This window comes from Trichomycterus rosablanca, chromosome 2, assembly GCF_030014385.1.
Source record: "Trichomycterus rosablanca isolate fTriRos1 chromosome 2, fTriRos1.hap1, whole genome shotgun sequence".
Lineage (NCBI taxonomy): Eukaryota > Metazoa > Chordata > Actinopteri > Siluriformes > Trichomycteridae > Trichomycterus > Trichomycterus rosablanca.
This window is the reverse complement of record NC_085989.1, coordinates 25,971,918-26,260,275: the sequence shown is the minus strand read 5'-3', so window position 1 is coordinate 26,260,275 and position 288,358 is coordinate 25,971,918. Positions and strand designations below refer to the sequence as shown.

Sequence of the window (288,358 nt, the reverse complement as noted above, 5' to 3'; positions counted from 1 at the left end):
TAGTATTTCCCAAAAAATCATGTTTTTCTCAGCCATCTAGGTGTAGGTATTATTAAAATTCCATAAACGTTCAGTTCTTGCTGTCCTGTCACATGCTAGCCTGTCCATGGATGGGTCCTATGAAAAATGTACCTGTGAATATGTCAGCCTGCAATGAGGTCCAATCATTCAAGCATGTAACTCCCTATGCTTTTACTTTTACCTTACTTCAGTTCAATTTCCTACCACTATCCTTAAAAGTTTATTTTGGGGAAAAAAGTGGTTAACTTCTAGGGACTTTTTAAAACAAATTCAGGACTTAATTTACTGTATTTAACAATTAGGAAACAATGAATAATTTTTTTAGATGGATGGATGGATGGATGGATGGATGGATGGATGGATGGATGGATGAATAGATAGATGGATGGATGGATGGATGGATGGATGGATGGATGGATGGATGGATGGATAGATAGATAGATAGATAGACAGACAGATAGATAGATAGATAGATAGATAGATAGATAGATAGATAGATAGACAGCAACACAATGCAATTGGTAAATGAATATAATGCCAAAAATCCAGACTATGAAATCTGTTTACAACCAAGTCAACCAATAAACAATGTTGATACTGCAGAGCTCCCAGTCTGCAGAAAACAACAGACTAGTAATTAATACACAATCTAATGCAAAAGTGCAACTGGTCTAAAGAAATACACAAAGTAGTATTTGATACCTTCAGTGCAATTATGTTTTATGCAGTACAGAATGTTGCTGACTCACTATAGACATACATTTATCTCACTTGAGGAGGATGAGGAAAGCAAAAGAAGGAGAAAACATGGTTTGGATGTTCTTTGAGGTTTCTTGGAAACGTGATAGGGCTGGCAAATATGTTCCCTTGTTCTGGAAGCAAACCCCCCACAAGCACACCCCCAACCTCCTGAAAGAGGATGACTATGTCTGCTGCATGTTGAGTGCCACAACTCTACTTTTCCTGCAGAGGGAAATGGAACAAAATTTTGTCCTTTAGTTAAGTGTAAATCCAGAATTTCTAAAATGCTTGTGCTATTAAACTTGTTTGAAATTCGTGCTGCATTTGTTAGTGCAGAAAGCAGGTCTTGTCTGCTCCATGTAATCCAATTGGCTGAATATATCTGTTACATTGTTGTGATGTGTAATGTATCTTACACAAATATTAGACTCTTTACTCTACCTCATATTCTTTGACTATAAATATTTGCTTCTAAACTATATTGTATTTACAGTAATGCAGCTGAATTTCTCTCAATACGTGGTAACTTCTGTAATGAGTGTACATTGCAGAAAGATAATCTGTCATAAGTATTTAACAACATATCATAGTCAAAATTAAAATTTTTATGTTTGCATATTTCTTTCACAATGGTGCAAATTTTTATTAAATAATTCACAAAATCTGGAGAAATTACTGTGTGAAAGGCAAGGCTGAAAGCTGTGATCCCTGTGAATGAAGTATAAATTATCTTTGCCTTTTGGACTTATTGCTGATAACAGTCTGAATGGTCTTTTTCAACTTTGGTCCTGAGCACAGTGTCCATTTTTTCCAAAAAAGGTCTGGAATATTAATTCATCTGACCACAATACACGTTTCTACTGTGATGGTCCACCCCATATGCCTTCAAGCCCAGAGAACTTGACACTGTGTATGGACATGGTTAACATAAGGCTTCCTTTTTACCCAGTGGCATTTGTGAATGTAACTATGTATTGTAGTGCTTGACAAAGGTTTGACAAAGTAACCCCTTGCCCATGTGGTTGTATCAGCTATTGATGAATGACGGGTGTTTAGCTTAGGCTTGTGCCCTTGCCCTTATATGCAATGAAATTCCTCCAGATTTCTTAAAATGATTATTCATAAAATGCACTGTAGATGGAGAAATATGCTTTCTTTGAGGAACTTTGCTTTTTAATATTTCATTGTTTTTCTCACACATTTGCTGACAGATCACATCACCTGTTTGAAATCATATAATTATTTCGTTTTTTACCTCATTACTAGAGGGAGTGGCACGGTGGCTCAGTGGGTAGCACTGTCGCCTCACAGCAAGAAGGTCCTGGGTTCGATCCCCAGGTGGGGCGGTCCAGGTCCTTTCTGTGTGGAGTTTGCATGATCTCCCCGTGTCTGCGTGGGTTTCCTCCGGGTGCTCCGGTTTTCTCCCACAGTCCAAAGACATGCAAGTGAGGTGAATTGAAGATACAAAATTGTCCATGACTGTATTCGATATAACCTTGAGAACTGATAAACCTTGTGTAATGAGTAACCGTTCCTGTCATGAATGTAACCGAAAGTGTAAAATATGACGTTAAAATCCTAATAAACAAACAAACAAACACCTCATTACTAGACCTAAATTGTCCCTATTCCAACTATTTTTGGAATGTGGTGCAGACTAAAATGCATAATATCCATCCATAATATAAGGGACCATAATATAATTAACAAGAGAAATGAAGTCGACTAAACAAAATAAAAAACATCTTGGGTTTATACTGTATGCAATAAAATCCAAGTCAAAGTAAATGTAAGAGGCAATTTATTTTATTATTTATTTATTTATGTATTTATTTTTGCATTTTCCATACTGTCCTAACTTTTTTGATTTGGGGTTGTAGATTTATATTTCCCTAGGTACAGTTAAGTGAGTGCTGCTGCATTAAATGTATTCCTGTTTGTGGCCAGTGTTTCTGGGTGGCATTGGACCCACTATGACCCTGATCAGGAGGAAGCAGTTAAAGAATAAACTTATGAACGAATGATGAAATAATGACCCATCAGTAATACAGCTCTTGCTTGCCTGAGATTTAAAAGCATTAATCATACAGTTGCAGTCAAAATTATTTAACCCCCATTTCAAATTGGGTTTATTAGAAAAGCTACAAACTTCCAGCTGTTTGCAATAAACCAATCAAAAAAGAGCAATTTAAATAGCTCAGCACAACTAGCAAGTGGTTTCTCCAAATGGTTCCTCTTGAAGATAAACAGTAACAGTATCAGCTTTCCCTTAGGGTACATCTTCATGTTAAACAAATTAAAAATTCAAATTCAAAGTTAAAACTTTTAAACTAACGTGAACTGTACTCCTGCACACACTTTAAAGTTTATAACCTTAACATCAGGACTTTCACGAGTACTACTACATCAATGTTGATTGCAGAATCTCTGGAATGTCTGCTGAAATTGCTTATCCAGCATAGCATTACTTTTTAAAAAGCTAATAAATATTACATAGCAGACCTGGCCTTTTCAGAATTACCTACTGTAAATCTAAAGTTTATTAATTGGCTCTTATACTGCTGATTGAGTATACACAAATGCCTTTCCCAAGCGCAGAGATTCAGCTCCAACACAATGAAAAAATCACAGGAATCCTATTGTTTTCAGACATATTCTACATAACAGATAAGCAATTATTCAAAAGCACATCGTAAGTGCATTTGGATTCAATTTGCTGATCTAGACATCAAAGTGAGTTGTGCATGCTGATAGGCTTGCCTGATTCTCTTAGCCGTAGTGTGTAATGTCCCACTTAATCACACAATTAATATAGATGGCATGTTACTGTACAGCCCAAATAGAAGCCACATGCTCTCGGACTCTCACTACACAGGCACATGCGAAATCCTTACGAAGGCCCACATTTAAATCTAAAAGCAAAAACATGCTTCATTTCTGGAATAAATTAAGTGGTACTGAATTAAACCAGATTTTGTTTTTTGTTTTTTCTCTTTAGATATTTCTATGAGTGTAAACGAGTAAGTATGGTGCTCTGAAATGGACTGGCACGCTGTCCAAGCTGTATTTCAACCCTTCGCCAACTGTTTCAGAAATGAGTAAAGAGGTAACTAAATACTAATACAGTGTGCTGATCAGTCAAAACATTAGGACTACTCCCCAAATGTGCATAGTAATACAAATTTCAAAACAATTATGCATTTCAGTGAATTCAGTGACATTAAATGTTGGGCTGATGGTAGTTATTTCTAGTACATGTGCCACATTGTTATGAGCAGATGACTGGGTTGAAGTATCTCCAGAACAGCAAGAGATGCTCACAGACAGTTGTGGTAAGTACTCAGCGACAATGGTCAGTGGAAGGACCAACAAACTGCCTACAGGTTGTTGAGCAGCCAAGACTTATAGATGCCAGAGGACATGAAGGCCAGAGTATCAATAGAAGAACTACTGTGGCTCAAACTGCAGAAAGATTTAATACTGGGGTGAATTAAAATGACCTGCAAACTGGACGCTCAGTGGTAAAACACGCAGCACACCAGAGCTGACATCTTGAACTCGTCGGTTCAAATCTCAGCTCTGTTATCAACTTGCTGAGCACCTACACAAACAACAATTGGCTTGTTGTTCAGTAAGGGAGTGTGCCGGAGGGGATTCCTCAAAAATGATGCAATTACAACCTCTGCTGGCTGATTGATGGCGCCTGCACAAAGTCGAGGAATAATGCATTGATCAGTGTGTGTCTCTTCGTACACAAAGCTGATCCACATATGAACTCACCTCGTGCAGGTGAAAAGATGCAGTCGGTACGGCACATGTGTCAGAAGGGGCGTGTGTCAGTCACGACTCTCCTCAGTCAGAGTAAAGGTCAACATCAGTAGAGAGAAAGTGTAATGCAATCGGGTAATTGGATATGACTAGATTGGGGAAAAAATTGGAATAAATGGAAAAAATAAAAAATAAAAGACATTTCTGAAGACAGGCCAATTTGGTTATGCATCCATGCTCTTGTATTATGCAAAGTTTGACTCATACTGTCATACTGAAATAAATATTGACATTCCTGAAAATGAAGGCAGTTCAATGTGTATATATCTTTAAGCATTTACCAGGCTCTCACAAAAGTGCAAATTACCCATGTCATGAGCATTACTACACTGCTAAACTATGACAGACCTTGTGTAATATCCTCCCCATTCTTCCTCTAGATTTGCCCTTCCTATGGTGTCTAGCTTTGACATCCTCGAGTCCACGAGGGCAGTGTCACTCTGCTAGCAGTTCCTCCAGTCCTTAGTCCAAGATGGTTTCCAGTCACCAATCCCTGCCAGTCCTCCATTCCTGTTACCATTCCCATAGCCCCCTTTTGCCAGTCCCACCTAGCCCTCCAATCCTGTTACTAGTCCCAGCCAACCCTCCAATCCAGTTGTCAGTCCAAGCCGGCCCTTCAGTCTGGTTTTGTGTTCCGGCACCAATCCAGTCCAGTAAACTCTGACTGTTTGGGTGTTTCTGGGTCAAAACCAGCATCATGTTGCTACCGTCAAAAACATTCTGCCCCAGAGTCCAGGACCTTTTTGTCTATCTAGTCATGCATGTCCGGATACACATATTAAGGGAGTGGTTCTCTAATATCCTCCCAATTGGCAATGCTCTTTAGGCACCTTGTTTGTTTTCATGTCTGTTTCCCACACCATTTATCTGGCCACTGTCTGTGATTTGATTAAGTTCACTGTCATCACCTGTTGCAATGCCCGTTGTAATCAGTGTGTGTATAAGTTCCTCAGGCTGTCATTTGTTCCTTGATGAGTATTGTCATTCCAACAGTTCCTTGTTTCCTAGCTTTGCATGTTTTTGGATAATGATTATAGATTTTGCCACAATAACAGGCTTGTTACTTAACCCCTGCTACAGACTATGACTATCCTCTTGGAATACCCCTTGTGTTCTGCCTCCTCGGTCCACCCAGTGTTACACATTGGCTGTTGAGCTTTACTCTGGTAACATTTTGGATAGTCATTTGTTTCTTTTTGACATGAGGCTCATTATTAAAAAAAATAAAAATAAACGATTGGAAATGCTGACTCATCAGACCTCAACAAGTTTTCAGTGTACATCAGTCTATTTCAGGCAAGCTTGAGCTCAGAGACTACAGCAGCCTTTCTGTATGTTGGTGACAAATAGCTTCTGCTATTTTAACTTGCATTTGTTGAGACAACTTCTTAACAGTTAATTGATAACATTTTGTCAAAATATTTCCAAGCCCATGTGGTTTTATTAATCAAAAAAGCATGTTGGGTTTCCTTTCTGTGTAAAAGATTCAACGTCATTGACTTTTAATAGTGTTTTTTTTTTCTTAGCCCTTCACGCACAAAAATGTTCAGAATGTTCGGAATGTTTTAATTATATTATGTTGAAAGCATTATTTTTAGAATGTAAAAAAATAAATAGAAATAAAAATTATAGCACACTGTCCGACCATTTTTGAATGAAGTTTTGTATTTTTCGTTTGATGAACTCAAAATATGTAATTTGGGTATTGTGGCTACATAGTGCACACAGGTAAAATGTTTAAATATTTTATATAATGCATTAAAATTAGAATCTGTGATTTGCTCATTCTTCTGAAACCCCTAGAACTGACAAAAGTAAAAAGTAGTTTTACAATATGGATGCTTGTACATAGCTTGTTTTCAGAAAACGTTGATGGCAAAAAAACATCCAGACTGTTATCAGTGAAAGGTGCAAAAGCCAGATTTTGTTATTGTGTGGTTGTGCATTAGTGCCCAAGCACACATATGGGACTTGCATATGTGTGAAGGCACTATGGCATATATTTGGATTTTAAAGAGACAGCTTCTGACATCAAGGCAACGTCTTTTCCTCTGACATTTATAGTTATAGACTTTGTGACACAGATTGGCTTTATTCATGTGCTTGGCCTGCCTGCAGTCCAGACAAAGTCTTCTATTGAAATTCATTGAGCATCATAAAGAGGATCATCAGAAAAAAGTGACCACTGGCTGTTGAGCAGCTGAACTCCTGTGCCAAAAAAGAATGTGGGAAATCCCACTTTCAAAACTGTAACAATTAGTAACCGCAGTTCCTAAACATTACAAAGTTTAATTAATAAAAAAACATTGTGTAACGCATTGGTGAACACGCCTCTGTGCCAACTTTTTTTTTATTGTGTTGCAGGCATCAAATTCTAAATTTGTTTAATTTTTCAAAACACACGCTAGTCAGTAAAAACACTGAAAATATTTTCCTTGCACTTCTGTCAGCTAAATAAACATTCTCTTAATAAATCAAGAGAATTTACAAATCACAAAAATCTAAATGTCCCAACTCTAATAGAAACTGGGTTTGTAAAACTTGTTCCATTAAAGGAGTTGCTTATTCTGTGTGATGGCCCTGGGATGTATTGTTCAAATGTGGGTGTAAAACATTTACAACTTTAAAATGAGTTCAATGTAAATCAAGTAGCTTTGGAACACATTCCAGAAAATGACTTCAAAAAGTTAGGAAATAAGCACGTTATAAAATTAAGAGCACAAGAAAACACAGGTTGATGATTTAGATAAAATATTTAAATGTTAATATAATTTAGTTTTTAAATGCTACAATGGAATCTCTTAAATTTGATGTTATATTTATGACAGACGTCCCAATTAATCCTATTACCTGCATAAACAATTACATGAAACCAGGTGAATATAAAAATGTGTAACTGGGCCTATAAAAATACATTTTTAAGAAAAATCATGAGCAATTGGTATGCTTTTCTAAAGCAATTAATTGTGACAGCTTTACAGCAGTCACATGGCTCACAGCGTGTGTGTGTGTGTGTTTCATGAGCTTGTAAAAGAAGTGCAGTAACAAGGCTTTAAAGCAGACCAGATGGACAAGCATATGAACCCTCTTACCTGTGTAGCTTACACCCTCACACACAGAGTGCCTTACCAAAACTAGAGCACAGCTATGTTCGAGCAGTTATTTTATTTTTTTTTGCAAATGTCTCACATATAATTATTATTTTAAAATGATAATGGCCAGATTCATATTATTATATAATACAATTTTATATAATATAATTATTATATAATAAATAATCATTATTGCTATTAATTATTATTATTTACATCATTTTTAATATATTTATAATTATTGTTTGTCAAAAAGAGAACAGTGTTTTTCCAGTTTTTCAAAAAATTGGTAAATGTAAAAAAATATATATTTTAGCATCCTACCTAGAAGAAAAGTAAAAACTGATTTTGTAATTAATAAATTAATTAAATAAATAAATTTATTATTTAAGGAACTTAAAAAGTCAGTGTTTTTAATTAGTTACACATACCAAGTGTGAAAAAGTTTTAACAAAATTGAAAGAGGTACCTAGCAGGCACTCAAGCTGGTGAATTTGGGGAAACAAAACAGATCCAAATTAATTACCTCCCCATAGGTGCAACCACTAATCACTGAACTTAATTCCCAATCTCCACCCTCACATTGCAACTCTGAGTTATACCTCCCCAGCTGTCACAAATATATATGTATTTTGCATTGTTTAGGCTACACAGTTGCACAGCTGGAAGAGTCAGTCACAATGCCATTAGTCCTGGAGAGCTGGTTTGTAAAGCCCCTAGTCAATGTTTTCATTGGTTTTCTCCAGGTAGTCTGCCCCAGTTGTAAGTTAGTGTGTAAATGGGTAAGTGTGTGGTGTAATGCAAAGGATTGGTGCCTTGTTCAGAGTGTGTTTTCACCTTGAACCTAGTGTTTAGGCTCAGGACCCACCGAAACCCTTAAAAGAACAAAATGAAGCCATTAATGAACATTAAAAAAGAATACATTTCTTAAAGAATAATTTAGATTGTAAGTAAACAAGCATTTTTTGTTTTACCAAAAGAGTCCTCAGGTTTATGTTATCATTATTTTACTGCAAAAAAGAAGGTCACATCATTTACAAAAAACTTTATTTTATACACAAAAGTTCTAGAAGTCACTGCCTGAAGAGTAGACTCAGTAGCAACAATAAACAATACTTTTTAGCAACTGACAAGAAACAACACATAAACACTACACATTTTATTAGAAACACATATATAATTATGCAGACACGGTGTCAGGAGCTTCAGTTAATGTTCACATCAAACATCAGAATAAAAATAAAATGTGATTTGAATGACTTTGACAGGTATAGTGGTTGGTTCCAGACGGGCTGGATTAAGTACTTTAGAAGCTGCTGCATTAATTCCCAGGATGTATGAGTCACCCCTTTCTGCCATGAAGAAATGATGGCCCACGCTCCTGCGTCATGTGTCAAAACATCAAAAAACTGAACTTAATTAACACTATTCCACTACTTTGTTTAATAGAACAATTTAACCTCTTGCAAGCATATCCATTAAAATACAGTAATGCTGATCTATTTTTAATGGTTCTCCCCGTGTCTAAGTGGGTTTACTCCGGGTGCTCTGGTTTCCTCCCACACTCCAAAGACATGCAAGTGAGGTAAATTGGAGATACAAAATTGTCCATGACTGTGTTTGATATAACCTTGTGTGAACTGATAAACCTTGTGTAATGAGTAACTATCGTTCCTGTCATGAATGTAACCAATGACGTTAAAATCCTAATAAACAAACAAACATCTATTTTTAATGGAACATCAACTGTAACCAAAACCTAGCCTAGCTTCATAGCTAGTGTAGCAACTAGCTAGCATAGCAGACCAACTGCTCAATAATGCATGTATAGTATACATAAAAATATACAGAACATGCACATGTTTAGAAATTCCCAGGGAGACAAACACACACTAAACACCTTGTTAAACATGCATATTCCCCAAAATACCCTAGATAAGAAAGATATGCCCCGGCCAGTTGAACTTGAATTATAAAAACTCAGTGGATCTTAACTGGAACTTTTCAATGGAAATGTCGGAGTCTGTACCACAAAGTAAATCACACCATCTTTATTTATAGGAAAAGGGTAGAGAGAAAGGTAGGTACACAGTGGCACACAAAAGCAAACACTTGTAATCAAAGCAGCAGATAACAAAATGAGAAAGAAAATAATAAGCATCTCTCATAATAAACAAGGCAGTGCTCTCTACTGTAAATGTGTAGCATCCACTGCTGGTGAAAACAAATCCATTATCACTTAAATTCCAGCTATTTCAAACCCTATTTATTTATTTCAAAGTCATGTCTACGATGCATTTCAGGCCTAGCTTAGCGCAGGGGAACAATCTGTCACAGGCCTTTGAAGCAGACATTGGGCTTAATGAGTTACAGCAGAGCATATGGTGTAATGCATTTCGCTTTCCAAAGAGTACCAGACAATGCACCACATGAAAGCTCAACATCCAAACTGAAAGCAGAGCAGGTCTGAGACACGCAGGCATATAGATCAAGTCTATGCAAAAATTCTAAATAAAGTGGCAGTTTAGTACTGGGTGTTATGTAAAGGATTATTCAGATTGTGATTCTGCATACATTTGGGTAAAGTGGGCTCAAGGTCGATCAGAAATGTGAACAATATGTAGGGTGGATTTTTAACTAAGGTTTTACAAAGATGATATATTTAAGAACTGGTTTATTTACACCCAATGAATGAACACTAGACTGCTTAAGTGTCATTAGTAGGGAAGTTGCAGGTGATTTACTAAGAAAATTTGCACTAATGAGAACACATGTATAACAGGTAAATAAGGTGTTTCATGTGCAAATTTCTCTGCACATAAACAACAACAGTGAGTTAATAAAATGGAGCAATATATAAAATGCTGTTTTTTTTATTCAACTTGTAGGTAGCATACAAGCAATATACATTTTTACTGCTTTAGCCTTTTTCCTGGCATTTTAACATATTGACATATATTTATTCACGGTGGGCTAGTGTATTAGAACGACCTCAGTGTTCTTGAACTTAACAATATATTCTGAATGTATTTAGACCCTATGACTTTTTGCTCACTTCATTGTGTTTGATTTTGGATTTGATATAATTGTTATTTTACCAATTAATCTACGTTAATTTTTTTCATTTGATTGTTTTTTTAAATAATGTTTTGAAAATCAAACTAAAATTTCTTTTTCACAAAGAACTCCAAACACCAAATTGTGGATGGGTCTATCCATTTTTTAAATTACTTGTTGTAATTTAAATTGAGTCAATTTGTTACAATTTGGATTGACTGGGCCTAGTTTGGAAAGACACACATCTGGGTCTACAAGGGCTCACAACTGTGTGGACTTTTGTAATCAAATCAAACCAGTGTAAAGTGTAAAACAGCAAGTCTGCTTTTACTGCATAGAAAAACAGAGCAATGCACTCACTGTTCTAGTTTGCTTTAGTGACTTTTATTAAATATATAAATGTTCCTTTTAGAAGCAAAAACAACATTATTTTTATAGTATTGTTTTAGATTATAGTTCAGGATTATCCTTGTTTCCTAATTAGAAATGTTATGTTATGATGTAAAAAGACATGTACTCTTTCCTGTACTTACATTTCAACTTCAGCTTTAATAAATCCAAAAAGTAATTTTAATGTCTACTCAGACCACAGATAATCAGTTTGTTTTAAAACACAGCATAATAATAATAATACAAAATACATACAAATAAACAAATCTTTAAATCAAATTTTTCATGTGCTTAAAATTACATTTACACATACACCGATCAGCCATAACATTAAAATCACCTCCTTGTTTCTACACTCACTGTCCATTTTATCAGCTCCACTGACCATATAGGACTGTAGTCCATCTGTTTTCTCTGCATGCTTTGTTAGCCCCCTTTCATGCAGTTCTTCAATGGTCAGGACTCTCCCAGGACCACTACAGAGCAGGTATTATTTGGGTGGTGGATCATTCTCAGCACTGCAGTGACACTGACATGGTGGTGGTGTTAGTGTGTGTTGTGCTGGTATGAGTGGATCAGACACAGCAGTGCTGATTGAGTTAAACACCTCACTGTCACTGCTGGACTGAGAATAGTCCACCAACCAAAAAATATCCAGCCAACAGCGCCCCGTAGGCAGGGTCCTGTGACCACTCATGAAGGTCCAGAAGATGACCAACTCAAACAGCAGCAATAGATGAGCGATCGCCTCTGACTTTACATCTACAAGGTGGACCAACTTGGTAGGAGTGTCTAATAGAGTGGACAGTGAGTGGACACGGTATTTAAAAACTCCATCAGCGCTGCTGTGTCTGATCCACTCATACCGGCACAACTCACACTAACACACCACCACCATGTCATTGTCACTGCAGTGCTGAGAATCATCCACCGCCTAAATAATATCTGCTCTGTGGTGGTCCTGTGGGGGCCTGACCATTGAAGAACAGGGTGAAAGCAGGCTAAAAAAGTATGTAGAGAAACAGATGGACTACAGTCAGTAATTGTAGAACTACAAAGTGCTTCTATATGGTCAGTGGAGCTGATAAAATGGACAGTGAGTGTAGAAACAAGGAGGTGGTTTTAATGTTATGGCTTATTAGTGTAAATAACAAATGATTCACTTGGTTTACCTTTGTGGAAGCCTAGTAGATGTGAACTGTATAAACTACTTGAAGTATTAATTTGTTATTATTATTTTTGTGCAAAGGAAATTCAAATCAAATCACAACTGGTCCAAAAATATAAGATGCAATTTAAAATGTAATACCTTTCTGTAATATCATATACTGTAACATCATTCCTGAGGGGTGAATATTTTATGGTAAATGTCTTGTAAAAATCAAACGTACATGTAAATGCACTGTTTAAGCACAAGCTTTCCTAAGCGTGTCTCCACGGCGTGGTTTAATGTGCTCTGAGCTGCTCTTTTATGAAACAGTAGTGCCCTTTGTGGTACAGCAACTCATACTTGATTTGTCTCTGGCAAGAAGTGTTCAGCACACACCCCATCAAGAAAGCACTGTGGAAAATCCATCTGGCATTCCCTGGATTTGAGATGATGTTGTGCCAAGAGCAAATGATCTCAAAAAGAAAAAATAATGAAAGAAATGGAGGGGGGCAAACTGCTTGACTTAGTCTGCATGGTGCATACAAGGTTTTTGTTTAAAGTTTTCTCTTTCCCTTACCGTCACTGATATAAATGAATAACCACTGAACCAAAATCCGGAGAATTTTCCAATGCCTGGAAAAAGCCTACAAATAGCTGTCTTGAAAGTTCTACTTCACACTGTACCCAGTAAAGCTGTTGCCAACTATGCCCAATGCTCCCCAGTCTGCGCTCCTCCCAGCTTTTCCCTCAGTATCACTCAGACTGACTGGAATAGGCATGGAAGTCATTTCCCCTCTAGGTGCTCCAGCCTCGCTGTCCAGACTCAACAAGGTCCTGAAATATCTTTAACATCTGATTTTTGCCAGCACTGCACAACTGCTCCTTTGTTTCCCTGAAGCAGACGGGGGGAGTAGCACCACATTACCATATCAGCAATATAATTAGCCCCATTAGAACCCAGAAATATAAAATTCGTTTCTGTTCTGTTCTTTTTTTTTTTTTTGCTTTTGCTTTACACAGTCCTTTTTTCGTTCTGTAAAGCAGTGTGTGAATATGTCTATTGTGCTCATTTCAGTTCGGGAAAGTGGTGTTGTATAATGGTACATAAACATTACCTCACCTTAACTCGAAACAGACTATTTAAGGCAAAATAGACTAGTTAACTTAATGACCCACACAATCCACTCTTTGTGCCTTTTCCATCACAGGGAGAAAAATGTTCCCATCTTTCTGAAGTCAGAGGGCAACGTGATGAAATGGGAAAAGGCGTGGAATAAGCACACAGGACTGGTGAATATTTAAGGATTGAATCAAGAGTCCAGTTTACTGTCACTCTCGATTTCACTCATTTGTTGCAGTGCTGTCACATCGCACCCTTTCATTATGCACTCTGGGGTGTGGATAAACAGAGGGAGTATTTATGTAGCTTTTTTATTTAATCTGTCACAAGACTAATAAGGCTTCTCTCTCTCTGTAGTTCCATCAAAAAAGTCACGTCAACCACATAAGAACCACCAGCCATGTCTAAATGTTTTTGTTTATACTTTCCAATGTTTGTGATGATGAACAATCCTGTTTTGAGAACAGAATAAAGTCTGTATGTTGATGGAAAAGGAAAGTTATATAAAATATTGGTGTCATTCACTTTTTTTTCTTCAATTGGCCAAATAACTTTTCACTCATCATCTGACTCAAGCTTCATTCGTCTACCACCCAGCCTGCGTTGCCAGATTTCAGCTGTGGAAAACTAGACATGACAAAAGCTTTCTTAGACAATTTACTTACCTACAAACATCATTTAGTTCAACAGTTATTTACATAATTGTCAAAATTCTACAGTATCTTTAATGTGTATATTTAAAGTTGACAATCCACCTTCTTGATATTTTTGGGAGATGAAAAATAAAACATAAAACTAATTTTAAAATCAGTTCAAATTAATGAAATAATAATGATTATCAATTAGTCAGCCACTACTGCATTATTGCTGATGGAAACCATATCCCAAATTATTCTTTGTTTGTACTAACATTCACTACATAGTGTACAACAGTTATTGCTTCTCCACACTATATAACAAGTAAAGTCATTTTGAATTCATTCATTTATTAGTGATAGCGCTAACAAGTGTCCCAGAGTCATTTTAACTGAAAATCTGATGCGCCAACAAGTTTCCCAGAGTAATTTTGACCAAACACCTGAAGCAAGAACACAGTAAATTTGTAACAGCACCGCTTTACATAAGCAAATCATTTTAAAATATTGCTCCTCTAGGGCATAGTCATTATGTAAGTAATAACTTAGGCTGTAATAATTTATTAGTTGTCAACATGAGTGCACAGAGTGGAAGTGTGATGTATCTCATTGAACCACAGCCATTTCATTTTACCTGAGAAACACTAGGTGCATGGTAGAAATATCCTGTACAGGGTGTCTATATAGATTAGCAGTTTGTTTGGCACTAGAAAGGCATGAACAGTGATGGCTTAGAATTTAAACTAAAGTAGTAATGAGAAGGTCAATGGTTCAAGCTCCACCACCACCAAGTTTCCAGGCAGTTTACCCTGAATTGCTTGCACTGTAATTAGTTACGAATGTATGTAATTTTGGATAAAGTCTGCTATATGCTGTAAATGTAAATGTTACAGTCTGAAGAATACTATCCCTGTGGTTAAGCATGGAGGTCAGTGATGACGAAGGGAGGTTTTTCTGCTACAGGAACTGGCAATCATGACTGTCACTGGCATCAAAGATTCATAGAAATACTAAGGCATTATGAGGAGGAATGTTATACCTTCTGTGGTAAATTAATCCTTGGTGATAATTGGACTTTCCAGCATGACAACGATCCCACCAACACTTCCACGTCAACCGACGCTTTATTAAGGAATCAGTCCTGGAATAGGACTTCAAATTCAAATCACACAGAAAATCTTTGAGGCTTGATGGCTTTTATACTGCATTTGTCTTTTTTAAATCCCACAAACGAGTTAGAAGCCGTTGCACAAGAAGAATGGGTGAACATAGGTGTCAGAAGCTTGTTAATCCCTCCAAAATCACTTATTAGAGGTTATCAAGGCGAAAGAATGTTCCACCAAGTACTGAGACTGGGGGTTTGAAAAATAGTGCACATTTATATTAGTCAACAGAACTAAATGTTTTTCATTTAAACTAAAAATCATGTCGAAGTTTTCAAAATTGCTTGCATGTATCATTAATATTCTTTTTCTGTTTACTAAGACTTCTTGTTATATATTTTTATAAATTCTGTACACATCACCATTTCAATCTCAAAGAAATATTTTTGACTTCTTGAGGAAACAAAACTGTATATTTAATAAGCAATCACTTTAAAGAAAATTTAATTAAATAGTCTAGATCTTCAGAAGTGATATTTGACACTATAAAAGAGCCCATATGTTCTAAATTTACATTACATTGAACAAGAACACCATAAAAGTTAACACTAATGTGCTGAAACCAACAGCACTACTTTATTCTAGCAGTGTCCAAGTAAGTAACAGTAATACTGCTAACAGAGAGGCCCCCATGTGGCTGTATAGTGCTATACAGGATTTCCTAACACATGCTTACTAATGGCACCGTGACAGAGTCTGCTTCCACTCATGCAGCAATTGCTTTTGATAGATCCAGATTCATAAGAAAATTGAACCTCCATTAAATAATAGTCACACATACAACAGAAAAGAGCTCAATTATGTGCAGAATAAAACCGTTATAAATGTAGCCTGACATGTTCTGGAAGCATTTTGAATTGTCAAATCAAGCTTGGATTTTTACCACATGAACTGCCTTTTGTTGTATATGTATATAATGCAGTGGCTGCCTAACTGTGGAAGGTACATCTTGCAAGACTGGATGAATGAATTAATACCAGCTATGCAAACCCTGCTAAAATTTCCTCTAAAGGCTTTGAATCTTAGCATTTAAATATGCTTAGGCTTAACTTAAGCTAAGGTCAAGTTGAATTAAAGAAATGACTTGAATGTAGTGTACATCTTTAAGCTTTAGTAGTAAACAAAAAAGTGAACAAACACTTATTATTCTTACTACAGTTCTTACTTTTTTGCTTGCTTTTAATCAGCTTTTTAAGTAATTTGTAGTAGTAGTAGTAATGTACTTAAGCAATAGAACACCTTCGGTTCGTGCCTGCGACCAAATCACAGCCGTGATGTTATTCGCGATAACACACGACCTCGAGTGTTCTATTGCTTTTATACAACAGTTTTTACAAAATAAAGAAAGAAAATAAATCAAAGAAGCCCTGAATTTCATATTAAATATGCTTTAATATTGACAATACCTTCCGCCAAAAAGTAGTTCCACAACGAATATAAAGTTTAACACTACAAAGCAGACATCCCAAGTTGCAAAAACTCATTTCAGGGAGGTAAGAACAACAAGAAGAAAAAGTCAAGAACTTCCGAAGGGAAAAAAAAGAAATAAAAAAACCTCTCGCACACACCAAAGGATATACGGGTGATAACAGAACTTCTAGATGCTGCTAACAGGGCTATTAAGCTAACTGTTCGCGTTACAAACACATTAATGTTCCATACATAGTGCACTAGATTGTGTATCAGATCATGGATATATGTTCCCTACATAGTGCACTAGATAGTGAATTAGACAATTGGTTATGTTCCCTACACAGTGTGCTAGATTGTATATCAGATAACGGATTTAAAACGTGACCGGGAAAAAAAGGCTGTGTTGCCTGCGTGCGTGTTTGTGTGCATGAAGCTTGTCGTTAATGGCAACGCGTCAGCGGAGTAATACCATTGTGGTGTGAAAAGACTGTGCTGTTGTCACGAATATCAGCACGGCTAGAAGGCTTCTCAACCAATCAGATTGTAAGGTCGGAACTACCTGTTGTATAATATTCAATGAATTGCTACTGTAATAACCAAGCGAAATAGAACGAAACTGGATTTAAATGTGGCTGTTGTCATAGTTGTATGCTTAATTTATTTAACTGGGTTTAATACTGTATTTGTGTGCAGATTTTTAAATATAATGATTACACTCTACGTATGCAAATTTCATTAATTTTTTAAACCTAAAATGATCGTCTTTAGTCAACAACAAGCTTATAGTGTAGAGTTTCAACAATTCTATTCTTATGGTTTATTTAATTTAAAAAAATTGTTCACATACCTAGTTCATTCCTTAGAATTAAGACTTTTATTGGTGGACTTTCCATTAAAATGTGATTTTTTACAGTTCTGCCATGAAAACCAGTAAGTCCAGTATTACTGTTTAAGATAAGATAAGATAAGATAAGATAAGATAAGACTTTAATTATAAGACCATTATATTTTTTCATTTTTAAACATTTTGGTAATAATTAAATAGAAAAAATAGACAAGTATTTTATAATATATTGTTTGCATTATTATATTACTTAAAGGTAACATTGAGTTGAGGCAATAACTGAAATTTAATTTTGTGATAATTCAAAGCAGAAAAAAAGCTCAAAGAATAATGAATAATGTAGCATTATGAATTGTGTTTCTGAAGTCTGATCTTTAGGCTCCCATTGGTCCTTTTTCTTATGATTTTCTATTATGTTTAAAAGTAGAAGTAAAAAAGTTGCAGGTTTAAGAAATAATGTAAGTCAACACTCAGTGTGACTCCCATCAATCGTACAGAAAGTCCGCCAAATGCTTACTCCCACCTCTCTACGATCGATGGGCTATTCAATTAACAACAAACACCAAGATGTGCGTCCACCACCAACTATTACTCACTTGTGCAGCTATCCAGCTAATTAATCCTGTTAATATCCTAACAAGCCCACAAACCTCCAGAGCCTATAATGCTGGACAGTGCTACATGTACAGTATTGCATCCATTATTGTCTGAGTTATGACCCAGACTTTGGAAATTGATATTTTGATAAATTGTTGACATGGTTTCAATCTTTCCTTTTGGAAAACAGTCAAATCAACAGGACAACTGCTCACAAGAAATGTTGTAAAAAGCTAGAAGTATTAAAGATGATGTATATCAGCATTATGTTTATTGCTAATTCATTTTTATGGGCACATTTTTTCTAGTAAGCATCAGAAGTGATGGCAGAGCCTGGATAATTATTGCATTAACTCAGAGTAGTGATCTTGATCACCATAAGAAAAAAAACTTTCAGATCAAATGCACATTCTGCTCTGTGGGCAAGACAAAGAAACAAGTCTTAAAATTTGGACTTTGAAGGCAAACTAAGTCATGTGGTTGTTCATACTTCTGTTTCCCAACTCATCACACGATTACAAGCAATTGTTTTTGGCCACCAACCCTGGGAAAGAGATCACAATTAACCACAAATATGTGCTGATGGTGTTTGAAGTGAAAATTAAATCAGAAAGGTCTGTGAAAAGACACATTGTTCTTTTTATACAAAAAATGACAACTGTGGTACACTGATTTATTGTTATATAACATACTATAAAAATCTGTTGTTGTTTTACTGATGTTACTATTTTACAGAAAAAAATTACAATTAAAATGAAAAAACACAATTATACCATAATTACACCCATTTCTAAATGTCTGTATTATTTTATTTTTGCCCAACAGAACTTAAAATGCAAGGAAACAATTGCTTTAAAAAATAGCTTTTCTTGGTGGCACAATGTAAAACATTCTAAAATCAGTATTTTTTTGTTAGCTGTAAAATGACCTGTGTGTGTGTGTGACTGTGTGTTTGTCTGCCCTGTGATGGACTGGCGACATGCCAATAAATAGGACCCACTGCATCCCTGATTAGGATAAAGTGGTGGTAAAACAGACAACAGACCTTTGATATGAGTTTAGAACTACGAGTCTAGAGTAAACCTGTTGCAATTTGAATTAATGGGATTAATGGGATCAGTTCAGAAAGACAAACATCTGGGTTTACAAGAACCCAAAATTTACACTACATTATCAGGACAAAACCAAGTTATGAAGTCCAAGGAACTGTCTGTGAGTCTTCATGTTCAGATTGTGGCAAGCCTTTGATCAAAAAAATATCTAAAGATTTGAGTGTTGCCACAACTACTAGAGCCTCATTAATTTTAAAAATGAAGAAGGCTGGCACAACCCATAACCTTCCTATAGTTGGCTATCTGGCCTAATTTTGCACCAGGGCAAAAAGGGCCTCGGTAAAGAAGTAAAAAAAGAACTCAATGGTCACTCTAAAATGCTCCAGAAGTGCTATGGATAGATGGGGAACCTGTTGGACAGAGAACCATCTCTGCATCACTCCATAAATAAGAACTTTATTGCATCATGGCAAGACAAAAGTCACTCCTCACTAAAAGCAATTTTCTACACACTTGAAGTCATAATAAATAGCATCTAAAGGATCATCTAAAGCAACATGAAGAAAAAGATTCACTGGTCTGCAGAGTTGAATTTTTTTCTTTGAATGTCGTTGAGTCTTTGAGATCCAAAACTCAATCAAGCAGCTATGGCATGACCTAAAGATGGCTGTTTACATACACCTACCATCCAGTATGATGGAGCTTAAGTTAATCTGCCACTTAAATGTCACAAACTACCCACCATCCAGACTTCTACAAGTCCAAAGCTTGTACAGATGTATCCATAAAAACTGGCAGATTAAATTGCTTCAAATAGTAAGTTTTAAATGAAGGGTATAAATACTTAACTTTTACTTTTTTTTAAGTCAGTTTAAAATAATAGTCACAGTTTGTGATGAAGTGTAGATTGATGGTTAAAAATGGCAACTATCTCTCTCAAATTCCACAACACAAAGTGTGCAAAAAGTAAAACACTCTAAATACTAACTGAATCCACTGTATGTATTTATTGATGCAAACAGTTTTAACACAAAAATGGCACAGGGAATTTTCATTTACCCTTAAATTGCTCTAAAAGAATGAGAAAGCCATGAAGGAGAACAGTGTCGACAGACCGAGACACACAGAGTAAGTGTTCCAGACGTGAGCCAGCAGTCTGCTGTTCTACTGAAATACGTATAATGTTCAACCCTGCCATAGTTCAACCTCTCCCCATGAGCCCCTCTCACACATTTTATAGATCATCATTAAATCGTCAAATTGTTGGGAGTTGGAACGGTTTCATCTCATGGGTTTAATGAGTCTAGCAGGTGTGCATATAGACTTAAATACAGTATATGAGATGTCAGGGTTCTGGGGCTCTGATAGACTCAGCTGTTTTAGTGATAAATGCCTGAATAGCCAAAATCTCATTGTCCGTGAAGTTATAACTAAACTATAATTCTACTTCAGTGTATATGACGCTTTACATTCTATTAAATGGTATGCAATTTTTTGTACAATATTATATTACATATAACTGTACTGTAGGTGTATTTTGTAGATTCTTTTGTATGGTATGCTATTTTGTTGTGCTCTGTATTTTTGTATTAGAATATTGTCAGCATTTAACCTGTTTAGATTATTTGTTTTTATTATATATTTTCACTAACTGTTTTTTCTAGCTCACAAAGCAGAATTTACTCTGGATTCACACAAACTCACATTAACTAATAACCGGCAAAGAAATCATTGTTTGATTAATGCTGTGAGGTAAAAACATCATTTAAATTCATTGCCACCGACTCTTTACTTTAGTTAAGAGTGCAGCTCCAGTCTATACAGAGTAACAACGCTGATTTAATTCCTTCTACGAAAATAATGTAGATTTTTTTGCATCATGTCCCAGTATGAAGGTAAAACTCTGCCTAACATAGCTTAAAAGCTTATAATGACTACACTTATGTTGTCTTTAAAAGCATTAATATGCCAGCTGCATCTCTATTCATTTTGATTAGCGTATTAGTTAGCACTTGTAATGAACTGCTCTCACTGCATCAGCTATGTCACCATGACCCAGTAACACAGCAGTGTATAGTTATTAGGTGTACTTTTTAAAATAATAGACAAAACTAGCCATCAACATAACTTCAGGTTTAAGACCACACTAAAATAATGATAGAATAAAAATAAGATGGAATAATGATAGAATCATGATACAGTTTGAGTTTTTGTTATGATGTGAGTAATCAGCCCATAGCTCCCTGTAGTGGACAAACAGAAACTCAGTAAATACATGGTTTTTGATCTCCAAATAAACTGCTTTAATAACAGACACAATGAACCACAATTAATATTGTAGGACGTAATGTATTTTACTGTCAGTTGACAGCATATACATTAATTATTCATTACCTTGGTTGGGGTATTTAAATAAATAAAATGTCATTAAATAAATATTTGGCAAATCAAATTAAAATAATTTTGTATTTTCTTACAATACAAGGAAAGATTCATTAAGGTCTTGTTTTTTGTTGAGATGGGTGAGCTGATCTTTTTTTTTTTTTTTTAAAGGGGGGGATGTTGAAGTTATGACAACTTAAGAGAAGCATACAAATCTGTTAGAGTAACTAAACCACAAACTTAACCGCAATGTAAAAGTTATAAGGCCGATTGCCAACAAACTCCATGTATTGTCTACAAAAATAAAAATAAATATTACAAGACAAACAGTCTCAGACGACATTAACAATGACATGGACAAACAGCAGCAACATAAGCATTACTCACAAGCTGAAGCTCACTGAAAGTTACAGTAAGCAAGTTTACCAGCATTGATAAGCACCTGTATGGCCTCATCAAAATGTATATAGTGAGTCTGATAAGGATGGAAGGGCTACATTTAAAGAAATCAAATGCCAATCCCCAGGAGCACAAACCTGGACACTTAGGAAATGGAAAACATAATATAGATAATTAACCTTTACTACATTTTGTGCATCCAGGCAGATTTATGTTTAAAGAAAGCCAATGAATGACTTTAACCCACAAAGCTGTAGCCACCTGTTATAATGAATTTATAATAGTACTGACAGATGTCTAGTGAAAATCACTTGGTCCAATAATTACTTTGCAGTGTTTAAATAATACAAATATTTAGCAGGACCTATGGTGCAAACACTCTTTGCTAATATTTTCAAAATAAAGAATGCCCACCTAAAATTTATAAATCCTTGAACCTTAATAAGAAACTGTACTAAATGCAAATATTCTAAGATAAAATGTTTTGGAGGCAAAAGAATGAATTATCTCATTGATATTACTACTTACATTATTCTTATGGGTTCTGTTACTTTGCTGAACCACTGTGCAGACTGCAAAGTCAACAGCAGCTGAAAATGTTAAAAACAAGTGGCATAAACTTGTGGTACTAGGAAAAACTGATTTCATGTTTTCGCTATTCAAATAACCTAATACAGCACTTCCTGTAATGGCATCTATGGGAATTAGATTAGCCAAAACCATTTAGTTATTCATCATTTTTTACCATGACTTACAAATAAAGCAAACTAATTGCAGAATTCAGAAAAAATTAACTGTGGGGTTTTTGAGATTAAATGTTGGCCAAGAGAAAGAAAAGTGGAAAACCTTGAGCTATGTAGCCTAGTGTTAACTATTTTTAGTGTTTAACTGTCATTACTGTTCTCTATTCCTCAATGCCCAGCTTTTGTATCATTTATGTGTATTACTATACATGATTAATCATCGCATGTTTAGTTTTTTTTTTCTATAAAAACTTGTATCAGTAATGCAAACTGTAATGTAACGATTTTACTTTTAGATGAAATATGTTATGCATGTTTAGGTAAACATGCAAAATCTGCTGTGGTGTGACAGTAATACATATTAAGTATAAAATATAAACTTTTATAAAAAGTCCCTGTAACATTTGTAGTTAGATGACAAATTTTTTCCTTGCAAGCCTTCCAAATAACTTGTCCCCTGAGGTTCCAGCTGGTCCCCTGGTCCCCTCACCAGTCCCAGGTAGTCCTCTGTTTTTCTCACCAGTCCCAGCCAGTCCTTTGGCCTCCCTTCCAGTCCAAGCCGGTCCCTTAACCCCTCTGCCGGACCCAGCCAGTCCCATGGTCCCTCTGCTGGTCCCAGCTGGCCCTCCAGATGTCTCATTGCTGATTTCAGCCAGTCCGCCAGAGATCTCTTCACCACTTTCAGATGGCTTTTCAGAGATGTCTTTGCTGTTTCCAGACAGCTCTCCAGAGGTCTCTTTCCTGCTTCTAGAAAACTTCCAGATGTCCCTCCAGAGGTTACTTTGCTGCTTACTGGTGGCTGTCCAGAAGTCTCTTTGCTAGATAGCTCCTAACGAGTTTCTTTGCTGCTTAAAAATAAAAATAACCATCTGCCATCAGCCAGGCTGGGCACCTACATGAACAATGATTGGCTGCTGTTCGAAGGGTGTATCATACACCTTCAATAAAAGGCAAATCTAGACTGCAGACAGGCCGGTCAAGCACTTACAGTTTGTCTGTTGTAGCGTGTGCAGAATGAGGCCTGGCATTATCTTACTAAAATAATGACTGACTTCCCGGTAGAATATGTCATGTTGATACAACAAACTTCAAAGTTTCAATATTTTGGGAATAATATCTCTGCATCACTGGTACCTTCACAGACCTATACCACACCTAGGACATTGTTTGGAGCAGCCAATTCTTATTTTGCATTGCTTGCAACAAAGTACAAGCAAGGAAACACACCAAAACCCTAACCCTAGCAAAAAGTCATAAAAATAAATAAATAAATGAGCTTCCACACTTTTTAAGACCCTTAAAAATAATACTTGAATATTATTGTAACCAGTAAGCATTTAGCTTCTGGCACAGACACTACACAGATCCTCCAATTCATTAATAATGAATATATTTAATGTGTTATGGTTTCTGTAACAGGTCTTACAGTTGACATTAAAGTACAAAATCATTATTAAAACAATAGACCATTGTGAACAGTTTGACTCCACTGCAATGCCTAATTTAGCCTTACGTTATTAATGATGCAATTTAGGATGATCAATTCTGGTAAATTAAAACAATAGTGGGAAAAGAATATTTTCACTGTTTAGTTTTTCTGGATTAAATTAATTTACCATGTACACTGCCAAAAAACAAAAGCAAAAGGTGATTAATAATCTAAGTATGGCCAGAAAAAACTATCTGCACTTACAGGCAGCCCACAGTGTTTGGTTTGTTCTGTTAATGTGGTAGGATACCTCTTATCAAAGCTAATGGTTAATTGTTTGCATGCAGTGGCATCAACTGATTTTGTTGAAACAATCAGCAATGACACGTAGAACCCAGGGAGTCAAATCTGGTTGCCACTTAATTTTGTTTATTAATGATTTAAAATACATTATTGTAGATAAAATGACGTCAAGACAAAAGCAGACAACATTCAGCTAGTAGCTTTTGGTGGTCCTACAGCAAGAAGGTCCTGGGTTTGACTCCCAGGTGGAGTGGTCCTGGTCATTTCTGTGTGGAGTTTGCATGTTCTGTGTGGGTTTCCTCCCACAGTCTAAACACATGCAAGTGAGGTGAACTGAAAATACAACATTATCCATGACTGTGTTTGACATTAATTTGAACAGATGACTCTTGTGTAACCAGTATTTACCTGTCCTGTCATGAATGTAACCAAAATATATAAAACATGACATTAAAATCCTTACACATACAAATAAATAAATATGTTAAAGTTTAAAAAAGAGGTAAATATAATGATGTTTAATAATCTTGTGAATATTAAAAACTTACTATTGGATATAATATTGGGTTTAAACATTGGATTTAAACAAGACTAAATTTATTTAATATGTTGGTGTCTTTAATAATACAGTGATAAAGTAAACATTAGGGTTCCACTTTGTGGTTCCACAATTTTGCCAGATAATATTATGACACTGAAAATTTCATTTTATTATTTCATTATTTACAGCTGGCTAATAAATTGAAGACAACAAAACAGACTGGACTCACATGAACAGGCGTTTCTCAGACATTTTATTGTGATTTTTATGTAATAAGTTTTTGTCTGGACTTTAACCTCAGGGTTGTTATAAATAACCCTCTGGAAAGTTAATCCCTTACACAGAGAGAAATCAGACACTGATCATTTGAAGTCGAAACAATGCAACCCTACAATATGGCTAGATGGTGAGGAACAACTTATCAAGCTAAAACATTGTAATGAGTTGTACTGAGCAGCTTAATATACGTGGATTAATGTCATATCCATTTGATATCTTCAGCAGCAAGGAACCACTCGTGGTCAGAGATACAGTATCTTTTCTTCCCTTTAACTTTTTAAACTTCCATCCAGCTGCCTCATTACATGACAAATTTCTGTCAATCTGTAATATGTACATGTAAAATTTAAACAGAGGAAAACAATATTTTGATGTATAGACGGTCCAGGTCCTTTCTGTGTGGAGTTTGCATGTTCTCCCCGGTTTCCTCCAACAGTCCAAATACATACAAGTGAGGTGAATTAACCCAGAGTGTGAACTGATGAACCTTGTGTAATGAGTAACTACCGCTTCTGTCATGAATGTAACATGACGTTAAAATCCTAATAAACAAACAAACATGGAAATAACTAGTGTGCTTAAAAAACTTTAGTAGCTTGTGATTCATGTAGATAAAAATAAAAACTGAAGAGATGAAATGATTTTAAATAGATTAATCACAATACATGAATTGAAATAATTAAAGAAAACATGACATTACTCAGAGGGAATTTTGCAAGGGCATACTTTGTTAATCCTTTTTGAAGACTATTACCATATCAACTCTGTGTAAATGTAAGTTTGCTCCCAGCTGCATGTCAGCAAGTAAACACCTGCAATAATTTGATAATCTTTTGCATTACTGACAAGAGTATTTATGCACACTTTTTAAAACATTTTAAATTAGACAAATTGGCCTATATATTTAGCCAAGCAGATGTAGATTTACTTTTGAATTTTGGATCATTGTCCTGTTGAACAACAGTTACCACTGTTTCAGCTTACAGACAGATGTACTAAAAAAATTTTTAAAATATTTTTTGACGGAGTAAAATTGATATCTCCTTCAAAAATGACCAGTCATAATCTTATTACTATTCAATACTGTATATGTAAGGCAAGCTGTGTATGTAGCCTAGTGGTTAAGGTACTGGGCTAGTAATCAGAAGGTCGCTGGTTCAAGCCTCACCACTGCCAGGTTGCTGCTTTTGGGCCCTTGAGCAAGGTCCTTAACCCTCATTTGCTCAGACTGTATACTGTAACGAAAGTCGCTTTTGATAAAGGCGTCTGCTAAATGGCTAAAATGTAAATGTAAATGTTTTCTGACAGACATAATGAGCCAGACATATTGGTATGTCTGTTAGAGCTTCCAGTTACTATGTAAAAGCTGGTTAGAGTAAAGGAACTACAAAGGGAAATAATCTGTTTACGCTGTTCATAATATTAAGTTATGAAATACCTCCTATATATTTCCTCAGTTCACCCTCTGACACATGCAATGTGAAAGCATTCAAATATTATAAAACAAAGTTCCAACAAAAGATTTGTACCACAGTAAACCTGAAGACTCCCAGATTTGTATGACTAAGAAAGTCCAACAAGTCCAATTTTAAATGTATTTGTGTGCAAGATGAATCATGCAGTCATACTGAAACATTTAAAATGACAAAAACAGCAACAAAACAGGAATTTAAAAGCATGGTAAAAATGTTAATGAAAAAAGACAAGGATGAGTTTTCTAAGCTAAGAAAAACACAATTCATGCACCATGTCTGTTATTTTTAAATAATGATTTGTTGATTGTTTAGTTTAATTAAATTGTATGTGTGATGTTTATTACACACCGTCAATTTAAGCCTGTATTGAATACAAACACTTGCAATCAAAATTAGTCAACCTCCATTGCAAATTAAGTTTACTAGCAAAATTCACACCACCAAAAAGGTTGGGACAGTATGGAACAATGAGAAAAATGACAGTGTTTCCTACATTTACTTTGACTTTTATTTTGGACAGTATGAACCTGAGATATTTCAAGTTTTCCATTCCTTTTCACAACACTTAAATGATGTTTTGGCACCAAGGACACCAAGTGATTACGTGTTTTAGATGAAATACAGAAATGGATGTAATTTTTTCTATTCATCAATAGCCGATACACTGATCAGCCATAACATTAAAACCACCTCCTTGTTTCTACACTCACTGTCCATTTTATCAGCTCCACTTACCATATAGAAGCACTTTGTAGTTCTACAATTACTGACTGTAGTCCATCTGTTTCTCTACATACCTTTTGAGCCTGCTTTAACCCTGTTCTTCAATGGTCAGGACCCCCACAGGACCACCACAGAGCAGGTATTATTTAGGTGATGGATGATTCTCAGCACTGCAGTGACAATGACATGGTGGTGGTGTGTTAGTGTGTGTTGTGCTGGTATGAGTGGATCAGACACAGCAGCGCTGATGGAGTTTTAAAATACCGTGTCCACTCACTGTCCACTCTATTAGACACTCCTACCTAGTTGGTTCACCTTGTAGATGTAAAGTCAGAGACGTTCGCTCATCTATTGCTGCTGTTTGAGTTGGTCATCTTCTAGAACTTTATCATTGGTCACAGGAAGCTGCCCACAGGGTGCTGTTGGCTGGATGTTTTTGGTTGGTGGACTATTCTCAGTCCAGCAGTGACAATGAGGTGTTTAAAAACTCCATCAGCATTGCTGTGTCTGATCCACTCATACCAGCACAACACACACTAACACACCACCACCATGTCAGTGTCACTGCAATGCTGAGAATGATCCACCACCCAAATAATACCTACTCTGTGGTGGTCCTGTAGGGGTCCTGACCATTGAAGAACAGCATGAAGGGGGGCTAACAAAGCATGCAGAAAAACAGATGGACTACAGTCAGTAATTGTAGAACTACAAAGTGCTTCTATATGGTAAGTGGTATGGTATGGTAAGTAATAGCACTACATTACTGAGTTACGATCACAAATGCCACTTAAAACTTAACTGACACCATGTGCTCTGGACCAAAAGCGGAAAGGTCCATCCAGACTGTTACCAGCAACAAGTCCAAAAGCCAGGGTTTGTCATGTTTTGGGGCTGTGTGGTAAAGGTAATTTACTGTGATGGCAGCAATGATGCAGAAAAATACATAGAGATTTAGAGCATTATATGCTGCCTTCAAGACGACATCTTTTCCAGGAATGCCCATGCATTTTTCAACAGAGCAAAACCACAGGCTGCACACATTACAAAGGCATGGCTGCAGAGGAAGAGAGAACGACCTGACCTTTTCACAATAGAGAATTTGTGAAGAGAATTTGTGAAGAGAATTTGAAACAAAAAATGTGACAATAACCCCGTACTGTTGCACACCTTAAGACATGGGGCAGGAGTGAAACAAAATAACACCTGAAACACTTTATTGCTTGGTGTCATTGGTGCCAAAATGTCTTTTAAGTGTTGTGAGAAAGAATGGCAACATTATAAAGTGGTAAATGCTTTACTGTCCCAACTTTTTTGGTGTGTCTGTGACGTTTAATTGCATGTTAGAAATATGGCTAAGTCAAGAGAGTTGTCCAAAAGCGAAAAGAATAATTGCCTTTCACAAACAAGAAAACGTCATGCTTGGGTTGACTTCCTAAAACTCCTCATAAATGCTGCCAGAAGCTGGTGTCTGGCTATGCATCAAATTTGCTGTAGGTCATAACAGCAAAAGGGTGCTCTACCAGCTACTAAAGATAGAGACTGCACTAAAATTGATTGGCATTTTGTGTCGAATTTGATTTTAAAAAATGCTTACAAATATGAACTCAATAAAATCAAGCTGCCGTCTTATCAGCAGTTCTTACATGCTTGTGTTCCAGGACCCTTGCTGATCTGACATGATGCTATTAAGAACTTGAGTAATTCCCTAATTTACATTAAAATCTAAGATTTTAAGAATGCACAGATTTAGATGCTATAACCATCATTAAACCACTGCTTAGTGTAAACCACTTATTTACAGGGAGGTTAGAACCCACCTCAAATGTATTCCGCTGCCATATGATTTTGACTGTCGTAAAAAAAAATTTAAGAATCTTTAATCAGGGTTGCAGTGGGTCCAGAGACCCAATGGGTGTATGGCAGGAATATAGACTAGACAGTGCACAAATGTATTGCATGGTATTATCCACTTACATCTAGGAGCAAATTAGACTTAAGCCACCTAGTGACATGTTTACTGTAATTTACCCCGGGACAGTCTCACCTAATTCCACACAGAATGCTAAATGTAATAGTTACATTGTAGCAAATCTCTTATTAAATGTAGTTGGGTACACAACAGATTTGTAAATTATATTAGTTATATATTATATTATTAGAAACTCTAGAAAACCATGTTATTCTTAAAAAATATGATAACAAAAACTTAACAGAAATAAAGTACTCATTGGCATTATGGCACTTTCTTTTGGTTCTTTTTTTGACAACCCAGGTGACTAAGGAGTCTTGAATGTGTCCCACATGGAGCTAAAACCATGCTTATAAACAATTTTTCCATTTTGTATTTACAAGATTAATTCTCACAAGAGTTTGTTTGTTAATAAAAGTAATACTAAGGGGAACAGGGAAGAAAGTAAACCATAGCAGTCCAATTTATTTTTAGACATGTAGATATGTGGCAGTTTCATCGGTGCTTGTTGATAAAGTGTTATACAACAGTTAGTTCTGACCTTACAATCTGATTGAGAAGCGTTCTAAATGTGCTGATATTCGTGATAACAGCACGGCCTTTTCACACCACAACTGTATTACTCCGCTGACGCGTTGTCAATAACGACAAGCTTCATGCACACAAACGCGCACGCAGGCAACACAGACTTTATTCCCGATCGCGTTTTAAATCCGTTATCTGATATACAATCTAGCACACTGTGTAGGGAACATAAATCAATTGTCTAATATACTGTCTAGTGCACTATGTAGGGAACATATCCGTGCTCTGATACACAATCTAGTGCACTATGTAGGGAACATTAATGTGTTTGAACAATTAGCTTAATAGCCCAGTTAGCAGCTCCTAGAAGTTCTGTTATCACCCATATCCTTTGGTGTGTGTGAGAGGTTTTTTATTTCTTTTTTTCCCTTCGGAAGTTTTCCCTTTTTCTTCTTACCTCCCTGAAATGAGTTTTTGCAACTTGGGATGTTTGCTTTGTAGTGTTAAACTTTATATTCGTTGTGGAACTACTTTTTGGCGGAAGGTATTGTCAATATTAAAGCATATTTAATATGAACTTCAGGGCTTCTTTAATTTATTTTCTTTCCTTATTTTGTAAAAAACTGTTGTATAAAAGCAATAGAACACTTGAGGTCGTGTGTTATCGCGAATAACATCACGGCTGTGATGATCTACGGCACTCGCCTTCGGCTAGTGCCTGCAACCAAATCACAGCCGTGATGTTATTCGCGATAACACACTCCCCCTCGTGTTCTATTGCTTAAATAAACATAAACCCCTGATAATATCATAGTAAATACATTAAAGAGCTTTGCCCTTGCTGAGAATCTATAAAAGTTGCAACAGAAAACGTTGGACATTCTGATTTAAAAGTGATGTTCTGATTTAAAAATGTTTATGTGCTAAAGTGATGTAGTTAGTGCTCTATATAATATATAGTCTTTTAGCAAAGTATCAGTGTTAGCAGCTTTGGGGGAAAACCTGCAACCACCATCAGTCTTTCACTAAGGGCTGTTTCACAAAAGCATGAAGATTCAAGTGCATTATCAGTCATTTGTGATTGGTCTTCATCATTTCAAGTTGATCTTTATACAGATTAAGGAACCATGGAGATCAACAAAATACTATGGGTATTTTTTTTTTTTACTAATCTCAGCATTCCATTTGCAACCTCTCTGAAACTTTACATAGTAGCTAAACTTACTGAGTATTTTATGCATATTAATGGAAGCAAATCACTTTTACACATAGTACATGGTCAGCACATGAACACAGGAGAACTCAGTTTATCATTTTCAGGAAAAATGGGTCAGATACAACATTACTGCTCTGTGTCTACAATTACACGTGTATATAGTCACAGAAAGTGCCTAAAACTTGCAGTAAAGAGCATGCACCCAGGAAGATATTTAAAGTAGGGGCAGGGTTGCAAATTCATTGGTAAAGAATGAAGCAAGCCAATCATTTCATTTGTTTTATATTTTCAATTTCTCACTCTCTCTAGTGGCTTAATTTTGTGGAGGAGGGTTAATCCCCCACTTCCCTCACATATAAATCTTTGTGTAAATTAGTTATGTGTCATAATCACCCCTTTTTTGCTAACTAGTCGAACAATCTTCAACAGCAATAATTGTACCTAAATAAACAGAAAATGTGATTGTACGCATGCTTTGTAATTTGATCCTTAAACCTTATTACTTGGGCACTTTTTAAAACACACAATTCTTGTGTTTTTACTACTTTTTACACTACATAGACTGTAAAGACATGAGCTAAAATTCTTAGATGCTTTCACCTAAGGTGCGTATCACTAACAATGTGACTTCCTGTGCCTATGGTAGAAAGAGAGAAAAAAGAACAGAAAGAGAGAGAGAAAATTTAATAATAGAAATATAAAAGAAATAGCATGGATGAGGACAGTCACACTCCCATAAAATATTAGCACTGAACTTGCTGTGTGAGGCTGCACAGGGAGCTAAACATTTTACCATATAAAACTTAAATGGATAAGGAGAGTCATATTCATATATCAGCATTAATCTCTGTGTATCAGGCTGCACACAGAGCAGAGAAAAGTTGTGTTACAAATAACATCTGTATTCTAAAGTGTGCTAAATTTGATCTAGATCAAAGGCAAGGCGGCTATTTTGAGCTCACTGTATGGGCTTTTTTGGTGCAGATTGAGGCATAACTCTTCAGCTTGCCAGCTAAGAGTGCAACCTGATAAAGTATGTTAAACATTTTATACCCAGACATTTCAAGTAAGTTATTTTTGTCCATTAAATGTACTTAAGTATTAAAAGTAGAAGTAAAAGTAAATGCTGTTAGTATAAACTGAAGTGGTCTTTTTGAAAAATATGAAGATTATTCTTTTAAGCCTGTAAACCATAACAAGCTTTTTTTCTTCCTTCCATCTGAACATGATTTGTGCCAATTTGTGATTATGATCAGCTGTTCACATCACCTATTATTGTGATTAATGTGATTTCAAATAGGTGATGTGTCAACCTGAAGCAGCAGCTGAAAAATCATCCATAACATTTTGAAAGTTGAGTTTTTGTTGAGAGCATTAAAGGGTTAAAGACGTGCTGCATGTTCCTCAGCACCATGAATCTCTCCTCTGTCAGTGTAATACAGAAGTCATCTGAGGAAATATTTGTCTGTAGGTGAGTTTTTTAAAATGATGAGACACATCATGTCTGCACTGAATTAATTACAAACTAATGTAGTGAAACGTTTTATTTGTGGTTCGAATGTAATCTTTAGCTAGATATCTGAACAATGTTAATGCTAATAATAATAATAATAATAATAAAAACAGTGGTGCTGTGGCTTTACTTTGTTAATCTTCCTAACTTACATCAGTGTGTAGGACGGGGAGATTCTGAAATGACGATTATTCCATATCTTTGAGTGAACGATGCGCTTTTAGAAAACATGTTTGCATCTGCGCATTAATGTGTTTAACCGCTGATGTAATTTACAAGCGCAGATTCGCCAAACCTGCTGCAGTCTGTCACACATCTCACATCATTTAGCTAAAAAATTCTTGTCGTTATATTCTGTAGTAACGAATTCGCATACAGCAAATGTATCGGAGTAAAAGTACACAATTTCTTTAGGAAATGTAATAAAGCAAAAGTGAAAGTTAAAGAATTTTTTTATACTCCAGTAAAGTACAGATATTTCAAAAAACTACTTAAGTACTGTAACGAAGTATTATTACTTCGTTACTACACACCACTGGCCATGGGCACACGTTTCCACTGACTTTAAGACCATCTGAGATGGGTTAGGGCTCAGAAAACTGTAAGGCATTTCTGCATAAAATTGATGTATGTTTTTTACTTTGTGTAACACAACTTAATGCAGTGGTGGACTGTACTAAGTGACAATGGTTTTCTGAAGTACTCTCAAACCCATGTGGCTAAATTTATCACAGTAGCATGACGGTTTCTCATGCAATGCCATTTGAAAGCTCAAAAGACAGCTTTGGGCATGAAACCTTTGGGCATGAAACACCTGAAACAAACTAAACAAAGCATCCATCTTTATTTTAGAAAACTCTTTCATCAAACCTGGAGATGCAATCAAATATCCATTTAGTCATTTTTATATTCAGTATCATGTGTCAGGGGTTGCATAGGTAAAACCATTTAAGACAGGCCCTTTGTCCCTGTCAGACCTGAATGCTTTATCATGCTTTATACAACAGGTAGTTCCGACCTTACAATCTGATTGGTTGAGAAGCGTTCTAACCGTGCTGATATTCGTGATAACAGCACGGTCTTTTCACACCACAACTGTATTACTCCGCTGACGCGTTGCCATTAACGACAAGCTTCATGCACACAAACGCGCACGCAGGCGACACAGACTTTATTCCCGATCGCGTTTTAAATCCGTTATCTGATATACAATCTAGCGCACTAGATTAAATCAATTGTCTAATATATTGTCTAATGCACTATGTAGTGAACATGAATGCGTTATCTGATATACAGGGTGGGCCATTTATATGGATACACCTAAATAAAATGGGAATGGTTGGTGATATTAACTTCCTGTTTGTGGCACATTAGTATATGGGAGGGGGAAAACTTTTCAAGATGGGTGGTGACCATGGCGGCCATTTTGAAGTCGGCCATTTTGGATCCAACTTTAGTTTTTTCAATGGGAAGTGTTAGGATTCGCTCAGCGCTTACCTTTTTACTTTCGTTTTCCCCGGTGGTTTGTTTTTATCTGTTTGGCGTTTTGTTTTCCTCCGAGTTCATTTATTTCCCCGTTAGTCCGGTCGGGTTTTTGTTCTTGTTAGTGTTTGCGTTTGTTTTTCCTGTTTGGCTCCCTTCTCCCCCTAGCGGCCTGGAGCGGTACTGTTCCCGGAGTTCGCTGCGGAAGCCAGCCAATGGATCGTTGGAGGGCGGACTCCACTCACCTGCGCCTCGTTTATCACCTCATCAACCACCGCATATAAACGCCGGCTTTTCCTCTGCTCTTCGCCAGATTGTCTGCTTGCCAACACGGTACACAGACGGCCGACTCCTGTCTTTGCACCCATCTGTGAGTAATTAGTCCTGTTTAATCCACTTCACTCTTAACGTACTTCATTCCTGTCACCGTCTAGATTTGGTTCCTTTGTTCCTGGCATCCTGGTTCCACCGCTCCTGGTTTCCCAGCGTTCCTGACGCCTCCCGGACTTGATTCCTTCGCTCTTCGTATCCTGGTTCCACCGTTCCTGGTTTCCCAGCGTTCCTGCCGCCTCCCGGACTTGATTCCTTCGCTCTTCGTATCCTGGTTCCACCACTCCTGGCGCTCTGGTTCACCGCTCTTGGCGTCCAGTTCTCCTGTCTACCTCGCAGATCCCCTGCATCTTCAGTACCGCTCCCGCCGCCTCCCCTGTGTTCTCAGTCGTCTATTTTGGTTATTTATTTTTCTTTCTTTGTCCGTTACTGGTTTATTAAAAAAGGGTTTTGACTACTTCTGGTTTCTGGCCTCTTTGTGCATCTGTCTTTTGGGTTCCCCTTAGTCTCGGGTGGTTTTGCGACCCGTAACAGGAAGAGGGTCATGTGACACATCAAACTTATTGAGAATTTCACAAGAAAAACAATGGTGTGCTTGGTTTTAACGTAACTTCATTCTTTCATGAGTTATTTACATGTTTCTGACCACTTATAAAATGTGTTCAAAGTGCTGCCCATTGTGTTGGATTGTCAATGCAACCCTCTTCTTCCACTCTTCACACACTGATAGCAACACCGCAGAAGAAATGCTAGCACAGGCTTCCAGTATCCGTAGTTTCAGGTGCTGCACATCTCGTATCTTCACAGCATAGACAATTGCCTTCAGATGACCACAAAGATAAAAGTCTAAGGGGGTCAGATCGGGAGACCTTGGGGGCCATTCAACTGGCCCACGACGACCAATCCACTTTCCAGGAAACTGTTCATCTAGGAATGCTCGGACCTGACACCCATAATGTGGTGGTGCACCATCTTGCTGGAAAAACTCAGGGAACGTGCCAGCTTCAGTGCATAAAGAGGGAAACACATCATCATGTAGCAATTTCAAATATCCAGTGGCCTTGAGGTTTCCATTGATGAAGAATGGCCCCACTATCTTTGTACCCCATATACCACACCATACCATCAATTTTTGTGTTCCAACAGTCTTGGAGGGATCTATCCAATGTGGGTTAGTGTCAGACCAATAGCGGTGGTTTTGTTTGTTAACTTCACCATTCACATAAAAGTTTGCCTCATCACTGAACAAAATGGTCTGTGTAAACTGAGGGTCCTGTTCCAATTTTTGTTTTGCCCATTCTGCAAATTCAGTGCGCCGATCTGGGTCATCCTCGTTGAGATGCTGCAGCAGCTGGAGTTTGTAAGGGTGCCATTTGTGAGTAGCTAATATCCGCCGAAGGGATGTTCGACTGATGCCACTCTCCAGTGACATGCGGCGAGTGCTACGCTGTGGGCTCTTGCTGAATGAAGCTAGGACAGCCACTGATGTTTCTTCATTAGTGACAGTTTTCATGCGTCCACATTTTGGCAAATCCAACACTGAACCAGTTTCACGAAACTTGGCAAGCAGTTTGCTAACTGTAGCATGGGAGATGGGTGGTCTCGTAGGGTGTCTTGCATTGAAATCTGCTGCAATGACCCGGGTACTGCGTTCACCAGACATCAACACAATTTCTATCCGCTCCTCACGTGTTAACCTCTGCGACATGTCAATGGCTGTAAACAAAGAGAAGCTTGTAAATAACTCATGAAAGAATAAAGTTACGTTAAAACCAAGCACACCATTGTTTTTCTTGTGAAATTCTCAATAAGTTTGATGTGTCACATGACCCTCTTCCCATTGAAAAAACTAAAGTTGGATCCAAAATGGCCGACTTCAAAATGGCCGCCATGGTCACCACCCATCTTGAAAAGTTTCCCCCCTCCCATATACTAATGTGCCACAAACAGGAAGTTAATATCACCAACCATTCCCATTTTATTTAGGTGTATCCATATAAATGGCCCACCCTGTACAATCTAGCGCACTGTGTAGGGAACATAAATCAATTGTCTAATATATTGTCTAGTGCACTATGTAGTGAACATGAATGCGTTATCTGATATACAATCTAGCGCACTGTGTAGGGAACATAAATCAATTGTCTAATTCACTATCTAGTGCACTATGTAGGGAACATATATCCGTGATCTGATACACAAACTAGTGCACTATGTAGGGAACATTAATGTGTTTGTAACGCGAACAGTTAGCTTAATAGCCCAGTTAGCAGCTCTTAGAAGTTCTGTTATCACCCATAATCCTTTGGTGTGTGCAAGAGGTTTTTTATTTCTTTTTTTCCCTTCGGAGGTTCTTGCCTTCTTCTTCTTCTTGTTGTTCTTACCTCCCTGAAATGAGTTTTTCCAACTTGGGATGTCTGCTTTGTAGTGTTAAACTTTATATTCGTTGTGGAACAACTTTTTGGCGGAAGGTATTTTTTTAGTATATTGTCAATATTAAAGCATATTTATTATGAAATTCAGGGCTTCTTTGATTTATTTTCTTTCTTTATTTTGTAAAAACTGTTGTATAAAAGCAATAGAACACTTGAGGTTGTGTGTTATCGCGAATAACATCACGGCTGTGATGATCTACAGCTGATGATCTACCTGCGACCGAATCACAGCCGTAATGTTATTTGCGATAACACACTCCCCCTCGTGTTCTATTGCTTAAATAGCACATCTGTGGCCTGGCATTTTTCAGACAAATGCTAAAATCTCAGAAACCAACAGGTGCAAAACATGATGGCAACATGACAGCAAAAATAAAGGTTCCTGGACCACAGAAATGCAAAATAGGTTGTCACGACACTGTTTACTGACAAACTGCAAATATTGTCATGGGGAATTTACTTGCAGATGCAGCATGGAAATGAGTTTGTAAAACAGCGACCAGCAATTAAGCAGTTCTTGCACAATGCGTAGCACAATCACCACTGCAATTATACAGTAAATAATGGGGTCTGATTTCGCATTCAGAGTTCTGCAGCATGTAGGATAAATACTACAAATACAAACAATAATACCTAACAAGAATGTTGATGACTCATGGCAGGTTTTGTAAGTATGAGGCATCAATTCAATTCATTTTTACACAAAGTTTTCTCAGGACACGCCAAACTTTTAGCTATTTCTACAGTCAGTCATAAATAATATAGCCAGCCAAAATGAGCACAGGCTACAACCTCATTCTTTACTGCAGTATTTACATCTAAAGGTGCAAAATCCATAACAACGTTTTTAAAAATCAATCAAAGCAAACTTTACAGAAAATGAATGAGATTTCCAGGCAGTGTCCCAAACCTAGAACCCAAATAATGAATACTGATATTATTCATCTTGTACTTACTTGACATATTATTTAGTATCACTTCAATTACTGCACTTCAATTAATGTGACCTTTGTTTTAGTTTTGCCTCAGTGCAAAGAACCCATTTCCAAACTCTGCATTTCTCCAATAGATGTCATCTTTGCCCATTGTTTTCCTTATTGTTGAACTATGTATACATTGACCTTAACTGGGACAGGTAAGGCCTGCAGTTCTTTAAATTTTTGTCTCGGTTCTTTTGTGACCTCCTAGATGAGTTGACAGTGCACTCTTGGCAAAGTTTTGGTATACCAACCACTCCTGAGAAGGTTCACTGTTCCAAGTTTTCTCCATTTATGGATGATGACCTTAACAATGACTTTAAACAGCTTTGTAGACTACTGGATTTCAATGACTGTTTCGTATCTGTATTTAAAATTCTTCATAATATGGCATCACCATGGAGGATGGGGGTCCCTGCTGAGTCTGGTTCCTCTCAAGGTTTCTTCCTGTATTTTTAGGGGAGTTTTTCCTTGCCACTATCACCCCTGGCTTGCTCAACAGAGGGTTTTGGTCTGTTGGTCCTGGATTCTGTAAAGTTGCTTTAAGATAATGTCCATTGTAAAAAAAGCTTTATACAAATAAATTTGACTTGGCTTGACTTGACATCACATGCTGCTTTCTGAGACCTTCTTGTCTGCTTTACATCAGAGAGTTTCTATTGAAATGATGTTTAGAATCAACAGCTCTGGCAGTAATCAGGCCTAGCCGGCTAATGACATTGAATCCAGTTGTTACTTGAATTTGGTTAACTGGTTGAGTTTATAGCTAACAGTGTGATTACTTTTTCACACAGGGCCAGGTACAGGGCTGAACAACATGTTTCTTCAATAAATGAAATCATAGGTGCCCAGGTGGTTTAGCAAGATATTCTGCTAGCACACCAGTGCCGAGATTCTGAACTCCTCGGTTCGAAACTCGGCATTGCCACCAGTCAGCTGGGCGCCATCTAGTGGGCATAATTGGCAGTGCCTGCAGCAGACACGGCTCTTCTGCTGGGCGGGATGGCGGACTATGTGAGTGGGGTCTTCAAATGCTGTGTAAGGACCCTGATTGGCAAATAGAGAGGCGCCTGTGCAGAGTGCATAGGTGAAAAAGGGTTCAGCTAAGGGCTGCGCATGGGTCGGAGGAGGCGGGAGCAGCAATATACCCACCTCCACTGCAATCAGGGATCCCCCAGCAGTGGAAGGCAAATTGACTTCACTAAATTGGGAGAAAATGCATAAATAAAATAGAAAAAATAAATAAATAATAAAATAAAATAAAAGGCACATATTATTAGAAGTAGTTTGATGAGCTAAGCCATATAAATAAGACAAAAACGCAAAAATATAAGAAATTGGGAGGGGGGCATATACTTTTTCCCAGCACTGTACACTATGAGATGTACACTTAAAAATTGTTAAAAAGGTTCATGAGCTAGACTGACAACACACTTACATTGACCCACACCCCATAACACATACACACACAGCTTAAAGCATGATTTCCGTCCCCACTGTTAAAAGTATTTGGCAATAATATTGAAACAGTATCAAATCAACGACTCTTATTATTCAGATAGTTTATTCATGACTCACAGTCCCCTTTTCCTCATCTATTGAAAAACCAGACCTAAACCGATTTTCTTTAATTTGAGAACAATTATATGTATATATACTGTATATATATAGTCACACTGTCACACTTAGTTTTAGAGCCTTTTTTCTTGAGCGCATCTGAATTGTCAAGGATTTGTAATTATTTTCCTTTTCCAAACTCATAACAGAGAGCCCATATTCTGTTGCCTCAACACAAACCACAGATCTCAATGATCCTGTTTGTAATTATCAATTCATTTGGGAGTATGGGATTTTCTTTAAAAATAAGGAATTGTTTTGCTCTCAGACAAAACCACATCACATGGTATCAAATATAAGCCTTTATTGTATCTTCAGAACCAAGAAAATGAAAATTCAACAATAAGGCGCCACTGATGAAGTCTGTAAGTCTTTAGGGAAAAGAGTTTGCTGTTTGAAGATAACGTTTTTTCCAATTCTTTGAAACGAAGAGTTTTGTCAGTGCATCTCAAATAACACATTAGGCATGGACAAATTTTTTGTTGCTCATGAAAACATTATGCAATGTGGCAAGGCAAAATGCACACACACATGTGCACACACACACACACACACACACACACACACACACACACACACACAAATGAATTCAAAGAAAAAAAAATGCTGGAACACACGTAGGCCTGTATAGCATGGAGGTTTTCGGGCTTTCCCAATTGTGTCAGAACTGCTTTTAAAAGCCATTTGTCACTGTTCTGTCCCTTTCTTATGGCTTTCACAGGCTGCTATCTATTCAAGATTTCTAAGGTACCTGCCAAATAACAAAAAAAGCAAACTTCTTTTACAAATCTGTCAAAAATTAATATGATATAAGGGAAAAACATTTTTGTGGTGACTGTAGCTTGATTTGATTCCACCATCTCGTCTGCTTTTGTTTGATGAAGAACAGAACAGAATTTCCACAACTCTTAAATGCATGGGAAACTTTATGCTGACATTAAGGTTTTAGCTCAATAAACATACTGTCCATACCAGACTATAGCTGTAATCATGAGTGGTGAGCGCCTTGCCATGGATGTTATAAACACCTGCAACGTTAGAAAAAATGAACCCAACTGCAGGGCACTTCACCAATTTAGAACAATACTGTGGTTAAAGAAAAATAATAAGCAAAGTAATAAATGATAATTTTACTAGTAGCCCCTGGTATAAAAAGCAGAAGCTTGCATGGTATTCTCTAAGCGCGTGGCCCAAAGCCCATGTAAAGCATTGTAAACAGACTGTGGACAGTGTCATATATGTTAACTTTTAGTTCATTAAGGTCACACCTGTTCTTTGGGGCTTTTTAAAAACATCTGACCATCCAGACAATTTTTCTTAAAACATAAGGTCATTTTTTGACCCTGGCAAGAGACCACTATTCCATGTACTGTATAAGTGCAGTTTAACTAGCCCTATTTATATGGGCACAAAAAGTGACCAGCTATAGTCAATCAATCATTAACAAAAAATAAGGAGACCGTGTGTACATGTGTAAATACAATTTCAAGTTCAAGAAAATTTGTTAACATAATATAAAAAAAAAAAAAAACCTGCAAATGAATACTCCATGCCATACTTCAGGTCCTGTCACAAATGATTCAATTAACTGTTTTTGGATCTTCATGATCAAATTGTGGCCTAGATCAGGGCACAAACATAAACCAAACCCTAAGGACTTGAGTGTTTCCAGAACCACAAAGACCTCAATAGCTTTAAAAAAAGAAGCAGGTTGGCACAGCTGTGATCCTTCTTAGATTTAGCCATCTGGACAAATTGGGCATCTGGGCAAGAAGAGCCTTGGTCGAGCTCCAAAAGTCCTGTGCAGAGATGAGCAAAGCTGTTGGATATATATTTATCTCTGCAGTCCTCCATAAATTAGGCTTTTATGACAGAGAGGCCTCAGTTGAGAGAAAGGATATTAAAGCCAGCTTAGAGTTTGCAAAATGGCATGTAAAGGAACGTGAGGAAAAAGGTTTTCTGGTCTGAAGTCAAGTGTCAAGGAGCAGAAATTCTGTAACAAAGACCATCTGTGTGTGGCCGGAAGGTGCTGTGTCCAGGCTACAGGACTGCTTCGAGACCACAGACTGGCAGATCTTCAGGGAGGCTGCGACATCAGAGAGCAACGTGGACTTAGAGGAGTACACATCATCTGTTCTGGGTTACATCAGGACATGCATGGAGAATGTGACCACCTCTAAGACCATAACCATCCAGCAGAACCAGAAACCTTGGCTGAATGCAGAGGTTCGCTGCCTGCTGAGGACTCGTGATGCTGCATTCAGGGATGGTGATGCAGCAGCACTTAGAGCACTTGACGGTGGGCATAAAGAGGGCAAAGTCCACATATGCTCTCAAGATCCAGGACCACTTCAACTCAAATGACCCAAAGAGCATATGGAAGGGCATTAGATATATCACAGACTACAAGAAGAATGATGCACAATGCCCTGAGGACCCAGATCTCCCCGACACCTTAAACACCTTTTACGCTCGCTTTGAAGTCTCCAACACTACCTCCCCCTCCCGGATCACCCCCTCCCCGGACGAGCCCCTATCCATTAGCATAACAACAGCAGAGGTGAGATGAACATTGCAGAAAGTCAACCCCCGGAAGGCCCCTGGCCCTGATGGGATCCCAGGTAGAGTTCTGAGAGACTGTGCACACCAGCTGTCTGAGGTCCTGACGGACATATTTAATATCTCACTGTCCCAGGCTAGAGTTCCATCATGCCTCAAGACATCCACAATCATCCCCGTACCTAAGTCCTCTTCAGCATCGTGCCTTAACGATTATCGCCCTGTTGCACTTACGCCTGTCATCATGAAGTGCTTCGAGAGGTTGGTGTCGAGGCATCTGAAACAGACTATTGATGTAGCGGGGGATTTACACCAGTACGCATACAGACGTAACCGGTCCACAGCTGATGCCATCGCTGCTATAACTCATCAGGCCCTCACCCACCTGGAGAATAAGGACTCCTACGTGAGACTGCTGTTTCTGGATTTCAGTTCTGCATTTAATACCATCATCCCGCAGAAACTGGTGTCCAAGCTGAAATCACTGGGAACTTCCTTATCCCTGTGTAACTGGGTCCTGGATTTCCTGACCTGCTGGCCACAAAGTGTCAGGATCAACAACAACACATCCTCCACTATTATCCTGAACACCGGCTCCCCCCAGGGATGTGTGCTTAGCCCACTGTTGTTCACTCTGATGACCCAAGACTGCAAAGCTCAATTTAAGAACAACCTCGTGGTTAAGTTCGCAGACGACACAGTGGTGGCCGGACTCATCACTCACGGAGACGAGTCGGCATACAGGCGGGAGGTAGAGGACCTGACATGGTGGTGTAGGGAAAACAACCTCATCCTCAACGTCCAGAAAACCAAGGAGATGGTTGTGGATTTCCGCAGGTCTGGCACAGTTTTTGCTGCTAAACCTTTTGCAATCATGCACTTTAGTAAACATAAGCTGCTGCAGTTGTTGTGAAATACTTGTAAATACTTTGTACTTGTACTCTTTTTAGTTTCTCAGTTTGTTCTACATTTTTATTACTTATCTTAGTTTATTCTATATTGTTCTATATTTTATTTTCTTTATGTCACACACACCGAGACCTGGAAAACTGTATTTCGTTCTATCACGTACGTGGTTGAATGACAATAAGCTGAGTCCGAGTCTGAGTCTGAGGAGACAAAAATTAAACTCTTTGTGCACTCAAACACTATGTCTGGTGAAAAAGGCACTGTTCATCACTTGTATAATTCCATTGGGTGAAACATGGTGGTGGCAGCATCATGCTATGAGGGAAATGTGGCCAAATACAGCAACTTAATTGAAGAAAACCTCCTGTAGAGAGCGCCCCAAACTCAGACTGGGGCTACAGTTCAGCTTTAAATCGCCAAAACAACACTGGAGTGGCTTTGGAGCAAGCCTTTAAACACCCATGTACAGAGAAGGATAATGCTGTCCAGGGTAGAAAAGCCCTTACATGTCAGAAATTTTAAAAGCCATGGTGCAAGTTGTGCTGTAGATATTTTTACCTGCCTCCAAGCTGTATTTATAATTGTGCACAATCTGCAGTATTTAAATGACTGTCAGCCTTGATAAAAGACACTGTTAATTCTAAATTAAAAAAAACAAAAAAACTCTGCTCTGTATGCTGCGCCATTAAATAGTGAAGCTTCATATGGCACATTTATTGTATATAGCAAAATTATAAATTAGCAAAATATGCTTCTGCTCATTAAAAAGGTGAGATAGTAGATGAAGCCCTTTTAAATTAGCCTGCCTGTTTTTTGTGGATCCTGTCAAGTTGTCACACAGAATCCATGGTAAATTGAGACCAGTGAGTATAATGCCCTCTATAAAACATTCTACTATACTCCTATATCTCTGATAACCTGAATTTAAAAAACAGCCTTCAGGTTTAAATAACCTGCAAAAGCCTGGTTAGCAATGTCTGTAATTCTATGTAGTACACAGATATACGTAGAAAATATTTATTGTTATGTCCTTGTCACTCTACTGATATTTTGCATTGGTTACTGTTTTAAGTGATTGTTAAATTATTATCACAGTAATAGCCAGAGTTCAAATACCCAGCTGGGTGGGTTTCCTCTGGGTGCTCTGTTTTCCTTCCACAAGTCTCAAAACCAAGTATCACAATAAACACACTTTGTACTGAGACAGTAATAGGATTTGCACTTAGCGAGTCATCTATAATAGATGATGTCCCTGGCTCTGCTAAAGGCAGGGGGCACAAGTGCTGTCTTTAAGCTGTAACAACACAATCCATTAGCCTGATGCTCTGTGACCGTGCTTATTTCCTGGCTGACTAATCTGAACCCAGTGGCCCACACAAATTGAGGCACACACATCAAAAGTGTCAGTCTGAACTAGATCTGTTGGGTAAAATCATCTTTTGGAGGCCTAGTGCCACATCTTTAAACCTATTACTAGCAGCCATAAAGGCCTGAGAATCTAGATACAATGCAGCAAGTAGAAGCCCCTGATGGGTGGAGTAAAAATAGTTTACTACAACCCCAAATCACAAAAGGGACAGTATAGAAAATACAAAGAAAATAAATTAATTAATAAAACACAGTGTTTCTTACATTTACTTTTATACCATTGCAGGCAGTATGAACCCAAAGAATGTCTTCATTTAATTTGTTAATATACATCCACTCCTGCATTTATGGCCTGTAACACATTTCAAAAAGTTGGGATGGTGAAGCATTTTAGCATGTAATGTTGCCATTTCTTCTAACAACAATTAAAAGATGTTTTAGCCCCTAGGATACCAAGCAATGACATGTTCCAGGTTGCTACAATACACCTAGGTGTATTTTGACAGATATGGCCACTACTAAATGAATTGCATAAAATATGATAATGCATGGGCATTTGAACTGTAGAACTTGTTTGCATTCTATATGTTATCATCTCACATTTTTTACATAACAGGCACACATGCTTCTAGTCAAGTTGTACGTTTATAGTGTCCAACACCCAGTTGTTTGCAGGCATGTTCCTGGATTTTAATAAACCACATAAAAAGACATAGTGTTTTCGGAACATCAGAACAATCCATAATTAACTACTTTATTGTGAGCTATTTATATGTGCAGCAGGTTTCAATTACAACTGCAGAATAACACAGAAATAAATGACAATATAAAAAGAAAGAAACATAAATAATACATCATTAAAATTCTTGTTGATCAGCATCTTAGATGTGCAATGCATTACAAAGCCTCCGAATATTCTATAGTGACATAATAGTTATGAAATGAAAAAACCCAACACAAACATATTTGGCATCTTATAATAAAAGGTCATGGTATTTAAATATTATTCCTGTATTATATGGATTTCATCTCTCTGTTAAATGTGAAACAGAAAAAGAGTTGGCATGCTGAAAAAGGAAGGTCTAAATTCATTATGTGGTTGCTTCATAGAAAATAAAAATCCTTCTCTAATTATAAAAATACATTATTCCTTACTGCACCCGAAAATCATTGGTGACCTTTTCTTTTTCCGCTCATATCTTAGTTTACTTTTTACAGTCGTCATAAGTAACGATGAGAACAAGCATGACACACTAGTATTTTTCTTTTTATATTGGTGCATGATTTTTAAAACCGTACAGGCTTTTTAAGTTAAAATGTAGACATGGCTGGACAATCAAGCAAAAAAAACTGAAATTAGTAGACATCATCACCACAAATGTCACTCACTCTTGCTCACTGTCTTAACCTGGTCTTAACCTTGGTCCTGTGATGAAGCCTATCCCAGCTTTTCAATGGGCGCAAGGCACACAGTAACACCCTGGATGGGGTGCCAGACTATCGCAGGGCAGACACACACACACACACACACACACACACACACACACACACACACACACCCATTCACCTATAGGGCAATTCAGTGTCTCCAATTAACTTAGCTGCATGTTTTTGGACTGTGGAAGGAAACCGGAGCTCCCGGAGGAAACCCATACAGACACGGGGAAAACATGCAAACTCAGCACAGAAAGGACCCGGACCGCCCCACCTGGGGACCTTGTCAGGTCATGCCACAGTGTCTCAGTTGATTTTAGGTCTGGATTTTGACTTATTTTTTATTATTATTTTTAAAGTATACACTCTGTACTGGGATGATAATAGGATTTGTACAGGATGAATCATAGATTAAAGCTTATACTGATTGTCTTGTTGCAACATTTACCCATCTAACTTCATTCAAATAAAAGCACAATGACTAATTTTAAATTGTGTTGTTCCCTTATGAACTGCAAACAGCAATGCAGCTCATGGCAGCCTTGTGAATTTTGCAACTGTTCTACTGTGATGTTTTTAATCTTTATAATTTAATACATTTATAATCAAAGATTATTGTGGGTTTTTAAAAGTAACAGAATCTGCTGGGGAATAATATATACATAAAGCAACTTGATTTATAAAGTTATTTTGTTCAATTACACTTTGTGACATGGTCTTCTACTTTCTTATTAGTGACAAAATGAAAAAAAGACGCCAGCCATGAATCAGAAGCCACCGAGCAAACTTTAGCTTTGTAAAATGCAATAAAACAAAACTATTATTTGTTAACTCCCCTGATCATTTATTTACAACAGTACAACAAGTTTTCACTGACCAACTTTATTGTATTTTGTAAATATAAACAGGGGAGAAAAGGAAAAGAGAAGAACGAAAGATGGATAAAAAACAGAGGAAATGTAATGCGATAAATAATACTCCATCTGTTGCATAGTAATAGTTACCACCAGACACTCAAAGCAAACTTACTAGCTAGCTGGTTAATGTTTGCTAATTTAAAAAATAGCTAGCCAGAGAGCAACAGAACATAGGTGAATTATGACATGGTTAGTGCTGACATATAGCCCTGTATTATTCTGACTCAAATTTAAATGTTGTTTTCAGCAGTTTCCAAAACCATGCAAAACTGTATCTCACTAGTGTTTGCAGTGTTGCCAACTCCTCAGTAAGGAAAGTAGCTATTGGCTGTCCTAAAAGTCGCTAGAAGTCGCTGAGTGACGTCATCGCCTTATTTGCATATGGGATAGCACATGTCGATAGGTCTATATATTATTATAAACTATATGTAGTGATAGATCCATTGATCTGTATCTCAGACATATATTTCAAATGTATTTATTAGGATTTTAATTAAATTAAATTTATATGTGTGCCGCTCAGGTGGCGCAGCGGTAAAAACACGCGCTGCAACCAGAGCAGGATTTCGAAAGTGCGTCGTTTCGAAACCAGCTCTGCCTTCAGCCGGTCGAAGGCTGGGCGGCTATATGAACAACGATTGGCCTGTTGTTTAGGTGGGGGTGTGGGATTGGAGACCGGAGGGGGTGGATCTCTCTCTCTGTCAGAATGCGATTACGATCTCTGCCGGCTGATTAAGAGGCGCCTACACAAGAGATGAGGGAGGGTGCCCTTAGGGTGTGTCTCTCCGCATGCAACGCTAGGTGGCGCCAAACTCATCAATGTGTGGGTGGCAAAGATGCATCCGGCTGCTTCCAGTGTTTCGGAGGGGATGTTGGTTAGCTTCGATCTCCTCTGTCAGGGCAGGGTTCGGCATAGACAGAGAGGAAGCACATGCAAAATTGGACAATTGGATGCGCTAAAGGGGGAGGAAAAAGGGGAAAAAATATTTATAAAAAAAAAATTAAAATTAAAAATAAAAAAAAAATTAAAAAAAAATTAATTTATATTAGCCAGTATACAAATCATTTGGTAGTAAATAATATACTGACCCTCTATGAGGAATATCTTCTAAGGTTTTGTCTTTGTGATTTATTATACCCTGTTGGATAAGATCCCAGTGAGAAAACTATAGATCACACCGGTCTTTTCTATAGCTACAAAAAACATGAAATAAGGAACAAATAATTAGAACAGAACTGACAAGGGAAAAGCAACAAAATTGTTTTACATATACAAACAGTTAAGTACAAGATAACATAATAAATGCTCAACATATTCACTCAGTAATGAACTTTACTAGACACAACCTTTACTGTACCAGCTGAACTGCTAAGAAAGCACAAAACTGAAAAATAACCGAATACATTTTGTGTTGTCGTAATGTTAAGGTCGCAGGTGGTTATTTAGAAATGATTGGCTTCCCTAGATGTATGAAAAACGCTCTAAAATCACTGAACGCATGTATAAGCGTGGTTAAATAAAACGTTAACACAGCATTAGATAAACAACTGTTATTCAACTGTATGCAATCAAGTATAGTTAATTTGAGCACCTTGTATAGTTCTGAAATAGAATTAAAAAAGTCACACAATAAATCAGGCAAAGGTAGCACAGAATTATAGGCGTTCCACTCAACAAGTCAAAAACAGATGTGCGCATGCTCGGTAGGACAAATCGATGTGTAGGATAAATCAACGGAACAGTAACTGCAGAACCATATGTGCTTTCACGCCCGAGTCTCCAAAAGTCTCCAGTAACACCAGAAAAAGTCGCTAGATTTGTCGCTAGTCGCTTTTTTGAAAAAAAAGTCTGAAATCTCGCTAAATATAGCGACAAAGTCACTAAGTTGGCAACACTGAGTGTTTGTCTATTATCATCATTTAGACCAAACCACATTTTTAAAAGTAATTAATGCATATTTCATAGAATTCCAAACTCTTGCAACTGTATTCGCTATCTTACTAAAACCACACACAGATCACCACCACATTGCTTTGCTCAAGTGCAAAGTTTTTACAGCTAAACGGTTGGAAAGATTGACGCAATGGACCTGACGTAACAAATGGTTTACCTTTGAGACTCTCTTTCCTGGAGTTTATTCCCGGCACACACAGCTATGAAAAACGCACCATATTTTTGCAAGTAGCTGGTTGTGACAGGGTCTTACTGTGTAGAAACACTGCTGCTTTTATTCAACACTGTGGTCACAGGCCTGCACCTGCTTCTCCAGCACTTCAGCAGACCATTTTCCTGCCAAGCTGGCCAATCATGCAATCAGCTGGATCTTAGCAGAAAGTGACAGGAAAGTATGAATGCAGCCAAAACTGCACAAGCCCATACAACAGAGGGTGTCAAATTATACTGCATATGGTGTTGTATTATTCTGACATAGTATTTATAACAGTTGAATTCAAACTGTGAAACAAGTTCTCCTTGGGGAAGCAGGGGAAATGCTACAGGTAGAATAAGAAAAATATACATTTAGCTTAGATAAATAAAGATATTGCTTACAGAGTCACACCTTAAAAAAAATTAATTGTGCAAGCTGATTGTGCATATGGATTTCATTTTCTTACAGTTCAGCATTTGTGTGATTTGTACTAGATACAGAAACTGTGTTTTTTTCATTTATTGGGTAAATGTCCATACACAAATATTGTGTGGCTAAATCTAAAGCACTTCATTTTCTAACAAGATGTCTATATTTTGTCTTTGTTACCTATAAAAATCATTGTATATATTTCCTTAACCCAGAAGCTGCACAATGACCAAAGTATGTTTGTTGACTGTGGATTTATGTACATATTACACAAAACGTGTCATATGTGTGTCATTTTTTTACATTTAATGAATTAAAACTAATTTACACTAATTTATACATGATTGCATGCTTTTCTGCCCATGTAATTGTCACAAAAAAATCTACTTTTGCACAGGTTAATCTTAAGCTTATTGTAATTTGATTCATTTGGGGTCATTGTGGGTGAAGCAGAATTCCATTAAGCATTGTATACTCATTTATTCTCATTTACACACTGGGACCATTTGCAGTAATCAATCTGCACAGGCTTTTTTGTCTATGTATTTTTAAATAAGGGAAACTGATTTGAGATGATTCTTTAGAATAAATGATTATGCCCGTACATTTGATTAGATTTTATTTATTACACTTTATTGTTAACACCATATTAATACTTGTAAGAACCCTTTTTGCTCTACATGCCCATCTTCCAGAAAATGTTAAAAACATTACATTATAAGTTGGGTTAATGTTCATGATATTGCATAATGTTATTGCTGCTCGTCAACTGTACTTTCACACTGTAAATACCCTGTTCTACCACATCCCAAAGGTGCTTCTGGATTTAGATTTGTTGACTTTTTAAAGTACAATAAACTTACTATATTTATAGAGTCAGTTTTGCTTTGTGACATGAAATATTATCATGCTGGAGGTAACCATTTTTATATGGTAAATTGTGACTGCATAGCAATGCATATAATCACCAACAATATTTAGATAGGCTGTGGCTTTTAAATAATGCTTGATTGGTATAATTGGGCCCAAAAAAGTCTCCCCCACATCATTACACTATACAAACATCAGTCTGAACTGTTGACATAAGGCAGGATAGGTCCATGAGTTAATGCTTTTTATCCTGCCCACAGAACTGCCGCTTAATGGGTGTTTTTTTCCCAGACCATTCTATGGAAACTCTGAAGACTGTTGCCCATAAAATGTAGAAGAGACTAGAAGTTTCATCACACTTAAAGAAGCCTGTCTGGCACCAACAGCCATGTCATGGTCAAAGTCACTTAGATCAAATCATTCTCCCATGCTGATGTTTAATGTGAATACTAATTAAAGCTCTTAATGAGTAGCTGGTGGTGTAATGAGCAGGTGTACAAATGCTGCTAATAAAGTGGCTGATTAATTAATTTAATCTCTTAGCACAAGGACTTGTTTTTTTTTATCTGTCAATCATTAATTTATTAATGCATGTGTTAACTCTGTTCGGCTTTTGCAGGAACACATGAAAAAGGTGTGAATTTGATTGCTTCAAATTTTGCTGTTTTTTTTTATTTTTATTTCGTTCAATCAACACCACAACAACATAAGCTGAGAACGGGAATATAAAATAAATAAAATGGATAAGAAGCATCATAGTTTTAATCATGATAGTTCTTTTTGAGTGTCTGTATATATGTGAATATGTGTTCAGTGTGGGAATATTTTTTTTGACTACTTTGACAATATTGTAACTATTTTCACGCTGCTTTATCCTGATCTAGACTGGAATTGCTTTGGAGCATATCATGAAAAATCATGACACAAAGCATGACCACACCCTGGAGGATCCATTGCAATGTTACACATTTTTTACTAATTTACACTTCACTTACACCTACCCACTGTTTAGTGGTTTAGACCCACTGGCCAGAATCTGCAAAGACAGTAACTAGAAACAAGGATCTACTCAATACTACTGTTGCACCACTGTGATTTATGAAACATGTGTTATTTATTTATATATCTCTAGTAAATACTTTATTCTAAACAGGACTGCAGAATGTCGAAAGCCTAACCCTGATACACATGGTTATACCTAGGGGAGAAACGTAGTGTAACTGGAGCCAGTGATCCACCTGGGCTTCTATAGCTATGCAGTACCAACCATACCCGCTACACCACTGCAGCATATTACAACTTGATTATACTGCATAATTAATGTGTTAAGTGTAAGGTGCAACTTGCTATGTTACATTTTTGGAAAATTATTTATATGTTGGTATTGTGTGTCTTGTCTGGGGTCAGATGAATGCAAGATGATTCTCAGATGTGAGCAGAAGTAATGTTGCAATTTTTTCAAACAGGCTACACTTTAAAAATTAAAAAACAATTAAAAACAATAGATGCTAATTAGTTTGACAATTCGTTGAAATAAAGTTGAAATGTTAATTTATTTTACAACCTTCATACACCAGTTTTGTGTGAAGAGCTGCTGTATTAAAGATTGTGTTTTGTTTTTCCTCCGTCTCCTGTTTCTTTTTATACCTACCTCACTGTTGGGGCAGAACTGGTTCTTGACATAGAGCAACATTTATGGTGGGGGCACACTTTCTTAAAGCAGCTTGAAGTAGGACAAGCTAAAGCATAAAGTTTTACTACATTAAAATTGCAAAAATATTAAATGCAGATACTTTATTTTCAATATCTCAGAAGTTAAATACAGTATGTCAACAGGCATTTTTTTTAAATACTGTATTTTTATTGTATTTGCAGATATAGTAGATGACAGAAGTAAATTAATACAATTAAAGTTCATTTTATTTTGTATTTGTAATGAGTGTAGCACAATGGCACAAAATTTAGTGCTGGTGTCACATGGCACCAGGTCCAGTGATCCACTTCTAAATATTGTTTGTAAGGACTTTGTGTATGATTTTTTTCTGGATCCAACTAAGTGGGGTTTAAAAAAGGGGTCTGGGTACTATATACATCTTTCCAAGAGTGCCAGATGTGCTAGAGACACTCCTGTGTTTGGGACTCAAAGAATATTGAGGAGAATGTGATTCTTATTAAAAAAATAGCTAAAAGTTAAAAACATTTAAGCAGCACTTGAAATCAAATGCTCTTTAACCAAGATTGAATAAAGCAAAGGCTTACAACAGAATAAAGTTCATGGTTACAACAGTGTGTGTTGGTGCATTAAAAATGCATTACACATCTTTTGACTATAAATGTCAATCTATAAAAAATATAAATATTTAAATACAAACCATATTTCCAGAGAAGTTGGGATGTTTTGTAAAGTGCATTAAAAAGAAGAATCTGGGCCGCTCAGGTGACGCAGCGATAAAACACGCTAGCACACCAGAGCTGGGATTTCAAATACATCGAATTGAATCTCATGTCTGCCATCCGACTGGGCTGGGCAGCCACATGAACAACAACTGGCTGATTGATGGCGCCTGTGCAGAGTTGGGAAATAATGCTGATCAGGGTGTGGCTCTCCGTGCACAAAGCTGATCCGCGTATGAACTCGCCTCGTGCAGGTGAAAAGATGCAGTCGGTACTGCACACGTGTCGGAGGGGCGTGTGTCCGTTGCGAAACTCCTTAGTTAGCAGTGGAGGGTTGTATCAGTAGAGGTGAAGCATAATGCAACCAGGGTTATTGGATATGACTAGATTAGGGGAGAAAATTGGAGAAAAAGAGAAAAAAAAGAAGAATCTGTAATTTGCTAATTCCCCTGAATCTTTATTTAACTGATAAAAGTAAAAAGATTTCCAATGTTTTCACTAACCAGCTTCAGTGTATTTTGTAAATATAAACACGTCTCTCAGTGAGATTTTTTAATAGTTTGGAAACTAAGGAATCTAACTGTTGCAGTTTTGCAGGTGGCATTTTTGTTCTTTCTTGCTTGATATGAGACGTCAGTTGCTCAACAGTCTGTGATCGCCCTCGTCTGATTCTCCTCTTCATGCTGCACCATACATTTAAAAAAAAAAGGCAGATCTGGACTGCAGGCAGGCCAGTCAAGTACATGCATTCTGTGTCTATGAAGACACACTGCTGTAGCAAGTACAGAATGCAGCCTGGCATCATCTTGCTAAAGTAATCATGGACGACTTCTCTCTAAAATCCCTAATATACACCTCCACGTCAATGGTACCTTCACCCCTGCCATGGGCACTGATGCTCCACCATATCATAAGAGATGTTGGCTTTTGCACTTTTTACTGATAACAGACTGAACTCTTTTTTTTTTTTTTTATCTTTGGCACAGACAATTTGACGACCCGAAAACAAGCTGACCCTTGGACTCATCTGACCACAGGACACGTTTCCACTGTCTTTTCCATCTGAGATAAGCTCAGGCACAGAGGCTCACAGGCATTTCTGCATAGAATTGATGTTTGGCTTTCTCTTTGTGTACTAGAGTATTAGGTTGCATTTCTTAAGGCAGCGGCAGACTGTGGTCAGCAGTTTTTGAGGTACTCCCAAGCCCATGTGACAGTAACATTAATGTTTCTAATGCAGTGTAATTTCAAGAGAGCTCAAATGTCAACCACATTCAACAGAGATTTCTGGCTTTGCCCTACAAAGACTGAGATCTCTCCAGATTCCCTGAATCTTTTTACAATATTATGAACAGTTGATGGTAAAAGAATTATTTGATCTGAGATCTTGAATTGAAAAATGTTCTTTCTGAACATTGTGATTCTCTCGTGAAGCTTGGCACAAAATGGTAAGCCTCGACCCATTACTGCTTGTAAAGACTGATCCTTTAGTGAATTTTTAATCAGGAGTGTTTTGCAGGCATCAAATTCTAAATGAGTTTCTAATTATAAAAACACATTGAAGTTGATCAGTGAAAAAAATCTGCTTTTTAAAATAAAGATTCAAGATAATTAACGATTTACGCATTCTTTTTTTACTGCATTGTACACATTGTCCTAACATTTCTTCAGAAATAGGGTTTGTAAAATGCTGTATTTTTTTTCTTTCCCCCTTTTTCTCCAACTTTAGCGCATCCAATTTCTGCCCGTCAATCATCCTCTCACTAATGCTGGTCCCTGGTCCTGATTGGAGAGGATGAGGCTGCTCCACGCCCCCTCCGACATGTGCACAGCAATCGAACATCTTATCACCTACACTTGACGAGCACAGTGCAGTACAGTGCTTGTGTACGGAGAGCCACACCCTCTACCGCACTCCTTCCCCATCTCCGTGCAGGCGCCACCAGCCAGCCAGCAGAAGTCGTAATCGCACTAGTCTGAGAGAGAGTCCCCATCCGGCTTAATCCCAAACCTTATCTGAACAACGGGCCAATCGTTGTTCATATAGCCGCTCAGCCTCAGCAGGCAAGGCAGAGCCGAGATTCGATACGATGTATTCGAGATCTCAGCTCTGGTGAACAGCGTGTGTTTTACCGCTGCGCCACCTGAGCGGCGAAAGCTGTATTTTTATTTGAGGATTTCATAAGTGGATACAAAGGGGCGACACGGTGGCTCAGAGGGCAGCACTGTCGCCTCACAGCAAGAAGGTCCTGGGTTTGATTCCCAGGTGGGGCGAACGGGGTCCTTTCTGTGTGGAGTTTGCATGTTCTCCCCGTGTCTGTGTGGGTTTCCTCCAAGCGCTCAGGTTTCCTCCCACAGTACAGTAAGACATGCAAGGTGAGATAAACTGGAGATACAAAATACCATGACTGCGTTTGACATTAAACTTGTGAACTGATAAATCTTGTGTAACGAGTAACTACCTGTCCTGCCATTAATGTAACCAAAGTGTGTAAAACATGACGTTAAAATCCTAATAAATAAATAAATAGTGGATACAAACATGTAAAATAAAATATAAAGACATAGAAACTGCATAACAAAAATAAGCAAAGAAAATTAAACACTTAACAAAGAAGCATAAGCACTTGCTTAAGATGAGAAAGTCACAAAAGAACAGAGATTGGTTAAAACAATGCAGGGAAAGACATTCAATATGCTCAGATCTGTCCTCTGGAAGTCATTAAACTGCTCAAAAGAGAACCATTAAAAAAGGCCATTATAAACAAAAATGTTCTTTTAATTTTTCCAAATATAAATGAAAAACATTTCTTAGTGTCAGAAAACTAACATGCAAATCTTAACCAGTTCAAAGGAAAAGTTGAGGATTGTAGGGAGACTGGAAAAGCCACTAGCTTGGTGACATGCAATAATAAGCAATGTATTTATGCTTTACTCAGCTTCAAAGAGATGTGGCACCAAATAATGATGTATCATCCCGTGCTTCACTGATGGGGAAATAAAGATCTGTTTGGAGAGCAGCAGACCACAAACATAGATACTGTGGGTGGAGATGGGCAAGAGAACAATTCAGCCCAGTAGGGGAGGCTGGAAAGCATGGAAGAATGGAAGTAATAGGGTTCCACATGTTAAAAGTCGGTTATGTGATGAAACATGCCAAAGTTAGGCTGGGCCTGGGCAAGACACAGAGAAAGAAAGTAAGACAGAAGAATAATGTGTTACTTTACTGACAGCGACGGTGTGACCACAGCTGCCCGGCTCTGGCTGGTGTGCGTCTCCAGGGACAGATTTACTTTGCAGCTGGCACAAGCACAGCAGAACTGATCTGCCTTTCCCATAAATGCCCCCTCCCTACCGCCCTCGCTTAGTCCTAGCGTCAGACTGGGCCGAGTGTCGTGGATGGCACGCATTTCATCAGTCACTCGGCACTCACCCTGCCAAGACTGAGCCAAGCTAAGAAATGCCATGCAATGCCCAAACACTCCCACACTGTCTTTTCCACTGTCCAGTGGTTTCTTTCATCTACACCCCCTCACAAATCCATGCCAAGGGCACACTACATGATTTTTAGCTTAAGTCTTCACTTGCTTATAAATCTTGCTCTCTTAATTACAAACCTCTGGTGCTTGTGTGGGGTGCACCACTCAAAAAATCAATTTCTCTAATCAACGATCAGGTATTCAGTTATCAGTGATCAGACATGTAGTGTGCAGTGCCTTATTATTCAGGAACAGCAAATAACAGAGTCTGAAAAATAAGTATAAAAAAGTACGAGGGGTGTGTTTAGGGTATTTTAGAATGAAATATTTGTGTTACGGTTGTGTGGATGGCAAATTGCATTAAGGTTTTGTGACCCCATGTTTAATCCTAACTTTTCTTCCAGGTATTACAAGTTTTCTCCCATCTTTTAACTCAGAGTGGCTGCTGAAATTTGTCCCTGGGTGTAAGTAAGTGTGTACCACCCCACCCCGTTCCCAAATTTTTTATCTTTTTAACCGCACTACAAAAACAAAAGTTATTATAATTTACAAATAATAATTAAAGGGGGATTTTTCTATTGATGGGCAGAAATGAATAAGCGCACTAAATGCTCTATTGATGTCATAATTGGTCTGTTTTGTTTGTACATGACTAAATTCTTTATACAAACCTGATTTTGCATTTTCCTTTGTCTCCCAATCTAGTCATTTCCAATCCTTATTGCAATTACTCTGCCAACTAAACCCCCACTGGCCGAGAAGAGTTGCAGGCTAGAACCCGTCCCCTCTGAGGTGTGCACTTCATGGCCAATTCTTTGACACCAGCCAGGGGTGAATTCTCAAACAAAACTGTACAGTGTTCTCTTGCTAATATTCCACTGGGCCCTACATGTCTCATTTTCTGAAAGGCATGACATAGACTTAAGAGTCACCACCATTGTATGAGAATAAACCAATGTGGTGTGAGATTGTGAGATCAGACCTTAATGCGTGGGTCTCACAGCCAGTGTATCATAATTATGAGGTACAGTTTGAGCCCTGAAGAGCACGTTTTTGGCTCAAAGTGCTGTTCCACCCTCTCACTATTTGCATTGCATGTTAAATTTTTGTGTGAGTGTTTGAATAAAAATGAGTTGGTGTGGCCCACTGACTCAAACTCAAAGGGAGCTTTATTGGCATGACAAATAAGGACATTTGTATTGCCAGCTCAGTTACAAAGAAAAGAAAAATAACAATAAGAAAGAACAAATATATACAAAACAGTTACAGATGCAAACAAAATAAAATATTAATAAAAACAGTGCAAATAATAACAATAAAATGGTAACATTAACAGTAATGAGGTAGTCATAAAAATGTGTTGTGTGCATGCGTGCACACTTGTACTTGTACTGACTTGTACTGTCACAAGTCACTAAACACTTTCAAAATAGAAGTTACACTTGGTGTATCAACTTAACCCAGCTTATGGTAATGTATAGTTTGAATATGTTTTGTTAATTTACTCCATTCCTGCGTTCCAGTCATGCATGTTCATGTTCTGTTTTTAGCAAAAATGCAACTACTGTAGGTAATTCTTTTTTTTTTTATTCATGGTAACCAAATAGCGCATTAACATGGTATCACAGTACCAGGGTTTTTCCATCTTTAAAATAAACACCTCAAATGGAAATTGGAATATTTTATCCCTAGTGGGCAAATATTTTGTAGTGTTGTATATCTCTTTCCTTTATGTATGTATTATTTGGTCCTCTGTGTGTGTGTATGCAGACCACTACATTGGTAGAAACATACACAAAAACACTGTGTTACAGTGGCTGGTTGTTACTGATTTATTATTACTAACTGTTTTATCCAAGTCATGATTGATGTGTGTCCAGTACTACACAGAAACCCTGGGCACAAGGCAGAAGTATTCCTGGATACAGTGTTAATCTATCTCAGGATACCAAACTATTACACATTGTCTTACCTACACCTAAAAGCAATTTAAAAGCCAATCCACCTTTGTATGTTTTTGAAGCATTGAAGTAGAATGGAGTACCTGAAGTCAGTGACCACAGAACCAAGGTCCCAAATTGCTGTGTGACACCAACTCTACCCACTGTGTCACTGTGTGTGGCTTAAGACAATTACAAAAAAAATAAGATTTTTTTTTGCATCTGGTCTAAAATAGTTTTGGAATCAGTATTAACAATTATTATTTAACAAGTAAAACTTATGCTATGGAAAAGCTAAGAAAACATTACTGAATCACTTTCCATAACCAATTTTAATGTATAAAATTAAAAGGTCTTTAAAAGTAGCAAAACATCCTCAACCATCTTTTTTTACCCCAAAAGTTTCCCCTACAACATCCAAAGGGAGCCTGCCCAACATTTTAAATACCACTATCTAGCTCTCCTAAAAGAGACTGCCTGAAAACATTTATACTTCTTTAAGTATAGGAAAAAACATTTCTGACGTTAATCTTTTTCATCTGGTTGTTTGGTTTGTAAAAAGTGCCTTTGAAGTAAATATCTATCTTGCATGCTGGCTTTGTCTTTTTGCAGCTGTTTATAATACCAGTATTTTCAACAAGCTCTTGTAGAACAATAACCGGAAAATTCAGAATTCCATAAATCCTGCTTTCTACAAGATGATTTTTTTTTTTTTAACAAATCCACCAGCAGCTGTAGGTCTCATCACATGTTTTTCTAATTTGATAAATTCTAACAGTAAATAATAGGTAAAGGAACACCAACAAAGATGCATTTGTGTGGGGAATGCTAAAGCAAATGAGTGCATTCATAGATTTTCTTTCAACATGGCTCAGCTAAACTTTCAGCTAAACTAAATCACACCCAGACAGGATGACCAGACACGTTTACTCTACAGACTGTTTAAACAGATATCCAGCTGATAATAGAAAAGATCCCCACTTTATTAACTTCACTAACTCACCTACCTAAATTCAGAGTAGCCAGTCTACCTACTGCATGTTTTTTAAAGTAAAGGAAACTGGATTGGGCCTATTACTAAGCAGGGGTCAAAGAAAATCTCAAATTAAATTACAGTATTGTTGTTCAGTGGTTGGATGCTTCATTTTTAGCATCAGACCAGGTAAAAAGCTCAGCTACTGAATTTCATTAGCTGCTTTTTTATGGTCAGTGTTCAAGTGAGTCCAGTACCGTACACATACACCGATCAACCATAACATTATGACCACCTCCTTGTTTCTACACTCACTGTCCATTTTATCAGCTCCACTTACTATATAGAAGCACTTTGTAGTTCTACAATTACAGACTGTAGTTTCTCTGCATACCTTTTTAGCCTGCTTTTACCCTGTTCTTCAATGGTCAGGACCCACACAGGACCACCACAGAGCAGGTATCATTTAGGTGATGGATAAATCTCAGCACTGCAGTGACACTGACATGGTGGTGGTGTGTTAGTGTGTGTTGTGCTGGTATGAGCGGATCAGACACAGCAGCGCTGCTGGAGTTTTTAAATACTGTGTCCACTCACTGTTTACTCTATTAGACACTCCTACCTAGTTGGTTCACCTTGTAGATGTAACGTCAGAGACGATCACTCATCCATTGCTGCTGTTTGAGTTGGATATCTTTTAGAACTTCATCATTGGTCACAGAAAGCTGTCCACGGGGCGCTGTTGGCTGGATATATTTCTGGTTGTTGGACTATTCTCAGTCCAGCAGTGACAGTGAGGTGTTTAAAAACTCCAGCAGCGCTGCTGTGTCTTATCCATTTATACCAGCACAACACACACTAACACACCACCACCATGTCAGTGTCACTGCAGTGCTGAAAATGATCCACCACCCAAATAATACCTGCTCTGGTCCTGATCATTGAAGAACAGCATGAAAGGGGGCTAACAAAGCATGCAGAGAAACAGATGGACTACAGTCAGTAATTGTAGAACTACAAAGTGCTTCTATATGGTAAGTGGAGCTGATGAAATGGACAGTGAGTGTAGAAACAAGGAGGTGGTTTTAATGTTATGGCTGATCGGTGTAAATTTTTTTTTTATATGCACCACAGTAAAAGTATAGAAAGACTTGCCACACCAGCACAATACTTCATACATGTAGTTCTTACATGTATACAATGAAATAAATAAATTATTTCGCAGCAAATACCATTCTATAATCGTTCATGCACGGTCATTAAATTGTGTAGTGAAAGTGGTATTTTTCCCCATCCTTGCTTAATACAATACCCCAGCTGATCAACAGCTGTGTCTTTACTGTGCAGTACAAACCAAAATGAAAAAAAGTGAGACCAAACAGTGACTAAAGGGGAGAAAATGGACACAGATTCAGTCACCTAGAGTTGTGATCAAATCAGCGATATTTAGCTTTAGAGTATAATGCTCTGCAGTCAGAGCTAACTAACTACAACAACTAATTAGCCTCCTCTACTATTCCCTTGGCAAACCAAAAACACTGATTGGAAAGCATATAAAGAGAGAAAATGACCACCCTTACAACACTGCAACCATGATCAGTCTACAGCAGGGGTCACCAACACGGTGCACGCGGGCACCTGGTGGCCCGCAGGGACCACGTGAGTCGCCCGCAGGGCATGTTCCAAAATAGCACTAGTGACTATGGAGCTCCGTCTAAAAATTAGACTTGTGTTGCTGGTCTTTTTGAATCAATAACACTTGCATTGATGTAGATTTGAAAATGACAAAATACTGAATATAACATTTAAAAAACAAAACTGTTGGATGTTTATATGAGCTCTGATCTGGTCTTAAAAGTTTTAAAACGTGCGCATAACGCCGAGACAAGCGGGCTACGCATGCGCAGCTGCGATGCGGAGCGAGATGCGGGTTTTACCATGAAAAAAATACTAATAAAAAAATACAAGAAAAGCGAAAAAAAAAAATTATATTTTCACAATGATTGAGAGGAATGAGAAGAGACACTTCAGTGCGTGTCACTAAAACTTCCATGTACATCGCAGATTTTTTTTTAAAGTTGTACATAACTGATAATAAACATGATTTGTTCTAAAATGTTGTAAAGGTATATTATAGAATATACTACAGTGATAAGTATAAACAGGACAGTATCTGGCTGTGGTAAAGTTAGTTTAATATTCAACATTCGTTTGACATTCGATCATTTCGATCTATATAAATGGTTGAAAAAACACCTAACACCTACTTTATTTATGATTTCTTACAGAGATAAAAGTAGGCAACATACTACAAAAGCTATTTTATGGTAATTTTAAGATGACATTTATTTATTTACAGAAAGGTTATAATGAAACCGTTTATCAAGCTCCCACTTCATCTAACGAGTTAGGGACCGTCATCAAACTAACAGAAAAACATAGGAGACGTTTACTCTGCACTTCTTCTTCTTCTTCTTCTTCTTCTTTCGGCTTTTTAATTTTTTCAGGGGTCGCCACAGCGAGTCATCCTCATGATCGCTCATTGATTTGGCACAATTTTTACGCCGGATGCCCTTCCTGACACAACCCTCCCTAATTTATCCGGGCTTGGGACCGGCACTTCAATGCACTAGTGCATCTAGCGGCTAGGTATCTATAGGACAATTCATTGTTTCCGATTAGCCTGGTGGCATGTTTTTGGACTGTGGGAGGAAACCGGAGTACCCGGAGGAAACCCACGCGGACACGGGGAGAACATGCAAACTCCGCACAGAAAGGACCCGGACCGCTCCGCCTGGGGATTGAACCCAGGACCTTCTTGTTGTGAGGCGACAGTGCTACCCACTAAGCAACCGTGCCGCCTTACTCTGCACTTATTTTAAAGTATCAATAAAGTATGGAAAATGTTGTCAAAAATTTATAATGGAGATGAATAAATCTATAAAGATCTCAATCATTTTTTTCGCATTTTTATATACAGTACAATCAATCTTCCTCACCTACTACAAACCTTGTTTTTAAATTTATTTTTATATTTATTTTATAATAATTGTATTGTGCAAATAAATAAATCTATTAAAATCTTGTATAATTTCATGAATGTCAAACTATTTTTTATATACAAAATTAATGTATCTTACCTCCTACAAACCTTGTTAAAAAATCCTTTAATATTTATTTTATATTAAAATATAATAAAGATCAGTAAATCCATAATAAGTGTGATGATCATTTGTAAAAACAAAAAATGTGTGATTTTGATCAAAATGCTACATATATGCTAATTCATACAAAACTATCAAGAAAGATATTTACAAAAATATTAAAGAAGTTTACATTTACGGCATTTAGCAGACGCCTTTATCCACAGCGACTTACATTACAGTTACAGTATACAGTCTGAGCAATTGAGGGTTAAGGGCCCAACAGCAGCAACCTGGCAGTAGTGGGGTTTGAACCAGTGACCTTCTGGTTACTAGTCCAGTACCTTAACCACTAGACTACTGCCTGCCACAATGTTATAGATGTTATAGCTCTGACAGATTTAGATTAAGAGAGATAAATAATGTTATATGTTGAAATATATGTTTCCTACCATGGTAAATCGTTGTTAAAAATTATTCTGAGGAATCATTAACATTAACATATGATCAGACAGTCTCTTCATAAATATGAATATTGATAATAATAATAATAATATCATTAAAGGTGAACTGTGCAACTTTGTTATTCAGGAAGTTTGTATCACCAAGTAGCCCTTCGTATTATTCAGTAGCCTTGAAGTAGCTCTCGGTCTCGAAAAGGTTGGTGACCCCTGGTCTACAGTAATTCAACAACACTGATGGACTAGCGAGCAGGAAGGAAAAAAACACAACAAATGAAGGCGATCAGGCCTCAGATGTCTAACAACACTGATCAATTCTCTTTTTTTGGAATATTATTTTAAACTACAGTATTTAATCACTTTCTTTCTGAGGGCGGTTCACAACAAACCGGCCGACTACCTTTCCGGCTTTGTCATGCAGTATGCAAAGACCCAGCACAGAGCTGTAGTTTTAGTTTGCCTTTGAAGTGTCCTCACAGCTGACTGCAATAAGTGTTGATTAGCATTGGATAGCTGGGGAGTGTTGTTCTCAAAACTACACCGTCATGAGCCCAAGCCTTCCTCTGTTATCTGAAGTAGCAGTCAGAGGCCGAAACATTACAAAACTACTCCCAAACCCATGTGGTTGTATTTATTACAGAAGCTTGTCTATTTTTCATGCAGTGCAGTCAAAGAACCGAAGGTCACAGGCATTCAGGCATGGACAGAATCGACAAGTCAGGGAAAACCAAAGAACTGTCACACAAAAGCATGTGAGAACAAAAGGAAAAATAAATTCCACTGCCAGAGGCAGAATTTGATAATGAGCTGTAAAGCATCAAGTACAAGCAATCTACCGCATGAGCTAGTTAAAAAAACACAAGTGGCTAAAGGCAAAAAGAATAACAAATAAACCGAATCGGCTTCTGAACCAATTTTGTGAACAAAAACAAAAGAATTAGCTCAAGCTGTGAGAAAACAGTGCTAGGTGGAACTACAACTGAGGTCAATATGCCAGTTTGATCCACCAAAATACTGACGCGGTTTTACGGTCGTGCGGTTTTCTGTCCGCACGAAGCGTTTGTGTTTGGTTGTTTTTGTACTCCAGCACTTAAACACCTTTGTTTTGTGGGGAGTTAAAACCGTTTTCAGTCCGTAGGAAGCGCGTTCTGTTTGTTTGTTTTTATATTTCAGCTTATCAACGTCGGTTTTGTCCGGAATTTAAGCCGTTTTTCTGTGACTACCAGCAGAAGCGCCGGTGAATGCAACTTAAACAGCAACTTCATATCATCTTCTAAAGCGAAGTACATTTCTTTGTTATAATGGCCCCAGCAGGAGCTTTATATCCCTGTGCCGAGTGCAACATGTTCAGTTATTCTTTCTGTAACTAAATGAAAGAAACCATAGTTGGGCATTTCGACACAATTTGCTGTGTGTGTAGGGGGAGGGACAGTGGCTAAACAGGGTCCCTTATCGCTGGTCAATTATGACCTCTGCTGATCGGTCGAGGCACCTGCATGGGGACGGCTGATCACAGATGGCAGTGTGTGGCTCTCATCATGCAATATTGCGCTCTGTGAGACGGCATCCCTGCCAAAGAATGCACACACGACTTTCAAGGTGTTCAGATCGCTGTACAGTTCACATCACACAACTTGATGTCTTGTAATTGGTAGTCTTAAGTCGTTGTGGTTTTCACTCTACACGACTCATCGGCAATAGGGGGTCACACACATCACACAATCCATTACCAAAAGGAATATCAGACGAGTTTTCCAAACTACCTTTTGTCACGAAGACACACGTGAGAAATGACAACTGGTTTAATGATACCATGTCCAAAAATGATTATTGTTTTACAAGCAAAGAGGAAAAAATGAATGAATCTGGGTGAAGGAGTGGGTTTGGCTACATGACCAGCAGGGATTGTCTGTTCTGCAGAGAGTTGGAAGTCAAATAAATATTTTCTGCAATGCAACGTTGGTGTTATGGTTTGGCGTGGACAATAAGCCACAAATACTTTAAATCTTGTGTGTGTGCACCCCCTGGGTTTTCCTTCTGTGTCTTGCATTCACAACAATGCAAGATACAGCGAGCCGTTCAGATCGAGTCGTTGATCAGTTCACACAGAGATCGAAAGCTGATTTTCAAGACCCGAGCAAACGCCAATTTGCCTCTGAGCTGGAACATCTAGCGCTGACCTGTCAGCAAGCGAAAATCAGGGCAAAAATCGTGTAGTGTAAACTAGGCAGCGATCACTGTGTGTGTTAGAGGGGATGTCTGACAGCTTCTGCCCTCCTTGATCAGAGGGGGGATGGTGGCAGCGACGAGAAAGAGATAAGCTCCAGTTGGCCCCAACAATATTGGTTAAAAAAAAGGGAAATTACCACTTTTTAAAAAAACCAGATAGTGATAGATGAACCAGATAGTTGACTTGCTTGAGGCAATTCAGTTTTACTTTACTGGAAAAGGTGATTCTGCTTTTAAAATGACGCTTACAGACATTATTTTTTAAGAATATAGAGCTCTGAAAAAAAAAACAAAAAAAAAAAAACAGAACACAACACCAGTTGTCTATCTTACCGAGTGTGGCATACCAAAGCAACAACATATTTTGGACTACAATGCCTCAATCTGCACTTCCTGTTGTAGCAAGATGGAATCAAAGGTGATTGACCTGTCACAATAAGACCTACATCCAGTCATCAGTAGTCCAGAGGAGGTGCAGAATGGACAAGCCTGTTTTTATTGCCACTTAATATATCAGAACTGCAACTTGAAGTCTTCACATCACATTTAAAACAGTTCAACGGTTGAATTAACCAGTCAGTGGTAGGTTGTGCATAAAGTTGTTGTTCTATGAGCTAGTTATCTCGCAAGCTGTTAACTCTGAAACTTTTCTTTTAATGCTGTTACGGCTTTGGGTCTACCAGACCTCTTTCGGAAACTTTAGGAAACTGTCCTCACTGACACCTTGGCTTTCTTTGTATTAAGTATCAAGGAAATACATACACTTGTATATTATAATGTTATAATGTTCTGCCTTTTCCCTTTAGTCAGTTGCGATTTTGAAGCAATATACTATGTCCTGCGGTGCAATATTGCCAAAGTATTGACTTGGAGGATAATACAACACCGCTTTTAAACAGACAGGTGGCATGTAAGTAATCAGCAAAATTTGGGACACTTGTAGGAATTGTTTGTATGAACACTTAAAACGTCCTTTCCTGTCACTGCTGCAGAACACATAGGTTTTAAGGGTTACCTACGAAATTTAACAACCAGAGGTTAAAAACAAGTTTAGGTTACCAAAAAAATAATAAAAAAAATGTTAATGTTAGTTTGGTCTAAACTTTTGACTGGTAGTATATATTGTATTATAATCACATTATATCTTCCACTGTAAACCCACAATATAAATACAATAATTCAAGATATTTAGGGATCAGGCAAGGATACACTTTGGACCAACCTACTGCAGGATCACACACTTGTTTATATACCTTTACTCACACCTAAGGGCAATTTAAAGAAGCCAGTCTAACATTTAAAAGGTGTAAGAATATCAAAGTTAAATCCTTTATGGTGTGTTTCACATTATCACAAGAAAAAAACTCTGGGATAAACATTAGCTAAAGAACACAGAGGGACAGAGATGCAAAATAAAAATATCATTTAAGAGTCAGAATAAAATATACTGCAATGAAATCTGTTAATGTAGCCAACCTGTTAGACTCACACATGAAGAGCAGTAGTCAAATAAATCCTACAATATAAGTCCTTATATTCCCTCTAGTGGTAAAATCTGAAATCTGCTCATGTTCACAGATGCTGGACGAGGGGAACCAATTTTACCCGCACTCACACCTATACAGATTTTTTTGTACAGCAACAGAATGTGTTATTATTGTTATTAATTTATTCATTCATTAATCATTGTCTGATTTACCACCGTTTTATCCTATTCAGGGTTGCAGTGGGACTGATTCACTAGGCAAAATGTAGAACACAAACACACAAACACATACACACATACACACATACACACATACACACATACACACATACACACATACACACATACACACATACACACATACACATACACATACACACACACACACACACACACACACACACACACACTGTGGGAGGAAACCAGAGCACCAAGAGGAAACCCATGCAAATACGGGGAGAACATTCAAACCCACAGAAAGGACCATGGACCGCTTCACCTGGGACCTTGGACCGCAACCCAGGACCTTCTTGCTGTGAGGCTTCAGTGCTACCCACGAGCCACTGTGCTGCCATTGTTATTATTATTATTATTAGCAGTTGTAATAATAATAATAATAATAATAATCTATGACTCATCCAGAAATTTGTACAGAGCTTGGCTCGTTTTGCAATTTTAATGCTTGTTGCACAGTCTAACAGCTGCAGTCCAAGGCATCACCAGGTATAGTCAATTATATAGACAATTTATGTTTAGGAAAGAATTAGGAGACCATGACAAATCCAAAGACTGCCATAACAAACATGTTCCTTACAATATGACTTTTGACAACTGTAACAATTGGACATATTCACCCTCCCCCTCACCATCAGAAGATTTTTAATAGGATTTAAATGTGGGGTTTTAAAAGGCCACCCCAGGATATTCCAGGACTGATTCCTTAACCAAGCTTTGCCTGAGTTGGTAGTGTGTTTGGGTTCACTGTCTTGCTGAAAAGTCCAGTTATCACCATGATACAGTTTCACCACAGAAGGCATAACATCCCTCCTCAAAATGTTTTTTGTTCTATCTGCTAAGTCATTGTAAAAGCCAAATACCATTATATAGCAATTATTACCAAAACACAGTCAGGCATAACATTAAAACCACCTCCTTGTTTCTACACTCACTGTCCATATTATCAGCTCCACTTACCATATAGAAGCACTTTGTAGTTCTACAATTACTGAGTCCATCTGTTTCTGTACATACTTTTTTAGCCTGCTTTCACCCTGTTCTTCAATGGTCAGGACCCCCACAGGACCACCACAGAGTAGTTATTTGGGGTGGTGGATCATTCTCAGCACTGCAGTGACACTGACATGGTGGTGATGTGTTAGTGTGAGTTGTCCTGGTATGAGTGGATCAGACACAGCAATGCTAATTAAGTTTTTAAACACCTCACTGTCACTGCTGGACTGAGAATAGTCCACCAACCAAAAACATCCAGCCAACAGAGCCCCGTAGGCAGCGTCCTGTGACCACTGATGAAGATCTCAAAGATGACCAACTCAAACAGCAGCAATAGATGAGCGATCGTCTCTGACTTTACATCTACAAGGTGGACCAACTAGGTAGGAGTGTCTAATAGAGTGGACAGTGAGTAGACACGGTATTTAAAAACTCCAGCAGTGCTGCTGTGTCTGATCCACTCATACCAGCACAACACACACTAACACACCACCACCATGTCAGTGTCACTGCAGTGCTGAGAATGATCCACCACCTAAATAATACCTGCACTGTGGTGGTCCTGTGGGGGTCCTGATCATTGAAGAACAGGGTGGAAGCAAGCTAAAACAGTATGTAGAGAAATGGACTACAGTCAGTAATTGTAGAACTTCAAAGTGCTTCTGTATGGTAAGTAGAGCTGATAAAATGGACAGTGAGTGTAGAAACAAGGAGGTGGTTTTAATGTTATGGCTGATCAGTGTATATTGCTGCAATATAATAAATTCAAGGGGTAAAGTAAGCACATAAATAAAATTCACAAATGTTTAAGGAATTAAATAAAAAATAAAAAAATAAAACCATACAAATTCTGCACAAAAGTGGATTTCCCCCCTCACCAGAACACATTTATGTATAGGAGTGGATGGAGGTTTGAGAATTTTGCAGAGTGAAACTTGGAATAGAAGATGTGACACATTATAACCAATACTTTTCTGCATTTCTCCCAGCCAAATCTGCTGAGCTGCATTATGCCATATCACATAATGAAAGACGTGTGTTTTTTGGCCTGGCTTGCACACACACACACACACACACACACACACACACACACACACACACACACACACACACACACACACACACACACACACACACACACACACAACCAGTATGTTTAACCAAGCCTTATTATATTGTTCACTGTCATGTGACTACAATTCCTTTTAAAACATCCATAAAGAGTTACCCATATAAATCAAAAGTTGTAAAATACAATTAGAGATTGAGCTAATTACAAATCAGATATATTTAACATATTAATATTTAATTGGAACTTATAACTAAAGGTATATTTACATTGATAACTTAACATATAAACAAACCCTGTATTTGAAAGGCTGATTACCTGAAATAATTTCTCGTACGGACATGGCTGCAACATTCAATCAGATCTAAGACGAAGGGCCGCAGGAGCACTTCCAAACCCATATGCTGAATCCATTACCTGCACACAGGCTGGCGCCACATGTGGGATGACTAATATATTCCTATACATTGCCGTATATATTGTGTATTTCCTGGCAGGGGCACTTTGATGCCAGTGCAATAAACTTATTATTTTATCCAATGCAGACAACTGTGCTATTATTCACAAATACAGGCCTTTTATTATTCTCTGGCTGCTAGTTTGATTTGAAGGACAAGCCACTGGAAGTAAAACATGTAAGCAGCAGATTTTCTAAACCTTGTTTTGGTGTGATAATAAAATCATTGCTGCCGCCATATACAGAAATGGAAAGGAAAAAGTACACAGATACGTTGTCATTACTAACTGCAGTTGCCATCTAGGCCTGCACTCATAAATGTAGTTATTTAGACTTTCAGCCAGACTTGCACTTTTTAATGAAGGTGCATCATTTTAAAATATAGGAAACCCTAACAATAACAATAAATAGAATAAACATTGACAATAAAGATAAAATAACATTAAGAAGTTTCTCAGTACTATAGTGCATTAAAAGTGCTCTCAACAAATGGTCAGTGTGCATTATTTATTGTAGTCTGGCATTTAGGTTGCAAGCTATTGCAGTACACAGGTGTAGGGTATCGGTTGTTCATTTTCACCGCCTGTGTTTTGGGCAAGTCTTGTCAGGCCAGTCTGCTCTTATTAGCAGGACTGCAGTGGAGGGGCAGCCTAAACCCAACCTGCAACAACCTAGGGAGTAGTCACTCGCAGTTCTGTCAGGACAAAACCCTGATGCTGGCCTCTAAAAGCAAACAAGTTTCTCTGGCTTGAAGGCATCCTAGCATACGTGGAGTTCCCATCACCCCAACATTTAAAGAACAAGGTAAAATACATGCACCCTTCTTGAAATATCAACTGCGTTAAACAGCGGTTGAAAGTAACTGTTTAAAAATTTACCATTTTTACCATTTTTGTTTTTAAAAGAGTATTATGTAAAAAATTTTGAATGCCACCTACATTTTTAAACAGGCTTATTAATCTGGTGTACCAGGCTGATTTCTGCATTACAGAGCTTACATCACTTCATCATTAATCCAATTCAGTTTGATTCACATGTGTAGGTGACTAGTGGGCAGTGGTAGCTCTGTGGTTAAGGTACTGGTCTAGTGATCAAAATTTTAAGCCACCACAACTGCCATGTTTCCACTGTTGGACTCCTGAGCAAGGCCCTTAACCATCATTTGCTTGTATTTACCAACAATTGTAATTCACTTTGGATAAAAGCACCTGCTAAATGTAATAAATGACTAGTAGAAATAAGAATTGACTAATTCCAGGCACTGAGAATTAAAAAAAACTACAAAGCTTTAAATTTAGATTCTACATACCAAAATAATGATTACAGTTTGTGATTACACTGTCTTATTATTTAATTTTGATACCAAAAACTAGTCTAATATATCAAGTGCTAATGTTGGATGGATGTTGAAATAAAGATTATGGGTTTGTGAGTATTTTATTGAACTACTCAGTTACAGTGGGGCCAAAAAGTATTTAGTCAGCCACTGATTGTGCAGGTTCTCCTACTTAGAAAGATGAGAGAGGTCTGTAATTTTCATCATAGGTACACTTCAACTATGAGAGACAAAATGAGAAAAAAAAATCCAGGAAATCACATTGTAGGATTTTTAAAGAATTTATTTGTAAATTATGGTGGAAAATAAGTATTTGGTCAATAACAAAAGTTTAACTCAATACTTTGTAACATAACCTTTGTTGGCAATGACAGAAGTCAAACGTTTCCTGTAAGTCTTCACCAGGTTTGCACACACTGTAGCTGGTATTTTGGCCCATTCCTCCATGCAGATCTCCTCTAGAGCAGTGATGTTTTGGGGCTGTCGCTGGGCAACACGGACTCCACAAATTTTCTATGGGGTTGAGGTCTGGAGACTGGCTAGGCCACTCCAGGACCTTGAAATGCTTTTTACGGAGCCACTCCTTCATTGCCCGAGCAGTGTGTTTGGGATCATTGTCATGCTGGAAGACCCAGCCACGTTCCATCTTCAATGCTCTCACTGATGGAAGGAGGTTTTGGCTTAAAATCTCACGATACATGGTCCCGTTCATTCTTCCCTTAACACGGATCAGTCGTCCTGTCCCCTTTGCAGAAAAACAGCCCCAAAGCATGATTCATGTTTCCACCCCCATGCTTCACAGTAGGTATGGTGTTCTTGGGTTCTTCTTCTTCCTCCAAACATGACAAGTTGAGTTTTTACCAAAAAGTTCAATTTTGGTTTCATCTGACCACATGATATTCTCCCAATCCTCTTCTGGATCATCCATATGCTCTCTGGCAAACTTCAGATGGGCCTGGACATGTACTGGCTTAAGCAGGGGGACACGCCTGGCACTGCAGGATTTGAGTCCCTCTCGGCGTAGTGTGTTACTGATGGTAGCCTTTGTTACTTTGGTCCCAGCTCTCTGCCGGTCATTCATCAGGTCCCTCCGTGTAGTTCTGGGATTTTTGCTCACCGTTCTCATGATCATTTTGACCCCACGGGATGAGATCTTGACCCCAAGGGAGATTATCAATGGTCTTGTATGTCTTCCATTTTCTTACAATTGCTCCCACAGTTGATTTATTCACACCAACCTGCTTGCCTATTGTAGATTCACTCTTCCCAGCCTGGTGCAGGTCTACAATTTTCTTCCTGGTGTCCTTCGACAGCTCTTTGGTCTTGGCCATGGTTGAGTTTGGAGTCTTACTGTTTGAGGCTGTGGACAGGTGTCTTTTATACAGATAACGAGGTCAAACAGGTGCCATTAATACAGGTAACGAGTGGAGGACAGAAGAGCTTCCTAAAGAAGAAGTTACAGGTCTGTGAGAGCCAGAAATCTTGCTTGTTTGTGGGTGACCAAATACTTATTTTCCACAATAATTTACAAATAAATTCTTTAAAAATCCTACAATGTGATTTCCTGGATTTTTTTTTCTCATTTTGTCTCTCATAGTTGAAGTGTACCTATGATGAAAATTACAGACCTCTCTCATCTTTAGTAGGAGAACTTGCACAATCAGTGGCTGACTAAATACTTTTTGGCCCCACTGTAAGTGGCTGTTTTTCAATATGAGAAAGATTTTAGTATGACAATGAAATGTACATTTTAAAATAAAGTCTTTATTCTGTTTTTCAACATTAAAGCGGTTTTAGTGATTTTTATTTTTACAACCTTTAATTTTCATAATTATGCAGATTTGTTTCATTTAATTAATTAATTAGATACAACTACTACAACTACTGTTCAGTGTTCCAGTTTTTTTAGACACATGTTGTTTATTATATATTATTATTTAATAACAATTAGTTTTTAATTATTTATTATACAACATTTAAAAAAAAAAAAACGATTTTACAATATGTGTGAATAAAATTTTTGAACATTAGGAAAAAGACTATTCTGTTTAAGCTCTCCAGTGTTTTTTGCAAACTATCACCAGTTATTCTGACGATAAATCCTTGTACAGAGCAGGCCACACACACCGAGGCCTGATTAAGTTAACACAAAAACTACTGAATCAAACGTACATCCATCCATTTGGTCTCATTATTAAAGGAGTTAATGAAATTTCTATCAAATACCCAATAGAGATACACATTTTAAGCGTCCACAACTTATTTCAATGATCTATGTTTTCAACACGCACATATTGATTAGCAATAGAGTTAAGAAGATTATAAATTTAAAATAGAGCCATAAAACAAATACAGAGTTAGATCATCCAGGACAACCCTTATTATTCTGGCACATTGGGTCATAAAGATGTCCATATTCTCACTAGAGTTAGCTAGTTAGCTCTGATATTTATAGGTTATAGCTGCCCAGGTGAAAATAAACTCTCTGTTAACCCATGCACTTTATTATGAATTTTATTGGTCTTGTCTGTGGTCGTAGAAATTGCAGATCCATATACTTCATCACGAGGAGCAGGCTGATGAAAAAGCAAAATGCTATTTACTCCACTCAATTTAGTTTACAGGCTCTGCGGCTTTGCTTGCTTTCTTTATTTGTTGAGCAGCCAATTATTTCCCTACGGTAATTCTTTCGCCTTTTTGATAATGCACTGCTGTGTCTTAATTTTGCAAAAAAACAGATACAATATAGTGGATTGAGTTTTAATTTAAGAGTTTAATTTAGGCCGGCAGTCAGGGAGGTTTGTTTTGTATGACTGAAAGAACGTAAAAGAAGCAGTGGGTAAGAGTGGCTGTAAGAGGCCAGTCAGGTCGAGGGGGGATCCAGACTGAGAGGCTGTAAGCAGAAAGAGGCCATATGTTAACAAGTTCTATAAAAACTGGCTTTTCGGGGGCCTGAATACAGGCTGCAGGTAAAAGCCCGCTTTAAAAAGGATCAGAAACATGATGTCAACTTCAGAAAAAAAAATTTATTCTTACTTTGGCTCTTTATGCACATTAATTAGGTTTACTTTTTAATTTATGACAAATTAAGTCACAATTTTTACACAATGGGCCAAACATGAATATTTAATATAACAGTATTTTTTAAAATTACTATGCATGAATAAATAGATTTATTCAATCGCATACAATTTCATATAAATACAAAAACAAATTTAAGCCAGACACCAAACACTGTGGACAAAATAAAAGAACACTTGTTATATAGTAGTTATATCCTAGTCAATTATTACCACCAACACAGCTGTAATACTTGTGATTTGTGAAAGTTGTTTGAGCATGGTTTGATGTTGAAATTGATGTAAAATTTTAAACCATTGATTAAAAAGAAAATATTTTAGTTTGATAATTAAGTATCTTCTTTGTACTCTGGAACTTCCCATAATGGTTCAGAGATGTTTGAATCTGGTCATTAGGAAGGCCATGGAGGGTGCTTGACATAACGTTTTTGTTCAATATTATTTACTAATGTTTGGACAGTATATATTGGGTCACTCTTAGCATAAATATGGAAATATTATTAAAAAAGGTTCTGTAAAATTGGCTTATATTTGTTGGCTCCTACACTAATATGCAAAGCAATGATAGATCACTTTATTCATCCCAAAGGGAAAGTCAAGTGATTTGACCTATGATTATGGCTGCACATACACTACCAAATCCTTTAATGTACATAAAGTTATGAGCAGATATTTGAAGGCAGTGTCAGATTTCCTCTAAACATACATCTATTCAGATATGGTTAATATTGTAAAAGTTAAATAATTAGACTGTGTCATTTTTTTCCTTGATTAGGGGTCGAGTAATTTTATTTATTTTGTTGTTTTTAACAGCTTATGTATCTTTGCACACAAGATGTTGAATTTGTGACCTTCACACAAAGTGAAAAACTTTAAAATGGCATTCTAATAAATAAGACTTCTAAACAATTTTAAAATGGTTTGTAAAGGGAATAGCATGTTCTCTTAGACTTCATTTAAAAAGTATGTGCAGATTGTGTTCTAGTCAGACTAGACGGTAAAACTAAAATTAAACTCATAAATTCAAAAATAATACAATACAGATGCTTCCTCAAATGCATTTTAAAAACAATTTGGCTACACCAAGTCTGCATTTGTACTTGTTATTGTAACTCAATAAAAATATGTGTACAACAAATATTACAAAAATGAGTAGGTAAATATTACTGTATATAAACGACATGCCAAGTTTTTAAATCAGTTCTATTTGTTTAGAAATATAATAATGTACTTCCTTAACATTAGAATATTTTCATTGTGTTAAAAACATTTTTACAGTTTTAAATTTCATAGACCATATTTTTATATTTTTATATCAGATGACGCAAAGGATGATGTTTTTATATCCAGACAGAGTAAGCTACAAAATAGTAATTTACTCCTAAACAATTCTAAATAAAATAGTTCTGCATGGTTTATGTCCTGATTAGCTTTAGAAGTACCTAAGCAATACTTATTTTAATTTCATTTATGCTCTGAAGTAAAATGGGTGCATGGTACCCTATAAAAAGACCCCAAGTGACACATTAATAAAATGACACATTCAACTTTTACTTGTTTAGTTCATAATTTTAGGCAATATAACCCCAGAAAACAATGTATTTACAATAGAAAGGAGTTAAATAAAAATATGTTTTAATATGTGGAAAATAGTATTTATAATGTATGGTTTTACCTAAACAGTTTAATTGAAAAATTTATTTATAACATTTATGCAATAGTGCAGCCAAAGTATTGTCAGTGATTTGTAAAACAATGTAGTGTTTAGGTTTGGACAAAATATTACAAGGCTGTTTATACATCTCTGTAGAGAATAATAGACCTACTATTCTAGCTAAACACTTTGTATGAGCTTATCTAGATTAGCCGTTCCCTCCTATGTTCTCCTCCATTAGTTGTGTCAGAGTGTCAAAACTATTTAGACGAGTGAAATCCCACTTGTTTTGACATCTGGTTTCTTTGCTTTGTTTTTCTTTGATAATGGGAACCACGTTTCTTGGCTGAAATCATTGCATTCTGCCTCAGAGAGACAGAGAGGAAATTACCTGAGGCATTTATGCTGATTTTGTTTCAGCTCTAAGCTTCACTAATATACTTCTGGTGGCTAGCAGAGCTCTTTATATAATGTTCAGTGACAGATTAGCCTCAAGCCTGCATACCTCTGTCTTCAATAGTGTTACAATAGTACACGCCATAATAACGTTTTAGTACTGTATGCAGTTTTAAATCATGCTTAGGACTGACTGAGAATCAGAGTTTTTGACCAGCACAGATTAAAGGAATGAGTTAGACCTGGACTAAAACCAGAAAACATAAACTAAAGATACTAGAGCCAGACTGTTTTGTCAGTATAGCTTTTGTTAAAACTATACTGGCAGCACATGAGCTGTCAGGGTGGTGCTAATGACTGCAACCACATTGCACTTGTGTCTCTTTTCATCCCTTACGTTCTTTCCATCCAGGTGCATTTCTAAAAAAAGTCCTTACAAAGGTGCTCCTTTATGTGACCAAGTCTGCCCTGCTTTGGCAGCGCTCACTTTTTCCAGGGTGAGCCTGGTACTCTGTTATTTTTCCTTCCCAAACCTGAGTGGGAACTAAAGCTGATTCGGCAGTGGCAGACAGTGCAAATTGGGTCATTCATTCCAGAGGGAGCTGAGCCTGCTACTCACGCAAAAGTCAAGGTTTGCTCAGGGTTAGCAGGATGCTTTTGAGGACAACCTGGACTAAACAGGAAAAAATTCAATTTTGTACTGGTGCAGCACAGTGATCCAGTAAGTGTTGTGGATGATGCACAGCACCAGGATCCTAAGAATTTTGGTTTGGCATGTTCACCCAGTATGCGTGTGTGTGTGTACATTTGTTAGGGTACTTTGATTTCCATAAAGAGAATTAAATTGATACTCTAAATTGCCTCTAGGTGTCTATGTGTGTGTGGCCCTGTGATAAAGTGCCCTGTCTAGGACGTATTAATCCTTTGTGCCAAGCGTTTTTAAGTGACTCCAGCCACACCATAACCTTGATAAAGATAAATTAATTGATAAATAAGTTTTATGTTGTAAAACTTTAAATCAGAAAAGTTGGGACAGAATGAAAAATGCAAATAAATATGCAGTGTTTTTAATACTTACTTTGACTTTTATTTCATTGTAGAAAGTATGAAGTTTTGTCAACTTTATTTCATTTGTTAATAAACATCCATTCCTGCATTTCAGGCCTGCAACACATTCCAAAAAAAAGTTTGGGATGGGGGCTTGTAATGTGGTAAAAAACGGTGATGTGATTTTAAACAGGTGATGCCAAAATGTGATTGTAATCATGATTTGGAATAATAGCACTATCCACAAAAGGCTGGGTTTTTAAGCAGCAAAGATAGACAGATGATCTCAGATGATTGAGAAATTAATAAAATGTTTAAAAACATGTACCTTAAAGAAAGACTGGAAGGGAGTTGCATAGCTCTCCCTCTACAGTGCATAATATCATTAAACGATTCAAGGAATTTAGGGGATTCTGGTGTGTAAAGGGAAAGGGCATAAGCCTAAGTTTTTTTGGAAAGTGTTTCAGACCTGAAATGCAGGAATGGATGTTTATTACCAAAATAAAATGAACTTGACCAGACAAAACATGAAATATATTGATTCATACTGTCTGCAATGAAATACAATTCTAAGTAAATGTAAGAAACACAGTGTTGTTTTCTGGGGGTTGTGTATAATGAAAGAGACAGACATAAAGAGAGAGAGCGAGATAGAACATTTCATTTTCAATTAATAAGTAACACAGAAGGATTGACATCAAGTTCCAGGAATAAATAGGCTGATAATTCTCTGTCTCTGTAGCTTGCATGTCCTTGCAGGCTAAATAGCATCTGCAGATAGCCTAAATTGCTCTTGTTCTTCTGTATTTGCTTGTCTATGTCTGGGTGTGTTTAAATGCTGCTTATAGCACAATTAGAATCTGTCTGCGGTTTCGGCGTTGATTCAAATGTTCCACATCAGTGTTCAGTTTACTCTGACATCTAGTGCAATTATCTATACTTACTGTTACTGGTTTAAATAACAAGAAAATATAATGAAACAATGATATCAAAATGTATTCATAGGTGGTCATGATCATAGGTGGTGAAAGGCATTCAAAGTAGCTGAAGGAAGACCACACAGACACAAGTATAACATGTGAAACATCACAGACAGTGGCCTAGCAAGGATCAAACCCAAGACCCTTGGAACAATATTACCATTGGGTACCCACTCAACCAGTTGTAACATTGTCACACCCACTTTAAAATTTTGGAATATTTTTTGACAAAACATTCATTCATTCATTCATTCACCACCACTTTGGTGTGAGGTGAGAGTACTACCCACTGCATCACCATGCCTCCCTTGAAAAAACTAAAGGCAATTTGACCCAGACCATTTAGAATTCCTACTGTAATTAATTAATTAAACTTTTCTTCAATTTAGCACCTCATTTGTTACAGTAATTACAGGCAAAGCCCTTTTCCACTTTTTTAGTTGCAGGTAGATTTGATAGAGCTGCCTTTGCACTCCCACAAGCCATTTCTGTTCAGTTAAACCATATTTCACATGCAAACAGTTGTCACCCACTGAGGAAATCAGCAGAATAAATTATGAAAAAGGCCAACAGGAATCCATATCAGATGAGAAGAAAAAAGGACTTCATGCCAAAGCAAATGACTGGTCATTGGACTGTCCAACTTGTTTTTTGATAGATTCGCTAGTCACCAAACATTATGGCCACAAAAATTAGCAGAGGAGCATGAGCAAGTCAGTGCAGACAAGACAGGCAAGATTATCCTAAACAAACTTTTCATTTGGGTATGTAGTCCAAGCTGTAACTACAATGGCATTTAGTTCTGGACTACACAATGACAGGTAGCGCTCGGGTGGTGCAGTGGTCTTTTACGCTAGCCCACCATCACTGAGATTAACTACCCATCTACACAGACATGATTGGCTAAGTCTGGAAGGGGAGAAATGACCAAATCCCTGTAATGGATTGGTGCTCTTTCCAGGGTATTCTTACCTTGCACCTAGTGTAAACCACAGCTCTGACCAGGATAAAGCTATTAATTAAAATAAAATAAATAACTGCAAGATGACAGAGCCATCACACAATCACACAGCTACAACAGGTTATTGTCTGGATGAATTTTAATATGTGTTTTATGTCTATGTGGACTTCTCTTATCCAGTCCAACCTCATCCAATTCCAGTTAGTGGATTCACTGCTCTGAGCTGTTTTTGTCTTTCTGGAATAAGCTCTACACCCATCACAGCCCAGATCACAATAAAGTGATCACTGAAGATAAAATACAAGACAAATGCTTTATGGTTAGGTTAACCCCATTCTTTGTCAAATGTATTGCTGTAGCAAACAGCAGTTGAAAACAAAATCATGATTCCAGCTTTCTGTATTGAGTTGGTGTCTAATTCTGGCAACCTTTTCCTAATTTGTTTCAACTACCCACCATAAGCTGGTCTCTAAGCATCAAAGTTTACTGCAGCTAAAACAGAATGCTAAGAGCTAAGTGTTCTAAAAATTACACCAACATTAACAAATTAGTTACACGTTTAGTTTAGCAACTAACTTGTTTAGCAACACATTACAGCAGGCCCCAAACCACGGCAGGTGAACTCACAGTTTTGCAGAAAGTATACGGAAACTAAAGTCTTTCTATCCAAGGCTGAGACTTCTAGCAGCAGCAGTATATCACAGTATATTTGCACAGATAATCATCTGCTGCTGTACCGTCAACAAACACATAAATGTTTGCTCGATAGGGAGATTTCTGTATTTAATCCCATCCAAGGTTATTAGCCAGGGCTCAGCAAGTAGGAGTAGATACAGCAGAAAGCAGTATGTTGTAAACCAATAAATGCATCATTTAAACTCAGATAACAGACTGTGCTTCAGGTTTAACCATTTCCAATCAGCTTTATAAAGGTTACTAAAAGCGAATGAACTGAACCATAAAATACAGTATTATAAGAGATGATGAGTGAAGGACAACTAGACTTTCAATGACAAAAAGCATATAGGAATTTTTCTGTCAGATAGGTTGTTATAAGTGGTATGTAGATGATGATTTACTGTATACTGGCCTTGGGCTGACCATTATGTAAAGGGTTATAAGGTTTAGAAAACATGAACTACAAGCATAATAAAAAGCAAAATGAAGGTTTTAGAGGAGCAGCCCATATTGTATCAGGAAAAAAAAAACTATAGGGAAACCTCAATAATGGCTTGTTTATTTATTATTTATTTAATTTCTAGCACTAGCCATTTTATTTAAAAGTACATTTCATCCTTTTGCATTTGAAACCCACTCCCTCTACTGTCTGTCTACTTTACTGATATTGTGTATTGTGACTGGTGCATATTTCTAAGCAATCATACATGCATCAGTGGCAAAGATGGCATTTGTTTATAGCTGTTGGCATTATGTTGGCAATATACCAGGCTAAGCTACTTCAGTAGAATATCAAATCCACTTTGAGGGCACATCTAAAAAATTGTGCTTAAGACTTTGTGAACTTGCAGTCTGGCCAAATTTAGCATCCCGGCAAAAGGACCTTGGTCAAGGAGGTAAGAACGAACCCAATGGTCAGGGAATATGAGCTCAAAGCAAAGCCATGGGCAGAGATCGAAGAACCAATTGCATGGACAACCACTTTCTGAGCACTATTTAAATCAGGCATTTACAGCAGAGTGGCAGGATGGGAGTCACTGTTGAGTGAAAAGCATTTGACAGCCCACTTGGAGTTTGCTAAGTGGCATGTAAAGGACAGGATGAAGATGAGGAAAAAAATTCATAAGACGATCACCATCAGTCCGACGGAGCTTGAGCGGATCTGCCATAAAGAATGAGGTACTACACAACTTGTAGTGCAAAGATTTCAGAGATGCATCCAAGAACATTTGCAGCTGTAGTTTCTGCCAAAGGGGCTTTTACAAGGTATAGAATAAAGGGTCTGACTAATTTTAGTACCATTTTAATAAATTAAAATACAACCCCAACTCAGAAAAACTTGGAACAGCATGGAAAATGCAAATAATAAAAACACAGTTTCTTACATTAAACATTTGACTTTTATTTCATTGCAGACAGGATGAACCTGAGATATTTCATGTTTTGTCTGGTCAACTTCATTTCATTTATTAATAAACATCCATTCCTGCATTTCAGGCCTGCAACACATTCCAAAATAAGTAAAGTAATAAGTAAATAAGTAAAGCATTTACCACTTTGTGATGTTGCCATTCCTCTTCACTACACTTAAAAGACGTTTTGGCACCGAGGATACCAAGTGATTTAGTGTTTCAGCTTTTATTTTGTCTCATTTTTCCTGCAAACACGTCTTAAGATGTGCAACAGTACGGGGTTGTCAATAAAGAAATAAGCCACGAGAGGCCGTGCGTTACTGTGATTTTAGCACGGGAATGACCTAAAACTTCTTTCCCGTGCTAAAATCATAGCAGTAACGCACGGTCTCGAGTGGCTTATTGCTTTTATAAAACGGCGGTCAACATAAAATACAATAAATACAACAATGTTTAATTCATAAATGTATTTATTGTGTATAAACTTACAATAAAGCATTCTTCCGCGACGCAAGGTAGTTCGATTAACAGTGTTGCTAGGCAACATGAGGGCGAACATAACATTAACTTTTTCTTTTCAGTGGCGTATTAATATGGAATGATGTGAGGTGGTCATAGGTGTGCGTTTATCGGGGATTTTACAACGGCTTCGAACGCGGCTCAGCCAATCAGATTTTAGGACCGGAACTATCCGTTTTATAATGTTGCATTTTTCATTTCAAAATTCTCCACACATTCTCTATTGGGGACAGGTCAGGGCTGCAGGTCAGTCCAGAACCCGTACCCTCTTCTTCCACAGTCATGCCTTTTTAATGTGTGCAGCATGTGGTTTTGCATTGTCTTGTTGAAAAATACTTGAAAGTCTCTGGAAAATATATCATCTTAAAGGCAGCATATTGCTCTACAAGTAAATAATTACCTTTGCCAATGGCACTGACACAACCCCATCCCATAACAGACCCTGGCTGAGCACACACCATCCACTTCTTTTGAAAGTGATCTGAAATACTGATTTGTCTGACCACAATACACATTTCCACTGTTTAGTGTCACAGTGAGTCATATTCCAGAAGAATCACTAGGCGCAGTTCAGTAACACGCCCTGGACAGGACGGCAATCCATTGTGGGACCTTAGCAATCTCCCCCCCAGACATAGCCAATCATGTCTGTATGTAGATGCTTGACCAGCTGATAACACCGCAAAGGATTCAAACCATGGATCCTACCGGAATTGGGCTAGTGTAATTCACCACTGTGCCACCCAAGCGTATGCATCAGATTAAGACAAATTTCCTCTCAGCCTTAAGTGACAGTTTGATTTCATTCCAGCCTCGTCAAAGAAACCACTGTTCCATGTACTTTGTTCTTGTGAAAATTGTTTTTACAAATAATCTTGGAGCTGAAATAGCTTCAGATGACATTCCTGACTCTGCAACTTTGTACAGAAAACATCAGCATAGAACTTTCTAGACAAAGACAGCTATGCCAAAACACTTAATTACATTACAAAATGTTATATACAACCAAAGTCATAATCCAAGATGAATTCAAGAAGAAATAATTTGTTTCTGCAAATAAGTTTGCAGAAATAATTAAAATCCCAATACTACAGTAACATACATCCCCTACAAGTGTTTTGTAGGGGTAAATTGTGACCTTGATTATATTTATACTTCAGCTTTACATACAAGCTGTGTGCTTAATGTAAAATTTACTGCATTTTGACACAACGGCATCATGTTATAATTAAATACAAGCAGCCTAAGTGTTTGCACTATTTGAAAATGGCCCATCTGGAAAAATGTGTCCTGGCAAACTAACCAGATTGCAAAACACGTACTCTGTTAAGCCTCATGACCTGATAGCTGCTTAGAGCCCTGCATCTACTGTATCATACAAACCCAGCATGGACTCGTGATTGATCAGAACGGCTGATAAAATAGTTTCCACTGGGACTTGGCACAAGACTAGTCCATTTGGCAAATCCAACCATGGTGGAAGAAATGTGTACATATACTGTGTGCATACGGATTACAGAGATAAAGACCAGATGCAGGGAAAAGCACGGACTGAATTTAGAACGGCCTGATTGAGATCACACTGTGCGGAAAGAAAGGAAAGGTGAAACAGTTCCAAACAACCTTTTTAAGACCTGTTCCTACACTACTTAGAATAACTGTTATTACAGTACAGTACAGTACTGTCACATTACTTGACTGGTCACCCATTTTCTATGTGTGACTAGGTTGCTAAAAGGGACTATGGCAGATTCATACTTCAACTCAGATATGAAACAAATACACAGTGTCTCCGCTTTAAGTCTTTTAAGGTCACATCATGAATTAACAGTAAACGAGTTTGTTTTTTCTATCCTTACAGAGATAAAGATGAGAACGGATGGAGAATGTTACACACCAACAGCCACACATCTCTCCCACATTTTAATAAAGGTGGAATATAATTAATTCAGATCAGGGAGATAAATATGCCAAACAACACCAAGATATAAGAGCTTCAAAGCTAAAGCAGGGAAATAGTGGGGGAATGACAATAAGTGGAATCTTCCTCTATGTAAGCTGTAGGTGGCTGGTGCAAATCATGTTTCTAGTCAATATTCAAGACCTCCAAGCGATTGTGCTTATATTAAACACAATCTTTTTAAACATTCTCATGTTTAAATCACACAAACCTGATGAGAGTTGACCAAGGATGGTTTCCTTGATACTACGAGGGCATGTGGTGCTGGATGGAGTTTAATTGACTAGGCAATTTTAAGAATACATTTCTATTTTTAGCACACTGTCTAGATATACTAGGTCTGCCAAGTATAATTTACATTATATTCTTGTGCTATCTCATCACTGAGTAAATTATGCACATGCCCACCATTCCAATGCCCATGTGTCTATTGTAGGTGCTTTCAATTGTAAACAGAAGTTAGCATGGACACTTTGACAGAAGACTTTGATGCACGGTGTGTTTGGATAAGTACACCTCTTCAAAAGCATTAAAATCATCTTTTATTTTTGTTCTGTACCAGATGCCATAGTCTTCGTGTACTCTGGCATCAATGAGTATTGGTTGCCCAACAACCTGTCAATGTTTTTGGCCTATTAGTATACTCATATACTTTTTACCAAGCTAGCTTTTAAAATGTTTTAATTAGAGATGCATGAGTACCGATACTGGTAACGGGTATTTGCCCGATACCGCGCTCATTAACTTGTACTCGTACTCGCAAACGAGGCTCCGATACTGAACATCCGATACCGTGTGCCTAGTGCACGTTGCTGCATTATGCCTGGTTCACACTACACGATTTTTGCCCTGATTTTCGCTCGGCGACTGGTCGGCGCTAGATTTGCCGGCTCGGGAGCAACTCGGTGTTCGCTCGGCGATCAAAACTCGGCTCTCGATCGCTAAGTGTGAACTATCCAACAACTCGATCTGACCGGCTCGCCGAGTGCTCAGTTTATTTATATAAACTATAAATAGTTTATATCAGAATACACCGGCACACACACGTTTTACAGTATTTCTGACGTGATCATTCTCTACAAAACATAACAACAAAACACCAACACTGCAAAAATATTTATTAACCTCCAACTCACTACAGAACAATCCATGCTATTCGTGTTGCCAAATCCACTCAGATTCATTTATTTTTCCTCTTTGATTTCATCACATCAGCGCACAAACACTTTGATCACTCGCTACTTGTTGACGTGCATTTTTGGACGTGGTATCATTAAACTTCTCGTCACTTCTCACGTGTGTTTTTGTTTTTAAAAAATTGTATTCTAAATAGGTATTGGTATCGGTATCAGCAAGTACAAAAATACATGTACTTGTACTCGTACTCGGTTGGGAAAAAATGGTATCGATGCATCCCTAGTTTTAATAAAATAGCATATTCTTTTTCAATTCGCAATAAATTAAATATGTGGCCAAAAGTACATGGCCTACGCAACATTATATCCAAACCCATGACCACGCATCAATATGGTCCTCAGAGTGGCTTCCTCTTTTTGCCAACCTGGCCTAATGACAATTAAACTTTGAATATATCTGAAGACCTAAAGAATAAAATGTTAGGCCAACAAGAACCTAAATTTTAGCCTAATGGGGTTTAAAAACATAAAGAGTCAGTATAAAACACAATTTTCAAATGAATTCCTTACTAGCTTTGGACTCACAAGGAAGAGATTGATTGATTACGTTAACTCCAAGTAACTGAGTTTTTCCACTGCACCACTATGCTCTCGTATTTAGGGTTCACCACAGCATACCAGACATGATGTAGTTTTTATGTCAGGTGCCCTAATCCAACCCTCCTGTTTTTATCTGTGTTTGGGACCTGTACTGAGAGCACACTGACAAGAGCACCTTCCAATGGCTAGGCTGTTACGGCCAAACTGGCTGATAGTATAGCTGAGTGGGCTAGCATAATTTACCACTGTGCCACCCATTTCCCTAACATCTATGAGACAAGAACAAAAAAAACCCCACAATTTCTGTGTTACAACAATGCTTTTTTTAACAGTTCACATCACACAATAAAGCTCTTGCTTCCTCCACAGACTGGCATTTAATAGCATTAGTAAGTAGCACACAGTAAAAAAAGGAGCAAACAGTAATAATAACCCAATCCGCTGTTCTGACTCTTGTCTGCCATAGATTTTCCTGCCTATGTAAGAACTACTTTTTCCTAAATAAAAGCGCTATATTAAGAAAAAAGAACGTCTCACCTGTCGTGTAATGTGAATTATAAAATATATTGTCTGGCCCTTTAAGAAAGTGAAGCGCACTATAGGGCGTAGGGAGCGAGTGTGTAGGGAAGAGATCGGATTTGTACCGTTTCTGTGCTCGAGTTTTGCACTGAGCTTGTGTGACATGTAAAGTAGCGTTCTCGTTAACCACTCAAATGTTTGGACTTTGAATTATTTTAACATTATTTTACATCACCGTCATCGCAGCATGAACATTTACATTCATATGTTTTGTTACGGTATAGAACTTAATTCTGGATTACAGGCATAACTAATCGTACACGTTCATACACTTTTAAGAAATATCTGTAACTATAAACTAAGCAGTTAACTTTTGAAATATATTGAAGTGTGTAGCCTGCTATTATTCTGTTTTGTGTGGGCAGAGAGAGATTACAATGCCAAAATGTGTTAATGTTTGTGTTAAAGTGTAATTGATACACATGCATTTATACTTATGCGTATTTATTATAGATCAGACAAGATAAGCAATGTTTGACGTTCAGATTGTTAAATCTTTTCATAATAAAACAATGAAATATTGTAATTACACTCAAGTGTGTACACTGTAAAGTTTGTCTGCGATCCCCCCCCCCCCCCCCCCGCGCGCGGTAATACCGTATACCGCGGTATTTCCTGAAGACGGTATGAAAATCGCCCCAACCCTAACCAACGATTAATAAATTGCACATATGTGGACATTAACAGTGTGTACAGAGGGTGCTGGGCTCACCCATTTTAGTAAGAACCTTTAAAGCATGGAGTTTCTCTGTTTCCATGGTAATGCTAAAGTAAGAGCAAACAAAAGGAAAAAAGCCGTGTAGGAGGTGTGTGTGACAAAGAAAGTCAGAAACGATGTTAAAAGATAAGAAATTATAAAGCACAGTGGAGGGAAACATCTGCACTTTCACCTAACTACAGTGTATCACAAAAGTGAGTACACCCCTCACATTTTTGCAAATATTTTATTATATCTTTTCATGGGACAACACTATAGACATGAAACTTGGATATAACTTAGAGTAGTCAGTGTACAGCTTGTATAGCAGTGTAGATTTACTGTCTTCTGAAAATAACTCAACACACAGCCATTAATGTCTAAATGGCTGGCAACATAAGTGAGTACACCCCACAGTGAACATGTCCAAATTGTGCCCAAAGTGTCAATATTTTGTGTGACCACCATTATTATCCAGCACTGCCTTAACCCTCCTGGGCATGGAATTCACCAGAGCTGCACAGGTTGCTACTGGAATCCTCTTCCACTCCTCCATGATGACATCACGGAGCTGGTGGATGTTAGACACCTTGAACTCTTCCACCTTCCACTTGAGGATGCGCCACAGGTGCTCAATTGGGTTTAGTCCATCACCTTTACCTTCAGCTTCCTCAGCAAGGCAGTTGTCATCTTGGAGGTTGTGTTTGGGGTCGTTATCCTGTTGGAAAACTGCCATGAGGCCCAGTTTTCGAAGGGAGGGGATCATGCTCTGTTTCAGAATGTCACAGTACATGTTGGAATTCATGTTTCCCTCAATGAACTGCAGCTCCCCAGTGCCAGCAACACTCATGCAGCCCAAGACCATGATGCTACCACCACCATGCTTGACTGTAGGCAAGATACAGTTGTCTTGGTACTTCTCACCAGGGCGCCGCCACACATGCTGGACACCATCTGAGCCAAACAAGTTTATCTTGGTCTCGTCAGACCACAGGGCATTCCAGTAATCCATGTTCTTGGACTGCTTGTCTTCAGCAAACTGTTTGCGGGCTTTCTTGTGCGTCAGCTTCCTTTCTGGGATGACGACCATGCAGACCGAGTTGATGCAGTGTGCGGCGTATGGTCTGAGCACCGACAGGCTGACCTTCCACGTCTTCAACCTCTGCAGCAATGCTGGCAGCACTCATGTGTCTATTTTTTAAAGCCAACCTCTGGATATGACGCCGAACACGTGGACTCGACTTCTTTGGTCGACCCTGGCGAAGCCTGTTCCGAGTGGAACCTGTCCTGGAAAACCGCTGTATGACCTTGGCCACCATGCTGTAGCTCAGTTTCAGGGTGTTAGCAATCTTCTTATAGCCCAGGCCATCTTTGTGGAGAGCAACAATTCTATTTCTCACATCCTCAGAGAGTTCTTTGCCATGAGGTGCCATGTTGAATATCCAGTGGCCAGTATGAGAGAATTGTACTTAAAACACCAAATTTAACAGCCCTGCTCCCCATTTACACCTGGGACCTTGACACATGACACCAGGGAGGGACAACGACACATTTTGGTACAATTTGGACATGTTCACTGTGGGGTGTACTCACTTATGTTGCCAGCTATTTAGACATTAATGGCTGTGTGTTGAGTTATTTTCAGAAGACAGTAAATCTACACTGCTATACAAGTTGTACACTGACTACTCTAAGTTATATCCAAGTTTCATGTCTATAGTGTTGTCCCATGAAAAGATATAATGAAATATTTGCAGAAATGTGAGGGGTGTACTCACTTTTGTGATACACTGTATGTCTTATCAAAGCCAACACAGACATGGCAGATTAAAGAGCATCTTAGTCCATGCCTATTCTTTCTAAAGGACTTGTCTAGAATTGCTGAGCTTTTGAAATGTCAGCGTTCGATGCAGACTATTCAATTTCCTGCGGATCTTATAGAATTGATTGGACAGAGGAGATTTTCCTCATCAAGTTTATCCTATTTGCACATATTGTCCATTACAACAAATTGCTCAATCATATTCAATATCCTTTACGGCATGTAAGTGGGAACTTGTATATGAAGGTTCAGACAGGCTTTTCTATCTTCCCCTCGCTCAAAATTTATGACCTGCTCACTAATTCTACATCAAGGTTATCGAGTGCTTGATGTTAGGCAGAATGGATTATGGGTAATGGTTTCTTTACCTTGCTACAAATGTCTTCATTAACCAATACTTCCTCATAAATCCTATGTCATTACCTTCCAATCATTAATATCCTCCCCTGTCCCCAAGGCAGGACCTAGCTCATCCTCCCTCAGCATGATCTTAATCTTACTTTTATCCCAGTCCTTTCCAGTACATACTGATCACATCTCTAGTCCTGGAGGCCCAATGTCCTGCAAAGTTACTCCCAATACATCTGATCCAGCTCATGCAGTCTTCATAATTCACTAGATGAGGTGTGTTGGGAGCAAGAAAACTTGGAACCGTGCAGGGCAGTGGGCCTCCAATACTGCCATTAATAAGGTTTTGTGCTGAGTATATGGTACCCTGGAAAGTAGAAACATCCTGAATCATCTGACAGTCCAAAGGACAAATCTAGATAAGACACATGTCAGGGCACTGCTACAAAAGTGTAGTGTAGCTGTAATGTGTGGTGAAAGAGTAATACTAGTGTAATGTTAATTACTAATAATTGTAGTTAAGTTTTATTAGGGACATTGATAAATAAGAAGAAAAAGAAGCAAAAAAACAAAAGAAAGAAACAAGACATCAGCAGCATAAGCAAAACAATTAAAACTGGAGACACTCGGGTGGTGCAGCGGTATAACATGATAGCCCACCAGTGTTCGGCTCTCGAGCTCGCGAGTTCTAATCTCAGCTCCACTATTGGTCAGCCAGGCACCTACACGCAAACATGATTGGCTAATGTCTGCCGCAGACACGACTGGCTGCCGGGAGGGAGGGCTGGAGGGATTCACTATCACTGCTTCGATTTACAGCCTCTGCTGGCTGGTCGATAGCGCCTGCACAAAGATGGGGAATAATGGAGATCAGTGCGTGACTCTCCCTATGCGATACTGATCCTTGTGTAAACCACCCTCATGCAGGTGAAAAGAAGCGGTTGGCAATGGCACGTGTCGGAGGGAGCGTGTGTTCCGACTCCGACATCATGGTTTCAGAAAGAAAGGCAGATTGCCAACAAAGGAGCCCGCAAGTCAGATAAAATCTCCCGGAAACTAGAACGAGCGGCCAAGAGCGACACACACACATACACACACGCGCAGGCAACACAGGCTCTATTCCCCGATCGCGTATTAAATCCGTTATCTGATATACAATCTAGCGCACTGTGTAGGGACATAAATCAATTGTCTAATATACTGTCTAGTGCACTATGTAGGGAACATAAATCCGTGAGCTGATACACAATCTAGTGCACTATGTAGGGAACATAAATCCGTTATCTGATACACAATTTAGTGCACTATGTAGGGAACATAATTAATTATGTAATACACTATCTAGTGCACTATGTAAGGAACACAAATCATCATCTAGTTATACTTTCTAGTGCACTATGTAGTGAACATGAATGCGTTATCTAATACACTATCTAGTGCACTATGTAGTGAACATGAATGCGTTATCTAATACACTATCTAGTGCACTATGTAGTGAACATGAATGCGTTATCTAATACACTATCTAATGCACTATGTAGGGAACATAAATCCGTGATCTGATATACAATCTAATGCACTGTGTAGGGAACATAAACCAATTGTCTAATTCACTATCTAGTGCACTACATAGGGAACATAAATTCATATCTAAAATACTATCTAGTGCACTATGTAGGGAACATAAATCCGTTATCTGATACACAATTTAGTGCACTATGTAGGGAACATAATTAATTATGTAATACACTATCTAGTGCACTATGTAAGGAACACAAATCATCATCTAGTTATACTTTCTAGTACACTATGTAGTGAACATGAATGCATTATCTAATACACTCTCTAGTGTACTATGTAGTGAACATGAATGCGTTATCTAATACACTATCTAGTGCACTATGTAGTGAACATGAATGCGTTATCTAATACACTATCTAATGCACTATGTAGGGAACATAAATCCGTGATCTGATATACAATCTAGTGCACTGTGTAGGGAACATAAACCAATTGTCTAATTCACTATCTAGTGCACTACATAGGGAACATAAATTCATATCTAAAATACTATCTAGTGCACTATGTAGGGAACATAAATCTGGGGTCGAGGTCCGGGGGTACCTGGGTGAAATTAGTTTTTGCAACTTGGGATGTCTGAAACTCGAAATCTTTGAAAGTCGACAAGAAATGTGTACCCTTAAACTCGACCTTTTCCTTAAACTCAACATGTGTGTGACGTGTGTGTTACTCCAAATAAATGAGCACAAAAAATCCTGAAAAAGTTCAATATTTGATAAAGCTTTGCTATCATTGCAAAATGAAAGCACACGGTAAAGAGCAGCACCGCGACCCAGATCAACCACACATCAGCATAAAATCACTAGCTTACCTGAGCTTCACGTCTTCAAACTGAGACCAAATCTATATCAGTGTGTTGCTCCATCAGCTATATACTGTAATCCACTTGTTTTCTTCTTGGCGGCCATCTTGTATGTTTCCAGAACTTTTCCAGAATATATCAATTCACACTGAACTGTGTTTATTCACCTAACTAACAAAAACCGTCTTCGGCTTTTGTGGTAAACAGCTGAAACTGGTCATTCGTTATCTAAGCTGTCATTTATACCTTTACACCTAATAAAGAAAGAGTTCTTCATTGCCAGCTCACCTAAACCACACACATAGGAGAAATAAAAAAAAAATAGCATATCTAGTTTTGGATTAGCCGAACAACGGAAATTCCACCCAAAATCCGAATCTGAAGGTGTTTATCAAGGCCTGAACTACGACTGAATCTCTGAATCAAATCCGCACTGATTCATGGAGTTGTTTATACATGACACCACAATGAAATAGAGTGAGCAAAACGAATGAATCTTTATCATAGGAAAGAGCACGAATCCCTGATTCGATTCCAATGAATAATGAAGAGTCGTTTCTAATTCACTGATTCACTGATTCAGTGATGCTTTTGCACAGACTGATGTGGAGAAATGGGGGAGGAGTTAAGTTCATGCGTATGGACAGAGTCTGACAGAGCTTTAGAGCCAAAAAGTCACCAATGTATTAAATGACACTAAGTACAAATAATTAACCTTAGATATTTTTTTCTAAAATATAATTAGTTTTTTGTGTGTTGGAAAGCTTTGGAGACCTTTGGAGAGCAACATGGACTTTTTTTACTCCAACTTTGATAACTCCAGATCAGAATTAGTTAAAAGCTAAAAGTTGGTATAGTGACTGTAATCAACACTTGTCACAGGAATAAATTGTTGGTAATGGAATATAATATTATAATATTATTATTAATATATATACACATATAATATTCATGTAATGAAATATATACAGTTCCACAGGACCACGGAACGCATAAACAGGTTTCCCATATATCCTTAAGGGAAAAATACCTTGATACTCAACGTCTTTTAAACTCAACTCCACTCCCAGAACCTGTATAAGGTCAATGTATGCAATTCCACAAAAGTTTTTTTTTTCCTTGTTTATTAGGATTTTAATGTCACATTTTACACTTTTGGTTACTTTTATGGTAGTTACAGGTTACACATGATTCATCAGTTCAAGTTCAACATCAAACACCATCACAGGCAATTCACCTAACTTAACTTACATGTCTTTGGACTGCAGAAGAAAACCAAACCTCCAGGAGGAATCTAACACAGATACGGAGGGACATGAAAACAGAAAGCACCTGGACCGCTCCACCTGGAAATCAAGCCCGGGACCTTCTTGCTGTAAAATGACAATGCCACCGACCATCATTCTTTCAGCAGATAAATCACCAGTAAATGCATATCTTGTGTAGTACAAGATAAAAAATAAAAAAAAGCTTGATAAAGACACAGCTTGACAAGTTTGAGGTGGAGGAGCTTCACTAACCTTAAACTCTAGTGCAAAAAAAGACTTTGTGCCTATTCTGTACTATTTGGCACTTTGGACTTTTGAAAAGTCCTTATATTCAAAATTCATACATATTATTATAACATGGACATAACTGAACAATTAAGCAGAAAGTGTTTTACTAATAGACCTCATCACATTATTTGACTACCTAAAATATTTTGATTGTAACTGTACTTTGAGGCATGGCTATCATACTTTCCTGGATTTATTCAATGTAATGTGCATTTGGTAAATTTGGTTAGTTATCATGCCAGAAGAAGTGGACATGTTTGGATTTTTTTCCTGGAGACCTCTCAAATACAACAACAATTTAGATGGTCCTCATAACATGAATGAGTCAGTGCGGCTGTCAGCAGCTGTATAACAAACACACTTTAATGTGGTGCACATGGATTAAAGCTCAGCCCACGATGAGCATTCAGCTCATACACACTAACACTGCGGTGGCATGGGGCATACTGAACAAAGACCAGACAGATCAAAACAGACATCAGAAATGTTTTTTCCCCCTTTTTGGCAGCTCCCATATTTTCGGGACTGCCAAAGCAGATTTGGTCTGCAAAGCAAACCTGGCACAGTTTTAATGTCGAATGTTATTCCTGATGCAACCAGGCTTAGGACTGGCACTAAGAGTGCACTGACAAATGCACCTCCCAATGACTAGGCTGTTTCGGCTAAAGCCAATCAAGTCGTTGCTGATGCCACCGAGATCCAGAAAGCAATGCCAAGTTTGTGAATAAATAACATCATCCAGATATGCCCTACAATCTCAGACTCCATATAAGACTTGGTTAATTAGCCATTGATATGTTGCTGGTGAATTCCGCTGAAGGGCAGCACCGTATACTGTAGAAATGCATCAGTTTACTCACACATTTGGCTGAACTTAGGCTATCCACACAGTCGTCATACTAAGAAAAGGAAAGGAGTCTGCATGGGTAATGGTTTTAATTTTCCTGTAGTCTGTACAAAAAAATTTAGCAACTGTCAGACATTGTGAACATGCACTTGAACTTGGAATGGCAAGACCATTGTCTAACAGATATTGTACCTCTTGTATAAGTGGGTGGCAAAGTGGTGCAGTGGGTAGCGCTCTTGCCTCACAGAATGAAGGGTCTGGGTCTAATTGCCAGGCTAGAGTCCTTTCTGTGTGGAGTTGCATGTTGTCCATGCAGATTTTCTCTCGTAAGTCCAAAGATGGTTAAAGCTACTTAAATTACCCTAAGTGAGAACGAATGTGTGTGTGTGTGTGTGTGAGCGTGTGTGTGAGCAAAACCAGAACTTTGTCTACAGGTTTAAAAAACAGCATCGGGTACGCTTATCAAAGTCAGTATTCATCTTGAACTCCGCTGGAATGGCCTTGTCTGAAGTTCGAGCTGCATCTTTCTCTTCTGGCATTAAAACATTTTCCACTAAGTAATAATGTGTTGGCACAAAAAGTACTACAGCAATAGATAGCAAAACATTAAATACAGTTGATGTTATTGTTTAGAATATCTAACTTAAACCAGCTTCTATGATGAACATCATGACGGGTCATTGGTGGTTACAAGGTGGCACAGCAGGTAGAGGGGTGGCTGCACAGCACTTGACTTCTGAGGTCAATACTCACTTTTGGTCAATTACTGTAAAGAGTTTGACATTGTGTCTGCAAGAGGTACTCTGCTTCCTGTCACCTTCTAAATCAAGCAAAAGGTGCCCTTAAATTAGCTGCCACCCTGTCAAGAATGCATTCCTTCTTTGTGTCTGGCGCTTACAGGTGGCACTGGACCAAGACAAAGTAGTGATTAACAATAAATACAAGTATTTATGAATTAATAATAGTGCCATATTATAAAGATAACAGGTATAAATGTTCCATTAAATAAGAAACTTTTCTACAAACACAAATAGGAATTCTGTTATAAAACAGAGATACAAATAGGAATCACAAACAGATCGATCACATCATACAGTTCATTTAAGATGAGGGGAAAGTTGTAATGATCTAGTTCAGAAAGCATGAAGCGTATTTAAAAGTTTCTCTCCAAAGTAATAATGGATTGAGCATGACTGGAAGAAAGTCGGTCTTATCTTGGTCCCTTCATAAAAGCACAGGACACTATAAAAGTTGGACATTTACTTACAGATACTGGGGTTTCATTTTTAATAAAGCAAGATTGTGATATTGATGGTGTCATTCTGATACAAACACAACAGTTCAGTGTTCAAAGTAAGACTTAATGAGTCTCACCTGATCTTGCACCTCTGCAATCAACGTCTTACGGTCTCAGCCATACAAGCTTGGATCAATAGACCTTTAGGGAGAAATTCATTCCCTCCTGCTTGTTAACACATACACTCGATCAGCTTATCAGCTGTGAGAAGTATGCTAGATCTTAATTAACAGGTGCAGAGGTGCACAACATGCCTCTCAGCTATTTCCTTGAAAGAAACTCCCAGTTTTTCAATCTAATCACCTCTAGTAAAGAGAAGATAAATTACAACCACGTTGCAGTCGGGCTAATGATGACAGCATGGGGCCTTGCAGCTTGACCATGCAATAAGAATGAATAGTAAACTGTGTATAAACTCAGGTTTAATTCAACCAAGGTCTTTGGAATGAATGGCAACAGATATGAAATCCCATTGCTTAATGGTACTATCGACATGACCCGGGGCTGAAAATTTAAACTACTATTACAAACAGTTAAGACTGAAGTACACTCACTTAACCCAGCACAACATGTGTTCAACTGCTGCAAATTGCATCTTCTAAATTTATAGTCATGTGAATGTTATTTTCCAACAAACAAGTGAAGGTCCAAACAGTCCGCGCATAGCATAACAGATGAGCAAACCAGTTTTCCCCAGACTGTCTGTGTAATGGGGATAGGAACTAAAATCTGTACTTCTAAACAAAATGTGAAGAAACTAAGCACCAGTGGGGGAAAGAGAAAAAAATTGAAAATGTAGAGTTTGCTTAGAGGGTTTTTTTAAAGCAGAAAGATTTGTCCATTTAAGCAGTAAAGCAACCTGTGTGAGAGGAAAATAGCTGCAGGTAAGAAAAAGACATATTTGAAGTGTCTATTCACCAACTTGTTTTTTTTCTTACTCGCCAAACTTTAAAGTCTCTCACAAGATTCTAGCATTGAAAAACTACATCTACAAAGATGTGATTTTAGAAAAGCAAAATACACAAAATATATTTTAAAACAGCATTATGATATTGTGTATGTGAATATTTTGTTGGCACCAATCCATCCCAGGGCATCAAAACTTACTTGCACAAAAAGATGCTTCTGGTGATGGTTTTTGGTACCCATTACCTCCAGCATCTTCACACAGTTGCTTGCTGTTGTTCATAGATTGATTAAACCAATGGTGTTAAAACATAAACATACTGTATATTTCAACATGAACATTGTACCAGACTTGCAAAGATCCACAATTCTTTTTCTTTTGTATTGGCTGATTTCCTTGGATTTTTTTTCATGATTTCAAGCAAAGAGGGAAGTAGGCCTTAAAAGGTATAGCACCTTTTAACTCAAATGATGTCATTTAACCTATCAGAAGCATCTAAAGCCATGATCTAATTTTCTGGAATTTTCCAAGCTACTTAAAGATACTGTCAAATTGGCATAGGTAAACCTCTGACCCACTGGAACCTTGATAGTCAATTATACTTTGCTAAACACTGATAGTACAACCTGTATCATGTACACAGTAGATACCCTAAACAATTTGCTAAAACTATAACTGCATCCGAAATCGCGTACTTCCATACTGAACAGTACACAAAAGCAGTACGCGAGAGCGGTTAGTGTGTCCGAATACGTAGTATACATTAAAAAGTAAGCGAAAAGTACCCGGATGACCTACTGCCTGGGCAGCCAGTTTTGAGTATGCAAACGATGCACACTTACGGTATGATTATCTATCCCATAATGCAACTGGAGCTGCAAAGGCATTCGTAGCGAAGAAGAAAGATGGCGAAAAGCGAAAACACAAACATTAAACATGTAATGATTTAGTACAACCCTGAATAACCTTATCAGTAGCTTTGTGGAGAACAACAGAATTAATTCTGTCAGATTTAAAAAGTTATAACTGTGGCGATGAGACGTCATGCATCACATGACGTTGGTAGGATGGCGGACGTAGTACGTACGAGGTTGCTTGCATACTGCACACATGCATACTGAAAGAGCTTACTGCTCTACCGGCCGAGCAGTGCATACTGCCTCGAATCTAGTACATACTGTTTAAGTATGCGATTTCGGGCCCAACCTATGGACAACATGGAATCTGTGGAGAGCATAAATTTGATTTTTAAAGACACTGACCAAACTTTTCACACAAAGCTAACTAGAAGGGGTGTCCACAGACTTCTGGTTATAAAAGCAGATTCCTACAATAAACTTGTTGTTGTAAAAGTGTGTTCTCTGTGTCACTGGTCATTTTATCCCTAAGGCATGTACATGTTTTTTCCTAACCCTAATTCAAACTTTGCCTTTACAAGACCAGAATAGGTCTTTACAAGACCAGACCAGTGTCATGACCAGAATAGGCCATATTGGAGTATCTGTATATTTATCTTTCTATCTAGATAATTAATAATTGCAGCTTTACATGGTACTTATCCTAGCATTCACTGGTTAGTGAAAAAGTAAGTACACTTTCATGCTTAAAAGGGGGAATATCCGTAAAATGTTGACAAAAATCTAACAGGAAATCTAAGCTGATTTTTACAGAAACCCTTGTTTTAGGTTATATTGAAAGTGGTTTCTTCATGTCACAACATACATGCTTTTTTTAAACCCAATCCCAGCTTCCATATAGGTGGAGTTAAGGGCAAAGTAAATACAAACCTTCTATTTGTACAAGTAAAAAAGTAACCACTTGAAAATGATATAAAATGACTGCCAAGTGTAGTAAAATCTATATGGACAGTTTTAATATTACAAATTATTTACCTAGTAAAAAAGCAGTATTGTGAATTTGCAAATGTATTAAACATGTCAAAATGTAGCCAAGCTGCACAATGGGGCTAATAGTATGTGGACACCTGATAATAATCCTGGAAATTGCATTCCAAAACCAAGGCACTGTTATAGAGTTGGCTACCCTTTACATTAATAAAGGCCTGAACTTTAAATGTGTCTGTGTGAATTTGTGCCCATTTACTAACCTTTTGCTCAAAAGAGCATTTTTAACGCATGTAATGGCCACTCAAAATGGCTTTGCAATTTTTCCCAGAGGTGTTCACTGGTGTTAAGGTCAAAGCTCTGTCCAGGACACCAGACTACACATGTTAAACCATGTCTTTACTGACCTTGCTTTGTGCACAGGGACACGTTCATGTAGAAAGAAAACAAGCATGTGTACAAACTGCTGACACACAATTAACTAGCAGGGGTGTCCACAAATAAATCTAAGCAGACTTCTGCAGTAGATCTTGTCTTCATGTTATATTGAAAGTAATTTCTCCATGTCAAAGGTCATTCTGATCTTAAGGCTTGTGCATGTTTTTCCTAACTATATCCCTAATGCAAACCCTGTCTTAATAAAGGTAATGTTAGGGATATTAAAAAGTAAATAAAAACCTTAGTTATCAGTTACAAAGTGTAGGTATTGACTGAAGTGTACTGTAGGTATTAGGTTCATTTCATTGATAAGCTACATTTGACATATTTTACATACACAGATTAGGCATAACATTATGACCACCTTCCTAATATTGTGTTGGTCCCCCATTTGCTGCCAGAACAGCCCTGACCCATCGAGGCATGAACTCTACTAGACCCCTGATGGTGTGCTGTAGTATCTGGCATCAAGATGTTAGCAGCAGATCTTTTAACTCTTGTAAGTTGCGAGGTGGGGCCTCGATGGATTGGACGTGTTTGTCCAGCACATCCCACAAATGCTCGATTGGATTGAGATTTGGGGAATTTGGAGGCCAAGTCAACACCTCAAACTTGTTGTTGTGCTCCTCAAACCATTCCTGAACCATTTCTGCTTTGTGGCAGGGAGCATTATCCTGCTGAAAGAGGCCACGCTAAGTGGGTAGCACTGTCGCCTCACAGCAAGAAGGTCCTGGGTTCGATCCTCAGGTGGGATGGTCCGAGTCCCTTCTTTGTGGACTTTGCATGTTCTCCCCGTGTCTGCGTGGGTTTACTCCGGGTGCTCCGGTTTCCTCCCACAGTCCTTGCAAGTGAGGAGAACTGGAAACACTAAATTGTCCATGACTGTGTTCGATATAACCTTGTGAACTGATGAACCTTGTGTAATGAGTAACTACCGTTCCTGTCATGAATGTAACCAAAGTGTAAAACATGATGTTAAAATCCTATTATAAAACGGATAGTTCCGGTCCTAAAATCTGATTGGCTGAGCCGCGTTCGAAGCCGTTGTAAAATCCCCGATAAACGCACACCTAGGACCACCTCACATCATTCCATATTAATACGCCACTGAATAGAGAAAGTTAATGTTATTTTCGCCTTCATGTTGCCTAGCAACACTTTTTTATTTTTTATTTTTTTTTATTTTTAATTTTTACCCCTTTTTCTCCCCTTTTTAGCACATCCAATTGTTCAATTAGCATCGTGCTTCCTCTCTGTCTATGCCGAACGCTGCCCTGACGGAGGTGATTGAAGCTAACCCGTATCCCCTCCGAAACACGAGCAGCAGCCAGATGCATCTTTGCCACCCACACATTGACGAGTTTGGCGCCACCTAGCATTGCATGCGGAGAGACACACCCTAAGGGCACCCTCTCCCATCTCTGTGTAAGCGCCTCCAATCAGCCGGCAGAGAACGCAATCGCATTCTGACAGAGAGAGACCCACATCCGGTTCTTTGTCCCACCCCCCACATGAGCAACCGGCCAATCGTTGCTCATATAGCCACTCCGCTTCGAACCGGTAAAGCAAGGCTGGATTCGATACCACGCTCTCAGAATCCAGCCCTGGTTGCAGCGCGTTTCTTTTTACCGCTGCGCCACCTGAGCGGCGCCTAGCAACACTTTTAAGGAACTACCTGCCATCGCGGAAGAATGCTTTATGCTTGTAAGTTTATCCACAATAAATACATTTATGAATTAAATATTGTTGTATTTATTATATTTTATGTTGACCGCCGTTTTATAAAAGCAATAAGCCACTCGAGACCGTACGTTACTGTTATGATTTTAGCACGGGGAACGAAGTTTTAGGCACTCCGCTTCGCGTCGTGCCAAAAACGTCATCCCCGTGCTAAAATCACAGTAACGCACGGCCTCTCGTGGCTTATTGCTTTAATAAACAAACATGGTCTGCAACAATGCTTAGGTAGGTGGTACGTGTCAAAGTAACATTCACATGGATGGAAGGACCCAAGGTTTCCCAGCAGAACATTGCCCAAAGCATCACACTGTCTCCGCCGGCTGGTGCCCCAGCCATTAATGTGATGTAAAAGAAAACATGATGCATCAGACAAGGCCACCTTCTTTCATTGCTCCGTGGGCCAGTTCCGATACTCACGTGCCTATTGTTGGAGCTTTCGACGGTGGACAGGGGTCAACATGGGTACCCTGACTGGTCTGGTCCCATGACCCTGTTGCTGGTTTACCACTGTTCCTTCCTTGGACCACTTTTAATAGATACTGACCACTGCAGACCAGGAACACCCCACAAAAGTTGCAGTTGTGGAGATGCTCTGACCGAGTCGTCTAGCCATCACAATTTGGCCCTTGTCAAACTTGCTTAAATCCTTACGCTTGGCCATTTTTCCTGCTTGTAACACATCAACTTTGAGGATAAAATGTTCACTTGCTGCCTAATATATCCCACCCACTAACAGGTGCCGTGATGAAGAGATAATCAGTGTTATTCACTTCACCGGTCAGTGCTCATAATGTTATGCCTGGTCAGTGTATATATTACTTCCAATTAAGTAAAAAAATCTTCATGGCTATTGTTTAATGGCAAGCCACTATCATAATTTTTTTAAATGTATTTAACCAAATACTAAGGAGTTCATGTTATTTTGCGATATTTGTAATAAAAAACACAGTAGCATTTATGGTGTGGTACTTTTGGCCCTTACTGTGTGGGTGGAGAAACAAACATTCAACAACAAAACACTGAGTGAGCAGTCTATTTAATGTTTACATTTTCAGGGTAATTTCACATTTACTGTCAGAATCTTGGTCCAGCAATATAATCTATTGTATAAAAATGAAATACTTTACTAAAATCATGAAGACTTATTTCCATAAACACATACAAATATTTATGCAAAACGTCATTAGTTAAGTAAAATAACCCTTCAAAATGTATCCATTTAACTTTTTAATCAGCCAATTCAGTGGGATTACTCTTAACCTGCTACAGCACTCATCCTCATAAGAACTAGCTTGTGTGCTGTCTTTAAGTGGCATAGTCCTGAAGAGCTTCGGCCATGAAAAGCTTGCCCAAGTTCTGCGAGGTAAACTCCTTCACTGTCTGGCAGTATGTGTTAATTTGCCCTAAAGACAAAAAGAGAAAGAAACGTAGTCAACAAATATTAACCAAGGTTGTAAGCATTCAGCTCAGGTAGAAAGAATACAAAGCTTTAGTCAGTCCATGAAAAACAAAGAAATAAATATCAGTTTGACCTGCATGCACATGAGAACATTGCAAATTCTGTTTTCATCTTTATATCTGTTACATTGTTATGGGTCCACCTGCCATGAAGAGCACCATGGGGCACAAACTGCAGTATCAGGCTCACCTGCAATCCACTGGTTCTGAAAACAAATGCCTCATTAAGCACTGATGCGCTTCAGCCAAAACAGCAGCTGTATATGGTGGCTTCACAGAATAGCTAGCTTCTGGTGGAATGTGTTGTCTACTCTCCAGTACAGGCTGGTATGCTGGGCTGACCTAGACCTAACTTTTTTTTCTGCCGGTTCTTATGTCGACATTCTTTTGAACTCAGGTAGCGTCAGGTGTAGGAGTGGCAGTTTGCATTTGTTCTGTGTTTAGCCTCCGCAGATGTGATGAAGCTTCTGGCTTCTGGTGTGTTTTGATGGAGGTTATCATGCATACCTCTGAAAAGCGAATGCAATGGGTATCTGTCATTTCAGGTTTCACTTGGGGCAGCTTGGGCTTGTGTGAAGTGCATTCGAACTACCGTTTGTGTGGTAGTGAGTAAACTTTTTATATTTTTAACAAAATAATAACATGAGCTAGATACAAACCAGATTCATATTAAATTTTATTTGATAGTTCCAGAAAATGTCTGTGTGTGAGAGAGAGAAAGAGAGAGAGAGAGAGAGAGAGAGAGAGAGAGAGAGAGCATGAGAGAGTGCGAGAGCAGAACTGAAGCTCCTCCCAAACCTATTTACAGGTGGGAGGTGGAGAAGAGAGCACTCTGCCAAACAGGGGCTAAAAGTTCCTCTAAAAGCCCTTGACACTGAAAAATGAAGTGTGGCCTTGCCAGCTCCCACAAACACTCCATCACCTGCAATAACAGCACTTGTCTTTTCAACACTCTTCTGACTGATCCTGGACTAGTTTCACTTTAAAGTGAAAAAAAAGAAGGAATAAAATGTACACACATGCGCACACGCACACCAGCACAGTGTGTATAAGCACCCCAGAGTTAAGTGGAAGTAAACTGGGTCAAGTTCTATTAAAATTAAAAAGTAAATTTGTATGTGAACAAAAGCTGGAGCATTATTGGGTAAAAGAAGTACTAAACCAAGCAATGTTGAATCATTAACACAGTAAAAGTTTATAAAAACCAATTGTTTTGTTAAATTGTTAAATTAATCTGCACTGATTTTGTACTGTTATGGGAGAATGCTTGGAATGGTATGTAAACAAACATATCAACTTAGAATAACAAACAATTTTATAATTGTCATTTATTATTTTAATTTTAATCTCAGGTTGGTCTGTGTGTAAACAGTATAGGAGAGCTCAAGCTCTCGAGTTCTAATCTTAGCAGTGCTATTAACCTGGCTGGGCATCTAATTCCAAGTCGTCAGATGTCTGTACAGTTCACACTAGACGACTGGATCTCTTGTAATCAGGAGTCTTTGAAGTCGTTGTGGCTTTCACACTACGCGACTGATCGCGATGGGAGGTTTCACACTACACGATCTATCACCAACTGGAATCGCAGGCGAGCTTCTCTGGTCTCCCAAACTACGTTGTGTCACGAAAATAAAAGCAAAAAGTAATGAGGGGTTTAATGATACCATGTCCAGAAATGCACGTTAACAAATAGCAAGTGATCAAAGTTGTTTGTGCGCTGATGTGCAACGCAACCAGCAGGGACTGTTCTGTAACGAGTTGGAGGTTAATAAATATTTTTTTGTAATGCAGTGTTGGTATTATGGTTTGGCGTGGACGATAAGTTCACAAATATTGTAAAGCTTGCGTGTGTGCCGATGTATTCTATGAGAAACTATATTATCCCCTTCACCACACTCATTGCCAGTTGCAACCAACTGATTCAGAACATGCTAGATGTCTCACTTGAGTCGGCGAGCCATTGAACAGTTCACATATAGCGATTGAGAGCCGAGTTTAGATCGCCGAACGAACGCCGAGTTCCTCCTAATCTGCCACATCTAATGGCGACCAGTCGGCGAGCGAAAATCAGGGCAAAAATCGTGTAGTGTGAACTAGGCATAACAGGCAGAGTTGACCATGGTCTGGGTATGGGATGGGAGGTGGACAGGGTTTCTCATTCCTGCTGAAAATGCGACCTCAGCTAGCTGGTCGATGCACTGACATGAGTGGCGGATGATTCATAAAGGGCATACTATTTTATACATACACAGTTTGTAGGGGGTGCGTACTAGCCTACAGTGCTTCTCAGTCAGAGAAGACACCAAGTAGATCTGCACTGTAATATGCCCTGAATTTGAAAGCAGTAGGGCAAAAGTATTTTTATTATTAAATAGTTTTTTCTTATGCTCTGCTGGACTTGACTGGAAAGCTGCTGATCTAAGGATCCTATGCCCTTCATATCCTAATGAATATAGCTTATATAAATAAATATCTTTAGCTTGATTTTGTAAACATTTCACAGCCAATTTAGAACTGATTTAGCTACTCATATCTTTAGAATATATCAGCTCATTTTAGCCCTCTGTCTTATGCAAACATTTGGTAACTGAGATGCTCTATACATATGAAAGAAAGGTTAAGAATAAATAGCTCTGTATTTTGAAAACACTAGCTGTAAAAGCTGCCAACAGTTAGCGGTCAGGTAGCCTGCAGAAATATTTGACACAGCATGTACACACTGACAACTCCAAATTTAATTATTCACAATTCAACAACTGAGCTCAGATATAAAACCCCACAGGTAATCCTTTCCACTGCAAGGGGAGCCTGAGTAAATCATGAATGTTAATAATTCAAAGGCGTGGAAACATGTGCTTGCCTCTGGCATTGCAGTACTGAGATAGTAATGAACATAAAGTAAGTATGGAAGAGTGTGAAGAGGCTGCTATTAAAAGAGAGATTAGATGCTGTAGATTTGATGAACGTGAATGCTTTTTTATAATCCTCACTGCTCATTGGCATAAGAAAGAGTGATGGCTGATTTAGACACAAAAGCCATGTTTGAATGCAACCTGATAATCCGTTAATAATCCGTCTGATTGAGACATCCGTCTAATGTCTGATTGAGGCTATTTTGTATTTATATTAAATTGAAAGAGGTGGGTAATCCTTTAATTACAGTGGTACCTTGTAACTCAATGTCCCCAAAACTCAAAATCTTTGAAATTCGACAACATTTGTTGAGAAATTTGTATCCTTAACTTGACATGTGTGCAACTGCTACTGCGCTTGGCTGGTGCGGTGCGGTAAGACCAATCTGCTTGTGTTTGGAATAAATGTCAAATTCACTCTGAAAGCATCCGCAAGTATGTGTTCAGCTGAATTTTTCTCCTGTTTCACTTTTAAACTTGTGTTATAGCTCAGGGTGCTAAGAAATTGTAAGAATCAGCTTTAAGAGACTCAAAAACCGCTAATTGTTAAAAAGAAAGCTTAACGCGACTTAATGAATTAAAAGAATGACATAGAAACACAAAACCTTTCTTAATTAAAACTGCTTATGAGTTCTCTCCAGTAATGAAATTCCCCGTTAAGCTTTGTACACCGCCACACACTATATGAAATAACGGCACAGCCAGCGCAAAAGCTATTTTGCCGTTTCTCATGTGAACGATACTTTACTGAACGGAAACAAAGAAGGTAAATTTAAGGGTAAGAAAAAAAAATTTCAACTGTTTTTTTAATAGTATTACAGTGTTTTTATATTATATATGTGTTATTTCCAGTGTATAAGTATCAAAAACAACCCCATTATTTTACATTAGCCTAAAATATATGCAGTTCCAGGGACCATGGAACGCATTAACAGGTTTTCCATACATCCTTATGGGGGAAAAATACCTTGAAACCTAATGCCACTCCCAGAACCAATGGACGTCGAGTTTCAATGTACCACTGTAATTTGTTAAATAGAAAAATGATAGCCATGTAAACACCTGTATCTGATCACATTCACAATGTATATTTAAACATACGTGTGTCATAGCGGATGTTTACCAAACTTAACATTGTAGGAGTTTAAAAACTGCAAAAACTTATTCTGCAAACAGAAAGAATGGGATGAGTTGTTTGTTGAGTCACACTAACTTCTCAAATGTTTTTTAATAGTGAACGTAAAGTACATTTTCCTAAGTCTGCCATAATTTTAAAGCAATTACAAAACACACACTAACTGAAATCTCAGGTAACATCCTGCTGCTCCTCTTACTCTGACTAGACTCATGTCATTGTCATAGTAACATGTACCTAAGTGGTACTCTACACATGCACATCATTTTGGATTGGACTACTTAGTGTGCATGAAAGTGGAGATTTATCAGATTGTTGAGCAGAGTGTACATATAAAAACATCAGACTTAATCTATAATCAGAATGAATTTAATAGGATTAGGAAAAAAATCTTTGCATGTAAACTTGGCCAGTGAGTGACTGATATAATGAGTGAGTAATATTCCTCAGTCATCAACAAGAAAGCAGTTTTTTCTGTAGGAAAGAAAAGCACTGATGCCATTTTGAAGATTCAATGCCAGATTGGTAAATCTCATCACACCCCGCTCTGTACCAGGCAACCTCCGAGCCACTAGTCTTAACTCTCTAGACTTAATTCTCCACCAAGAACTCAAGGAAGACACGCATCAAGCCTCTTTTCTGTACTTGCACCCAAGTGGTGGAACTAACTTCCCCCGTCTGTTGATTCATCCGAGTCTCGCAACATCTTCAAAAGATGATTAAAGACCCACCTCTTTACTAAGCACTTAAGTTGAGAACTAACATGTACTTACTAATGCTTTTATTTCTTTCTTATTTTCTAAAAAAACGGTTCTAACAGGATTTGTATTCTTGGACTGTTGTCTACTTAAACTAGAGTAGGAAATATTCACTATGGAAGCACTTCTGTAAGTCGCTCTGGATATGCCGAAAATGTATTTATTGTTACCCAATACCTGCCTCTAAACTAAGCAAGTTATTTCAATGCCATGCTCACACCAAGATTTAATAGGCAAAATATTTTAAGCAAGGCTCAGATAGAAAACATTATACATGTATTGACATGATCAGACAAAATGCCTTATTTGATTGAATTTCACTCAGAATGGCTGCGATGGTTATGTTGAACATTGCACAGATGCTAAATTAAAGCTATATTTTAAACTGCACCACAATGACGAACAACTTCTGTTTTAAATCTCCCTTTTCCAGCCTGACTATGCTGTAGCCAGGAATCATAAAAGTTGTTTACCAACTGCTGTCCTGAAGAAACAAATTTTCTTTATTCAGCTACTTAATGTTTTAAGAGACAAATACACATCCTAAATAAACTAGTTGACTTTAGGAAGGTGCCTGCCATTCATTGGCAGTTTGAGAAAAATACAATATATGATCAAAATGATGTAGACAACACATAACTATAAGTTCAGACTGTTTTAGCCACAGCCTAAGTTACCAGCTGCATAGACTCAAGTTCTGTCAGGGTGTAGTGGAAATGTCCACAAGCACCAGCAGCTCAAATGCTAAGTGATAGGCCACTGGGGTCTCTATGGATTGAATTTCTATGGCTTAGCAGAAGCACAAAAAGCCTAAGGTCACTGTACAGAGCACAGCATAAGCTATAACGATGTAAAGCACATAGCCGCTAGATGTGAGCCAGCAAAACCTGTTTCCTGGAGTTATTACTAACACTTTACTATCTGACAGCCTGATAAACCAATATGGGCTTGGCAGATATCTGAAAAATTTGTCCATCCTAGAATGCGTGTGTCAACTATTTACAGAATTTGTTGTGGAAAACTGTGACTGGCCTGAAACCTGTCAGGAGGAGCCCTGACCTCAACCTGTACACGAGTATCCAGATCAATTGGAATGGTCACTGTGCAAAGCTTTATCACTAAACATCGGTGATTGACCTCATTTAGTGCTTTTGTGGCAGTATGAAAGTTATTCACTGCAAGGATGTTCTAAATTGTTGATATATTCCATATTCATGACCATAGTTTTGAGAAGTAATAAAAATATAAGGACACTAAAACCTCATTCATATGTTGAACCAGATCTTATTAATGTACCAATAAATCCATTCTGATATACATGAAGTGTTTCAGTGTGATCCCTGGCTAACCTAAAGCCTTAGCAGATCTTTATCTTTGAATTTTATGTAGTGCATAGAAGCAAAGCAAATAAATACAAATAAAGCAAGAAAATACTTTAAACTTCGTCAATCTTTATCGACAGATTTCATAAATTGTGCATTGCTTTCTTCAACTGCACAGCAGGGGAGTAAATTATTTCAAATCTGTACAACCCCAAAATGTCCATAATAAATAAGGAAATGAATTATTAATAGGCTGAGTTTTTACAGCCTCTTCCATGTTAAGCTCAGAAGGCATTAAACATCTTAAACTAAATTGCTTCATTCATGTGTACTCGATGAGAGTAAAATTTAAATCAATCCTCACACATCTTTATCTGCTAATATGTGCAACCTGAAACGTGACGCTGTATGGCCTAAGCCTAGTTTGTCCAAGATAGTCGTGCACATGCTTTGGATAGGCAGAGGTGAAGCAGTTCAGTCAAGTCATTTAAAAATGACTCAAATCTCCAAAGTAGCTGGCCAGTAAAGATGAGAAAATGTGTGAACAACCGAAAGAGCATTGGCATGGAACACAGGTGTTGGCTGCCAACTGGTGTGTAACAGGTTCTATAGAGCAGTTAGCTGAGCTATATTATATTTCAATTCCAATTCGTGACAAAATTCCAAAAGTTTAGTTTTTAATCAGCATTATATTTCTAAAATAGAATGGCATGTTGTGCTTTAATGCCAGAATTTGTATAAATGTAACATAACTTAACCATAACTTTACATTCAGTCAACAAAAAGGTATTTGTCTGTGTTGTGCAAAGGAAGTGTACTCAACCTAAATCCAGGTTAGAGACCATAATACGGGACAGTGGTAGCCTAGTGGGTAGAGCTTTGTGCTATCAAATGAAAGGTTAAGAGTTCGAATCCCAGCTTTGCCATGCAGCCACTGTTGGGCCCTTGAGCAAGGCCCTAACCCTCTCTGCTCCAGGGCCATATGATGGCTGACCCTGCGTTCTGACCCCAGCTTCCAAACAAGCAGGGATACACGAAAAATTACTGCATGTCTGTATATGCATATATGACCAAACTACCAATTAGAACAGTAAGGGTGTTGGTGAAGTCAGGTACTGATAAGTACTAAACGTCTTATCAGAATGTTCACTGCCACATTGCCCCCGTTACCCCAAGTTACCAAATAATACATGTAAAAAGTGACATTATTAACTGTTATGTGAACTGACCAGCGATGAGAAGAGTGTCCATGCGTGGAGGAGGCTGAGGAGGCTTAAACAGCTTGGTGAGGTCTTCTTCAGGAAGGGGAGGCTCCCCTCGACTCTGCCTCACCGCATTCTCCTGCTGCCGCCTCTGGGTATACTGCAAAGACGCATATAGTTAACTTGACATTAAAAGATGCTGCATTTAATGGCTCAGCTTTGTTTGTAGAGCTATACATACATCTAGATAAAAAAAAAAAAAATCAATAAACACCATCCTGCATTTCTAAAAATTGAAAGGACACCCAATCTGCCACATTTATTCCCCAGTGTAAGAAATTGTTACTTCTTCGTTTAAAGAAGATGTCGACATCAGTTTGATGTGCCTTAAAAATTCGTAATCCCTTGGTTTTTAAACTTTACCTTTAGAGGATATCCTATAAGAAATCTGCTACTTGCCGGTGTTTAATGCACTGATACATACATACATCCCAGAGGTTCTCAATAGGATTCAAATCTGAGGAACGTGAGGGCCAGCCAATGGCATCAATGCTTTCCTATGAACTGCCCACACACTCGACCACTTGAGGCCGGGCATTATCCTGCATGAGGAGGAACCCAGGGCCCAATGCACCAGCGTATGATCTGACAATGGCTCTGAGGATTTCATCCCAGTACCTAACTGCAGTCAGGGTACCGTTGCCTAATACATGGAGGTTTGTGCAACCCTCCAAGGTTATGTCTCCCCAGACCACCAAACTGGTCATGTCTGAATGATGTTGCGGACAGCATAACGTTCACCATGGCGTCTTTAGACTCTTTCACACCGTGGCAGACCTGCCAATTAACAGGAAGGATAAGAAGAGAGTAATTGTCTGTGTCCACCACCTGCAAAACCATTCCCTTTTTGGAGTTTGTCTTGCTGTTGCCTCTCCAAGAGCACCTGCTGTCACTTTTATTTGCACCAAAGCAGGTGAAATTGATTTACAATCACTTATGCTTCCTAAGTGAAGAGATTAAATCTCTGAAGTCTAAGTGACTTCTTGTAATACTGTGTTGATTAAGTGTTTCCTTGATTATTTGAGCAGGACACTGAGCAGTTCCAGATCATGAGAACGTTTGATATTAGACAAAGATAACCAAGTAAACAAAAATATTGCTAAGGAAAAATTTTGCTCTTCCTGGCCCTATGTGAATAAGTAATTGCCCCCTTAGCAAATAAAATGCAGATATTTGAATAAGTAATTGCCCCGTTAGCTACTAAAATGCAGATGGGAAAAAAGTAGCCCCCAGCTTCATACAACTCTGGAGCAGTGAAAGCATTTCAGAGTAATTGATTATTGAACTCAGATTTAGCATATGCAAAAAAGACCAGTTGAAAAAAACACTATAAAATGTTTTGTATTTGCTTTGTGTTTGCCTTTACCTATGTAACAAGTGGATTCTTTTTTATATATTGAAAGTTAAAACTGTAAACCTTTGTTCTGCCTGACAGACCATAAATGGCACTCACATATCACAGAAAACTGGAAAGATACTTGTATGTTTGGTTCAATCAATAGCAGAGCACAAGACCCTGAGGCTGTTCTGCTTTCAACCCAGCACTTTCATAAAGGTCCTGACACAGGGAGCAAATCCATCGATTTCCTTTAAACTTCACTCATTTTAAATATCTGGTCTGGAAGCTTTTGCCTCTTGCTAGCTCACTGTGTTAGAACTCAATAACTACTACCTTTAAAGGAGAACTGTAATAACCTTACTTTAAAAGTCCTGGCTAGCACCGCCTTGCTAAACTTGAGTTTCCAGCACAGAGTGGTGCAGCATCAAAAAGCTTTAGACAGAACAGCTACTTCTTATCAGGGCCAAAACCATTACAGCCAGCTCTGCGGTAGCAGCACACTGTCCAGCCAGCCACTCTAAACCCTTATAGCCCTGGGAGAGTCACTGGGTGATGATTATTGATTTAAGACCAGCATGGCTGAGCTCCAACAAAGAACAGCACTCAGGTGTTCAGAGGAGATGCATTTTAAAAACACTAAACTCAACAGATGAAATTGGAAGAAACTGTAGCCAGAGGGGCAAAGTGTCAGTTTCAACTTGGAAAAAAATGTACAAAAGAAAGAAAAGATGGTTAGCTAGACCAGCAGGTGGTTTGCATGGGTTTCAGACCTTAACATGAAAAGGTACTGGCCAGCTAGAACTTATTTCTGACCCACTAACAGGTTTTAGAAACTCATGGTATGTATTTTGCAGAGGCAAAGAGGAGTAAGAGAAAGAGAGATCTCAGGAGGACTAAACTACTGGGCCAGAAACTGATTAAAACTGACATAAGATGGATAATCTCATACAAATTTATCAGGTGGTTTCTTATATAACAAATGTATGTTTGATATAAACAGATAATGCAGGCATTTTTTTTGTATTTTTCCCCCAATCTATCGTATCCAATTACCTGATTGCATTTCGCTACCTCTTTACTGCTGCTGACTAACACATGCCCCCTCCTATGTGTGTGCAGTAGCCGGCTGCTTCTTTTTGCCTGGTTGAAGCAGGTTCAAATGTGGCTCAGCATCGCATATGGAGACTTTTGCACTGGCGTGTTTACCGCTGTGCCACCCGAGCGCAAATGTGGCCCATTAATGTCTCCCTCATGCACAAATTGTGGTTCAATTAGAACAGTGGTTCAATTGCTGGTCATTTTAAGCAAGTGGTGGTGTAAACCTCTGGGTAAGGTCATAGCCTCCCATGGCTTCTCCTACCACTCCTATGCAGATGACACTCAGCTCATTCTGTCATTTCCTCCTTCAGACACACAAGTCTCAGCTCGCATCTCAGCATGTCTGCGAGATATCTCACAATGGATGTCAGCTCATCATCTAAAACTCAATCCGAGCAAGACAGAGTTGATGCTCATTCCCTGAGATCAGTCTCCAACCCAGGACCTAGTCATTTCTCTTGATGACTCCCAGATCAGACCATCTGATAAGGTAAGAAGACTTGGTGTTGTCCTGGATAACCAGCTGACCTTTTCTCTATCATCAGGAAGATTCAACCATTTCTCTCCAGGGAAACTACCCAGATTCTGGTCCAATCACTTGTAATCTCACGGTTGGACTACTGCAACTCCCTCCTGGCAGGAGCTCCCATGTCCACTATTAAACCCTTGCAGCTCATTCAAAATGCAGCTTGCCTGTCTGGTTTATAACCAGCCCAAACACTGCCACATCACCCCACTGCTGCGTTCTCTTCACTGGCTTCCTGTAGCTGCACGCATTCAGTTTAAAACACTGATGCTCGCCTACAAAGCCAAAAATGGACCAGCCCCAAGCTACCTTCGAGGTCTAATCAAACCCCGCTCTGTACCACGCAACCTCTGAGCCACTAGTCTCGCTCGACTTGATCCTCCACCCAGGACTAAAGGAAGACAAGCATCAAGGCTCTTCTCTGATCTAGCACCCAAGTGCTAATGTAAATGTAAACCAGGGGTGGTCCTGCAGTTGCCATCGAAAATATTCAACCCCCTTCACCCTAAAAGGTAAAAGCTAAGATAAGCTGACAATTCTGACTTTAAATTTATTTATTAGGATTTTAACGTCATGTTTTACACACTTTGGTTACATTTATGACAGGGCAGGTCCACTGGTTACACAAGATTCATCAGTTTATTTTATTTATTTATTATTTATAGGGATTTTAATGCCACCAAGTTCTGTTTTCAGCTACGAACTGAATGTTTGTGTATACACTAATGGCTAAATAAAAAACCCTAAAAGTTTTAGTACTTTTAAGTATTTTGACACAGTGGTGCAGAAAAGTTAGGAATACAGAAGGAGGAGTACCTGCTGCTTTTGCTGCTGCTGCTTGCTGAGACTGCGGCTGTAGTTGTTGTATTTCACGATGTCTTGGGACATGTCATCCACGCGGTCCATCAGCATTTGCAGGCTTTTCTCAAGGTGATTACTAAAGCAAGCAAACAAACAAAGAAAAAAAAACTGTGTTCAGGCTAGTTACTGGTACCATGGTGTATATATGAGGCCCTACCTAATTCTGTTAAATGAGACAATTTTCGGAAATTTAGAATGTGATGTTCGTGTTTAGTGATTTAACATGATGTGCAATATGCAATATGAGGCAGTCCTAGCAATCATACAGCATCATGATTAACTTAGTGTAACAGACTTTTTGTGGTGTAGTGTGCTGACGATTTTTGATGTATGTAATTTAAGAGAGTGCATTTTGTCCCGTAGTCAATAAAAAGTGTTCTTCTCTACACATGTGATCATCTCTCTGTAGTCTGTGCTCAAAAGAACAATCCAGTAAAGTATTATGCTCCTGATAGTTTGTCTATGTACAGTTTATTTCATCTTTATAAACTCATCTTTGTAAAAAAGGATTTTAACGTCATGTTTTACACTGTGGTTACATTCATGACAGGAATGGTAGTTACTCATTACACAAGGTTCATCAGTTCACACAGGGCAGCACGGTGGCTAAGTGGATAGCACTGTCGCCTCACAGCAAGAAGGTCCTGGGTTCGATCCCCGGGTGGGTCGGTACAGGTCCTTTCTGTGTGGAGTTTGCATGTTCTCCCCGTGGCTTTCCTCTGGGTGCTCCGGTTTCCTCCCACAGTCCAAAGACATGCAAGTGAGGTGAATTGGAGATACAAAATTGTCCATGACTGTGTTTGATATAACCTTGTGAACTGATGAAGCTTGTGTAATGAGTAACTACCGATTCCTGTCATGAATGTAACCAAAGTGGAAAACATGACGTTAAAATCCTAATAAATAAACAAACAAACAAACAAACATCAGTTCACACAAGGTTAAATCGAACAGTCATAGACAATATCGTATCTCCAATTTACTGAACTTGCATGTCTTTGGACTGTGGGAGGAAACCAGAGCACCCGGAGTAAACCCACACAGACACGGGGAGAACATGCAAACTCCACACAGAAAGGACCCTGACCGCCCGACCTGGGGATCGAACCCAGGACCTTCTTGCTGTGAGGCAACAGTGCTACACACTTAGCCACCGTGCCGCCCAGCAAACTGTAAAGACGCTCGGTGACATTAGCAATCGGTTAGACAAAATGTCCAAGATGTCAAGTGTAAAGCTGCTAAAAACACTGAGTAACTGAGTATATATATGAAAAGCCTGAACCTGTATTGCCAACAGACATACAGTATACACTACAAAAATGTAAACAACAGTACAACAATGTAGCATTAATACCCTAAAACTATTTTACACAAAAACATTTTGACAAAAGGAAAAGCCTGAATAAGTAAAAATTGTATTACTGTTGCTCAGTTGCCCAGGTTTGTCTCTCCTTTTACTATATAATACATCTTCACAATGGATTAAGACATCTTTTTAAAAACCTTCAGGAAATCTTTAGTAAGACAAAACAAGGTTACTCTTAAAAACCCACACCTGGCTTTTCAGTTTCAGTACAGCATTAATCTACATTAACGGACAATTAGATATAGATGTGTGTTACATTAATCTTCCAAAAAAATTAAGTCCACTGAGAAGACAAATGAAAAGCAAGTTGCCAGTTTTTATACAGTATTTTAAGGTTGCTGTTAAGAATCTTCAGTTAAAAGGGCTTGCTACACAATCAACAAAGTAAGTTCTGTTGCTCTTAAACACACCTTTTCCACATAAACCTGTAGATCACCTTAAGTGAACTTTCTGACCATAGGATACAATGGAATTTATATTTCTGATTGGAACACTATTAAATGACTAGCATTGACAAAGTGCTTAAAAACCCCAACAACACAGCTGAACCTAAAACACAAATACCGGTACAACACACAACAATTTTGTCAGCATTTTAGTCTTTTTATAGTGCTGGGAATTGTCCACCGCTCAAACATTGTCTGGTCAGTGGGGGTCCTATAGGCCTCCCTTTTAAGTAATGAATGAGGTAGAGGGTGTCAGTAATGGTATACCAACATAGTATATCTATATGGTAGGTGTGGCAGATCAGCTACATAAGTGACAGCATTTGATGTATATACATATACAAAAATGTAAGTAAAATCAAGCCTAAAACATTACAAAAAAGAAAAAAGCGTTTTTGTCTATATAAAGAATATATACAGGTGCTGGTCATAAAATTAGAATATCATGAAAAAATTGATTTATTTCAGTAATTCCATTCAAAAAGTGAAACTTGTATATTACATTCATTCATTACACACAGACTGATATATTCCAAATGTTTATTTCTTTTAATGTTGATGATTATAACTGACAACTAATGAAAACCCCAAATTCAGTATCTCAGAAAATTAGAATATTACTTAAGACCAATACAAAAAAAGGATTTTTAGAAATGTTGGCCAACTGAAAAGTATGAACATGAAAAGTATGAGCATGTACAGCACTCAATACTTAGTTGGGGCTCCTTTTGCCTGGATTACTGCAGCAATGCGGCGTGGCATGGAGTCCATCAGTCTGTGGCACTGCTCAGGTGTTATGAGAGCCCAGGTTGCTCTGATAGTGGCCTTCAGCTCTTCTGAATTGTTGGGTCTGGCATATCGCATCTTCCTCTTCACAATACCCCATAGATTTTCTATGGGGTTAAGGTCAGGCGAGTTTGCTGGCCAATTAACAGGGATACCATGGTCCTTAAACCAGGTACTGGTAGCTTTGGCACTGTGTGCAGGTGCCAAGTCCTGTTGGAAAATGAAATCTGCATCTCCATAAAGTTGGTCAGCAGCAGGAAGCATGAAGTGCTCTAAAATTTCCTGGTAGACGGCTGCGTTGACCTTGGACCTCAGAAAACACAGTGGACCAACACCAGCAGATGACATGGCACTCCAAACCATCACTGACTGTGGAAACTTGACACTGGACCTCAAGCAACATGGATTCTGTGCCTCTCCTCTCTTCCTCCAGACTCTGGGACCTTGATTTCCAAAAGTAATGCAAAATTTACTTTCATCAGAGAACATAACTTTGGACCACTCAGCAGCAGTCCAGTCCTAGCCCAGGCGAGACGCTTCTGACGCTGTCTCTTGTTCAAGAGTGGCTTGACACAAGGAATGCGACAGCTGAAACCCATGTCTTGCATATGTCTGTGCGTGGTGGTTCTTGAAGCACTGACTCCAGCTGCAGTCCACTCTTTGTGAATCTCCCCCACATTTTTGAATGGGTTTTGTTTCACAATCCTCTCCAGGGTGCGGTTATACCTATTGCTTGTATACTTTTCTACCACATCTTTTCCTTCCCTTCGCCTCTCTATTGATGTGCTTGGACATAGAGCTCTGTGAACAGCCAGCCTCTTTAGCAATGACCTTTTGTGTCTTGCCCTCCTTGTGCAAGGTGTCAATGGTCGTCTTTTGAACAACTGTCAAGTCAGCAGTCTTCCCCATGATTGTGTAGCCTACAGAACTAGACTGAGAGACCATTTAAAGGCCTTTGCAGGTGTTTTGAGATAATTAGCTGATTAGAGTGTGGCACCAGGTGTCTTCAATATTGTACCTTGTCACAATATTCTAATTTTCTGAGATACTGAATTTGGGGTTTTCATTAGTTGTCAGTTATAATCATCAACATTAAAAGAAATAAACATTTGAAATATATCAGTCTGTGTGTAATGAATGAATATAATATACAAGTTTCACTTTTTGAATGGAATTACTGAAATAAATCAACTTTTTCATGATATTCTAATTTTATGACCAGCACCTGTATATTTAACTGTTTTGATTCAGACTTAGTAGATGGACAGGTGTTAAAGTAGCTTTTTATGTCCAAACAGCTTCAAATACAATGCAATAATGCTGTTTTTTTGCAGGACTGTAAAGTAAAACAAAAAGGTATCCAAGGTAGGAAAGTGAAATATGTGTATGTTGCTGCCTCTACCAGGGAAATTATAAAGTTTGCTGGCTCTGCAGGTTTAGCAGAAAAGTAAGCAAGTGTGTGTATGTATGAGTGTGGCCCTAGAAGGAGGGTCTTTTTTAATGTTTCTGAAGAGGCTTTCTGTCGTGGTGTGCCAGCTCTGATGAATGAGGGCAGGGATCCCAATATGACCTCCATCTTTTCCCATGAACCTCATTATTCAGTCTTCAATGAGCTCGGAATACACTCTCCCACACAAGCTAGATTACACACACACTCACTCACCCACGTCCTTATAGTATACCAGTATACAGAAACAGATTTTGTATCTGCTTGGGCACAAAATTAATGCACAGTTGCTTGTGGGGTTGATTTATGTCTTAACACTTTACAATGCCTTTAACATTCTGAAAAATTGTCTAATAAAACAAAACTAATATTTACATAAAATGTCAAAGAGAACATCATAAAATTAGAAAAACAATTATTACAACAGTATTATAAACAATTCTACAGTATGTAGTACGTATACACATTAAACATACTTTAATACATACTCTACAGTATACGTATACACACATACATACATATGCACTTGTGAATATTCATCCCCTCATTAAAAGGTATTATGGTGACGCGTGTAGAACTACATACAAGCAATATCAGAAATGTAAGTTGAGATAATTTTAAGTTGAAATGAAAAACATCTAGATCACTTGACATTTGTACAAACAGTGCATGTGCACTATTGTTTTACCTCCAGTCTCAGTACTTGGTGGAAAATCCTTCTTCCTTTTGATAACCTCTAAGCTAAGCTTACTGAGGTTTATGCTGTAACTGCTTTCTTTAAATCCCACCAAAGATTTTCTATAGGAGTTAAATCTGGAGGCTGAGAAGGCCACTTCAGCATATTCTAGGATTGATTCCCTTTATTGGAACAATAGTCTAGTTATCGCCAAGGTTCAATTTCACCACAAAAGGCTTAAAATTCCTCCAAAACACCTTGGTATTTCACTGTATCCATGCTACCAGTCACATGGAAAAGATTCCTACATTGTTACTGACCCTTCTCTATAGTTAAGTGTAGGAATGGTCATAAGCCTCACATATCTTGCACCAGAGGAAAAAGCTGATCCATATGGCCAAACAGTTTAGGTTTTAATTTGTCACTTCATAACTGTGTCCCAGAACACTGTAGGCATATCCAAACTCAGTCTGGCATAATCTAGCCAACCCTATCTGTGCTTCTTGGTCAAGAGTGGCATGCATTGTGAAGTCCACTCATGAAGTCCAATCATCTTTTGATTGCCACTGACATTTATTATCAAAGCAAAAGGATGTTCCAGCAGGTACTGAGACATATGAATAATAAAGCCCATGAGTATGTGTCAACCAAACTAGATGTTTTTACTTTTACCTCAAAATTGGCATCTAACAACACATCATAAACAACACTTACCATGGAACTAAGTATTCATTTCAATGTATATATAGAGTAGAAGTAGACGTACACTGATCAGCCAACTAGCAAGCAACTCAACTTTATCCTTACAGTGCTCTCAAATCTAGGGCTCGAATTCTGTTCTGATTGATTCTATTGCTGGGTGATTGCAACAGTGACTTGCCTTGATCAATAAAATGAACAGGTCTTAACAGTAGGTACTTTCTTTTTTTAGAAATAAAAATGCATTGTTCTTACTTTTTAACATGTTATCCCAATGTCTGTCTTACATAGTAGTTGAATATACACAGATCACGTTAAAACTACCTCCTTGTTTTCTACACTCACTGTACATTTTATCAGCTCCACTTACCATATAGAAGCACTTTGTAGTTCTACAATTACTGACTGCAGTCCATCTGTTTCTCTACATATCTTTTTTTAGCCTGCTTTCACCCTGTTCTTTAATGGCCCCCACAGGACCACCACAGAGTAGGTATTGTTTAGGTGGTGGATCATTCTCAGCACTGCAGTGACAATGACAGTCAGTAATTGTAGAACTACAAAGTGCTTCTATATGGTAAGTGGAGCTGATTAAATGGACAGTGAGTGTAGACACAAAGAAGTGGTTTTAATGTTATGGCTGATCTGTGTATATTCAACTACTATGTAAGACAGACATTGGGATAACATGTTAAAAAGTAAGAACAATGCATTTTTATTTCTAAAAAAGAAAGTACCTACTGTTAAGACCTGTTCATTTTATTGATCAAGGCAAGTCACTGTTGCAATCACCCAGCAATAGAATCAATCAGAACAGAATCCGAGCTCTAGATTTGAGAGCACTGTAAGGATAAAGTTGAGTTGCTTGCTAGTGGCAGCTATTCTATAATTTTTAATTTTTAATCAAAGAGCAACCACCTTTCAACGGCGTTTTCCTGCAGTTACAATAAGAAAAACAATATGATGCAACTTGAGTACACAGCAAGACTACGGAAAACAGAGACAAACAGCTAAATTAATCTGTGCATACACAATTCAAATGCAATCATTTTCCACACAAAGCCAGAATTTAATAAGCAATATATGGGCCAGTTGTGTTAAACGATCTAGTGTTTAAAGATCCTAAACAATACTAAGATAAAAAATCTCATGGAATTGCTGAGATAACTAATTTGATCCAAATAATATTTATTAATAAAAAAAAACTATAATCTAATCTATATACCTAAAACAAAGTTATAGAATAATAATTATTACATTTAATATATTGCAAATTTATGTTTTTAAAGAAATAAATGCAAATGCTACTGTACTCAAAAATGGGCTACGTAAACATAGTGGGCCCCACTAGCAAGGCAAGCTCATTTAAAATTAAAGCTACAGTTGAACGCTACATTCTTCTTTTTAGCTAAGCCAGATTTACAGAGTCTCCCAGCACCACCCAACGCAGCACTATTCCCTCCACCCTGTTACGCACTGTAAAACTCATACTTCTTTTTTACTTCACCCAGAAAAGAAAAGGAATTCAATTTAGCCCTAGATGAAGAGAGCTGATTTGATGTGAGCCCTCAGGGAAGACAGGGGGGGGGTTAAGGCAGGGGGAATGCGTAAAAAGAACAGGAAAAAGACAGGGCGGTATTGTACTAGCTGAGCTGCAGTGGTCCAGTGTTTGCAGCCTGCTGTTACTGTGGAAACCAAAGAAGAGAGATAACTTAAACAGATGTGGAAGGAGCAAAGCAACAGAGGAAAATGAATGCTACAGCAAAGCTACTGATAAATCTGCCATGGCTGCACGCTTTCCTACTATCCCACTCATAAGAAAGTGAGACAGTGTGACCAAAGATAAGATAAACAGAGGGGTAAATAGCAAGCCATAAAGCATGTAAAAAAAAATAACGAGCACTTTAGGATTTAGAGTATTTACTTCTTGACTTTTTGCATGCTTTATTGTATCGTGGATTCGATTTTAAATAGATATAATCAACATTTTAACCATCAATCTACACTTAAAGTAAAATGTTTTGGAGATTTTATTAGACTGATCTTTAAAAGCTTTGTACACTTAGATTTAGGCAGATTATTTCATTTTTATGGCAGATCCCTTTAAGCTCTTAGCTTGAACAGCAAGCATCTGTCAACTACCATCTTCGGGGCATATCTCTGAAAGTTCTTTACTAGCCCAAGAACAAACTAAAAACCCCTCAAAGATCTGTGGAGAACCTGAAGATCCAGTGTTGCTTTAGCTAATAAAAGGTGTGATGTTGCTTCAGTCTGAGTTTATGCACCAGCACTATGGTGGTTTTCTTTGAGGGTTCCTGTATTTGATGAGAGCTGAGGCACAGAAAAATGCTGCCAGTCTTCCAGTCACTGAGTTTGTTTATTGTTTATTAGGATTTTCATGTCATGTTTTACACTTTTGGTTACATTCATGACAGACACGGTAGTTACTAGGGGTGGGTTTATAAAATAGATTTTTCGATTCGAATCGTTCTTTATTTGAACGATCCGATATCGATTCATATAAACGCGAGATCGATCTTTTAAATACGCCCCTTTTTACGGTGTACACGGAAATCTGTTACCCCTTTAATTTCGCGTGACCAGCCAGTGTTTTTTCATGCAACGAGATCTGACCTGCACATCAGTTCAGCATGGCAGAAGCTCAAGTTATGCCTGGTTCACACTACACGATTTTTGCCCTGATTTTCGCTCGGCGACGGGTCAGCGCTAGGTTCGGGAGGAACTCGGTGTTCGCTCTGCGATCAAAACTCGGCTCTCAATCAATGTGAGAAACAGCGAAGGGAAACACAGGGGGGAGGTTGTAAACAGGTGGGACAGGGGCGTAATATAGTTTTACAGTATTTCTGACCTGATTGTTCTCTACAAAACAAAATATTTATTAACCTCCAACTCACTACAGAACGATCCATGCTGCTCGTGTTGCCAAATCCACTCAGATTCCTTTATTTTTCTCCTTTTTTCTACATCAGCGCACAAACTTTGATCTCTCGCTACTTGTTGATGTGCATGTTTGGACGTGGTGTCATTAAACCTTTCATCACTTCTCACGTGTGTTTTCGTGACAAAACGTAGTTTTGGAGACCAGAGAAGCTCGCCTGTGATTTCAGTTGGAGATAGATGGTGTAGTGTAAAACCCCCCTATCACCTGTGAGTCGTGTAGTGTGAACTGTACAGCGACCCGGCAAATCAGAAAGTCGTGTAGTGTAAACTTGGCATAAGCTGTTCAACAGCCAGGTGTATGTTTACATTACATTTACAATGTTGTAGTGTGTCAGACATAATAAAAATGAATGTTACTGTTTTCTGTTTTGGATTAATTATTTATGTAAACAAAATACACAAATATTTTTAATAATGAGTGTTCTTTGTACAATTATCACATTCGTTCTCTGAACATCTTTACATATTTAAACAAAACCTGTTTAAAAAAACCTAACTCAAATATGCCTAACTGTGGTGAATCAAAATAGAATCGAATCGGAAATCGAATCGAATCGGGACCTTGTGAATCGAATCGAATCGATCCAGGAAATTAGTGGCGATACCCAGCCCTAGTAGTTACTCATTACACAAGGTTCATCAGTTCACAAGGTTATATCAAACACGGTCCTGGACAATTTAGCATCTCCAATTCACCTCACTTGCATGTCTTTGGACTGTGGGAGGAAACCGGAAAACCCGGAGGAAACACACGCAGACACAGGGAGAACATGCAAACTCCACACAGAAAGGACCCAGACCACCCCACCTGGGAATCAAACCCAGGACCTTCTTCCTGTCACTGAGAAGCACCCCTATAGCCTGATGCTGCCACCACCATGTTTCAAAGCAGGGATGGTAACAGTACCTGTTTTTCTGCCAGACATATTGCCTGCTGTGCTGCAAAGAAAGTCCTTAAGCAACCTCCAAAAGGCTTCCGTCATGCCACTCTGCCATGAAGGCCTTATTTATGGAGATATTCATAGATTCTTGTCTATCCAACAGGTTCTCCTATCTCTGCACAGGACGTTTCGAGAACTATTTGAGTGACCATTTGTTTCACTTTTACCTCCCAGACCAGGGCACTTCTTGCCACATGCCCAAATGACTGGACAACCAACTTGAAGATTCAAGGTTGTCATGCCTCTTCTTCAATTTCTTATTGAGGCCACTTGAGGCCAAAACATGAGGTCAAAACTTAGACTTAGATCCCACAATGAATAGCGGAGATCCTGACAATGCAGTGTAAGTTGTGGGCCCTTACTGACCAAGGAAAGTGTCTTTCTAAACTGTGCCTAATCAATTTAAATTGCGTGTATTCCTATTGAGTTCTAGACACATCTCTAGGATAATGAAAGAAATGGCATGTCCCAAACCACCATTTTAAATGTCACAGCAAAGAATATACAGTATTTATGAATAAAAGACATCAGTTATATATATATATACAGTAACTCTAAAAATGTTTTCCAGTTGTCATCATGGGTGATTAAGTGTAGATTTATGACTAAAAATGACAATTATACTCATTCAAATTCAAATCTACAACACAAAGTGTGCAAATAGCCAAGGGGTCTGAACACTTTTTGAATCATCTGTATATTCTTGCAGATGCAAAGTATTTATTTAAATACATTTCTTACAGCTCACAACAACAGAAGATCTCATGCATTGATAACGCAACAAGAAGGAAGGTTAGAGCTAAAACAGATCATTCTGTGTCCCAATTGGCCCCTTGCTGTACCAAATAGAAAAAAAAATAAGCCCCAAATTGGCAAAAAATATTTACTTTGGCTGATCTGTACTGCAATCTTATAAAGTAAGTAGGGTAAAAAACAGCACTGGTGATGCCGTCAGTTGTTTTGAAATGTCAAGGTGCGTCAAACATCAAGAGTGCAGTGTGCAATGAAAAGCTTGCTCATGAGGAGCCTGTTTAGATGGTAAATTACGTTCTAATAGTCTTAATTTGGCACCTAATTTTATTTAAACAAGCAAAAGCAAAATAATTGTTCATTTAACATTTTGAAAAGCAAGTTTACTTACAAAAGCACTGGACATGTTCTGTATTTCACCCTGTATAGTGCATATCATACATTTTCTCTTCCTTTATTTTAATAAATTAAGGCACAAAAACTGGCTAGCTTATGTTTCCAGAGTTCTACCAAACAAACTTCTTCTTCTTGTAACTTTTAGAGGCTGGCACATCATTAATAAAAATCTTTCAGCCCTAATGTGAAGTTATCCAACCAATAAAGGTAATTCATTTAAGCTTTATTTGCAAGCCACAAAGCTTCAACACTTTTTTAGCTGTTCATCTCTAATTTTTTTTTTTATGCTCATAAAGGTGAAAATCACAAAGAGTTTTAGTCAGAAAGCTTCTGAAAACTTTAATTACAAAGGAATCTGTTTTATATATGAGAGTATTCCATTTTGCCAGTTTAACTTCTGCATCCCAACAGGCCAGAGATAAATCAATCAATCTGATACAGACAATTGCTCACAGGTATCAGCTTGTGTGCTTTTTCATTTCATTCCGTTTTTTAATTTAGTAGTGTACTCATGAGATGTTCATTTTCCAATTAGCATTTTTTATTTTGTTAATTGTGTTCTGTGCAGCCATGATCCATGTGATGATTTTTGTGAAGTTTAAATTGTACTTTTTTCCTCCCTTTCAAGTGCAATTGAAGCAGACTCCCAGTGTCTACCAGGAGACTATAAAGGGAATTTCAGCTTTTTCATTTGTCTCCCTTCATTTAGATCCATCAAATATTTTCATAGATAAAAGGCAGCCTTGGCAGCTTTGTTTAGCACTTAAAAGAATGCACCTACTTGACAAATACTAATTCTTAAAGGAAGGGCATGAGGGTGCACAACACACATGCATTTAAATACCCACTGTAGAAATACACAGCCATAACGCAATGGTCAAATTAGCAGATTAAATCATGGCTAATTAGGATTGGATTTGTGCTCATGATTAATAAGGCTTTTCTTGGATGTAGCTTTTATACCAGCACAACTGCATAATCTGTTTGCATTTTACAACATTTCTAGTGCTAAATTGCATGTTTCAACTTTGTAAAAATTGCTGGAGATATTTCAGATAAAAGTTTTTTATGAGGTTAAATATGAAATGCTTGTCTTTATACATTTTCTGTTCAAATACGAGTAAATGTGAATTTACAAATTACTTTTTTTCCCTATTTATTTATGCATTTTCTCCCATTTTTCTCCTGATTTAGCGTAGTCAATTTGTCTTCCGCTGCTGGGGAGCCCCGATTATTAAGGTATATTTCCTGCTCACGCCTCCTCCAACCTGTGCGCAGTCCTTAGCAGACCCTTTTTTTTTTTCACTTATGCTTCTGCACAGACGCCTCTATCTGCTAATCAGGGTCCTCGCACAGCATTAGAAGACCCCACCCACATAGTCCGGTCATCCTGCCCTGACAGACATGGTAGCCAATTAGAGTCTGCTGCAGGCACTGCCAATTATGCCCGCTAGATGGCGACCGGTGGCAACGGCGAGTATCGAACCTCGAAGTTCAGAATCTCGGTGCTAGTGTGCCTTTTAAGAAGATTGAAGAGTAACATTAATATGAAGTAGGTCCTCCTATTTGCATCTTTACCAACTGTTTTAGAAAAAGATCTCTAAAAATGTTATAGTTAGACGTTCACATACTTATGGCCATATAATGTACTTGTGAGGTTGTAATTGTCAATTCTTTACTATCAATACCAATACTGCACTTGACTTTTTGTGCTGATAATAGAGCGTTGCTGGTCTATCTGTTTATAGGCAAACGCTATTAAGATGCATTAGCTAACTGTATACAGGATCAAGTACATTTAGGTTAACTTTTCACCTCGATGTTCTAAGAGAAATCAACAAGAATCAAGTCCATTCATGCTCTATTTATGAACCCTTCTTCAGACACAAAAAATGCTTAGCTGGCTAGTTTATTAGTACAGCAAGTACATGTGTGTCACACACTAAGAGACCTGTTCTTGATCCACTACAATTGGAAATCAAGATTTGTTAAGGGGCTGTAAAAGCATTCACCAGGCCTGGTTGTGTATGTTGTTCTTTTAAAGGGTTTAAAAAGAAAGGCCACTGCAAATCAATCTGTTTTTCTACTAAATGACCTCATCAATAAGATAACAGTTTTATCCAGATGGTCGAATCTTCAAACGTTGCTTCCACCAAAAGAGCAATGAGAGGTCAAATCATTTGATAATTAAAATTATATGCTGTTGCCAAATCAGTTTCCAGACTGCAACAGAGCCAAAGCAAAACACCTTACCAAGTGTAATTTATTGTTTACTTATTCTACTGTTTATTTTATTTAAAACCTACAAACACAATCTAAAAATTCAGATTTATATATGAAAAAAGTATAGATACGCACCTGTAAAATAATCATGAGTAGACGCAGCTAAATTAGTTAAAGTATACCTCACCCAACCACTTAAACAATTTAGCTAAAATTCCAGCTTATGCTTTTGATGACTTTACATCTTCGCTTCACCTTGTATTGTTACGCATGTTATTACCAGTGAATATCTTTGTTATACCCAACCAAAGCATGCAGGAGTGTGTTGGTGTTTTGAGGTACAAACCAGCTGGCGAGGCTGAGCAGCTCATGTTTATCTGCTACGGTAGACTTATCCTCCAGCTCCCACAGCAGCACATTAACGAGGTGAGAGTTCTTGATGATGATGGGAACTTCCTCAAACATGTTCTCATAGCCCATACTCGCTTTCTTCAGCCTGACAGGAGACACAAAACACATTTCCTTACTGACAAGCATCTACACCAATATAAAGCCTTTAAAGAATTACCCTATACCCGAAACACATAAATGGCATATGTAATTGATTGGGGAAAAAAAATACATGTCCAATTTCAACATTTAGCAGACACTCCTATTCAGAACAGCTAACAGAAGTGCCTCCTCAGTAAACATTTTCTTTACTCTAGTATGGAAGTAGACAATGGTCTAAGAACACAAATCTGCCAAAACCATGTTAGAACAAAGGTGCAGGTCAAAGGTTTTTTGGCTTGTGTGGGTTTTTTGATGTATAAAAGATTAGTAAGCACATATTAGTTTCAATTTAAGTGCTCAGTAATAAGGTGGGCCTTTAATCGGCTCTTGAAGATGGCCTGACGGGATGTTCATTCCACACAATGGAATACAGAAAATAGCATCAAAGCTTGTCTTTCTCAAGTTCTTAGTGGTGGATCAAGACAAGCAAAATTTGTGGCTCAAAGGTTGCGTGGCACTCTACCTTAGTTCTCTTGTTTATTTTTGGCTTTGTAGGTATGCATCAACATTTTAAACTGAATGCAGACAGCCACAGAAGGACTGTTATTATTAGTGCAGCGAATCATTCCAGTGGTCAGAAGTACTATATTACACATCCTCTGGGTCCTGTTGACATTTTATGAGGTTTTTGCATTGAGACTGATTCTGTATGTTTTCCCTTGCAGTTCAGTTCATGAACTATTAAGTGTCTGCTTTTATTAATGCTATTAATAGTAACTACTTCTACCTTTCCATAACTTACCATGCCTTGGTATTTTAACGTCTTGTTTTACACTATAGTAACATTCATGACCGGAACGGTAGTTACTCATTACACAAGGTTATATCGTACACAGTCCTGGACAATTGTGTCTTTGAACTGTGAAAGGAAACCGGAGCTACCGGAGGAAACCCACGCAGACACGGGGAGAACATGCAAACTCCACACATAAAGAACCCAGACTGCCCCACCTGGGGATTGAACCCAGGACCTTCTTGCTGTGAGGCAACAGTGCTACCCACCGAGTCACCGTGCCGCCCACCATGCCTTTTAGAATACATTGTCATAAATCAATAAATCTTTTACTGGTTTAAATCAAGGTCTAAAACAAGTCTTTATTTGTTGTGGTGTGAGAATGTGTGTGTGCATGCGATGTGTGATGCCACTTTAAATCATCCATCAGGCACCACCAGGCATATTTTGTAGGTACCATGTAATTAAAACAATATTCAATATAGGTTAGAACTATTTCCCACTGAACTTCTAAAAAGCTACTAATGACTAAGCCAACGTGATGGACAATATGTTTTGCAAACCACATCTTAAAATTGTAATCTAGATTTTGACTTTGATTTAGGCTTTTCAGCTTCAGTTCATCTACAACTAGTATGATGATGTCGTTTCAGCCTTGTAGAACGTGTACACAAAACACAGCTATAAATATGCTGTTTGCAGTTCAGCGTATTTTGCAACTAAGACCTCTCAAAAGCTAGGAAACAGGTATTCTTACTGGTGCCAATTTGCAGATTTCTATTTTTTTATCCGTTCCAAACCAAGCATTACTAGTTGCCATTATAGACACACAGTCTCAGTAGAATTTTGTTTTTAAGAAAAAAAAGATCAAGTTTCATAATTTAGCAGCGTCGGTCATGAGTTAATCAGGCAAAAAAAAAAAAATATCAGGTCTTTAGCATCCCGCTGTCTACTGAGTCTGATCACAGCTTGAGCATAAATGACCTTGTCATGTTACTGCCAACCAAACCTGTGATCATTTCACACCAGTGCTAATTTGTCAATTATCAAAAGCAATGAGGGTTAAAGCACATATAATTCACACAAGAGTGTGAATTATACAGTGTCAATTAAGGGGTGGGTCACATTTATATATAGTTTTGCCTGAACGTACAGTTACCTAACTAGCAACCCCCACCTCCTGTTGCGTGTGTGTGTGCGCGCGTGTGGGTGGGGGTCCAAGTATTAATTAGAAGGGTCAGACAACCAATTCAAACAATGTTAACACCCACATGCACCTGACAACAGATTTACCAATGACTCTGATACGAAGCAGTTAGGCTGCTTTAATAAAAAAAAAATTACATTAGGTAAATACAATTTTGATTACATGAATAAACAAGTAGACTTTCTGCTTTCATCTGTTACGTGTGTGTGTGAGTTACATACCCTTCTGAAGAGAAGTCTTTTTCTTTGTAAATATCCATGAGTTTAGGGGTCAGCCTGTAGGCCTTGAGGGACAGGGAGCCTTGTGCTGTCTTGATAGGATCTACAGACAAAGGGGAAACAAGCAAAATTGGTAAGTATACATCGCTAATCAAAACACAGTTCTGAATAAATGGTAGCCAAAATTACAGAAAAAGAACATTTCTGTTTTGTTGTTTTACTTTATGCCTTATTACAAAATTTAAAGCTTATAAAAATGAAACTATTTACAATTCTGACCCATAAAGATCTTAATTCTATTTAGTCTTAAACTTCTAAGTTTCATTTATATTATTATATGGTCTGGGCTTTAGCATCATCGTATGTTTTGAAACAAGTGGTCATTTACTATTAATCAATTGAGGGCAGTGTTCAGTATAATCACGTTTGGTTGGTCTAATTACAGGGTGCATTTGTAGATAAACACTGTTTACAATTATTCTGTGCACAAATGTGTAACTGAGCTATTTAGAACTAGATGTGGAAGGGCTTGAAAGTGTATACATTATACACAACCCTTTACAAAATACAAAATGTAATACCAAAAAAAATATAAACAATATTTTATGAACAGTTTTTTTAGGAACAACAGGCCATTTGGCCCAGAGTACTACCCATGCACAAAAGGCTTTAAACTTGCAGTACTTTTTGACCTTACCACCTGGTTTGCTAGAGTTGCAGGTTAAAAGGGATACAATGTATTTAAAGGCAACAATGGCTACTTGCATATTGTGATTGAAATGTTATGCAGACACTAGCTGAGCTTTTAAGTGAAGGTAAACTTTACATTTCTGTTGGGATTCACGTTTGCTTTGGTCAGACAGAAAGTAAAATATCTTGAATTATAATTTATTCTTGTAAGTGAAGACTTTTGAAGCAAATGGTTAGATGCAAATGGTTAGAATTCACTATTCACCACTGACTTAGTGACCATAAACTATCAGGTTGTTATGAATGCTGTTTTAAATGCTCCAAAAAAAACTAAAGCTAAAAAGAGGAACTGTACGTGGCCACTATTTCAATGGCTTCCACTTTGAAAGTAGCTCATTTATGTTAGCTAGCTGGCAAGTTAATATCTTAAACATTGACTAATGTTTGGACAAAAAATAGAAAGTGATCCAGCAAACCTTGCCATGCGTTATTTGAGTAGGATTTCTTTGTACATAAGACATTAAGTGCACTAGTCAGCAAGCTGACCCTGTTGGTTTGATCTAAATCCCTAGAGTAATTCAGCAGATTCAGAGATTAGGTTGACAATGCACAGACAGACACCTGCCTAACTGCATACAGCTAAAAGCCATAAGCTAGCATTGGTATAAGGCCCTCACTTTGAGTTTTCTTGATTGCAGCAGAGTCTTGTGTGACTCTTAGACCAATGACAGCAAACGATCACACTAAATATGTTTGCCAACTAAAAAATGAGCTTCTGTTAAATAAGCCTTTATTAAGCTTCAGTTAAAAATGCCTTTTTACCTAGTACTGGGTTACAGCCAGTCACACTGATGTGCACAATAAAGATTACATTTTCTAACACATCTGTAAAGTAGATAAAGTCAACCCCTTTTTCTGAGTCACAAAACATTTAATTATTTTGTTTAAATAATATTTCATTAGTCTGTTTTACCTTATTCTGGATAGGGTCATAGTGAGTCTCATTAACTGGGCGAAAGGCAGAAACACACCTGACAAGTCACCAATCACAGGGCAGACACACACATAAACAGGGCAGTTTTTAGTAGCTCCGGTTATCCTGACTGCATGTGTTGGGACTTGTAAGAGGAGACCGGAGCACCCGGAGGAAACCCACACGAACACAGGGAACTAATGCAAAATCCATATAGAAATGACTCTGACCACCAGTTGGAGAATCAAACCAAGGCCCTTCTTGCTGTGAGGCGACAGCTCTACCCACTAACACTACCATGCTGTCCACATAATTCATTGTATTAAATAATAATATTGAATAATATTATTAATATAATATAATAATATTATAATATAATACCAGGAACCTAGTTCAGCTTCCTAGTTTTTTTTTATTTGTGATTATGAGCCAGTTGAAAGAATGAGAAAAAGAGAAAATAAATAACATTTGTTACCTGAACAAGCACGAGCTTAAGTCAATAAAGAAGGACTACAAGGTCAACCCACTTTAAGAAAAATACAAACCATCTAATAATCCATGTCACAGGCTACTAAACAAAATATCAATTTTGGGATACGACACATTTAAAGTGCTAGCTGATGCTAATATCTGAGGAAAGCAGAATTATAAGCTGGTCATAGCCATAGTGCATTAATTCAACTGTCAGAAGGCGGACATCCACTGTCAAAATAGCTTTATTAGTTGTTTTTTTTCCACTGATGCTTGCTCATACCTGCCAGTTATCAGCGCTTTTTGACAGCTGAAGAGAGGATTCAAAAAAATTGTTGCAAAATTATGTCCACGTTCTGACGTTTAAGAAAGCTGTCTGACGTCCTGCTAAAACAACAAACTCTATAGTGTTGAAGGGAACCAATATGAAACTAAGACAGATACACATGTGGCATGTGTTGCATTATAAATGGAATTAAAGTTGACATGCCGAATAGAAACATGACAAATGAATTGGAAAAATGGAAAAAAAAAAAAAAAAATGAATAATTTATTTCCTACTTAATCCACATGAAGTTGTTAGGTGTCCTCAAACCTGCACCTACATCAGTCATTTAGCACAATAAAAAATACTACATACCAAACAGTATGTAGATTGCTTTTTCTCCCCACAGCAATAATATCTACAGACTTGAGCTATTTGTCAAAAGAGTCTGCCATGTTTGCAACTGTGAGCAGTATTTCATATTTTTTTTAAATTATTTATTATGATTTTAACATCATGTTTAACACACTTTGGTTACATTCATGACAGGACAGGTAGTTACTGGTTACACAAGCTTCATCAGTTCAAATCTTGGATGGACAATTCACCTCCACACAGAAAGGACCTGGACCGCTCTACCTGGGGATCGAACCCAGGACCTTCTTGCTGTGAGGCGACAGGGCTACCCACCGAGCCACCGTGCCGCCTAATTGTGAGCAGTAAAGACAGAATGGAGATAAGAACTCAAAGTGAATGTCTATGGCAGAATGGATGTATACAAACCAGCCTGGACCCATGTTATTCCAGGCATTTTTTTCTTATTTATCCTCCTAGAAATGTGATGCACCTGCTCTGATTGCATTATTTTACCAATTAGATTTAATCATATTGTTCAGATAATTCACCGTTATCAGATGTTGAAGATAACATAGTGTATAGTGAGCAGCTCTGCCTCTAAGAGTGTTCAGGATTGGGCTGTTCTGTACCTAAATCAGATTTTGCTGTCTGAATAGAGTCCTGTGGAAGAGGTTTCTGGCAGCTGCCAGGTGAAAATTTGTACCATGGACTCATGATAGAAAAACACATCTGGTGTGAGGAGTGCGCCTGGGGAAACTTTGACAGCAAATGGACCAGGAGGAAGGAGGCACCAGGAACACTCGAGGTTTTGTATTTATGACACCTACAAAGGCAAACAGACCCCTTCACTCGTGTCCCTTCTGAGTGCTAAATCTCTGGGCTGCACGCAAAGGGCCGGCTGAGCACCACCGCTCCCAGCTGTATCTCCTCAGCCATCAGTATGACATCCACACAGTGCAGACTAGCTGAGGTATACGGCATACACTTGTACTAGAAAAGGGAAAGCGAGGGGGACGTCCAGTGAGTGAGCCTCTAGCATTCCTAAAGGTACACATCAGCACTCCGATAGAAGGCAAAACAAACAGAGAGGAGGAAACCCTGTCTAGACTAAGCTGCTGCTGGTCTGCTACAGACACTGAGCCACTATTTACATAAGGGGGGTAATTGCAGTCCACAGTCAAACGGAGAGTAAGTAAGAGTGAGCAAGACTGAAATAGGAACAGTTTAATGCTGGATAAGAAGTTTGTTTGTTGTAATGCATAAAGTGCAATTTTAGGACTTTTCAGTGCCCAACAAATATTGGGCAGGTGCCAGAGTTTTACCTACATCAGGGATTAAACTTGGTGTGTGCCCATCTTGTTAGTAAAGTAATCTTTGCTATAGATAGAATTTATTAGGATAAAATTGCCTGCATTTTAAAATCATTGGTAATTAGTCATGTATGAGCTTCTGGTCAACTATGCAAGTGCAACGATGAGCAACAGCCACAGGGAGCACAAACTTTTAGGGGGGTGGGGGCGTGTTCAGAAACACAAGTCAACTTGAGTCATACCTAAGGCTGTTGTCACTGGAAGATGTCAGTCCAGACAGCTTCAATTTCAGTGTTTAATATAGTCAAGTACTGCATGTGGTTTTGCCAATAACTACAGTGTTGCCTGTATTTACATTTCCACTCTGAGTTTATTAGCTGTACCTCACACGTATGGCTGTAATGCAGTGGACAAGGCATTTACAAAGTCGTCAAAACAGGAAGACTTACTTGACACAATATTCACACGTTCACCAATCAGTGGGTGGAATGTTAAGTCACACCTCAGCTACAAGTCTGCATGCTATGTACGACACCAGCAAGCAAAATAAAAAATTAAAGGTTACAGGCTATAATAAATATTCAGACCCCTTGACTTTTTGCATGCTTCATTGTGCTGCTGATTTAATTTTAAGCAAACATAATTCCCATTTTATTCAGTCAATTATCTACATTTACAAGCCCATAATTAAGTGAATGTTTTTTAAAAATTGCCTAAAATCAAAACTACAATAATATTCAATTTACCAAAGTATTCACCCTTTACTGTGCCATTTTAAATAGTAGTCAGATGCTTCTTGTTTGCTTTAATCGTCTCCAATATGTGTCTAGAACTCAAGTGTAATCCAGCTGTCGCTACTGAAATGGACATGGACTTGAAAAGGCAAACACCTGGGTCTAGAAGAGCCCACAAATGTACACGGTCTTGTCAGGAAGAAAAACAAAGCCATGAAGTCCTAGAAACCGTCTGTGCATCTCAGAGATCAATTTGTGGCATGGCATAGATCAGGGCAGGGATATAAAACAATAACTAAGTGTTTCCAGGATAACAGTGGCCTTATTACTATCAAAATGGAAGAAGCTGAACACAACCTTGAACCTGCTTAGAGCTGGCAAGTTGAACAAATTGAGCATTGGAGGGGGGGGGGGGGGGGTACTTGGGTGAAGATTTCTTTGTAGTTGTTTGTATGCTAGAATTTTGTTGTTTATCTTTTGGCATGCATATACAATGTGTTCAACAGAGGTTCTTGATCCACAGAGGGAGCAAGTGGGGGCTCGGTCTTCCTTTAGCAGGTAGGTATGAGTGTGGTGTGTCCTATGCAGCATCTTATGTATAATTTGGTCCCAGCATTTTTGGGATATGGAGTTCTATCTGTTTTTATGATAGGGTGGATCTCAGAGTTTACTGGTGGTATAAAATTCCCATCCTTTTTGCCAAGCTTCTGTGGTGTGAGCTTTTATGGCTGGTCTGAGATCGGATAGCGGGATAGTGGGTAAGGACTTTGTTGGACCGGGGATGTTAGGGCCTGCTTTGCTGCCAAGTCTGCTTGCGCATTTCCTTTAGGGTCACAGTGTCCTGGATCCAGCAGAACTTCATGTCATGGCCATTACTTTTTAGCTGCTTTAATTTTTGGGTGATAATTGCTATTATCGGGTGTGTGGAATTATGAGATGCTAAATCCTAAAGGCAGCATCTAAGCATTAAAAGTCATGGTCAGCAAGGTAAGAAGGAAGGCCCAGCACTTTGGGTCTTTGATTTACATTGCGTCACTGCATAAAGATGGAGCAATGGGAACATTTTTCTATTAATTTATGCATTTTCTTTCTTTTTCTCCCAATTTAGCATAGTCAATTTGTCTTCTGCTGCAGGGAATCGCAATTGCATGTGAAGAGGGTATGTTTGCCTGCTCATGAACACCCCTGCCTCTCCCAGATGCACTGAGTCAGTGGATTCGCACGAGGCTCATCCACTTTCTGCACAGGTGCCTTGGTCTGCTAACCAGGGTCCTTGCACAGTGTTTGAAGACCCTACCCACCTAGTCCTGTCATTTTCCCACACAGCAGACATGGTGGCCAATTTTTGTCTGCTGCAGGTACTGTGAATTGTGCCCTCTAGATGGCACCCAGCCGACTGGTAGGGAACTTTTTTCGTGCAGTTCCTTTTTAGTTTGTTGCAGTTGCCAGTAAGTTTTCTTTCTCCTGAAATCCCAGATTTACTCCATTAAAACAATGCAGAAAATCTCAGGAGTGTTCAAGTTGTCATAAACACACATCAGTGCTGCTCTTACACCAGTCATCATTAGTTCTTTCACTGACAGCATTTTGGTGCTGAAAGAGGACCAACTTTGCCAGCTGAAACCTGACATGGTGTTGGAAAGGTTGTAAACAGTTTAAGATTAGACACCAACACTGGAACCAGCAGAAAAGTACATCTGTGTGAAAAAAGAAATGAAAAAACCAAACAAAAAGATGCTAGATGAAAGAAGAATGGGCTCCTGGTCAGCTGGTGCATTCAAGCAGATAGTGAGATATGAGAAAACAAAGCGCAGAACATTAGCAATGGATGAGAAAGCAAAGCAAGACAAAGCACAAGCTGGACATGTCTTATTAATTTGGCAATAAGAAAAGCGAATGAAAGCGCCAGATGGAAAGGGGGGGGGGTACCGTACCATAGATGAGCACCACAGACTCCTCAATGGCATGCTGGTAACTGAACTGAGAATCCAGCAGGGCTCGGCTCATGAAAGAACCATAGAAGGTGGACTGGTACCAGCCCACATGCAGATGGTCAATGTTCACGTGACGAAGACTCCTCATCATCTCCATCTGATACTGAACTGTATGACAGAAGAGAAAGAGAAGTAGAATTAGTAAAAGTCACATGGGGATTTACTACAATGAGTGAGAAGCGTGTATTCATGGTTAATTTCTGTAAAAGCAAAATGCAGTGAAAGTGTTTCTGTAGTCGTGTCATGTCCTTACTGGATCATAACTCTAAATCAGTTTCAAACCAAACCAGCTCAGTGAGGCAAATGATTTATGGCTGTCTAAATGCAAATATCTGTTGTGCTCTGCTTTTAATTTTTCCCAATTTTACACATGGATATAGCTTAAACTCAGCAAAAAATCTTGTTAAATACCACTCTTCCACTTTCTGTGAATGAAACCATTTAATCAATTACTTTGAAACCATTTTTATTTTATTAATATATCAATTACGCAATCGTAGCTACCAATATGTTGTAATAGAAATAAATCACAATTACATTGTTAGCCTGTTGGTATTATGTGACAAAGTCTGTAACTCTGTGTAATATATTTCTAAAGACATCACAGCAGCATTGGGGTTTTGATGATTGTTGCAACTGTTGTGACTAAATAATTGCCAGACATGTCCTATTGTCAATTCTGCTGGGTTTATTTATTTATTTATAAGGAATTTAACATCATGTTTTACACATTTGGGTTACATTCATGACAGGACAGGTAGTTACTGATTACACTGTGGGAGAAAACCAGAGCTACCAGAGGAAACCCACACAGACACAGGGAGAACATGCAAACTCCACACAAAAAGGACCCAGACCACCCCACCTGGGGACTGAACTAACTTTTTGCCCATATAAATGTATTGAGAATATATGGACTGTACTTGGCAAAAACTCTTATTTTACTTGCTATTCTGTTATATTTAGTGAAGTTGTGTCTGTTTTCTATGTATGTCCATTGTATGTGTTGCTTTGGTTATGTTAGTGACAGGAATTCAAGGAGTGATTTGGCTTTTGTATTGTTGAATAGTGCCTTCATGGTCTTTGCTGTCAGGGTCTGTTGTCTCTCGTGCTCATAAATGAAACATTCTAACATTAAATGTTTGATTGTAAGCTGACTGGCATGCTGCACAACATTGGGCGGCATCATCTTTTCTAATTAAGGAAATAACAGTGTAGGGACATATAACCAAACAATCAGGTGTGCTAAATGTATTTTAGACCTAGAAGATTGTAAAATGTTACATTTGAGAGAAGTAAAATTCATGAAGGATTTAAGGCAACAATATATTTTTATAATTTAGTAATAAAAACGGCAGTAGTTACAAAAATTATAGAACTCCCAAGATCATCATGACATACAGTACATGTCCCTTGCAAGTGTATCTAAGTGTGTAACCCAATTCGTGAGTTTGCCAGAAAAAAAAATCACATTTACCAGCAGGTCAACTGTCTGACAATAGAATAAAGAGTGGACACTGACAAATGTGCATGCATGTGGATGACCAGTAATAAACACGTAGAACAGAATGTGCACCATGCTAAATGGAACCATAAAATCACAGCTTCCAGCTTTAAGCCTATATAAACAATCACAATCTAGCAGAGGGGAGCACGTGCTGGAGCGCAATCCAAGTCAAAAAGTTAGCGTCCAGCAAAAATAATGTGGAATTAACTGTATCTAACTGTTCAATGTGTAAAATAGGGTGAGTTCTACTATCTGGTAACACAAACGGATGTACACTGAATGGCCAGAAAAACTGGTACACCAGTCTAATACTTGGTAGGTCCCCCATGACAGCATAGATTTGTTAATTAATGAATTTAGATGTTTTACGCCGTGTTTACAGAGTGGTTATATTCAAGGCAGAAAAGGTAGGTAATTCTTATTTCAGTTGAATTCAGTCCTTGTCAAGTGTTCTCTAGATTTGCTCTTTTAGATCAATTTTTTCCAAAAACTTGAGGACTGTTCATTTTGGATTGATTAAAAAAATTCAGTTTTTGGTATTGCAATAGGTCGATGCTGCTCATTAGTACGTTGGCATATGTTTGATTGAAATGGGTATATGGCAGGTCGGGAGCATAGGACTGCAGATACACAACAGGGCATGGACCCACAAACTTGTGGAAATATTCTGTAGGCAATGAACAGCAAACTTCCTGCAGAACGGTCAACAATTCTGTTTTATTCTGAGGTGTAGGACTTTTGTGTTCCACAATGTGTTGCACAGCACCCCAGACGTGTTTGATAACGCTGAGATCTGGTGACTTAGAAGGGAATGGCAAAACCCCAAACTTAGATGAGTGTTTCTCTACCCATAATTTGGCATCTCTAGACGTGTGTGGTGCCGCATCGACATGTTGGAAGAGGCCAAACCCAACAGAATGAATGCAGGACATGAATGGGTGTAACTCGTCAAAAAGGAGTCATACACAGCGTTCACCCGTCAGAAAAGTACCAGGGGTGCCATAGAACGACAGCTAAACGAACCCCATACCATTATGGAGCCACCACTAGCCGCTACAGTGTTCTGTTGTACCAGTTTTTTTCTGGCACTATTTTGGAGGTGTGGTCATCCCAGCAGTTAGAATGCTGATATACACCAGTCCATACATTTCTTTAATCTTCGATAGCTCAAGCTTAGCCGCTTTATGTGAGCATTCAAAGAAGCTACCACCTTCATTTCAAATGCCAACAATATCTGCTACCTTTCACAAGCCCAATTACTTTTTTTACTCTTTTTTTTATTTATTTATTTATAGCACACAGTGAAAAAACAGCTGGGTAATGCAGACACATGTAGCATGTGTAGATCACACGCTTTCTTCCAAACAATGGTAGACTGAAAAAAAGGGTAAACTGCTTGTTCCTAAAGTTCACACGCTCTCACTTTGAAGAACAGTAAATGCAGAGTCGTGGAGTGCAAAGGAAAAATAATGTGGCTTTTACAGAACACACCAACTTCAAAAGCGTCAGTTGGGCACACACATTCCAGTGCACTGCGCAGATCTTAACCGCAAGTCAGATCTTTGTCGGACAAACGAAAAGCGTGCAAAATAGAAAATAAATAAATGAACAAAGCCAACAAGGGGGAAAAGTCCTGTAAAGCATTTGAAACAACACAAGGAAAAAAAAAGATAATGAGTGTCTTACTGATGCTGTCCTGTAATTAGCAGGCTTTTGGCAGGCAAAAACACCACCCCTGCAAAAGTACAGCACTGAGCCAAAGCCACCAGATCAGAGCAAAAAAGGAAATGTGCCTTTCTGTACGAAATTACAAACACCATCCGAGACCTCATATAACTTTAACTTGTAATGCGGACACTTTAATGTAATGGTTGGAGAAAACAGAAAACTAGTTTTGAGTGACATGAGATTTTCAAGTGAGAAGAAAGGCTAAAAGCGTTCAAGCAGATCTTGGCCACATAACTGCCAAGTTTAGGTAGGATTGAAACATGAGTGCAATAAATTTGAACTGTGTTTCACAATGAATATCTGCACAAATCATGGTAAAAATGGTTTATGGTGTGTGCATCTTTTTAAGGCAAACTGAGAAAGATGTGTAAAGAAAGCTAGCCAGGTTTGTAGACTGTGTAAGGCATGGATGCCACCTCATCTGTGAAAAATGGTAGTACAGAGGGCATTAATAGTTGCCAGTGGAATTGGTTTGTTTTTTTGTTTGGATTTTAACACCATGTTTAACACATGTGTGTCATTTTATGGCAAGATCACTATTGTGTTCGGGTGTGCTTATTGTATCTGATCCATTATATATTTTAATTTGTATGGCTGTGAGGTAGGTTAAAACTGTTCTTGTATTATCTTGTGTAAGAATGTGTTTTATAGTTCCAGGCATGTGTACATGTTGTCTTTCCTTTGTGTATTTGGGGCATCCTATCAAGGTGTGTTTTATTGTAACAGGTGTTTGACAAATTTTACATGTTGGGTGTTGGTGGGTAATTATGGTGCGACCAATTCTGCATCTTGTGTTTATGAATTGGTCTATGCGTTATCCTTGGTATTTCTTTGGTTTAATATTGTGGGTGTATTTCAGTGGAATTTGACTCAAATGGACGTAAGGAAGTCTCATGACTTAAAATCTACCGATTAACACATTGCCATACAATATGATGATGACTTGGAACTGAATAAAATGGTTTGGAAGCTCAACACATGGTTAGCCATTGTACAGCACCCCTGGAGCAGATCTGGTTAAGGGCCTTGCTCAAGGGCCCAACAGTGGCTGAATAGCAGACGCTGTCAATGTCTCACCAGTTGTCCTTCTTTAGACCACTTTTGGTAGGTACTAAGCACTGCATGTTAGGAATCCCCACAAGACCTGCCATGTTGAAGATGCTATGTCCCAGCTGCCTAGCCGTCACAATTTGGATTTAGCATATTCACTCAGATCCTTACGCCTGCCTATTGTTCCTGCTTCCAGCACCTCAACTTCAAGAACTGAATGTTTATTTACTATATTTTGACAAGTGTCACTGTAACATGATAAAATGTTCTTCACATCACCTGTCAGTGGTTTAAATATTGTCACTGATCTGACAATACGTAGCTGAATATTGAAAACAGAACCTTTTACAAGTTTTCAGACAAGTGCATGCGAGCATTTGGATATGTAGCCATTTGTGGTGAAGAGGTTTTCTGGCCTTTGATGTGTGATTGTTCTAATATTCAACTTTTAGCATTTCTTGTATTCACCCTAGCATATGAAACTAGTAAAAGATATCATATGCAAGAAATGTGAACAAGCTGACCTTTGTGTTTCAAGCGTAAAGGCTACAGAGGTCCAGTGGTGTTTAAAAACACAAAAACAGGGTGATAATCACCACATTTTTACCAGCGGATTCTTTTTTTTGTTTGTTTAGAAGAGAGAAATATACAATACAGGGCCAAAAGCATGTGGAGACCATTTACCCATAGACAAAACAATAAGAGAATAGGCTTTTGTAAGCCTTTATTTAATTTCAACAGGACACTGTTATTAAATTTCACCTTTCCATTATTTAAGCTAGTCAATCTGCTAAATCACGCCATTCAACTGCAAAGTGGAAAACTCAAAAACAAAAAAAGCTCAAATGTAAGCCAATAGACCACACTAGCTTACTTCTGAAGTGTATCATTTAAAAATCCTCTGTTCTCTGATAAAGCTACAAACTGCTTTTAAAAGGTAGAACTTTATGGATTGAGTTTTCTGAACCGAGAATTCTCACAATCCCAAAAAACACCATGCACACGCAGTCTCAAGCATGGACCGCACTAATGGACTCCACTCCAGAGAATAGCTTACTGCTTTAAAAGTATGTATCCAACTTGGCAGTGACAGATCAAGCCGGTTTGACAGATGTCAGGAAAACACAATAGAGAATTACCATAGTGGTCATTATATAATTTTCTTAAGAGGGAAAGATTGACTGAGGCTATTAAATCAATGCCTCAAAACAGAATAAAAGAATAAACCTTTCCAGTTATACGGCAACAGTTTGAGGAAAGTAATTACAGTTTTGGTATTACAATACCCCATAAACTGTGAGATCTGGCATGGATATTTGAAGATAAGAATGGCACTCATGCTCATGTGGCTGAATGAAAGAACTTGAAGTTATGGTCCAAAATTGAATTAAAGTCTTCCCAAAAAACTGAAGGCTGTTATAAGAGCAAAAGTTGGGACCAACTCTATATAAATGTATGTTTTTATTTGTAATGTCCATTTGTTAGGTAGGAACTGTCAGAACTTGCACTATAAATTGCTTTTGGAGCTTACAATAGTAATAGCTGCCTTGACAGACAAAAGGAAAAACTCTGCTCTAAACACATAACCGTCAGTTATTTAATACATGTAACTAAACACATTTTTAATAATTTGCTCCAATGAGAAATAACATGGCAGTTGATATCTATCACTAATTGCACCAGCTTATGTTTGTTTGTTTATTAAGATTTTAACGTCATGTTTTACACTTTGGTTACATTCATAACAGGAACAGCAGTTACTCATTACACAAGGTTCATCAGTTCACAAAGTTATATCAAACACAGTCATGGACAATTTAGCATCTCCAATTCACCTCACTTGCATGTCTTTGGACTGTGGGAGGAAACCGGAGCACCCGGAGGAAACCCACCCAGACACGGGAAGAACATGCAAACTCCACACAGAAAGGACCCGGACCGCCCCACCTGGGGATCGAGCCCAGGACCTCCTTACTGTGAGGCGACAGTGCTACCCACTTAGCCACCGTGCCGCCCCACCAGCTTATGTAACTTAAAAGCTTAATTCCACAAAATCACCAATTAACATTTTACTTACGTATATAAACATTTAAAATAAAGCTAGTGATTTTACTTTAACCTGAATTGTATTCAGTCATTATTAAAATGTTATTTTGTACAAAAGCATCACCTAAATGCCATAAATGTAAACGTAACAATCAGCAAATAACATTTAAATGGGACCACACTGACATTTGTCAAGTGACTGACATTGAATGACGACTAAAATTTTTACTGTAGCAAAAGAATGAATTTAGATGCTTAGTGATATTCATAGATTTCCAAAGTTATGCATTTAAATTTTTTATAGCACCCAACCAAGGTTGGGCAGGCGTAATTAACAGGCGTAATTGGGCAGGCATAATTAACATTAAATTTATACTATCACTTACGAGACATCTTTGTATATTAACCTTTCACTTATATGATTAACTAATTTTATTAACCTGATGGAATCATCAAAAAAAGGGAAAGGACATGATCAGATATCATCGGAGACAAGACGGGCACAGTCTGTTTCAGGTTCAACTAATTAAACGCATCATTGCACACATCAATACACACACACAGGTGAGGTATTCACCGTCATTTTTCTGCTTTAAAAATGATCACCAACACCACACACACAGCAGCAGAGTCAAGGCCGTTTGTACTGAATCATAGAGTTACAGCTCCATCTAGTGAGAGACTTTTATTTTAAATGACCACAAATCAAATGCATGAAAACATCTGCATGCAGCCACAAGACAGACTTTGTGTCCTCTAATTTCAGAAAGCCCATATGTGTTCAAACAGCAGCATAAAGAAGTGCACAGACTTTGCACAGCACAAAACCCAGGTTGTAGCTGTTGAATCCTTGTTCACGCACTGATCCATAGAGGGAGCAGACAAAGCTTAATCAAAGCTGAAACGAGGAAGTGCCGTGTCTGCACCTCTTAAATGCAGTTCAGCCTGAAGCACAAGGCTCAGTCACTGATTAAAGTCCTCTACGGTCCACAGGCTGAACTAAGCTGCTGAAGCGCAGCTACACGCTGGACTCTAAGCTATGTAAGAAGAAAGAGGTTTATTTCCTCCTGTCCTCTCCTCTTTAGGTGTATTACACTTACAAACTCGCTTTCCAGAAAAGTTGAGACACTTAGTAAAATAGAGGTTCATGTAGAAGCAACAGAATCAGCAATGTACACATTGTTTAAAATCTGGTTTATACTGCAGTTTTCAGACAAAAGTACAATGAAAAATGTCTAAACATTTCCAATGTCGTAATCGCACTAGTCTGAGAGAGAGTCCCCATCCGGCTTAATCCCGCCCCTATCTGAACAACGGGCCAATCGTTGTTCATGTGGCCGCTCAGCCTAAGCCGGAAGGCAGAGCTGAGATTCGATACGATGTATTCGAGATCTCAGCTCTGGTGAACAGCGTGTGTTGCCACCTTAACAGCCAACAGCATAATTAACATCTTTCACCATCTAGTGTACATAATATTGTGAAGAGATTATGGGAATCTTAGACCCGAATCCACTGTTAAATGTGAGAGCCCTTAGACCAGGGGTTTTCAACCTTTTTGGACATGCAACCCCGTTCGTGTGCCAACCTTGAACTTGCAGAAAACTTTACTTCACATAGCCAATTAGAGGCAAAAGTACATCAATGCTAAGTTCGCTAGTTGAGGATTTTCTGCTTTGACTGACAGAAAACTCAGGTGAGCTAACTTTTAGCTCCACTGGCAGAACGAGTCTGACTTGGTTACCACTCTGTAGTAATAGCCAGTTTAAATGAGGCTCCCACCTGTAAGGAAAGCAAGTCACACAAGGTGTTCCAGTAGCTGGTGTTTATTTACAACAGCAACCCTGATTAATAACAGTAAAAACGGAGAGATGACTGAAGAGAGAAACTCAGAATGTGCACAAGCATCACGAATCGACTGCTGAATCACTTAAAGCGATACTGTGAACAGAGCATCTCCCACTATACACCCCTCTTAAAGACACACACACCCATGTATTATAACAGCAGTCATTGCTTTTCTCACTGATTTATCTTCACTGTTAGCCTTATTTTTAAGTTTTGCTAGCCAACGGTCCTTTTCAGACTGAACTGGACAACATTAAACATGCATGTGAGCGTGGTCATAATCATATGTCTCCTGAGGGTGAAAATGAATTGCTTTAGTTTAAGAAGTAAAATAAATAAATAAATAAATCTCATAATGTCACGCCCCCCCTGGACAGGTACTCGTGCCACAGTTTGAAAACCCCTGCCTTAGACAACACTGCAAGAGTAAACATCTTGCTATTATAATAAGTATAGCTACACGGGGTACTTCAGAAAACTGTTGTCACTTAACACAGCCCACCACTGCAGGAAAATGCAGTGCAAAAATACAACCTAAAACATAAATGCAACCTGAATGACCGTGAAAACATTTCACTGTCGGGTTAGTACGTTTCAACTGAAGACATTAAATTCTCAGAGTGAAAAATGAAAGATCCACTCAGACTAATAGTCAAAGATGCAAAAGCAAACACTTGTCATGGTATGGAGGTGGACCATGAAAACAGGAATGAACAGGTTATCATTCATTCATTTAATTATGGCAGTACTTCTATAAGATTTAGTTACTATTTCATTAGTTCTAGGTTCTTTATTTGGTGTTTGAATTATTTTGTCCATCATCTTTATTTATCTTTACAGTAAATGCCAACCTTCAATAGCAGATAGTAAATATCTGCCTAACTTGCTTAGCTTGAATAAAATACTTAAGTTGTATTGACAAGGTAGCTTTTGGGTGAAACGGCTTTAATTTTTGAAACCTGGAAAATATATTTGCCGAACCGACAGACATCAAGTGAGGGAAAGAGAGAGTATGTTGTTTTAGAGCTAGTTTCAAATAAAGACTAAAGTGAAAATTGAAGCAGGCATCTTGTTAAGTCCAACCAGAGCAATCCTGGGTAAACAGCTTATATTCATTATCAAACTCTGTTTTCTGTCAAGTTTCAAAGGAGGTTTCAAATCACGCTGTATTTTTCTTTAAAGACTGATTGTTCAGATCTGTTCAGTCCTCATAGAAGAAGCATTGCAGAACTCGTTTAAAGACTAAATTATTACCCAATCAGGGGAGTTTATAACTGGTCATCCTGTAAGGATGAGGTCCTAAGGTTATACACTACATGGAAAATGTGGACACCCAAATAAGTCTGCTGGGCTGCTCATGCCAAATTGACTGGAATTAATATGGAATTAGTTTTCACATTCTTGCCTAAACAGCCTCCACTCTTCTACAAATAGATTTCATATCAGATTTTGGACTATGATAATTTATGTTAATACAACCACAAGAACATTAGTAAAGTTGGGCACTAATAATGGATGAGCAGGCCTGGACAGATTTCAGCATTTCAATGAATCCCAAATCTGTCAAAAGGGGCTGGTCAGAGTAGTCAGTCAAGTTAGTTCACACTAGGATGTTGTTATGCAGAAATGAGCTATTAACAAATTTAGAAGCACAGAATTCTCTAGAATATTATGATTATGTTGTATTGTCCATGACACCAACTTTGACAGATAACCATTAACAGCTCAAATTCATATGGTCAACTGCAATCAACCAAAGCCTGATCCATTTGGATCATTTTTTTTAGATCAATCAGCAGACAGTTGGTCACTATTACTTTTATAGTGCTTATTAAATTTTTTACAGACTTCGATTAAAAAAAAAACCTTGACATTTTCCACTGATGGAAATCTAAAAATGCAGCACTGCAAAGAGTATTCATGCTATTTGCCTCCATATGCCATCAAGTATTTGACAGCAATTGTCATACCTTACATTTTTATGCCCTTCAGCACTGAGCTTGTGTTCTACCATTTTGTAGCCAATCTGTTATTGCTGCTAGACTTTTCCATCTTTCCAATAACTTAACCTAACAATGCCATGACCAGAGCTTGCATATAGGACAGAAATGTATCCAAATTGGTGGCAAGAAAAAAAGCATTATGCCAATGCTGGGCATAACCTGCCAAGTTTATGAGGATAACAGGGCCTGTGGTAGCCTAGTGGGTAGGGCTTTGGGCTATCAACCGGAAGATTGGCGGTTCAAATCCTGGCTCTGCTATGTAGCCACTGTTGGGTCCTTGAGCAAGGCCCTTAACCCTGTCTGCTGCAGGGGCGCCGTAAGTTGGCTGACCCTGCGCTCTGACCCCAGCTTCCAACACCAGCTGGGATATGCGAAGAAAGAATTTCATTGTACTGTACATCTGTATATGTATATATGACAAATAAAGGATATCTTTCTTTTATCTTTTCTATAACATGCTACATTTAAAATGTCTTGATCTAGCTGTGCAATGCTTCTTATCTGGGTCCAGTAAAGTTAAATGCTTCACTAGTGAATTTGGTATGAGACTTTGAAGCCCTAACTTTTAAAGCTTGACAATTTCTGTTAATCCTGAGCTGTTAGCTGCATCATTAGACTTATGACTTGTTAGATTAACATAAAATATACAATTATGCTGTATCAAAACAGAAAGAAAACCGCTACTCGAGTCGAAATTCTCACCAACACAAAATCAAGAACAGTAAGGATGACTGAAGATGCACTAAGCCTCAATAGAAAATCTAACTCCAGTGAAGAATCCAGGTCCCCAAGCACCTAGAAAGAATTGATTTAGGCTTTGGTTTGTGCTAATGCTCACAGAAGCTTTGTTCTAGCAGCTTAAACTTTACAAAGTTTTCTCAAAAGTACTGACCATGAAGATCCAAATTTCCCACAAACAAACCCCCAGTGGTACTGGAAACAATACACTAATTAAATTAATCAAATAAATGCATCCACTGGTGATTTATATGATAAACCATTGTTTATCTATTTGGATTTTAATGCCATGTTTAACACGCGTGTCATTTTATGGCAAGATAGGTACACAGTATAATGTTTCTGTCTGCTTATTTTATCTTGTCTTTGTAATTTGGGCTATTTTATATTCTTATGGCTATAAGGTAGGTTTAAGGCTGTTCTTGTGTTGCCTTGTGTACAAATTTCTTTTAAGGTTCCAGGCATGTGTACGTGTCTCTCCTTGGTATATATCCTTGTGGACAGTGGTAGCCTAGTAGGTAGAGCTTTGGGCTGTCAATGCAAGGGTTGAGAGTTCAAATTTTAGCTCTGCCATGCAGCCACTGTTGGTCCCTTGAGCAAGGCCCTTGACCCTCTTGGCTCCAGGGGCGCCATACAATGGCTGACCCTGGGCTCTGACCGCAGCTTTCAAATGAGCTGGGATACGTGGAAAAAATGAATTTTGTTGTACTGTACACCTGTATATATTTGGGGCATTCTATATAGATATGTTTTATCATTTCAGGTGTTTGGCAGATTCCTTATTGATCAGGCATTGGTGGGTTATTCTGGTGTGGCCGATTCAGCACATTGTGTGTATAACTTGGTCCATATGTTGTCCCTGATAATAAACTATTAAGGCATCAAGCTATAAATAAACAACAAACATCCTTGCAGCTAAGGATGCACTAGTAAATACCTCATTATAAATCAATTTGCTGGTAATTCGAGGGTTAAACACTGCATACAAGCTTTAAGTGTTTTCACAAGCGCAGCCCCCTGCATACATACACACACATTTGTCAACAGAAGTAAATGCTTTCATTTCAACTCAATATTATGTCAAAATATGTTTTCAGAAATACTGGTATCAATGTTCTTTCTGTTTACTGAGAGTTCTTTTATATTTTCGTTCAGTTCAATACACATCAACATAATAGTTTTTAAATTCAGACCAGTACTGTGCTTCTCTGCATTGATACAGGCCTAGACAAAATGTATGAGGCGAATTTATTGTTTGATTTGAGATAGCAGCATCACGTCTCTCTTCCCAAATTGAACTGGAGGTAATCAAACAGAAACCGAAGGAGTGTTGCAATATGACATTTATTGGGCTTATTCCTGGATTTCCTCTTTTTTATACACCTCTGCCTGGTAAGCCGTGGGTATCAGAGGCAGTTGAGGCGGCAGTAGCATTGGCCAGGAAGCCTGTCATTAGCAGCATTAGCTGTTTTATCCTCTTGTTGTTGCTGTGCAAAACAACCCCTTTTAGCCACCTTTCCATTCCTCTCGCTCTTATGCTTTACCCAAAAACTTGTGAGCAAAGAGGCCTGCTGCACTGCTGCACACAGATACATTTATCACACAACACAGACACAAACACACTTAACAGCCTGCATGCCAAATCTACAAAGCAACCTCGGTTTCGGCTAAAGCCCTTGGCTAAAACCTCTTTTCTCTGAGAGGTGGCAAAGCAATTAAGGAAGTGTGGGAATGCGAGTGCCTCCTAATCTGGGCTAGGACACACATGGCGTGGCAAGTCTTCTAACAAATGCGACACAGGCAATGCTTACACCGGGGATCTACTTCTGCGGATACGATCTAAGCCACCGCACTCATAAGGAAAGCTGAAGCAATTTATCTAATGGCACTCATCTTTTCAAAACAAACCAGAGGAGATAAACACAGATCAATGAATAATTCCAAACTAATTCAATCCTACAGTATGCAAACAGGAGCGCTAGTGTCACAGTCGTTTAATTCTGCGATGGAATACAGGCAAAATTAAAAGAGCATATGATGATATGTAAAAGCCTGCAATGCAATCATTAGTCAGTGCAGGTGAACAAGCACATGTCTTTGATATACAGTTGCAAAAAGACCCTTACTGTTCCTCCAACCTTGGCCTCCGGGTGGGAGAAAACACCAGCAAGGAGACAGCCTGGAAACATCAGCCTTGTGGATGCTCATTACCAAACCTGAACCATCCTCCAGGCCAGACCAGCGTGTGGAAAAAGCCAAGGTAGCACAAGGAAAGCAAACAGCCTGGAGGTGGAATGGATGAGAGGAGGAGGTGAAAAGGGGATGTTATGCTGCAGACAAGCCAGGGAGCAATATATTTTAAGCTTAATATTTCTGACTTGTGGTGGCAAAAAGAGCCAAGATTTTGTGAAAAGCCCCAGGGTGCTGGAGTTCGCCTGAGCTGATCTAACCCGAGATTAAGTGGTGCTCTAATCAGTCCTGCAAGGCACAATAAAAAAAAAAAGGGACATGCACCAAAACTCCAAAAAGCAAGCGGAAAAGCCATGAACTGGCAGTTAAGCAACAACTCATTAGGCATGCTCTCCATTCACATTACATTTCATTTCCTTGGGCCACAGAGATGGCAGGAAAGGGAAAAATAATTTAATTTGCAATCATATGGAAATTTATTTCCAACGGATGAACGGATGAAAGGTTAGGAGATGTACATGTCCAGCACTACTTACAGCAATACACATTTTTAGATGGATGGATGGATGGATAGATGCATGATCAGTTGGTGGTAGGTAGGTTGGTGTGTAGTTGTTTTTCAGCATATTTTATAAAGTGATTTCAATAGATTAAAAAAACTGAACTCCAAGATTAAGAGAGGTGTCCACATACTTTTGGCCATAAAATAAACCTCTAAATTTAAGTCCACTTGTATTCCCAGAAAAGAAATTAGGCTGCAGAAAGCTAAAACTTCATTTAGACAGCCTGTTGCAATCCTTACGTAAACGCCTGCAAAAGCGTACAATAACAAATCTCTACGAATAAATTATTAATTAGAGCATTTTATTAGTTGGCCTGAGGCAGAAAACACGAGGCTGCGATGCCAGGACAGCCAGAAAAACAAATTCTCTCTAGACCTTCCAGCTTTTCGACCGGTTTCTGTCTGAATGTTTTTGCTCTCCGATGCAGAATGATAATAGCTAAGTGCCAACAGGCCACCCAAACACATATACCTGCAGACATATGGGATTTCCTTTCAGCAGCAGGTCTCCCCCCTAGAGATGCAACAGTCCTGTAATTAGTTGTTAACGTCATGCTAAAAATAATCAATTTCTGCTTCATAACAGTACAATTCAACCCAGTTGAAGGGAATGGGACAGAACGGAAAATGATCAATATTCACATCACAATTTGATTTATCCCTATTAAACCATTAAGTTATGTAACTTAGCCTAGGAGTTAAAGGTTGTCTAGATCTTAAATTAACAATGGGGCAACATTACTTGTGCATTTTCCATCTCCAAAAGTTCTTTAAGACTTTGTACAAAATTAGTTTAAATATTCAGTTTGGTTTTATTAAGAGTATCAGTTAGGGCTGGGAGATATGACCAAAATTTGTATCACTCTATCTTTAAGATTCACAGTTTCACAGTATATCACGGGTTGTTTTATTTTATTGTACGACTGGAACTTTTTATACAGTATGTCTGTGACTTATTCTACTGTCATGTGTACATAGAATATAAAAAGTTTTAATTTCACCATGTATATAATTGAGGTTTTGAGTACTATAAGCTTTGCTTGGCCCCACAAAATGACACAATATATGATGGAATCAGTATGTGTGAAACAGTTGCAATGTATACAATTTTTATTGTTTTTCTTCATGCATTTTCTCCCCATTTTCCCCCTAATTTAGCGCACTCAATTTTTGTCTTCCACTGCTGAGAGATACCAGATTGCATCCAAGGAGAGCACGTCGCTGTACACACCTCTTCCGACACATGTACAGCCCTCCTCTTCTTGCCCCTGCATTATGCCAATCATTTTTGGTTTGTTCCTGATGTTGGGGTGTATCTTGTATAGTTCATTGTTTATGTTCCAACAATGGACCCCAAACCCCTCATAAACAACAAGCTGCAAAAATTAATGGCAACTCGAATGAAAGATTTTTCGTACAGTTCTTCCTCTTTAGGTGAACCTATTCTGCACACACGCCAATTGGTTCAGAAGAATTTTCTGGTTAGGGTCAGATATCAACCACAACAAGATAATTAGAACAAACAAGATCTTTGAAACAACCAATAGAAAAAAAATATATATTAAAAATATTGGAAGGTGAAAATAAGAAACTTGTACTTGCAAAAGAACAGAGTACACTTTGTTACAACATAGACAAGAAAAACCTAGTGGCTTGCACCTATGACAGTGGTAATTTCTCACTGTTTAACAGCAGGCGCTACACCACCACCAGTCTATGTGAAGAGTTTTCCCACCTAGCATTATGTGGGTGAAGATACATAGTGACCTGACTACTGCTGATTCTCTGGGGCCCTCTGCAGTCTAGCCTACACTGTGAGCACAGTTGATGGATAAAGGATGTCTGAGCTCAACAAGACTAAACATGTCCACTACACGCAGACTGACCGATTACTGCATTTAGAGGCTGTTGGCTGAGCCACTGGGAGGTGCAGAAACCGCCTAGCCATTGGGAGGTGCCCTCGTCAGTGTGGTTTCAGCACACATCCCAAGTCCAAATAATAAATGGAGGGTTGAATGAGGGTGGGCAGCATTATAGTTTTCTGTACATTCATCTTTGAAAACCTCTTACTAGGCTTTAGATTTAACATCAAGCCAAATGTTAGCATCCAGATTGACTTAGCAAGTTGCTTTGTGCCTAGTTCACACTACATGATTTTTGCCCTGATTTTCGCTCGGCGACAGGTCGCCGCTAGATGTGGCTTTCAATTGCTATGTGTGAACTGTTCATTGACTTGATCCGAGCGGTTTGCTAAGCGCTCACAGACTCAAAAATCTCTAACATGTTAAATATCTGGACCTGCGGTGACTCAAAATCATGTACTGTGAAAGGTGTTGATCGGGTTGTGACTTATGAACGCAAAATACAGAAGGGAAACCCTGGGGGAGGAGTTGTAAATATGTGGAACAGGTGCATAATATAGTTTAAATCAGAATACATCAGCAAACACACAAGCTTTACAGTATGTGTGACTTTCACTCCAAACCATAATGCCAACGTTGCATTGCAAAAAATATTAATTTGACTTACAACTCTCTCTGCAGAACAGACAATCCCTGCTGGCTGCGTAGCCAAACCCACTCCTTCAGCCAGATTAATTTATTTTTCCTACTGGCTTTTACACTACACATCAGCGCTCAAACAACTTTGATCGCTTGCTTCTTGCTGACGTGCATTTTTGGACATGGTATCATTATACCTCGTCACTTCTCGCGTGTGTTTGTAACAAAACATACTTTGGGAGACCAGACAGAATCATCTGAGATTCCTCCAGGTGATAGATTGTGTAATGTGTATGGATATGCTCCCACCTATTTGAAAGAACTGCTCACCACTCAAACCTCATTCCGATCCTTCCGCTCTACCAACTCAAATCGCCTTCTCCCCCCAAGAACCAAGCTCAGTACCATGGGTGATCGGGCCTTCTGTTCTGCTGCCCCTCGCCTTTGGAATGCCCTCCCTGAACATTTGAGGGCACCACAGACGATTGGGACTTTTAAGAAGAGACTCAAAACCTTTCTTTTTAGCAGAACCTATGAATAATTTTTAATTTATGTAGTGATTGCAGCTATTTTATTTATTTATTGATTTATTAATTATTTGTAGTGATGTTTTTTATCTTGTGGCACTTTGAGATTTGTACACAAATGTAAAGTGCATTACAAATTAAATGTATTATTATTATTATTATTATTATTATAGTGTGTGACCCCCAATCGCCAATCAGTTGTGTAGTGTGAAAACTGATAACAAGAGATAAAATCATGTAGTGTGAACTGTACAGCAATCTGAACAACTTGAAAGTCATGTAGTGTGAACTTGGCATTAGTGAACCTTTTCCCACTTAGGTACAAATAGGCAGCAGCCCAGACACCATTATGCTAAAACCCTACTTATCCCAACACCCCCTGAAGTTCCCCACTGTGGAACTTAATAAAGAGGTATACATTGGGGGTATAAAGATACTCTGGTAGTTGGATATCATTTACCACCTTAATGCCACTATAGAGATTGAATGTGATGCCATGTTGGCTCAGTAGTTACGGCACTGAATTTATTATCTGAAGGTGGTTAACTACCCACCCCCCACCCCCTGGTAGTTTGCCATAGTTGAGCATTAAGCAAAGAATCACTTTGGTACTAAGCCACACAACATGCTCTGCTTGACTTACCCCTTATAACTCAGTATCATAGATGTAGATTTTGCATTTAGCAATTGCTTATATTTAAAGTACAGAGCAAACCAGTATTTCTCCTCCATACCTCAGCACAGATTTCAAATTGCAAACCCCAGCAAATGTCACCTTTGATTATAAAGATGACTGAAAAGATAATACCTTCCTTGCTGAATGAAAACCAATGGAAAACAGCTTGAATGTGCAAAGCTCCTACATTTATTTAATCCCATGTTAATGAAGAAAATTTCCACAATGCCAGTTCTCTGATAAGAACACACCCATCTTTACTCTTTTTACCCTGTGGATGGTTAGAAGATAACATCTATGATAGTGCTACAGTGCCACCTTTTGGAGGATGGTACAACCACCAGTGCATAATGCAGCTCTTAACCTTACATAATCCCAGGATCAGAAGACACAACCCAATTTTGCTATTTTAAGAACATTCATCCAAGTCTTTTTAATCTCTACAATTCTTTTTTGCCATTCAAAACAAGTGTGAAGCAAAATCTAATCTTAAGTAGTGTGATACTTCACTGAACCGCCCCATTACCACTACGCATACACAGCCTGAATGAAAGGTTGTCAATCAGAGCGCCGAAACCCCTGCACTACAGCACAAACCTCATTTGTTTCGAAGCCTTATTTCTTTTCCGTAAGCTCAAGCAACAAACCTATTACAAAAGCTGCTAATTAAGTTTCCACAAAGCGAACAGCATTAATGTGATCTTTTTCACAGAGGCTACACTGTGGCATCTGGGGCTTAAGAGTGTACTGTAATTACTACTGCTGATAAATCCAGTTAATAAAAAACTCCAGACCAGAGGCCCAGGAGTGACATGGCACAGAAGTGTACCGCCAGTAGTGACTGAGCAAGCTAGGACAAAATCCAAATATAATCAATCATGTCACATTTTTCTTGCCGTTGGGTTAGTCAAAAATTTCAAGGTTCAGGCTCTGTTTCAATGTTTTTTATCTTTATAGTGGAAACAGTGCATGACATCTGAAGCAGCATCCTAAATCAAAAGAGGTGCTTTATGTACCGTGTCAATATTGTAACCACATCATTTATTTTTTATTTATTAATCTACTTTCTAGTTCCCAACCAAATATGTAATAGCAATGAGACAGTAGCAAAAAAATGATGGCAACGAGACAGACTGAATTCATAGCCAAAAAAACCAAGGTATTATATTTGAATTACCCATCAGAATATGGCCTTTATTAAATTAAAATAATCAAAATATAGGCGGCCAGGTGGCGCAGCATGCTATTCCGCTAGCACACCAGCACCGAGTTTCTGAACGCCTCGGTTCGAAACTCGGTGTTGCCACCAGTCGGCTGGGTGCCATCTGGCGGGCATAATTGGCAGTGCCTGCAGCAGATACTAATTGGCCACCGTATCTGCAGGGTGGGGGCCTGACTGTGTGGGTGGGTGGGTCTTCATATGCCGTGTAAGGACCCTGATTGGCGGAAGACCCTGCGCAGAATGCAGGGGTGAGAAGAGGAGGGCTGTACACATGTGTCGGAAGAGGCGTGTACAGCGACGTGCTCTTCTCGGATGCAATCTGGTATCTCTCAGCAGCGGAAGACAAAAAATTGAGTGTGCTAAATCGGGAGGAAGATGGGGAGAAAATGCATTAAAAAAAAATGCTTCCTACACAACAGTATAATCGGATTACTGCTAGAGGCAGACTATAATTATTAGTGTGTATGTAAACAACCTTATTGTGAACCTGCCTAGAGCTAAAAGCATCTCATCTGTACAGAGCCGCTCTGGGGACATCCCGTATATATAAATAGTGTGGCCACGACTTAGTAGGGCATGGGGATGAGATCCTAATGTGTGGCCATGACCTAGTAAGGCACAGGGACAAGATAATGAAGTCATGGCCATGACTCCGTAAGGGGTGGCAACACAAGCCTTTTACTTTGGCCACAGCTAACAACAGACAAAATCAGATATGAGCTTAGTGATGGATTCGTGTATATAACTGTCTATGAAGATAAGGTCACCTTTATAAAGGCTAATGCTCAAGTTTTAACCCAAATCTGGACATACAATGTCTGCCTCTCACTTCTATGCCTATATTTCTTATTTTAAAAAAGTCAAAAATACTCAAGGCTTGTGCCATACTTATTCTTTTCATGTGCCACAACTATTCATTCCTATTATTACCATTATGGATTTTATCATTTAGGGAAGTGGGTAGGTTTTCGGAACAGTGGAAGCATAACTTATAATTTGATGTTTTTGTGATGCTGCAGTAGGTAACACATTTGGGATCTTAAGAAGACCTGACAGGAGGTGTCTTGGGTGATTTACTTCTCCTGACTCTCACCATAGCATAGCTGGACTTGTTGTTTTAAAATCAGCTGATGTCCAGTGGCCTAGAACACTTAATATAGTGCATGGTTAACCACAGACCCACCCACTTAGTTTCACCAACAGTGGCTCTGTCTCTGGTTTAATTTATTTGCAGTTTTGTTCAGATTTTAAGACTTTTGGTGTAAATGCACCATCATGATTATGCCGTCACGTAGCCGACTGCCAGGCAGATGTTGCTGTAATATTGTTAGTCTAGAAAATGTGCATTATGGCATTTGTGAACATTTTCTCCCATTTTCTCCTAATTTAGTGTAGTCAATTTGTCTTCCGCTGCTGGGGATCCCTGATTGCAGTTGAGGTGGGTATACTGCTGCTCACGCCTCCTCTGACCCGCACACAGCCCTTTGCAGAACCCTTTTTCACCTATGCACTCTGCACAGGCACCTCTCTATCTGCCGATCAGGGTCCTTACACAGTATTTGAAGACCCCACCGAGGAATTCAGAATCTCGACGCTGGTGTGCTAGCGAAATATCCCACTGTGCCACCTGGGCGCCCATTTGTGGACATTTTTACATACATAAAAGTGAACAGGTGTCAAGGTGGCACAGCAGGATATTCCAACTGGCGCACCAGCACTGGGATTCTGAACTCTTCAAGTTCAAATCTCAGCTCTGCTACTGGTCGGCACCCTCTAGCGGGCCACTAAATTGGGGTGGGGTCTTTAACGCTGTGTAATGACCCTAGTTAGTAGCCCAAGGCCCATGTACAGAAATAGAGGACCGCGGGGTTGGTGCATGACTCTCCATGCGCAAAACTAGCCTCAAGTATGAGCGAATAGGAGGGGGTCAGAGCAGTGTGAGTCAGGCAAATAGACCCTGCTTGGACATGATCGGGGTCTCCAGCAGCAGAAGACTAACTGGCCATGCTAAATTGGGAGGAAAAAGTAGAGAAAATGCATAAATAAAATCACAAAAAAGAACAACAAAGTTTGGATCAGAAGGCTGGTGCAGAGGTGGGTTAAGCCGAGCCTCTCAAAAACATGTCTTTCACATCAGTTAGCCAAAATGGCAGCTACTCACAGTGACACCTGGGTGACAGACAAGAAGCAGACAGATTATCAAATATCAGCCATCCTATTTTCTACCTACACCTGACAGCAACAAGAGAGGACAGGAGACAGGGGAGAGGACGCGAGGGGAGAAGAGGGAAACACGCAGGGTGACAAGTGAGTGAGAAAGAGACGGCAGGAAAAAGATTAAGAGAACAGGGCGACTAACAAGTGATTGGAAAATACAGCGAGGTGGGTGTGATTGAAAAAATACAGCAAGGTGGGTGTGTATGGGGAGGCTGAGAAACAAACTGCTGTGAGGAGCCCCAAGTCAGGATCCCAAATCATGCCTAAACCATAATTACCCAGACAGTGCAGTAAACAGGCAGGGGAGGGTAAACTGAAACGAGCTGAGAGACAACACCTACAGATCCTCCTATGGAAAATCTCAGACATGACACTGATTTATATGCTACCAATGTCTGGTGTCTGCAATGCAGAGCTGGTTTCTATAAACATAAGGGTTTAGTGACTGTGGTTTAAGCAAATTTCTGCAGAACTAGGAGATTTGGGTGCAGCACAGCTAGCCTGTTCATAAGAGGCAAGACACGATCAAATCTGCCTTACAGTCTGCATTTCAGTTCTTCCCAATAGTGTGTGATATACGCTCAATGGTTAAAAGTATGTAGACGTGACCATGAACTTATTGAAACACCCCCCACACATACGCTTTAACATTTGCGTTTGCAGCATTTTGCAGATGCTTTTATCCAAAGCAACTTACAATTATGACTGAATACAATTTGAGCAATTGATGGTTAAGGGCCTTTCTCAGAGGCCCAACTTGGTGAGGCTTGAACCGGCAACCTTATGATTACTAGTCCAGTACCTTAATCGCTGAGCTACCACTGCTACTGCTTAAACTACAAAAGTATCCTCCTTTCTAGAAAGGTTTTTCACAATGAGTGTGACTTTGTGCCAATTTAGACAAAAGACTCTTTCTTTGTGGGGTCAGGCATTAACGCCGTTGAGGCTGAGGTCAGGGCTCTGGGCAGGCCACTGGATTTCCCACACTAAACTAGTCAAACCATTTCTTTATGGACCTCTCTTTTTGCATGATGGCATAGTCATGCTGAGACAAAAGGTGCCCAGAAAGGGGCACCAAATGGTTGCCACAAAATTTATTTGATTTATTTATTAGGGTTTTAACATCATGTTTTACACACTTTGGTTACATTCATGACAGGACAGGCATTCGTTATTTGTTCCACAAGGTTCATCAGTTCACAAGTTCAATGTCAAACACAGTCATGGACAATTTTGTATCTCGAGTTCACCTCACTTGCATGTCGTTAGACTGTGGGAGGAAACCGGAGCTCCCAGAGGAAACCCACACTGACACGGGGAAAACATGCAAACTCCACACAGAAAGGAACCAGGACCGCTCCACCTGGGAATCGAACCCAGGACCTTCTTGCTGTTAGGCGACGGTGCTACCCACTGAGCCACCCGCCACAAAATTGAGAGCATTTATTTTTTATATAATATTTTTTCATAAGATTTTATATGACTTAGCACTGGGTGTGGCTAAAACACCTGAACTCAATAATTATTAGCAATCTCCTTGTGGTTTTAGTTATACAGTGTTGTTAAGGTGTAGGTTAGTCAACTTTATCACCAAATATAACGTTGAACCTTGATTTGTGCACAGGGGAATTGTCCTGATAAAAGAGGTGAGTGTTTTTACAGATCTGAAAGCACATATTTCTCCAAAAAAAATGATTAAGGAGAAATTTTCCATCAGTGGAACTAAGGAACCCGAATGAAACCATTAAAGTTTAGTCATGAGGAAAAAGGAATGAAATGCACTTGCTGTTTTTTTAAAGACAGAAATATAGCAGCCAATAATCAAATTTTCCTGGCATCTGTCAAAACCCAAATGCATTCATCAAACTGCTGGAATGTGGTGCTTGATTCATCACTCAGAAGAATTTGTTTGGTCCCTTTCTCTGAGCTTGTGTGGCTTAGTGCTTTAAAACCTTGTTGCTCAAAGAAAATTTTTTAGAACAGTTTTAAATTAGATTATATTTGGAGTAGAACTGGTGGCACAAAAATGTGATTTGTACTGATGGACATAAACGGGCAGGATGACACTGTGTCAACAAGTCAAAATGTTTTAAACAAGTCTCAGCAAGTTAATCTATGTTTCATCAAGTCATTCTATGTTTACATATGGAATTGCCAGTACTGTATATAACATCAATAGATACATAAATATCTATTACACAGGCTTTGGCAATACAAATGTTCATACTTGTTAAGCCAATAAAGCTACCTTTAAATTGAACTGAATTAAATTAAAAGCAAATGTTTAAGTCAGGTTAGAAAATGCACTACATGGCTAAAACTGTTACATTTCTTTTTATTACATGTATCTGATAAGTGGATTTTGGTTTGGTGTAAACAAACTTAGACTAAAAGATTTTTAAAAAGTGGTAGATAAGGTGAGATACGAGGGATCTTCAAAAAGTTTCAGCACTTGTATATTTTGGTTGGAAGCGGTAATAGTATGATGCTGGTAAAAATGTATTGCAAAGGAAGGTGACTAGAAAAGTGATGTAATTTGTTTTTGAAATTCTTAATAAATAGAGTTTTTAAAAAAGTGCAGAAGAGCCGCTCAGGTGGCGCAGAGGTAAAATACGCTAGCACACCAGAAATGGGATTTTGAATACATCGTATCGAATCTCAGCTCTGCCATCCGGCTGGGCGGCTATATAAACATTTGTAACAACATGTTGTTCATACAGGGTAGGGAACCAGACAGGGACCTTATAACTGATAACAATTATGAGGAATAATGCTGATCAGGGTGTGGCTCTCCATGCACAGGGCTGAATCGCATATAAACTCGGCTGGTGCAGGTGAAAAAAATGCAGTCGGCTACTGCTCACGTATCTGAGGGGACGTGTGTCAGTTTGCTCTTCTCAATCAGGGTCGAAGTTCAGCACCAGTAGAGAGAAAGCATAACACAATTGGGTAAAAATTGGATGCGTTAAAAAAAATTAGGGAGAAAATGCATTAAGAAAAAAAAAAATGTTTGACTGTCATTTATAATGCAGAAATAAATAAAGCAATTTCTGACAAGTGAAAATGAGCCCAGCTGCTTGTTAACTAGTGAATGTATAACCTTTGTGGTCTATGTAGTTCAAGGCCTCTTGTTTTGCCCAGCAGTTTAAGAAGCCTAGGCTAACATAATGCGGACTGTAACTAAACACTAGTCATCTTCAACTCAGTGCAACAAATTCCTGCTCTCTTAATAAACCATGACCGCTTATTAACATTTCATTAAGTTACACGCTAATGCACCTTCGCTCAGATCTACATGGCTTGTTCCAGGGCAGGAAAATGTATACACAGTGGAGAAACAGTGGAGCACAGAACCTGCCAGAACACAGCAGTGTGTTAACTAACACGGCATCTTGAGACATCCTACATCTCGCCTGAAGCAGATTTTATAGAGTGCGTGCTTTATGTGACTTAAATATGGATTCTACCTTTGTGTAACTCAAGGCCTTAATACAAACCAGCAGAGAATAAGACCATATTTCTATAAAATCAAACAATATTAAACGTTAATGCTTTGCAGTGCTGCAGTTTCAGTGTTCATTCGGGGCAGAGGTAGCTCAGCAGTTAAGGTACTGGACTAGTAATCGGAAGATCACAGGTTTAAGACCCACCACCACCAAGTTGCCACTGTTGAGCCAGTGAGTAAAAGTAATTACATTTACATTTGTGGTATTTTGCAGATGCTTTTATCCAAAGTGACTAATATAACTGAATCCAGTTCAAGGGGGGCTTGCTCAGGGGCTCAACAGTGGCAATAGTGGGGCGTAAACCAGCAACCTTCTGATTACTAGTCCATTACCTTCACTGCTGAGCTAGCACTGCCCCAGTAGCTACAACTTTGGATAAATGAGTCTACTGAATGCCATAAATGTAAAATGTAAGTGCATTTAAATCAATAAAACTAAAATCACAAGCACTCAAAAGTTAAGCAAACACTGGCACTCAGGTGACGGAGTGGTCTATAATGCTAGCTCACCACCGCAAACAGTTTGAGCACATTAGTTTAAATCTCAGCAGTTCTACCAAGCAGACGGAACGTCTGACAAACATAGGCTGTGTCTTAGGTTCGAATGGGGTTTCTCCTCATTGTCTCAGCAATATGCAGCCTGATTGGTGGGATTTGCAAGACTCTGTATACTGTGAGGCTCTCTGAATCCACTGCAGACTGGTGTCAATAAAGTGTATGGGAACTGCACTGTGTTAGAAGGTGCAGGTGTTAGCCGATCATATCTGCCTGACCGGTTAATTGACTAACACCTGGGGGGTGTTACTGCATTGTTCCCAATGATTCCGGGGAAATTGGACCGGCTGTGATTCTGACCAGGTTAGAAAGGTAGGAAAACATGAAAATGGACATAATTTTGTTGTTTTTGATGCTTATCTGCAGCCAGATGAACACAAGTTGTGAACGATTTAAAGATCAATCAAAACAGAATATTGTAATACTGCACCATTAGTGCATCTTGCTCATTATGCTGAGCACCTTTTCCAAACCCATGTAGCTGATTGTTACACACTGAGAATATCATCTTAGATCATCATCATTAAATATCAATTTACTACGAGTTCAAGAGAAGGTCAACAGTGCTGTCATATTACTCTGGATATCAGTTCATAAACAAACCTCATTTCTGCAGCAAAAAAAAGAGATAAAAATCAAATAAAATGACTTCGTGTTATACAGTCGATCAGTGAAAGAATAGTCTCACAGGGCCAGACTTCTACTTTGTCAAGATTAAAGTAAAGTAAATCTGTCAGGTGAGTTTGGTTTATAGGTAGGTGGAAACAGCTCATTAGAGAGGAAACTTCAAATTGTTTAGCTACACACACTGCGATTTAGGAAGCAGACAGGAAATCATTTGTGTTACGGACTAGAAGGTTGGTGATTTGAATTCCGACTTTGCCATGCAGCCACTGTTAAGCCCTTGAGCAAGGCCCTTAACACTCTCAGGTCCAGAGGCACTGTACAATGGCTGCCCCTGTGCTTTGACCACAGCTTCCAAACAAGCTGGCACATGCGGAAAAAAAACATTTCATTGCATGGTACACACAAGAAAAAGAAGAATGCCTTATAAATAATTATGTACATGTGTACAATAAAATTAGATTCTTTCTTCGCATATCCCAGCTTGTTTGGAAGCTGGGGTCAGAGCACAGGGTTAGCCATTGTACGGCACCCCTGGAGCAGAGAGGATTAAGGGCCTTTCTCAAGGGCCCAACAGTGGCTGCATGGCAGAGCTGGGATTCGAAATCTCAACCTTTTAGTTGCTAGCCCAAAGCTCTACCCACTAGGCTACCACTGTCCCCAAATATGTATATATGACAAATAAAGAAACTCCAACTGTTTCAAGTTAGTTGAACCAAAATAAATTCTGATATTTGTAAGCTATAAACTGCAGCATAACTATGCCCCTGTGTACAAAGCACAATATTTGACAAGTCTGTGTGGAGGAACTCCAATAGCCTGCACTAAGCCCTGAGCAAAACCCAATTAAACACCTTTGGGTTGGGTAGGAATGTTGCCTGCAAGACAGGCCTTATCATTCATCAGTGGCATCACAGTAACATTTGGAGGACTTGGTGCATAATAATATCTATGGTTTTAGAATGATATGTCCAACAAGCTTACAGTCTGGTGTCCACAAATTTTTGGCCATTTCCCTATGAGGTATGAGTAAGGGCCTACTTTATTCACAGACCGTGAAATGAACCTTTTCTCGTGTAATTCAAAATTTAAGGTTTGTGTTTACCGATTTAATGTTTTTTATTCACGAAGCATTCAAGTGCCTCTGGTTAATTAACGTTTACTGGTTAATTTGCACCATGAGGCACTCCTACCAATCCTACAGCAATTCAATTAGCAATCACTTAGTCAAAATGTCCAAGATGTTGAAGTCTAAATAAGCTACACACTACTCGAGTATCTGAGCTTGGAAAACTCCCAAACAATTCTGTGGACGCAATTCTAGGGGGTCAAAACACAGATGAGTATTTTCGTATGAGCCTCACACATCACTGAATTATTTAGGTTTACATTCAACCAGTAAGGTAGGCTGTGCTGTGCATTGTATTCTATCATTCATAAAATGTGGCATTTTTCTTTAAACATCTGTAAAATCTGTGATTTTTGAAAAACAAGGTCCGTGATTTTTACAGTGAATGTAGTAGGGCCCTAGGTATGAGGTATTCCCAGTGTGGTAGGTAACCAGGCAGAAGGCATCCAAAGAACCAAAAGAAAACCCACAATACACACTAAGAACATGCCTTACAGGCAGAACTAGACCAGAGGTGAAGATCAAACCAAGGTCCCCACAATCCCACACTAGTCAGTCTGTCAAAATAATGAACTGTTCATCTTTAATTAATACATTACAGGCATAGACACATTTAAATCACATCTATTTACTTTTGCATCACAGCCCGGTCTCTCAAGTGACACCGTACCTTTCTCTTTTTCCAGCCTACTTTTCCTCAGTCACAACAGCCTCAGCCCATTATATTTTTAATGATGCCCCATCACTTTGTGCTCCCCTACACGATGCACTGACTGTTCCCCTGACTACACCTGCATGCTCACATACCATAAAATCCAAGCAAACAGAGCTCATTCTTACGCTCCATCTCGCAGCTCCTCTCTCCTTTAACAAGCCCTCTTTCCATATCAGCTTCCAACCGAGTGGGTTTCCACCCTTCTCTGAACGAGCGCAATAGAAAAAAAACTTGATTTCAAATACAGGTATTTAACTGAATTGGACCGTAAATCCTCAAGCCATTTGACATTTTTCTACTTTGGTGATCATGGAATAGCTAGCAAGTGGTACACTGGGGAAATGGCATCTATGAAGATGGTGGTATTTCTGTATAGCCAGACACTATACATAGTACTTTACTGGATTAGCCACATCTGCTGGTACAGCATTACAGTTATATGCCTTTCACTTTATGCTATTATTTAAATATATGAAGCTTGTGTAGATGTTTGTCTGCATAATATTTCACATTCCCCTATTGTTTTCCTATTATTAGTTTCTTTTTTTTCTTTGAACATGTACCATTAGTCAAACTAGTCTTTTTTATGTATACATAAGTCAAAAAGTTCGTATGCAGTGTGACAGAGATTACTACCTTCTTCATCCTTTCAATAAACCACTTCAAACCATTTAGATAAAGGGCTGTAGGTGAGGTTCTACGCCTTGTTCATACCTGGATATTAATATCATCTTTATATTATATGTCCACCTTCATACAGGGTAAGAAACAAGCTCTTATAAAAAATATAATAAATAAATACTAAGTCATTAAACTTGAATAAAAACATGACAGTAGCTGGAAATATCAAAAAAGAATTCATTCTTATTGGTCAAGAGACTATATTATGAAGAGAAGAATAACTCTAAAGCTAGAATAACACAAGACTGGTTTCTTTAGAAGAACGTAAAGGAGTATGCATGGCCAAGTCAATCTCCTGACTTATTTATAAAAAAAATAAAATAAAATAAAATAAAATACAAAAAAATAAAAAAAAGAGAGAGATCCTTATATCCTTGGGGAATTGAAGACAACTTGGCTAAAGAAATAGTTTCTTCTTACTGTGTCTATGAACATAACAGAGCTGACCACTACGTGTACAGTTCTTTACACCAATCATGATGGCAAACTTCACTAATTGAGCTGGCAGAGACATTTTCTACTCAGACCCTGACTCCAGAAACACATTTTCAATGCACAAACTCTCGTAGCTGCCAATTTAACTAAGAGCATATGCCAAGCTGTAATGACAGGTCAATGCTCGAGTGTGCATGACATTATATTAAGCATTTATGCCAAGAATGAAGGCAATTATCTTAACCAACACACAGGACATGAAAAAAAGCCCTCATATAATAAATTAGGTTTAAAGTGCTTCTCAGATCTAGTCTAGACTTGTACAGTTGAATGGTTTGGGCACTTCAATAAAAGTGCTTCAAATCAAAGTGATTTGATGAAGTAGCTTGTGAAGTAGCGGCAAAGCTCAATAGTGTGTTGCAGCAGATGACGTTCAAGATTCAGGGAACAAATCTTAGAAACTGTGTGGTAAAAAAAAAAAGCTAAATAATAAATTGCTAAAACTTGTAAATAAGCATTCAATAATATTTTGTATTTCTTCCTTCAGGCCAGCTGAGGTAAATATTTTCTTCAGGATAGCATGAAGGCAGCATGAAAACCACTTCTCCCAACACTGTAAAAAACAACAATTTGCTTACATTTCCCATCTTATTGCACTACAAAAGCTCTAAATATGGTCAGAAATCAATACTTATGCGATACAGACATCCTTACAGTAACCAAGCTGGTAATATGGTGGTATGCTCGAAAATAATTGGTGTCCTGTGTTTTATGTGGCTGATCTGCATGATGCAACATTTTGTTGTTTACAGGATAAAATATCAGTAACTCGGATTGAAAAATGCCAAAACGCATCCAGAATTTTAGATCAGTAATGACCCACTGCCAGCACTATTCTCGTAAAAAATATTAGATTGCTGGCATGCTTTTAGTGTCAGCTAACTGCTGTGGAGAAAATTACACCGATTTGTATCAATTGCATTGTTTAGAATATTACATTCATAAAGAGCAATGAGCCCATTCTGAAAACATATACATTAGGCCAACATTGACCTTAAGCTTGGAAAAATGTCAAATCCAATCACATATTAATCCAGCATTTATTTACCGATAGACACTTCATGGTTAAAGGTATGCACATTCAACTTCTAACTTCTGTATTTACCTAATTTAGTCTCCCCTTTTGGTAATGAGCGCAAAATCAACCATACAAGGGATCTCATCTCAAAGAACATTTGCAGAGAATATGAGCTGTACTTATTTATTTATTAGGATTTTAATGTCATGTTTTACACACTTTGGTTACATTAATGACAGGACGTTTGTCAGGTAGTTTCTAATAACAAAACACAGTCATGGACAATTTTGTATCTTCAGTTCACCTTACTTGCATGTCTTTGTACTGTGGGAGGAAATCGGAGCTCCCGGAGGAAACCCACGTAGACCCACGTAAAACATGCAAACTTCACACAGAAAGGACCCAGACCGCTCCACCTGGGAATTGAACCCAGGACCTTCCTGCCACCGTACCGCCAGGGCTGTACTTAACAGTAAATATTTGACCTGCTGGAAATGACCTTGTAAAGTAACTGTCTTGTAACAACAGCTCAGTCATAAAGCCGAACGCAACACGAGTTCAAATACCTGGACAGCTTAGTAACGGGTTGCAACAAAGGGCAGAATGTTTGTGTGCTGGACTGGGTTTTACAAGCTTTTGAAGCAACATAAGGCCAACTTCTTAGGTTGGCTTGACATTCACAAGCAGTCACACACATTGCTTAGACAACTCTGATATGCTCAAGTGTCTAAAATGAGGTGAAATACATCAGTAGATTCTAGAGCAGTGAAAATGTGTTCTGCCTGGAGGACACTAGAGTCAAAAGGTGTGGCGTCAGCTGTTTGGTGGAGAAAGTATAATAGGGTTTCTTATGGTTCAAGCTGAGCTGCTTGGATCCAGTGAAGGGAAATTTTATGGAGGATACAACATTTCAGAAAACTGTGTGCGGGCAATTTTGTGCACATGGGGCACTGTAATGTTAAAACAGGATAAGCCATATTCCAAATTGTTGCCACAAAGCATCAAAAACGAAATGGTTTGCCAAATTTAGCACCATGAATTGTTTGCACAGAACCCTGTCCCTAATTTCAGCCTTTTTAGGCTGAATATAGACATCTAATACTTACGTTTTTTTGCATTTTTACCCTTTTTATCCTCTCTACTAATGTTGACCTCCACTCTGAATGAGGAGAGCCGTGACTAACACACAACCCCTCCGACACGTGTGGCGAGCTCATATGTGGATCAGCTTTGCGTACAGATAGACACACCCTGTCCACATTATCCCTTGTCTCTGTGCAGACACCATCCTTCAGCATGTCAGGTGGCAGAGCTGAGATTCAAACCGACGAGTTCTCAATGTCAGCTCTGGTGTGCTGGCGTGTTTTACCGATGTGCCACCTAAGCGCCCTAATACTTGCATTTTTAACGTTAGTCACATATAGTCACACACACAACCATGCTATTATATCACAGGTACAAGCTGACAACACAAGATTCAGCATGGCCCAAAGACGTAGCAGGATATCAAATCAGCGTAGTGAGTCAGCCAATAATCAGAGTGGGTCAAAAATGGAAAAACAGAACTGGTGCGTTCCACATCACACAACCTTTACCAATACCAATAAAGCACAGATAATGAGCTCAGCTCCTGACACAGGTAGCTGACACACTGTCTTTTTCTGTGCAAGAGAATCTAAGGCAGATTAGCAGGTACAAGTTCATCCTCTTTTTAATGATAATGTTTCGGAGCCTTGAACACCCTTCGGAACACCACTTTAAAAAGTACTCTAGCACAAGGGCAGCAAGAGATTTAAGCACCCTTTCTGCCTGCGTGTGCTCAGATTACAAAGAGTCTTAATCCCTCTGTCCTTTTCTTCATCTCCCACGTCCTGTCTTTGCTGCTTTTTTTGGGGGGAAAACTGTGAAGGTGATTAGGCCCACCTTTCCCCTGCAGCTCAGCAAACATATGCATATGAGGACTCTCTCCTCCACGGTGTGTGTGGGTATAAAAGATTTCTGTTAGAACTGCACTCCAGCACTCAGGCGTTTTATAATCTCACTGGTGCTTTTCTAACAGAAAACATGTTTAAACCTGCATAGCAGAACTGTCACTCAGGCAGAGAAAGAATAAAAATATATACAAATATATTTTTTTCCAGTAAACAGCCTGAAGCTGCCACAAATCTCAATGGCAAAAATGTGAAATCTTTTATATTGTGGTCAGATGAAGAAAAAATGTAAAACGATAAAGTTGGACAAGTGGAATCTACATGTACAGTGATATAGTTAGTTGCTATTTTAATTAAATTTTCCCAATAGAAAAGTAAAATTAAAGTATTTTTACATGAGTATACTGTGATTTATCTCAACATTGCAGGCTGTAGTCTGGACACCAATGGTCAGCAGGTACTCAATGTGTCCTTCCCTATATTACCGCTAGCGAAGCACTGTTCCGATACTGAGCAAATCAAATCTCATTATTAGCTAGAACTAATAGATCAGTTGGGGATTTTTTTTTTCTGATCTGCCATGTTTATGTCATAAACAGATGTTGCGTGTTAGCTTATCAGTTAGGGTACTGGACTAGTAATCGAATGGTCATTGTCTCAAGCCCAGCTGCCATTGTTGGGCCCTTGAGCAAGACCTACAACCATTAGTTGCTTGGATTGTATTCTGTCACTTGTCAATTGTAAGCTGATTTGGGTAAAAGTGTGCATTAACCGCTAAAATATCACACTCCAGGCGGTACTACTGCCCAGTCGGGCATACAAACAGTCACAACTGGCTTTGTCTGAGTGTAAGAAGGAGGGTGACGAGGTTTTACAATTGCTGCCTCTGCTGTCTGGTTGAGGCCTGCAGTAGTACGTAGTGAGGTTCTCTTTGAGACTCGCAGGTAAAAGTTTAGTTTTTAATGCCATGTCTGCCCTTGGGACATGTTTACGAGCTTGTAATATGTCTTTTTTTGCTATTCCGTTTTATTTAGTCAAGTTGTGTCTGTTGTCTATGTATGTCCATTATTTGTGTTGTTTTAGTTATGTTATTGACAGATATTTTAGGAGTGGTTTGGCTTTTGTGTTGTTGAATAGTTCTTTTAAGGTCTTTGCAGTTAGGGTCTGTTGTGGTCATAAATGATAAACTGAAGGATTAAATGTTTTATTGTATGCTGGGTTTGGCATGCTGCACAGTATGGGGCAGCTTCACCTTTTATTGGATACGTGTGTTATTTTGGTGTGTCCAGTATGGCATCTTGCGTACACTGCAATTACATTGGGAGAAATAAGGAAAGGGAAAGGAAGAAAAATGGTGCACTAAATGCCATAAAATTAAATGTACAATGATGTTAATGTACACAGACCCAGCAAGGAAACAATAAACACAATTTGTCTTAGGCTAGAGCAGAGCTGCAATAATACATTCGCCTTGGCAGCAGAAGCTTGCAGAGCAACTGCTCACTTACCAGCTACCAGCTTATCAACATGCGGGTCTCATCTCGCACAGAAAATTAGAATCCGTAAATCTGTGCAGGGCTTTAAAAAAAACATGAAATTCACCAACTCCCTTACCCTCATCAAATTCAGCATCGTCCTCGTTGTGCTGTGGGAAGGGGAAGCAGTTGGTGATCTCCAGCCGGTCGTCCACCACCAGGCCCAGCAGCACGCCCTGCACCACCTCATTGCCCTGGCCCTCCTCCTGGTAGTGTTTAATAATCTTCAGAACCACCTGCAGAGAAAAACAGCAAGAATTTATATCAACAATGCACAAACAAGTGCAAACATACTACAGACCTAATGAGCAGAAGCCCCATGACGTTCCCCTCCAACCAGACGGTTCAAATAAAAAAAGCATTGACTTTTGAAACCTATTAAAAGTTAAGTAACCTTAGCACCATCTGCAGCTATAACAGCCTCCAATCATATAGGAAAGCCTTCCATTTATTACAAAAGAGCCTTTGTGAGGACATGCACTGATGCTGAATGAAAAGACTCACAGTCAACATTCCAATTCATGCCAGAGCTGTTGGATGTGATGAAACCAGTTACCTGTCTTTACTAAATGTTGGAAGTATATAATTTATTTAAAACGCCTGTTAGAGATTGGTGTGGCTGACAAAGGTAATAAATAGGAGAGTTGGTCATCACTTTGCAGCTTTAACAGCTTGCACTCTGCTAGAATGGCTTTCTAAGTGTTTGTGTGTGGGGTGCCAGTTCATGCAGAAGAGAATGTGAGATCAGGCACTGATGTTGGACATGAGGGCCTGGCTAGCAATCTCTGGCTCGCAAAGTGTACAGACCTCAATGCCTGAAAACCTTTAGGATGAACGACAACAGTCAAGTTCTTCCACAACAAACTCACTCGACCATGCCATTATGGACCTTGCTTGTTTACTGGTTCAGTCATGCTGAAACAGAAAAGGACTTTCCACAAATTGTTCCCACCAAGTTGGAACCATACAATTGTCCAAAATATACTGGTATGCTGAAGCATTAAGATATACCTTCACTAGAACTAAGGATCCAAGGCTGACCCCTGAACAGCAACCCCATTATTATTTATAAGGATTTTAATGTCATGTTTTACACAATTTGGTTACATTCATGACAGGAGGGGTAGTTACTTATTAAACAAGATTCATCAGCTCAGGTTTTTAATGTCAAACACAGTCATGGACAATTTGGTATCTTCAATTCACCTCACTTGCATGTCTTTGGACTGTGGGAGGAAACCGAAGCTCCTGGAGAAAACCCATGCAGACGCAGGGAGAACATGCAAACTCCATGCAGAAAGGACCCAGGCCACTTCCCCTGGGAATTGAACCCAGGGCCTTCTTGCAGTAAGGCAACAGTGCTACCCACTGAGCCACCGTGCCGCTCCCCTGTAAGACCATTAAAACCCATATCATGAAGCTCCCGATCCCATTTTATGTTTGTGGCTATTTAATCCTAACACAGTAAATTGGAAGCTGAGTTTAACGGTTACACCCCTAGTATTACAGGTAAAAAGATAGTACATGTTAGAATTCTGAACACAAAGCAGCCATAACTGTTTAAGCTAAATCACATGTGAAGCAGCGACTCTGCATAACCTTTTCAAAAGATCATAGGGGATTATAAAACCCAGCTGCAGTGGTATGGGTCTCGTAGTGACAATAAGAGCACAGCCCAACCAAGCCTTCATTCTACCAACAAAGCACTATCGATCTTCTGTACCCGGGAGGCCTGCACCCGCTGCTATAATAGATTTTCTAATGTGACCACCACAGACGGCCTCATTTAAATCTTAATAAAAAATAGGCCTGAGGAATACACATTCTGATGAGGAAAAACAGGAGCCAGTGTGCAGAGACTGTGATAACAGTGGTAGGATTCACAAGGGTAGAGACAGAGAAGAGAAAAAAAAAAAAAAAAGAAAAAAAAAAAAAAAAAAAAAAAAAAAAAAAAAAAAACACCCAGAGTAATGAACCGTTTTAAAAAATATATCCTGGATCAAAGACCTTTAACATGGACCCATGCTTACAACTTTAAGAGGACCAGGATTACAAAACCACTGGACGGATCAATACAACATACACAATCCATTAATCTAACCCCCACCAGACTCCCCCTCACCTTGGGTTTGCACATAAGGGCAATTTTTCTTAGCCAAACAAGTGCTTAAACTTTGCTAGAGAGGTATCAAATGCAATTTACCTCACAAGGCCAGAAGCAGAAGACCTTATATTTGGAAATACAGCCTTGGTGACAGCAAGCAATTAGCAGGACGAAAACGAAGTACTAAAACATCTAGAGCCAAAGCCCAGTAATAGATTAACCCCCTCATCAGGGCATGTTCCTAACTTGCACCCGGTATTTCTGGACATCAACAGAACCACTATAGCCCTGATCAGGATGAAGTGCGGATGTAATAAAGTGGAATTAATGATTTTAAGGCATGCATTAATTTTAAGGCACTGATAAATAACCTGCAACATACAAAAATTGTGTTTCAAGCTTGTTTCCTGGCATTGAAATGATCTCCAACCTCACCCAAACAAAGCTGCTTCAACAGAGCCCAGCCACAAGGCTTTAAATTCAAACAGAGGTAAGAGAAGAAACTTGATTTAGATGCATGTCATTTTTTTTTTTTCAAACCATCGGATTATGGAGATTATTAATGCAGAATCGTTTAAAGGTAGAGTTGCAATGAATCACTTGTTAGATAATAACATTAGTGCAATCAACCCAGTGTAGAACATTCTACACTACCAAAAAGTATGTTTACCCTGTTCCAAACAAATGACATCTGTGGAAGTGTCTTCTTTCTTGTACCTACTTATAAAATGCATTTCTGTAATTTATTGTGATTTCTGTGGGCGGACGTAACATTTAATTGGATGGATAAAGGTTAATTCATGTTACTGTATGATTAATAGTTGCACAGTACTAAGACGAGGCAAAAACGAGACTTTTCTACTCTAACATTAGCACTGTGGAACGAAGTATATGGTGGATACTACTCATCAGTTCAGTGTGTGGATACTACTCAACAGACTCATCCAGCTCTGCTGTAAGAAGGAACGATACAGGAAATCGTTTGTACCAACAGCGATCTCACTGTATAACTCATCCCCACTGTGCTGGGACATCATCGCTCACTGAGTTAATACCAGGACTATCAGGACAGAATCATGAAGCATGTTCTGTCACTCTGTTTATGTCATTGCACATTTATGGATATTTAATGCCCAAGACACTTTTGTAATTTTTCTATCACATACTGCATATATATTTATTACCTACCAACATTGTACTGCAACACTTACTTAATATTTCTTACGTACCTTAAACCTATTTAATTAATAATTTTTAACCGAGTACTTTACTTTTTTTTTTTTTTTTTGTGTAACTTGAGCCTTTACTCATTTATTCTGATGTACCTTGAGCTGTTGTAATACCTGACTTTCCCTCTGGGATTAATAAAGTGATCTATCTATCTATCTATCTATCTATCTATCTATCTATCTATCTATCTATCTATCTATCTATCTATCTATCTATCTATCGATGAGCTCTCAGCTTAGAGTATTACTCATGCATGTCATATTGAGTCTTGTTTTTACAACCATGCAAAAAACCCTTTATTATTCCCAAGAATTCAGTGTAGTTGGCATGACATTAAGCCATTTTACCTTTAACAGGCTGAGTAAAGGAGAACACTTGGATCTGTGACCTTGCCATTCACCTTGCAGGTGGCGCACGCCTTAAAATTACACTGTTCATTTTATAGCAGAGAATAAGTTATGGTCAAGCCCATAAAAGCAATGAGAAGTGCAAAATAAGGTGCTGCTTACAGCTGAATAAAATCAAACTCTTGGGCAAATCATTTCATAAATCACCCCAAATGCCAAACGATAATAAGCTCCATTTTGGGGTTATCTAAACTGCAGCTGTTTTAAAGAATAATGAAGAGCTGTAGCACCCCAAAGATAAATTCTTGCCCATAGGTACAACAGAGTAGTGTAGAGTATCTCCAGACATTTTGGCACAGTGTGTGTGTGTGGGGGGGGGGGGGGGGGGGGGGGGGGAGTTCACAAAAAGAAGTTTTAGGAAACTTTAAGACAGGCAGAAAGCAAGTTTACTATTCTAAAGGGAAAAAAAATATCAAATATTACATTCAAGTCTCTACATTCATACAGTTATGTTCAAACTGTACTACAACAGTCTCTCTAGCAGCTGCCAAGGCATGCAGACTAGCCCAGAGATCCACAGGGAGAAATTAGTCCATGTAAACCCTCCCTGGAAAGCTTGGCAAGCATCAATAAGCTGATGAATCCATCCCATCAACTCCAAACGTAATGGATTTGCAGATGATATATATAAAAGATCCCAACCTCATGTGTTCGAGGATGAGCTTTTCGAGCACAGAACGAGCAACACGGGCTCGGCCCACCTCGAGCTGGCACGTATTCAGCGCTCTCGGCTCTGCCGTGAACCAAATGCTTGTTGTCTGATTATCAATAATTCTGACAGACTGGGAGGAAGGCACATGGGCCATTAGGAGAAGTTCCAACATAAAAAAAAACAGCATCAAGTCCACTCGAACACCAGGTCTCTGATGACCTTTACAAGTCTGGCTTTACCCAACCGTACACAGCAGCTACATGCAGCCAAACCAGAAATCATTTTTCCCCCAAACATTTTTTCAAAGCAGTATAAAAACCACCCTATTCGAAGTGGATAAATTAACATAACGTCTTTCTCTTTTCATTTATGGCTATCCCTTCAACATGTTAAGAAACAGGGTCCCACTGTGAGACATTGGCAGCATTGTAATTCATGGTCCAAACAAGCCTAGATACAAAGGTACATAGCAGCAAAATGACACCACACTACACCAAAATAAATACAGCAGTGAACACAACATATGTTCTACTATCTCATCATCATTTTGCCTAAAACTGTGTAAGCAAATCTTCAAGCTTTCTTATCAGATAGTATATTATTATAAGCTCATGTACTCTCACTTTTTGCTTACATTTTTACATTTATATTTTCAGCATTTAGCGGATGCTTTTATCCAAAGCGACTTCCAGTACTGTGACAGTATACTGTCTAAGCAATTGAGGGTTAAATACCTTGTTTAAGGGCCCAACAGTGGCGACCTGGCAGCGGTGGGGTTTAAACCAGCAACCTTTCGCTTACTAGTCCAGTACTTTAACCACTAGGCTACAACTGCCCCATCATAGTTATTAATATTTTATCATCCTATTTTCATTAACTGCTTTATCCTGTTCAGGATTTCATTTACATTTTCGGCATTTAGCAGATGCTTTTATCCAAAGCGACTTACAGTATACAGTCTAAGCAACTAAGGGTTAAGGGCCTTGCTCAATGGCCCTTAACTGTGGCAACCTGGCACATCTGGTTACACAAGATTCATCAGTTCCAGTCTTTAATGTCAAACACAGTCATGGACAATTTTGTATCTCCAATTCACCTCACTTGCACGTCTTTGGACTGTGAGAGGAAACCGGAGCTCCCGGAGGAAACCCACACAAACAACAAATTGTGGAATTTTTTTGATTTTGGTAGTGTTGGACAGCTTGGAGCCTAATTCAACATTGTTCCAAAATAAAAATAATAAATTATATAATATTTTTTTCTTTCCATCTTAAAAGTTTTGTTTTAAAAAAATGAAATTGAATGAAATGGCCAACAAGCATAGTCCTATAAGCTGGTTCATTTGACATTCCATGTCCACACTGGCTGTGTCTTTATGAAACAAGTATTTATAATTATCTAAAATTAATTAATTGAAAAAAACTAACTTAAACAAGTGATAAAATAATCATAAATTGGCATTATAGTCAAACATCAGACATTGATATGCACCACGCAGTCAATTTCATTTGTAGGGCGCTTTTTACAGTAGACATTTTCTCAAAGCAACTCCAGTTCCAAAACCCCCCTGTTGAGCAAGCCTAGGGCAACAGTGGCAAGAAAAAACTCCCCAAATATTATAAGGAAGAAAACTTGAGAGGAACAGACTCAACAGGGACTCCATCCTCCTTGGGTGGCCTGAAGGATAACTTGAATAAATTAGAATTAGATTAAATAAAAATACTAGAATGATTAAAAGTACGATTACATATCAAAAAAGTAACAAATGAAAACTATAAAGAATTTTAGTGTGTTGGCAGAATAAAGTCTGTTGGTGAGTTCTGGACAGTGTGAGTTCCATCACATCCCACAGACCAGCATTGTTGGCCTGGCTGCCTCAAACCTACAGGCTTCAAATGAAGGCGTTAAATTGTTTCTAATAGATAAAAATGCTACAAGATCAGGATTTTCCTGGAAGGATCAAGTTGTGAAAACAAGAATTTTATAATTAACCACTTGGGTCAATATGTTACTGGTTTGATGGATAAATTACGGAATTCCCTTAGTAAATTAAATCAAACATGAGCAGCTCTTCCACACAAAACAGGAAGATACATCCACGCATGATGCACTGTTCCAACAGAGGGATTAAGAGGGTTATTTTTCATATTATCCAGAAAGCTGAGGTTAAAGTTTGGCTGAAGGGGATACTTTTTCATAACTACATTTGTTATTTTATACAACAATTATGTCTTAAAGTCTTAGTATTTATGGGTTTACTTTCCCCACCATTTAATTTCATAATTGGCAGCAACACAAAACATATGTCGCTGAATTTAGGATATTTTTATTTCTTTTTAAGCCAACAGTAAACTGTTATTACAAAGTAACACAAATTATGCAGTACCTTGAATATTATACAGTACTTTGTACCTTTGCCCAAAATTTTAAAAGAATTTAAAATTTAAATCAACATTTGCCACTGTTGTAGCTCCAGATCACAATGAGTAATTCAGAGTGACGATTAGTCCAGTTTTCCTAGAAATTTGACATGTTGAGTCAAATCAAGTCAAATTTATTTGTACAGCACTTTTTAGAGAAGACATTGTCTCAAAGCAACTTTACACAATCCAGGACTGACAGACCAAAAACCCCTGCTGAGCAAGCCGAGGGTGACAGTGACAAGTAGAAACTCCCGTAAAATTACAGGAAGAAACCACTTCGCTTTCATAGCTACCAGTTTCACAGATCACATGCAGCATGTTCTCCATTTTCCAGTTATTCTCTAGAAATTCTGCAAGTAATCTTATACAATGTATAATGTTTAAGCAGATACACATTTCGAATTAAACTTCTGTCCTCAGTGGTAGAAAAAAAAATTGTTACAATATTTTGGTCTGCTGCTGTTGAGAAAAAACACAAATGGTTGTCATGGTAACCAATATTTTTAAGAAGTTAAATTTCTTTGTTGTACAAGAATTTTGAAAGTTGATCAACATCTGGGGCAGTTATGGGCAAAGGTACAGAAGTAAAAAATTTTTGATTATTTTGCAGGTAAGATCACCACACATAGTTAGCTGATGGTGGGAGCATCATGATATGGAGCTGCTTCTCTGCTAGCATCACACGTAATCAAAGAAAACATTAATAGATTGATGCAAGATTCTCATTTTTAATTCTCATTACTGTCTCATTACAATAAAGCATAATGCTGTAACTAGCTAAACATTTTTGACAGTAGCTATCTAAAGGCAACAAGGTACATTTGTGGTAAGTGAAAATCTTTCCTTTTATTAAATCCACATGAATGTAAACCAGTCCTGAAGACTGCATGTTACTGCGGCAGCATGAAGAGACCCGGTCTGAACTTCCAGTTGTGTTTGTATGGACACACTAGACCACTGCACTAGCCGGAGACCCCAAAATGCAGCATATTTAAAAACTCTTACATTCTCCTAAAAACATTATCCATCCCATTAATAATTTTACCAACTGAAAACACAGCACGAGGTGATTGAGTCAATTAATAAAGGAGTCAAACCAGCACCTGAAATTCCTCCACTGCACATACAAAAAAATTTACACTATTCTCTCTCGACGTGTTTAATGTCACATCATGTGACATGTCACAGGTTTGGTTAGGTTGGATTCCTACGGTTTGTATTGTGTTCATACCTGAAACGAATCGCATCAGAATTCATTTAGAAACATACCAAGACCCCCCCACTCAAGCACTCTCAGTCCACTTATCTGGTGCACACCAGAACTCAAAAGGAAGCGCTCATGCTTACTGTAACGAACCGCACTAACAGAGCAAAAAGCAGGATTCATTTTAATCAACCAAAGCTGGCAAAAGCCTGAGCAACGACAGGTCAGAAATGTTTGTCGTCACAGGAATCCGTAAGCACAGAAAGTCTCAAGTTCATGTCAGTAACACTCCAGGGATCACTGAAGATCTGCAGCTTACTACGACTGGGAAACTTGGCCCTTTTATGTAGTTCATTCACTGATGAAATTGGGTGGATTTGAAATGCACTAGGATTTTTTTAGACTGCTAAACAAGTGATACATGAATAGCAGCATTGTCAGGGTTTCACTTAACAGTAAATAAGCATAACATTCTGTAAATGTAAAAAATTTAAAAACAGTAAACATAAAAAAATCCTTTGATGAAAAGTTAAGACTAAACAGGTATTAAAAAATGTATTACAAATGATTTGCAAAGTGGTCTTTTGTAGGAACGGTTAATTAAGAATTCTTTACATAACAGCACATAACTGAGGCTGTCATTTAACCTCAAACAAGTACACAGTTTCTCTGGAAACATGGTGAATCAAAAAAGCAAACAGGAAAATTGTTGACAAGGCAGCTTGTCAACCAGTTCCCAATTAATAAAACCTTTGCTCTTTTTTCACTGCATGGTACCCTGAAAAAGGTACGTTTTTAAATCCTTGATCCTACATTTAGTGGTGGTTTCCACTGCAAAGTATTCAGTACTGTACCCAGGTACCCTGCGCTTAATGTGGTTACCCTTTATGACAATGGAAGCAAGCGTGCTGTCCAGGGACCAAGTAAAACAGATTTGACTTAAAAACAGTCATGAGCCGCTCAGGTGGCGCAGCGGTAAAAAGAAACGCGCTGCAACCAGGGCTGGATTCTGAGAGCGTGGTATCGAATCCAGCCTTGCTTTACTGGTTCGAAGCTGAGTGGCTATATGAGCAACGATTGGCCGGTTGCTCATGTGGGGGGTGGGACAAAGAACCGGATGTGGGTCTCTCTCTGTCAGAATGCGATTGCGTTCTCTGCCGGCTGATTGGAGGCGCTTACACAGAGATGGGAGAGGGTGCCCTTAGGGTGTGTCTCTCCGCATGCAACGCTAGGTGGCGCCAAACTCGTCAATGTGTGGGTGGCAAAGATGCATCTGGCTGCTGCTCGTGTTTCGGAGGGGATACGGGTTAGCTTCAATCACCTCCGTCAGGGCAGGGTTCGGCATAGACAGAGAGGAAGCATGATGCTAATTGAACAATTGGATGTGCTAAAAGGGGAGAAAAAGGGGTAAAAATTAAAAAAAAAATTAAAAAAAATTAAAAACATTAAAAAGAGAAAAACTTAAGCAAATAAGAAAATTAAAAAGCACAACAACTGCAGTGGGGCAAATTTCAAAGTTGCTCTGTTGTTTAATAGCTACTGCTAGTGTTTACAGCTACTGTGGCATGTTTGCTCCTAGCAGTTGGTGGAGAATGTCATCACAGCCTCACCTTAAGCAAAACCATCCTACTTCCCTGCATAACCTTGTGCAATTGGGAACAGACTTCAGTACATTAATAAAAGTCTGGAGAGTTCTGGATTTGGATGTGCATAGTATTGTAATGTATGTTGGTCACAGTGCAGTGGAAAAGGGGCTTTTGTGTACAAACAGACCTTGAGGTGGCACCCCAAATTTATTCCAAATAGCAGCATAGCATTCATGAAACTGACAAAATCTGATCTGTTTTTTTTTAGCTCACAAGTTAGACATACTAAATAAAACTGAGACAATGCTAAATTTTGAACTTTATCAGAACTGCAGATGGTTCATCTATTATTTCTGTAGCGGCTGCATCTATTTTATTAACAAATAATGCAAGGCTGCACTTGTGAATTTGTTGGGGGAGCATTCATTCACAAAACAGCACAGGATAATGGGAGGAAGGGGCTTAGGTGGGTCTATTACTAAACGAACAATGCCTAGCATGTGACAACAGCTCAGCCAGTTATCCTCTGGTGGATTATGGATCAAACATTAAATGTACAGAACACCATTACATTTTAAGAGTTGTGATGAATTTATTTCACTAGACCCATCACTACCGGGAGACCATGTAACAGACTAACATCTAAATGTGCTGTAAGACTGATACCCTGCCCCACTTTATCTACCCTTGCTCGAATGCATCTTTCTTCGACGTGTCCCTCCATAAAGCCATCAATCACTTTCACTGATGCTTCAGAAGTGCTGTTAGCTTAAGTTAATTAAGTCCTTGTTCTACACTTTCAACACCCTTTACATGCTATTGTTATATTTGATTTTAGAAAAAAAAAATGCAGTTCAACCACATCTTTTTTTTTTTAATCTATTTTTTCCCCACTTTTTTCCCCCAATTTTTCTTCCCTATTGTAGTCGTGTCCAATTACCCTGATTGCGTCCTCTATACTAGTTCGACCCTTCACTGCTGACTGAGGACGCCTCTCAACTGACTTGCGCCCCCTCCGGTACGCAATCAGTACAGACGGCATTTTTCACCTGCACGAGTCGAGTTCATACACTAATGGACGCTGTGTACGGAGGGTCACACCCCCATCAGCATTATTCCTCAGCCCTGTGCGATGCATTCAGAACCCCAACTCTGGTGCACTAGCGTACTTTACCGCTGCGCCACCTGAGCGGCCAGTTCAACCACATCTTGTACTCAGAAGTTGTACGTGGGTATAGAGGAAAACTGAAATTAAAATTTCGGGGCAGATATTAAATATGACCTTGTTAATTAATATAGCAACAGTGAATTCAAATATCCTTAAAATCATTACATCGCTTTTACATTCATTGAACCATTAAACCACTGTATACACATGATTCAAATTGGAATAAAATAAATACAGTAGATATATTTAACTGAGCAAATTTAGTTGTTTGCCTCTGACTTTGATCAGGTTCATAAGTTTACCAATAAGCAAAAACCAGGTTTGAAAATAGCAGATGTTAAATCTGAATAAACTGTCATCCTATATGAAATCCGCAATCTCCCTAATATAGACAAAACGTTTTCTGTATTAAGCCAAATGAAACTCATATGGCACATAATTCAGCAATCTAAATTATTAATGAGGTCATTTGATTGTGCGAGACTTTTAACTGCACCGTTTAGCATTTGATTGACCCAGGAGGCCAGAGTTTCTCCTCTTTGCTCATCATTGTGACCCACACACCTCTAACACAGTTAACACAGGGTCTCTGATGGTCTGCAGAAAAACATAAACAGCTGGCTTTCTAATGAGCTGCAGAGTAAATGGTCATCACCTGTTAGCACATTCACCACGTTCTAATTCAACACCAGCATTTCTCTTTTAGATCGTAATAGATTTCTCACCTTTTTCACTTAACAGTGCAAGATTCAAGTGTATAAATACAAGATTGTTGTAAAAATGGTCTACGATGTGTCATTTTGACACTTGTATTAGTGACAAGCAATCTGTGTATCAGACGTGCATGTACCTTCCATAATATGTTTCACCTGCATGACCACAGAATTAAATTTACTTTTTAACCTAATTAAAACTCACCAAAATACACTCGGGTTACTGTCAACATGCATGAGGGCCAACATTTGTTTTACCACCATATGTGGTGAAAATGAGCTAAACAGGCAATAAAACTGGCCTATTGTGGTAAAATACGCTAGCACACCAGAGCTGGGATTTTAAATACATCGTATCGAATCTCAGCTCTGCCATCCGGCTGGGCGGCTATATGAACAACGTTTGGCGGCTGTTCATCCAGGTAGGAAGCCGGATAGGGCCCTCATAACTGATGCAATTCTGACCTCTGCTGGTTGGTTGATGGCATCTGCACAGAGTAGAGGAATAATGCTGATCAGGGTGTGGCTCTCTATGCTCAAGGCTGATCTGCATATAAAACTCGCCTCATGCAGTTGGCTACAGCTCACGTGTTGGAGAAGACGTGTGTCAGTTCGCTCTCCTCAATCAGGGGCGGGGGTCAGCACCAGTAGAGAGGAAGCATAACGCAAATTGGGAGAAAAAATTGTCCAAAAAAAAAAAAAAAAAAAAAAAAAAAAAAAACCTGGCCTATTGGTCCAACACGCCATTATTTATTTATTCAGGGATTTAACTCCACACCTTGGTTACGTTCATGGCAAGACAGGTTTGTAAATCACATTTAATGAATCATACTACGGTCTTGTTTAGGACCTTCAGCACACCTTTATAAACACCTTTAAAAAAGTCCAAGGAACAACACCTTTTTCCACTATAAGAAGCTGCTACACAGAATAAAACGCTCTGTGGAACATAATAGTAGTATTATAACAGCTTATACAGTGCATATTTCAGACATGCTTGACTAATCTAATCCTGCTGTTTAAAATGACAAGCTTATGACTATAAATCAGAAGCAAAACGGCTCTGCCCAGACAGATCTTCAGTGGAACCAGTCTGCCCCCTGCTGCTGCATTACTCAAACTGCACAGGTTTAAGATGTCACTTTACATTAATCTGCAAACACATCATTACACATTCCACTGTGTAACTGGACCTTGGACCGTTCGACTTTCAATTTCCCAACAAACGAGGGAATGTAACTGCTGCCTGCAGACGATTATTATTATTCAACCACAATGTGCAGGAAGCAATGGAAGAAGGTGGCCTGGTCTGATGAATCATGTTTTCTTTTACATCACCTGGATGGCCGGGTGCGTCGCTGACCTGGGGAACACATGGCACCAGGATGCACTATGGGAAAAAGGCAACCCGGCGGAGGCAGTGTGATGCTTTGGGCAATGTTCTGCTGGGAAACCTTGGGTCCTGCCATCCATGTGGATGTTACTTTGACACGTACCACCTACCTAAGCATTGTTGCAGACCATGTACACACTTTCATGGAAACGGTATTCCCTGATGGCTGTGGCCTCTTTCAGCAGGATAATGCGCCCTGCCACAAAGCAAAAATGGTTCAGGAATGGTTCGAGGAGCAGAACAACGAGTTTGAGGTGTTGACTTGGCCTTAAAATTACACAGATCTCAATCCAGTCGAACATCTGTGGGATGTGCTGGACAAACAAATCCGATCCAATGAGGCCTCACCTCACAACTTACAGGAGTTAAAGGATCTGCTGCCAACATCTTGGTGCCAGATACCACAGCAGACCTTCAGGGGTCTAGTGGAGTCCATGCCTAGACAGGTCAGGGCTGTTTTGGCAGTGGATACACACACATTTACATGGATGCTAGGTTCACAACTATATGGCGTTGTGAACATATCAAATCCATAGCGTATATACTAAAACAAAAGAACAAATGACATGTTAGCCACTGGTTTGGAGTATTTATCTCCTTCTAATCTTCATCTACATTGCTCGATCACCAAGGCAGTTTAGCAGATGGAGGATTCAGCCCGAGTGAACGTCAATGCTCTTTAATAAAAGAGGAACTATGAACCGTGTGGTAGGTGCTTGAGAAAAGTGAGCACTTTGAGGAGTGACAGCAGCTGGAACACAGCTGCAGAGCTGACAGCACCACAAACAGCATCACTGACTTGCTGCACAGCTAACATCTGCCAGTCTCTGCTGCACATACTCATAACAGCTATTTTCTATAGCATCCTCTGCTATTGAAAAGCTTACGCAATTGCTGGAGAAGCTCCAAAAAACAAGCTGCATCAAGCATGCATCAGATAAACATACTAAAACAGTTACCCGAACACAAATAAGATTAGACCTGGTTCAAAGATTCATCAGTTACTACTTTCACCTGATTGAACATTCTACATACCCTGGACAAAGTGCCAACCCACCCCAGACAACACCAATCATTGTTTACTCAGATCAAGGGGAATTTGAAGTAGCCAATTTTCCTACTGACATGTTTTGGAAGTGGATGGCAACGAGAGTTGTTCAAACAAAGTTACACAAACACAGTAAGACTTATTTTGGGGTTAAAGGCACAAGTTCCATCAAGGTTTACAGGTAAGGTCACAAGATTAGATTAGACAATTGTAGGGGTAGCACTGTCGCCTCACGGCAACTCCTGGGTTTGATTCCCAGGTGGGGCGGTCTGGGTTCTTTCTGTGTGGAGTTTGTCCCACAGTCCAAAGACATGCAAGTGAGGTGAATTGAAGACACTAAATTGTCCATGACCGTGTTCGATATAACCTTGTGAACTGATGAACCTCATGTAATGAGTAACTACCGTTCGTGTCCTTAATGTAACCAAAGTGTAAAACATGACGTTCAAATCCTAATAAACAAATAAGCAGGTATGTTTGTATGGCTGCTGTCAGTAAGACTTCTATTACTGTCCCAAAAAACTGTCAGCTGAAGCACTGGCTCTCAAGAGCATCGAGTCTGCTGCAGAGCACAGGTATTACAGCTGTTGTGCTAAAAAAAAAAAGCCTGTTTAACACTGTTACTGTTGAGGATGAGGGAAAGGATGAATGATTATTCTGCAGAAACACACACACATAAATCATCCCAGTTTTAGAAGAAAAAACTGCTTCATGCTCTGTGTACACAGCTATGAGTGAGTGACTTTCAGTGCCAAAACTTATCCATAAAACAAAGTAGCAAGGGACTGAGCAGTGTGTTCCAAGCCTGTCTAATAAATGATGCTACAACTGTCCTCTGGTGTATCGAAAGAAGGCAAACATCTAGGATTTTAAGAGAAAAAAAATGAGAACTAGAACCGAAGCAGCTGTGATAAAGTACACCGCATGATTCGAATCCAAAACCATGGGCATTAATAAGGAGTACATCTATGGGAATTTGAGCCCATATAGCCAAAAGAGCATTTGTATAGACAAGCACTAATAAACCAAAAGACATTTATCTGGATTCATGTCAGGAATAGATGCAGGTTACTGGAGTTTCTTCACATCTTCATCATTAAATGAGTGGCCGCTGGCTTGCAGGTGGATGTAAATCACGGAGTCCTGGCCAGAAGAGGTTGATCTATGTTGTGTACCTGGATTATTGAGCATGCATCAACAGATTCAAACTATAATGTTTAAAGCATGTCATTACAGAGCTCAGGGACAGGGAGCACAGGGAGCACTGTTGCCTCACAATGAAAAGGTCCTGGGTTCAATCCCTAGGTGTAGCAGTTTAGGTTTTATCTGTGTGAAGTTTGCATGTGGGTTTTCCTCCGGGAGCTCCCACAGTGCAAAGACATGCAAGTGAGCTGAATTGGAGATACAAAATTGCCAGTGTTGGTGTTTGATATTGAACTTAAACTGATGAATCTCATGTAACCAGTAATAACCACCTGTCCTGTCATGAATGTAACCAAAAGTTGAAAACATGACATTAACATCCTAATAATTAAATTGTCCACAGGGGCACAGTCCTAGCCAAATCTGATGGCACAAAGTTAGAAATATATTTTTTCATATATTTGATCTCTGAACTTAATAAGGTGGGGTGTCCACATTCCTTCTATTTAGTGTATAATGGTGTAAAAAGCAAGCAAGACAATCAACTGGAAAATAGTAAGAAACCATCCAACCTGCTCCAGACAGAAAGTACAAGGAACACAGAGACATACTGCTGATGACTGCTGCCTGATGCAACTTTGCTTGCATAAATCTTTCATTATGGTTTTACTCAAACATCTAAACATGTGCACTGCTAACAAAAATGAAAAAGCTAAATAAACAGTTCTACAATACAACTGCTTCTACATTAAATTTAAGTACTACATATTTAAATATACAGTACATCAGGGATCTCACAATCGAACACAAAGTATTAATATCAAGATATACTGTATGTATATATATATATATATATTTATATATATTTTTTTTTTTTTTAACTGTTGCAGAAATTGCTAACAGGGACTTATTTTTACAACCCCAAATCAGAAAAGGTAGGGACAGTATGGACAATGCAAATAAAAAATAGCCTTTATTAAATTTACTTTTGGCAGACAATATGAAACCAAAATATCTTATTTTTTGTCTGGTCAACATTATTTCATTTGTTAATATACACCCCATTCTGCATTTCAGGCCTGCAAAACTTTACAAAAAAGGTTGGGATGGGGGTAATTTAAGTTGGAAGGGATTTGCATATTTATCCCTCTACAGTGCATAATATCATTAAATAATTCATTAAGGGCAGGGGTACAAGCTAAATACCTGTGATATCTGATCTTCAGACAGCACTGCATAAAGAACAGTCAATTATCAGTACAGTTTAGTTGTGCTGTGACCTAGTATTCTAGTGCTAAGTATCTTGCAACTTAAAATGTAGGGGGTCCAGGGTTTTGGGGTAAGCAGACTCAGCAGTGCCACCGACCTGGTTGGGCTTTTTACAGACACAGCTGCCTCTGAGTAAGGGAAGGTCAGACTGGTAGTCACTTTTCTTGCTGCTGGTTGTATTGTGTATAAACCATCTTTAAACTGTCTGTAAAGCAAGAGTTCTCAGTCCATGAGCCCTTATTAGCCTGTACCTCTGTACTCTGAATCACTGAAAAGTAACTTAACATGTAGTTAGTGGAAATGCATGAAATTTCATACATCTGTTTTGGAATCAGCAAAGACTAAGATGCCATGTATCAACAATCTTTTTAAGTTTAATGACAAATACATTTAGAGACCAGCTGGCTGTAAATTCAGAAATACATCTGGCAGTAGCAGTAATGTAAGATTACAGTGCTCGATACATCAAATCTCTGTGATACATGGAATACTGGGACCATACTCTAGGTGGCATAAAGTAATGGGCAGTGTTCTATGACATTTTACAAATTCTATTTTTGCATTTTTCCATTTGTCCCCAATCTACTTATTTCTCTCCTCCACCCTTTCCCTGACCAAGAGGGGTCATATCTTACACACACCCTCTCCAACATGTGTGCCATTGCCAACTGCTTTTTTACCTGCCAGAGATGAGTTTACTCCGACACCAATATCACGTATGGTGAGACGCACAATGCTCTGCTTTATTCGCCAGCTCTCAGTAGGCACCTTCCACCATTCAGCTTAGGCCACATTCGCAGCAGAAACGAGGAATCCTTTCAACCCACCATTCCATAGTCAAGTGTCTGTGTGGGTGCCTGGCCGGTCAATAGCACAGCTGAGATTCGGATGCGCCACTGCACCACCCAAGCACCCCTCCGCTGGCATTCATGACGTTATACCAACGACACCAAAGCAAGCTGGAAGCGTAGATATACAGTGTATCACAAAAGTGAGTACACCCCTCACATTTCTGCAAATATTTCATTATATCTTTTCATGGGACAACACTATAGACATGAAACTTGGATATAACTTAGAGTAGTCAGTGTACAGCTTGTATAGCAGTGTAGATTTACTGTCTTCTGAAAATAACTCAACACACAGCCATTAATGTCTAAATAGCTGGCAACATAAGTGAGTACACCCCACAGTGAACACGTCCAAATTGTGCCCAAATGTGTTGTTGTCCCTCCCTGGTGTCATGTGTCAAGGTCCCAGGTGTAAATGGGGAGCAGGGCTGTTAAATTTGGTGTTTTGGGTACAATTTTCTCATACTGGCCACTGGATATTCAACATGGCACCTCATGGCAAAGAACTCTCTGAGGATGTGAGAAATAGAATTGTTGCTCTCCACAAAGATGGCCTGGGCTATAAGAAGATTGCTAACACCCTGAAACTGAGCTACAGCATGGTGGCCAAGGTCATACAGCGGTTTTCCAGGACAGGTTCCACTCAGAACAGGCTTCGCCAGAGTCGACCAAAGAAGTTGAGTCCACGTGTTCGGCGTCATATCCAGAGGTTGGCTTTAAAAAATAGACACATGAGTGCTGCCAGCATTGCTGCAGAGGTTGAAGACGTGGGAGGTCAGCCTGTCAGTGCTCAGACCATACGCCGCACACTGCATCAACTCGGTCTGCATGGTCGTCATCCCAGAAGGAAGCTGACGCACAAGAAAGCCAGCAAACAGTTTGCTGAAAACAAGCAGTCCAAGAACATGGATTACTGGAATGCCCTGTGGTCTGACGAGACCAATATAAACTTGTTTGGCTCAGATGGTGTCCAGCATGTGTGGCGGCGCCCTGGTGAGAAGTACCAAGAAACCGGATCTTGCCTACAGTCAAGCATGGTGGTGGTAGCATCATGGTCTTGGGCTGCATGAGTGTTGCTGGCACTGGGGAGCTGCAGTTCATTGAGGGAAACATGAATTCCAACATGTACTGTGACATTCTGAAACAGAGCATGATCCCCTCCCTTCGAAAACTGGGCCTCATGGCAGTTTTCCAACAGGATAACGACCCCAAACACAACCTCCAAGATGACAACTGCCTTGCTGAGGAAGCTGAAGGTAAAGGTGATGGACTAAACCCAATTGAGCACCTGTGGCGCATCCTCAAGTGGAAGGTGGAGGAGTTCAAGGTGTCTAACATCCACCAGCTCCGTGATGTCATCATGGAGGAGTGGAAGAGGATTCCAGTAGCAACCTGTGCAGCTCTGGTGAACTCCATGCCCAGGAGGGTTAAGGCAGTGCTGGATAATAATGGTGGTCACACAAAATATTGACACTTTGGGCACAATTTGGACATGTTCACTGTGGGGTGTACTCACTTATGTTGCCAGCCATTTAGACATTAATGGCTGTGTGTTGAGTTATTTTCAGAAGACAGTAAATCTACACTGCTATACAAGTTGTACACTGACTACTCTAAGTTATATCCAAGTTTTATTTCTATAGTGTTGTCCCATGAAAAGATATAATAAAATATTTGCAGACATGTGAGGGGTGTACTCACTTTTGTGATACACTGTATAAACGCATCCACATTTCTACAACAAACCTGTGATCAAGCTGTATAATCAGTGGAGTCATACCTCAGTATAACGGTGCACTTCATCAGTGGTGACGGACACTGCAAACGTTGTTTTATTTGTTAAAAGGAAAGCTAACGGTAATTGTATAATGTTTAAATATTATATTAATAATAAACATTGTATACATTGCACCTGTTTCACACGTACTGATTCCATCATATATTGCTTCATTTTTTGGGGCCAAGCAAAGCTTATAGTACTCAAAACCTCAATTATATACATGGTGAAAGGAAAATGTTTTATATTCTATGTACCTATGACAACAAAATCAGCCACAGACATATAAAAAGTCCCAGTCATAAAATAAAACATACCGTGAAAGTCAGAATCTTAAAAAATACCGTGATACTAATCTTTGGTCATACCGCCCAGCCCTAATATTATATATTTTACCAAATAATCTTTATAGAACGCAGAATGACATCTGGTAATTAATGTCTGGTTTTCTTATTACGACATTTATACTTATAGATGTGGTACTTAAGCTCAATACTTTATCCATGAATCGATTCAGTGAATCTGAACACGGTTCTCTGTTTTAAACGCTTCTTTGTTATCTAGAGAAGCCAGTGGACCTGTGCATTATGAGGCCAGTTAGGAAGTGATGTCAAAGTGATGGTTGGTGTCATGTTATAGTAAAAGTGTTTACATTTAAACAAAGCATGGACTTTAACAGATCTGCAACAGTGTCCCAGTATTCCAGATCTATGGTCCAGCTGCTGTCTTCAAACAGACAATAAAACGGGCTATACGATGGCGTACGGAACACCGTGACCGTAGTGTAAATACGGAGCTTAGATACTTTTCCAGTACAATGACTAAAACATAATGTTCTAAACTGTCCTGACAGAACGTTTCTGATTCAAACCGGATACAAGCCAGTCAGTTATGAATAAGATCAGTCAGCCCGCCACTGTCGGTTTGCCAGTTAGCTTAGTTAGCATAATGCTCATAAGTCTTTAAAGCCTAGTCTGGGAATTAACACCTAACATCTGTTAAAAATAGAAAGATTTAAAGTACTGAATCTTACCAGGCCGTCTATCTGGACCTGTTTAACAGGAATATCGGCACACGAGGCTTCTTTACGAGCTGCCATCTTTACAAACACGCCAAACACAAGACCGGTCCTGGTGCGCCGGACTATGAGAACGGAAGAAAATGACTCTAGTCGGAATGGTTCCTAAATACAGTACATACAAATTTAAAGAACAAATTTTAGAACATTGATATTTTAAAATACTCATATATTTTAAAATAATTTTACAGTAAAAAAAAAATTTTGTGGTAATTTTTAACGAATTCTTTTCAGCGATACTCTTTTAATCTAACATGCTTCCGTACGGTTAGATTTGAATGTGACTCCGTAAGCAGCATGCTGGTTGTATTTTGACCACTTGACAACAGATAATTTCGTTTAAATAGTTTTTTTCTATCTCAACGATTTATATTATTCACAGATATTTGAAGCTGATTTGACTTTTTTGTTTTAAATTTACAGCTTGTTACGTTGTAAAAGTAACACGCACTACTTGATCAGTTTGAGAGGTACATTACAGTCAGTACTCACGTATAAGTAAGTAAGGATGAAGATCAAGCGGCAGAAGCATGCGAAGAAAACCATCAGCTTCTACAAGTACAACTTTGGATTTCGAGAACCGTTTCAAATCCTGATCGATGGAACATTCTGCCAGGCTGCACTGAAAAACAAGATCCAAATCAAAGAACAAATCCCCAAGTATTTCATGGGAGAGGTTCAACTCTGCACCACCAAGTAAGTACAGCAACAGTCAAGATCCCTTAAGAAAATTGTTACTGAGTTGTTACTTAATAGACAGGCCAGATAATATAATAAACATTTTGTATGGTAATAAGAGGACAACAAGAGGATTTGGGTTCCATTTCTTTCTGTGTGGAGTTTGCATGTTCTCCCTGTGTCTGAATGGGTTTCCTACGGGTGCTCTGGTTTTCTTCCCAAAAGCCCAAAGACATGCACCCAAAACGATGTGGATATGCATGTAATAGAATACCCTCGTCAAGCCATAGTGCACCTTTGTAAACAAAGTTAGAATGTCATGAGTAGTGCCAAAAGTACAGAGAAACTGTGCAGGTGTACAACTGCAACTGAAAATCACCTTAAACGGTATTATGGTGATGTGCATAGAACTGAATGAAAATATACAACAAGAAATATTTGATAAAGACAAAAAGAAAAAATGGGTGTCTGGTGTCTGCACGGACATGATTGGCTAATGTCCGGGGTAGGGGGGTGGATGGGGAGATGGCCAAAGCAGCCTAGCCATTTTTGAGTTGCACTTGTCATGGCGCTTTCAGTGCAGGTCCCAAGCCTGAATAAAAATAGGTTGGTCGTGTTAGGAAGGGCATCCAGTGTGAAAACTGTGCATGTGTGTAATTGTGTGTAACAGTCTGATATGCAGACCAGATCTGCTGTGACAGCGTATGAATATGGGAGCCTGGCTGTGGAAGAAAGCCCAAAATTTTACCCAGAGTCTTTAGCCATGTCATCATGTCAATGAAGAAAACCCTCGTGTTACTGCAAAACTTTCAGAATGACCTGTTGAAGGCTGGGACAAATGTGTCAGTGCCAACCATATGATGATCACCTAACAATCAAGGACCTCATGGCCAGACTCCACAACTCACGCCACTCTTGACCAAAAAGCACAAGAAGGGTCGACTAGGAAATTGAATAGCCCTGCAGAGTTATGGGACACAATTCCAAAAAGTGATTAATCAAAACTGGAAGTGTTTGGTGCTCGGGTGGCGCTAAGGCACTAGCTTACCACCACTGAAAGTGAGATCCTAACCTCTCAAGTTCAAATCTTAGCTCTGCAATCAGCTGTGCCAAATGACTACAGAGATACGCACATGTTGAAAAACATGTTTTAACTTTGTCATTATGGGTGATTAACTGTGGATGAAATTGGTAAAATGGTCATTCTAAATATTCAATATCAAAACCACAACACAAAAAGTAAAGGAGTCTAAACACTTTCTGAATCCACTGTAATTTCCTTTTGGGTTTTCTCTAGGAACTTAGAGAAGATAAAGTGTATGGTAAAAATAAACCAGATACTGATTACCAGAAAGTGTATTAATTTCACTGTGATGCTAATATTATGATATCCAGCCTTATTGCAAGTTATATTTCTCAGTTGAAAATTGTTCTTTTACCCAGATGTGCACTGAAGGAACTTGAAACCCTTTCAAAAGACCTGTATGGAGCTAAACTAATCCTGCAGCGCTTTCAGATACGACAATGTAAACACAAGGAGCCCATTCCTGCCTCAGAGTGCCTGCAGTCTATGCTGGGAGAGAGAAATCCACATCATTATTTTGTTGCGACACAGGTAATCACTGCTCTTCACACATTAAAACTTGTACTTTATAAATATAACATTTGAACAATCAGATTTGCTACATTATGCTAAAATGAATAGCACAAATGACAACAGACACAATAAACAAATAGGACAATTTAGTACTATTTATGCTTATGTACAAAAACACATGAACATGGCAGTCACTGAGGTACAAAGGTAGCAGTAATTGTCAAATTCACTTAGATTCACACATTCTGCTAGATGCTTTTATACAATGCTGGGTCAGGATACAAACAAATTAACTAGAGTTAAGTTCATTAATTAAGTTAATGCTTAGGAGCCCAAAAGTTTCTTCCAATCGATAGTCCAAGTCCAGTAACTTAGTCAATATTAAATGTGCTCATTCGTTTCTGCATGAGATGAAAAAGAGCTCACTGAATTCAAGTGTGGGACTGTAATAGGATGCCACTATTGCAACCAGTCAGTTTGTGAAATTTCTAGATCCTAGATATTCCATGATTAACTATGAGTGGTAAAGTGGAGGGGGTTAGAAACTACAGCAACTCAACCACAAAGTGGCAGACCATGTAAAGTTCAGGGTTGCCAAGTTGCATAAAAATCACCATCACTCTGCTAACTCGATAACCACAGAGATGCAAACCTCCTCTGGCATTAATACCAGCACAAAATCTGTGAGGCAGGAGCTATATGGCATGGGTTTCTATACATCAATAAGCACAATGCCAAGCGTCAGACTGAATGGTGTAAAGCATGCCGCCACTGGATTCACGCTTCTTTATTTGGCAGTCTGATGGTGAGTCTGGGTTTCACCTTTTTGGATGCTCAAAGAAGCATTAAGGGGAAGGAGATTTTCATGTGGGGATGATGTGAAAGTAGCTGTGCATCAGTGGCTACAAGTTCAACCAAAAACAGTTTTTGCTGATGGCATTAAAAAGTTGGTACGACGCTGGAACAAATGCATCAGAAGGTGACTGTAGAAAAGTGATGTCATTTGTTTTTGAAATTCTTGTGTGGAAACTTTAGTATTATTACTTTTTAGACATTTTTGTACTACCAAGAGCAGACGTGAAGTTTAAAATAAGACATGTATAACTACTATGTTGGTATTAAGAGGTACTAAACCTTTAAACATGCATAAGCATTTCAAAGTAATAAAAACGTTAATGGTTGTGTTTGCTGATTTGTAGGACAGAGATTTAACAGCAGCCCTGATGAAGATCCCCGGCGTCCCCCTGATCTACATCGTACTCAACACCATGGTGCTGGACAAGCCGTCAGATTGTTCGGTTAAGCATGTGGAAGCAGCACAGCTGGGTGAGCTAGTAAACCCACATCACCAGCAGAGTATCCAGAACCTGAAAGCCGAGCAGGGCCTCAGCAGTGACGGAGGGGAACGTAGGGGCAAAAAACGGAAAAGGAAGTCAGGCAACCCAAATCCTCTCAGCTGCTTGAAAAAAAAGAAAAAGCCAGTGCCACAGCAGCCCAAAACCACAGAGGGAGAGAAAAAGAAAAGGAACCGGCACAGGAGAGGAAAACCTACCGGGCCCATTATCAGTGTCCACTCCAAGCCTTCTAGTGCTCAGTCATGATCCAGTTTCTTTACTAAAGTCCTGTTAAAAGTGTTACGATTTAGTCTAAATATGACAATCACACTGTTTTATTATTATGATTGAACTAATTCAGCTTTTCCTGTTTCATATACAATACCAATATTAAAGATCTCAATATTGTCTGCTACCACTATTGATTGAACACTGACGTCCCTCTGTAACCAAGCTGATTATTGGCAAGCAAGGACTGTGAGACACAGGCATGATGGTGAAACACTTAACACAGTTTGGTGTCTTTTGTTGATATACACAATTAATGTTATGTTTGCCACCATCACACAACACACAGTTTTTTATCAGTAATTCAGAAAGAAATATGTCAATATGTCAAAGTATCAAATCTAAGATTCATGCCAGACTAATGGTATTAAATTTTTTTGGACAAGATGTTTAAAATTAGAAATAAACAGTTGACAATATTGTAGTATAGTGTCTCATGTTTTTGTCACCAAAGTTCAGTTATGCATATATGTTAATGCCTAACCTCTTTAAACAACCAACACATTTGCAAAATCTGAATCACTGTTTAGCATTTAGGCCAAAAAGGCCTGGTTTATTATTTTATTTAAACAGGCTTCCAAAGATTGTGGGTGCTTTAATAGGTTCTTGCACAGCGTCCAGGAAGAGAAGTTATTGTACATGTCTGCCCGATCCCTCCATCATCACCTTCACCTGATTATTTTAGTCAAACAGATGCTACTATTGGTGGCATTACTATTTTGACATTCTATTCAGTAGTAAGTTTTAGGCTGTGCGTTGAAGCACTTTTGAAGCAGCAAACTGGCAACAGGCTGGGAAATAAAGAGGTTTACAAAATGATGTTATGGTAACACAAAAAAATACCGTAGCCCACCAATGCTGAGATCTCGAGCTCTCAAGTTCAAATCTCAGCTCTGCTATCAGCTGTCCGGACACCTACACAGACACACAATTGGCTTGTGCAGATGAAAAGAAAAAAGGCTGGTACTACACATGGGTCAGAGGGGGCATGTGGCTGTTGCGACCCTCCTCAGTCAGGAATGGAGGTCTGCAGCAATAAAGGTGAAATATGACTTGGGTTTTTTCCCCAGGGCTTCTATGAAAATGCTGTGCCATAGTAAAAACAAATTAAGCCTATTAACTATGTGCTAGCATTACCTACACAAAAACACAATTATTATTAATTAATTAATTAATTAGTTTATATTTGTTAACAGATAATTGAGAATAATATGATCCTGATACTCTATAGGATGTTAATTCTCCTGAACCTTTATTTTCTTGTACTTTATTTAAGTACAAAGAAAAGAGTTCCAATGTTTTACTGACCAAGTTAATTGTGTTTTGTAAATATAAACTCATTAATAATTAGATGCCTACAACAAAAAAAGGTCAGAGGTATCAAATAAAAAATTATTTATATTATTAAATTAATATTATATTATATTTTATTTATATACAAATTGGTCAGCCAAAACATTTAATTTCTTGCATTTCTATTTTAGTTAAAGATTGAAGAAAATGAACAAATCACAGATTTTAGTTTTACTGCATATTCCAACTTTTTCGGAAATGGGGTTTGTACAAGGGATCTTCAAAAAGTTGATATTTTGGTTGGAAACGGTGAGGGTGGGAGGAGTAGTAATTGGTCGTGTCTGAGAGAGCTTATAGTCCGAATTTAGCACCATCTGATTTCCACCTTTCCATCTGATTTTTGGACCTCTCAAAGAAGCTTTAAGGTGAAGATGATTTTCATGTGATGACGATGTAAAAGCAGCAGTGCATCAGTGGCTACATGCTCAACCAAAAACGTTTTTTGCTGATGGCATTAAAAAGTTGGTACAACGCTGGGAAAAATGCATCGGAAGATGACTATGTAGATGTGATGTTTTTGAAAATTCCTAATAAATAGAGTTTTAAACAGTGCGGAAACTTTTTGAAGAACCCTCGTATCATTAATACAAATGGTTAAACATGTTATTCATTACAAAATAATGTATTAAAATAACAACACAGTTTTGGAAAGCTATAATGAGGACTAAAATCACTATGACTTAAAAGTTAAACAGCTATAAATAGAAGTTCATCCCATATAATTTTTTACTGTGTCTTCAGCCAGAGTCCGAAGACATTCCACACACTTCCCATTTGCCTTTTTGCACTGCTTAGATAACCATGGCAACTCCATGTCCACACATTCTCATTCAGGGTAACTATGTGTGTGTAAGACATGGTACTAAAGAACGTTACTGGGTCTCACAATTGAGGTGACGTTCCTTCTTCTGCGTCATTAACACATCACACCCATTTTCTGTTAACTCCTAATAAAACGTGGAAGGACACCACGGCCATAAACATCCTAGTGCAGAGCCTTAGTGCATAGCTCTTAACTACAGTAGAAAGAAAGACAAAGCTGTTCTAATCACAGCTCCTCAGCTCACACACTCAGGTAATACAAGAATTAGCTAGACACTGTTCCTCAGGAACTAAGAATGGAAGTAGTGCTGAACAGACTTCGAGATTTCTCATGTAAGGAAGCTACGTTTGATGACCACAAAGCAGCAGTGATCTTCAGAGAGCAGCCACTTGCAGAGAAAGTGTGCCGAGACGAGAGAGCAAACAGTGGTCATCCTGGACACCTAAAGATCGAGAGTGCTTTGGCCTGGCTGAGACAAGAGCTGGTAAGATCTGAGAGATCAGATTATTCTTCATCACATCAGTAGTCAACATGCGTTTCCTTACTTATTCATTAGTAACATCATGTGCATTTAGTGTCCAAGTGCATTATTTTTCTTTGAAATAACTGAATAAACATGCTTCATTTTAAACAGTGCATTGTGTGAACACTTTATAAAGCATCAAAACCAAAATGTATTCGAAGCATTACTGCAGTTCAGATTCCAAAAGTGTATGTCTATAGGTTATACAGTATATGTAGATAAAACTAATTAAAATAGGGAATCTAGTCTTTGAGAATTCTGAATAAAGCAATTTTCTTTAGTTTTAATCATGATATGATAAACATGACAAAATGCAAAATAAGACAGCTTTAAAAGTATTGAAATTAATGGCAACATTTTGTGCATAAATTAAGTTTTTCTGTATGTAATATCGGCACTGTGGCTCGTTGGGTAGCATAACATGGATAACACTTTACATTAAAAGGCAAGACATCTTAAAACGGGCGGCACAGTGGCTAAGTGGGTACCACTGGCGCCTCACAGCAGGAAGGTCCTGGGTTCGGTCCCCAGGTGGGGAGGTCCGGGTCCTTTCTGTATGGAGTTTGCATGTTCTCCCCGTGTCTGAGTGGGTTTACTCCGGGTGCTCCGGTTCCCTCCCACTGTCCAAAGACATGCAAGTGAGGCGAATTGGAGATACAAAATTGTCCATGGCTGTGTTCGATATAACCTTGTGAACTGATGAATCTTGTGTAATGAGTAACTACCGTTCCTGTTATGAATGTAACCAAAGTGTAAAACATGACGTTAAAATCCTAATAAACATACGTACATACAGTGTGTTTGTATTGATTTACATATCAGTCGGCACAGCAATGCAGCAGGTAAAATGAGGTGTAGCACAACTCCAGGGACCTGAGGACATGGGTTCAATCCTCACTTCACCTGCTACTATAAAAATCTGATTACTGGATGACTCATCTAGACAAGGAATTTCATATTACATTACTTAAGCATGTATACACATTATTACCAAAATTATATTTATAATAATATTTAATACTGGTCAGTATCTATCTAAAGTGGTCCAAGGAAGGAACAGTGGTAAACTGATGACAGGGTCATGGGCGCCCAAGGCTCATTGATACACGTGGGGAGTGAAGGCTGGCCTGTGTGGTCCGATCCAACAGACAAGCTTCTGTAGCTCAAATTGCTGAAGAGGTTAATGCTGGTTCTGATAGAAAGGTGTAAGAATACACAGTGCATTGCAGTTAGTTGCGTATGGGGCTGCATAGCTGCAGACCAGTCAGGGTGCCCATGCTGACCCCTGTCCACCGGCGAAAGCGCCCACAATGGGCACGTGAGCATCGGAACTGGACCACGGAGCAATGGAAGAAGGTGGTCTGGTCTGATGAATCACGTTTTCTTTTACATCACGTCAGCCAGTTATCAGATTATTTTGTACATGTGAACACACTAAATGGTGATTTTGCTCTTTATTTTACAGATTGAGATGCGCTATCAGGACCAGGCACTGATCCGGCAGCTCATGAACCTCCATGCAGGAATACAGGAGCTGAAGCAGGAGTGTGCTGTGGATGAGGAAGAGGAGGAGCAGTACGAAGATGAAGAACAGTCCTGGGATTCTGAGAGTGAGGAAAGTGAGAGCAGTGTCTATTCAGGAGAGATGAGCTTTTACTCGTCCATGTATTCCCCTTGCCGCAGAAGTCCACTTCATTTGGGCTTACCGCCTAGGAGGTCTTTTGGGCGTCGCAGTTCAGTGCCTTAACACACTGCTAGGTTCTGATTTACTCAACACCCTGCTGCTAACAGGATTTACTTACACTGGACTGAACACTGCTGCTGCTAACAGGTTCCACTGTTCTCACATCATGTCCTCAAGTAGCACTGAATACAGTCAAGAGGACATAATTCCACATCATTACATAGCTAGATTGAAGGTGTGATTCTAGAAAAATATGTGATTGAGTGGCTTTCAATCAGAGGAATTCACAAGCTCCAAGTAAGCTGGAGTGCTTCATGCTGAAAACGCTGATCTTTATTACAGATCTTATACTGACAAGGTCTTTTATGATAGGCTGATTTTCTTTATTGTGTGTGATCTAATTTTATACAACTGACAAATGTATTTTAATAATGCACTATGTAGAGACTATGTACAGTATATGTCTGAGAATGTTTGTGTGTTGTGTGCATTTATTTTTCCAAATATGGTTGTGTGCCTTACTGATGATTACTGTAAGCAACTGAGTTCATACTGCTGACAAATACCATGACACATTAGAACAGGAGATAATTGTATAACCAAAGGCAAGCAAGTTTTTAAATACATGTTTCTGAAATAGACTTACCGTTTGATTTGGTTCTTTCTATGTTGTTTCAAAGCACTTGTGTGCTTTTTGCATTCTTTCCCAAGGATACAGTGCTCCACTTAGTAAAATATAAATCCTAGTGTTTATATTTCACTACCATAGCAGCCAGTTCATTTAGTATATATTTACCATAACCATATCAACCAATTGGTAAACAGCAGACACACAGCACCATTATTTACTATTACATGATGTACTGTACATGTTTCTTTTAATGCTACAGCATTGCACAGTTTACGCAGTGAGAAAAATAACTTCTTTATGGGCAATAACTCGTTTTATTTAGTTTTTTAGACTCATGAATCACAAATTTACAGTTAACTGCCATATTGAATTGTTTGATAAGCCACAAAAACTTGCAATGCTTACAGAAAATCTTTAGATTCCTTCATAATAATCACAAAAAACTATCTCCAGTTTTGTTTACACATTTTGACTTACAGCATTCAAGTAATGAGAATAAAGGAAACAGTTCTAAATATTAACCTTTTAAATAAACTAGAATACCCAGGATGGAAAAGTGATCAGTCCCCTATTTTAGTACTTTGTAGAGTCACCTTTTTCCTTCAGTCCTGACCAAGTGCCCTGTTCCTGCTTAGGAGAATCATCCCCAATACATTATGTTGCCACTACCATGCTTCACGGTAGGTATGGTGCATTTTCAGTGACAATGTTTGGTTTTTTCAAAACATACTGTTTTGAGTTTTGTCCAAAAAGTTAAATCTCATCTGACCAGAAAACCTTTTGCCAAACGGCATTAGAATCATCCAGGTCTTCAGTGGGGCACTTTTCAGGAGCAGCTTTTTTCTTGCCACCCTACCATAAGGCTACCTTTGTGTAAATCTTTAGAGATTGTTGTCACATTCACAGACTGACCAATCTCAACCAATCATACTTAAAAGTAATTTGAAGTTGCCATTGGCCTCTTTGTAGCTTCCCTGATCAATTTCCTTCTGGTTAGGTTATCCAGTTTTGTAAGGCATTGGTGATGCCACACACTTTCCACTTCTTGATAGACAAGTTAAATTTTTTTGTATCCACCTAATATGTGCGTTTTGAAAGCATCTTTCCAACCATGGTGAATTTTTGTGTTACCTTATACAGTACTACTAGTAGTGAAATCCTCAAGGAACAGCAGGTTTTATTCTGAAGTAATTAAAACCACAACATCTGATGCCAGGTGTGGGCCAATTAGCCTGGTGTGTGATCTGAAAGGTGATTGGTTGTACCTGAGTAAGTAAATAAGGGGCTGGTTACATACCCAAACCAGGTACTTTGCTAATTAGATATAATAATTTTGTGTCATTATCACTTTGATGATGTTGGTTATAATGTGTAAAAAAAAAAGTTACACTTATTTTCATTTACATGGTTTAATGGGACAAAAATGCAAGTGCAGATTAAAGATTGAATTCATAGACTTGTCAACGTAGCTACAGATATTAAATAATAAAGTTTCCTTTCCTTTGAAGACACCCTATTTAATTTACTGGGCATGGCATGGCCACACAATTATGAAAGGTTTTGGCAAATCCCTTACTCACAATTTCTTACTATAAACTTTAAGAGGGTTTTATTTAGCATTTAACATTGGTAATCAACACTTTTAAATGGCCAGTAAATGTTCTCCACGGTGTCTCCACAGTTAATTTTCTTCTGACCTTTAGCAGGATTTACAGGCCAAATAAAAGGACAGTTATCGGTTGTTATCCACACTAAAAATAACAGTACATTGCTGTTGCTAACCGTACATTTATTTTGCTATTTTATTTTGTATCTTTAGAACATATAAAATATAAAAAATACTATTATAGTGAACTGCATGTATTCACTACGACTGCATCTATATGTTTATACTCTAATTCTGCTGCATGTAGACCACAGCGTTTACTAATTCTCTTAACCTTATATAGAGGTCAACCAGCTGATACTAGCTGTTAGTGACACAGACTAGGGAATTGTTTAAAATACAATGCATAGCTAATGATCAGAATATTAAAACCACTTATATAAGAGTATAAAGAGAACTGACTTAAGAATAAGAATTCCTTCTTTATTTGATAAACATACATTTTCCCACATTTAATTAGCATGTCTCCAAATGTATCATTATTTTTATGTTTTATTTTGGACCTTTTACATGGATGGAATTAATGAGCTTTATGAATAATGTACATTTAGTCTATGATCATTTTGGGACAAAACATCCCAAAAACATACATTATTATTATGAATATTGACTCCTTTGTAAATATATATTTACCACCACTTGTTATGACATGCACTGTGTTTCAGGTCCAGCAAGGTTGTAGTTTTACCAGAAAGTCCAAACATTCATAATTCACACAGACATTTAATAATTATACTGACTTCTATCTCTTAAAGCAACTTAAGTCTCACAAACTATAGATGCTGAACGTGCAACAACACAATAACATGCAGAACATGTCTCTTTTAGGAAAAAAGATGGCAATTTTTGGCATTAGCAGCTCATGCAAACAGTCTCAGGTCTATTTTAATCATAAGAATAATAGAGAAAGTAAGACAGAATTGTCTGTGTTTTCAGTTATTGAACATCTCTGGTTTGTCATATGTCGGGTCAGTGCTGATCAGTTTGATTGGAGTCCAGTAAAAGATGACCACCTTCTCGTCTCAGTCTCTGGATCTCAGAGTTGAGCCTCAGCAGGGTCTGTGCCAGCTGCCGGTCCTGTGAACGCATCTCCAACTGCATAAAAACACAAAGACCAGCATTTTATTACATCTAGAATAAGATGGAATGGGATCAGTTTCAGCCCAGTTAACAGTCATTTTTGCATGCATAGTTATGCAGTGCTCCCTGTTTTATCATCAAAGATATTACCATTGGCTGAGAGACATTCAAGCTACAAGAAGCATTCATGGTAAAGGTAGAATAGGTTCTTAAAGTTCTTTGGGAAAAAAAACTCTTTTAATAACCCTGTCTGTATAATTAGTTTGATAATCAGCAAATCAGAGGTACAGCTTTTAATAACTAATGTTATTCATTTATTTGTGCTGTCTGAATATTTTTTCCTATATATTTATATTTTTTTCTACTTAATGCATATAAACACGTACTTCTTTGTTTAAATTCACAAAGTACAAAGTTTAGTGGGTATTGCTGTCACCTCACAGCAGGAAAAGCCTGGGTTTGATTTCCCAAGAAATACCCAAGTTCATATCTGTGTGGAGTTTGCATGTTCTCCCTGTGTCTGCATGGGTGTCCTTCGGTTGCCCCAGTTTCCTTCCACAAGTCCAAAGTAATGCAGTCAGGTTAATTGGAGATACTACAATCGCCCTGTTTGTGTTTGTTTCTGTGTCTGCATTGTGATGGACTAGCGACCCGGGGCGTTTCCTGCCTTGTACCCAATAAATCAGACCCACCTCAACCCTGAGCAGGATAAAGCGGTGGTAAAACAGACACCGAGTAAATGAATGTTTGTGTCCACTTGTGCCATAGTGTAAATAGTTTTGTTGAATATTATATTTGTGTTGAACCAATTAAATTCAATTACGTAATTATTAAATGTAATTTTTAATAAAAATGGGAAATTTATCTTTATCTATCTCATTTATCTTTAATATAACTATTGTAATTTCATTATTCACTATTTATTCCTTACATTTACCATGAGCCAATCTTAAAGAGCTTAAAAATCTTAAACTCTAGTGAGAAATAAAGAAAAAACTACTGACCAGTTCAGTTCGTAACCATGTGATTGCTCCATCTATCTTAGCTCTACGTAATTCTTCATTTGCTTGGAAGCTTCTGTCAGTGCTTGTCAGATCTTCGTTATTTTCAGGAGACGCTCTCGGCTCCGCAGTTGTCCTGAAAGCATGCAGAAGCTTGTTCTTGATGTTCTCCAGAACCATGATGGACACTGAGTCCTCATACTGAGTCTCGGGGTTCATCGTGCCATCCAGTGGGTTGAATAAGAGTCTGTAAGAAGATGCTTCGATCCCACTAATAACCTTCGCCAGGAGACCGACCGCTTTCACACTCCTTACACACACACATGCATCTTGTCTCCAGTGTCTTACATCCGTACTTCTTCTCTTTTTAGCGTACTATCCGAAATCTAAGCGACACAAAAAACTGTTAGTGATGAGCAACAAGTGTGTAAGACCCGTTCTTGTCTCCAACCATATTGGGCCTGGCTTGTTTTGTCCGAGTTACTATGGAGAACGCCCCCCTCCACCGATTCCCGCCAGTAACAGCAAGAAGAATGAAGGGACATTGTGGACAAAGACCATTGTTTCAATCCAAAAGAAGTGAAAAGGTGCAAGGGGGCCTTGCTTGCTCTCTCTTTTATTCACCCCCACTATGCTCCCATTCAGGCTTTGTGTGAGAAATGGGCTGCGAGAGAGATCTCAGTCGAGGCTTTTTCTTTGTGGGAGTGTACAGTGTCTCCACAGCTAGTTTTCTTCTGACCTTTAGCGGGATTTACAGGCCAGATAAAAACCCAACTCATCGCTATCATGCGTCAAACCAGACAGCAGTTAAGAAGCTGGAGTCTTTGCTTTTCACTACAACTACAAAGCTTGCCATGGAGAAACAGAATTAGCACTTTTGTGAATAAAGTGAGCGTATTTCCCAAGAGGCAATCAATCGACTCCCTGGCAGACTCTACACAATCCTTTTGCTTAAACTGTAGAAACAGAAACAGGAGTCTAGTGTACTCTGTGGCCTCACGCAGGCTACAGCCAACACTGGCTACAAAGCCATAAATGACACATGCTGAATGGTACTAAGACTGACTAAATCTGTCAACTTTTTCTTTAAGATTTATATATAGAGAAAAGAGGAATCTTTATTACATTTATCTTTTGCATAGTTGCCCAGGCTCATGGGTCTCAGATTTCAACCCCCATAGTGCTCACTGACTTTGATAAGTTCATGTCTGTGTGTTTTGGCTTCTTCCCACCTCCCAAAGACGTGCAGTAGCTATTCTCAGTTGCACCTTGATGCAAATGAAGTTGAAGAACTATTCGTGTTTATGGTACCGGTTTGTAATGACTTGTGCTTTGTAATATGAAACATTATGATGGCTAAAATATAATTAAAGACAGTAGGAAACATGATATCAAATGGTAGCACAGTTTCCAAGTAAATATATTACAAAAACAGACCTGACACTAAAACTGAACACAGAAATTTTTAATGAATACTCTTAAGATACAGCTAAGTGCTAATTCCATTAACAAACACTCACATAACAGCTAGGTGCTAATAGTAATATGTAAGAAACTAATGCTATATATCAACACCAAACTACAAAAGAGATTAAACTATACTAATGCATATATACACCGATCAGCCATAACATTGAAACCACCTCCTGGTTTCTACACTTACTGTCCGTTTTATCAGCTCCACTTACCATATAGAAGCACTTTGTAGTTCTACAATTACTGACTGTAGTCCATCTGTTTCTCTACATACTTTGTTAGCCCCCTTTCATGCTGTTCTTCAATGGTCAGGACTCTCCCAGTACCACCAAAGAGTAGGTATGATTTGTTAGTGTGTGTTGTGCTGGTATGAGTGTATAAGACACAGCAGCACTGATGGAGTTTTTAAACACCTCACTGTCACTGCTGGACTGAGAATAGTCCACCAACCAAAAACATAGAGCCAACAGTGCCCCGTGGGCAGCGTCCTGTGACCACTGATGAAGGTCTAGAAGATGACCAACTCAAACAGCAGCAATAGATGAGCGATCGTCTCTGACTTTACATCTACAGGGTAGACCAACTAGGTAGAAATGTCTAATAGAGTGGACAGTGAGTGGACACGGTATTTAAAAACTCCAGCAGTGCTGCTGTGTCTGATCCACTCATACCAGAAAAAGAATATATAGAATTTTAAGAGAAAGGAGGCAAATGCAAATATAACGGTAACAAAGGAAAATGTTCCAGTACTCAATATCATCCATGTGATATGACGAACAATAAATATAAAAGTAACAGGGTGGTCTGGGAGAAAAGTTACAGTGTATCACAAAAGTGAGTACACCCCTCACATTTCTGCAAATATTTTATTATATCTTTTCATGGGACAACACTATAGAAATAAAACTTGGATATAACTTAAAGTACTCAGTGTACAACTTGTATAGCAGTGTAGATTTACTGTCTTCTGAAAATAACTCAACACACAGCCATTAATGTCTAAATAGCTGGCAACATAAGTGAGTACACCCCACAGTGAACATGTCCAAATTGTGCCCAAAGTGTCAATATTTTGTGTGACCACCATTATTATCCAGCACTGCCTTAACCCTCCTGGGCATGGAATTCACCAGAGCTGCACAGGTTGCTACTGGAATCCTCTTCCACTCCTCCATGATGACATCACATCATGATGACATCACAGGATGTTAGACACCTTGAACTCCTCCACCTTCCACTTGAGGATGCGCCACAGGTGCTCAATTGGGTTTAGTCCATCCCCTTTACCTTCAGCTTCCTCAGCAAGGCAGTTGTCATCTTGGAGGTTGTGTTTGGGGTCGTTATTCTGTTTAAAAACTGCCATGAGGCCCAGTTTTCGAAGGGAGGGGATCATGCTCTGTTTCAGAATGTCACAGTACATGATGGAATTCATGCTTCCCTCAATGAACTGCAGCTCCCCAGTGCCAGCAACACTCATGCAGCCCAAGACCATGATGCTACCACCACCATGCTTGACTGTAGGCAAGATACAGTTGTCTTGGTACTTCTCAACAGGGCGCCGCTACACATGCTGGACACCATCTGAGCCAAACAAGTTTATCTTGATGTCGTCAGACCACAGGGCATTCCAGTAATCCATGTTCTTGGACTGCTTGTCTTCAGCAAACTGTTTGCGGGCTTTCTTGTGCGTCAGCTTCCTTCTGGGATGACGACCATGCAGACCGAGTTGATGCAGTGTGCGGCGTATGGTCTGAGCACTGACAGGCTGACCTCCCACGTCTTCAACCTCTGCAGCAATGCTGGCAGCACTCATGTGTCTATTTTTTAAAGCCAACCTCTGGATATGATGCCGAACACGTGGACTCAACTTCTTTGGTCGACCCTGGCGAAGCCTGTTCCGAGTGGAACCTGTCCTGGAAAACCGCTGTATGACCTTGGCCACCATGCTGTAGCTCAGTTTCAGGGTGTTAGCAATCTTCTTATAGCCCAGGCCATCTTTGTGGAGAGCAACAATTCTATTTCTCACATCCTCAGAGAGTTCTTTGCCATGAGGTGCCATGTTGAATATCCAGTGGCCAGTATGAGAGAATTGTACCCAAAACACCAAATTTAACAGCCCTGCTCCCCATTTACACCTGGGACCTTGACACATGACACCAGGGAGGGACAACGACACATTTGGGCACAATTTGGACATGTTCACTGTGGGGTGTACTCACTTATGTTGCCAGCCATTTAGACATTAATGGCTGTGTGTTGAGTTATTTTCAGAAGACAGTAAATCTACACTGCTATACAAGCTGTACACTGACTACTCTAAGTTATATCCAAGTTTCATGTCTATAGTGTTGTCCCATGAAAAGATATAATGAAATAATTGCAGAAATGTGAGGGGTGTACTCACTTTTGTGATACACTGTATATCCAAGCCAGAAAGAATGTCCAATTCTGGGCCTATGATTTAGTTTTCATGTATGTCCTGAGATTTAAATGGCATCTCATTTTTATTGATTGTTCTATTAAAGATTGAAAATTAAATAACGTTTTTCAATTGAATTAATCTATAGACCATGTATTTATTATCCAAGGGCAGGTTTTTCATGAACAATTATGTAGAGGTTCATTTGCTAAATGTCAAACTTATGCTAAAACGATGGTGGCACAGTGGTGCGGTTGGTTTTATGGGTGTCACGCAGCAACATGGGTGCTAAAAATCCTTGTCTTCAGTGATAGCCAGTAAGTTTTCAATGTTCTCCCTGTGTCAATTTCTTTTCAGCTTTGCTCTAAATTGCCCCTGGGTATGACTCAGTAAACAGGTGAGTGTGTGATGCCCTGTGCTGGATTGGCACCATGTCCAAGCTGACACTGTAATAAATATATATGTACGGTAACTAAATTCAAAACCCAGATGGAGCAAGTGACAAGCAAAGGAGGGAAAAAAAGTGAGAGAGGGAAAATGAAGAGTGAGAGGCGGTGGACAACTGTGTGACATTTGCACCGAAATGCTCATTAGAGCGTGAGCTAATGTGAGATTAAGCCTTAAGGGCAGTCAGTGGAGCGAAACGAAACAATATAACATGAGAACGAGCATCCATTAAACTCACAGTGAGACTTGAATGAAAAAAAGATATTAGTGGCTCCAGGTTGTTTTATTCCACTAATATTATTAAAGGCTCAGCGGCAAACATTGACAGTCTTAATATGTTTTACAAAAAGCAGCATCTTAGTTCTTTAACAACACATGTATTTAGTTGTGTCTTTTTTTGTATTTTAGACTGTCTTTTGTCCTATAGCAAGTTAATAGTGAACAAAGGAAACTATAGCAAGGCTGAAATCCTTTTACCTGCCAGTGGTCTCACAGAGGGCGTATCTCCTACGGAGAGACACACCATGCACTCCACAATTCATCCAGCACTAGTGCAGGTGCTTTATTCGGATGAGAAGTTGACAAATCAACATGCTTCTGCACCTTCGTGCACACAACTGCCCACCAAACTAGGCTGTGCAGAAGAACAGCTGTGAGCTCAGCCTGGGATTCAAACCCCTGGAACTCGGGCACTGTTATGACACCCCAGGGGGACTGTAAATCTGTATTTTGGATAAGGAAATAATATGCGATTTTTTATAGATTTAATTAATTAACAAAAAACACCACAAAAGAACTTAAACTGTACAATTTAATACTTATTAAGGCCATACATTTAACATGAAGGAACCCAGAGGAATCCTGTAAAATAATGTATACAATTTGCTATTTTCTGTGAGGCCTTTTTTTCTGTGAGGTCTGAAATTCTTTCAGTTACAGCCACTGAGAAATTCAATAGTGTACCAAGTACCAAAGTGACATTTGTTCTATGAAAAAAACAAAACAAATAAAACCCCCTAAATTAACCACTAGCGTTAATAAAACCAGTTAAAGTTAGACGTTTCTATAGTAGTGGTCCTTTGAGACTAACACTTGAGAGGAGTATTTTCTGAATGGAATTTGTAAATTTGTTTTAAAGCGATTTGGTCTGAAGGCTTGTGACTGTGCTGCCACTTGCTGGTGTAACAGTAAAAGCAGTCTCATCCTGGACATCTCGTTTTTCTAACACTTCCCTCTGGCAGAAGATTCCGGCAATCAAAACAAACACAACCAGACATGCTAACAGCTTTTCCCCCAGAGCTGTAGCACTTCTTAACCACAGTTGTTCCCTTGATTAAGTACCAAAAGTATATTAAATGTCTTTAAAAGTGAGTAACTTAACAATTGCTGTATCTAAATACCAACCAGTTTTTTGATCTAATTAGTGTTTAGGTGTTCAAATGACCAAACAGCCTTATCTGTGATATTTACTTTTATTAAAATTTAACCCTTAAATACAAATATTTACAAACATAAATGAACATTTCTAAATGATAGTAACAAAATGCAAAAATGTGTTCCAAATGGAATATTATATATAATAAAAACACTACAACCTCAGATATAAGACTACATTCATTTTGAGATGATAAGTTACATACTATTTCTAAAAACACTTTTTGGTCATTAATTTAAAAACAGTTAAAAAGTCGAGGCAGTCCAACAACAGGAGTTTTGAAACTGCAGTATATGATTGTGTATTCAGCCATAAGCATACTTGTCTGACGCTGTTCTTTCGTTTGGAGTAATCAGGCCACTCAGTTTCATCAGTAATTTCACTATAAGGCCAGCCTGTAAAAAAAGAAAAACATATCATTCCAAGCATTTTCATTTCTCTGGTAAACAGGCCACAAATGTGCATTTGGAGAAAAGTCATTCTTGTAAACAACAAGCATACCTGTTTGGTGTGCACTATAAAGTTCTTTTTGTTCTCTAGACTGTGGATTTGGACATACTGGTCAGCCTGGCCCAGCTGCCAGATGAAGGTTCCATACTCAAGACTGAGGTGAAGCACCTGGGCAGATAGGAAAAAAGTTGATTTAGTTTATTTAGATGAGAGACAGAGAGACTGAGTCACAGTAGTTCCATAGAGTGCTTAGAAACACTGGGTGCAAGGCTGGAAAATACCTTGCAATACTCCTATTGGCATGTGAGGGGAAACACTTGTACTGGGAGAACATACAAAACTCCAAAAAAACAACTGTGAGCCATTCCAAGAAATAAACTCAGGTACTCAAGACTAAGGGCTGTGAGTTACCCCCACTACCTGCTATGCCAAAAAGTTAAGTAATCCATGCTTGATTGCTTTTTAGCCATCTACGGCAGACAAACTCTAGCCACAACAGCAAATTATATGTTCCATAGAAACTCAACAGAAAGCTTTTCCCTTCAAATCCCCAGCAATCAGGCAACTACATACAGACATTATTGGCATTATTATTATATGTGGGGGTATCCAAGGCCCATCATGGACTGGAGTCCTGTCTGGGGTGTGTTGCTGCATTGCGCCCAGTGATTCATGTAAAACCACAACCCAGAGCAGGATAAAGCGATGTTAACAAATTAAGATGAAGCTAAATAAAAAAGCAACTGGATCCTCATTTTAAGAGGGTCAATTAGTGAATGGTTGTATAGTAGTAAAGAAATAGAACAATGATGTAATGACTGAGCAGCATTAACCATGTTAAAACCCAAACTTCTAGCTTTTGTTATACAAAATCTTTTTTAATCAGATGTATTTCTAAAAACCATTAAAACAAGTCTGTTGTCAATTAGAAGCTGCTGGAACATATATGACAGTTGCAGTTTGCAGAGGAGTATCAGGTTACAAGTATCAGGTTCATTAAAAGCAATTTAAAATCTATTTCAGCATGAAAATACTCCTAACTATTATCCTACCTTGGTTTCCATGTTCATCAGGTGAAGGCCTTTGGTGTTGACCCCCACATAAACCCGGATAACCTTGTGGGTGCTTGAGCTGGCCTTGGTAAAGACCTGACCAGTGAAAAATGCAGCTCCGTAGGTAGGAATGTCCCAGCAGCTCTGAAGAAAAAGACGCTGCAGATGATGCATCTCCTTACTCACTCCTTCACTGGTGCTTAGATTCTAAAAAAAGTATGTACACAGATGTCTGGTTAGATTAGTACTTACCATGAACACCCATGCTATGAAAAATATACAACCTTTTATATACAGCATAAATTCATCAAATCAGAAAAGGCTTGGAACCTTACGTAGGAAAAACACTTGCCTTGTACTCATGAAGTATCCTGTTGGTCCAGTGATGTGCTTTACTTTTCACTTTGGATTTGGGCACTATGGATTTCAAGTTTTCCTCACTGTTAAAACACGATGGGAGATCAGTGCTTTCTCATGACTGCAATATCTCTATGCCTTCTCAATACTATAATAGCTCAATGCATTTTCATTACTAAAATCTCTGTTCTTCTTTATGACTGTAAAATCTCTATGCTTTCTCTTGACTGTAATCTCAATGCTCTCTGACTGCTGTAATACCTCAATACCTTCTCACTGCCGAAATATCTCAATGCTCAATCTCATTACTATGATTTCAAAGCTCTCTGATTGCAGTACTGCCTCAATGCTCTCTCATTATTGTAGTCTCAATGCTTTCTCTTTACTGTAATATACCAATGCTTTCTTATTACTGTACTATACTAATGCTTACTTATTGCTGTTCTATATTAATGCTTTCTTATTACTGTAATCTATTAATGCTTTCTTATTGCTGTTATATCGTAATGCTTTCTTATTACTGTACTATACTAATGCTTTCTTATTGCTGTTATATCCAGGTGCTTTCTCAGTACTGTAATATCCTAAAGCTTTATCATCGCTGTAATATCGTAATGCTTACATATTACTATAATATCTACACTGGAAAGTATTCTTACTCAAACAAGTTTCTATACAATCTGAGGCTGGTTCTTACTTCAAAAAGCCATGTTTGTGTTTCTTGCTGTCATAGTTGCCATAGATGATCTGCAGGAGGAGGCTGGCCAGAGTAATAAGCTTGCTGTCTGGTGATGAAAAGAAGCCGTTGAGCAGGAAGTAGCGAGCTTCATCAAACAGGATGAGAATGGACAGGGGGTCTTCAATCTGAAGGGACACACGTATTAATATCAGTATCAGCCACTGATTTTTTCTGTATTTAGAGATGCCATTGTTAAGCTTAGCAAAACTGAATAAGTGGTTTAACGCTGTCAGCAAGTTTCTGTATAAGTGTTGTTTAGGCACTGGATCTGGATGTGACACATTTAAAAACCCATGAAATCTGTGATTTTTGAAAAACAAGGTCTGTAAAATTAAGCACATTTCCCATGAATTTAGTAGGGCCCTACATATACTGATTAATGTAAGCTTAAAAAAAGACATTTTTGGTAAAACCAAGCAAAACATTTTAAAGACATTGTCATTGTTAGCATCTGCATTATGTGAGCACAAAGTCAAACTAGCAAAATTTGTACATGACCTTCTTCTCTGCATCTAGTTGCAGATGGACGTCTCTACGAAGGAAAAGCTGGGGGCTTTCCCTCTGCGGGTCCAGCGCAGTCAAGTCTGTCACGATTTCAGGCCACATACGCAGATGCTGTAATGGCTTGTGAGAGGGCTTTAGCTGCAGACCTTAAAAAATGCATTTCAGCTTGTTTACAAATCTCACAAGTTTTCATTTTGGCTTCTTCAACATATTTGTTCTACTAAATCCAGAAGTTTAGTTTAACCTATTTAAAGTCAATATTAGTACATGATTCTTTCTACACACTGCCAAATTGCCAAATGCTATTTCAGGACTCACTGAGGTTCTCAGAGCAGATCCAGATTGTAAAGTACTGCTGTGTCTCCTGTGACAGCCGCATGCCCTCCATGATTTGCTGAACTGTGGTGTTATTGCCATGCTTCAGCTCCACAGAGCGGTAAGAACCATCCATGCGGTAAATACGCACCTTTTCATACTAACACACAAAATAATAATTAGAGGTAGGTTAAAGTATTCTGTCCTTCAACAGTCCACAAAGTTGAATCAGTTCATCTGGACACAAGTTTGTTGTAGAGATACGTTTCGTCACTCAATCCGAATGACTTCTTCAGTCATTCGGATCTTCAGTCAGACTGAAGAAGGCATTCGGATTGAGTGACGAAACGTATCTCTACAACAAACTTGTGTCCAGATGAACTGATTCAACTTTGTGGATTTGTGTACCTGGATTATTGAGCATGCATCAACAGATGTCCTTTAACAGGTTCCAACATAAAATAGAATTAATAAATGGTAAATGTTTAAAACAGTATTAAACATGGACCATTAAATTATGCAAGGGGCACCCAGGTGGAACAGTGGGATATTCTGCTAGCATACCAGCGCTGGGATGCTGAATCTCATCTCTGCTACCAGCAGGGTGCACCCTAGCGGGTACAATTGACCTGCAGTGCCTGCAGCAGACAAAATTGGCCACTGGTCTGCTGGGTGGGAAAAAAACAGACTAAAAAAAGGGGGGAATCTTTGACGCTGTGTAAGGACCCTGGTTAGTAGCCCAAGGCACCACTACAGAAGTGGAGAAATGCGGAGGTCAGTGAGTGACTCTTACACGCAAATCCACCGAAGTATGGGCAAATAAGAAGGGGTCATGGACTGTGCATGCATCGCAGGGAGCGTGTGTCAGGCAAATATACCCTCTTCGAACATGTCCCTAGCCATGGAAAACTCATTGGCTATGCAAAATTGGGAGAAAAGGGGAGAAATGCATAAACAGCAGAAGAAATGCAAACTGGATGTATAGGAAGTCATTTTATAAACTCAAAACGAAAGCAGCCTAAACAATAAATAATTTCTGTGAAAAATATTCAGTTTTAGTTTTAGTTAGTTTTTTTAGTAAGCATATTGTGAGTCATCATACATACTGGCTGGCTATTGGCTTTATTAAGAAATTTCACAGTCTCCTCCCAGTTGTTCTGTTTGTTCTCCTCACAGACTTGAAGAGGTGAGCGCTTTTGTTGGTCCTCCATATGCTTTAGACAAAAATAACAGGGATTTTGTTAGGAGAAAAAAAATTCTCTTGAAGCTGCTCCATTCTCAAATTAAATAAACTGTCAGCAGTTAGAAATATACAGAATGGTTTCATCAGATGCTATTCATGGCCACTATAGCACTTGCAAGTTATGGGGAACAGATTTCCTTACCCGGTCTATCTCAGGGTGCTGCAGCAAAAGTTCCACAATCTCAGAGTGGCCTCTTCCAGCTGCAAAGTGTAAGGGTGAGCTTTGCTGACCATTGAGCAGGTTGGGGTTACAGTTCCCTTTCTCCAGCAAAAGCTTGGTGGCTTCCACCTTTCCGTGCCTGTACATTTCAAACAGCGACACTGTGAAACTCGAAGCCAAAATGCAGTGACAGGTGCATTTTAACAGCAAATGTTTATAGTATTTAACAAACACTTAAGATCACTGCTGTTTTTAGTTCATCATTTTGTTAATGAGGTGTGCAATGTGAGACGTGATTACACATACATAGAGACTATCTAATAAATTTAACGTTCAAACTCTTAGTTTACCTGTTGGGAAAACAAGCCGTAGCTGATAGCACTACTGAGATTCGAACAGCTGCATCATCTAAGCGCCCAAAAAGCAGGTTTACAAATGAATTTTCTAACTCTACAGGAGCTTTGCAACACTAGTTGGAAGAGTGTACAGATAAGATAGGATAGATAAGTGAAAGCAGAAAGCACTGACCAGCAAGCATAATGGATAGGAGCCCAGTGGTCACTATCAAGTTGTTTGACAGAGAAACCACTGTCTAGCAGTTTGGACAGACGTTCAGTGTCTCCCTCACAAGCACTACGATGAAGGGGGAAGTCATCCACCCACTGTCGTTCTCTGCAGAACACACAAAGCAGAAACACATGAGCAACACTGTCTTCTAAAATAAAATGTTTGAGCTTTGGACTGCATAACTGATGAACAACAGACACAACGATCATAACAATAAATGAAAACTTAAAAATAACAATAACTTTTGGGGGAAATGCATATTTGCTGTAGTAGAGAATTATTCATTTAAATTTCTTTACATTACTTTAATGTAATTTGTAACGGATCAAATCCCGTTTGTCCACTTCATCTTGTGCCAGGTGGCATAAATGGACCCACTATAATCCAAAGCGGACTAGAAACCCCAGGAGCTGTAGTGTTCATTAGCGCTGATATGCTGCGGCTGATTTCTGAGCTATATAAGAAATTCATAGAGATCAGTGCAGCGCTGAGTCATTAAATAAAGCTTAGTCAGTAAGGTAGTTGGCCAGTGGTGCGTCCTTTTGCGCTTGCCTTTTAAGAGAGCTCTCATTACCATTGCCATTGCTCTGCCTCTCTTCCAAGAAGGTGATTTCCCATACTTGACTTGGAGTTATGGTTCATGAGTGGAACACTGCAATGACATTCACTTACTTGTCCTCAGTGACACTGGTCATGCTATGCTGCCATTTCTCCCTCTTTGGAATTTGGATTTTGGAATAGTCTGGAGCTCCTAAGCCAAAGTATGGATTAATAATGACCTTGTCCACCTACACAAGCCAACAGATAAATCAGTACAATATGCACACAACAAATAAACAACATGAACATAAGTTGCACATTAAACAACATGAACATAAGTTGCATATTTGAAGTATTTAAAATAAATCTAAAATAATCTAGGGCAGATGGAATATTTGTCATATAGGGCAGTGTTAGCTCAGTGGTTAAGGTACTGGACTAGTAATCAAAAGGCCCTTAACCCTCAACTGCTCAAAAATTGTGTTCAGTCATAACTAACTGTAAGTCGCTTTGGATAAAAGCGTCTGCTAAATGCCGAAAATGTTAAATATATACATGTCCACATGTACAGTACAACAGAATGTTTTTTTCTGCATATACCAGCTTGTTTGGAAGCTGGGGTCAGAGCGGAGCCAAGAGTATTAGGGCCCAAAGGTGGCTTTATGGCACAACCTTCTGATTGATCGCGCTAAGCTCTACCCACTAGACTACCACTGTCCCAATGGAAAATAGTGTGCTTGTTAAAACACAATGCTCTACATGTTTTAATAATAAAAGTTTTCTGTAGTAATTAAGCAATTGTTACATTTTATCATTTAATTATGTTTAAAAAATGATTTGTGTTATCTCACTCGGTTGGTATACTGCAGGTCTGAGCCATAGAGTGGATTCTCTATGCACATGTCGGCCTTCTCCAGTGACATCATCTTGCTCTTGATCTCCAGGGCGGTATAGCCCATGTGTAGGGATGTGTCACTTTGATTGCTCTCAGTGGCATAGGCGGGGTTGCACACGTTGGTCTTCACCCTCTCCATGGGAGCAGGTCTGAAGAGTGCAGGAATAGCGTGTGGCACAGTGTGCTGCCCTGCTAACCACCTGGGGGCAGCACACACACATATTTGTAACCAAACAAACTGCAACAACACACGCAGACACGTGTACACACTATATACAGTGGGGTCAAAAAGTATTTAGTCAGCCACTGATTGTGCAGGTTCTCCTACTTAGAAAGATGAGAGAGGTTTGTAATTTTCATCATAGGTACACTTCAACTATGAGAGACAAAATGAGAAAAAAAAAAATCCAGGAAATAACATTGTAGGATTTTTAAAGAATTTATTTGTAAATTATGGTGGAAAATAAGTATTTGGTCAATAACAAAAGTTCAACTCAATACTTTGTAACATAACCTTTGTTGGCAATGACAGAGGTTAAACGTTTCCTGTAAGTCTTCACCAGGTTTGCACACACTGTAGCTGGTATTTTGGCCCATTCCTCCATGCAGATCTCCTCTAGAGCAGTGATGTTTTGGGGCTGTCGCTGGGCAACACGGACTCCACAAATTTTCTATGGGGTTGAGGTCTGGAGACTGGCTAGTCCACTCCAGGACCTTGAAATGTTTTTTACGGAGCCACTCCTTCGTTGCCCGAGTGGTGTGTTTGGGATCATTGTCATGCTGGAAGACCCAGCCACGTTCCATCTTCAATGCTCTCACTGATGGAAGGAGGTTTTGGCTTAAAATCTCACGATACATGGCCCCGTTCATTCTTCCCTTAACACGGATCAGTCGTCCTGTCCCCTTTGCAGAAAAACAGCCCCAAAGCATGATGTTTCCACCCCCATGCTTCACAGTAGGTATGGTGTTCTTGGGATGTTCTTCTTCCACCAAACACGACGAGTTGAGTTTTTACCAAAAATTTTCATTTTGGTTTCATCTGACCACATGATATTCTCCCAATCCTCTTCTGGATCATCCATATGCTCTCTGGCAAACATCAGACGGGCCTGGACATGTACTGGCTTAAGCAGGGGGACACGCCTGGCACTGCAGGATTTGAGTCCCTCTCGGCGTAGTGTGTTACTGATGGTAGCCTTTGTTACTTTGGTCCCAGCTCTCTGCAGGTCATTCATCAGGTCCCTCCGTGTAGTTCTGGGATTTTTGCTCACCGTTCTCATGATCATTTTGACCCCACGGGATGAGATCTTGACCCCAAAAGAGATTATCAATGGTCTTGTATGTCTTCCTTTTTTTTACAATTGCTCCCACAGTTGATTTATTCACACCAACCTGCTTGCCTATTGTAGATTTACTCTTCCCAGCCTGGTGCAGGTCTACAATTTTCTTCCTGGTGTCCTTCGACAGCTCTTTGGTCTTGGCCATGGTTGAGTTTGGAGTCTGACTGTTTGAGGCTGTGGACAGGTGTCTTTTATACAGATAACGAGGTCAAACAGGTGCCATTAATACAGGTAACGAGTGGAGGACAGAAGAGCTTCTTAAAGAAGAAGTTACAGGTCTGTGAGAGCCAGAAATCTTGCTTGTTTGTTATTGACCAAATACTTATTTTCCACCATAATTTACAAATAAATTCTTTAAAAATCCTACAATGTGATTACCTGGATTTTTTTTTCTCATTTTGTCTCTCATAGTTGAAGTGTACCTATGATGAAAATTACAGACCTCTCTCATCTTTCTAAGTAGGAGAACCTGCACAATCAGTGGCTGACTAAATTCTTTTTGGCCCCACTGTACCTGTGCATCAACAGTATATTTACACATATAAAAGACTTACAAACTTTTTTTTTTTACAAACTTTACACTATTTTTTCCCTGTCCCAACTTTTTGAGTGTGTTGCAGGCATCCAGTTAAAATTTTTACCTATTTACAAAACAGTCAAGTTGGTCAGTCAAGACATTAAAAGCAATTTATGTATACTTTTGGCAGGAACAAATCACACAAATCTTTTTCTGTGTATTTTTGACCTTTATACATTAAAAAAGAAACCTACTTGTCTAGAGCAAGCAGCATCTTTGAGGTAATCGGGGAGAAGTGGGCACTGGTTTCACTGCACACACGCATGATGTCCTGAAGGCAGTAAAAGCTGGGACTTCCAGGGTGATACACAGGTTTACTATTGTCTGGAGTTGGAAGGAAAATACATTAAATATGTTCATTATTTTCACCAAACTGCTTCAAATTTTGTAACTGTAGTAAAATTTGGCTTAGGTTTATTTCTGTACTTTTAAAAGAACTTGTCAACAGTTTTTTTTATCATCTTACCTTTGACATTAATTGGCACAATAAATAGAGACGCCTCTTTGCCTTCATTCTCCCCATCAAGAGGAAACTTCTTCATGTGCACCACACGCTTTCCTGTGACAAGAAATAAATGGAAATTTCTGAATGTATCTGGTCCTAATCTGATTTTGTTTAAAGTATTATGTTTTTATTTGACACATCATGACACAGATTTGATGCTCGGGTGGTGCAGCAGTAAACTGCGCTAGGCCACTAGCGGGTTAAAATCGCTAGTGATGCTATCAACAAATTTGGCATTTACAAACAGACATTAGGGGAAGGGGAAGGGGTTTTCTGAGACCCCAAAATAGATTGTCTAAGATGTGTTAGTGCGTTTCAGCCACTGATTCAGGAAAACCAAACCCAGTGCAACCCTGACCAGGATAAAGTGGTGGTAAAACATGCAATGTAGTAGCCTAGTGGGTAGGATTGAACAATGGACTATCAACTGAAAGTTTGTGGTCTTGCATCCCAGCTCTGCCAATCAGCCACTGTTGGGCCCTTGAGCAAGGCCCTTAACCCTCTTAGCATCAAGGGCGCCATACAATGGCTGACCCTACATTCTGACCCCAGCTTCCAAATATTGGGATATGCAGAAAAAGAATTTTATTGTTCTGTACATGTGTATATGTATATAAGACAAATAAAGGGTTTCTATTCTATTATCTTTAGATTATGTACTTAAACATAGGACCCATACTATGGTAAAGTAAGCCACAGCACAGGTGCTACGATGATGCCAGTTTGGTCGATACTAAACTTTTAACTGATCAAAATAGAAAATAGGGAACAAAAGGACTTAAACAATTGTAATAATTACACAGTTTCATGCTAATGTTAGAAAACTATATGTATCACATTTTACTCAAGTTGACATTATTGTCTCATTTTGGAAGATGTTAAATGATGCAAAGTCAAATCTACATAAACAATTCCCAAATCATGAGATGCTACTAACCTATTATGCCTTGATTATTTGATATAGGCTTAGTTGTTTCATTTACATATTCAAGGACTGACTTTGTTTTGTCACTGTCCGCATGGATTTTGGTTCTGAGGAGAACCTTCTTCCTTTTCTTCTCTTTTCCTTCAAGTGGAACTTCAAGCAAAAGAATCTAAAGACATAATCCAGAATAGAAATATAAGGTAGTTAGATACCAAGCAAAGTTCTTGGTTGAACTCTTAAACAATATTTACATGGCAGAATTTCCCTGGATTTACTTCAAATCTTTATGCTTACCTCATATGCTTTGGTGCGGTACTCTTTGGAACTAAGGCTCACTGCATTTTTTGGTCGGATAACAGCTACGAACACATCTTCCAACTCCTGGTTCCCCATCTTTTACACATTTATTACACAACCTTAGCCTCATTAGACACCTCTGTCTTAACTCCATGCCTGTAGTGGGTACAGCAAAACCAATAAGTCATAAAACATTCTTATTCACAGCAATTTAGGCTAATTGTTTATATCCTGGTACAGTAATGGTACCAGCTTTCATTCCTAAACTATTCTTGCAGTGTGGCAGGGCAAATTATCCTGCTGAAAATGGCCACTAATTGGGAATAGCCTTGCTATCAAGGGGTACTTGGTCTGTAAATATGTATAGGTAGGTGCTATGTGTCAAAGTAACATCCACATAAATACCAGAATCCAAAATTTTCCAGCATAACATTATCCACATGACACACTGCCTTTACCAGCATGCCTTTTGTCATTTTGTATATTTAATTTGTAATAGTATATTTATTTTATTCATCTTAATTCTATCTTAAGAAAATAAGCATATCCAGGTACACCACCACCCAGGAGCCCACAGTATCTTGTGTACTTGTTGACCATTCAGAGCAGGGTAGAAGCAGGTCCTTGGAATTGTATATCATGTGCTTCTTAGGAATACATAATACATAAGGGTGACACAGAAGACTTTAAAAAAAAGAAAGAGTGAGAGCATTCTCCAGTTCTCCACACATAACAACGACATTTTTAGCAAAACACATCAACTATACAGTGCAGTTTAACATGAAGTTCAGCAAGGCCAAAACAATAAACACATTATTTAACATTCAAGCATTTAGCATTATAAGCAAATCATGTAAATTATGCTAGCACATTACAGCTGGGATCCAGAGTTTGAATCCCCAGCAGTGCTATCAGCCGGTTGGGCATCTACATACAGACATAATTGCAATGATTTGCAATAAAATTATTGCATGTTAAAAATCTGAAGACAGACTTTTTCCTCTTGTTGCACACAGTTAAGCTGCCTTTAAGTTGTACAACTGTTATTGCATCTTTTAAATGTAAAATTAAATCATGAATAGGCACATTAGCAAGCAAACCACAATAATGTGGAATCATAAACAGTACAAACATGTAAACAGTCAGCTCATGAGCTCATACACAAATCATGTATGTACAGTACATTGTATTGAGTTTATGGGATCATGTTTTAAATAAAGAACAATAGTGTAATGAATTATGAAATATGACAAAAATGTGGTACAGCTACATTTAATCAGCCTTGTTAAGAAGAGAAAATTAATTGTTCTTACTATGAATGTTTTTTTAAGTAGGTAGTTGATTTCTGTAAAGAATTAAGTCTATAGGAGACTTTAATGCTTTGTCTTTTTTACATTCAACCACAAGCTGTTTTCTGATGCCCCATTTAACTAAATAAGTAACTAATAAGTAAATAACTAAATAAATAACCAATAAGTAATATGCAACTAATAAGTGTTAGACAAAGTTTACGTTAATCGTGCATTTTATAGTGATTATATCCATGTCAACAAATCAGTTACCACTGCGCACTGTCTCGTTCCCTGATCTCGAAAAACATTTCACACTGATATTACACTCGACGATAAAATGTCACTGTACGGATTACTGTGATCGGGCTCTCCGTTAGCTACAATAATAAAAGTCTGGTGAACACCCCGAGACTATCGGACAGCCCCGGATACGAGCTAGCTAACTACCTGTAAAACTTTTCCCAATACGACCAACAAGATAAAGTCAGTATTAAGGTGTTACTAAACAAATTTGAGTTTACATAAAGCTAAGTAAATGTTATTGTTGATGTTATGACAGTAAATCCTATGACATACATCAGCAGCCACCACCTCGCTAGCAAGCTATGCTATTTGCCTAACAGCTTATTAGCTAACCAAACTAATAGTGTAACATATGCGCGATATAACCATTATTAGCGTGTTGTTAACGTTTATAACACACGAAAGTTTGAAAGCCGTACCTGAAAAGCCATCGCTTCATATCTGTATAAGGTGTGACTATACAGAGAAAAGCTTCTGTTTCTTGAAGTTCCGCAGGCAGTGACTGAGAATACAGTTTGTTGTAATGTGTCGTTGATAAACGAATCGCGTCTTTGATTCGGTTCGTTTAGAAACAGGAGCCGACTCAATGGTTGCTTTAGCATCAAGTCAACCTTGAATTGGTGCACTAACCCTAAACCCAGGGGCGGATCTAGAAAAATATTTATGGGGTGGCAAGAGTGGGCAGAAATTTTTGAGGGGTGGCAACATATGGCAGACATATTTATACTGAATTTAATCACAGTTATCACAGTTTGACGAGAAATAGTATGTACACACTACAAAAGGGCACGGGCTGCCATTTACTCATACAGACAAACTTAATCTCATGTAATCAATGTCTTGCATTTGAGGTTTCATGTGAAACAGTTCATATTAGAAATAAGTGACCATACAATGTGATCTCACTTAATAGGAGATAGAAGTATGGTAACACTACTGTAGGTGAGGCATTATCAAAGGAAAGGCATTAAGGTAAGACACGGGTGATGAGTGGCAGATGTGTGAGAGGGAAAGCAAACAGTTTTTGACTGTGTCAGAGTGGCAGCGTTGCAGGCAGCATTTGTACAAGAAGAAACTATCCAAAGAAAAACTTACCCATGAAGATCTATGGACTGAGCTGTACTAAGGTGAGCATAAATACACTGTGGAAATAAATGGGTCATGGCACTCAAACAAGGTACTGGACATCGCTTTTATTGTTTACTCAGAACACACATTCCCCCCATTTGTCCCTCAGTAGCTTGAACAGATTTATACTGTATATACAAAAGAAGAGACATTAAAAACAACAACAAAAACAACAACACTATAACAGCTGTGTGCTTGTAGTGCTTGTAACTTTTAGTGTTCATTTGTATTCCTGGGTAAGGTAAGCTTCTGGTTAAAGTGTATATTTTTTGCTGTAACTTGTTCTAGACTTGTTATCTTTGTAACTTTGATTATTAACATTGCTAGAATTGAAGTAGCATTTAAGTAGCATTTAACTATTGTTAAAAAATAGTCTGATGCAATAATCTGTGTTTTGCTGATTGGTTAAAGTGGCTTCAGGTGCCTTTTGTTAGAGGCCTAGGTGTGAATTGAGGGGCAGGGCTAAGCTTAGTATAAAATTAAATCTCCGCTACAGACTGGTCTTCTCTATCACTAGGTTTTTTCTACTAATCTAAACTAACTTGGGTAAGTACTATCAGTCTCTGACATTGTTTAATCTATCAAACTTTTTCTCAGCATGTGCTACTCAATTATTCCTGTGCTTATATCTCACAGACCCTGCAGACATCAGAGGGCACATTATAGGAACAGCAACGCCAGCAACCTCATCTACCCCCAACTGTTGCAACAGTCTCAAACAGTGGTGGTAGGTGGGGTCTGGAACTGTCAATCAGCCGTCCAGAAAGCTGACTTTATCTCAGCTTTTGCACTTTCTCACAGCCTTGACTTCCTGGCACTGACTGAGACATGGATCACCACCGAGAACTCAGCAACACCAGCAGCCTTATCCTCTGCCTACACCTTCTCTCATACACCGAGAGGATCTGGTAGGGGTGGTGGTACAGGTTTGCTCCTGACCAGGAAATGGCAATTCACTACTGTGAATGTTTCTCACCTTAACATTTCATCTTTTGAATTTCATGCTATTACTGTTACTTTTCCGATTACTCTTCATATCATTGTTATTTACAGACCACCTGGCGCACTGGGAGACTTCATAGAAGAGCTGGATGTTCTTCTGAGTTTCTTCCCTTCAGATGGAACTCCTCTAACTCTTCTTGGTGACTTTAATCTCCCTACACTTTAGTCCTCCTGCCTTCTTCCTCTTCTTTCATCTTTCGACCTCCTCTTTAACCACAGCCCTCCGACACACAAAGGAGGCAATCTTCTGGACCTGGTCTTCAGCCGTCCAGCTTCTGCTCTGGACCTCACTGTCACCCCACTCCACCTCTCTGACCATCACTTTGTGTCCTTCTCTCTCTGTCTCCCAACTCTTCCTACCTCCAACCACACTTTCACCCTTACAACACGCCCCAATCTTCACTCTTTATCTTCCTCCCTGCTAATCTCCAACATCCTAACTTCACTACCTAACCCTGACATGCTTGCTACCCTTCCACTCAACTCCGCAACTAATACTCTACTCTCTTCTCTTTCAACATCCCTCGATCAGCTCTGTCCTCCTACCCTCAAACGAGGAAAACCTTCTCACCCAGCTCCTTGGCTTTCAGATGCACTGCGCAGCAACAGAAGAGAATTAAGGGCAGCTGAGAGAAAGTGGAGGAAATCTCAGCTCAGTGTTGATCTCCACTCCTACCACGATCTGCTGTCCAGGTTCTCATCTGACGTGACTGCTGCAAAAACATCTTTTTACAAAGCCAAGCTTGAACAATCTGCTGCTGACCCACGTAAGCTTCATGCTATCTTTTCCTCTCTTTTAAACCCTCCTCCTCCTCCCCCTTCTGCCTCTCTCACTGCTACTGACTTTTCAACATTCTTTCAGGACAAGATCGACAAAATCAATCAATCCTTCCCTCCGACTGACCCACTTTCAACTGACTCTCAACCCACCAACACACTCACCAGCTTCACCCCACTCACCATGGATGAGGTTACACAGCTCCTCTCATCCAGCAATCCCACTACATGCGCACTTGACCCTATACCATCCACCATCCTCAAAGACATCTCACAGGACCTAATCCCCTTCATCACACCCATCATCAACAACTCCCTGACATCAGGTGTTGTCCCTACTGCTTTTAAGAAGGCTCAGGTCATTCCCCTTCTTAAGAAACCTACACTAGACACTACAGACATTAACAACTACAGACCTGTCTCACTCCTCTCTTTTCTATCCAAAATTCTTGAACGTGCTGTCTATAACCAACTATCTGCCTTTCTCACTCAGAATGACCTCCACGATCCGTACCAGTCTGGCTTCAAGGCAGCGCATTCTACGGAAACAGCACTTGTAGCTGTTACTGAGAAGCTTCATGCTGCCAAAGCAGCCAAACTGTCATCTGTCCTTATTCTTCTTGACCTCTCTGCAGCCTTCGACACAGTGAATCACAGCATTCTCTTGTCCACTCTCTCCAACCTTGGAGTAACAGGTTCAGCATGGCAATGGATGGCCTCCTACCTGGAAGGGCGCTCCTACCAAGTGTCATGGAGGGGATCCAGATCTCCCCCATGCACTCTCTCAACCGGTGTTCCTCAGGGCTCTGTACTTGGCTCACTTCTTTTCTCTATCTACACCTGCTCTCTGGGCAAGGTCATAGCCTCCCATGGCTTCTCCTACCACTCCTATGCAGATGACACTCAGCTCGTTTTGTCATTTCCTCCTTCAGACACGCAAGTCTCAGCTCGCATCTCAGCATGTCTGCAAGATATCTCACAATGGATGTCGGCTCATCATCTAAAACTTAATCCCAGCAAGACAGAGATGTTGCTCATTCCTGGAGATCAGTCTCCAACCCAGGACCTAGTAATTTCTCTGGATGACTCCCAGATCAGACCATCTAATAAGGTAAGAAGTCTTGGTGTTGTCCTTGATAACCAGCTGACATTCTCTCCTCATATAGCCAACATGACAAGATCATGCCGGTTCCTCCTGTACAACATCAGGAAGATTCGTCCATTTCTCTCCAGGGAAGCTACCCAGATTCTGGTGCAATCACTTGTAATCTCACGGTTGGACTACTGCAACTCCCTTCTGGCTGGAGCTCCCATGTCCACGATTAAACCCTTACAGCTCATTCAAAATGCAGCTGCACGTCTGGTTTTTAACCAACCCAAACACTGCCACATCACCCCACTGCTACGTTCTCTTCACTGGCTTCCTGTAGCTGCACGCATTCAGTTTAAAACACTGACGCTCGCCTACAAAGACAAAAATGGACCAGCCCCAAGCTACCTTCGTGGCCTAATCAAACCCCGCTCTGTACCACGCAACCTCCGAGCCTCTAGTCTCGCTCGACTTGAGCCCCCATCCAGGACTAAAGGAAGACAAGCATCAAGGCTGTTCTCTGTTCTAGCACCGAAGTGGTGGAATGAACTTCCTCTGTCTGTCCGAACATCTGAGTCTCTTGCTGTCTTTAAAAAACGATTAAAAACCCACCTTTTTACTAAACACTTAGGCTGACTTGTACTTATTTACTAACATTTTGTTCCATTCTTTTCCATTAAAAAAAAAAAAAAACTGGTTCTAACAGGTTTTAGCAGATTTGTGTTCTTTGTTGTTTTCCTAAACTTGAGAAATTAAATGTTCACTATAGAAGCACTTCTTCTGTAAGTCGCTCTGGATAAGAGCGTCTGCTAAATGCTGAAAATGTAAATGTAAACAGCTGAATGCGGCGATTTCCATGTTGCTCAGCAAAACGCTTAATGAATTTATCTACAGTTATAAACAGTAAGCTGAATCTTTCGACTGCGAGTATTCTAACCAGGGATGAGATTTGTACCAGTCGCTGTGGAAGCTTCACCCTGCTCCTCCCTGTAGGGAAACTCTCTCGCATTGGCTGCACTGGCACCTCACACCTGGACTTGGATACGTCTAGAAAATGGAGGGGAGGAAAGATTCAAACTGCATTACATCTGAACTAATTATACATTATAACAACTAGTAAAAACATAATCAATTTGGAACAGTCATTGATTAGTTATAACCATCAGACTGTGTTAACACACACTAACATTTTAGCCTGGGAGAGTATTTTTAGGTTCATTTCTGTAAGATTCAAAGTAACTTTACAATGTTTTCCTTGACAGACGTTGAATCAATATTAGCTTTTATAGCCTACTTTACACAGAACTAACGTCAGACCTAGCTAACATTACATGTATAGTTAGCGAAATAACATTCTTCAACCTGATTTTTATCATCTCAAAATCAGCATTGCGACTATACTAGCACTGTGCTTTCATTATAATTTCATTTCTTGATAGATAGTTAATCAGTTTTTACCTTTTTCCTCCCGTGTCTCCTGGCTCCCTCGCTTTGCGCTACTCTGACGCTTCGCGCAGCTCTGACGTTATCTCGTGCTACGTTCACTGCAGTCGGACATTGGAGATTCGCGCTCGTAAATGTCAAATTGGCCATAACTTTTGTTTTATTCGTTGCTGCCAACTGGGGTGGCAGCAGGGGTGGCAAGGCTTTCTTTTAGGGTGGCATTTGCCACCCTATGCCACCCCGGTAGATCCGCCCATGCCTAAACCCTTAACAGATTACAGTTAACAGATGTAAACTATTTTTAAAATAGCAGCATGTTTGCAAACGTTTTAATATTTAATATGATTTATAACACAATATTCGTATTTTTAATGTACTTTAACCTAAACCTTTACACTTCTAAAAGACATACAGTATATATTACTATGTTTTTTGGGGGACTTACAGTAGTTTATGTTTTAATGGGGGAATTTAATGGTTTTTGTTTTTCTTTGTTTCGAAAAAAAAAACTTAAACATCACTGTGCGGAATAAATGTCCACAATCTCGAATTCATGTTATTGCGCTTTTATAAATTTTTTATTTCGCAACTTATGCGAAGACTCATTTCGGAACAGCAATGAATCGGTTCTTTATAGCAAGGTAGAGTTCATGAAAAAAACCCCGAAATGTCGCCTGACCCCCATTTTAAACCCACACCTATTAATACCATGTTTTATAATTATTAAAACATATACTATTTAAAATGTACTAAAAAGCAAGCAGAACACATTGTAAATGTTGTTATACATTGGTGATACGATTTTAGTTTATATTATGAATTTCTTTTTTAATTCGTCCAATTGTCATTTCCAATTCCAGTTATTAAAATTTTTAAGTTGTACTACACCCAACCCTCCTCCAGCACTTCGTCAATCCTTAGAAAACTCAAACATACTGAAGAATGCACTTTTGTGTTGGAGTTTTAACCAGGCAATACGTCCAAGTTACAGTGACAAAGAGCCAAATCCTAATCTGGCCTTTCAAATAGGGTTATTTAATTCATAGTTTGGAAGCTAAACGTCATCCTGTATATATATATATGGGCAGTTGTAGCCTAGCGGTTAAGGCACTGGACTAGTAATCAAAAGACCACTGGTTAAAACCCCACCACTACCAGGTTGCCACTGTTTGGCCCTTAATTAAACAGTAAACCGTCACAGTACTGTAAGTCACTTTGGATAAAAGTGTCTGCTAAATCCCAAATATGTAAAAGTATTCCTGCAATTCTCCTTTTTCTCCGATGATGGATGACCAGAACACACTTCCTTGTTAAAACAATAAGTTCATTGAGACCGACTACATCTGTTGACTTCACAGTTGAAGCTGGTGACATCTGTTGTGCATCAAGTTCAACTGTGTTGCAAATTATGTCAGAGTGGCAAAGTAGCACAGCTGGTAGTGATAAATAGCAACAGGAGTATGGGCAGGTTTTGAACTACCCCCATGACCATGTGGGGTTTCCCTCTAGGTACTGCACAGTCTTCCCAAAAATGTGCAAAATCAGATACAGGAGGAGTATGAACTGCCCTGCAGTCGACTAGAGACTACAGTTAAATGAATAAAGCATTTTTGTCTTGGGTGCACTTTCTAGGCAACACAAATCCCTGACCAGGATTAAACAGTTAGTGAAAAATAAATACATTCAAGATTACCCACATGGTAAACATACTGATGATAAATAATCTATGATTTAATCATGGTACTAATTAAGAGGCAAAGAGTCACGTTTCTATTTTTACATTAAGGTAGGGATGTGACAGGTCAGTTTTAACACAGCAAGCAGGCTAGTTGGCTACTATGATGGTATGTGTAACATTAAGCTGGAAAGGTTAACTGCTAAATAATCTAAACAATCATCTGATGTGCATTTAAAACCAACATTTTTGGCAGAAAGAAAAACAAACAAATATAAATCACACTGAAATAAAAACAAACATGTTTATTTATTTAATGGCAATTACCATGTTTTTATTATTATCACTCTTTCAGTAATAATTGTCATGGCTTTAAAATAAGTAGATGTCCTCATTATCCAAAGTCACCCTAGTCCATTTAAACAAGCAATAGAAAAATATATACTTAACACTTTTTACAATACTGGTTTTGGTCCAAACAAAAGTGGATCAGAAATGCCAATATACCTTTTAATCTTCAAAAGATCCCCAATTTGCATTTAAGATAATTTTAAATGGATTTGGGTAACTTTGAATGAAGGGCTTTACATAAATTCTAAAAGACAAATGCTGAATGAAAAAGGTTGATTTAACACAAAAACTTCACAGATTAAAAAAAAAAAAAAAAAAAAAAAAAAAAAAAAAAAAAAAACTATTTACAAATTTGTAATAATATTCAAAGGCCAATTGAGAGAGTGAGACTAAGAGAGCTGACAGGCCAAGAGTTGACAGAACAAGAATACAGAAGAGGAAAGAAAAAACTAAAAAGGACATACAAGATAGGCTAAACAGATTTCGATCTACAGATTTACAATGGAGAGTTGCGGGGCTCCTTTACACCGACACCCAATCTTAGCGTAAAGCGTGGGTCTACACCACCACCCCGCTCCTTCCTTAAACACATTCATTTGCCTTTTTATGCCAGACACAACCAACCAGCACAATTCAGCATGTACAAAAAGAAACCACACACACATCTGCGCACAAATGAGGAAAATACTCTTCATTCAATACATAGAAACACTAGCCTCTGTACATACAGCAACCAGTCCGTGTCTGCCTCTCACAGACGAACCTGCACATCACCCGAGCAAAATCTACTTGTCAATTTCTAAATTAGTTTTTTGCATGGTTTTTGTCATACAAAAAAAACATGCACAAAAAATTGCCAAGATTGCAGATGCTGAAAATATAAACCTTCCCTGCTCAAGGAAAGGCTTTTGCTTGATTGTTTCAAATTATTTTTGCATTTTTGTGTCTCTGTGAGATTCGGTCATGGGGCCAGAGTACCACAGTCTACCTTTGACCCTTGACTGCAAAATAAATCTCCTGGCACAAGAAACAAGCAGAGTGCCGCGCTCAAAATACTAAGTACTTCAGTGTTGGTTTGGAGATGAGGCAGCCTGCGTTGTATCCAGCTTTACTTTCTACGTCGGACAGCATGTTTGATCTTGCGGCCAGCAATGCCCTGCTGTCCAGTGGATGGTGAGCTGAAGGAAGTTTTTGTAGATCTGAGGAGAAAAAGACAGTTGTAATATTACTCAGTTACCAGGTTTCCACTGTAGTCATATAGTTTCTTTGGTATTTTAATTGAAATGCAGGTCAACCAAAGGTTTATTTATCCAATCAGAGTTTGTTTCATGGCATCAGCTGCAGTTTGTGGATGCGCCATCTGCTAAGCAGAAGTACACCAGGTATAACAAACCAAAGCCTACTGAGAGAAGCATAAAGGCTCGTCTCAGATTTGCCAAAAAACAAACCCTCCAGAAGTTTGAGATAAAGTTCTGTTGGCTAGTATATTCAAAGAGAATTCAATAATATAAAAGTTGCTACTTTGGAGCCTGAGAGATGCTGGAATCCTAAAGGATAATGTCCCACTCCAAACTCTCTGAATTAAAGCAATTCTGCAAGCCATAGTGTAGTCTTTTTCAATATTAGAATTACAAATTACAAATCTTTTCCCAATTTCCCATGGTACCCTTGTCTTGACATTTTGCATGAGTATTGGAAACTACTGTAGATGGTGTAACAAAAAGAAAATAAAAAATAAGAAGTTAAATTTCTCAAAACAGCAGGATCATTCACCATACACCCATTACTCTGCTGAGCACTGGTTGCTAAGTAATGATAACGACCATCTCTGCCTCGGTTGAAAACATCAAAGACTGAATAATTGATTATTTAACAATATCGTGTTACATTTTTCTGAATAACATAACAGTAAGGTCGATTCCAGGTGTCCTTACACCAACAATTTGTAATCCTGACACAAACCACCCACTAATAAAAACCACTAGCCTTCATCTTAATTATAAAAAGTTTTGTACACTGCAATCAAATTATTAATGTGACCAGGATGACCCGCATATAGCCGTGGTCATTTTGCTCAAACCTCACCATGAGCAGACCACAAGAAAGCCACACATCTTGCCATTTGTGACTTTTAAATAGGGCAAGGAATACAAAATATTATTACTATGATAGAACCAGTCAGATTTATTTCTTACCCAATATTAAAGTTTGGTGCCACAAAGGCTTCTGTTGACATTGCTGACTGTGCTGGAGGATTGCCTGCAGCTCCTGATCCAAAGGTAAACACACCACTGCCACTATTGGATGATCCAAAAGCTCCAGCACCTACAAACTGGAAACCTCCTGAACACAAAATTAGGTGAAGATGAATCATTAATAGATAAGACAGATAAATATCAGTGAATAATTAAAAGTAGCAGAAAGGTGTGAATTATGTATAAAAATGAGAGTCTTTCTGTGGAGTAAAGCATGTTTTCTGTGCACCGCTGAGTCTATGTAGTTAGGCCTGGAAGATAATCGCCATCATTCAATCATAAGCTGGAGCAATAAGCTGTTGCGTTACAGACGGCTAGCCTCCCATCCATGGTCGCTCCCTTGCTTTGAGTTTTCTACTTGCCATTTGCACTCTGCTGAGGTGGAGTGCAGCAAAGGACTTCTGAACAGATGGTTGGTGGTTTAAGTCCCCCTACTGACAAGTGGTCACTGTTGGGCCCCTACTCAAAATTGCTTGGGCTGTATTCGGTCACAACTGGCCCAGCATTCAGATAAAAAAAAAAACTAAATACATGCTAGTGCCATTTTTAAAATATGGAGTTGTATCTTGAATATTCTATAAATTTGTACTTGTATCTTGCACCTGTGTCTTGTTTGGAGTGTGTTGCAGGCATTAAATGCTAAATGTGTTTCTATTTATAAATTACAATGAAGTTGCTCAACAAAAAAAGGAAATCTTCACTTTTTACTTTTAAAAATTAAATAAAACCTTGTCATTCACAGCTATTCACTGAATCTCATCTTTTTTTTTTTTTTTTTTTTTTTTTTTTTACATACAGTACAGGCCAAAAGTTTGGACACACCAGCCAAAAGTTTGGACACACCTTCTCTTCAATGTTTTTTCTTGATTATTTTTATTTTCTACATTGTAGATTAATACTGAAGACATCCAAACTATGAAGAATTATGTAGTGAACCAAAAAGTGTTAAACAAACCAGAATATGTTTTATATTTTACCAACTCTACCTCTGCACAACCCAACTGATGGTCTCAAACACATTAAAAAAGCAACAAATTCCAAAAATTCACTCTAGACAAGGCACAAACATTCATTGAAAACCATTCCAGGTGGAAACCTAATAAAGCTGGTTGAGAAAATTTCAAAGAGTGTGCAAATCTGTCATTAAAGCAAAAGATGGCTACTTTGAAGAATCTAAAATATAAAACATATTCTGGTTTGTTTAACACTTTTTTGTTTACTACATAATTCCATATGTGTTCCTTCATAGTTTGGATGTCTTTAGTATTAATCTACAATGTAGAAAATTTAAAAAAAATTAAGAGAAACCACAGGAATGAGAAGGTGTGTCCAAACTTTTGGCCTGTACTGTACATTTTACTGCCATGCTATTTTTATAATATATGTTTGTATGTGCTCCATTTATTATTTTCATTCTTTATCATTAGAAATTTAATTCACACCATAAGGCCTCACAAAATCTAATACTAAACACACCATTCATTAAATACAAAATTCTCTGGAAATGCATAAATATCTACCGGTATCAAACAATACACAAAAATATATTGTGGTGAGTTATTGCTGTGGCTTGTTGTTTATATCTCATCCTGATTAAAACAGCATAGGCATGTAATACTTGTTAGTCACCTTGGCTAGCAGGGCCTGCAGAAGATCCAAAAGTAGGTGTAGGGTTAGACTGCTGGCCAAACACAGGAGCAGCACCGGGTTTGGCTCCAAAAGCAGGAAGCGAGGAGGCTGTGGCTGTAAATGAGGACGTAGTTGATCCGAAGGCTGGGGCACTTGGTTGCGATGAGCCAAACCCTGGTGTCTCTCCAGAGCTAAAGCCAGAGGTCTGTGCGCTGGAGTTAAACCCAAATGGAGAGGGAGCAGCCGATGGTACAGGGGCTGAAAAGGTAAAGGGCAAAGGTAACGGTCATTGCATTTTTAGAACCTTTTTCTTTAGGCCTCTGCGTTAAACAAATTAATGATAAACAATACCAACCTGCAGATGCTTGGGTTGGGCCTGCAGCACCGAAAGCAAACGTGGGTGCACCCGAGCTGTTCGCTGAACCGAAGACAAATGGCTGTGAAGGAGCAGGAGCAGCAGAGGGTTCCGCTGGAGCTGGCTGGCTGTCTTGCTGCTGTCCGAACATGAAAGCCTTGGTAGTAGAAGCATCTGAGGAGGAATTCTGGCCAAAGATAAAGGCATTGCTTGGAGCAGGGGTGGCATCAAGGCTGGAACTGGTGGCAGTTCCAAAGAGGCTGGGTGCAGTATTAGAGGATGCAGGGGTGCTGGATGAACTGGTCATGAAGCCAAACATAGGCTTTGGTGCTGAAGTGTCTGAGCAACATGGGAATATACAAACTCTGATTAAAGTTGTGTTAAATATATATACACACACACAAATATATAAGCAGTGTTAACTGACCAACAGTGGTTTAATGCAAGGTTTTTCAAACTCTGGTTTGTGAGAAAAATAATAATAATAAAATTAACTTGTATGCGAATGCTCCCCTATGTGTGCTTTATGTTATGGCTTGTAAACCACAGTGGGACCAGAGTGTAAGATGCATTGCCTGGGTTGCAAAATCATGGACAAGAAGTAGGTTGCTTGAAAAAAAAAAATGGAAAAACCCTGCTTTAGTGGGTAGATTTGACCTTTGATACGTAATGTTTCCAGTAGAGCTTCTTAAATTCCCGAATCCAGTGGCAGCACCTTATGCATGAAATATTTCAACTTTAGTCCACTAGTAAGTGACTTGCAACACGATAGTCAACAAAACAACCCACAAGCACAATTACAAAAAAAATAAAACTACTAAAGTAACAAAACTTGTAGTGGAGTGAGAAAATATTAGCAAATTCAAACCCCCCATGATGGGAAAAGCCTTACTCACCTGTTGCATTTTGCCCAAAGCCAAATGCTGGTTTGGGGGTTTCTGTGGGCTCAGCAGGCTTTCCAAATGCAAAAGTAGGTTTGGGTAATTCTTTTGGAGGATCTGGCTTACTAAAAGAAAAACCCACTGACTGTGCAGGTTTGTCAGCCTCCTTGGCTGCATTGAACATGAATCCAGTTGAGGGTACTGGGGAAGTCTTCTTTACGTCCTGTTTTCCCCCAAATAAAAATGCAGTGGATGGAGCCAGGGTTGCCACTTTTGCCGCTGGCTCTCCCAGTGATGAAGCAGTTGAGGGCTCAGCCACTGGTGGCTTGCCAAAAACCGGAAGAGTGTTGGCAGCAGGGGTGGCAGTGGCTGAAATAGCCGTTATAGAAGAAGCCGTTTCTTTTTCAGCTTTGGGTGTTGAAAAACTGAACGCCGAATTAGAGCCGGAGTTCGCCTCAGGTTTCGAGAGTCCAAAGGAAAAGCCACCAGATGAAAATGTTGCAGCAGTGCTTGGAGCGCCAGAGCCAAAAGTGGCACCACTGCTTCCACCAAATTTAATACCAGCACCAGAGTCCTGAGAGGTGTTCTTGTTCTCCTCACTGGATAACACAGGAGTAGAGGTTGTCCCAAATTTCAAGCCATCAGCAGAACCACCAATTTTCACTGTCCCTGTTAAACTTGTGCCTGATGAGGCGGGTTCTGTAGAGGCTTCTGAGTCCCCCCCAAAATTTAATTCCTCTGTAATGCTCGAGGATAAGCCTCCAAACTTGAAGCCTGCAGAATCCGAGGTGGAGATTGAGGAAGCACTACCAAATTTAAAAGACCCTGTGTTGGAGGATGAATCTGAAAAACTGCCACCAAATTTCAGTCCATCAGAGGCAGAATTGGAAGAACTTGTCCCAAATTTAAAAGCAGAAGAGCTTGAGATGGTGTTAGATGAGGGAGTGCCGAAAGTACCTGAAAAACAAATGATTGTCAGTTGGGCAAATACAGGCCAATCTGTAGACATAACTTTACAGGTATACATGTTGATTGTAGAAATCAATTGGTTGCTAATTCTTTAATCTTGGAGTCAAATGGAAATAATAATAGAAAAAAAAAAAAAGTTTGCATACCAGTCTAAACCAGTTGTTAAAAAGCTTTGCTAATTCGTTGTGTAACTGTACACACCACAGTCCCCTTTAAACCATTGGAAACCTTCAGTTAATGTAGCCATCACACTCATGTGATGCAGGGCAAAACTGTTTTTGGGCTGGCCATGTCATTGTTTCCTATGGAGTAAGGTGTTGCCACTTATCTTGCTGCTGCACAGGGCACAGATTTGCCGCATTGAAACTTGCCGCTGCACTCAATGTTCAATCTGACTGAACTTTGACCCAGTTTGTCCCTGACCTTTTCAAGGCACCATCAAAGAGCCTAATTATTTATACGACACAGTCTAAACTAAAGCACAGAGATGACGGAGAAGCTGATTCGCATTGTTTTACAAAACCCTGTATTAAGCACAACACTGAGGGGAAAACATACTAGTGCATAAATAAATAGGTGACTAATAAACTGCGAAACATGGAGATCATGGGACACAGTGGTAGCCTAGTGGGTAGAGCTTTGGGTTATCAACTAAAAGGTTGAGAGGTCAAATCCCAGCTCTGCCATGCAGCCACTGTTGGGCCCTTGAGCAAGGCCCTTAACCTTCTCTGCTCCAGGGGCGCCGTACAATGGCTGATCCTGTGCTCTGACTCCAGCTTCCAAACAAGCTGGGATACATGAAGAAAGAATTCTGTTGTACTGTACACATGTATATGTATAATTGACAACGCATTCTATGCTTTAGGTTTGCATTGTAGATTTCAATCCCAGAACGCTTATTGTGGCTTTGTTGCATTTAATGCACCCTTTGATTAAAACAGAGTTTTATGAACCTACTTCATGTTCTGATGTCTACAAAATTAACATAGTTTTGTTTTTAACTAAAATACATTTAATTCAAATCTGTGAAGGGTTTAAATGCCCCAGTAAGTGGGCAGTATGTGCCTAGTCTCACAAAGCACAACACTCTTATAATGTGAATGAAGCATTAACTGTAACAGTTTAAGCAAAATCACAACATGTTTGTCTATCCTGTGCTTATGGTATTAAGGTTTAGGGACAGTGGCAGCCCAGTGGGTAGAGCTTTAAGCCATCAACTGTTGTGGGCTCAAATCCCAGCTCTGCCATGCAGACACTGACAGGCCCTTAAAAGGCTGTTAACCCTTTCTGCTCCAGAAGCACTGAAGAATGGCTGAGCCTGCACTCTGCCCCCAGTTTCCTACTGAGCAACAACTGAACAGGTGTATAAGTATACACACAATAAAAAGGCATTCCATCTGCCCTAAATTATTTTAACTCTCACCTTTGGATTCTACTTTAGCTCCTGGTTTGGCTGTTTGGCAGGACACACACTGCTGGTCGTTAGCCTTGTTCTGAACACAGCAAACATCACACTCCCAGCTGCCTTCAGGCTTTTTGAACTTGTCTCCAAATCCTAACAGCGGTGCTTTAGTAGCTGATGTGGGCACAGAAGCTTGGGATGAAGGTGCTGTAGACACTGCTCCTGTTCATTTTAGCATAGAAGAGTTAGTTAAAGCATAATACTAATGACAACATTAAACCTCCAAAATTTGACCAAAAGAAATAAGAAATTTAAGATTAAAGAAATATGTTTAAAAAGCATATATTTTATATTTTGGTCTCTAGTATTGTGTTATGATTATATTTTAACATATGCGCTGCAACATGCTACATTCATTACTACTGCTCAATTTACCAAAAAATATATTACACAAACTTGTGTTACTAATTTAAGCATTTTACATCAAACATGAAAATGTATAAGAGACCCATTTTGGAAACTGATATAAGCAAGCAACAAATAAAAATTATACAGATCGAGTTTAGAGTCTACTACACTATATGTGGCAAACTTACCAGGTTTAGCATTCTGACATGCTACACATTTGCTGTCCTGTTCTTTGTTCTGAATCATGCAAATGCTGCACTCCCACGAGCCCACTGGCTTCTTAAACTGGTCGCCAAAGCCAAGCAGTCCAGATGTGGTAGAAGAGGACGATGTGGTTGTTGAAGTGGACGACGCGGGAGGGGCAATAAGTGGGAAGGACACCTCAGAAACGGGAGGCAAATTCAGTGCCGGTTTTACTCCAGTCCCAGGCTTTGCAGTATCACATGCTACACACTTAACCACCTCAGGCTTGTTACGTACTAAACACGTGTCACATTCCCAGCCTTCAACAGTGAACAATGAGGAAAGACTAGCAGCAGGGGCTTTTGCAGGTTTACTGTCCACTTTAGAGACAGAGTCTTTGTTTGGCTTTGCGGCTGCGCAGGCCAAACACTTTTTGTCTGAAGCCTTGTTTTGCACCAGACAGCAGTCACAGTTCCATGATCCTGCAGCAGGTTTAAACTTGTCCCCAAATCCAGCTGAAAAAGCAAGTGGCGCACTGTTACTGCTGGGGGTCTTCTCGGTTTTTTCTGAGTTGGAGGAGTTTAGGAAAGGTGAGGAGAACCCTACAGGGTAGAAAGAACACATGCTTAGCATAAATCCCAGAAATTTACAAATGACTAGTATTAGTTTTAGAACTTATGAGTGACATGGCAAAACACTTTATATTTTTTACTCATAATAAATTCACTATTGGGCCAAAAGTATTTAGACATCTGATGAAAAGCTTGCTGAACATTCGATTAAAAAAAAACAACAAATGGTGGTAAGCGTGATGTCTATATGATCTTTACAGCTACATCATCCACTCTTCTGAGAGAAGGCTTCTCACAAAATTTTTAAATGTGTGTGGGAATTTGTGTTCATTTAATCAAAAAAGCATTTGTATGGTTGGGCACTGATGTTGGTCAAGAAAGCCACAATTGACGTTCCAGTTCAGTGGGGCTGAGGTCAGAGCAGGCCATTGGAGTTTCTTTAAACCCAGCTTTGTTCATAAAGCAAGGTCTATAAAGTAAAGTTAGTTATGCTGGAAACATAAATTTCTTTATATAAGATTTACTATACCTGGTAGCAATTGCTGTGGCTAAAACACTAATTCATTCAATTAGAATGGGAGGTCCCATAATTTTGTCCATATAGTGTGGGTATGCATGTGTGTGTATAAATATGCACATAATATCAGTAAAAGTTATCTTACCTGGACCCTTAAGGATATCCAGAACACTGCCCTCTTTCAGGAACTTGGCAGGCTTAAAAGGCCCCTCAAATTCCTCCCTGATTTCACTGGCAGATGCTTTCACTGTGGAAAAAATACAAGGCAAAAATTAATTACTTCACTCTGCTTAAAATGAAACCGAAGAAAGAGAAACAATTACTTACCTGCAAGTACTGCTGGGTCGAATTTACCATTTGAGACAGATGGTGTGGTTTTTAAAGTGGGTGCACTAAAGGTAAATCCTGACTGTAGAGGGGGAAAGTCACTGTTAGTGTCAGTCATAGTTTAATAATAAAAAATTTTTATAGAAAAAGAAGACTTACAGATGGCGAGTAGGATGGTAGACTGGCAACTGTTGCCTTTACGATGGGTGATGAGAAAGTAAAGGATGTGGAAAATGGTGTGGATACAGTGGAGTTTTCCTGAAAAAGAATGTGTCTTTAGTACAAGCAAAATCCAAGGCTTTTTCAAAGACAGTCCAACATAATTAATGCATGCAAAGCCTTTATATCTTTCCATAGGATTACAAATAAAATCTTGCCGGTTCAACAGTTCTAACAGTAACAGAAAGCAGAAAAAAGGGCAGGATTCAGACCACAGTGCACAAATACAGCTCTATGGGCAATAGATCAAGTACAGTCTGTTACGTTGTCTCTTGAATCATACGTTTTTTGCACTCTATTGCATTCAAACCTGAGAGAGCTTACTCTGTCTGGGTTTCATATCGCAATAGTTCTTTTGCTCCCTCAAAAAGTGCAATGTGCTTGCTATGCTTTTTATTGGCAGAGTGACTGGGTATAACAAAGGTGTTTAATAAGTATAATAAAAAATGAAATAATGCAGTGACTAACATTTTCTTAATGAAACACAACTGTAGAAAGTCAAAACTTTATTTGATCAAGTACATTAAATTTTTTTTTGCATTTTTATAGCTGGGCAAAGGCACAAAAAAGGAGCAATGCAAGTCTAGTTCACAACCTAATACTTAATCAGGTATGTGTATAAATAAAACCACTAAAATATCCTAAATGAACTGGGATTGGGATGACACACTGCTTCTGTAACTCTACCAGTGTCTTTTAAGGGCAATTAGTCAAAGCAGAATTAATAAGTACAGAAAGTTTTAAATCCAGAGCTTATGTAATTAGCTGGTAAGGGTTAGTTGTACCTTGTTGAAAGCAGGTTTATCAGGTAGGCAAGGCAGTGGTTTGGTGCTGGGGGTGAGAGTGAAGGCAGGGGTTGAGAAGCTAAAGGTGGGCAGACTGGAGTTACTTATGGGCAATAAAACAGCAGGCAGCTCTGGCACCTCAGCAACCTGGTCAGAGAAAAAGGCACAGGGATGAACAAATCGTTGTATTATCATGTATGTGTGTGTGGGGAAGCTTATTTATCAAGAAGCTAACCTCCTCATCTGCTTTTTTGGAGGAAGGTCGGATACTCCTCTCCCTCTTCATTTTTCCTCCACCACTTGCGACGTTGGCAGCAGGTGTGCTGGATAAGGGGTATGAAAGATTGCTTGTGCTGGGGACACTACTGTGAGCAAAAAAAGACACAAAAAGGTACAGCGTTAGTAAAAATATATTGTGACAAAATTATCAAATCAAAAAGCAACATTTTTACCTTGCTGGAAGTAATCTGGCATCTGAATTCTTAGGTGTCTGTTTTACAGGCTAAATAAAGAAGCAGAGAAAAACATTAGAAGTGACTCTTGAAGTATCAAGTCCTGTATAATGTAATAAATAAGTGATTAATTCAATGAACACTATAGTTAACATGTTACCACCAGGGATTGCAACTATTTCACTTTTTACCTCTAAGCAACTTAATACAGATCTGGTGTTGTATGCCAGTATTGACCAAAATATTTGAGCTTGCAATATTTGTCTTCTGTTTATCCATAAGCTCCAACATTAAGTAAAGACTTAGTCTTGTAAATGATTAAAATGTGATACTAGACAAATATCAGCAATGTTATGACAAACGTTTTCCCCCCTTTTAGTCATGTCCAATGCACAGAAGCTACAAGTGTTAGCAGCACAGCTGAGATTCAAACTTGTGAGTTTAAGATCTGTGATGGGCTGATGCATTAGACCAGTCTCTCTCATTCAGGTGCCATATTTACCTCAACCCCTTCTTTTAATGACCTTGTGTGTAGGCTGTCAATGTGACATACATTTTCTAACACACTTTAGACTGGTGTGAAAGGGAAGTTTGCATACTAACTGAAAATGCTGCATTAGACTGCTGCATCCCCCATGCACCTCAAAAGCAATTTTAACATATTGTATGAAACATTCATCACTCATCTAGAATTAATTTAGCTTAAAACAAAAAATAAAATATATTTCAAACTTGTAGACTTTACACATTCAGTTCCTTGGAACATAAGCAAAAAAAAAAAACTAATTAAACTATTCCCAACGTTTAATGCAGCCAATATGTTTGGCATAATGATTTGGTATAATAAATGTAGGACTTACTGTCTCCTTGTTGCTCTTCTCCACTGTTCTGCTCACAGATCCAGGAGTGAGCGATGGCCGGAAAGACATGGAGCGGTTACCAGACACAGCTGTTGCAGCTGGGATAATCAATTTCTGCACAGGTGGAACAGCTGGCTCCATCTGCCAAACAATGGACAATTGAAAATGAGAACTGGTCAGAGGCAGAGAGTGCTCAAAGTTATGTAGAAACAAATGTCTGGATTTGAGCTGCTAGTGAATAAATTTGCACCAAAAAGCACACACAAACCTAAGGAAAAACTAAACTGTGGTACAGTGGGGGAGCTATAAATCGGGCAATAAAAATAAAACCAAATAACACAAAACACAGCTGGTTATTAATAGCTGCCAACATGCACAATAAAGTTTATAAGGTGCACAATATATGAGCACTTGACCATGGGGTTAGACATCCCATTCAAAAACCATGGACATTAATAGGAAATTGGCTTAGCGGTCTTCACACCTCTGATAGGGCTTTCCACAAGATTTTGGAGTTTGCCTAGGGAAATGTGAATGCTTTTTGTCAAAAGAACATCGTTTCCCCAAACCAAACTTATCAAACCATGCGTTTATGGACCCCCCTTTGTGCACAGGGTCATGCTGACCAGCACAAAATCCGGTGATATTTACTTACTTTTTTCCGTTTAGATTGTAAACTGGATGCATCTAGATCCGTGTGATTCAACGACTAAAAACAACAACAAAAAAATTGAACTTAATTTAAAACTTAATTTAAACAATAAGCTTTGACACAAACACCAAAATCTCACTTACTCTTGACAAAGGTGAAGAAATGGTTGATGGGATTCTTTTTGCATCCTATGACAAAAAAAGGTGTCAGTTCAGTGTAAACAGCCTTTCTTTCTATCTGAACAGGTTGAAGTATTAATTCAATGATTTTAGTATCGTCACAAAGGTCCTATTGCACCCAACATGCATATTACTTTTTGCAGTATTAGTTAAAGCAGAGCTAAGCACTTACAGCCAGAGGGCTGGACATGCGCTCGAGTGACTGCAGGATGCGTCTGGCTGTGGCACTGGTTACTCCGCAGGCCTGAGCTCCTGCCGGCTTTGCCTTGATCTGCCGCCTCACCGGAGCCTGAAGAACAGACATACATTTATAGCCTGTGTGAATTTATGTTTCAGCATTGAGGTTAAACTCACAACTGTGCAAGCAATAAGAATAAATCTAGCTGAATGTACTTATGCCCACATTACACTGTGCCAGCTTATGCCGTGGCAGACTACACATCACTTACGGAATTTTTATGATTAACGATCAGATTGGAATGCATAAAGTGCCATGCTAACCAGCAGCCAATTTAGTGCTGTGGAGACCCAAGAAAGCAGATAAATATACAAGCAAACAAAAATAGAATAAAAATAATCAATAAATCAAAGTAAGTAAACTACAGTAGGACACTTTCATTTGTCCAGACTGATAAAAATATGATTGTCTAACTAGGTCAATCAAAACTGAGAAAAGGCTCCATTAAATTTAATATTTTATTTAGGTGTGTGTGCTACCTCTTTTTCAGGAATCCAGATTTACAGTAATTTAGATCTGACAGAAGCACAGTGCCAAGTTCACATTGGCTAGGTCTTGGGTTGATAATTTGATAATTTGGCTTAGGGGATAATATTTACACGACAAAATTCTTTAGAAACTTGATCATGTTCATTCAAAATTCTGCATAAAAAGCATTTATTTGCCATGCTACATTTCTGACATGCAGTCAAATATACGACAATAATCCAGCACTGCAGTGCTATAAACATTTGACCATGTCTCTTTATTTATTACAGTAGGTTTTCTCAGCCTGAGATCTAACATCAAGTGCGCTAACCTGATATGGGGTGCCGGGTCGAGAGCGAGCCGACTTAGCAGCTGCTGCGCCTCCATACGTAGTCTTCCCTGGGTAGAAGGGTGAGTCTCCCAATTGGCTGGAGTTAAGAACCGAGTTGTTCACCGCCGACTGCTGAAGGGCGAAAAAAAGGATAACATTTTTCAAATGCTACAGAACTCCACAGACTGTTAAAAACCATGAATTTAACGGTTTAAGACTCTTGAAGCAAAGACAGCATTGGCACACTTGTAGAGCAAGAAAATAATTAAGGCTGAGGACTTAAAGTACACATTGGTTGAGAGGAAAAGATGCAATTATCTAGCATAAAGACTGCACGTTGTTTGTACCAAGTATGAGTACTCAAAGAAAAAGAAGATAACTGATGTATTAGTTATTACAAATAAAGGAGAAAATAAATATATGGAGCACCCAATTTAGTTCTGTTCACCATTAAAGAAAATACATACATAATTGCTAACACAATTATTTACAATTTACATGTAGAACTCCATTAACTTGACAAAAGGGGAAAAATATTTAGTAGAAATGGAAATGCAGCCCACTTACTGATGATGAATTGCTGAAGACAGACAGGTTGAATGCTGGTTTCTTGAGACTATTATGGTGTAACTGCAATCCAGACTGTGTGTGATCGGCCTCGGGAGACCAGAGAAGTGGTGCAGACTTTAAGGTGGGTACATCTGGGGGGAAAAACGTATGTGCACATTAAGTCAATGATCATTAATGCAGTGAACAGTTTGTGTAGGTGGCTGTTAAATAGCTGTCACCTACACAAAGACCAATTATTGATGTTTGATTAAAATAATAATAAAAAAAATTTCTTTCTAAAAAGAATAGTGCAATGCAGGGTTTGGCCCAGAAGTGAATACAATCAATTGGGCAGAGGCACGGCAGCTGCTTAACAGCACATGGTCTCTGTTCTATACTGCACTTTATAATGCTTCACACACTTGCTGCATCATGTGCAGATTGTGGCTTGGCACTGTCTTGTTTAAAAATACATTGTCTAGATGGAAGCATATGTTGCTTCAAAATGAGTATGTACTCCTTGGTATGATGGAGCCTTCACAAATGTAGAAGTTACTATGTCACTGGAACCACCCCTTCTTTCCCAGTATCATTATAGCCATTGGCTTTAGATTTTTGTGCTCTGTAAAATTTAAGGCGCATTTTTAGATCTTCACCGACACTCCAGTTTCTGAAACTCTGCCTCACCTTTATCAGATGCTCTAGATGAGAAACCACTTGTTGTGGAGATATTGTCGTCCTCATGCTGAGAGCTGTTGTCCTTTATCTCCTTTACTAAGGAAAAGTTAGAGGCTACAGCAAAGGGGTTTGCTGAAAAGGGTGCACTAGATGTAGAGGGCTGAGAGAAAAGAGAGCTTGAAGCCAGGGCAGGGGAACCATCATGGGAGGGGAAGTGTAGGTGGGAGCGGTTGAGTGGGGGCCGCGACAAAGCATCCTGAAAGTTTAAAGATGCTCTGCTTGTAGAGGGTTCTGGGTGAAAAAAAGAACATAACATGGGTAAAGGAATTCTATTAGAACCTATATTTTATTAACACCCCCCATTTAATGTGTCTCTATTACTCTACAAACTATCCTAATAGTCTCACAAAATTCAAGCCCATCTATGTTCTTCAGACAACAGACTTAAGTGTCCTAGATATTACAGTTGCAATTACATATAAAAGTCTTCCAGTTAGAAGATATTAAAACCAACTACTAGTCTGTATGCCCTTAAGTTGGATTACTGCATAATTAAACCACTGAAAACTCAATTTGCTTTAGCTGTGATGTCATATGTAAACACCACACAGGGATGTGTTCATGTTCATCCATGATGAAAACTAAGAAGCTGTCACATCTAAGAGAAAATCATCTTATTGCACCAAAAGGGCATTGTGTACAAGAAGATTCCCAAAACCTTGACCGTTCCTAAGAATGTCCGAAGGAATTTGGTTAGGCCTGCAGAGTTCTGGGACATAGTTCTATAGAGTGATGAAACAATGAATTAGTACCATACACAGAACAACAACTATAACGAAAATCACTCGTACCAGTGTTACTGGTGCTGGCTTTTGGAGAGTTGCGTCCATCAGGAATTGAAGCAGCTTCCTGATTGCCATAGGAAGTAGTAGGCACGTTGTTTCGCTCCACCTCCACTTCATGCTCTTCGCCTTCAGCTACCTCTCCATTTTTGAAATATCTCTGTAGCCAAGACGGTACTATGCTCTTTACTGTGTCAGTTACTCTACTGATCAGACCTGATTGCTGTGGAAAAAGTTAAAAACAATGATTTGTAAAATTAATTTCTGTAATAACTGAAGCTACACAAAGCAAATTAAAGTCCATTTATTTACTTTGTACAAAAACAAAATGATTTCATTACACAAAAGCGAAAACAATCAGCTGTTGGATAGCCACACTAATGAGCAAAAAGATGAGAACCACTCTCAGTCAGGAAAATGTTAAATGTTGGGCTGATGTTACTTGTATTACATAAGTTAAATACAACAGATATGATCAGGCATAAAAACATGAGTGACCTTGATAAGTGTTAAATGGTTACGGTCAGACAACTGGGTCGAATTATCTCCAAAACAGTAAAGGGGGTAAGACATGAAGGCTATGGCACCTTGTACACACTAAAAGAAGAGCTTTTATTCAATTTGCAGATAATAGATAACCAACACTGGCAGTGAGGTAAATATGTCATAACACATTCATGGAAAACTTCTGTGTATGGGGCTGCATAGTTGCAGGCCAATCAAAATACCCATGCTAACTCTTGTCCACCTTCAAAGGCACCTACACTGGGCACACGGGCATGAGAAATGGATATAAGTGTAACAATGAAGGAAAAAGTTGACTGGTCTAAAGAATACTGTTTTATCCAAAATGATGTGAACAGCCTTGCACATGTGCATTGTTCACCCACAAAAGAGATGGCACCAGGATGCACTACTATCAGACAGTTAATCTCACCCTATAGATAAATTGAAGGAGCTGCATGTAATGCCCTGGCACCATATACCACGACACCTTAGATGTCTTAGCGAACCAAAAACCATGCCAAAATGTGACACACTAATACTAAACATCCAATACTTATTATTTATTAAGGCAAGAAAGCAGCCTACTAAACACTAAACAAACAGACCAACAGCCAGCTAGCTTATATAAACTCTTTTTATTTTTGCATTTGCCCCTTTTCCTCCCAATCCAGTCGTGTCCATGTCCCCAATTCTGTGTGACTTCTTGTGACACTGCAAACCCGCCCTGACTGTCTAGAGCCGCTGGCTATCACACCTAACGTGTGTGTTTGCCAGTAACTTTTTTATGTGCAAGAAACAAGGTCTCTCAGTGAGCAGCATCATACACAACGTCATGTACCTCTATCTGTCTATCCATCTATCCATCCATCCATCCATCCATCCATCTATGAATTAACCATTACATGCACAGGCAGCTTTACCATCTACCAGAGGTTTGTTTGTTTGTTTATTAGGATTGTAACGTCATGTTTTACATTCTTTGGTTATTCATTACAGAAACGGTAGTTACTCATTACACAAGATTCATTAGTTCACAAGGTTATTTTAAACACAGTCATGGACAAGGTTATATTAAACACACAGTCATTAGTATCTCCAATTCACCTCACTTGCATGTCTTTGGACTGTGGGAGGAAACCGGAGTGCCCGGAAGAAACCCACGCAGACATGGTGAGAATATGCAAACTCCACACAGAAAGGACCCGGACCGCCCCACCTGGGGATCAAACCCAGGACCATCTTGCTGTGAGGAGACAGTGCTACCCACTTAGCCACCGTGATGCCCTCTACCAGAACTCACAGTTGCAGCAGCAGTGAGGAAGATTTTCAACCTTAGCCCTCCTCAAGCAATTGTGGCTGTGTGGATGTCTGGTCAGGTAGATAAGAGATTAAAAAGTGAAAGCTTGAGACATCAGCCATGGTGGGCTAGCACATTAGACTGTGATGCTCAAGCACCCTACAATTGCACTAGCCGTTATCTAAGAATGTACAGGGGTTGGACAAAATAACTGAAACACCTGTCATTTTAGTGTGGGAGGTTTCATGGCTAAATTGGACCAGTCTGGTGGCCAATCTTCATTAATTGCACATTGCACCAGTAAGAGCAGAGTGTGAAGGTTCAATTAGCAGGGTAAGAGCACAGTTTTGCTCAAAATATTGCAATGCACACAACATTATGGGTGACATACCAGAGTTCAAAAGAGGACAAATTGTTGGTGCACGTCTTGCTGGCGCATCTGTGACCAAGACAGCAAGTCTTTGTGATGTATCAAGAGCCACGGTATCCAGGGTAATGTCAGCGTACCACCAAGAAGGACAAACCACATCCAACAGGATTAACTGTGGACGCAAGAGGAAGCTGTCTGAAAGGGATGTTCGGGTGCTAACCCGGATTGTATCCAAAAAAACATAAAACCACGGCTGCCCAAATCACGGCAGAATTAAATGTGCACCTCAACTCTCCTGTTTCCACCAGAACTGTCCGTCGGGAGCTCCACAGGGTCAATATACACGGCCGGGCTGCTATAGCCAAACCTTTGGTCACTCGTGCCAATGCCAAACGTCGGTTTCAATGGTGCAAGGAGCGCAAATCTTGGGCTGTGGACAATGTGAAACATGTATTGTTCTCTGATGAGTCCACCTTTACTGTTTTCCTCACATCCGGGAGAGTTACGGTGTGGAGAAGCCCCAAAGAAGCGTACCACCCAGACTGTTGCATGCCCAGAGTGAAGCATGGTGGTGGATCAGTGATGGTTTGGGCTGCCATATCATGGCATTCCCTTGGCCCAATACTTGTGCTAGATGGGCGCGTCACTGCCAAGGACTACCGAACCATTCTGGAGGACCATGTGCATCCAATGGCGGTGCCGTGTATCAGGATGACAATGCACCAATACACACAGCAAGACTGGTGAAAGATTGGTTTGATGAACATGAAAGTGAAGTTGAACATCTCCCATGGCCTGCACAGTCACCAGATCTAAATATTATTGAGCCACTTTGGGGTGTTTTGGAGAAGCGAGTCAGGAAACGTTTTCCTCCACCAGCATCACGTAGTGACCTGGCCACTATCCTGCAAGAAGAATGGCTTAAAATCCCTCTGACCACTGTGCAGGACTTGTATGTCATTTCCAAGATGAACTGACGCTGTATTGGCCACAAAAGGAGGCCCTACACCATACTAATAAATTATTGTGGTCTAAAACCAGGTGTTTCAGTTATTTTGTCCAACCCCTGTATGTTTAAGCATAGTTTAGTTGATACTGAAAGGGAAACTTGGTCCTGAAAAGTACACACATATACAGAAAGGCAAACCCCAACTACACAAAAAGGGGCTTTCCCGATAACCACATGGTTCACTTACCGTCTGCTTATCTATCAAATGTCTAAACACGCAAAACAAGCAAAGACAAGCACTAAAACATGAGTCACCCTGCTAGATAACTGCTCCTGTTACTGAAGGCTTTTAAACACTGTAAACACAGCCTGCAAGCCTCTAAGATGACCCCACAAATGTACGAATTTCAACATGCAGCAGTTTTCCCGTTAAACTTGCTACAAAGTAAGCACTACAAAAGCTCTTGAAGCCCTATGTTTGTCCATGGGTCATTAAAGCCAAAATGCAGCCGCACTGCAGATTTCCTAAAAGTAAACTACACTTACGGACCAGAGCAGAGATGCAAAACATAGCAAATAGAAACAAGTCTGATAGTTATAGAAGTTAATACTGCCATTCCTTATCCACACACAGAAAAAACCTAATCTAAAATCTAAAATAGCCTGATTTAATTAGAATAATTAACTGTTAATTGTATTTTTTAATCTGACAAAAGATGAAGGCAAATCTGGCCAATTTGTTTTAACTCATAACTGCTATCATTACTAAACAGAGTTTTATATAAACAAGTCTTTATGCTTTGTGTATTAAAAGCTAACAGTACTGTAAACCAGCAGGACGAACATAAATACCATGAAAATATTTAGTTCAGTGTAGTAACTAAAATGCTAATTAAGTAATACAGTATCTTTTACAGTATTAGTATAATTATTATTTACTTATATATTAAGATTTTAACGTCATGTTTTACACACTTTGGACAGGTCAAGTAGTTACTGGTTACACAAGATTCATCAGTTCAAGTTTTTAATGTCAAACACAGTCACTGACAATTTCGTATCCAATATGCCTCACTTTGGACTGTGGAAGAAAACTGGAGCTTCCAGAGAAAACCCACACAGACATGGGGAGAACATGCAAACTCCACACAGAAAGGACCTGGACCGCCCCCACCTAGGAATCAAACCTGGGACCTTTTTGCTGTGAGGTGACAGTACTACCCACCGAGGCACACAGTGTAGTTATAAGACATGCAAAGTTATTCATACTGGTACATGATCCAAGATATCCACTCATTGTTTAAATAAATAAATCTTATAAACTTGTATAAAAGTTTCTATGTGTAATATAAATGGCAGCTCTCTGAGAAGACACACATGTAAAGAAAACTGCTGCAGGCCCACTGAGAATGTGTGAGGGTAAAACACATTTCAGCACTGCTCCCTCTGCACCCTTTCTCTGTACTGTCAACTGTAAAGAAAAATCCAGTTTCAACCAACAGCATCAACCAAACAGTTCATTCTTTCTTGGATATTAGTCAATCATTAACAGTCCTAGCCTAAATGCATTGCAACAAAGACTGATAAATAGGAAAGCAAATTTTTTTTTAACCAATAGCTGAAAATCCAACAAGCTTACAGTGACACGTTAAACAGACGTCACTGAGCTTCCACAGATCGTACAGGTTGTTCATTATCACTTGGTATGTTTTCAGTAGTCTAAAGTTTTGCACAAAGGCCTTCATAATATAAGCTCTTTAAAATGTCAGGCATCACATTCATGGCATTGATGTACCACGAGTGCAAGTACAGTCCCTGACAGAAGTTCTGTCGCTTATCCATGTTGTGGAAACAAAAGCTTATAACCTGACTTTAAATTCATCCATTGGTTTTAGAAATGACTCATATGAAAGCTGAAACCCTCCCAAATGAGGTTTAATTTATGAAAATAAATTTGCTTCACTGCAGAAATATTGATCATTTAATGAACACAGAAAGGTCAGATTTTGGCAAGACAAAAGTTGTCGCCTTGTCATATAATGCACCCAATCCTAGTTTACAGCCTCACCTGTGCTCACTAATTGATCGGTTATTTAGTGGGTGTGTATAAAAAGAACCCCAGCACCCCAGACCTTCACTTGAACTGCAACTTCACCTCTGACAACATGCCAAAAATCCACCCTGCGACCAAAGCCTTGATTATCAAGAGGCTGAAGACCAGATCCACTGCAGAGGTGGCTGGCACCTTTAATGTGTCTCAGCGTCAAGTACAAAGAATTAAAAAAAGATTTGAAGAGACTGGAGATGTTTTTGACAAGCCCAGGTCCGGCAGACCCCGCAAGACAACTGCTAAGGAGGAACGTTTGTTGGTTAGAAAATCCAAAGCCAGCCCCTCTTCCACTGCAGCAGAGCTCCACCAGGCCTGGTCACCTCAAGTCCCTGTGTCAACTAGAACAGTTTGTAGGATTCTGTCTCTAAATGGCCTCCATGGTCGAATCAGTGCCCAGAAGCCAGCACTAAACAAAAGGCAATTAAAAAACCGTGTGGCATTTGCCAAGGCCCACAGCCTGCTAAACGGATGGACGCTGGAAAAGTGGCAGAAGGTGGATTTCTCAGATGAATCTTCAGTTGAATTACACCACAGCCGCCGCAAATACTGCAGGAGACCTACTGGAGCCCGTATGGATCCAAGATTCACCCAGAAAACTGTTAAGTTTGGTGGTGGAAAGATCATGGTCTGGGGTTACATTCAGTATGGGGGTGTGCGAAACATTTGCAAGGTGGAAGGCAATATCAATAGCCTAAAATATCAAGAAGTATTAGCTACCTCTTACATTCCCAATCATAAAAGGGGTCAAATTTTGCAGCAGGATGGTGCTCCATCTCATACATCCATCTCTACATCAAAGCTCCTCAAGGCGAAGAAGATCAAGGTGCTCCAGGACTGGCCAGCCCAGTCACCAGACATGAACATCATTGAGCATGTTTGGGGTAGGATGAAAGAGGAAGCTTGGAAGACAAAACCAAAGAATCTTGATGAACTCTGGGAGGCATGTAAGACTGCATTCTTTGCTATTCCTGATGACTTCATCAATAAATTGTATGAATCATTGTCGAACCGCATGGATGCAGTCCTTAAAGCTCAAGGAAGTCACACAAAATATTAAATATGGCTCTAATAGCACCACAACTTCATTCACCAATGTTATGAAACATATCTTTGTATTTGAAGTAAATTATTTGTTTGATTTTCACATTACTTTCTGTGGGCGACAAAACTTTTGTCTTGCCAAAATCTGACCTTTCTGTGTTCATTAAATGATCAATATTTCTGCAGTGAAGCAAATTTATTTTCGTAAATTAAACCTCATTTGGGAGGGTTTCAGCTTTCATATGAGTCATTTCTAAAACCAATGGATGAATTTAAAGTCAGGTTATAAGCTTTTGTTTCCACAACATGGATAAGCGACAGAACTTCTGTCAGGGACTGTATGCTGACATATACAAAAAAACTTAGTTGTGTTATGTATTTGCTGATTCAACTGATTTAAACAAAAGTTTAAAAAAAAAGACAAAAATTGGTCATGGATCAATGCCTATCAACCCAACCGTTCAAGATATGTCAACAATCACCAAAAAAAAAAAAAACAATAGGACCAACATAAACCAACAACCAATAAAGATCATTATTCGATCAGTGCTGTCATTTAAAGAGGGCTAGCCCACTAGCAGTGATGGCATAGTTACCTTGAAAAAGTAATCTGATCACTGATTACTCCTTTAAAAAGTAACTTAGTTACTTTTAAAATCAAGTAATCCATAAAGTAACTAAGTTAGATTACAAGTTACTTTATCAGTTATATAATGCAGTCCGCTAATGTATCCCATAATGCAACTGGAGCTGCATAGGCAATTGAAGCGGAATAAGAAACAAGAAAGATAGCGGAAAACGGAGTCCTCTGTTCACAAGTGTAAGTAACATAAATAAAAAACATTTTAAAGACAAATAAATCACAAAAAGACGATAAATATCCTACATTTTGGCGAGTGGGGTTTGTAATGAGTCTGTAACTATAGTGATATTACGTCATCACGTCCCACGTCATCACTTGACGTTGGTAAGATGTACTTTTTTACCAGCCGAGTAGTGCATACTTCCTCCAATCTAGTACAGACTCTGTAAGTATGCGATTCCGGACGCAGCTCGTGACTTAGTTGTCGCATAGGACAGACGTCACTCCCCGAGACGCAAGAAGAAAGCAAAAATATCTTTTTACTAAGGAAAATGACAAAAATAGTAACGCACAGTAACTTGGATAAGTAACTTTAATCTGATTACTGAAAAATGTGGTCAGATTAGAGTAACGCGTTACTGACCATCAGTGCCCACCAGTGCTGATATTTCAAGCTTGCTAGTTTGAATCTCAGCTCTGCTAATGGCTGGTCAGGCACCTACATGCAGACATGATTGGCTAACATCTGTCGAGTGGAACAGTAGAAGGGATTGCTCATTACTGCTGCAATGACAGCCTCTACTGACCGGTTAAAGGCACCTGCACAGACGTGATAACAGATCAGAGTGTGACTTTCCTTACGCGATATCGATCACTATTGCCATTTGCATATGTGTTGAAGGTGGCGTGTGCTAGGTACTGCCTTGATCGGCCAACATAAGGATCTGCAACAGTGAAAAGAGTAATTGGGCAAGATTAAATTTTTCAACAGCTGATGTTTGTTTCCAGTTGAGAGCACAGAATCTAGAGAAAAAGCAAAGATTTTAAACACACATGGATCTACCTTCAGTGCACGTGTTAGATCTACGTACCAACGCATTCGGAGTTTCTAATCAAAACAGGAAATCTTGCTTTTAAATCATTTAAATAATCTACAGAGAAACTAACACATTATACCGACACAAGCTGGCTTTACTGTTTTTCATTTTAGAGTTACTTTCTACACATGCAGAACTGTGAGTAACTGTTTTAAATGAAGATATTTTTCATCATGTCCCAGTAAAGGTAGAAATCTGTTTATCATCTTATAATAATAGCACTAAATTAGGGAAAAAAACTGTAATACACCAACTGCATCACATTTATTTAATCAGCATGTTTAGTTACTGCTTGTTTGCTATGAACTGTTAGCTATTGACTATTTAAAATAGCGAACTAGTAAATAAATACAAAATTAAACCATACAGCACCCTAACATGGCACACTACTGCTAGTCTCAACTGTCTGGTGACTTAGACATGGCTCAACAGACAATTGGCTGTGACTAACAAAGAAAGGGCCTGATAAGGTATAATCTTAATACCTCTGGAACAACACCTACAGTGAGGTCACCAGCACAGCCGACAAATGAATACAGACAGAAAATGGTTGTCCTCCATACGTGGTGAGACCTCTAAAAGAATTTACCACATCATAGGCGTGTGCTAGTGAGTGCACAGGTAAATTTAGTTCAGTGTACTTATACACTAGCACCATATGTCGAGATGTACAAAAATTACAGAATGCTGTACTGTGGGACCATGATTAGGAAAAGGGAATGAGGAATGTAAATGTTTAGAATTTAGAATAATTATTATATTTATTTATTAGAATTTTGTCATGTTTTACACACTTTGGTTACATTCATGACAGGACAGGTAGTTACTCATTACACAAGATTCATCAGTTTGTCTTCATTGTCAAAAACAGTCATGGACTATTGTTTTTTGGACTGTGGGAGGAAACCGGAGCATTCAGATGAAACCCATGCAAACACAGGGAGAACATGCAAGGAGTTCACAGGGAGAACTCCACACAGAAAGGACCCAGACCACCCTACCTGGGAATTAAACCCAGGACCTTCTTGCTGTAAGGCGACAGTGCTACCCACCGAGCGGCCCAGAATAATTATTATAAAGTCTGAGATGTACAGATATTGTACAAGATATAAATTATATATGTATGCAGATGTAGTGGATTTATTTCAAGTAAGTAAAGTGCAGAGTGCAGAACAGTTGTATGGGGTGTGTGTATAGGGTGGGTTTATATTTTGAGTCCAAATGTATATGTATGAGATGTATACCCATATTAATTTAAACAAAAGCTACTATGACTCCAAAGAATTTGAACTAGCATAGACACGCTGGGCAAAAGGTACAGAATCTGTATATTTTTGCTTCAAACAATTTTGTACATCGCACATTTGTGTGTTAAAATTCCAGCATTTTAAGTGTGAAATTGGGACATTAAAGAGTACAGGCTGTAATGCTCACAATGATTGAGAAGACTTAGATTTTTTAATTTATTTTTAGTTTTTTTTTTTATTATTATTGCTAGTTATGACTTCAATTTAATTTTGTGTATGCATGATGTGTAAATCCTATTCATTCAAATTATCCTCCAGGCCACCCAAGGAGGATGGGAGTCCCTGCTGAGTCTGGGTCCTCTCAGGGTTTCTTCCTGTATTTTAAAGAAGTTTTTTTTTCTTGTCAGTCACCATTGGCTTGCTCGACACATGTTTTAGTCTGTCGGTCCTGGATTCTGTAAAGTTGCTTTGAGACTATGTCTATTGTAAAAAGTGCAATTTTAGTCTATTTTAAAAAAAGTCTATTTTAAAAAATTAAAATAAGTGAACCTCTACATATATTCATGGCTGGATTACTGACCGGGCCAGTGAGGTTAGGGGGTCCTGAGGGGGGGCTCCGGGGGCCCTAGCCATGCTTTTGGGCCCCCTAGACTTCTACAGAAGTCGTTCACCATGGGTCCTTGATCCGCTAGGGACCTAGTAATTGCCAGGCAAGCCACCGTACTCTACCAAGGGGAGGGGGGCGTGGCGCAAGGAGGGACGCAGAGATGAAGTGCCTTTCAATACATTGTAGGCTGGGGTAACTCAATATTTTGAACACTTTTAAAGGGTGCCGTGACTGAGTAAAGGTTGAGAAACTCTGGTTTAATGTATTAATCTATTTATGTTTTTGGAGGGGGCCCTGGGCAACTCTTTGCCCAGGGGCCCAGACTATCCTTAATCCGTCCTTGCATATATTAAAAACGTATTAAGTATTTTAGTGCCATTGACTGGATATCTAATTAATTTATACAACGCATAGGTTTACATAGTATGCCACCACAAATATTAGTGCTGAGTTTGTGATTTACCTATCACTGCTATCGGAGTCTAAACAATTTCTAAAAACCGACTGAAATCAGATTAACTGTACAACCGTATGCAGGCCAAACTGCAGCCTTTACTTCATGGGCTCACTAGGTTTAGTTAAATACTACATGGCACACTGCAACACCAGGAATGCAACATGCAAACCTGCTACAGCTGAGTAGATCTCCACGCTGAACATGTGTGCAGAAAGCACATGTGTGCCCTAGACTAGAGTTGAGCTGAACACAATCCTTCAGGCTTTAAACAAAGCCTAAACGACAACCATCTCTCACAAACGCAAACGTTTTTTAAAAGGTCTTTGGTCAGCTTAACATTACTTGATCTGTGAAATGAAGCTACGATCGTTTTTCAAAGTAAAGACGCGGGAGAGTCAACAGCCAACATGGTGACTACACAAAGTGCTAGCGAGCTAATGCTAAGCGCAGCCGTGTTGCTTTAGATGAGCATGTGTGGCCTGACGAAACGAAATTACAGAGCTAGCTTAAGACAGCAAACGTTAGCTTGCAGGTTTAAAAACTTGCACCAATCAACCCTGTGCGCACAGTATTCACTATAGTATTCAATAGATCCATTCAAGTTAAAGGGCATAGTGTCACCTTAGAGTCGAACAGTTACACGGTAGTAAACTTCCCAACGAGTTAGCTACGGCAGCATTGCAAATCCCAACACTGCGCACTAAATAGGATTCATAATAAAGCACAAACACATTGAGAGCGATACAGACTATTTAATACAGTAGTTAGCGTTTGTAAACGCAGCCCGAGGCTGTTAGCGGTAAAGCGGTTAGCATAGCGTAGTTAGTGAACGTGTTTGGATTAGTTAGCCTTGTAGATTTTAACCGCACGTTTCGCTTGAACAGAACGCAGCAGGGCAGTTAAATAGCTTTAACTCGTTTAATAATGTCACACCTGTAAGATTTAATAAGACTTTTAACGCTGACAAAACAAGTGCGTTGGCTATCAACACTGAACTGTCCGTGTGAAGCGCCGAGGCCTTGGTGAGCCGCTACTCTAGCAGGCCGCAACATGTCTCCAACAAACACTTTCAAACCGACACGACAAAGTTGTGACAGTCTACAAACGAGTACAATATGCGAACAAAACTCGACTTTATATTACCTGTTTGCCTTTGGCATAGGGCTTAGAAACGATATGATATCTCCTGGTTCTAATTTTCCCTCCTCCTGTGGCCGCCATGGCTAACTGCACGAAATCTAGCGTTCCTCACTGTAGCGCTCTCCTGTCAACTCAAACCCAAAGCACCCATATACCGTCAGCCACTGCGCCCTCAACCGGCCAGTGGCGAATCATGGGAAATTGAGTTCAACGCCGCAGTAGTTCTTCAAACAAACCGCCCGCTTTAAAAAAAAATTACAATCTGCTAATTGAGATCATTGTTTAATTAAACAATAAAACCAGCATTTACTAAATTTTCTAATTTAAAAAAATATATATTTACATTTTATTATTATGTATTGAGTAAATATTAATGAATAAGCATATCATTTTAACAGTGGACTGGTCAAAGACGTTCGTGTTTATGTGTTTATTTAAAATGCTCAAAAAGTTGCTGGATTTCTGTGAGTGATGTAATCACACTTAGCTGTAATACAAAGCACCATAAACATTTTGCACAAAATGGATAGAACACTTTTATAAGCTTTATTAGCAGCACGTCAGAACTCAAAACACTAAGTTGTTCAAGAATAAAGACTTTTGAGCTCAAAGGAATTTCTACCCAGTATTGACATGATGTTCTGAATAAAGTGGACAATAACTGTATACTGGCTTTGCTATAAAGCACTATCGTATTAGCCATGATGCATTTTAGGCAATCAGTAAATTATTCATGTAAACAGCCATTAAAATTCCTATAGATTTATATATTTATTAGGATTTTAAAGTCATGTTTTACACATTTTGGTTACATTCATACAGGCAGTGTTGCCAACTCCTCAGTAAGGAAAGTAGCTATTGGCTGTCCTAAAAGTCGCTAGAAGTCGCTAAATGACGTCATTGCCTAATTTGCATATGATCCATTTGCATGTAATTGACGCTGTAGAAGAGGAATAACATCGTGGGAAAGACAAAAAGTGGGTAAAAAAAACACCCTAAATATGTTTAGAACTACAAATGAACATTCTTCTGTTAATTCGTGGTTTGTTTTTGTTTTTTAAGAAAATACTGAGCTACTCTGGGCAGGGTTGCCAGATTGCGACAGTAATTTCAGCCAAAATGCATGAAAAAACGTCCAAAACACAGAATAAGCAGATGGTGTTTAGCATTTCACAAATAATAAACCAGTTAAACCATCATGACCTACAAATTAATATCTTAAAATGTACAGATCAGTAATTATACATTATAAAGGACACATTTTTAGTAGCCTGCCAAGTTTGTAAAATGCATTATTTGTTAGGACACACAACCCTTTGCATGTAAATAAAAATAAACTTGCAAGCAATGAAAGTTCAACCTCTCGTACATATGAGACTTGCTTACCTTCATATTCAACTCAAATCACTTGTCTAACATATGAATCACTGTATTGATGGGCGTGGCAACAGTGTCTTGGACTGGAAAGAATAACCTGTCAATCAAACTTTTGACAACGGGTTGGATGTGGTGGGAGAAGGGAGACCTATTTATGTTCCACCTGCTTTAGCAATAGCTTTTTTTATTTATATTTTAAGCTGCCAAAATAATTACAAACCAGCCCAAATTTTGTCCACCTGCCAAAGTGTGTTTTTCCCTGCCAATTTCCAACAAAATCCGCTCATTTTGGTGGAAACCCGCCCAATCTGGCAACACTGACTGTGATACTGACCGCCCGTGCTTGAGGACAGTAACTGCAGAACAATGTGTGTTTTCACGTTCGAGTCTCCAAAAGTCTCCAAAAACACCAGAAAAAGTCGCTAGATTTGTCGCTAGTCGCTTTTTTGAAAAAAAGTCGCTAGAGGGGTCTGAAAAGTCGCTAAATATAGCGACAAAGTCGCTAAGTTGGCAACACTGCATACAGGACAGGTTGTTACTGTTTACACAAGATTCATCAGTTTAATGTCAAACACAGTCATGGACAATTTAGTATCTCAATTTCACCTCACTTGCATGTCTTTGGACTGTGGGGGAAACCGGAGCTTCCTGGAGGAAACCCACACAGGCACGGGGAGAACATGCAAACCTCAATCAGAAAGAACCCGGACCGCTCCACCTGGGAATTGAACCCAGGACCTCGGCCACTGTCCCGCTCAAGTACTACTACTACTACTGTACTGTATATGTTACCCAACTTTATTTTAGTCTTAATGTTTTGTATTGACACCAATGATCCAAAACTTAAGGACCACCTCTCCCCCCTCAAAAATGTGCATGGCAATTGATGCCTGAGGATATGAAGGCTATGGCATCTGGGGATGGCTAAAGCCCTGTGATTGTTCGGCGTCCTGTCCAGGGTATTCTTGCCTGGCACCAAATATTTCTTGATGAAAATGAATTGACATTTGCATATTATTATGACTTAACTATATTATGTAGTATCAAGGATCTGGCTTAAGTAACAAGTAATTTTTTATACTGAGAACCCAGTATTCATTTATGTACAAAAACAAAACAAGAACACATTGATTAAATCATATTTATTTAAAAAACAATTACATAACATTTTAATTACATAAAAATAAGAGTAAAAATAAAAGCTAACAATGGTCAGTAATTTACAGTAAACTCTCAAATCGCTGGACCACCCACCAAAACACCATAAACTGAAGTAAAGCACTAAATTGGATTTTCTTTAACAGAACCAGAATTTTGCTAGATTAGTGGTTCACAAACATTTTGTTGTCAAGGCAGTCCTACAAATGATTACCCTGTTTACATGACCCCCCCCCAAAAAAAAAAAAACAGCATTCACAAATCCCAAAACTTTATACTATGCTTATCCAGTTAAAAAACTAATAACCATTGTTTATGACTCTGTATTAAGGACAATAAGAACCTTTTAGTATCGAAGAGGATGTCCAAGCCACTGCACAGAAATTTGGTATGTAAAATATCACAGTTAATTTCACTTGGACTGTTGCTACCAATTTACATTTATTTCATACATTGATTTTAAAACCATTAAATACACTACACAAAGATAATTATAAAGTACTTTAATTTTCCAAACCATTTTTTACTTATCATCATTTAGCATGTTACCTATTATTCAATCTGAACAAAAAAGGGACATTCAAAGACTAAGTTTTTCCAAAACAAGTATTTTATTGTCAGCTTTCAAAATATAAAGAGCACTTTACTTAATAAATAAAAAATTAATTGAAAATTACTGACCCACATTTAATTACAGTATTGTCAAAAATACTGAAAAAGCTTTAGCACAATCAAATAAAGACAAGATAAAGACTAAGCATTATGCTTGTGTAGTAGTGCAATATGTAAGAGAAATAGTAGAAGTAATTAATAATAACAATTATTATTGTCATTGTACATATCTTAAAATACTACAGTATCCAATTTACCATGATAACAGTTAGTATAGCGTATTAAACATTGTTTAAAATGCACTATCCTTTAGTGAAAGCTGTTGTTTGTACTAAGACATGTTTGGCATTTTGACATATTGTTTGTGCTGGAATTACGTTCATGGAGTGAAGTGGAAGTACAACGAATAAGGTATTTAAGTGCTGAAGGAAGAAATGAATGCTTCATAGGAATGTAGTTGAACAACTTCATCAATATATGTCGTATTCCTGCACATATCTGAACCAAAATACCTTTGTGTCAGGAAAACCAAGACAGACATGTTTAAGTCTGTAGCAACTGTTACTTCTCCTTAGACAGTGGTAGTGGGCATGGAAATTTAGCCGACCCTCTATCTTAGGCTGACACATTTGGGCTCATGACCAAAGCTCTGTACATTAGAATCATAGAACCAAACCATTAATTTTACTACAGAACTTTCTCATTAGTAACAGAGAAAAATAAGTGCAGCTGCATATATCTCCACGCTGAAGAAAAATAAGCAAATGCTTTATGCTGGATTCAGTATTGTGCTTGAGTAAATGCTTTACTATTTAAGGTCACTTTGTGTTAAACAATGATTATTACTACATCACAGCTATTGTTTGCCATTTGTTCCATTAGCTTTGTTCCTTCCTAAGCCTCCTTTTCTCCGCCGGCTTGACTGTGAGTAATTGGTTTCAGCTGTGAGAGAAATGATGCAACAAAACCATCAATCGGATATTTACCTTCCGAAATATAACATTTAGGTTTTTTTTTATAACACAAACGAATTAGTATAAGTTGAAGTGTTACCTTTACTTGTTTCAGGTATATAGCCACAGGAGTCAATGAAACTGCTATCTTCACAATCGGACGTGCTCTGAAACAGTGTTTAATCATTTGACTATGTAAAATGTACAATAACAATGCCAAGTAAGTAAAGTCATTTAACCTTTACACCTTTACCATCCTCGCCTAAATTAAAGTATTAGGCATACTGTAATGAAGCAACATAACATGCAATTAATACAGATTTGTTATAGGCAGGTGGACACAAAGATACAACTCAGTTTATAAGTCAGTCTATGCCTAAAATTAAGCTCAAAGGTATACACAGTATTAATGCATCTATGTCTCTATATCTATCTATATGCTGTTTATAGGTGAATATTGACAATGCACTATATTTACTATTTACAGTGAGATTTATTATGTGTGTTTAGAAATACACACCCAATTTCAAGAAGAATTGGGACATTTTGTAAAATGAAATAAAAAAGAAGAATCTGTGGTTTGTTAATTCTCATAAATCTTTACTTAACTGACATAAGTAGAAGGAAAAGATTTTTGATGTTTTCACTGATCAACTTTATTGTATTTTGTAACTATAAACACATTTACAATTTAATGCCTACCACACACTCCAAATAGTTGGGACATGTTTAGCATTATGTTCCATCAGCTTTAATAAACTGAGGACACCAATTGTTGCAGTTTTACAAGTGAATTTTTTCTCCATCCTTGCTTTGTCTGATTCTCCTCTTAATAATGCACCATACATTTTCAATAGGAGACAGATCTGGACTGTAGGGAGGCCAGTCAAGCGTACAAGTGACAAAGTTGTAGCCCGAACAGAATGAGGCCTGGCATTGTCTTAACCAAAGAAATAACCAAAAACTACTCAGGAAACGATGTTGCCTTGATAACAACACATCTCTCAAAAATAAATATACACCTTCACAAAAATAGTACCTTCACACATTTGTACTTCTGTCAGTTACATAAAAGACTCATAAGAATGAACTTATCACATATTTTTGCTTTACTGCATTTTACAAAATGTCCCAAATGTCTGATAATGGGCTTTAGCATGAGCAGAAAAGTAACACACAAACTCACCTTTAGCCTTACAACATAGTTCTGCTCATACCACACCATGCCATACAGGCACAGAAATGTAAAGAATGCCTAAAAGAAGATAAATCATTATTGAAGTAAACATAATATACTGCTGTACTGCCAACCTAAGCACATCAAATTGAAACATTTCAAGGATGCAGAATTTTCTCAAATGAAAACTAACTATTCCTTCAGCTATATATCTGGACACTGAACTGATTAAAATGTAACTTCTATGTTGGAACGATGTGATTAAAAAAGAAAACAAACAAAAAATTCAAACAACAACACATACTTTAATCTCTAAACTACTTATGAGGAAAAAGCCCTAACCCAAAGTATTAACACCCTGTGTGCATCAAGTGTAAAAATCAAGATCTTGCCTAAAACAACAAAGTGCATGACATAACAGCATGGTCAGTCTGTGGTTTGTGGAAATCTTACTAATTTCTACCATTGATCCATAGTGACTGCATCAAATGCTGGGGCATCAAATGTACATTTTATGTGGATAAGGGATGTGTGCCACACAGCTGATGCAATTAATGAAATGTTTTAAAATACGTTTATGTCCAACTGTAGTATAATCCAGTATCTTTGCAATTACCAACAAATGACAAACTTGACGTGATTATTTTTTATTATTGGGGTGGCTATCTGAGCACAAGATTAGTTGACTGGATGACCAGTTTCTTGAAAGCTGTATTTGGTATTGTAAAATGTTTATGCTAGTATTAAAGCAGCTTGTAACTACTTACGAGCAGTCAGTGACGATCAGAATCAGAATCAGAATCAGATTTATTGGCCAGGTATGTGGATACACACAAGGAATTTGTTTCCAGCTGATGGTATCTCTCTAGTAATGGTACGATACAGTGTACAAGCAACGTATACATTAAACATTAAACACAAAATCACAAAAATTATCCAAACTATAAGATTATATACACACAATATACAGATATGTAATTTAGCAGCATCTGAAATATTTACAAAACAGTAAAGTGCACAACATGTAGGATGAGTACTACAGTGTAGTCAATTTGGCAGCAGATGAATATTTTTACGCTTACGTGTTATGTATTATCAGTCATTTATCTATTTAGTAGGGAGATCGCCTGTGGGAAGAAACTGCTTTTAAATCTGGTGGTTTTAATGTGGATGGATCTATAGCGCCTGCCGGAGGGGAGGGGTTGGATAAAGTAATATCCAGGGTGTGAGGAGTCAGTGATAATTTTCTCTGCCCGTTTCTTGGTTCTTGAAGTATACAAGTCCTGGATAGAGGGCAGAGGAGCACCAATGATTTTTTCAGCTGACTTCACCTGTCGCTGCAGTCTGTTCCTTTGTTGTGTTGTGGCTGCACCAAACCAGACTGTGATGGAAGTGCACAGAACTGATTCGATGGCCGCAGTGTAGAATTGTCTTAGCAGCTCCTGTGGCAGTCCCAGCTTTCGCATTTTCCGCAGAAAGAACATTCTCTGTTGGGTTTTCTTGATGGTGGAGTTGATGTTATACTCCCACTTCAGGTCCTGGGAAATGATAGTGCCCAAAAACTTGAAGGACTCCACAGTTGAAACAGGACTGCCTAAAATTGTGAGTGGGAGCCGTGCTGGTGAGTGTTTTCTGAAGTCCACTGTCATCTCTACAGTCTTGAGCGTGTTAAGCTCCAGGTTGTTCGTACTGCACCAGTGCACCAGCTGGTCGACCTCTCGCCGGTAAGCAGATTCATCTCCGTCGCGAATCAGACCAATGATTGTAGTATCATCTGCAAACTTCAAGAGTTTCACAGATGGGTCACTGGAGATGCAGTCATTGGTGTAGAGTGAAAAGAGCAGTGGTGAGATAACACTTTCCTGAGGAGTACCAGTACTGACTGTCCGAGTGTGAGAAGTGACTTCTCCTAGCTTCACCTGCTGTGTTCTGCCTGTCAGGAAGCTGGTAATCCATTGACACATGGCAGGGGGCACAGTGAGCTGGGAGAGTTTGTAGGAGAGAATTCCAGGGTTGACAGTGTTGAAAGCCGAGCTGAAGTCCACAAACAGGATCCTTACATAAGTCCCAGGGCAGTCGAGGTGTTTCAGGACGTAGTGAAGGCCCATGTTGATTCCATCATCCATTGACCTGTTAGCCCTATATGCAAACTGCAGTGGGTCCAGTAGGTGTCCAGTGGTTTCCTTCAGATGGGCTAGCACCAATCGTTCAAATGACTTCATGATTACTGATGTCAATGCTACCGGTCTGTAGTCATTCAGTCCAGTTATGGAGGGTTTCTTGGGGATCGGGATGATGGTGGAGCGTTTGAAACAGGAGGGAACAACAGACAGTTCCAGGGATCTGTTGAAGATACGTGTAAAAATTGGAGCCAGTTGGTCAGCGCAGGCTTTGAGACAGGAGGGAGAGATGTTGTCCGGGCCTGACGATTTCCTGGTCTTTTGTCTCCGGAAGAGCTGGCTGACATCTTTCACACCTATCTCAAGTGTAGCCTGGGTGACTGGGGGGGAAGGTGGTGGTGGTGTCAGAGATGAAATAACAGATGCAGATGAGGTGGGTAGATTGATGGGTGTGAAGTGGTCACTTTCAAACCTACAAAAGTAGTCGTTGAGGTCGTCTGCAAGGTCTTTATTTGCATCTATGGGTGGGGGAGGTTTCCTGTAACTGGTGATTTCTCCAAGGCCTCTCCACACTGTAGCAGGGTCGTTGGCTGAAAAACATTTTTCAGCTTTTCAGTGTAGTTTCTTTTAGCCACACTGATCTCCCTGGTTAGTGTGTTTGGTATTGTAAAATGTTTATGCTAGTATTAAAGCAGCGTTTAACTACTTACGAGCAGTCAGTGACGATGCTAGAATAAGCAAGATGGGAACGAAACAAGTTCAGTTTTAGCCTTTAGCCACAGTCTGTTTGCAAATATTTCAGAGCCCACACAGATTTGCTCTGGGTACTACAGCTCCCAACTTCCAAGCAGTAATTGGACTGAATACTCTGAATCCCATAAGTATAGGTGAGTAAACATGTAAGTGTGTGTTGCCCTGTGATGGATTGGTTCCAAGTCCAGAGTGTATTTGAGACTTGTGTCCGGTATTTCTGGGTGATGCTGAACCCATCAAGATCAGGATGAAGCGGTTAGTATGTAAGTACTTACCATACATACAAGCCAGAGCACCACATACATGACTTGTGTTTTGGAGAACAGGTCCTGTCCAAACTTAATACATGCCAGAGCTTCCAAGAAGGCGATGGCTCTAAAAGGAAGACAAAGTAAATTCAATTACAAATCAAAATACTTTTACAGATTTGTCAACTTAGTACAATAAATAAGTAAATTCTTAAAAGCTGTATGATTAATTGTAGATCATGCTTGCTTCACTACTGTTTACACTACATTGTTACAGCGCACAAGTTTACATTATGAAATTATGCACAGCATACCTGTCCAGGGACAATTTGTGTTATTAAACCAGTTGTACTGACAGGAATGTGTAAGGTGTTTTTTCCATTTTTTCCATAAAATTTAATGCAGGATGAATATTTGCCATTTGATTTATGTAACATTTACACACAATTACATCAGCGGGAGCGTGTGTCAGGCAAATATACCCTCCTAGGGCACAATCAGGTCCCCAGCAGTGGAAGACTAAATAGCTACATTAAATTGGGAGAAAAGGGATGAAAAGGCATAAATAAAGTATCAGAAAAGCTTTAAGTTGCCCCTGTGTGGTGCAGCAATAAAACACGCTAGCACACCAGAGCTGACATCTCAAACTCATGAGATCGAAGCTCAGCTCTGCTACCAGAAGGCTGGGGACCTACATGGACAATGATTGGCTCGTCTGTTGAAAGGGATTGCTGCAATTACAACCTCTGCTGGCTGTTCGATGGCACATGCACAGTGAGACCGGAATTATATGATCCATTAACAATATGGATCTCCACATAAACCCATCTCGTGCACATGAACAGAAGCTCGGCTGCTGTACACGTGTCGGAGAGGGCGTGTGATAGTCACGGCTCTCCTCAGTCAGTGGATATGACTAAAATGAGAGAAAAAATTGGGGGGAAATGCTTGACAAGAAAAAATCTGTCTGCTATATTACAACATTAGAGACAAAAGTGATCAGAGACTTTACTTACCCAAACACCCAACACTGAGTTCCAACTCTTTTGCACTGAGTGTCTGTAAGGTATGCATAGTATTGTCTAAACCAAAATACAAATGTATGCATACCATTAAAAACATAATGACACTAAGTAGCAATCAAACTATTCTCAGCTAAAGCTAAAACTATTTCTGTTGAATTAGAAGTGATTATGGTAGACTTTATAATATAGTTTGATCATTTTCTTTATTAGACATGGTTAGTTTTACAGGAATCTTTGTTTCTAGATCTGCTTTTTTATAGTAGTCAATAAAATGCACTTATCACTGCAGAAATAGAAAGCAAAAAGAGGAAAAAATGGGGAATGTTGTTTTAACCTAGCTAATCTCATTTTGATATGATATCTATTAGGAAAACCTAAAGAAACTACTCTTACTTTTCAAAAAGACTAAACACACAAGGCAAAAACATTCACTGTTTACAAAATACATGGTCATGGAAAATGTCACGTTGTCTGTAAAACCAACAAAGAAGCAGGAAACGTACCAAAAACACAATGTCACTATAAACATAATACAATAAAATTATTATGCATTATTTTGCTGTTAATCAAAAAATGCTATATCAATTATTCGTTATAATCTGTATAAGAATGCAATAAGGATTTTGGTGTTAAGATGCAAAAGTAATATTTTACCGCACAGTGGGGGCAGTGATGATTCCGATAAAGAGGATTCGGCCCCAGCTAAGGGGGTGAGAGGCCTGGAACACGAAGATGTGCTTTAGGAAGAATGTGTTTAGTTCTGTAAGCTGGAGAGACGGTGAAGACATGAACAATTCAGATGAGGTATACTTGACCTGAACTATGTCAATATAATACATAAATTACACAAAATAAGTGCACAAAAATGTATATACATGTTCAGTTCCATGTGCTGGTGAGCTATTGCTTTTGACTGCTGTGCCAATCAAGCACTATAATAGAACTTAATGCTTCACAAGACCAACAATTAATTTAAACAGATTAAATGTGATTGGGGTGCAGTGGTAGGTTAACGGTTGGGAGGGGGCAGTGGTAGGTTAACGGTTGGGAGGGGGCAGTGGTAGAGTAATGGTTAAGGCACAGAGTTAGTAATCAGAAGGTTGCCAGTTTAAGTCTCACCACCAGTTGGGCCCCTCAGAAGGGCCTTTACCCTCAATTGTTTAAACTTGATTCAGTTATAACTGTAAGTTGCTTTGGATAAAAGCATCTGCTAAATGCTACAAATACAAATGCAATTATAGATTGTCATCTGATGATAATACTGAAACTATGACTACGCTGCCTTTAAGGCTAAGAAAAACCCCTATATGACAGTACAAATCTAACAGGAGCATTAAGATCACACAAACGTGAAGGTGCACTGCTCTACTGTGCAGTGTGCTTTGCACATACAGTACATGCTCTACAAAGAAGTTTTTATAAGAATTTTAATAGTGCTTAAGACATGATGCACTCTGGTGGTCAAACACAAAAGTGAATTCTTGCTCTGATACCCCAATAGGCCAAAGACTAGACAATTAGAACATAGAACAGAGTCAACATAGAAAACATGCAAATGTAGATTATAATTACATTTACAGTCACACACCTGCCAGATGATCATAAAGAGGTAAATGCCTGCCACCCTCTGAAACGAGGATTTGGGGTCAAACCAGCGCACATAGGTCCAGCTGGCTGGAGTAAACTGCAGTACAGCACGCTTGAGCTTTCCTGTGGTGCTGTGGATGTCCCTGAACACATGAAAAGGCATAGACATTAGTCATATCACCACACAGGAAAATGTCTTTATTTAATTAATAAAAAAAAATCTATAAAATTTTAAAAATACAGGATGCTGGAAAGGCCCACTTTCTCAAGATCTCAAGTTTAAAAACCAGTGATGCTATTGATCTGGCTGGGCATCCAAACAGGCACAGGATGTGCCTGAGTGGAAAAGGTTAACTGGACATCATTGCCAGAGTACAATTGCGGCCTCTACTGCTTCGGTCAAGGCGAGTGCAATAGTGGTGGGATGTTCTCTCCATATAGAGTATGGCTTTCTGTGAGACTCCTTCACTGGTGGTGTCCTTTAATTTATAGCCACTTTTTATTTCTACTTGAATAAAATTCCAGATACACTGTAAATTTTAAATTGTTCACATTTTCTCCCAATCTAGTCATTTTTAACTAGTAGTAGTGTAGTGCAATTCTACAGCTGCCTGCACCACCATCGCACTGACCAAGGAGAGCCACCGACTAGCACACCTCCTCTGATGTCCAGTCGACGACTACTTCTTTTTTACCAGCTAGCAGTGGATTCTCAGAGAGCCATACCACATGCAGAGAGTCACGCTACGTTCCAGGTGAATCCCTGGCCACCCATGTCTCGACAAAGACACTGAGGTTGCGTTTTGCCATGGCAATGGGGGAAAACCTATCCAAATATTTGCTGCCATGGTTTAACATGTAACCACTACAATGACATATTGAGCCTTTGTGAAGAAGGCTAGCAGCCCAACAGCAGCAAACAACTGTATTTACATAAACTACATTTACATGCACATTAAAATATCTATATATCTATCTATCTAGTGAACATCTGTCTGTTTTTATGTTTATCCATTGTGTGTTTAGTAAAATCTAAACAATAAAATATAATGTATATTAATGCTTATTACTGCTTAAATTATAGACCATATTTCATGCATTCGAAGTGCTGACCTTACACACACTTAACTCCTGTTTTAATGAAATACAGGTTATTCAAACAGGTATTCAAAGGTATGTAACTATTAAAGTTACAAACTATATTGACAACAGATTAGCTAAGGACATGCTGGGAAAGAGGATATACTGTTTTGCAAACAAAACTATTACTATGGAGGCACAAGTAAAGGGTCTCATGTGCATGTGCTGGCAGTGTAATAAAAGATATTGGCTGTTACTAAATGCTGGGCTGATAAACAGTTGTTAACGGGTCTCACATTACAGAGAACATTCTGGAAAATTACAGTTTTGGTGTCTGGGAATTAATCTGAGAAAAATGTGGCTAAGCTAAGCTTTGCCCAACCAATATCATATTGCAAAAAGAAACATTTTGGACTGCAAGGCTTACTTAATACTGGCCCAGTGGTAAGTGCGTATTTCCAAAAAGCGGCACACAGTCATGCCAAGCCAGATGCCACCTCCATTACACAAGAGAATGTCAAGAATGACCTGATCCCACCAACACTCAGCAAAATTAGGCAGAAGGTGCATGAAGATCAGCTGGAAGAGAGAGAAAAAGAGACAGAGAGAGATTGTGAGATCAAAACCAAGATAAAATATCAGACAACAATAAACAATGGGATAACATGCACTTAAGTAACCTGCTAATGTAAAAAACTACCTCGGCTTAATACATTTCTTGGGTTTCTCCAAACACAATTCCGCCTAGTTTTGGGAAATACGACTTAAAGTGACTCATCAGCTCATAATGTAATTTGATACAGGCATTGTGCTTCCTACACAAGTCTAAAACAAGAGTGGCAGCCTGTGAGTAATTTCCCTAATTTATTGGGGGGTTGGCAATCCATCACAGGGCTGGGGCTGATAAAGCAGTTGAACATGAAAATATAGTTTTTGTCGAGATACAGTTAGACATGTAGACACAGGAAGAACATGCAAACTCCACACAGAAAGGACCCGGAATGCTCCACCTGGAAATTGATCCCAGGTCCTTTTTGCTGTAAGGTAACAAAGCTACCCACAGAGCCACCGTGAGACCCTCCCCTTTAGATATCAAATCAATTCAAAATGCAAATAATAAAAACACAGTTTCTTACATTAAACTTTGACTTTTATTTCATTGCAGACAGGATGAACCTGAGATATTTCATGTTTTATCTGGTCAACTTCATTTCATTTATTAATAAACATCCATTCCTGCATTTTAGGCCTGCAACACATTCCAAAATAAGTTGGGACAGTAAAGCATTTACCACTCTTTAATGTTGCCATTCCTCTTCACCACACTTAAAAGACGTTTTGGCACTGAGGATACCAAGCGATTAAGAGTTTCAGCTTTTATTTTGTCTCATTCTTCCTGCAAACAAGTCTTGTGCAACAGTACGGGGTTGTCGTTGTCGCATTTTTAATTTTTTAAATTCTCTATAGGGGGCAGGTCAGATGACGTCTTAAAGGCAGCACATGTTGATCTAAGATCTCAATGTACTTTTCTGCGTTAATGCTGCCTTTACAGAAGTGTTAATGACCTTTGCCAAAGGGCACTGACACAGCCCCATACCATGACAGACCCTGGCTTTTGAACTTGTTGCTGATAACAGTCTGGATGGTCCTTTTCGTCTTTGGTCCAGAGCACATGGCGTCCATTTCTTCCAAAAAAAAACCTCTTCATCTGACCACAATACACATTTACACTGTGTGATGGTCCATCGTAGATGCCTCTGAGACCAGAGAAGTCGACACCGCTTCTGGACATGGTTAACATAAGGCTTCTTTTTTGCACAGTAAAGTTTTAAGTGACATTTGTGCAAGTAACTCTGTATTGTAGTGCTTGACAAAGGTTTGCCAAAGTAATCCCTCACCCATGTGGTTATATCAGCTATTGTTGAGTGGCGGTTCTTGATGCAGTGCCGTCTGAGGGATCGAAGATCACGGGCTTTCAGCTTGAGCTTGCATCCTTGGCCTTTACGCACTGAAATTCCCCCCCAGATTTCTTGAATCAATTATATAATGCACTGTAGAGGGAGAAATGTGAATCCCTTCCAATCTTTCTTTGAGGTACATTGTTTTTAAACATTTCAATAATTTTTTCTCGCATTTGTTGACAAACTGGAGATCCTCTGATCATCTTTGCTTATCAAAGACTCAGCCTTTCCTGGATGCTGCTTTTGTACCAAACCATGATAACAATCACCTGTTGACATCACCTGTTTGGAATCACATCATTATTTAGTTTTTTCACTTCATTACTAGCCCTAAATTGCCCACGTCCCAACTTTTTTTGGAATGTGTTGCAGGCCTGAAATGCAGGAATGGATGTTTGTTAATAAATGAAATAAAGTTGAGCAGACAAAACATGAAATATCTCCGGTTCATCCCATCTGCAATCAAATAAAAGTCAAAGTAAATGTAAGGAACACTGAATTTTATTTTAGTTGCATTTTCCATACTGTCCCAACTTTTTCTGATTTGGGGTTGTAAATTACCTGCAATTCAGGCACCTATTATTTAGAACTTTGTTATTTTAAAAACTCACATCTCAAATTACTACTTGACAGAGCTCTTTGACAGGTGATAAATGATGTTTATCAACCAGATAAAACTTACCTGTGCAGCTGTGATTGCATTAAAGATTTATTCACCTTTAGAACAAATATTTTCATAGGGTGCTTCCATTATTTTCTCAACACCTTGAGCCTTTTCAAATCACTCATTATTGCTGTGTGTACAGATTTTTCAAAAATCTTAAAGCTGCACCTCTGTCAGTTCCCATGTAATGCTGATTGTCCAGCAGAGTCCATAGCTGCGAATGAGCAGAGCCTTCATGGCCCAGCCCCAGAAGTGACCAAAAGCAAAGATGTCAAAGTGACTGAGGATGCGCTCCCATGTGATCATGTGACAATTCACGGCATATTCCTGAACAATAAATGAGACAAAAGAGGGAAATATTAGATGTAAAATTTCAGTGGTGCATGTACAAATGAATCTTAGTACACAGTATTAGATACAAAGTTTAAAAAGTTCTAGATTGCAAAAAGCAGAAACTTTTTAAACAATAGTTTAAAGCTTAGACCAAATTGTGGGTTAAAATCCCTTAATCTCAGCACATTTTATGCCTGACAAAATACCAAGACCTTCTGCTAAACCCACAGCCAATCCGGTTTAGTAAGGAATAAACAATTTCTTAACATTACCATTCACAACAACATACTACATAGGCTAAAAGTTCAAATCTGAAGCTACAAGACACAAAGTCAGCAACCTGTATGTCTTTTTAACAGCTCACTTTTGTTTCTTACACTCCTTAATCAGTTACATCAGACAGCCTGAGGGTAGGATCAGACCTGACTGTACAAACCGAAATGCCAGAACTATACTGTAAGTGTGGTTGTGCAATTATACCTGTGCAAAACTGATCGATGTACAGTTTGCCTCATCAGGGCTTTTGCTTAAGGCATGAATTGTCTATGTTAGGAATTAAACAATACATATATGTGACTGTGTATGGAGAGGAATTGGTGCCAAAATGATGCAATCACTACAGTGAAGAAATGTGAAATGCAACACGTCATTGCTTTTCCAAACTAACATGCGGAATACGTGCCAAAATGAAAAGCAAAACCTCTATTACTTGATTTCATGTCGCTTGACCTCTTTACTGAAAAACAATACACAAGGATTTGCATAAAAAAACCAAACTGGTGAATTTGTGTCAGACTGTATACATCAACTGTAAAATTAAATGAAGGCACAGCTTTATTGTTTTCCACCATGCGGTGCTTCAACATGTCAAAATAACAAGGAAGTGCCAGTGCATTGATTTAATGTCACTCAACCTCTTAACAGAGAAACAAAACATGTAGGCTTGAATAAAAAAAACAATGCTAAATCTGTGTCAGAATTGAATAGAAATCAGCTTGAAATGCAATTAACTGGCAGCTGTAGTACATTTTACTTTGTGTGCCAAAACTAAAAGCAATATAATTATTGTATTTCAGGCCAAGCAGTGCAGTATTTGTGCCACAATAAAAGTAATCACAATCCTCTACCAATTCTGGTGTACTGCATTTCACATTTTTCCACTGTAGTAACTGTATTCCAATTTGGCACTAATTCCTCTCCATAACTGTGCAAAGTAACTGCTGTAGCAATCATTGTGAGACTTTTAATTACAAAGGACAACTTGTGTCCTAGTTAAATTAGCTTACTGTAGTGGGAATACAAATACACAAGGTGCATGGTGGAACGGAAACCTAGCCATATAAGTGCATCCTTTGTGCTGGTCCCAAGCCTGGATAAACAAGAGTTGCGTCAGGAAGGGCATCCATCGTAAACATTTGCCAAATGACATATGAATCACCCACTTTCATGACTCCTAACGATTTTATTATGATTTTTTAACGTCATGTTTTACACTTTGGTTACATTCATGACAGGAACGGTAGTTATTCATTACACAAGATTAATCAGTTTACAAGATTATATTAAGCACAGTCATGGACAATTTTGTATCTTCAATTCACCTCATTTGCATGTCTTTGGACTGTGGGAGGAAACCGGAGCACCCGGAGTAAACCCACGCAGACACGGGGAGAACATGCAAACTCCACACAGAAAGGACCCGGACCGCCCCACCTGGGGTTCGAACCCAGGACCTTCTTGCTGTGAGGCAACAGTGCTACCCACTAAGCCACTGTGCCGCCCACTCCTAACGAGAGCAGCCAAAGGAAGCATTCATTTAATCCTTGTTGAATGTTTATTTATTTATTAGGATTTTAACGTCATGTCAAACACAGTCATGGACAATTATGTATCTCCAATTCAACTCAATTGCATGTCTTCGGACTGTGGAAGGAAACCCACTCAGACACGGGGAGAACATGCAAAGTCCACACAGAAAGGACCCAGACCACTCCACCTGGGAATCGAACCCAGGACATTCTTGGTTTGCTACCAACCATGCCATCCGACTCTCTCATATAAGTAAACTAAACTGTTCAGTTTTTATGCTGTGTACATTGAGATTGTTTTTCACTATTCTGTTTCACTTGTGTATAAAAATCCCAGATTAGTCCCTTCTTACATACTTAAATCAGGCAGGCTAGCATTACAAATCATGGCTTCAATAGATACTTAAAAATATATTTTTTAAGTATCTATTGAAGCTAAACTACACCCACACAAGAGTAAGAAGCATTCCCAAGGATTTCTTCATAATTTCCTGGTCATAATTTCCAGGATGTTAAGTTGCTTAGCAAGATAATATTGCCTCACCAAACAACTACAACTGTTAGCAGCATTGCTCAATCACTTACCATAACATCAGCCTCACGTGTTGCATATTTTAAATTGGGATCCAGCCAGTACATTAGGATCTTTATTTGCTCCCAGTTAAGGAAGATAAGAAACACCAAAAACAGGAAGTAAATGACACTAAGACCTGTGAAAAAGTCCAAACATTTGATGCTTTAGAAATCTTGATCAACTTTGCCACTTTCAAAAAGGGACAACAGACTGTTGTCAGTAGGTCCACTAACCAAAAACCATCCGCCATATAGCTGGGTGTGGCCTGGTAAATGGCCCTGAAAAAAAAAAGAAAAGATTTCAGATATTTTACTCCTTTACATAGTCAGATGGTTTATATCCAAGTTATTCATTAACCAGAAACCTTTCCTGATGACTGATTGCACTGCCTACCATTTCAAACAATGTGCATAAATCATGAACAATACAAACAGCAAGTGAAAACAAATGATAACCGTACCATTTGGGAAAGCGAGGACACTGATAACCAGAAAGAAAGAAACAACAAGGATGAGGCCCACTCGCAGGTTGTTGTCAGGATCTGCATCATTCCTGTGTAAAAAAAAAAAAGGTTTTTTAAGACTACCATGTAGAACAGTTTTTTAAAATACATTAACCAAAGTAAGGCTTTGGTTTGTTGGGTCATGGTGCTATCGACTCAAGATTCTCTTTGAGAAGACTGTATATAAGGTTATATACAGTGGGGCCAAAAAGTATTTAGTCAGCCACTGATTGTGCAGGTTCTCCTACTTAGGAAGATGAGAGAGGTCTGTAATTTTCATCATAGGTACACTTCAACTATGAGAGACAAAATGAGAAAAAAAAAAATCCAGGAAATCACATTGTAGGATTTTTAAAGAATTTATTTGTAAATTATGGTGGAAAATAAGTATTTGGTCAATAACAAAAGTTCAACTCATTACTTTGTAACATAACCTTTGTTGGCAATGACAGAGGTCAAACGTTTCCTGTAAGTCTTCACCAGGTTTGCACACACTGTAGCTGGTATTTTGGCCCATTCCTCCATGCAGATCTCCTCTAGAGCAGTGATGTTTTGGGGCTGTCGCTGGGCAACACGGACTGCACAAATTTTCTATGGGGTTGAGGTCTGGAGACTAGATGTATGGCACTCACATCTAAGAGCAAATTAGAGTAGTCAATGCTCTATTAATGTTTTTAGGAAAGGTAATATGCAAAGCTTCTAAAAGACATTGACCTGAGGTAAGGTACAAACCCTGCTACCAGGGCCCATGTTGATGTGTAACACCAACTGATGTTAAACAGAAAAACATTTAAAAATAGTGTCCTGTACTTTAACTAAAGTCCACATCCCACAGTACATCAAGGACTATTTTCTTATAACAGCACATCCAGGCAAGGTCCTAGCCATGAATTAAACATGGGGTGCAACCAAATCTACAAGGGACGAGGGTAAGAGGGTTCCTGCCACTCATTTCTGCCATATCAACAACTGATGGGAACACTGACGGATCCTAACATCACACAAAGTGTATCTGAATATTGAAGGGGATATGCCCCGCATGTATAGTGTGATTACGGCCTTGCATCCAGGAATTTTTACTTTTGTGAGGAACAAGTTTGCTTATTTCTCTCTTAATATCCCCTACTTTCCTCATTGAATGCTTGATTTTTTTGACTGATAAATGGGACAAATCTACAGATTGGTTTTTATTAATTAGGTGGCACAACAGCACATCTAGTAATGTGGATCCACAGCAATATGAGTAATTAGAGCTTGATGTTGAGTGAAATGTGTGAATTATGAGTTACAAAACTGGCAGAGAAGGTGGTGGACTGAGTACTCTAAATTGGTGTGTGTGAGTGAATGAGTGGATAAGTGTCCTGTCCAATAGGTCTTCTCTCTCGCCTTGCATTCTTGCGCCGGGTGGCGCTGGAGCCACAGCAGCCCTGACCAGGATGTAAATGAGCAAGACCTTCCTTGACTTTGCCAACTGTATGGAATGTTTTAAATTTGTTACGATCGCCATATCGCCAATTTGTATTGCACTGCTGGAGCGGAAAATAATCAACACTTATCAAGACTTTAATTTGAATAGCAACCAGAAAGAAGCCCTGGGAGCAGTGATGAGAGCAGTATTAACATGTATTTACCTGGTGAAAGCGAAGTACATGATACTGATGACAGTGAACGTCAGTAAGGTGATGGTGTGTGGCTTGTAGAAGAACTCGATGGTGATGTCCTCCACTTGTTGCTCGTTCATCATCCGAAAATGAAGTTTGTAATTGGCGTCATCTTTACTAAGAGTTCGACAGCCATGTGTTGATGCCATGGTCCACCAAGAAAAAGCAGCAGGGACCTAAAAGCTTTGTGGTTTTGTCCCGTCCTGCACCACACACAGCAACTTACAATGAAGATGAACAGAAGCCGCTGCCCCTAACAGTGTCCACTACTCCTACCTTTACACACGCTATTGGCTCATACCACTTCCGCACTTCTAACACTTGTTCCGGAGTCGATTCAGACACAGGGAACCGACTCCTTTCAATACATCAAATTATGAACAAAATGCAATATACACCGACAGGGCATAACATTATGACTACTGACAGGTGAGGTGAATAACACTGATTATCTTTTCATCACGGCACCTGTTAGTGGGTGGGATATATTAGGCAGCAAGTGAACATTTGATCCTCCTCAAAGTTGATGTGTTAGAAGCAGGAAAACTGGGCAAGCGTAAAGATTTGAGCAAGGGCCAAATTGTGATGGCTAGACGACTGGGTCAGAGCATCTTAAAAACTGCAGATCTTGTGGGGTGTTCCCAGTCTGCAGTGGTAAGTATCTGTCAAAAGTGGTCCAAGGAAGGAACAGTGGTAAACCAGCAACAGGGTCATGGGCGGCCAAGGCATATTGATTTACATGGGGAGCGAAGGCTGGCCCGTGTGGTCTGATCCATCCAAGTTAATCCTGATTCTGGTAGAAAGGTGTCAGAATACACAGTGCATCACAGTTTGTTGCGTATGGGGCTGCATAGCCACAAACCAATCAGGGTGCCCATGCTGACCCCTGTTCACCACTGTAAGTGCCAACTATGGGCACGTGAGCATCGGAACTGGACCACGGAGCAATGGAAGAAGGTGGCCTGATCTGATGAGTCACGTTTTCTTCTACATCACGTTGATGGCCGGGTGCGTCGCTTACCTGGGGAACACATGGCACCAGGATGCACTATGGAAAGAAGGCAAGCTGGCGGAAGCAGTGTGATGCCTTGGGCAATGTTCTGCTGGGTCCTGCCAGGGTCGCTTTGTTACTTTGTTACTTTGACATGTACCACCTACCTAAGCATTGTTGCAGACCATGTACACCAGGGGTGTCAAACTAATTTTCACCGAGGGCCACATCAGCATTATGGTGGCCCTCAAAGGGCCGATTGTAACGTATCCTGCTGTGATTGCAGTCACATTGCTGTTTTTCTTGGAGGCTGAATTCTGCATTTATATTGTTCTACTTTACCACAGACACGTAATACCTCATAACACAAGAGACGCACCGGTTTCTCTTCCTGAAGCACAAACTTGTTTTCACTTTCATTACATTTCCTCCTTATGCTTAATTTTCTTACTTATCTTCTTGTACATTTTAGGATCATGTGTAAATATGTGTAACATCATCTACTGGCGGGATGTGTCACTTTGCAGGTCACAAAATCAGCCTGCATTTTGAAAGATGCAGTTTATTTAGGATTTTAATGTGTTTTTAAGACAATCATTCTGCCCTCACTAATAGTTTATCCCCCTTTCTCAGCTAGACAGACAGACAGACAGACAGACAGCTTCCTTCAGAATACAGTCGGTTTATTTGCGTCCCAGCTGTGTGATACACTGTGTGCACCAGAATGAAGTAAAAATACAAACAATAAAAACAATAAAGAACTTAATACAGTAAAGGCACACAGCTGTAGTCAAGTGTTACATCTGGTACAATATGAGATTTAACCAAACGTAAAATAACGAGTTAAAATTGTGTGTAAAGATACTAATTGCTATAGTAACGGTAACAACAGTATTTAATTATGGTAAATTTGTAACTAAAACGCTGTGATATACTCACTAAACATTTACTAACAACTGAGAATATAAACGCCACTACTTACAGACAATGCTTGGGTATTATATTGCAATATAATTATTTGTATTTATTTATTATTGTTTACATTACTGACTACGCTACCCCGCGTTCTTTTGCCGTAAAAGTCACATGGCTTCTTAGCGAAGGTTAAAGTTAGTTGCCATGACTACGATGTCACGTTGTCTCTTAAGGGCGCAGGGGCGCATTAAATTATAAGCGCGTCTCTGTAACGGCTCGAACCATCACAACAATCATACAGTCGTTTAAGCTCTCGCGGGCCGGATCAAATGACGCGGCGGGCCGGATCTAGTCCGCAGGCCTTGAGTTTGACACCCCTGATGTACACCCTTTCATGTAAACGGTATTCCCTGATGGCTGTGGCCTCTTTCAGCAGGATAATGCGCCCTGCCACAAAGCAAAAATGGTTCAGGAATGGTTTGAGGAGCACAACAACGAGTTTGAGGTGTTGACTTGGCCTCCAAATTCCCCAGATCTCAATCCAATCGAGCATCTGTGGGATGTGCTGGACAAACAAGTCCGATCCATGGAGACAAAATTAGGAAGGGGTCATAATGTTATGCCTAATCAGTGTATATATGACATAACACATGTATAATTCAATAATAATTGTATCTGTATCCAAAGTTGGTTTAAAAAGATCTTATACACTGATTTGAGTGTGGCAGCAAAAGCTTAAATCCCAAACAAATAGGAGACAGAGTACACTATATAGAGGGTCCATGCTTTTATTTAATGCAACATTTGTTGTAGGCTACCTTTATAGGGAGCAAAAATAAACTTGGAGTCTAGTTGAATTATTTCCATTGTTAAAAGGTACATAGGATATAATTTTGGTTCTAGTGGGTGAACACCCCTCCTTATTATCCTTATTATTAAGGCACACCCAAATCAGGTGTGTAAAAAAAATAATCTAAAATACATTACATAAATGTAGCTACACAACAACAGTTTGGCTGATTTATGCTTCTACTGTCTCTGTACACAGTGCAAGTTTTACAAAGATGTGGTTTGACAAGTTTGTTAAGGAGAAATTACAGAGGAATTACAAAACATTCAAGAAATCTTAATCTGAGTAGCATAACATATATATAAAAGAGACAATATAATCCTCTTTGGAAAATGTGTTATCTTTATATACACCGATCAGCCATAACATTAAAACCACCTCCTTGTTTCTACACTCACTGTCCATTTTATCAGCTCCACTTACCATATTGAAGCACTTTGTAGTTCTACAATTACTGACTGTAGTCCACTGTCGCCTCACAGCAAGAAGGTCCTGGGTTCGATCCCCAGGTGGGTCTGTCCAGGTCCTTTCTGTGTGGAGTTTGCATGTTCTCCCCGTGTTCGTGTGGGTTTACTCCGGGTGCTCCGGTTTCCTCCCACAGTCCAAAGACATGCAAGTGAGGTGAATTGGAGATACTAAACCACCATGTCATTGTCACTGCAGTGCTGAGATTCATCCACCACCTGAATAATACATGCTCTGTGGGGGTCCTGACCATTGAAGAACAGGGTGAAAGCAGGCTAAAAAAAGTATGTAAAGAAACAGATGGACTACAGTCAGTAATTGTAGAACTAGAAAGTGCTTCTATATGGTAAGTGGAGCTGATAAAATGGACAGTGAGTGTAGAAACAATGAGGTGGTTTTAATGTTATGGCTGATCAGTGTACATTTAAGTACTTTAAGACAATTAACAATTTACATAATTTCTTGTTTAAAGAGGGGCTCAAGGAATTCACCTCCTGCAAAGAGATTTTCAAATCTAAATTTATTATAAAATAAATAAATAAAAAAGTCAAAGAAACAAAGCCAGAGGAATTACAAAACATTCAAGAAATCTGATTCTAAGTAGCATAACATATATAAAAAGAAGCAATATAATCCTCTTTAGAAAATGTGTTATCTTTATATAAATTTTAAGTACTTTAAAACAGTTAACAATTTACATCATTTCTCGTTTAAAGAGGGGCTCAAGGAATTCACCTTCTGCAAATAGATTTTCAAATCTAAATTTATTAAAAAATAAATAAATAAATAAATAAAAGATGGCTTTTTTTTAGCTTCATAAATATAATATTTAGCTAGTGTTATAATTATGTTAATTGTATAAGATTCAATAGGCTGAAAAAGAGGGTTATCAAATATGTAGAAAAATATACTGGCTTTTAATCAGAATTTTTTTTTTTTACCCATTTTTCCCTTACATCCCAGAACAAATCCACCCAAAAGGAAAAGGTATAGACACAATTAAAAATAATAAATGATCAATCGACTCACTAAAGCTTTTACAAAAGACACACTTATCAAGATGGTCCTAAGTTTTGTGGAAAACCCTCCCAGAAGTATAAAGGCTGTTATAACAGCAAACAGAAAGGGGGTGGTGCACCAAGCTCATGACCAGGTGTCCACATAATTTTGCTGCATGTACAGTAGTATTTGATGGTGTATGTGTACTGTAAGTGTGTGAAGTGTGTGTGCAGTGTGCGTCAGGCTGGCACCACAGAGGGCAACATAAGCAGGAATCTTCCACACACAGGGTCAGATTTATTGTAGCAACCAGCCCTAGCAACCACAGGATGTGTGATCATGCACAGGAATGCGGCACTTCTCTGTTTCTTCTGAGCGATCCCATTCTGATCAGAGGTGTTATAACTGTCCTTAATACCTAAAGAGAGAGAATGGGGTGCGGGATCTCCAAAATCACGGCGGTGGAACCCGTAAAACCGGACACGAAAGAGGTACCTACCTACACCCGTCTTTTACACTTTTAATGTTCATTGCTGGGATCATGCTTTTTCATCTGATACAAACTACTTTACCAAGTACCAAGTTACACTGTAATGCTTTGTTGCCATGTCAGTGGTTTTCTCTTCAACTGACTATAAGCAGAATATATGTGGGTTAAGTTGATCATATAAGTCAAGTAAATAAAAATAGTTTGGGAGTTTATAACCCCCAAAACAGGTTTCTAGTAAACGTTGAGCAGCAAAGCTTTCTTTCTAAATGCATTTTCCCAAATCTAGTTGTATCTAATCACCCAAGTTGTATTTTTGCCTCTACTACTGACCGAGGAGGGCCATAGCTAACACACGCCCCCTCCAGATCACTTCTTTTCCCCTGCACTAGTAGGGTTCATATGGAGATCCATATGGCACACAGAGTCACACACTAATCTCCATCATTCTCAGTCTTTGCGCAAGTGCCATCGAACAGCCAGCAGAAGTCATAATTGCAGCAGTTATGAGAAATTCTTATCAAATAAAAAATGATCATTGTAAATATAAATATATTTGTTCTCCTTTCTTTATTAACTGAGGCATGATTGTAAAATGTTACAAAAGATTTTTGATTTTCTAAATTATAAAAAAATTGTGCCCATAACTGCATTTGCACTAAACAGCCATAATAACAAAACAGCGATACAGTTTAATATATTTGAATGTATTCAAATAAAAAAAAGTGTTGGCCAAGGGCTTTAAACCAACCTTCATTTAAGACACAATGTTTTTTTTTTACATTTCTTTATAAACAGAATAATCTAGCATCGAAACGGTCACGCTATATTTAGCTTATTCCTCACTAATCTCCAGTCTCCTTTTTTAACAAATTTCAAAGTGCATTTTATAGAATGTTTTATAGGCAGTAATAATTTCTGTGGACTGAACAACACTACTCTCCTGTTGTTAAAGTGTGTTTAACTCTTGTGTTGACTTTTTTTTGTCAAACCATAGAACGTACCAGTGCGTGACAGTCCCCGAGGTGATTCAGCAGTCTCAAAAATCACAACAGACAGTGGAGTGGGCCTTGACACTGGAGAGACTACTCTCTTACCTGGAGCAGTTCCTAGGATACTACCACCACTGAGAGGTATGAGGACAAAAGGTGTCTGTCATATAGTCAACTTGTGAACACTGTGTTGTGACATTTTATATGTTGGTCCGTAGACAGCATATGACATCAAAGAAATAAAGTGTAGTCATCTGAAATTTAGGCTTTTTTTCCTTCCAACACATCTGATGGAGTTGGAAATAAACCTGATAAGCTCCACTCCTTATCCAGATTAGGTGTTTATGTGGTAAAGGGGAAAGTGTGCAAAGCATTGGGTAACCCAGTCTGAAGTTGGAAGCAGAATGATCTAAAGAATTAAGCAAATTTAAAAGAGTTGGAATTACATTTCTTAATCGCTTAAAAGCAGCTTTATAGATGTTACTGCTTTATTCTTCAGTGAGCAATCCTAATCAAACAGCAGCAATTTTATGCTAATAAAAAAAAACTACAGAAGGAAAAAAGAATTAATAGGACATTTCCTTTAGGGGCGGCTTGTGGAGTGGGTGCTGCATAATAATTATGGGTCTTGACCACCTAGGTTTGATCCTCCACTTATTACTTTCTGTGTAACTTTACAAGTGTTTGAATGGGTTTCCCTCAGTTTTGTATTACACAAAAGTATAACGCGTGCAATTCTACTGCTTTACCGCCAGATGTCACTAGGCATCTACCATATAAATATAAATCGCTGTGACAGAGCACATGTCAACTTACACTGGCTCTGTTAATGTGGCAGTGAGTATATTGTACTTTAGAGGCTTTCCCAGTCACCAGATCTAATTATACTAAAGCCAAAGAACTAGGCCAAGGGCTATTAATTATTATTATAAGTTACTATTATAGCTATCATTGATGGTTGCCATCATTATGTCACATCTAATGGAGTAGTTGCTGCACAAACACATGACTCCTGGTATCCTAGGTTTCACTGTCTTATTTTGGCATTTTCTCCCCATGTCCATGTGGGTTTTCTTTCACCCCCAAAAACATACAATAGGTTTACTGGGCACCAGTTTAAAAAGTGAAAAAAGTGCCAGGCCGCAATGGATTGGTGATGGATTGTATAAAGTTTGTTTCTGCCTTTTGCCTAGTGATTCTAGGTGGTACCAGTTAGGAAAATAAATATGAATAAACAAACAGGTATAACCATGGTTTGAATCATGGAGGGGTCTAACCCTCCTTGGACCCTTTAAAAAGAAGTAAAAACAACAGTTCGGGGGTCATTAGTTGGCTAAACTGTAACTTCAAGCAAAACTTAGAAACTAGCTTATGTTAGCATTAATCAATATGCAGTTGACGCAATCAAATTCAGAAACTCATACTTTTTTTTATTTTTTATTAAACTTTATGTTTCACTAGATAAAGGGATTTTTGTCCTAGTCTGCAGCTTAGCCCATAGTAGTGGATAACTTCCTGATGTTATCTGAATCAGAGATGGGGACTCACAGCGACTTCAGATTTCGACTCGGACTCGTTTCAAACTACTTGGACTCGACTCGTGACTTGCATAAAATGACTTGTGGACAACAAAAGTCAGCAACATTAGTTAGGTGTGACAATTATATATATAGTAACAGTAACAGATAATGTGAATGGAACGCTCCTACAGAATTGGCGCTAATGGTTGAAAGAGCGCTTTCTGAACCAATCTGACCTTCTGATTTAAATTTTTAGTAAGAAATGCTGTTATCTGCATGTATTTAGTTTGCAGCGTCACACAGTGATTGTCAATGAAACGCTTGATTGGCTTTCTAACGAGTTCGTGTTTGACTTCACAACCGGGGAAAGTTTGGAGGTTTTTAATTATGAGCACATTTACAAAATAATGGAATATATTCCTAATGGGACAACACACGGTTATAAATTGAATAGCATCTGGAACAACAGAAGCTAAGGTGAGCAGTATTATGGATTTTTTTGCTGTGTGGGATTTTGGCCGCTGTGCCGTGATTTGCAATGAAAACAAAACATCAGTTTAAGCTTTTAACTGGTACCTAGAAAAGTAAAGGCGCTAAGTAAAACAGCAAAATACAGTCACTAATCTGTTGTTGTTTTTATCTGAACTTTTATATTATTTGTTTATTTTTTTACGCTACATTTCCAGTATATGTTTTGTGTAGATTATGCATGTAGGAATGCATTCTCACTTATTTATCAGAAGTATTAAGTGTAATTTAAAAAACCTGTTGTGACCAACTTTCTTGTTGTGGTAATTAAGCTCGGAGTCCAGTGCTAACCTCAGAAAACCAGAGGCCAGATTCCAGTGTCATTATAGAGCAGCTTCTTAGTCAAGGCATCATTCCTGCCCAGTCAAGAGTAGGAGGCAGCGGAGAAGCTTACAATATCATGGTGAGTGTGTCATGTCTAATTGCATTCACAACATCCACTGACTTTCTGTTAATGACTTTTGCTGTTTAAATCTACATTGCATTTTGTGTAATGTCTATGGTCTCTTGCAGTTGGATGATGCAGGAAGGCCAACGAGAAGGCCGCCACCCCGACTAGAGACACTCAAGATTAATAAAGAACGAGAAATCACAAGGAAGGAAGACATAGATGAGAGGATGAGACAGGTGGAAGAGAGAAGAAAGGTACAGCAAATCCAAAATATAATTTATAATGTTTTTAAGGTGTTTTAGCACCAAGATAGAATTTCTCCAGGCGACCTGCTTCACAGATTTTTATTTCTGTTAATTTTATGTGCATCAGATCTTATGTTTTGATTATCTGGTGGTACGTGTATGTGTATAATGAATAGACATTAATGGGTTTTTGCATCCATAATCATATTATCTGATTTTAATTCAAGTTGTAACAATTGTTGTAATTTAATTGTTTAGAGGCTTAAAAAGTATGTGAGCATTAGTACTGCTGTCAGACTTTTAAAGTTATAAAAATCAATTTTAGACTCTTTTAGACTTTCATGCATGAGCAGCCCTTTTCTACCAGCTTAAGATGTGACTCTAACAAACCAAATCATCATAAAACCATGATGCTTCCTTGACTACGCTTTACGGCTGGGGTGATGTAGCATTGTGAAAGTGCTTCACCCAGAGGTTCACATACTTTTTTCCAACCTGCCTGGCGATTGATTAAATAATGTGTTAAATAAGGGCTAAAACGGTTAAATGATCTGTATTTTGATTTTAAGCAGAATGTGTTTGATTACTATTACTATTATGAACTAATGCTGTATGAGTAATTGCATACATTTTGGTAATTTCAAAGGGTTCACGACTTTTTCTTTGGCACTGTATTTGAGTAGGTTCGGGAAGAAGGACTGCTAAACAGACTCAGGGCTAAATCTGCACAGCCTCGTGGCATAGCTCCTGTCATGGATGAAAAGGAGGAAAAGGAGGTGTGGGTCCATGCTGAGGTTTCTCCATCTCTTCGCCTCCCATCTATAGCCAAAGAGGGCAGCAGTGGAGAAGAAGCAGATCAGAAACTGACCCACTCATTAGTGTTGGAGAATTTTGCAAAAATTCAGCAGAAAGAAGAAACTGTTGAAGTCATTTAACCTGGGCGTGATCTACCTGCTATCATAACCGCTGTACAATACAGCTTAGTTCTAATGAGCTATTTCTCAAGCATAAACAGGTACATATTGTAATTGTTTATATATTGTTTAGGAAGATGATCATAAGCATAGGATTTTGCACTTGCACTTTAAAAAATCCTAGGTTTGTTCTTTTCAGTGGGACATGGGCTTGGTAACACTGGATAAGTGTAATTTTTTAGATGTTTGCAAACAGACTTTATATAACGGCTATGACTGTGTTAAGCTCTGTCAGTTGCCATTAGCTGTTCTAAGTAAGCAGAATGCTACAGCACTTAATTTCTGTGTATATTTAGACATACAATATATTACAAAGATTATAATGCAGATTAATTAGTATTTAGAATTCACAACACAGTGAGTTCCAGAGGAAGGGGAATGAACATGTGTATTAATTAAGGGAAGTAAATCAAGAAAACTGCTAAAGTTTAAATAAAAAAGTGTAAGCAAATAATTATACATTCTTGTGTTTTCTCTAACCACTTCAAAGTGGGTTCAGCACCTCCTGGAAACAATGGGCGTAAGGCATAAATACACCTTGGACAGGGCACCAGTTTACCACATATACCCATTTACTCACTCACACAATAATTTTTTCCTTACACATATAGGCAATTTAAACCAGTCAATCTCTTTCATATTTTGGATAGTAGGAGAAAGCCAAAGTACATGAAGGAAACACACACAGACATGAAGAGAACATAAAATAATCACAGGCAGTGACCAGTGCCATGTTTAACCAAAGGCCCCCCAAAAAGCAGCACTCATATTACCTGATGCACCATCATTACACCTCAGATCAAAGTTTTTTTTGTTTTTTTTTACAAATATCTACTACTTTTTATTGACAAATATTAATCTATAGACATGTCAAACATGTCTCTTTATATGCATCTTATAGAATCTCCACTGTTTCATTTGCAGACTTACAAACCCCATTTCCAGAAAAGCTGAGACATTTTGTAAAACTGAATAAAAAGAAGAATTTGTGATTTTATCATAGATTTTCACTGTTCATATTGTATTTTTAAATATAAACACATTTAGAATTTGATGCCTGCAATACACCAAAAAGCTGGGCCAGAGGTGTGTTTACTCCTGTGTTCCATCACTTTTCCTATTTATGAGACTCTTCAATGGTTTGGGAACTGAGGACACTGTTTGTTGCAGTTTTGCAAGTGGGATTTTTGTCAATTCTTGCTTGATATGAGACTTCAGCTTATCAACACTCTATGGTCTCTGTCGTCTGATTCTCCTCCTTATGGTATACCATACATTTTTAATAGGAGATAGAACACGAGAGGGAGTGTGTTATCGCGAATAACATCACGGCTGTAATTTGGTCGCAGGCACGAACCGAAGGTAAAATAAATAAAGAAAATAAATCAATGAAGCCCTGAATTTCATATTAAATATGCTTTAATATTGACAATACCTTCCGCCAAAAAGTAGTTCCACAACGAATATAAAGTTTAACACTACAAAGCACACATCCCAAGTTGCAAAAACTCATTTCAGGGAGGTAAGAACAAGAAGAAGAAGAAAGCAAGAACCTCCGAAGGGAAAAAAAGAAATAAAAAAACCTCTCGCACACACCAAAGGCTATGGATGAAAACAGAACTACTAGGAGCTGCTAACTGGCTTAACTAACTGTTCGCGTTACAAACACATTAATGTTCCCTACATAGTGCACTAGATTGTGTATCAGATCATGGATATATGTTCCCTACATAGTGCACTAGATAGTGAATTAGACTATTGGTTATGTTCCCTACACAGTGCGCTAGATTGTATATCAGATAACGGATTTAAAACGCGACCGGGAAAAAAAGGCTGTGTTGCCTGCGTGTGCGTTTGTGTGCATGAAGCTTGTCGTTAATGACAACGCGTCAATGGAGTAATACCATTGTGGTGTGAAAAGACCGTGCTGTTATCACAAATATCAGCACATTTAGAACGCTTCTCAACCAATCAGATTGTAAGGTCGGAACTACCTGTTGTATAATCTGTAATAACTGCTGACATCCCAGGAAAATACAGCATGTGTCACTCTAAAATCCCAATATATGCCTCATTGTCAATAGTGCTTTCACACATAGGAATGCCACCCTTGCCACAGGCACTGATGCACCCCCATACCATGACAGATGTTGGCTTTTGTACCATTCACTGATTACAGTCTGGATGGTCCTTTTCATCTTTGGCACAGAGAACTTAATGTGTATTTTTCCTGAAAACAAACTAAACCATGGACTTATCTGACCACAGTACACATTTTCATTGTCTTTCTGAGCATCTGAAATAAGTCTGGGCCCAGAGAACTCTACAGCTTTTTTGTTTAGAACTGATGTTTTGCTTTTTCTTTGTCACAGAGTTTCAGGTTGCATTTCTTGATGATCTTGATGATGCAGAGGCAAACTGTGTTAAGTGACAATGGTTTTTATAAGTACTCCAGAGCCCATGTAGCAATATTGATAACAGTAGCATGACGGTTTCTCATTCAGTTCAACTGTGGGTTCTGGTTTTGCCCTACACGAACTAAGATCTCTCCAGATTACCTGAATCTTTTCACAATATTATGAACAGTAGATGGTAAAAGACTAAATTATCTGCAATCTTGCATTGAAATTGTTCTTTTTGAACTGATTAGCAATTCTGTCCTGAAGTTTGGCGCAAAGTGGTGAGCAGCGACCCAACATTGCTTGTAAAGACTGATCCTTTAATTCACCTTCTTATTGTGTAACATTGTAACTTACATATTCTATGAACTTTTACTCTTCTTTTGCCTCTGTCCCAACTTTTTGGATTGCTTTGCAGGTCTCAAATTCTAAATGTGTTTATATTTGCAATATACAATTAAGTTGTTCAGTAAAAGCAATGGAAATATTTTCTTTCTACTTTTGTAGGGCAGATTCTTCTTTTTACTGCATTTTACAAAATGTCCTAGCTTTTTTGGTAATAGGGTTTGTACATATAATAAAATTGAGTAGTTGCACCTAAAATATAAACCTCACAAATGAATGGAACAAATGTACAAGGGTATGCAATAGGATAGGCTCCCACTGTAATCCTATTCCAGACCAGTCTCTATTATATTGGCTAAACAGGCTCATTAATAAATTAGCATATACTGTAAGGCTGCTTTCTGTCAGGCTTATGTCATGGCTGTTTTGTTCTTTTTTTCTATTTTTATCTATAAGGCCTTAACTTTACATTGTAGGGTGTTGGGAAGCTAAGGTTTGGTGGGCCTACAAAAGGCAACCTCTCGTGTTGCACTTAACAAAACCCACATCAGCCAAGCGATATTCAAGTTTACAGTCTAAATGAGAGACTACGTTAATAATTTAGTGCCAACTCTATCACATTACCTGGTTTCAATTACAGATAGACTTAGAACATAGCATGCTCTTTCTGTTTGTATAAAGCGAAGGAAGATTGGCATCACCTATACTGGGGACAGCTGTATGTTAGTGACCCTATATTAAAGTCCCTGTATATAAATAAAGTTTGTCTTTGTACACTTTAAGTGTAATTGGAAAGAATTTATTATAAGAAAATAGATTTAGAAGTTAAGCTTCTTAAGCCTACAATTCCACTAGCATGCATGGACCTGTTAATGTAAACATAACATTTGTATCTTTCTATTCATCATTAATATGTAAGAATTAAGCATTGTAACAACTGGTGTGCTGTAATAAAGACACATATAATCTTTCACACATGTTCCCCAAGATGCAGCTGGAACATTGATGACTTTGTGCTCAGGGTGTAACATCATCTGATGAGCATCAGTCCTCCAGTGCACACCTGTCTTGCAGCCATGCTTACCCTCACACACTTTGTCTGGAGCTTTAACCACCTGTCATGCAATCCCAGAGGATACGCTGGCCAGTTGGTAGGTTTCTTCTAACATGCAATTTCTTTAAACTTCAGTTGACTTTGAAAACCCCTGATCAGAATCTCTAAAGAATACACCAATGTTTTTAACCTAATCTCCAGCCACCACAACTGTAGCCTGTAGGCAAATTCCAATATCAATCATTTTGACACTTTTCAATGTGTATTGACCTTGTTAACGTGGAAACTTGCATATAACGGAAGCCTGATTGTGTTTTTCACCATTTATTAATTTTTCTGTGAAGTTATTATTCGAACCTACTGCCACAATGACCAGGATAACGTGGTGAAGAAACATGACTGTGTGATGAAATGCATGTGTATAAGCATAAACAAAGACATATTCAATAATCAAAATCAATAAAGGAAAGTATACCATCAATATCTTAAAAATAAACCTATTTACATTTGTGAAAGGGCGGCATGGTGGCTCGGTGGGCAAGAAGCCTCACAGCAAGAAGGTACTGGGTTTGATTCCCAGTTGGGGCAGTCTGGGTCCTTTTTGTGTGGAATTTGTATGTTCTTCCCACCAGGTGCTCCGGTTTCCTCCCACAGTCCAAAGACATGCAAGTCATGTTAACTAAACACACAAATTGCCCTTGGTGTGACTGGCGACCTGTCCAGGTTGTTTCCTGCCTTTTGTTCAGTAAATTGGACCCATGAATAGAATAAAGCAGTGGTAAAACAGACAATGAATGAATGAACATTCATGAACAGATATGGCAGTGGGAAAATACAAAAAGAAGGAAATAATATTGATAACTTTAAATATTTAAATAAAAAAACAAAACACAGGTCTTTTGCTCTGTTTATAGAAATATAAAATCACTGGCTCATTAAAGATTTAAATGCATTTAGATAATAAAGCTATGAAATAATTCTAATTTAAATGCTATTTTTTATTATAATTTGATCACTCAAATGTTGTTTCCATGCTTCAGTATTGACTGCAATAAAATAAAATGAAATAAAAATTTTAATTAAATAAAATAAGCACCACTTAGCAGTGTTGTGTCTGGCACATGCCAAATGCAGCTGGTGTTCACCAGCTAAAACATAATTGACACGTGTAATTGATTCTCACGTGTGTTAAAAAAGGAAGAAATGCCATTGATGTAAGTGGCATTAAAAAAACATCTGGAAATTATCATAACCACACATGTTAACTGATGAGGAGTCAAGGTGGGGAAAAGTAGGACTAGGTAAGTATTTCTTTAATTTTGCAGCAGTATATGCAAGTTGTTCGAGAAGCCTGGAGAAATGTAAGCCTTATGTCTTTCTCTCTCTCTCTCTCTCTTACTCAAATATTGTACATACAGTGCTGTGAAAAAGTAATTGTCCCTTCCCATTTTTTTTATTTTTGAATATTTGTTAAAAGCATATATTTTATTTAATTTTTAAAATAAAGCTTTAATTTACTGACAAAATACTTTTCACTCTACACGACCCTATGTGAATAAGTAATTGCCCCCTTAGCTACTAAATGAGGCAGGCTAGAAGGTCTTAAAAAGCAGCACATAGTGCGTCATTTATCATTCAAATTTACCAATCTAAAGAAATGGTTACAAAGCCATCGCAAACCACAGTGAGAGCCATTATCCACTCATGGAGAAAACTTTAAACAGGGTGAACCTTCCAAGGAGTGGCCAGCCTACCAAAACCTCACCTATAATGAATCAGGACACAAGCAAGTCCACCTCGTAATGCCTCCAAAGAAACAAAGAAACAAAATTAAGGTCAAATACCTGACTTGCAGGACCCCAGACAAGCAGTTCGCAATTGAAAACACTCCAATGTAGGCGAATTAAAACAATTCTGCAAAGAATTTATTTTATCAATGCATATATACAGTGGGGAAAATAAGTATTTGATCCCCTGCTGATTTTGTAAGTTTGCCCCCTTACAAAGACTTGAACAGTCTATAATTTTTATGGAAGGTTTATTTTAACAGAGAGAGACAGAATATCAAAAAAAAATCCAGAAAAAAAACATTAAATAAAGGTTATAAATTAATTTGTATTTAATTAAGGGAAATAAGTATTTGATCCCCTACCAACCAGCAAGAATTCTGACCCCCACAGACCGGTTATGTGCCCATGAGGCACACAAATTAGTCCTGTCACTGTATAAAAGACTCCTGTCACAGAATCAGTTTCTTCCATTCAAATCACTCGACCACCATGGGCAAGACCAAAGAGCTATCAAAGGACGTCAGGGACAAGATTGTAGACCTGCACAAGGCTGGAATGGGCTACAAGACCATCAGCAAGAAGCTTGGTGAGAAAGAGACCACTGTTGGTGCGATAATTCGAAAATGGAAGAAATACAAGATCACAGTCAATCACCCTCACTCTGGAGCTCCATGCAAGATCTCACCTGGTGGGGTAAGAATGATTCTGAGAAAGGTGAGGTCAGCCCAGAATTACACGGGAGGAGCTTGTCAATGATCTCAAGGGAGCTGGGAGCACAGTCACCAAGAAAACCATTAGTAACACACTTCGCCGTAATGGATTGAGATCCTGCAGTGCCCGCAAAGTCCCTCTGCTCAAGAAGGCTCATGTACAGGCCCGTCTGAAGTTTGCCAATGAACACCTGAATGATTCAGAGAAAGCTTGGGAGAATGTGATATGGTCAGATGAGACAAAAATTGAGCTCTTTGGCATCAACTCCACTCACCGTGTTTGAAGGCAGAGAAATGCCCAGTGGGGATGGTGTTCTTGGGGTCATATCCAGCATTTCTCTGCTCCCAGCTCCCTTGAGATCATTGACAAGCTCCTCCCGTGTAATTCTGGGCTGACCTCACCTTTCTCAGAATCATTCTTACCCCACGAGGTGAGATCTTGCATGAAGCTCCAGAGCGAGGGCGATTGACTGTGATCTTGTATTTCTTCCATTTTCGAATTATCGCACCAACAGTGGTCTCTTTCTCACCAAGCTTCTTGCTGATGGTCTTGTAGCCCATTCCAGCCTTGTGCAGGTCTACAATCTTGTCCCTGACGTCCTTTGATAGCTCTTTGGTCTTGCCCATAATGGTCGAGAGATTTGAATGGAAGAAACTGATTCTGTGACAGGAGTCTTTTATACAGGGACAGGACTAATTTGTGTGCCTCATGGGCACATAACCGGTCTGTGGGGGTCAGAATTCTTGCTGGTTGGTAGGGGATCAAATACTTATTTCCCTTAATTAAATACAAATTAATTTATAACTTTTATTTAATGTTTTTTTTTCTGGATTTATTTTTTGATATTCTGTCTCTCTCTGTTAAAATCTTTATAGAGTTTTTTATATTTAAAATTATAGACTGTTCATGTCTTTGTAAGGG

The 288,358-nt window shown here is 38.8% G+C and overlaps 7 protein-coding genes across 7 annotated transcripts; 2 read left to right on the top strand and 5 right to left on the bottom strand.

The window, feature by feature from the left end:
• Positions 1 to 100,178: 100,178 nt before the first annotated feature.
• Positions 100,179 to 187,131, bottom strand: eif3hb (eukaryotic translation initiation factor 3, subunit H, b). The gene is made up of 8 exons (XM_063013170.1): positions 187,026 to 187,131; positions 167,104 to 167,260; positions 133,965 to 134,132; positions 127,234 to 127,333; positions 124,867 to 125,016; positions 111,785 to 111,905; positions 107,973 to 108,105; positions 100,179 to 100,561 (listed from the first exon to the last, which is right to left on the bottom strand). The coding sequence occupies exons 1-8, from the start codon at positions 187,089 to 187,091 to the stop codon at positions 100,464 to 100,466; spliced, it is 993 nt and encodes a 330-aa protein (XP_062869240.1). The 5' UTR covers positions 187,092 to 187,131; the 3' UTR covers positions 100,179 to 100,463.
• A 253-nt stretch (positions 187,132 to 187,384) lies between these two features.
• Positions 187,385 to 191,348, top strand: utp23 (UTP23 small subunit processome component). Its single transcript, XM_062990559.1, has 3 exons — positions 187,385 to 187,766; positions 189,192 to 189,363; positions 190,545 to 191,348. Exons 1-3 carry the CDS (start codon positions 187,579 to 187,581, stop codon positions 190,944 to 190,946), a joined length of 762 nt encoding a protein of 253 aa, XP_062846629.1. The 5' UTR covers positions 187,385 to 187,578; the 3' UTR covers positions 190,947 to 191,348.
• Positions 191,349 to 196,407: 5,059 nt separating this feature from the next.
• On the bottom strand, positions 196,408 to 200,168 carry si:ch211-153f2.3 (protein FAM167A). The gene is made up of 2 exons (XM_062990557.1): positions 199,732 to 200,168; positions 196,408 to 198,742 (listed from the first exon to the last, which is right to left on the bottom strand). Exons 1-2 carry the CDS (start codon positions 199,945 to 199,947, stop codon positions 198,617 to 198,619), a joined length of 342 nt encoding a protein of 113 aa, XP_062846627.1. The 5' UTR covers positions 199,948 to 200,168; the 3' UTR covers positions 196,408 to 198,616.
• Positions 200,169 to 205,516: 5,348 nt separating this feature from the next.
• krit1 (KRIT1 ankyrin repeat containing) lies at positions 205,517 to 218,074 on the bottom strand. The gene is made up of 17 exons (XM_063013160.1): positions 217,986 to 218,074; positions 215,969 to 216,127; positions 215,687 to 215,843; positions 214,711 to 214,803; positions 214,439 to 214,568; positions 212,284 to 212,527; positions 211,565 to 211,680; positions 210,854 to 210,997; positions 210,308 to 210,464; positions 210,029 to 210,136; positions 208,926 to 209,082; positions 208,602 to 208,753; positions 208,062 to 208,228; positions 207,360 to 207,447; positions 207,008 to 207,214; positions 206,007 to 206,123; positions 205,517 to 205,900 (listed from the first exon to the last, which is right to left on the bottom strand). The coding sequence occupies exons 2-17, from the start codon at positions 216,065 to 216,067 to the stop codon at positions 205,811 to 205,813; spliced, it is 2,226 nt and encodes a 741-aa protein (XP_062869230.1). The 5' UTR covers positions 216,068 to 216,127; positions 217,986 to 218,074; the 3' UTR covers positions 205,517 to 205,810.
• Positions 218,075 to 224,985: 6,911 nt separating this feature from the next.
• nup153 (nucleoporin 153) lies at positions 224,986 to 252,374 on the bottom strand. Its single transcript, XM_063013139.1, has 22 exons — positions 252,192 to 252,374; positions 240,793 to 241,006; positions 239,951 to 240,232; positions 239,282 to 239,415; positions 238,715 to 238,846; positions 237,850 to 237,966; positions 237,642 to 237,686; positions 237,502 to 237,555; positions 236,847 to 236,987; positions 235,987 to 236,036; positions 235,770 to 235,899; positions 235,535 to 235,681; positions 234,690 to 234,788; positions 234,531 to 234,612; positions 234,349 to 234,450; positions 233,120 to 233,716; positions 232,545 to 232,745; positions 230,168 to 231,109; positions 229,272 to 229,610; positions 228,917 to 229,174; positions 227,228 to 227,375; positions 224,986 to 226,231 (listed from the first exon to the last, which is right to left on the bottom strand). The coding sequence occupies exons 1-22, from the start codon at positions 252,267 to 252,269 to the stop codon at positions 226,141 to 226,143; spliced, it is 4,383 nt and encodes a 1,460-aa protein (XP_062869209.1). The 5' UTR covers positions 252,270 to 252,374; the 3' UTR covers positions 224,986 to 226,140.
• Positions 252,375 to 255,560: 3,186 nt separating this feature from the next.
• ptdss1b (phosphatidylserine synthase 1b) lies at positions 255,561 to 271,983 on the bottom strand. Its single transcript, XM_062990550.1, has 13 exons — positions 271,752 to 271,983; positions 270,079 to 270,170; positions 269,852 to 269,896; positions 269,630 to 269,754; positions 267,072 to 267,230; positions 264,706 to 264,857; positions 263,200 to 263,341; positions 262,266 to 262,378; positions 261,603 to 261,668; positions 260,614 to 260,713; positions 257,475 to 257,543; positions 256,389 to 256,455; positions 255,561 to 256,277 (listed from the first exon to the last, which is right to left on the bottom strand). Exons 1-13 carry the CDS (start codon positions 271,928 to 271,930, stop codon positions 256,192 to 256,194), a joined length of 1,395 nt encoding a protein of 464 aa, XP_062846620.1. The 5' UTR covers positions 271,931 to 271,983; the 3' UTR covers positions 255,561 to 256,191.
• Positions 271,984 to 276,348: 4,365 nt separating this feature from the next.
• stmnd1 (stathmin domain containing 1) lies at positions 276,349 to 281,592 on the top strand. The gene is made up of 5 exons (XM_062990539.1): positions 276,349 to 276,492; positions 277,486 to 277,621; positions 279,801 to 279,931; positions 280,042 to 280,173; positions 280,848 to 281,592. The coding sequence occupies exons 1-5, from the start codon at positions 276,433 to 276,435 to the stop codon at positions 281,097 to 281,099; spliced, it is 711 nt and encodes a 236-aa protein (XP_062846609.1). The 5' UTR covers positions 276,349 to 276,432; the 3' UTR covers positions 281,100 to 281,592.
• Positions 281,593 to 288,358: the final 6,766 nt, after the last annotated feature.

Bases quoted from the DNA above. Each gene is read 5' to 3' on its own strand.
- eif3hb (XM_063013170.1), bottom strand. From the start codon at position 187,091: ATGGCAGCTCGTAAAGAAGCCTCGTGTGCCGATATTCCTGTTAAACAG. The intron at 167,261-187,025 runs GTAAGATTCAGT...TTTTCTCTGCAG, and splicing joins AGGTCCAGATAGACGGCCTG to GTGGTTCTGAAGATTATTAA. The intron at 100,562-107,972 runs GTCAGTTCACAT...TTTTGTCTTTAG, and splicing joins GGACACTCTTCTCATCGCTG to GGCAAATTAACACATACTGC.
- utp23 (XM_062990559.1), top strand. From the start codon at position 187,579: ATGAAGATCAAGCGGCAGAAGCATGCGAAGAAAACCATCAGCTTCTAC. The intron at 187,767-189,191 runs GTAAGTACAGCA...TCTTTTACCCAG, and splicing joins GTTCAACTCTGCACCACCAA to ATGTGCACTGAAGGAACTTG. The intron at 189,364-190,544 runs GTAATCACTGCT...GCTGATTTGTAG, and splicing joins ATTATTTTGTTGCGACACAG to GACAGAGATTTAACAGCAGC.
- si:ch211-153f2.3 (XM_062990557.1), bottom strand. From the start codon at position 199,947: ATGAACCCCGAGACTCAGTATGAGGACTCAGTGTCCATCATGGTTCTG. The intron at 198,743-199,731 runs GTCAGTAGTTTT...GTTTTTATGCAG, and splicing joins CATGGTTACGAACTGAACTG to TTGGAGATGCGTTCACAGGA.
- krit1 (XM_063013160.1), bottom strand. From the start codon at position 216,067: ATGGGGAACCAGGAGTTGGAAGATGTGTTCGTAGCTGTTATCCGACCA. The intron at 215,844-215,968 runs GTAAGCATAAAG...TTATGTCTTTAG, and splicing joins ACCGCACCAAAGCATATGAG to ATTCTTTTGCTTGAAGTTCC. The intron at 207,215-207,359 runs GCAAGTGTTTTT...TACTTTTTTTAG, and splicing joins GGATACTTCATGAGTACAAG to AATCTAAGCACCAGTGAAGG.
- nup153 (XM_063013139.1), bottom strand. From the start codon at position 252,269: ATGGCGGCCACAGGAGGAGGGAAAATTAGAACCAGGAGATATCATATC. The intron at 235,900-235,986 runs GTAAAAATGTTG...TTTTGCTCACAG, and splicing joins GCCAGATTACTTCCAGCAAG to TAGTGTCCCCAGCACAAGCA. The intron at 234,789-235,534 runs GTACAACTAACC...ATTCTTTTTCAG, and splicing joins ATAAACCTGCTTTCAACAAG to GAAAACTCCACTGTATCCAC.
- ptdss1b (XM_062990550.1), bottom strand. From the start codon at position 271,930: ATGGCATCAACACATGGCTGTCGAACTCTTAGTAAAGATGACGCCAAT. The intron at 269,755-269,851 runs GTTAGTGGACCT...ACTTTTTCACAG, and splicing joins TATATGGCGGATGGTTTTTG to GTCTTAGTGTCATTTACTTC. The intron at 256,456-257,474 runs GTGAGTTTGTGT...ACACTGTTTCAG, and splicing joins ACTATGTTGTAAGGCTAAAG to AGCACGTCCGATTGTGAAGA.
- stmnd1 (XM_062990539.1), top strand. From the start codon at position 276,433: ATGGGGTGCGGGATCTCCAAAATCACGGCGGTGGAACCCGTAAAACCG. The intron at 277,622-279,800 runs GTATGAGGACAA...GTGGTAATTAAG, and splicing joins GATACTACCACCACTGAGAG to CTCGGAGTCCAGTGCTAACC. The intron at 280,174-280,847 runs GTACAGCAAATC...GTATTTGAGTAG, and splicing joins AGGTGGAAGAGAGAAGAAAG to GTTCGGGAAGAAGGACTGCT.